General features: G+C 40.1%; 4 protein-coding genes and 1 pseudogene across 7 annotated transcripts; 3 read left to right on the top strand and 2 right to left on the bottom strand.

The window, feature by feature from the left end:
* Positions 1 to 9,148: 9,148 nt before the first annotated feature.
* Positions 9,149 to 36,236, bottom strand: LOC308523339 (uncharacterized protein). The gene is made up of 6 exons (XM_081097185.1): positions 36,131 to 36,236; positions 34,523 to 34,597; positions 25,305 to 25,393; positions 18,807 to 18,966; positions 15,633 to 15,716; positions 9,149 to 9,316 (listed from the first exon to the last, which is right to left on the bottom strand). The coding sequence occupies exons 4-6, from the start codon at positions 18,948 to 18,950 to the stop codon at positions 9,230 to 9,232; spliced, it is 315 nt and encodes a 104-aa protein (XP_080953311.1). The 5' UTR covers positions 18,951 to 18,966; positions 25,305 to 25,393; positions 34,523 to 34,597; positions 36,131 to 36,236; the 3' UTR covers positions 9,149 to 9,229.
* Positions 36,237 to 59,956: 23,720 nt separating this feature from the next.
* Positions 59,957 to 76,221, top strand: EXOC1L (exocyst complex component 1 like). Its single transcript, XM_081097114.1, has 3 exons — positions 59,957 to 60,673; positions 70,293 to 70,423; positions 75,817 to 76,221. Exons 1-3 carry the CDS (start codon positions 60,553 to 60,555, stop codon positions 76,081 to 76,083), a joined length of 519 nt encoding a protein of 172 aa, XP_080953240.1. The 5' UTR covers positions 59,957 to 60,552; the 3' UTR covers positions 76,084 to 76,221.
* Positions 76,222 to 88,917: 12,696 nt separating this feature from the next.
* On the top strand, positions 88,918 to 141,962 carry EXOC1 (exocyst complex component 1). Of its 3 annotated transcripts, XM_081096960.1 has the most exons (20): positions 88,918 to 89,067; positions 94,742 to 94,875; positions 97,315 to 97,445; positions 100,509 to 100,668; positions 103,972 to 103,992; positions 105,560 to 105,747; positions 107,653 to 107,880; positions 108,085 to 108,217; positions 108,838 to 108,947; positions 115,104 to 115,253; positions 121,925 to 122,030; positions 126,400 to 126,444; positions 127,956 to 128,119; positions 128,679 to 128,786; positions 129,945 to 130,021; positions 130,542 to 130,770; positions 133,684 to 133,867; positions 135,619 to 135,818; positions 139,492 to 139,686; positions 141,310 to 141,952. In XM_081096960.1, exons 2-20 carry the CDS (start codon positions 94,752 to 94,754, stop codon positions 141,460 to 141,462), a joined length of 2,706 nt encoding a protein of 901 aa, XP_080953086.1. In that variant the 5' UTR covers positions 88,918 to 89,067; positions 94,742 to 94,751; the 3' UTR covers positions 141,463 to 141,952. The 3 variants fall into 3 exon arrangements, with proteins under 3 accessions (XP_080953086.1, XP_080953087.1, XP_080953088.1); XM_081096961.1 differs by lacking the exon at positions 126,400 to 126,444 and having other exon boundaries at positions 141,310 to 141,962; XM_081096962.1 differs by lacking the exons at positions 103,972 to 103,992; positions 126,400 to 126,444 and having other exon boundaries at positions 141,310 to 141,962.
* Positions 141,963 to 167,076: 25,114 nt separating this feature from the next.
* On the top strand, positions 167,077 to 239,803 carry CEP135 (centrosomal protein 135). Its single transcript, XM_081096925.1, has 26 exons — positions 167,077 to 167,265; positions 169,029 to 169,186; positions 172,395 to 172,585; positions 173,771 to 173,938; positions 177,560 to 177,701; positions 180,745 to 180,829; positions 184,387 to 184,515; positions 186,115 to 186,330; positions 189,339 to 189,404; positions 193,094 to 193,232; positions 194,059 to 194,282; positions 197,761 to 197,913; positions 199,217 to 199,369; positions 203,434 to 203,511; positions 208,844 to 208,995; positions 216,268 to 216,383; positions 216,452 to 216,606; positions 217,439 to 217,494; positions 219,192 to 219,360; positions 222,121 to 222,231; positions 223,107 to 223,292; positions 229,031 to 229,240; positions 230,370 to 230,572; positions 231,501 to 231,605; positions 233,065 to 233,178; positions 238,359 to 239,803. The coding sequence occupies exons 2-25, from the start codon at positions 169,074 to 169,076 to the stop codon at positions 233,162 to 233,164; spliced, it is 3,420 nt and encodes a 1,139-aa protein (XP_080953051.1). The 5' UTR covers positions 167,077 to 167,265; positions 169,029 to 169,073; the 3' UTR covers positions 233,165 to 233,178; positions 238,359 to 239,803.
* On the bottom strand, positions 207,168 to 208,160 carry LOC308529850 (small ribosomal subunit protein eS6-like; annotated as a pseudogene). The gene is made up of 2 exons: positions 207,821 to 208,160; positions 207,168 to 207,557 (listed from the first exon to the last, which is right to left on the bottom strand). The product of its transcript is annotated as a small ribosomal subunit protein eS6-like (transcript).
* Positions 239,804 to 288,358: the final 48,555 nt, after the last annotated feature.

Here is a 288,358-nt window from a genome sequence, read left to right as displayed (position 1 = left end):
CCTTCTCTCAGACACAAAGGTGCAAGGCCCTGAATTCCCTCCACTTGTCCCTTTCATCCATGAACCTGGGGCTGGAGTGCCTTCTGGGCCAACCCAACCCCAGACATGCACTTTACACCTGACCTTCCACCTTCACAAACCCTGCTCCTCCAGAGTCTCGGAATACCCCACGGGTTGCCTGGGATGCATGAGGCAAATGAGCCCCCAACCGCTGAACACTGATACATTTGCAATGTGAATAAAGAAAAACAAATTAGCTTATACTAGTAAATGCTTAGAATATAACATCTACTACATCAAGAAGCTCACAAAATCCAAGTAATCTCAACTCTCAGTTCTAAAATTCCATTAAACTTGTTTATCCTCATAGTGTTCTACCCCCTGCCCATTATTCCTATTGAGCAAATGTACAGCAAATTAATTTGTTTGTCATCTTTTGGCAGGTTTCATAGTATCAGAGGAAAATAAAAGTGTTTTATTGATTCAACAGTGAATCTGAAATGCTTTTAGATCTATCCTAAAGTCAATGAATGCTCTAATGATCATCAAAAATAAAATAAAGGGCTAAAACATGAAGAAAGACAAGGATTAGGTGTCACGTTACTGGAATATTCTGGAAAGCAAACTTTGGTGCTAAAGCTACCAATAAATTTATAGCATAGTGTAATGTGGTGTAAACAGTCCTAGAGTGGGAAGGAATTTGTTGTGTTCAAGCAGCGGTTCTCAACCTGTGGGTCGCGACCCCTTTGAGGGTCGAATGACCCTTTCACAGGGGTCGCCTAAGACCATCAGAAAACACATACTGAATATATAATTACATACTGTTTTTGTGATTAATCACTATGCTTTAATTATGTTCAATTTGTAACAATGAACATACATCCTGCATATCCGATATTTACATTATGATTCATAACAGTAGCAAAATTACAGTTATGAAGTAGCAATGAAAATAATTTTATGGTTGGGGGTCACCACAACATGAGGACCTGTATTAAAGGGTTGCAGCATTAGGAAGGTTGAGAACCACTGTGTTCAAAGAACAAAGAAAAGGCCCCACATAGCTAGAACATCATGGATAAGGAGAAACAGCTGTGAAATGTCAGAGAGTGGTATGGTAAATTAAATTATCAGCCTTAATCCTACCCCCCCCCGCCCCCCGCCACACACACATGCATATACACACATCCATGGCCTTTGACATGCCACTTTGCAATTCCTCTCACAAAAGAAGAAATATATTTCCTTACTCCTGGACTCTGGCTTTGCTGTGAACTTTTATTTGGTCAAGGAGATGTCAGCAGATATGACACAACTGTGTTCAAAAGCTTAGGTATGCCCTCTGGTGCTCACCCATTGCCTGTTGGTAACTGGTCCTATGAGGAGAATGAGCACCTGGAGCAGAAGGGCCCCAAGGTCACCTGTAGTGTGAAGCAGAGCTGCCAGTCTGCAAAGCCTACATCAGGCAGCTGCAGCCAACTGCAGGCATGGGAGTAAGCCAGCCGACTAGCAGATCCAGGAGGAAAGGAGTTGTTTTAAGCCAGAAATTTTAGGGTAGCTTATTCCTCAGTATCTCTGTGGCAATATCCAACCAATACTGATCTTTTTTTAAAAAAAATACATTTTATCGATTTTTTACAGAGAGGAAGGGAGAGGGATAGAGAGTTAGAAACATCGATCAGCTGCCTCCTGCACACTTCCCACTGGGTATGTGCCCGCAACTAAGGTACATGCCCTTGACCGGAATCGAACCTGGGACCTTTCAGTCCGCAGGCCAACGCTCTATCCACTGAGCCAAACCGGCCAGGGCTACTGATCTTTTTATGCCATAAAAGAGTGTGTAATTGGAAAAAGAAAATATATTACATAACACACATGATTTTGTGTGTGTGTGTGTGTAGAGAGGGGAAAAGCGCACACAAGAAAAAGGAAGTTATATATGATAGATACTTTTTTAGGGGTTACTTCTTGAGAGTAGAAATAGCGAATGTTCCATTTTTAAGTTTCTGCAGTCTTTAATCTTTTTCACAGTGTTCCAGTGAGCACGGGGCAATGAGGGATAAATAAGTAAAGTTCTATTTATCACAGTCAGCAGAGAATCTCAAAGGTCAGTCAAAGGGTATTGAAGTTCCTTAGATGAATCCTGTTTGCCATTTAAGCTTGTCTGAAACCTCACTATCGTACGGACTAGTGTACCTACATTTTCTGTTTTCCAAGTAAAACTGCATTTGTAGCAAGGTGTCCTGTGTCCCAGCTAGACTGTGGTTTGCAGAATTGGTGACCTAGCGATCCTTATAGGATTCAAGCAGTGTGAGAACTGATCATCAAAGAGGATCATATTTATGACTGAGGAAGAAGCAGCTCTTTTCTGGCAAGGGTGCCCAGAAGAGGGAAGACAAGGAGATTAATGATTTGGGATAGAATCTGTCCCCTTCACAGTCCAAGGCTCTGGTTTTTAATCATGATGAGGGAAGGTTTAACCATGAAACCGAAGGGCCAGAGAAGAAGACCGCCCCATCCCACAGTAGACCCACTGTGTAGAATGGGCACTGTGCCCAGAGACATCCCCCGAGCAGCATAAGGAGCCTGGTGAGGAGGCAAGAACAAGAGTTTCAGTGGATACGTTTCTGAGGACAAGCACACAGTACCTTGGGGATGCCTGAAATGAGAGGACCATTCCCAGGAGGGGCCAAGATGTACCGTGATTTGGGCAATAATGTCATCAGAACTGCATTTGCACTGGGAGGAGTGATGTGGGGCTCACATGGACACCATCAAACAAGGCGCCAGGAGTTAGTCAGCCTGTCCTAGAGCAAAGGTCCACATCTCCTTCCCTGCTGAGGGGTCTATTATATATTCCATGTCGATTATATTTCCATGTTTTTTGTCCCTTAGAAAAATATGATCTATGGGAACCTCTTTAACCATTGCTAAATGTAGGGCCGGCTATAGGGTTAAGCCTTGGACTGCCCTGTTGGCAAAGCCACAAACAAGTCCCAGCTTAGAGGGCACAGTCCTCTTAGCATAATTAGGCTTGACCTTATGACGCTCCCTAGATCCTTCCTAGGTAGCTAATGGACTTTGGGTGGTGCAGCAAGTGTGGCCAAAACAAGTGAAACTCACAAGAACATTGTAACTATGGTGACCACTACCTTGTTTACCTCTGGCTATAAAATAAAGGCGCAGCTTGCCTCTGGATCTCTCTCTGGGCCTCAGCCAGGCACAGGAAGATCCACCCCAGCTTATTCTCTGTCATTTCTTCATCCTTCACCGCCCTCACTCAGGCTAGTGAACCCTTGGCTGAGTTGGCTCGGCACAGCTAAAGACTGCCAAAATACTTGGCTTCTCTTTTCAAACTCAAATTACTCTGTGCTAATATCATGAAAACTCAGGGGATCTTCAATTACCTTTGAGTTCTCATCTAATTTTTTATGATACATCTTCACTTGATATTGTGATGAAAATTCTCCTCTGTGAACATTTAATCAAACACTAATCACATAAGGGTTCATTTTTCAAAGAACAGCCCCCATGAACCAAGAATCCTTGAAAATGTATTTGATTATGAGTTAAATCACTGACTATTCCTAAATAAAAATAGCAAGGTTTAAAAAATGGAGACTCAATGTCCTTTGACACATGCCTCCATTCTGGTACGAGGCTGTACTTTTAACAAAGCTACGTCTTTAAATGTGCCATAGACGCTATTGGAAAGGACATAAATAATGGAAACCGGAGCCTGGAAAATGGCAAGCTGGCTCAGCCTCGGGGAGCATCATTTGTGAGATCCAGCTGCAAAAGCTAGAACCTATAAAAAATGCATGCAGCAGTCCTTTTTAAGCATTAACACACCACTACTTTAAATGTTGGTTCTGACCGAGAAACTCCCCTCGGCAGGTGCTTTTCACCCCCGTAACCTCCGCAAGCGGTCAGGGGCCCAGGGGACTAAACAAATTGCTAACTTAAACATTCATTATAGAATCTGCTCCCTTTCCAAGACATGAGATGTACTCTATAATTTGCTCTTCGGAACCCCCCAGGGACCTTACTCTTCAAGGCCCCATGTGCTAAAATGACGCCATCTCTTGTCCATTATTAATAGGCTGGATAGAGTTTTTAAGAAATGTATCACACCCCAAAGTCCTAAAATGGGAAGGGAGAATGCCAGTAGCTGCACATTAATTCCTTTAAGCAATGTCAAAAGTGATGACAAAGATGATCTCAATACACCAGATTGCTGAGAAGTGTTAAACTCCATACTTTTCATTTACCAACAGATGGTGGCAAATGGATAATGAGTCCGGGGGCATGAAGTCACTGTGAACAAGACAAATGCAACTCTGTGAAGCTATGAAAGATAATATAAAATTATCAGGGATATAATAGAAAAGTATGGAGTTTAAGTAGGCATTCTTTTGAAACTATAAAAACCAGCCATCTGGGCAAAGGCCCAGACTTAATACAGATAAAGCAGGTGGCTGCTTACTTTATCACATATCGAAGACCCTCATAAAGAGGGCACATAAACCCAAGATGGTGATAACTCAAATAGACCCAGTCAAAATGTCGCTGTCAGAATGGGCCCATGGTGGCAGGAAGAACCAGTACTAGCATCCAGAACCAGGGAAACTGACCCAGGACAGAACAAAGCAATCCCTGAGAAAGTGCTAAAACGAGTGAAAAAAATGGTGTGGTTGATATTATCCTATATAATAAAAGCCTAATATGCTAAGTGTCCAGTTGCCCGATTGGCCATTCAACCAATCAAAGTGTAATATGCTAATGATATGCTAAGGCTGCTCAACTGCTCACTATGACATGCACTGACCACCAGGGGGCAGATGCTCCTACTGGTAGGTTAGGTTGCTGCTGGGGTCTGGCCAATTGGGACTGAGACAGACGGGCTGGGGCCCTTCCGCGGTCCCTCCCCAGCTGGCCAACCTCCCTGGCCCTTATCATGCACCAGGGGGGTCCCTCGGCCTGGTCTGTGCCCTCTCACAACACAGGCTGAGAGACCACCCATGAGTGCATGAATTTTGTGCACCAGGCCTCTAGTTTCAAAATAAACCCTTTGAGTCTAGTTGATGATTAAGAACAAGATTTTCTTTCTCTGAAAGCTTGGGTCTGAATTCAGTTCAAAGCACTTCTCTTAAATTTAGTCAATAGGCAAATATAGTATAAATAGATTAAATGGATGCAGGAATGAAAGAGGCCTAACCAAAGACAACTCATGGATTATTTAAGGATAATGTTTTTGTTCTAAAGAAATACAGCACTTTTAAAAAATGCTGTGGTAGACAGGTAGAAGCAAAGAGAACAATGTGATTAGACAGAGGTACAACTAAAGTTCCAGAATGCTAAGAGTTTGGCTAGTAATTATAACCCATCCCAGAAGAGATAAGAGACAAGCAAAATCATTTTAAAGAGATGGGATGGCTAAGAGTAAGGTCTGGCTGTACCTCAATCTTGAAGACATTAGCATACATTATGAGAGAATGGTCACTCAGAACAGTAATAAGCCTAGAAACATAGCGAATGGAGGTGTAGATGGAGAAAGGGAAGAGTTGGTGGTAAGTGCCTATCAGAGTTCAGACACGGAACCGGGGGGAGGTGACTGTCTCACTCTGGAGGTGCTCTGAGCTCTGGGCTTGGATTTATTCCAGGCGTCCCCTTGGCCTGGATAAAAGATCCCTCGAGACCACTTACAGACCTTTACTTCAATTTTACCTTCACTTAGCATCCCTCTGACTGTGAATTCAGCCTCTCAGGCCACCCTAATATAGGAAGGATTCATGAAATAATAAACACAAATATCTTAGTGACTGGAAAAGAATATTCACCATCAACATTAAGAAGCCAACATTCAGGTTTACACCATTCTCTTGTAAATTAACATGGGTCAGTCCTCTCCTCTTCTCAGGAGGCATCTCATGAAGCGCTGGCATGTAAATGTCTGGAACTGCAATCTGACATCAGTCAGGCCCAGACAACAGCAACTTCACCACCCAGTGGGGAGGTTGGCTGCCAGTTGGCTACACCCCCTTTAGAGGCTATACTCCTTGATGTTACAAAAAAAGAAACATGTAGGAATACATAATCCACTTACTATCCTGTGAATTTAGCCCTAGATGACTAGATTATGTGGATCAGAAATCAATTGTATAAATCAATAACCAATATTAAACCTATTAGGTTGTATAAGAATGTACACTGTATCTATTTTATTTGTGGTGGGCCCTAACACAAGGAATTATTTTTTGATAAATACAAATTTAAAAAATGAAGGAAGATAAGGGGGGGGGGGTAGGAATTCAGGTTCATTTCAGAAGATTAAGCTGCTAGTAAGACATGATGACTTCTCATATGACTGTTAGGCCAGGTGGTTTCAATCCTTTTGAGAAGTTAGTCATAAAAATTTTTGGAGGACAGAGAGAACTATAAAACTAGATCAGTTACGTAACTGGGCTATTCATTATAGTACAAGGCTGTGAAGATGAAAGTTGTTCCTGCTTTAATATAAACATAGACAGAGATTATTTTGAGAACTATCCAGCATGGGGAAGAAAAAAGGCATCTGAAAGTTTACTGTATTTGCCTGTTATATGACTCAAGTACACATGATCTATAGTGCTAAGTTTCACCAAAATTTATGATGGAGAGAAAATAGAGAATAACAACTCGTTAAAAAGATGGAACAGAGAACATACAATGGAGTCAAGACAGTCTCTTCAATAAATGGTGTTGGGAAAATTGGACACATACATGCAAAAAAATGAAACTAGACCACCAACTTACACCATACACAAAAATAAATTCAAAATGGATAACGGACTTAAACATAAGACAGGAAACCATAAAAAAACTAGAGGAATCCATAGGCAGCAAAATCTCAGACATGAAGATTGCAATTTGCCGAAGCAATTTCTTCATCAATACAGCTCCTAGGGCAATGGAAACTAAAGGGAAAATAAACAAATGGGACTACATCAAAATAAAAAGCTTTGCACAGCAAAAGGAACCATCAACAAAACAACAAGAAAGCCCACTGCATGGGAGAACATATTGGCCAATGTTATCTCCAATAAGGGTTTAATCTCCAACATTTACAGGGAACTCATACAACTTAACAAAAGGAAGATAAACAACCCAATCAAAAAATGGGCAAAGGACCTAAATAAATACTTTTCAAAAGAAGACATAAGGAAGGCCAAGAGACATATGAAAACATGCTCAAAGTCACTAATTATCCGAGAAATGCAAATCAAAACAACAATGAGGTATCATCTCACACCTGTCAGAATGCCTATCATCAACAAATCAACAAACAACAGGTGCTGGCGAGGATGCGGAGAAAAAGAAACCCTCGTGCATTGCTGGTGGGAATGCAGACTGGTGAAGCCACTGTGGAGAACAGTATGGAGTTTCCTCAAAAAACTAAAAATGAAACTCCCATTTGACCCAGTGACCCCACTTCTAGGAATATATCCCAAGAAACTAGAAACACCAATCAGAAAGGATATATGCACCCCTATGTTCATAGTGGCACAGTTTACCATAGCTAAGATCTGGAAACAGCCTAAGTGCCCATCAGCAGATGAGTGGATTAAAAAACGGTGGTACATCTACACAATGGAATACTATGCTGCAGTAAAAAAGAAGGAATTCTTACCATTTGCAACAGCATGAATGGAACTGGAGAGCCTTATGCTAAGTGAAATAAACCAGTCAGAGAAAGATATATATCACATGATCTCACTCATTTATGGAATATGATGAACAACATAAACTGATGAACAGAAACAGATCCAGAGACAGAGAAGCATCGATCAGACCATCAAACCTCAGAGGGAAGGTAGGGGAGGGTGGGTGTACGGGGGAGAGATCAACCAAAGGACTTATATGCATGCATATAAGCCTAACCAATGGACACAGACAACAGGGGGGTGAGGGCATGAGTGGGGGGGGGAGGCAATGGGGCGATAAGGACACATATGTAATACCGTAATCAATAAAGCATATATATATATATATATATATATATATATATATATATATATATAAAGATGGAACAGAGTACTCATATTAAATGAGTTGTTCCTACTAAGCAAGTTTGAATAAAGGCAAGACTGGTAATTATAAGTATGCTATGCATAACTGAGTAAAACATCTGAAAATCACGCAATTTTCTAAGTACTTTTTGGGGACAAGTTTTTGTAAAATCTGGGCCTTGGATGAGCAATCAGCAGCATGCCATGAAGAGGCTTAAAATTTATTCTCAGGAGAACATTTCTTTCCCAGTGATTCGACCTCCCTTTGCTAGGATCCAGATCCAATTAACTTGAAGTGGTTTTGATGTATCGAGTTTCTGAGCAAACAACAAACAGAACCAGAAAGAGAAAATCGTGAAATTGTAACGTCCATTGCAGCCTTCTTGGGCAATCACAGCAAGTACTGCTGATAACCGTCCACTCAGGTTTAAGTACAACCTCTCATGCATGTGTTCACATACAAAACGAGGGTTTCAAGTTTCCTGTCACTAATCAGGCTCTGCCACAGTATCTGCTTCCAGGGCCAGTGCTGAGACCACTCCATGGCCTGGCCAGACGGAGTACCCACCAGCTAGGTCTACACACACCAGCATGAAACTCCCTTCCAAAACACAGGCCAGTTACGGACTTCTGAGGCTGGCTGCTGTCCTGAGATAAACTTCCACTGCTCAGGCTTCCCTTACTGTTCAGGAAAGGAGCGTGGCTGCCAGATCCCAGGTGGCATAGGCACGCCAAAGGCTGACTGCTTGGTACCCAACACCACCTTTTATTACGGAAAACTTGAAGGATGGGAAGTGAATGATTCAACCAGCCGGTGAGGACAGAGTACATAAGTCTGTGATTAAGAAGGTGAGTCATGCCACAAAGCTGGGAATATGTTCTGGTAGCTTATTATAGGATGGACCACTATACAGCAAATCTTGGCACAAATGAATAAAGAGGCCTTTGTTATTATTCTGGAAGTTAGGAAGTTTCGCAAGTATCTCTCCACGCTTGCCAGTGCAATCCTTTGGAACTTTACAGGAGGCCTATCTCTTTCTTTCTTTTCTTTTCTTTTCTTTTCTTTTCTTTTCTTTTCTTTCTTTTTTTTTTTTTTTTTTGAGGCCTATATCTTTCATTGCATCACTCCCCGGGAACTACTTAGATGGGAAACCATGTGGTTGAGAGTGGAAGTTTCAGGGTCAGGTCCTCTGGGTGTGAGTTCTACTGCTTATCAGTCGTGGGCCCTGGACAACTTGCTTCAGATCCGTTAGCTTTCTTTCTTCAGTCTGTGAGAGAGAAATAAGAAGAGTAGCTAATGGAGTCATTGGGAGAACTGAATGAGCTACTGCAAGTGAAATACACAAATCTGTGTTGTTGTTGCTTTAAAAAGGTGTTCAGTAAATGATAGTGTTTGGTAACTGTGACTCAGCTGTGTCAGTTCCTCTAATCTTCTCCCATTAGACCTCTATCTACGGCCTCTTTCCCAGCAGCCAGCTCCCGGGGGGTCCCAGGAGCTCATGATCACAGTCACCTCATTTACCGTACTTTCCTGCTCAGATATCCCGGGGGTCTGTGGATGGCCAAGTGAGTTGATAATCACAGCAGCTCTGAAGTGAGAGTGCGGTGAAATCACTCTGGCCTGAAGTGGAACAGGAAGGCTTAGTGTAAGAAATGGAACTTTTAAAAAGATATTTTTTTATTGACTTCAGAGAGGAAGAGAGAAGGAGAGAGAGATAGAAACATCAATGATGAGAGAAAATCATTGATCGGCTGCCTCCTGCACGCCCCACACTGGGGATGGAGTCCACAGCCCAGGCATGCGCCCTGACCAGGAATTGAACCGTGACCTGATTCATAGGTTGACACTCAATCACTGAGCCACGCCGGCCAGGTGAAATGGAACTTTTTAAGTTAATCGGTTATTTTATTTATACCTAACCCCAATCCCAAATATTGGTGGAATTTTTTTAAAGCACGTAATGAACGGTGGAAATAAACAGTGGAAAAAGCCAGAGGGAGGGGAAAAGCAAGGCCAGCCATAAGATTTCACCTAATTATGTCCCAGACCATCTAGAGCTAGAGATGGGCAAATCCGGCTATGACTGTCCTGTGATGAAGGCAAAAAAGGAAAATATGATCAGTTGCAAAATTCATATATGCCAATATGTGTCTTCTATGTCAGCCACTGTTCTAAGCATTTTAGATGTGTTCACTCCCTTCTTGGCATAGCAGCTCTATGAATTGGTACTATGTTATTGCTGTTTAGGTGGATGGGAAACTGAGGCTCTGGAAAGTTAAATAGGCGGCCCAGTACTCACGGTGGCAGCACTGAAATTTGACCTCTGGTTGCCCAGTTCACAGCCCTTAAGGACTAAGCAATGCTATTTTGATAGACAACATATAACAAATAATAGAAAGCCAGCAGTTCAGAGGGAGGATTTCCTAACACTGAGAGCTAAGCCCTCATAAAGACAAATAGTTTGACAAAGTACACTAACTTCCAGATTGAGGGATTTCCAGGTCAGTTTTTAAAAAAAAAAAAAAAAAAATGTTCTTATCGGTTGCAGGCTCCTTTCCAGCACAGGCTCTGGTCAGGGGCATGCAGGAGGCAACCAATTGTTGTGTTTCTCTTACATTGATGTTTCTGTCTTTCCCTGTCTCTTCCACTCTCTAAAAATCAATGGGAAAATATCCTCGGGTGAGGATTTTTTTTAAAAGTTTTTATATATGATGTACAGCCCAGCTGGTGTGGCTCAGGGGTTGAGCATTGATCCATGAAACAGGAGATCATGGTTTCATTCCTGGTCAGGGCACATGCCTGAGTTGCAGGTTTGATCCCCAGTAGGGGGCATGCAGGAGGCAGCTGATTGATGATTCTCTCTCATCATTGATGTTTCTATCTCTCTCTCCCTCTCCCGTCCTCTCTCTGAAATCAGTTTATAAAAACATATTTTTAATAAATCCTTAAAAAATATGATGTGCAGCTGTCCACCTCTTTTTGTTTGTGTGTGTCAAGTAAGAACATTAAAACAACAACTACTACTACCAGGGATTGTCAATATTATTTCAGGAAATAAATAACATGTAAGTACAAAACACACACACACTCACACACACACACACACACACACACACACACAAGCGTAATCGAAACACAGGGGATCTTGCTTTACAATTTTGAGTAAATTCAGCTTTGTGAAAAATGTACACCGTCCTTGCCTTTCTCATCGGCCTCTGACAGGTGAAGAGCTGTCAGAGAATATCAATGGTTGTCAGAACCACTGACAACCTCTCTTTGGCATCTCTGTGACCCCAGGACAGCAAGGACCCAAAGGCAGAACTGAGACTCCATTCTTCTCCAGGCCGGATCCCAGGAAGGTCTCAAAATTAAGTCTCTTAAGAACCAGAAGATATGATCACATCAAAAACACACACACAGAAGGTCTGTGAGCAGCAGCCAGAGCAGGTGGCCTCAATCATGATTTCACACACAAGATGCACATATCGCTCACCAACATGAGCGCATCACTGCAGGCTGTGAGACACGCCACCGGGACACGCGTACCATCAGGCTGTAATTTCAATCTGGAATAAAACTGAATACTGTATCTTTTTTAAAAGAACACATTATGCTTAAAGAAAATATAAGATGAACACCAGGAACATGATTCGATTTTCCTGATGCTAACACATTGGCAGCATTTTCCTATTTTGTTTGGTAAAGAATTTTGAGTTGCTTCTAAATTTATGCTGAAACCCATTGGATGCTTTCCGAGGCCGAAGCCAGCAGCTCCCTTTGTTCAGGGAGTTGTATTTACAATCCCCACTGTTCCTATATGTCCATTAGAATGCAATTATCCTGCTTGGGGGGAAATAAAGGTCACTGGGTTAATGGAGCTCACCTTTCTTTTTTAGCTCATAAATAATAAATCAAATATAATATTTAAAAAGAAAACCACATCCTGCATATCATTGTGTTTCTGTTGCTTTTCTCACAGAACATTTGAGTACATGGCACTTACTATGGCCATAATCATCGCAGTCCATCAAGTTCCTATAGCAGTGATGGCGAACCTTTTGAGCTCTGCGTGTCAGCATTTTGAAAAACCCTAACTTAACTCTGGTGCCGTGTCACATATAGAAATTTTTTGATATTTGCAACCATAGTAAAACAAAGATTTATATTTTTGATATTTATTTTATATATTTAAATGCCATTTAACAAAGAAAAATCAACCAAAAAAATGAGTTAGTGTGTCACCTCTGACACGCATGTCATAGGTTCTCCATCACTGTCCTATAGCACTGGTTCAGTCAAGAAATACATAGCATGCATCTATTAAATTGATAGTCATAAAAACTCAAATGGTCAAGAAATTTCTCATGACATTTTCTTTTTTTAAAATATATTTTATTGATTTTTTACAGAGAGGAAGGGAGAGGGATAGAAAGTTAGAAACATCAATGAGAGAGAAACATTGATCAGCTGCCTCCTGCACACCCCCTGTTGGGGATGTGCCCGCAACCAAGGCACATGCCCTTGACTAGACTCGAACCTGGGCCCTTTCAGTCTGCAGGCCGACGCTCTATCCACTGAGACAAACCGGTCAGGGCCTCATGACATTTTCAAGGTAGACTATGGTACATTCTACTCTGACTGTAAGGAACAACTCACAGAATTATTTATACTAGCAAATATACAGAAAATCTCATGGGCTTTATCAAAGTACTAGGGGCCCGGTGCACGAAATTCGTGCACTGGGTATGGGGGGAGGGGGGGGAGAGTGTCCCTCAGCCCAGCCTGCCCCCTCTCACATACTGGGAGCCCTCAGGGGTTGACCCCCATCACCCTCCAATCGCCTGATCGGCCCCTTGCCCAGACCTGACGCCTCCGCCAGAGGTGTCAGGCTTGGACAGGGGACCCCCATCTCCCCAAGATCACTGGCTCTGGCCCCCGCCCAGGCCTGAGGCCTCTGGCCCAGGAATCATGCCTGGGCAGGGGACCCCCATCTCCCTCTGATCGCTTGCTCCACCCCCCGCCCAAGCTTGACGCCTCTGACCCAGGCTTCAGGCCTGCGCAAGGGGACCATCATATCCCCCCAATCCCCGGCTCAGCCCCCCGCCCAGGCCTGATGCCTCAGCCAGAGGAGTTGACCCTCATCACCCTCCGATCACCAATCACCGGATCGGCCCCTTGGCCAGGCCTGAGGCCTCCGGCAGAGGTGTCAGGCCTGGGCAGGGGACCCCCAGCTCCCCGCGGTTGCAGGCTCCGCCCCTGCCCAGGCCTAACGCCTCTGGCCTAGGCGTCCGGCCCGGGCAGCGGGGACCTGCAGTGGCAGCGGGGGGCGCCGCGATCGTGGGCTTCGCTTTAGGCCCAGGCAAGGGACCCCTAGCTCCTGGGACTGCCAGCTTCGACCGTGCCCAGCTCCCATCGCTGGCTCCACCCCTACTTTCTGCTATCACTGGCCAGGGCGGCAAAGGCGCCTGATTCTCCGATCATGGCTGGGGGGCAGGGCAAAGGCGACCGCAGGGCCGCCTTTGCCCTGCCCCCCAGCTCTTAGCTCCCCCCTGGGTTTCCGATCACTGTCAGTGGCAGGGGGCTTCTTCCTGCTTTCCCTTTCGCCTCCCTGCATTGTGCCTACATATGCAAATTAGCCGCCATCTTGTTGGCAGTTAACTGCCAATCTTAGTTGGCAGTTAATTTGCATATAGCCCTGATTAGCCAATGAAAACGGTATCGCCGTACGCCAATTACCATTTTTCTCTTTTATTAGTGTAGATTGGCAAAGATATGCATTTTAAAAATTTTAAACAAATGTGTACAGATTCAAGCACATTCCGTTGCTTCCAAAACAACTTACCAACAGTACTTGTGAGGAGACAGCCCTTATGACCACGCCAATAATAATAAATATTTCTAGGCAAGAATCTGCTGCCACTAGTTTCCCTAATGACAAAACGAAGACATTCCTGCCAGCTAAAGAGCTGAACACGGCTCTCAGCCCAAAAGAGCCCAATCGATGTTTTCACTTCGGGCTTCCCAAGGGAACAACTAAGCAATCGCTCCAGTACCTGGCACATCGAGATTTATAAGGCAGAATAGGAACACACGGCCTAAACAGCTTCAGAAAGCCACTTGTCTAGAGAAACTAAAAACAAAACAAAACACACAAAAAACTAAAAACAAAGCAAAAAAAAAAACACAACAGAGCATCTGCTATTATATCACCATGCCCCTGAAAATGAGGCTACATGTCTCATGCGATTTATCTAAGAAATATTTTTTAAATAAAAAGGGAATGATAGTACACCTCTGAGCCTATTATAAGAACTGTTAAACACTTATAAATAACTCCCCCAAAATAATGAAAACGAAAAACTCCGTTTCCACTTGACGCAGACTTGTGCGACAAAGCGCACTGCAATAACCCAACAGAACCACACAGCTTCTGCCTCCTCGTTACGAGTTTCAGCAGCAGCCCAGCACAGCCCTGTGAAAGGCATTTTAACGGAATTGCAAACCCAGCAATGAACCAGACAACTGTTTTCCTAAATAACACAGCAATGGTACTCACAATTATTTCCAAAGTTTATTTGAAGGGCATGTATCTGTCATCAACAGCCTGTCATTATTTGTTTTCATTATCATTAATAGCAACAAAAGTTGTTCTGCCAGGCACTGATCTAACAGTTTTATTCGAGTTACCTAACTTAATCCTTGAAAAAAAATTCAATGGTCTGTGAAGGGTGGCAGAATATACCCCAAAATATGCCACTTTGGCATAAGGATTATTTTGAGCTAAAGAAACCTAAAAAACAGTACATGCAAGAAGAGCATTCTAATCTCCCCTTTTCTTCCTGAAAACAGGAGATTAAAAACTCCCTTGTGAAAGATGCCCTCTTCTATACCAGGAGAAAAGAAACATTCTTTGATGAAGAGTCAAAGCCAAGAAAATTCTATAAAAATAGACCTCATTAAAATAATTCTTATCTTCCTGTAACCTCCTCATATATTTTAGTTACTTTTCCACAATCACCTCTTTTCATTTCCTTGTGAGGACTCCTATGTCACATAAAAATTATCTAGATTTGTAGCTTTTCTCCTATTAATTTGTTTTATGTCAGTTTCATTCCCAGGCACAGCCAAAACACCCTTTAGAGGGTAGAGGTAAAAGTCTGCCTCCCCTATATCTGTGATAATTTGAATCTAATTAACATTATAGATCAGTACAAAGCATTAACTAACACTATTTAAATATAGACACTTATTTTCCTTAATATTCATTCTCATTGTAAATACTTTTGGTTTTGAGCCCTGCCGGTGTTGCTCAGTGGTTGAGCATCCACCCATGAACCAAGAGGTCACCAGATCAATTCCCGGTCAGGGCACATGCCTGGGTTGTGGGTTCAATTCCCAGTAGGGGTGTTGATGCTTCTCTCTCTCAGTGATGTTTCTATCTCTCTATCTCTCTCCCTTCCTCTCTCTCTAAAATCAATGAAAACATATTTTTAAAATATTTTTGGTTTTAAAATTTATCTGGGTTCCCCAGAAAGGTTTCCTTAAAGTATTAGTCATTTTACTAAATATCATCAGATACTTACTTCTTTACTTATTACAAGAACTTTTACATCTGTTTTACAAAAAAACGAAGCAGGCCGATTGGTATTAGTTAAAAGGCAGGTTTCCTGAAAAATAAAAACAAATGGATTTCTTCAGGAATTATTTCAGCCCTGATGTTATTATTACAATGAAACTCTGGCACCGTATGGAATTATAAGTATGCATCATTTTAGGCAAATAATTTTTAAAAAAATAAATCTTGAGCAATAAAAAGCAATTGGAATTGATAAATAAGGACTGTCCTGGTCTTACTTTCACATAATCTATCAGTCCCAGCAGCACTAAAATGTAAGGACTATTTTATAAAAACAGAATGCAGGGTTGAACAATTATTTATTCTGGAATACTTGCTATGTTAAAACAGCATAATCTGCAAACACACAAAATGCTGTATGTTAACTCCACTCAACATTTATTACTAAGAAAAAAGGGTGCTTTTCCTACAGATGGCCAACTTGGAGTGGATGCTAACCTAGATCCATGAGGTTCAATGAGGGGTATGGTGTGAGTATAACCAAATACAAAATTATAACAAATTTTATTGATTATAATATTGAAAAAGATGTAGCAATAAAGAATCAAGGTGGGTTTATCTTATTGAAGGGAGAGTGACATGACTTTAACATCTCTCTTTTCTTGAGATGGGACATCCATCTTATGCAGCCCTTGGACGTCAGCACTCCTGGTTCTCAGGCCGTCACACTTGGACCAGGCCTTCCACCATCTATCCCCCTGGTTCTCGGTCTTTGGACTTGGACTGAATTACACCCATGGCTCCCCTGGTTCTCCAGCTTGCAGACAGCAGGCTGTGGGACTTCTCTGCCTCCAATTCCTACAATAAATCTCCTCTTACATATATCTGTATATATCCTATTGGTTCTGCTTCCCCAGAGAACCCTATATGGATTTTGGTTGAGAAATACCAGTTCAGATAATCTCCAAGTTTCTTCCTTTTAGTTAAAAAAATATATATCGCCGAAACCGGTTTGGCTCAGTGGATAGAGCGTCGGCCTGCGGACTGAAGGGTCCTGGGTTCGATTCCGGTCAAGGGCATGTACCTTGGTTGCGGGCACATCCCCAGTAGGAGATGTGCAGGAGGCAGCTGATCGATGTTTCTCTCTCATCGATGTTTCTAACTCTCTGTCTCTCTCCCTTCCTCTCTGTAAAAAAATCAATAAAATATATTTAATATATATATATATATATATATATATATATATATATGTATATCAGTGGCTCCATTTAATCTGCTCTCAGTTGCGGCAGCATGGCAGAGTAAACAGAGCACTGATGCAGGATTCTCCTACCCTTTCTGCCACCAACTAGCTGTCTTAAAAGGAGCAATTCAGCTAACTGCTCTGGTTCTCCATTCACGAAGGTGTAGAGTGAAAGAGTTTGTTTAGCTGACCTCTGAAGCTCCATCCAACACTAAGGTGCTGATCCTGGGGAAGATCTTGATGTCCACAAAGGGTCATAAGGTTCTAAGTAAGAGTGCTTCCAAAGTGCCTCCAGCACTAGAACATTCAGCCAGTCACAGGCTGGCCAACATCTTAACCAATGCTCAATCTATCAAGACATATTTGACCCACCAGTGATGATACATAATTAACAATGGGAATACCATGGGAAAAATAAGGTTTGCTTTTTATTGAAAACTAGAGGCCTGGTGCATGAAATTTGTGCACTGGGCGGGGCGGGGGGGGGGGGATGTCCCTCAGCCCAGCCTGCACCCTCTCCAATCTGGGACCCCTCAAGAGATGTCCCACAGGGATCGGGCCTAAACGGGCAGTCGAACATCCTCTCACAATCCAGGACTGCTGGCTCCCAACAGCTCACCTGCCTGCCTGCCTACTTGATTGCCCCTAACCGCTTCTGCCTGCCAGCCTGATTGACGCCTAACTGTTCCCCTGACAGCCCAATTGCCCCCAACTGTCCTCCCCTGCTGGCTTGGTCACCCCTAACTGCCCTCCCCTGCTGGCCTGGTCCCTCCAAACTGCCCTCCCCTGCTGGCCTGATCGCCCACAAATGCCCTCCCCTGCAGGCCATCTTGTGGCCACATGGGAGCGGCCATCTTGTGTGTTGGAATGATGGTCAATTGCATACTGATTGTGACTAATTAGCATATCTGGTTGTGACTAATTAGCATGTCAGGACTAATTAACATATCCCTCTTATTATTGTGTTGGAGTGAAGGTCAATTTGCATACTGGTCATGACTAATTAGCATACCTGGTCATGATTGTGAGGGCATCGTGACCAATTTGCATAATATATATATAGTTAGGAATACATCTTTGTCCTTTGCCCTTCTCATTGGATTTGTTACCAATAAAATATATTGAATCCATCTAATATTGGTATTCCCATAGCCAGTACCTTGCTTCAGAGTCTGCTCATCAATTTTCCACCTGCTCCAATTCCATGTTGTTCTTTCTCTGCTAACATAACCCACCTATGTTAACATTTAGTAGATGACTCATCACATCAGTCATCTGTCTAAATGTTAATCTGATTCATCTCCCTCTGACTTAAAACACTTCAATGAGCTCCACTGCCTGTAGAATTAAGTCCAAACTCTTCATCATGATTTTCAATACCATATTTGTCCTCAGCTGACATTTCCAAAATAAAAACCAGCAACTGTTCTCACCTCCAAGACCTCCACACTTAGGTACTTTTGGATCTGAGGATCTCCAAATCAAATCTTCCCTCAACTAAATACAGAAAAGAAGCAAGTTTTATTCCTACACACAAGCTGCTTTCTGCCCTAAATCTTATCCCTTTTGCATAAAGTATTTTACAAGCATAGACTTTCTTTAAAGAATCAAAAATATCTCCTTGAATCAGTAACTGTTTTGGTACACTTTTTAAAAAATACCAGCCTCCAAAGCTACAGGGTTTGTAACTCATTCATTTAACTGGGCAATCATTCATATAACAATCAATTATGAATCTTGCAGGTCGTGTATGTTGGCAAACTATATATCAGGCTATATGTCAGCTCTACACTGCTAAGGAAAATACACATTCTTTAAGCATTTCAATTACTGAAATATTTCATACTTGAGGACAATTTTATTTTAGTACAATGACACATAACTTAAATTTTTAAAAATAAAAATGGTAAGAGACTGAGAAATTTAGACAATATTTACCCCTATGAAGTCACCTTCTTCAAACTCATTTAAAATTCCAGAATTGGTATTTCGGTTCATGCTGGTATTACTTGACATGACCTTTAAATGTCCAGCAAGAATCAGGTAGCATTCAAGTGGTACATGTCCTTGTCTTAGAAGCATACTTCCAGCTTCAAATCTGGGGAGAGAGAATATTAAAAACACTTCTGCAAAATGGCAAGTGTGAAGTCATCGTTGGCAAACAAAATGCTGTCATCTTCACCTGTAAAGAATTTTATGTTTTGTTAAGAAGCAATTATCGTCTTCTGGTATAGACCTTGAAGGCAAGGACTAGAGCCAACCTGTCCACTGCTATAGCATCGGTGCCGAGAATGGCACTTGGCTCATAAAGTAGGCCCTCAATGAATATATATTGAGTGGATTATGAATAGGCAGAAGGAGGTGTTGCACAATCACAGAACAGAAAGTCTCCACACAAATGAATTCCTTAGATAAGCCCTGCTTTCACAAAATATAGGTATTTTTAAAACACTACTGAATTCATGAGGTAAGGCAAGATTTTTGGTTTTCTGGGAGACAAATTTGGTATTGATTAGCATTCCTTTAATCAAGACTTTTAAAAAATACATTAAGTCCTGACTTTTTTATTAATTTTACCATTTTGTTTTCTTACATAAATATAATCTCCAAAAGTTTCTTGGAACTGTGGCAAAATGACTTATAATAAAACCACCTTTCCCATAGGCTAATTGATATAAACAAGAGTTAAGCTCCTATGGCATCTCATCACCATTATAACAAATGACATTGAACAAAACGTTATTTGAGGATGTGCTGTATTATACTCAGGAACAGTTTTGTAAATCTGCTGCTTTTCCCTATTGGTAGGTATTGAGCCAGAGAACAGTAGTTTGCCCACTCCAAGTTTATAGAAACAACCCATCCCTGGTAGTAATGCATAATAAACTTTAACGAATATAAAAAAATTACCTGGGGCATTTGATAAAAGATCAAGATTCCTATACACCCTGGAAATTCTGGTTTGGTAGATCTGGGGTGGAGCCTTGGCATCTGTATTCTTAAAAGGATCTCCAGATTATTTTGATAAGAACCACACTTAGAGAAACATTGTATTTGAGGCTAAGAACAAACATTATTTATTTTCTTTTTCTTACATCAGTAATTTTTGTGAAGACTGGAATGGGGCACGTTCCATGAAATATTGGGAAGTCTGGATAATTTTAGAGTTTCATTTAATTACTACCCAGAATTCTTTCTTCCTAGAAGGATAAGAGTTATAATATCTATATTCCAAATTAGGCAGGTTTCACTAATGAGAATGTTAATGATAAAGATGACAGTGTTATATATTAAAGACTAGAGGCCCAGTACACAAAAATTTGTGCACTTGGGGGGGGGGGCGCATCCCTCAGCCTGGCCTGTGCCCTCTCACAGTCTGGGACCGCTCAGGGGATCACCACCTGCTGGCTTAGGCCCGCTCCCCAGGGGATTGGGCCTAAGCTGGCAGTCAGACATCCCTCTGGCAGCCTGGCAGCCCTCCGGGAATGTCCACTTGCCAGCGGGGAGCAGGCCTAAGCTGCAGTAGGACATCTTTAGCGCTGCTGAGGAGGCAGGAGAGGATCCCACCACCACCGCTGTACTGGCAGCCGACAGCCTGGCTTGTGGCTGAGCAGAGCTCCCCCTGTGGGAGCACACTGACCACCAGGGGGCAGCTCCTGCATTGAGGGTCTGCCCCCTGGCAGTCAGTGTGTGTGTCATAGTGACCAGTCATTCCCAGTTGTTCTGCTGTTAGGGTCAATTTGTATATTACCCTTTTCTTATATAGGATAGAGGCCTGGTGCATGGGTGGGGGCCAGCTGGTTTGAGTGTGTCCCGGATCAGGGTGGGGGTCCCACTGGGGTGCCTGGCCAGCCTGGGTGAGGGGCTGAGGGCCGTTTTCAGGCTGGCCACACCCCCTTCAGGGAGGGGGCTCCTGCTGGGGTGCCTGGCCAGTCTGGGTGAGGGGCTGATGGTTGTTTGCAGGCTGGCCAAGCCCCACAGTGGGGACCCTCACCCCATGCGGGTGTGGCCAGCCTAGGTGAGGGGCTGATGGCTGTTTTCAGGTTGGTCACAGCCCCTTCAGGGTGGGGGTCCCCGCTGGGGTGCCTGGCCAGCCTGGTTGAGGGGCTGGTGGATGTTTGCAGGCTGGTCACAGCCCCTTCAGGGTGGGAATCCCCACTGGGGTGTCTGGCCAGCCTGGGTGAGGGGCTGAGGGCTGTTTTCAGGCTGGCCACACCCCCTTCAGGGTGGGGGGTCCTGCTGGGGTGCCTGGCCAGTCTGGGTGAGGGGCTTATGGCTGTTTGCAGGCTGGCCAAGCCCCCCAGCAGGGATCCTCACCCCATGAGTGTATGGCCAGCCTGGGTGAGTGGCTGATGGCTGTTTGCAGGCTGGCCATGGCCCCCAGACACCCAAGCTCCCAGTGGAGGCTGGCTGGAAGCAGATATCTGGGATTTATTTATCTTCTATAATTGAAACTTTGTTGCCTTGAGCGGAGGCCACAGCCGGCCAGGGCAGGCAGAAAGCTTGGCTTCCTCGATCGCCAGGGCAACCAAACCTCCTGCTTGCTCCAGCTCCGTCTTGGTTGGGTTAATTTGAATATAGTCACTCTGATTGGCTGGTGGGCATGGCTTGAGGCGTAGTGGAGGTGTGGTCAATTTGCATGTTTCTCTTTTATTAGATTCGATACTCCCATCCCTGTGTTATCAGTGAGGAGGCCTCAACTCCAGCACTTGACATGCTATGAATCAATTACATGATGTTGAGAAAATCGCTTAGCTTCTACTTCCAATTCTTTATATATAAAATGGGAATAAATCTGTACCTACTACATACTTCATAATAATGTTTTAGAAGAAAATATGGAATATGTTTAAATTATTCAAAAGGAATATTTTTATAAATAAAGTATTAGGATTTTGCCCTGCTTTAAGAAGTTTGACAGTGTGAAGGAGAGTTAGAAGCAGCATAGCTCCCACCAAAATTACTATACCAGGTATACCAGGTAATAAGTAAGTCTGCCACAGTTCCATGAAAGTTCTTATAAGACATGAAACTCTTGAGTCAGAGACTTATGAGTTGCAGCAAAAAGTGTAACAGGAGTGTCAGCATGGTGGCACCAGTCCCCAAGTCCCACAGGGCAATAGGATGGCCCAGGGGAGTCTGCATATGCAATGGGGTGAGTCACAAGGGAAGAACTGGAGCTTAGGGCATCCACTGCTTTTACAATAGGCAGCAAGCGAGCTGTTTGTCTGGAAGGAAGCCAGGAACAGTATAATGTGTTATTATCTCAGGATTCCCAGTTGCATGAACAATCCTGAGGAGTGTCCGGGGGAAAGGACCAGTCAAAGCTTTGAGATTTGGACACATTCAGCAAGATGTATACGAGCACAAAAGGCTCTTCACAGACTGTATCTCAGGATACTGGGCTTATTAATGAAAATGAATAGAATTTTAAAATAAGGTTCTACGTTTACTTAAAGAATTATAATTCTAGTTCCAAAGGAAGACTATGCAAAAGGGAAATTTAACATTACTATCTTCACTGCCTTTGGGAAGAGAATCACAAGATTAAAATGTGATTTTCCATTACTTTTACTCTGAAGAATTAAAAAGTTATTAAAAATTGCTGAAGTAACTGCTGCATCATAGACATATCCTCAAGAGAGTAGCTGGTTTCTATGAATTAGGAAGAGTCCACAGGAATACCAGGGCATCAGAGAAGGGAGCCAATCATAAGGATGTGATGGGAAAGGGAAAGAGGGGAAGCATTGGGAATGGGGAACTTACAGAGGGAAGAGATGGGTGACAGGCACTAGAATGGGAAAAGAGTCTGGTATTCAAGACAGTCAGGTTTAATGCATCACAGACAGAGCAGGATGGTTCCACATTCTGTTTCCTCTCCTCTATGTTGTGAAAGTGGATGAGGGCCATCATTCGCAGCCAGTTTTTCAAGTGCATCATTTGGCTGCCAGATGCCCATTATACTAATTGGAACACCAGCCTCCTCTATAACTCATTGACACAAGGATTCCAGGGCTACCCATTTCTTCTGAAGCATTAAAATTTAAGAATACCACCCATACAATAAACCATAAAATATTCACAGGAGCCTGTACTCTAGTATTAAATTGCAACTCCAGGATGGTTCTTCAATAGCCTATTTGAATGATGTGAAGGCATGCCAATGCTGAATAGGCTTCTCCTGCTTAAACATTTAATTTTATACTTCCGAAGCACTCAAAGCTCTTGCGAATATTTACAGTTTGATTAAAATAATTTTCCTTAAGAATTTTTTTCTTTTTAAGCCCATAGATACAACTGCTCCAACCTAACAAATGCAGAAATCAGTATTTTTGTTAATAATAGAAAAAGCAAGATTTAATACCATCACATCAGGCATTAACATGTCTACATAAAATATGCATATAGCTATATATGTTTATTGTATATTAAAATCTAAGAAGAGCCCATGAACATTATTAAATACTGATTCATTTTTGTTTTTCATTCTTCATGTAAAAGGATAAATGTGAATAAATAGTACTATCAATCTTCAATGAGTGAGGTGTTTATGACAATAACTCTCCATTAAAACTTATAAATAACTAGAGGCCTGGTGCACGAAAATTTGTGCACCAGGTGGGGGGTGGTACCTCAGCCCGGCCTGCCCCCTCTCACAGTCTGGGAGCCCTCAGGGGATGTCCTACTGACAGCTTAAGCCTGCTCCTTGGGGGGAGCAGGCCTAAGCCGCAGTCTGGCCTCCCTCTGCAGGAGGCAACTGGGCCAATCAGGAGAAGCACCGCCCTCATCACCCCACTGCTGCTGCCACTGCCAACTGCCTGCCCTGCTCAACCCTCACAGCCACTGTGGCTTTGTCCGGAAGGACATCTGGAAGATGTCCAGTCTATCTGGTCTAATTAGCATATTACCCTTTTATTAGTATAAATAATGATTTTTAAAATGAGACTGCATGTTAATACTACATAAGTTAAGTTTTTCCAAGAAAGAATTATATACATGATGAATCTTGTATTAACCATTGTTATGGGTTCATACAACAGAATCCATTCTGATTGGTTTGAGAAAGAAAGGATTTACTACAGGTATTAGATAGCTTATAGAATCTTTGGAAAGGTTATTTAAATAGTTTCTAGGCCAAATTACCAGGAAAAACTGGTGAAGATGCTGGGCAGATCCCAGAACCAAACAGTCAGGAAACTGGGCCACCATATCTGAACAAAAAATCATGTGGTCTTTGCCAATACCTGTACCAGAAAAACGGATGGCCCATGTCCAACCTTTTCCCCCCAACAAATTAATGTCACCTCCAATGTCATGAAGAGATATCTAAATCATATGTCTATATATTAAAAGAAAGGGGAAGCAGGAAAAGGTAGTTTTTTCATACTGTTGTTTTGCTTTGTATTCTCATTAGGATGGTAGGGTTTACATTAAGGAACACTATAAAAATATAAAATTTATTCAAAAGATTTTGGGCAACTCCTAGTTGCAAACGTCAACTTCAGACTCTTATAATAAAGTTTAGAGAATTTTACCTAATACACTTTGCATATTTTCCTCTTTCTAGATAAATAAGTGGACTGTTATAGCAGTCCAATCACTTTATTATTTTGGCATTTTGATTATAATAAGTCTTGGTCTTCATCCTATTTTCAATTCTAGTTTCTTTCAGGTTGGTTTAAAATTCACGATTACACTACAGAGTTCAAAACACTAACCCCAAACTTTTACATATATCTTCTGGTAAATATTCAATTTGTAACATGTGTTTTGTCTCTGAAGTTTGGTTAACTTTTATTCACCATCTGCCTAGGCCGTCGCTCTAACCACTGAGCACACCAGCCAGAGCATACTATCTATCTTTCTTAAGGGGACTGCCAAGACCCAAAGGAATATTTTTGTTTACTCTTTTTTAAAAAATATATATATTTTTAGCCCTAGCTGGTTTGGCTCAGTGGATAGAGCATTGGCCTGCGGACTGAAGGGTCCCAGGTTCGATTCCAGCCAAGGGCACATGCCCGGGTTGCGGGCTCAATCCCCAGTAGAGGGTGTGCAGAAGGCAGCCGATCAATGATTCTCTCTCATCATTGATGTTTCTATCTCTCTCTCCCTCTCCCTTCGTCTCTAAAATTAACAAAAAATATATTTTAAATATATATATATATACATACACACACACACACACATATACATATACATACATATATATACATATACATATATATATATTATTGATTTCAGAGAGGAAGGGAGAGGGACAGATAGAAACAATGATGAGAGAGAATCATTGATCGGCTGCCTCCTGCACGCCCCCTACTGGGGATTGAGCTCGCAATCCAGGCATGTGCCCTTGACCAGAATCAAACAGGGACCCTTCAGTGCGCAGGCAGACACTCTATCCACTAAGCCAAAACCGGCCAGGGCTGTGTCACTTACTCTTGATAGATTGCAGTCTGGCAAAGTTGGAGCTGTACTTCCTTTGGCAAACTGTGAAATGCCCTATTCTTCGTTAGATATAGTTGAATCTTTAAAAGAAAAGAGAAAAAGAACAGCTTATAAAAGGGCTAAAGAAAAATGATTATGTTGTTCTGTTATTGGTTCAGATCTGCTCAACATTTCTGATAACCAAAACAAGAGTAGATTTTACGTGTTCTCCAAAGTCCGGCCATTTCTTATATGGTAGATGTTGATAATTAAAATATCCCATATATGGATTCATGAGAACTTGGTATGGTTTTCATACAGCAAAAGTTCTCCGATGGACGTGAAAAAAACACTGATGCAGTGAGGAGATGGTCTTCTCCAGCATTTATGAAATCCCACAGTGTTAGGGCCCCACCTCTGTGAAGAAGTTGGTAAGGAATCCTTTAGAACCTAGCTTGTCCAGCAAAACATGCAGCAAAAACCAAGGACCATAAAAATAAAATCTGATTGTATCCAGAAGTCCTTCATTGGAAGACATTAGAGGTAAGAAGTTCAAACATGCCTTTTTCTCTTTTTCAAAGTATTTGATTTTACTATGCATTACTATTGCATCTGCCTGGTATCTTTGAAAAAGAATTGTGATGTGGCTACTAAAACTATAAAACGTTTGCATTTTTAAAGGGTCTGAAAATAAAGATATGCTCACAACCCCTACCTCATACTCTGTACAAAAATTAACTCAAAATGGATCAATGATCTAAATATGAGACCTAAAAATCATTAAACCAGAAAACAAATGAGTAAACCTTCATGGCCTTGGATTGGGTGACGGATTCTTAGATATGATACAAAAGCACAAGCAGCAAAATAAAAAACAAATTGGACTTCATCAAATTTAAAACTTTTTGCATGAGAGGAGAGTATCAGGTGCCGGGGTCCAACCCCAGCGGGTCCAGGGGTCCCCAAAGGTGTGGACGGAGTCGGCGAAGAAGGAATGACACGGAGACAGCGTTCAGTTGATCAGCAGCCTAGCCAGGATCTCCAGCCAAGTTCTGGTCTCGATCTCCAGAGAGGTTCTGCTGTTTATTGTCTTGTTAGGTTCTCCAGCCAGGTTCTCCAGGTTCTCCAGCCAGGTTCTATAGCCAAGTTCCCTCGCTAGGTTCTCCAGCCAGGTTCCGTGTCCATGTTCTCTTGCTAGGTTCTGTCTCTAGGTTCTGAGGCCAGTTTCTGTCCAGGATCTTTTGCCATGTTCTCTCGCTAGGTTCTGTCTCTAGGTTCTGAGGCCAGTTTCTGTCCAGGATCTTTTGCCATGTTCTCTCGCTAGGTTCTGTCTCTAGGTTCTGAGGCCAGTTTCTGTCCAGGATCTTTTGCCATGCTCTCTACAGCGAAGTTCTTCTGTCTCTAGAGAACGTTCTGTGTAGGTTCTGTGCCAATTTCTGTCTCTCCTCTGTTTCTTGCTGTCTTGTTACAACTGTATTTATACCAGTTGATTCCAATCCTATCAGTCTCTATTTCAAAGGTTAGGGCGTTTCTTATCTCCATTCCAGGGAGGAAGGATTATGTAGCTTAAGCATGATTGTTCATAGTTAAAGTGATTAATTACCCACCTGGCACTTAGTTAAGAGGTTTTATTCCCTCCCTAACTTCAGGGGAAAATCCCTACCTGGGGAAACAACCTTTCTCAGAGAGGAGACCTTGGTTAAAACACATAGTGACAAGAAGGTGAGCAAACATATTAAAAACAGTATGCCATATATGCCAGGTCCCTTGAAACAGCAAGCATGGACCTGCTCCCGGCAATCAGGAAAGTGAAAAGACTAGTTATAGAATGGGAGAAAATGTCTGCAAATCATATCTGGCAAGGGTTTAATACCCAGAACACATAAAGAACTCTTACATCTCAGAAACAAAAAGACAAGCCAATTAAAAAATGGGCAAAGGATTTGAATAAACATTTCTCCAAAGACATACAAATGGCCAATAAGTACATGAAAAGATGCTTAACATCTTTAGTCACCTGGGAAATGCAAATCAAAACCACAATGAGATACCACTTCACACCCTTGGGCACTGCTGGTGCAATTGCTGTGGGAAACAGTTTGGCAGTTACTCAAAAAGCTATAGAATCAGCATACCAACCAGCAATCCCAATTCTAGGTGCCCCTTCCCAGACTCCCAATTCTGCCGACCACTTTCTTTCTCTATAGTTTTGCCTTCCACAATATCATATAAATATAATCATATTATACACTGCTTTTTGTTTCTAACTTAGCAAAATGCATTTAAGATCATCCTTGTCTTGTGTACACCAGCATTGTGTTCCTTTCCATGGCCCATTTGAATATATGGATATATCAATTTTTCTAGCCATTCACCTGTTGAAGAAGATTTGTAACAATTATCTTTAAATTTTCCTTTTCATTACTAAAAAATTAAAATGTCACCTAATTTCTAAATATGTATAGTATTGTGTTAATATTTTAAAATAATTCTTTGAAATTTGGTGATTACAATGTACAGACTTAATTTACTATTAATAGAAATGCTTAACTAACTAAAAGGACTCATTTTCTGACCTGCTAGATAAAAGTTTTCTGCAATTGCTACTAAATTTAAAAACTTGGAATTTTAGAGTGCTTAAAACCTTAAGTTAGAGTTCCTGCATGTTATGAGCATACTTTTTCAAAAAAAACGTTATGCCATTTTAACCATTTTTAAGTGTATGGTAGATTGGCATTAATCACATTCACACTGTTATGCACCCATTACCACCATTTGTTTTCAAATCTTTTCCATCACCCCACCTGTAAACTCTGGGGCCAGTAAGTAATGATTCTCCCTACTCTCTTCCCCAAGACCCTGGCAATCACTGTTCTACTCTCTGCCTCTGTGAATTTGGCTATTTTATATACCTAATATAAATGAATCATGAAGTATTTGTTGTTATGTAATTGGTTTACTTAATTCAGCATAATGTCTTCAAAGTTCATCATATTGTCTTATGTATCAGAAATTCATTCCTTTATAGACTGTTGTCTTTTGATTTTTTTTTAATAACAGTCATCCTAACAGGTATAAGCTGATATTTTACTGTGGCTTTGATTTTCAGTTCCCTGGTGATTAGTGACCTTAAGCATCTTTTCATATATCTGTTGACTATTTGTATGTCTTCTTTGGAAAAATGTCTACTCTGTTCCTTTTCCCATTTTTTTAAATTAAATTATTTGGTTTTTGCTATTTAGTTTGAGCAGTTTTTTATATATTTAGATATTAATTCTTATCAGATAAATGGTTTGCAAATATATTCTCCCATTCCACAGGTTGTCTTTTTATTTTTATTTGGGGGAAATTATTATCTTATTATTTTTGAATTGATTTGAGAGAGAGAGGAAGAGAGAAAGAGAGAGAGAAACATCAATCGGTTGCTTCCTGCATGCACCCTGACAGGACCAAACCTTCAACCTGTGCATGTGCCCTGACCAGGAATTGAACCAATGACCCCTCTGTACACATGATACTCAACCAACTGAGCAACACTGGCCAGGCCTGTCATTTTATTCTGATGATTGTTTCCTTTGCTATCCAGAAACTTTTTAGTTTCATGTAGTCCCATTTGTCTATTTTTGCTTTTGTCGCTTGTGGTTTTAGTGTACATCCATGAAATAATAGCCAAGATCAATGTTGTTATGGAATACATCCCATTTACAATAGCATCAAACAGAATAAAATACTTAGGAATAAACAGCTGAGGAGGTGAAAGATCTGTACCCTGAAAACTATAAAACATTGATGAGATCATTTAAAAGAGATACAAACAAATGGGAAGACATCTCATGTCATGGACTAAAACACTTAATATTATTAAAATGTCTGTGCTACCCAAAGCATTCTATAGATTCAATGCAATCTATCAAAATCCCAATGGCATTCTTTACAGAAATAGAAAAAACAATTCTAAGATTTGTATGCAACCACAAGGGATCCAGAATAGCAAAAACTACCTTGAGGAAAAAAAAGAACAAAACTGGAGGAAACACACTTTCTGAATACAAAATATATTATAAAGTTCCAGAAATAACAGTATGGTATTGAACTGGAGCCAGGCACATAGACCAATGGGACAGAAGAGAGAGTCCAGAAATGAATCCACACATGTGTGGTAAACTGATGTTCAGCAAGGATTACACCGTGGGGAAGGATAGACTCTTCAACAAGCAGTGTGGGAAAGGATATCCACAGGCAAGAGAATGAAATTGGAGCCTTATCTTATACCACACACAAAAATCAATTCAAAATGGATTAAAAATTAAATGTAAGACCTGAAGCTGTAAGGCTCCTAGAAGGAAAAACATAGGGGGACAGTCTCATGGCATTGGTCTTGCCAATAGTTTTATAGATAAATAACTTTGAAAAACAAAGCTTTGAAACTGTAAGGCTAAATGCAAAAGGCTAAAGACACAACAATGCACTTGAGTTAGTAACTGTGTATCTCACAGGGGTCCAGGTTAACAATCCTGAAATTACTCACATATATAACAAAAAGGTAAGTATACTGTAGATAATAACAGCCAGGTTTGTGTCTTGGGAGAAAGATGCTACAAACAAGCAAAGGGGGAATGCTGGAATAAACCCCATGGTATGGACCGGAGTTGGAGATGTCAGTATGACCTAATGTTTATTTTAATCTACATAGAGATTGATATATATATGAATGAATGTAAATACACGGGTTAGTATACATACAAACATTTGCTGGCTCTATGTGCTAAGAAGGCCTAGAAGCAATGACTCCCAAGTTGAAATAAGAACAATTAGAGGGCAGATTTGGGGTTCTAAATCTCATTCTAATCTCATTCTGCAATAAAAGACTCCATGCTTCTCAAAGAAATGGCTGATTTGGGGGTTAGAGTATGGAAGAGACAAGATAAATCTGGAGCATCTTACAATGCCAGAAAGTTATTGCTAAAAAAAAAAAAAAAAAAAAAAAAAGTGAGTTTGTCAAAAGAAGACCTAGTCAACACTTTTTTTAAATATATTTTATTGGTTTTTTACAGAGCAGAAGGGAGAAGGATAGAGAGCTAGAAACATCGATGAGAGAGAAACATCAACCAGCTGCCTCCTGCACACCCCCCACTGGGGATATGTCTGCAACCAAGGTACATGCCCTTGACCAGAATCGAACCTGGGACCCCTGAGTCCGCAGGCCAACACTCTATCCACTGAGCCAAACCAGTTAGGGCAAGTCAACATTCCTGATGGCTAGAGCTGGAATAATTTGAGCAATATAGTGAACAATGATTACTAATTGTTTATAACTCAAATAATAAAATAAATACCTGTAAGTCAATAAATACCCATTAGACCTGTGGTTCTCAACATTCTGGCCCTTTAAATACAGTAAATACAGTTCCTCATGTTGTGACCCAACCATGAAATTATTTTTGTTGCTACTTCATAACTGTAATGTTGCTACTGTTATGAATCGTAATGTAAATATCTGATATGCAGGATGGTCTTAGGTGACCCCTGTGAAAGGGTCGTTCGAAAGCTAAACAGGTCGCGACCCACAGGTTGAGAGCTGCTGCATTAGACCATCTATATATATAAAAGCCTAAGCAACCAAATGACCAAATGACCTAACGACTGGTCGATAGATTGCTATGATGTGCACTGACCACTAGGAGACAGACGCTAAACACACAGGAGCGGGCTCGCTCCTGTATGAATCAGGCCTGCGAGGATTAGGCTGAAACTGGCTATCCAACATCCCCTGAGGGGTCCTGGATTGGAGAGGGCCCAGGCCAGGCCGAGGGACCCTACCGGTGCATGAATCCATGCACCAGGTCTCTAGTACTGATATAAATACACATGAATGAATGAATGAGTGAATGAATGAAAAAAAGAGGCAATTCTTCTACAGAAGAATTATAAATGGAGAGAGAATGAGGAAAATAGAATATCACCATTATAGCATCAAAGTAATAACTGCTGCAGGCAAGATACACTGACAAATGCTAAAAATAGTGAGTAAAACCTTAAAGGGAAACAGGGTGTCCACATTGCCTCAAAGGATCTCCCATCAAATTCTTATTAATAACTGTGGTGATTGTAACATACAATCTCTTAAATACTCTTCCCTCCAGGAGATGGATCCTAAATCCTCTGGACTTGACTTAACTCCAGGGGCTGGGCTTAGCAATTCACTTTCAAAGGACAGAGTATAGAAAGAGGAAAAAGGTAAATTTAGAGTAGAGAAACTGGCAGGCACCACCTTAGCAAAGTAATAAGATATTGATAGCACAGGCCCAAAATCTAACCTCAGTCTAATCATGAGAAAAAAGACAAACCAAACTGAAGGACATCCTGCAAAACATCTAACCAGTAATCTTCAAAAGTGTCAAGGTAGCCCAGCCGGCGTGGCTCAGTGGTTGAGCATCAACCTATGAACCAGGAGGTCACAGTTAGTTCCTGGTCAGGGCACATGCCCAGGTTACGGGCTCCATCCCCAATGTGGGGAGTGCAGGAGACAGCTGATCAATGATTCTCTCTCGTCATTGATGTTTCTCTCTCTCCCTCTCCCTTCCTCTCTGAAATCAATAAAAATATTTTTTAAAGTGTCAAGGTAATCAAAGACAAGGAAATCGGAGGAGCTGTCCCAGATTGAAGACTAAGAAGACATGACAATGAGAGCAGTGTGGTATCCTGGCTTAAATCATGGAATAGAAAAAAGACATCTAGTAGAAAAAGCAAGGTAATCTAAATAGTTTATAGGTTATCCCTGACCTGGTAGCTCGGTTGGTTGAAGCATCGTCCCATACACTAAAAAAGTTCCTGGTTCAATTCAGTGTCAGGGCACATACGTAAGTTGTAGGTTCGATCCCCCCAGGGTACATACGAGAGACAACTGATGGCTATTTCTCTCTCACATTGATGTTTCTCTCTCTGTCTGCCTCTCCCTTCCTCTCTCTCTAAAATAAATAATTATATCCACTGTGAGGATTAAAAAATAAATAGATGATAGATAGATGATAGATAGATAATTTATAGTTTAGTTAGTAGTATTTGTTGAACCAATCTTAATTTCTTAGTTTTGATTATTATACCATAGCTAAGTGAGATGTTAACATTAAGGAAAGCTGGGTAGAGAGCATGCAAGTCTTCTGTAAGTCGAAAATTCTCAAAATAAAGTTTAAAAAAATTAGCTTCAGCTAAACACGGAAGTTACACTCAGAAACAAAATAAATGGGTCTCAATCCCAGATGACTGAAGCCACAAGTAAAAAATAAATCAGCAATAAACAGTTATTACTATTCACCTATGCATTTCAAATGTCCAAGTTTCCCAAACTAAAATCTCCCAGAAGTTTGGCTGACAATCTGGTTGTGACTCAGAGGCAGACCCTGGGGTAGATTAAGGAGAATCAGCCCCAGTTCAGTCTCCTTCTCCTCCTAGGCCCCTGCGTCATGGATACAGGTTAGCACCAGTGAGAGGTTTTCTGTTTGGGATGGGTGAGGTGAGATGAAGGAAATGGAAGTTGGTGGTAATTGACACTTTGCAGAAAAGTTAATGAAGCATAAAGAACGTATGTTCAGCCCCGTGCTTTCTCTTTACCTAAAATGCAGTTAGCCTTGAAATATGCACCCACCTTTAGGGCAATGCAGAAAAATATCTCTAGATTACAGTAATTTTTATTCCCTGAACTGACAATTGTTCCTATCTGATTCAAAATAAAACTATTCATTGCTGTCAGCCTCTTTTTGACAACATGCAGAACAGGGATTTCCAGTCTGTCACTTCTAGATCTCCTTGAAGAAATACCAGTAAAAGGGGATCTGGGGATGGGAAGGGATTTTTGAATTTTCAATATTTTGAAAAGTGTAATGAGATAATTAATTTACTTGTAATAAAGTCACCCGGGATAACATATAACTTACTTGCTTCAGTTGGAATCATGTCAGCTCAGCATGAACCAAAGTGCTGATTGACAGTAAGATATATCTTTAATTTTAGAAAGCAGGCAGATAAATTAACTATTAATAAATGATTTTTGTTAGGAAGTAAAGACCTTTCAAACATGGGGTTCATGGGGCAGCAATGGCTAGGAACCAGCATGCTTCTTACTGTGTAAGATGCCCTGCCCTCAGCTCTTGACTGAAAGCCACTCACCGCCACTCCCAGCACTTCTTTGACCCTGGGCAACCTTCTCTGGTATAAATTGAAAGTGCTTGGTAATTGAATGCCATTTGATTGCCTTGTGTATGCTCAAGAAAGCGGTATACTTCATAGTATGCATATGATTCATAAGAAGTTGAATAAATATAGTATCTCTTTTTATACCCTCTGGAACACAGTTCTCTACTTAAAATAGGTTCTATGAAAAAGATAAATTTAATTTGTCTATACCATTTTTTCCAAGTTGTACATTCACTGTTGAGGACTTTCTGGGCCCACACAAGGATTTCAGCTCACAGTCACAAGAACTTACATGGCTATGATATTTAATGATATAGGTGGATTCAAGAGAGTGTCCCAAGTACAGGGACATTTTAGAAATGTCTGATGCCAAAGATGATGACTACACTTGTAATACAACACTCTTTTTTTAGGATACTCTGAAATGCTTTACATTTTAAAATGTTTAAAAATCAATACCTCTTTTTACTTTATAGCTGGTATACAAAACATTCTTTAGAGGCTAAAATACAAGAAATGTACATCCAATTTACCTAAGCACATTAAAATTTTAACTGAAGCAGAGAAAGACTACCTAATCTCTTAAAGACAGAAGAAATTTATATCTACATAATGGGTTGCTGAAGTTCATTCAAAGATTAGTAAATTAAAATTATAGAAAACATTTTCATAGGCTTAAATAAATTCATTTATATTCAAAATCAATTATTTATCACAAATACACACCTCAAACAAATATAACACATACTAGGGACTCGATGATTAATATTTCTTTAATCAACGTATAAGTAAATGAAAGAACAGCTTCACTAGATGTATGTATAAAAATATATAACTATTTCAACCATCTTTACTTAATCCCATTTTGTTTTTCTAAAACCCTAAAATTAAGCAAGGATTGGAAAGCAGAAAATAAGAAAAATAATTTGGCATGATGTTTTTATAATGTTAACCTATATTTGCTTAAATTGATAGAAGAAAAGCATAATTGAATACATTGGAATAATCGTATACCAGAAAAAATTTCATTTATTTACCTCTCTGAGATTTTCTTGGCTTCTCTGATTAGGTTGAATGAACAACAATGTTTTCAGCTTTTCAAAATCTTTGCTCTGTAAAACAAAGTGTACTGACATTTAATGCATCCTACCTGTCCCCATGGACACAATTTCTCCTAAAAATTTGGACAGGATTAATAGCCTAGGGAACACTGAGTGTTATGTTTATATAATATTGACTTTTAACTTTACAAATTAACTTTGTTGAAATAACTTTAAGAAACAGATTTGCTTAAAACAACTGAAGCACCAAGTGTGGAATTCACTGGCCATATTATTGATAGACAGGTTTGATTATAACTAAGACAACAAGACCATTATAACAAATTGAGAGTTGGCGTGCTGAAAAGTTATTTCTTGAGTTAATGAGTATGAGTCACCTCATGAATGTAATTCAGTCTCATGTCAATCCAAATGAATAGAGATCACATTCACCAGACTCAATGAGCCTATACAAGAGTGTCAGTATTTGTTTCCTTTTTATCTAGGGAATAAGGTCTCAAAATAGTGTTACTGGCTCAGTGCTATGCTATGAGGTGAAATACAACTCAGCTGAGTTTATCTCAATACAGTATCTTTCTTTAACTTTGTATTCCTGGTCTCAGGCTTTAACAGAAAAAAAAAAGTATGACCTCCATCCTATAACTTGATATCAATTTACTTTTCACATCCCATACCTGATGATGAGAATCTAAATATAGATCCAAGATACTCCTAGACTTATTCTGATATATATACATATACACACACACACATGTGCCCACATGCACAAACATATAATTTTACAAAAATAAAATACACCATTCTGTTTTGTGACCTGATGTTTTTCTTCAGTGATCTACTATTTACTTCCTTCCACTTGCACATCATCATTTTTAATAGGTGCGTCATACTCTATCTATCACATACTTTATAATATATATTTAGCCAGCTACCCCTCAGCACCCAGTTTAGGTATCACTTCCTCCAAGAATCCTTCACTGCCTCCCCAATTCTGGGTTCAGCTCCCCTCATACGTGCTTCAGCCACATCCTACACCATCAGCACTGCACTCAACAAATGTTTAGTTGACTGTCTTCTTTCCTAGACTCTAAGCTATATGAGGGCAGGGAACCAACTACATCTGACTAATTGTCGTAACCCTGTACCAACTACAGTCAGTGCTCAGCCGAGATTGCACCAAATAAATAATTGTTGAAATATAACTTGCTTCCTTTCTTTAAATTATAAACAATAAGATAAATATTCTTGCACATGCAAATGTATGCATTTATCCAATCATTCTCATGGGGTAAATTTTTAAAACTGGAATTGCAGAGACAAAGTTGCTCATCTTGAATTTTAATGTATATTGTCAAATTGCCCTCCAAAATCCCTGTAGAAATTTATGCTCCCACCATCAATGAATGGATGAAACTGTCCATTTTCCCATATTTTTGAAACACTAAGTATAGTCACCCTTTTCAAAAACCTTTTCCCAACTTGCTTTATTTCTTTCTTTATAATTAAACATAATTTAAAAAGCTATTACACATTGTGATAGTCTTAAAATTAGATAGCTATTAAGATGCAAACAAAAATACTTACCACGTTATATTTAGAATAATTGCTTATGCCGAATAATAGTTCATTAGCTGAATGATTCTTTATGCTCAAGTAAAATAGTGCCCATTCTTTTGCTCGACTCTTTTCAATGTACCTGAAGGAGAAATGATAAAATTATATAGAAATATAAGTATTTACTTGATAGAGAAAATGTGCAAAAAAAATAAGCTAATGTGGAGATTAATCAACTGGAGAACATATACAGGTTAATATGCAAATTAGTATGGGGGGGCGGACTCTAAGGTATGGATTCAAAAAACAAGGTGAAATTTGAAACTTACTGTGGATGTCATTATATTTTGCTCTGAAAAGTGAAGTTGCAAAATGTTGTGTCTTGATAGATTTGTTTTTCGAAAAGTCTATTATCGCTGTCCACAGGATTGGCTACTAGTACTACAAACTAAGTTTATAAAAATAACACTCAAATTCTTCCTCTTCTCCCTGCAGAACACTTAATTTTTGATCCAGGATATGATGCTCTATCTAGACTTGTACTGTCCAATATGTACATGTAGCTAGTACAAATTGATGTGTGCTCTAAGTATAAAATACCCACTGGATTTCAAAGACTTAGTATGAAAACAGAATGCAAAATATCTCATTAGTCATTTTTTATAGATTACTTATTAAAATGATATTTTGGAGATATTGGGTTGAAAATATTAAAAATAATTTTACCAGTTTTTCCTCACCTCAACCTTTTTCAATGTGGCTACCTGGAGTCGATGAAGGGGATTCCCAGGCATGGAAGACAGTGTAGAAGCTGAGCAGGACCACAAGTCAAAGATGAGAAAACTATTTTAAATGCCAGATTATCTAGAATCTTGCTGTGTTACCACTCTGTTGCTTTTTGCCAGAACCTTCAATAGTGCCTCAGAACATTCTAACCACGTGTGATCTGGACTACAAGTCGCAAGCTTGAGCTAAAGAGTGTGTCTCCCAGAGCCAGGAATGACTAATAAGAAGACCAAGAGGATAGTGAACTTGAAGGACAGAAATCAGCTGCCCCAGCCACCAGCAGATTCCCTTTCCCATGCCAGCCTTGGAGTTCTGGATGTTGGTGGTGAGTTCTGTTTGCATGTTTTATTTTGGTTGTGCATTTCACTCCCTCGGTGTCTCCTTTAACTGTAACAAAACTGCGGACTGCCTCAATCCCAAAAGTTGCCCAAACCTCATCTGAACTTGCCACGTGCTCTGGAATCTGTGCCTTGGACGTGAAAGCTGTCATCAGAGTCCAGCTTTGTATCCATCTCCTCTTCCATGAGCAGATGGCAGCCTGGCCCCAGTCACTTCAACGCCCCTCCTGGTCTGACCCATGGAAACCGCCGAATGCCTTGAGCTCAGTCTTGTTCATGTACTGGGTGACTGATGCTCAGGATCTGCAAAGTCTTCTCAGCCATGTGTTACTATAACAAAAAGCAGAGCAGTGGTTGCTTGGGGCTGGGATGGGAGGTATTCCAAAGAGGCTGAGGAAACTTTGGGGAGTGATGGGTATTTTCAGTATTTTGATTGTGTGATGGTTTAATGGTATATATCTATATCAACTTATAAAAATATATACTTCCACTATGTCAGTTATACCTGAATAAAGCTGTTAAAAACAATACAGGCATTCCTCATTTTATTGCTCTTCACTGTACTTCACCACACAGATGTTGCCTTTTTTTTCCTTTTTCTTTTTTTTTTTTTTTTTTTTTTTAACAAACTAAAGGTAAGACCCACCAACGGCTTTATTACGTTACTTGCTTTATTACAGTGGTCTGGAGTCAAACTTGCAATAGCTCAGGGGTATGTCTGTATTAACATGTATTCTTCTCGTAATCAGTTTTATCAATCAAGAAACCAATGAACAAATACTATCACCCACTCTGGCTAACTCCCACCCTGGTAGGAATAGAGTTTTCTTGGCCAAACAGGACTTCAGGGAAGTCATTCTGTCATATCCCTGACATAAATAATGCAGTATTTCAGCAGCATAGCTTCCATATGTATTTCACTGTGTTAGTCAGAAGAAAACGTCATCTGATATATGTCTGAAATCAGTCGATATTTCCATCGAAAGAAATATCTCTAGTGAATAAAGAATAAAACTTGGAAAATTTCACCACCTACTGTAGCAGAGTAGTTAACTTAGGTTGGGGTTCACAGAAGCAGAGCCTGAGATGAAGATTTTTGTGCGACTTAAGGCTCTCGGGTGAAAAGTGTAAGGAAGTAAAGTGAGCAGGACAGGGAAAAGGAAGAAGCAAGGCAAAAACAGGGGTCCCGTTGCAGTCCTCCCTCTAAGGTAGGAAGGCACCCCCATATCAAGGCATCCTTTAGCCACAGACCACACCTGAGATCCTGGGGGTGTAACCTCTGCGCACTTTCTGGGAAGACACCTTCCATCAGCAAAGGCAATTCTTTGAGTTGTTGGCAGCCTATACTCATAGCAGCTGGAGCATGGAGGCAGCTATCCACCTTTGCTCACCTATAAAATGGGACTAGTGATAGCAGCCAGTTCATGTGCTTGTCAAAACTGAATAGTGTATGAAAGCACCCGGAACAGCACTTTACATTAACGGCATATGCAATTAGATCACACATAGCACAGAGTAAATGCTCGATAAATACTTTAAATTTTATTTTCGTTGCTACTTTTGTGTCCTCAGAGGTGCCCATACCAGGTGCCTCACTGCCCAAGTGCTATCCCTACACAGCTGAACACCCCAGGAGTGACATGTTTGCCCCCAACATTACTGAAGGGCAATCCAAAGATTCCATATCTAGGGAACTGGCTAGACAGGTACACACGTCCATTTTACATGGCATTTTCCTCAAGTTCACAATCAAGCAAAATCGAACTTCCCTGTTTTTCTCAACATCAGCTGTTATTCTGTGGTAAACCCTCAATAGCTGGGTCATCTAGCTCAGTGGTTCTCAACCTTGGCTGCACATTAGAATCACCTGGGAATCTTTTTAAAATCCTGATTTCTGGGCCTCATCCTCCAGAAATTGTTTCTTTGTTACTAATGTTGTGGCCCCACCCCATAACAAAGAAACAGAATTTCTGGAGGATGAGGCCCAGAAACCAGGATTTTAAAAAGATTCCCAGGTGATTCTAATGTGCAGCCAAGGTTGAGAACCACTGATCTAGCTCACAATAAGAAAACCAAAACTAAAAATGAAACCCCTCTCTCGCCTATGCTGTGTGACCCCAGTCATGAAACCAGAATCTTCCTCAAGCACCAGAGTCCCCAGTTACAACCCATGGAAAATCAAAGTCGCAGGGGCCACCTCCTGCATTTTGCATTCTCCAGAGGCAAGTACGGAAAACGCAGACTTTTCCTCCGGTTGTCTCCTAGTTTTGAGAACCAAACTGACACCTATTCCCAGCTGACTAACGAAGGTGGGGTGGGTCAGTGGCGACTAGACCCGGTTCCCAGGAGCAGGCAGCCAGCCAACTTCCCGCCCCAGGGACAACAGCAAATTCGAGGAGGAAACAGGCCTCGCAGCGGTAGCTGGTTCTCCGTGAGTCCTGCCCCAGGAGCCGCCTGGTCCGGCTGTTACCTTTTCATGTGCAAGGTCAGTCCGCACACGTGCGCCAGGGTCGCGGCCACCCGCCTAAGCCTGCCCCTGGCCCCCGCCGGGTGCAGAGCGAAGGAGCCCTCGGGGCTCGGGACGTGGGCCATGAGCACCCGGAGTCTCCGGACTTGGGGTACAGAGGAGCCGCGGACTCCACTCCCTCCACGGAGGTGGCTGGAGGGCGGGGTCCGGGCAGGACGCGCCTCTGGCCCCGCCTCTTGGGCTGGACCCTTTGGGTGCCCCCGGCCCGCACCCGGCGATGAACCCGAGGGGCCGCGAGCTTAGCGTTGCCGCTGGAATGAAAAAATGCATGCGCGGAGGTGTGGGACCGTGAATTTTTATATTGAAATTAATGAAGTTATTTGTGGAGCTAGATATTAAATTTACATTCGTTCTTAAAATAATGCATGACTCTAAATAAACCTAATGGGGGCGAGAGAGACCCTGGGATAGCCTTGAGTGCAAGCTTGAGAGTTGCTGTTATTTACGCGGGCGTTTCTTTCTAAAGGCGAGTTTCTGCCTAGGACCCCGCTGTGCGCTCTGATTCTGGTCTCCAAGGCCTCCGCGCGGAGCGCGCAACCCATCCGGAGTCAAGCTGGGAAGAGAACCGCGGGCCCGCCCTCAGTCAAGGTGCTTTAGCAAGTCCTTCAGCAATGAAGCAGGGCACGTGCACCTGGGCCTCAGGGAGAAAACGGAAGGAAGGAGGGATGAAAAGCCCCAAGTAAAACCTGGCTGGTGTGGCTCCGTGGTTGAGCGCTGACCTAAGAACCAGGAGGTCACAGTTCGGTTCCCGGTGGGGTACATGCCCTGTTGCGGGCTGGAGGGATGGCCGGCAGGAGGCGGCCCATCGATGATTATGTCATCGTCAATGTTTCTATCTCTCCCTCCCTCTCCTTTCCTCTCTGAAATCTATAACTATATATATATTTTTAAAAGCCCTAAGTAGAACTTTAGGGAACTGGGTGGTGAAAGCCAACAGCTCCACTTTGCTACTAGAATAAACAAACGGTACTTACGGCTCAAAGAGCCCTGGAAGTTCTTATCCGAGACTGATTTATACGTTATTGACGTTTTGGGGTGGGGAGACAACAATAGCCCTGTTTACTTTAACTTCCTGGGAAACGAGGTTAAGTACACTTTAGTTATTTATAAGTACTTACAATGTCATAAAGCAATGGCCACTCACTGAACTGGCCCTCTATAGTTTTCCCAGGTTCGTTCCATTAGAAAGACTTAAGAATGGAATCATGCCAGCCTGGCAGGCGTGGTTAAGCATCACCTATGAACCAGGAGGTCAAGGTTGGATTCCGGGTCAAGGCACATGCCAGGTTGGGGCTGGATCCTCAGTGTGGAGTGTGCAGGAGGCAGCTGATCAATGATGCCTTCTTATCATTGATGTTTCCATCTCTTTCCTTCTCCCTTCCTCTCTGAAATATAAATATATATTTTTAAAATCGAATTATGACAGAAATATATGGAATCTTGACGGCAATATGCACAGAAACTACAAATGCAGAAAGAAGTTGCCTTTTTATGTTTTCTTGGAGGGAGAAGATTCACAGTTTAAAGGTTTATGAAGAGTTAGGTCCTTTTGGAAGACCCTCAGTGTGAAGAGTGCTAGGAGAGAAACAGTGAAGTGAAAACATCTACAGTTCTCCTGTGTTTCTCCTTTACTACTCACACAAAACATTTCTTCACTTCTGGTCACCAAAGGAATGTATGGAGATTTTTTTCCCCCACACCCAGCAATTCTCTGCGACATCATCTGGGTGTCCTACAATTTAACTCAATTCTGACCCTAACTACCTGAAGTATATCCGACTGGAAGCTTTCCGAATCACCGTGCTATTGGGATTTTATGGAAGCGCCCTCACATAGGCATGGCCAATTATTAACTCCATTTCCAGACCCTCCCTGCTCTCTGGAGAAGTGGGGGGGGGGGGGTGGTTGGGGGGGGGGATGCCTGAAAATGCCAGGCTTCTAATTATGGCTCCTTTTCTGTGACCAGGAGCCATCTAGGACTCCACTCAGACACACCTCAATAGAACAGAAGATGCTCCTCGTGCTCTTATCTCTTGGGAATTTATAAGGGTGTTAGGAGCCCTGTGTCAGGAACTAAGGGCAGAGACCAACATATATATTTAGTTTTATCTAACACACAGACTCCAGCTTATATCATATATGATGCATCTGACACTAAAGACTACATTACCTTTATTAAGTGTTTTATTATTTCCTGTAGTAAAGAATTAAACATTTCTTTTGTACTTTAATGTTATGCCAGATTAGTCCCTAACATGTTAGGAACAGTATGTTTTATCAGGCAAAATTATTTGAGTTTTCCCTCATGGTCTTACTCATGGAAATTCATAGATCAGTCAACCAATCTTTAACAAAGAAACAAACTTTTTCACCAACTTAATCTTTTCCCTGATAAAAATATAAATTTTTGTTCTCTTCTTTTGCCATAATAGTAGTATAGATTGTGTAGAATGTACAATGTTTTCAAGTATATATAAAATACACAGTACCTAAATGTGCTTTATATTTTATCCACTCTCAACAAGAAATGTAATTATTAGAAAGTGTGGGAATTGTGGTTATGCAAATATTTTGCATACAGATATTTTGCAAACATTCTAAGTTTTACAAATGTTTAATGGTAGAAATTTATTTTATACACTATGGACTTTATTAACTGATTTGCATTTCAATATTCTACAAGCCAATATTCTATATACACACATGCTATGAAGTCAATCCAGGTTATTGTTTTCCCAAACATTAAAAGAACATGAAGATTGAAGTTACTAGTTTTCTTTCATGAAATAGTATGCAGTGTCCAAGAACTCAGTAGTCATTTAGGATGTTAAAAGGGACTTTCTGATTCCCAGTTTCCTCAACTATAAAAAGAGAGAATTAAATTATCTAAACATCTTTCCAGTTCTATAATTTTATTATTTTTAATATTGTGTATTATATAGAATGCCCAGGACAACCAGCAGTAACATTTTCTAAAGAGCATAAATATTAGAGAAAAGAATCAATGAATAAATATATTACATTAGGCAACATTTTCTTTACCATACAGCCACATCCATTTTGAAGTGTATAATTTCACTAATCCTTCAGTTTTGTACAGTGCTAGTAATTATCAGCACCTAGAAAACTGCAAATCTGATAAATACATGTTTTTAAAATACCATGTGGAAACTCATCTAAAATAGCAAATCTATGAAAGCCACTGTTGCTTGTGTAATTCAATTTAATTTTTTTAAAGAGTCATATACACAACCAAGTTGCTGTTTTTTAACTGGTGAAGAGTACAGTGATGAGTACAAGGATACCCAAATTTCTTAAGATTTAAGTTGAGTCTGAACCTGACATAGATGATGATCATGAACATAAGATCTATCCAGTTTATTCTAAACATACACTCACTTTCTGTGCACAGTCAGCTCTACTTAATCAGAGCACTCTCCTAGATTCTGTAATAGACTTTTTCTGAGGCTGTTCCCTATCTCAGTGATGGCACCCCTTTGTTCACTTGTCCAAGACAGAGATCTGAGAGCCATTCGTGACTCCTCCCCTACTCCAGCACCTTCCTGATGCAAATGAAAACAACAGTGAAGTATCACCTCATACCTGTCAGAATGGCTAACATCAACAAACCAACAACAAGTGCTGGTGAGGATATGGAGAAAAGGGAACCCTCGTGCACTGCTGGTGGGAATGCAGACTGGTGCAGCCTTTGTGGAAAACAGTACGGAATTTCCTCAAAAAATTAAATTTGAAACTGCCAGTGATCCCACTTCTAAAAATATATCCTAAGAAACCTGAAGCACCAATCAGAAAGAATATATGCACCCCTATGTTCATAGAAGCAACATTTACAATCGCTAAGATCTGGCAAAAGCCCAAGTGCCCATCAGTAAATGAGTGGATTAAAAAGCTGTGGTATATTTAGACTATAGAATACTATGCAGCGGTAAACAAAGAAGGATCTTTTGCCCTTTGAGACAGCATGGAGTTACCTGAAGAATATTATGCTAAGCGAAATAAGCCAGTCAGAGAAAGACAAGAGCCACATGATCTCATTCATATGTGGAATCTAATTAACAAAATAAACGATGAACAAAATAGATCCAGAGACACAAAAGCATGGAACAGGATGACAAATCTCAGAGGGAAGGCAGGGGTCAGGGATGGGTGGGGAGAGATTAACCAGAGAACGTATATATACATAACCCATGGACATAGACAATTGTGTGGTAAAGGCCTGAAAGGAGCAAGTGTGGGTTGGAGGGTGTCAATGGGGATAAGGGGGAGGAACATCTGTAATATTTTCAACAATAAAGATAATTTTTTTAAAAAAATAAAAGAATTGAAAGCAGGGATTCAAGAAGATATTTTTACATCCGTATTCGTAGCAGCTTTGTTCACAATAGCCAAAAGTTGGAAGCAAATCCAAATGTTTATTGTTGGATGAATGAACAAACAAAATGCTGTATATACATGCAGGGGAATATTATTCAGCCTTAAAAAGAAAGGAAATTCTGACACATGCTACAACATGGATGAACCTTAACGACATGATGCTAAGTAAAATAAGCCAGATACAAAAGGACAAATACTGGACAATTCCACTTACATGAAGTACCTAGAGTAGTCAAAGTCATAGAGACAGAAAGCCCTATGGAGGTTACCAAAACCTGGAGGGAGGAGAAATAGGGAGCTATTGTTTAATGGGTACAGAGTTTCAGTTTGGGATGATGACAAAGTTCTGGAGGTGACACATGTTGATGATAGCACAACAATGTGAATACACTTAATTCCACTAGCTGTACACTTGAAATGGTTTAAAGCGTATCTTCTGTAATGTTTGTATATTTTACCATAATTTTAAAAACTAGCAATTTAAGCATCTACATATATAAAAGCCTAAGCGACCATTATGACCAAACAACCGGAATGACCAGAGCAACTGGTCAACCAGTCACTGTGATGTGCACTGACTACCAGGGGGCAGATGCTCAACACAGGAGCTGCCCCCTGGTGGTCAGTATGCTCCCTCAGCCAACCTCCCGCAGCCGGCCAGTGGCATTGGTGGCCAGCAGCCATTCCTTCTGTGCCAGCCTGGCGACTGTCACCTCCTCTCCCAACCCCGCTGGGGCCTGCGGCCCTGGGCTGGGACAGAAAGCCAGGGGTGGGTGGCAGTGGACATGGCCCCTTTCCCAGGGGGGCCAAGGGCCAGCTCCCTCCTTGGGGCCAGTGGCCAACCTCCTGTACCCTGTCCATCCCAGGGCTGGCAGGCCCCAATGGCCCGGCCCTGATCAGCTCTGATCACTGGCCAGGCCTAGAGACCCCACCCATGCACGAATTCGTGCACTGAACCTCTGGTATAACAGAGATACAGAAGCAAATGCAAAATGGGACGGGGGGCATAATTGGGGGAGGAATGCTGTTTTCAAAAAAGCTTTGTAAAACTATCTCTCTAAATATGTGCATGTAAAATTTTGATAATGCTATGAACAAATAACAATCATAAGAAATTTGAAATAATTTTAAGATCTGAAATTTTATAGATAACCAAATCGTGAAGAGGGTAGGATCTTTGTTCAAGGTAACCCAGAACAGTAAGTGGCAGGTTAAGGAGTTGAACCAGAATGTCTAAATCAAAGTTCAGCATCAACACATTGAAGCCTCTAGTAGCATCTTCCTGAATATCCTAAAATAAACTTCTGGGAGTCCTGCCTTAAGCCTTCTTAAATTACTTTTCTTCATGTTTTATTAAATGCCTAATAATAATACAGATTTTTCCACTTCACTTAGCATTGTTAAAAATGAAATTTTTCTAATCCAAATACACATTTGAAGTAACTGGCTTTTCTTCTCTATCTTCATAATTCAAACTAAACAGAATTTTTGAGTCCTGCATATAATATTGCTTCCTAAATGGTTGAGTCTTTCCTATCTATCTATATAAAAGCCTAAGCGACCATTTGACTGGTAGTTATGATGCGCACTGACCACCAGGGGGCGGACACTCAAATCACTGGCATGGAAACATGGAACAGACTGATGAATCTCAGAGGGAAAGGGAGACAGGGAAGGGTGGGAAGAGATTAACCAAAGATCTTATATGCATACTAAAGGCTCAGTGCACAGATTTATGCACCAGTGGGGACCTTCGGTCTGGCCTGCGGGGATTGGACTGAAACCAGCTCTCTGACATTCCCTGAGGGGTCCCAGATTGCGAGAGGGCACAGGCCAGGCTGAGAGAACCCACCGGTGCTCGTGCACCAGGCCTCTAGTGAGTTGATAACTGTGTCTATTGCAAAATGATCAGCATGAGTTTAGTGAACACTTATTGCCTCATCCTATATAATAAATAATATGCAAATTAACCCTCACTACATCACACTGTCACAGATGGCTGCGGCCACAGCGGAGGCAGGGTTCCCATAGCTCAAGATGGCTGTGCCCACAGTGGAGGCAGGGTTCCGTAACGAGCCATAACAAGCGATCAGCAGGGACCTAAAGCTGCGGAGCACTGGGCCAGGGGACCTGAGACTGCGCCCCCCACCCGGTAGGGCTTGATGGGGGTGGAGCCGGCTGGATCTGGATCTTGCCCAATGTGGGTGGGGCCGGCCGGGTCTGGGTCTCACGCAATTTCAAGGTGCACACAGGTGGGCAGGGACTTGACTCTGGGTCCCACGGTGTGCCCAGACTCTGACAGGAGGAAGATTTTCATATACATTTTACTAATTTTCTTTCATCTCTGACACTTCTATTATAGAGAAAGGGAAAATAGCAATATTAAAATATTTCCTCTAATTGATTCCCATTTAATGTGCACGAATTTCATGCACCAGGCCACTAGTACATAATAATAAAAGTGTAATATGCAAATCGGCCAAACGGCTGAACAGTGGAACGACTGTCCAGATGACCACACTATGACACCCACTGATGCCAGGCCAGCCAAGATAGGTACAATGCGATTGGTCAGGGGCCCAGCCATCACCCCATGGTCGCCCTTCAGAGGGAGGCCCAGACCACCAACTGGCGGGCTGTGGCGGGTGGGCAGGGCCTCCCTCTTCAGGGGCAATCCATCACAGAGCCCCAGCTGGGTGGGCAGGGCCTACCTCTTTGGGGCGATTCATTGCAGGGCTCCCGAACTGTGAGAGGACAAAGGCTGAGCTGAGGGACGCCCCCCCGCCCCCAGTTCATGAATTTTATGAACCAGGCCTCTAGTCTATATATATAAAAGCCTAAGTGACCATTACAACCAAAAGACTGGAATGACCAGAACAACTGGTCAACTAGTCACTATGACGCACATTGACCACCAGGGGGCAGATGGTCAACGCAGGAGTTACCCCCTGGTGGTCAGTGCGCTCCCACAGTCAACCTCATGCGGCTCCTTCCCCTGGCCGGCCAGCCCCCCGATAGGCCTGGATCACTGGCCAGGCCGAGGGACTCCATCCATGAACGAATTCGTGCACTAGGCCTCCACTTGATGAATAAGACACTGTCCTTTATTTCTCATGTGGAATATTTTGCACTGATTCTAAAAATCATGATAACCTTTATGGCAACAGAAAGCATTTCCATTTAAGCATTTTTATTTCAGTTCAACTCAAGTCACAAGTTTAATATTAATTTTAATGTTAATTTTCCCATTAGAAATATGACATCATTATAAAGAGCAGTTAGACTAAGCAATGATATATAATTTACCATGCTTCAGACTTTAAAATAAAACCCTATATGGACGCGGCTTCCAACAATACTCCATTAGGTGTCAGTTGAACACATACTAATGGGCATCTATAAAATAATTTTGTAAAGAACTGTAAGGACCTATTATAAGCACATCCTCCAACACTGACAAAGTGCCTTTTCCCAGAATAATGTGCTTGATGAATCATCAATCTTAGCACTCCAAATATGATTTATTATACTCTTATTCTCACAATAGTATAGGTTATGATGCATGGTTTCTAATCCTCTGTGACTGTCTCAACCAGTTTGTGTGCTTCCTCAGGTCAAGGTAGCACAGGACTACACATAATAAATGCTCGGTAAGCATGTGTAATATGTAATGAATCAGAATATGGAATCAGAATATTAAAGCTGAAATGTGTCCTAGGGATTAATTGGTCCTACCTCTTTTTACAGTTAAGAAAATACTAAAGAACATTCACATGTACACTATGTCAGAACATTCGCATGTACACTATGTCAGAACATTCACATGTACACTATGTCAAACATTCACATGTACACTATATCAAACATTCACATGTACACTATGTCAAACATTCACATGTACACTATGTCAGAACATTCGCATGTACACTATGTCAAACATTCACATGTACACTATGTCAAACATTCACATGTACACTATGTCAAACATTCACATGAACACTATGTCAGAACATTCGCATGTACACTATGTCAAACATTCACATGTACACTATGTCAAACATTCACATGTACACTATGTCAGAACATTCACATGTACACTATGTCAGAACATTCACATGTACACTATGTCAAACATTCACATGTACACTATGTCAGTGCATTTGCTCACAGCAGTCCCATTAGACAGATAAGAAGCAAGAATCAAGCAGGTCAAGGAACGTGACCAAGGTTACACAGCTGGTCAGTGTTAACACCGGGATTCCAAACAAGGCGATTGGAGATCAGAGCTTGTACTTTGCGGAAGCCCAGAGATAGATGGTAACTGATTTACATGCGATGATATGGCGGGCTGCTGAAAGTCAGGCTAAATGCAGACTGGCTGACTTTCCAGTGCAGTAGTTCACTGTCAGACCCATTGGTGCAGTTCTGAAGTTTAAACATGAATTTCTGACTGGTGATGCCCTTGACAGTAATTCCTCATTTTTATATGGTGAAATTTGAAAAGACTGTACATGTAAATTACTTCTACCAAAGTGTCTCTCTGAAACATTTATCTTCAGAATTTATAAAAAGTAAGCTTTGAGTATCCCCCATTTCTTAAATAAAACAACACAGGCTCAGAGAGATGAAGAGACTAATGCCAAACTACTGCACAGCTAAGGAAAACCAGGGAATGAGGACCAGTCTCCTGACTCCTGGGGCAGGGCCGCCTCCCCTCCTCCCCCTCCCCCCAACACTCCTGGTTCTTTGTGTTGAAAGAGGCCTCTGTCTCCCATGCTCTATAAACCCATAGTCCAGACATGCCCTTCTGGAACTTTCTATTTCTCTAATTACTGTAACTTGTATTTAAAATTATTCCCAGTCTCTTATTTATTCCTTACCCATTACTATCTATATCAGACCCAGTTTATGTACTAGTATATCTCACATTAACTAGTTGCCACTTGCAACTTGCTCATTGGAAAGCTCTGGCCACTGCCAACATTGCCTCTCTTCCTAACACTGCTGAGGTTTAATTTATAGGAAGAAAGTCTCAGGAAAGCAGCTTGTGGCCCTTGTAACTCAGAAATACTAGTCCAATGTACTAACCATATTTTTTACTTTCTATCCTATCTAATAAAAGAGAAACATGGTAATTGGCGTACGACCGCTACCCTTCCCATTGGCTAATCAGGGCAATATGCAAATTAACTGCCAGCCAAGATGGCAGCCGGCAGCCAGGCAGCTTGAAACTAACATGAGGCTTGCTTGCTTCAGTGACAGAGGACTCCTACGTTCCCCGCCTGCCGCTGCAGGCCTCTGAGCTGCAACTCTAAGCAACTATGTAACAAATATAGAAGCTAAACAAAACCCCAGAAACCTGCTTTAGTCTGCCGGGCTTCAGCCAGCAGGATCGCAACATTGTAAGCAAAGGCCAGAAACCTACTTTCAGCAGTGGAGGCCTAAGAGCTGGAGCCAAGCCTCAAAGCTAAAGCTGGCCCAGAATAAAAAGAAAAAAAAGGAGCGGTTGGGAGCTTCAGTCACCCCCAGCCTGAAAACAGCCCTCAGCCCCTCACCCATACTGGCCAGGCACCCCAGTGGGGACTCCCACCCTGAAGGGTGTGTGACCAGCTGCAAACAGCCATCATCCCCTCACCCAGGCTGGCCAGGCACCCCACCCTGATCCAGGACACCCTTCAGGGCAAACCAGCCAGCCCCCACCCGTGCACCAGGCCTCTACCCTATATAGTAAAAGGGTAATATGCCTCGCAGCACCGGGATCAGCGGAGCCGCGTGGCCTCCTGGCACCGGGATCAGCATGACAGGGGGCAGCGCCCAAGCCCCCTGATCGCCCTGCGGCTCTGTGTGTGACAGGGGGTGGGGCCACAACCTCCCTATCCACCCTGCTCTGTTCGTGACAGGGGAAGGCGCTCCAACCCCCTGATCAGCCCTGCTCTGTGCCTGATAGGGGGGAGCTCCCCAACCCCCTGATCGCCCTGCGGCTCTGTGTGTGACAGGGTGCGGCGCCCCAAACCCCCCCTCCCCCCCACGGGCCCTGCTCTGTGTGTGGCAGGGTAGAGCCATAACCTCCCCATCGGCCCTGCCCTGAGTGTGAGAGTGGCAGCGCCCCAATCCCCTGATCAGCCCTGCTCTGTGGGTGATAGAGGGCGGTGCCCCAACCCTCTGATGGGCCGTCCTCTGTGTGTGACAGAGTACAGAGCCCCAACCCCCCTGATGGGCCCTGCTCTGTGAGTGACAGGGGGCAGTGCCCCAACCCCCTGATTGGCCCTGCTCTGTGCGTGACAGGGGGTGGAGCCACAACCTCCCCATCGACCCTGCCTTGAGTGTGACAGGGGACGGTGCCCCAACCCCCCAATCGGCCCTACCCTGAGCGTGACTGAGGGTGGCATCACAACCTCCGGATCTCCCTGCTCTGTGCATGACAGGGGGCAACGCCCCAACTCCCCAATCGGCCCTGCTCTGAGCCCGACCAGGGGCTGCACCTAGGGACTAGGCCTGCCCTCTGCCACCTGGGAGCAGGCCTAAGCCAGCAGGGCGTTATCTCCCGAGGGGTCCCAGACTGTGAGAGGGCACAGGTCGGGCTGAGGGATCCCCCCCCCCCCCCCCGAGTGCACAAATTTTTGTGCACCAGGCCTCTAGTACATTATAATGCCTTGACATCTTGGAGGCCCTGAAGACTCAAGAGGACTGCACCTTCCAAAGGTAGCTAATTCCTAAGATAGCAAACAAGTTGCCCATGAGTACGCTTTTATGTGCAAACCAACCAGCCCAGAGCCTACGCCCACAACCACTTCCTTTATCAAACTCTCATACACGGAACCAATATCCCCATTGCCCTTAGTCACCCCTATAGTCCAGAGCCTGCATAAATTATTCGACTAGCCAGTTCTAAACTCTTCGACATGCCCTACCTTACCTTTCCTAAAGAGACCACAACACAGGCTTGTGCCCACACTTCCTCCTTCCTCTTCTGCCTCCTGACCCACCCTGGTGCTTCTATAGGTGACCTTCCATGGAATACTGTGCCTCCTGTTTTTAGAGATCTGTGAGTATAAACTTCTTCCTTCAGGAATATTTCTATGTCTGCATGTTTTACCATACCTAATTAAAAACAATCCCAGGTACATTTTTCAAGATATCTGCCGAACAGCACCCTTTCTCAGAGACCTGACTTTCAGCTCCCCAGGGCCTCTCCTCTCAGTTTTGAAGTTTTAATTATTTCAACCTCTTTGTTTCCTCAGTCCAAGGGGATGGTAGTAGCTGAATCCAGAGTTGTTCTTTTGCTTTTTTCAGGTAAAGATTCTTTATACCTAGTCAACAATTCTTTACCTTAAATTTTCTCTGTCACTATAACTATTGTGTTTTCTGCCTCTTGACTAGAGCCAGATGCAGACACCATTTTATGGTTAATCCTGGCACTTGGGTTTGCATCAGAGCTTAATAATTTATCAATAGCTCATGAGATATTGCCAAGGTGGAGGGGGGAGGTGTGTGTGGAATAAACCCAGCCAGTAAAAATTCTGGGAAACCAAAGAGATTCAGATCAACTTACAATTTGTCATTCTCAAGAAAATAATGCAAGATTCCTCATACCTTCCAACTCCTCTTCTTATGCAGCAACAATACTCTTAATCTTCACCTCTTATTAAATCAATACTGGAGTCATATCCAGGTATCTGTTGTCAATAAAGGTCATGATACATACTGAATCTTATGAAAATCAAGACGGTTTCAAAACATACGTCATTGTCAGTTTGGGCCTCTATAACAAAATACCATAAACTGGGTGTCTTTTTTCTCCGAGTTCTGGAGGCTAGAAGTCTGAGGTCAGGGTGCCAGCGTGGTGGGGTTCTGATGAGAGCCCTCTCCTGGGTTGCAGATGCTGACTCCTCCTGTATCCTGGCATGAAGGAAAGAGAGTGAGCTAGCTCTCTAGCCTCCTTTTAAGGCCACAAATCCCAGTAGGAGGGCTCTACCCTCACGACCTAATCACCTCCCAAAGTCCACACCTCCTAATACCATCACACTATGGGTTAGGCTTTAACATGTGAGTTTTGAAAGGACGTAAACATTCAGTCCAAAACAACATATGCAAGAGAGAAGAAACTCTTGCCATGTGAGACTCCTCAATGACATCCTTGTCTTCAAGTCGTAAGAATCGCTCAGTTATAACAGCTATTATTGTGATGACAGGTAGTGGGAAATACGCTGGAGTAGGTGGTAAGGTACTTGGGTTCTAATCAAGCTATAGTACTTCATACTAACTTGATGACCTTGGGAAAAACATTAACTTCTCTCTGCCTCAGTTTATTTCTCTTTCAAATGGGAATATTAATGGCACTTGTACTACCTACCTTACAGGCTCACTCAACTCACCAAATATGTGTAGATCATCTATAGGTAAGATGTTGTGGTAGATATTCCAGGATATACAAAGAGATGTAAAACATGGTCCCTGACCTCAAGGAGTTGTAATCCAGCATTTTTCTATCCATTCAACAAATAGTTATGAGACATCTCCTAGGTCATGTGCCAGGAGATAAGAATACAGAGGTAGCTAAAATACAATTATTTCCTTTTAGGAGCGTATAATCTGATTGAGAGATAAAACAAGGGCACATATAACTGGAACAAGAAGTAGAGGGTGCAATGAAGGTTGAAACAAATCAGCGTGACAGCTCTTGGCCTAGTAAGGAGAGAGAAAGCTTTTTTCCCCAAGAATCTCTAAAATTTCAGAGAGATCAACTAGGATCCAGTCAGAAGACAGAAACCACACTGGCTACTTAAACAGAGAAAATTTAACATAAAGAATTTTTAACTAGAACAGTAGGAGATAGTTTATTTAAAGTTAACCCCCTTTTTAAAAATAGAAGTTACTAAACAAAATAAAAAAGGGACTCTAAGGGGTCCAGGAATAGCAGGTATAAAACAGCAGCTACTAACTTGAAAGGATGCGTGAACAACAAAGGACTAAAGATGAAAGGAGCCCCCCACTCCTTCAAGATGACAGTCATGCCTCTTAGAAAGGGATATGGCTTGCACAGGAACCAAAAACCCGCTAGTAGTCAACTAACTGGGCATGGGGCACCATCCAGGACCAGTCTATAGAAACAGCTTGCCATTGTGGGAGGGTGTGGACAGGCTGCTGGCCTATTGAAGCAATCAACTGTCGCCAGAGGTCATGGGTGTGTGCTGATGGGAGGGAGATCATGGCCTGAGGGCAGACCTGGAATCCCCCTGTGCAGCTTCGAGGTTACCACACTAAGTAATCCTATATAATAAAGAGGTAATATGCAAACTGACCATCACTCCAACACACAAGATGGCCGCCCCCATGTGGTCAAAGATGGCCACCCCCATGTGGACACAAGATGGCCTGCAAGGGAGGGCAGTTGTGGGCAACCAGGCCTTCAGGGGAGGGCAGTTAGAAGTGACCAGGCCTGCAGGGGAGGACACTTAGGGGTGATCAGGACAGTAGGGGAGGGAAGTTAGGGGCAATCGGGCAGGCAAGGGAGGGCAGTTGTGGGCAATCAGGCCTGCAGGGGAGGACAGTTGGGAGTGACCAGGCTGGCAAGGGAGGGCAGTTGGGAGTGACCAGGACTGCAGGGGAGGGCAGTTGGGAGTGACCAGGCCTGCAGGGGAGGGCAGTTGGGAGCTCCAGGCCAGCAGGGGAGGGCAGTTAGGGGCAATTGGGCTGGCAGGGGAGCAGCTAGGCATCAATCAGGCTGGCAGGGGAGTGGTTAGGGGTGATCACGCTGGCAGGCAGAAGCGATTAGGGCAATCAGGCAGGTGAGCAGTTGGGAGCCAGCAGTCCTGGATTGTGAGAGGGAAGTCAACTGCCCATTGGAATCAGGCCTAAATGGGCAGTCAGACATCCCTCCAGGGATCCCAGATTGGAGAGGGTGCAGGTTGGGTTGAGGCACATGCCCCTCCCCCCGTCCCCTGTGCATGAATTTCAAACACTGGGCCTCTAGTCCTATATAATAAAAGGGTAATATGCAAATTGACCCTAACAGTGGAACTACCAGGAATGACTGGTCACTATGATGCACACTGAACTGCCCCCTGGTAGTCAGTGAGCTCCCACAGGGGCGCTCCACTCAGCCACAAACTAAGCTGACGGCTGTGAGCACAGAGGCGGTGGCAGGAGCCTCTCCCACCTCCTCAGCAGCACTAAGGATGTCCGACTGATAGCTTAGGGGAGCAGGCCTAAGACATCAGTCAGACATCCCCCAAGGGCTCCCAGCTGTCAGAGGGATGTCTGACTGTCATCTTAAGCCTAATCCCCCAGTGAGTGGGCCTAAGCTGGCAGGTGGACATACCCCGAGGGGTTCCAGACTGTGAGAGGATGCAGGCCGGGCTGAGGGACCCCCTCCCCCGAGTGCACAAATTTTCACACACCGAGCCTCTAGTAATAATAATGAAGAACCAGAGCCTGGAAGGAAAATATCTTCCTGCTGATATTGCCCTGCAGAGTCACACCATCGCCCTCTACTGATAAAGTTTAACATCCCACTGGCAGGAAAAAGAAATGTTTATGGAGGCCCAGCTCCAAGATCACAAAGCAAGGTAAAGAAGGGTGGGATTTGGAGCTGAGGGGCACTAGGGTAGGTTCCATCCTGCTTGGCTCACATGCCGAGTCCTGAACCAATCACTGTGACCAGGGGAAGAAGGATCTGCTTAGCTATGCCAGGCCAGGGCCATGTGCTCATGCCTGTGCTGTGGTCAAGTAAACCGCAGGGGGAGCAGCCCCACTCCTACACTTGAAATGGCTTTTGCATAAAAAAGGTGGATTCTTTAACCAGGAGAAAGGAAAGAGTGCCTGGCAAAGAAAAATAATAGATAGCATTTGCATGCTTTATATTGACCTTGAAATGTCCCATTTCACTTGTGGGTATTAGTGTAGGAAAGGAAAAATTAAGGCCTTTCTTTAACACTAATAACTCTATTTTCATCCATTTGAGAGACATTTATTAAGCACCTATTATGAGAGGACCTCATCCTTCCTAATCTTCAACTACTGGCATCTTTGTGGACCCATCAGAATTGAAGGGTCTAAAATGTGCAATTTGAAAAACATAATACCTACCTCATAGGATTGTGGGGAGGATTAAGTGAGCTAACATCTGCCTGGCTCATTGTAAGTACATACGACTGGTAGCATTTATTATGAATTGGCTACTATCGGTTAGATATCAAGTTATGATTTTCTCAGCGTTAACTAATTTGCAATCCCCTTATCTCCAAAATAAGAAAACGGTTTGCTTGAAAATATCTGCCTAGCTGCTATATATATTTTAGCATGGACAAAAGAAGCCACTGTAGAAATAAACCTTTTTACCTTATCCCATTAAAGTAGCCTCTTAATGAACATACATCGTGTATTCCATGGACCAAATAGAAAAAAACAAAAATGTGTTCTCAGTATTATTCTGTAGCATACAGAAGAAAATACAAACTTTTTCTTTATAACCTGTCTTTAAATGTTTATAAAATTGTATAAAAAGACAAGGTCTCCCCTGAAAACGGATTGGTATATATATTTTGTCAAAAGAATTATATTTTCATAGGGTACTTTTTGAATTTCTTTTCCATTTTTGCTTTTAAAAGGAAACTGCCTCTGCAAGTCCAGAGTTTGTAAATGGTGTTAGAACATTTGGAAAGGAGAGCTGCACTCCCTCCCTCCCTGGCTGACCCAGAGCAACCCTTTCTTAATGAGGACTCTGGCACCGACCATGAACCACTGAAGCCTCCTGACCATGACACAGTCTGCACTGTTGGTGATACATTGAAGCCTAAGATATCAAGTATCTCAGCAAGTCCTCCTCGTTGAGTGTTGCAATGTCAGGGAGGAGCGATCACAAAAAGAAGGGGAGGCTGTATTCTCTAACAACTCTGACAACAGTCAGACTTATGGGACTATCTGGAGTGTCCAAAACCAGAAGAAAACAGATGGAAGCATGAAAGAACACCTTACAAAGTACATCCACTTGTAATTTATCCTACATCATCACCCACACACACATTTACACACACTGTCTTAGTCGGTGCTATAACAGTGTACCATGGACTGGGTCGCTTAAACAACAAGTATTTATTTCTCACGCTTCTGGAAGCTGAGAAGTCCAAGACCTGGGCACCAGCAGATTCCGTGTCTGGTGAAAACTGCCTCCTGGTTCCTTCACTGTCCTCACATGGAGGACCCTCTCTGGGGGCTTTATAAGGGCACTAATCCCTTTCATGAGGGCTCCACTCTCATGACCTAGTTACCTCTCAAAGGCCCCATATTCTAATGCACTACATTGGGGGGCAGAATTTCAACATATGAATTTGAGAGCACACATACCTTCAGTTCATTGTACATATTTACACACACACACACACACACACACACACACACTATTCCTAAACTAGAATTACCAAGGAAGCACTGTGATTAAAGAACAAATATTTCTTGGATTAAATAAACTATGACATGATACAGTAACAGAATGTATGTGTGCAATAGAAATTAAATATTTTTATGCCAATACTGTCCTGATTCCTATAATAAAATTTTAAGAAATACAACATAGTACTACCTTTTATCCATCTGTTATATAATCACACATCAAATGGCATCAAGTTCAGGACTTTATTAATAAAAAACATTTAGTTACAATAATACTTTCCTACTAAAGCAGTGGTTCTCGACCTTCCTAATGCCGCGACCCTTTAATACAGTTCCTCATGTTGTGGTTACCCCCAATTTCATTGTTACAAATTGAACATAATTAAAGCATAGTGATTAATCACAAAAAAACAATATGTAATTATATATGTGTTTTCTGATGGTCTTAGGCGACCCCTGTGAAAGGGTCGTTCGACCCCCAAAGGGGTCACGACACACAGGTTGAGAACCATTGTAAAGGAAAAAGCAATTGCCCTAACCGGTTTGGCTCAGTGGATAGAGCGTCAGCCTGTGGACTCAAGGGTCCCAGGTTCGATTATGGTCAAGGGCGTGTACCTTGGTTGTGGGCACATCCCCAGTAGGGAGTGTGCAGGAGGCAGCTGATCCATGTTTCTCTCATCAATATTTCTAACTCTCTATCCTTCTCCCTTTCTCTCTGTAAAAAAATCAATAAAATATATTTTTAAAAATAAAAATCATCATTCTCCCCTTTAAAAAAAAAAAGGAAAAAGCAATAAATGTGGAACAGAAGTGCACTACCTCCATTGTGGAGGTTTAAGAGAGGCTACCCTGTTTCCACAGAATTGTGTTTCCTCAGAGGGGAAATGGGACAATCACAGATCTACCTCCTAGCTTTGTTGGAAGATTAAATTAAACGATGTCTATTTCAAAGGCCAGCACACAGCCCCGCGTTGGTAAGCACTGATAAATAGTATTTTCCCGTGTCTCCTGGAGACCACTGCAGGACATAGTGATGTGAGGCATGCACAACCACAGCCTTTTGCTCAAGCAAAGGGGCTGTGGAATGTGGGTCGGAAAGAAGACAAAGAAGTTGGGCCCAGCCTCTTTTCACAGTATTTGCCACTACCTACTCGTGCACCTACAGAGCAGCCCTGAACAGAGCAGAACTTTGCTTCAACGAACTCTCAAGTAGGCCAACTCTGTAATTCCAGAGGACCGATTAAGTGCCTTAGCCCCGAGCTCTGTGTAAGCCCACCACTCCTATAATTTGCGAATATGCAAAACAGAGAATGAAATGCACACGTTATTATCTGGTTGCTTATAGGACACTTACTCCCAGATTTTTTTTTAAGCAAATAAATAATCCTGTGGTAGCATGAGAACATAAAACTTTTAAAGACTAGGTTGGGAAGTGATTAAAGCTAGATGCCAAAACTGAAAATTAAAAGAAAAATTATCCCTCAGTCTCTGGCATAAAAATTAGTAAAAATAAAATGGATATGGACTATTTTTTAGACTTAGAAATTATAGTCCATTCCCTAGTTGTGGGTCTGTTAGAATTCAGGCTTCGGTTCCTCAGTTAACACAAAGGTTAATTCATCAATGAGTCTTCTATGCACGGAAGTCTCTCTTCTGAGTACTTTGCCTCCCTGTATGTACACCGGCTGGGCTATGTCTACATAGACACATGCTTCAATACTTTACCCAGGATGGTAGATTTAGCTGGGCCTCATTAGTGAAACAGTAGATATTAAAAATTCCTTCCTTGTGCCCTGGCCAGTGTGGCTCAGTTGGTTGGAGCATCATTTTGTGCACCAGAAGGTCATGGGGTTTTTATTTTATTGTTTAAAGTATTACAAATAGCAATACATATGTCTTCTTTCCTTCACCCCCCACCCTTCCACCCCCTGCCATTGACAGAAGGTCATGGGTTTAATTCCCGGTCAGGGCACATGCCTAAGTTGTGGGTCTGATCCACCTACTCTTTCCCATTTTCATATCCAAAAGCATAGTACTAGTTCTCTGGTCCTCTTGCCCAAATTATTTTAGTAGAGTCCCAGAACCACAGACAGAATAGGAGAATACTGAAGTGGGAAAAGGCTCTGGAAATGATCCTTCAGCTGATCAGAGGCTCAGAAAGCACATGTCTCACCCAGGACTCCACAACTCAGCCTAGCCACAGACATGCCATTTATCTCTCCTTAGAGCAGCCACGGAAGACACCATTGGTTTCCTCCTTACAGTCATTCCCATCCCCTTTTTTCCGAGTTAGAAAATCCCCTTTCCCATGATAGGAGTCAGAATTGACAAATACTTGCTTTTCTGGGCATGGGCAGGTGACCAGGTTACAGCCAGCGAGATGTAAAGGCATCTTTCCATCTGCTGCCTGATTTCTGGTAAACATTTTGCTTCTGGCAAAAAGAGAAATCAAGTAGAGCCACTCCTCACCCCCAGCCTCTTCTTCTGGGCCTTGGAGCTGAACAACAGCCGGCTGAGGACAGAAAGCCAACATCTGCGAATGGAGGCTCAGGAGAATGGAAAGCACTTGAGACCCTCATCTCTGAGCTAACCCTGGGCCACCTTCTTGCAGACCTCTTATTAGGACAGATTGTTTAAAGTCTTCCCTATTCACAACTTTATGTCATGTATTCTGTTATCGGCAACTGAGAGCACCTTGAGTGGACGAGTGTCTTGTTTATTTCTTTACCTTCCTTCCACCTCACTGAGCTCCACAAGAGCAACTAATTGTTCTATTTTTCTTTCCCTATTCCCAGTTCCTAGAAAGGTATTTGTTGAATAAATGAATGCCCCCCCCCCCCCCCCAATCATCACTGGCTCTCTACGTCTACAGAATAAAGTCCAAAGGATTAGCCTGGCATTCCAGGCCCCTCACAATCTGGCCCCAATTCACCTTTCCGGCCTTATCTGCCTTCACACACGCTACAATTTAGGAAAACTGGGCTACTTCCTGTCCTCCCAAACACCCCCTGTGCTGTGCTGGTGCCGGGCTCTGGCTCGCAATGTTCCTTCCACAGAACATGCCCGTGCCCCCACCTCCATACTCCCTTGCATTCTTCAGGCTCCAGCTCTTCTCCCAGAGAACTTTCCAGGTACAAACATCTTTTCTATGTTCTCTTCTCTTTTGGGCCATTTATCACTTTTAAGCATTTCTGATAATTGTGTACTCCTCTCTATTAGATTATAAGCTCTCCTTAAGGAGAGGAAACCACACTCCCAAGAAGCAAATATAATGCTTTTCCCCAGTAAGTACCTAGTAAATTTTTCTTTGTGAGTAGTGAAATAAACCACATTAAAGTGAGCCCATTTCAAAAATCATTTGAACTGAGGAATTGGTGCTAACTTCCTCAAAAAAAAAAAATGCAAAGGTCTAAATGAATTGCAGGAGGGGCAAGAAAGGAGGGAAAGAGACTTGTTGGAAATGTCAGGAGCAAGCACGGGCGCTCTTCCTCTTGCCGATGATAACCAAGTTCTTAAAGGAAGATGATCCCAATCAATAGAGCCAGACAGCTGATCTATATCATAGAATCAAGCTGAGGTAGTGGGCTTCCTCTGCAGAGTCATGAGAAAGGGGCAAAGGCTGCTACACAAGAATAACCAGGGACTCCACAAGTCTCTCTGCCGCGGCGGCTCATAAATGTGTTCCCCATCAGCAAACCACGGAAGAGCTCCAGAGAGCAGCCTGCTCGAGCCTGGACGCTGAGGAGTGGCGGTGGGGCCAGTGCTGCTGCTGTATTTTGGCTGCTGCTGCTCGTGCTGCCGCCACTGAGCAGATACCGCAGCGCAGCGAGGGGTCTGACGGCGCTGAGTGCTCTGGGAGCCTGGGTCTGGCTGGGAAGGAGATGTGAAGAGAGTGAGCGCTGGGAGGTGGGCAGGGCTCACTGAGGAGCTGCAAACCAAAACCAGGAATCTAAGCAGCAAAAGGAGAGAAGGGGTGAGTTTGAGCCAAGATATCAGGCCAAGTGGAACTGGAGGAAATGTCATCATTGGTGAAGGAGGACTTGGAGAAGAAACTGTTTAAGCCACTCTCGCAGAATCTGTACGAGTTTATCCAAATAGAGCTCTCGGTCCAGGACAGGTATTACCTCTGTGTGTCAGGTAATATGTTCTCTCTGTTATCATTTTTAGACGTAACTAACCCCAAGATGCTTGAGTGATCGGGGAACATATTTTGTATGTATTTTCCTATAGAATAACAGCACGTGTATCTTTTCGTGATAGAACTTGACTATGCTCAGTTTAAAATTTTGGATTCTACATAATTTTGTAAGTACTAAAATGGGAAATAGAAAAGAATGCTGTATTAAGACTATGTTGGCCAATTGTTCAGAAATGAAAGTGGGTTTGTACTTTTCCTGATTTTATTATTTTGTTTCCAGTCTTTTATGTAATTCACTTGCATGGCATGCAGTTTTACTGTGGAAGAGCTCATTTTTAAAAATGCAAAGGAGAGCTCTCTGTATATTTCAAATATGTTGGAGAATTGTGTTATACAACTCCATTTCCAATGAGTCTGGACAACTAGGGCTCTCTCTTTGCATGCTAGGAAAGAAAAAAGGTCTTGTGTTTTCTTCTGAGGGCTTGTTTTTAATAGAGAATTATCTCTAAAATTTTTTCTCCTCTAGGAAGTATGCTCACAGAAATAATACTTTAATGGTAGAAATTAGCTCATGAAGATGGATCTTTTAGTTCCTCTAAACTATTTAACTAAAATATTTCCCCGTGGTTTTAAAATTCATGAAAATTGTCCAAAGGTAGAAATAGGCCTTGGCACATAAGTATGATTTGCCTAGCCAGTAATTTCTGTGCTGAATTTAGACAGAAATACTTGTGCCATTATTGCATGTAATGCACAGCATTCCTGTTTCCCAATTCATGCCTCTTAATACCTTCCAGGGCCTTATGAGGAAAGAGCTTAGAAACTCTAAGTGTTCACAGTGAACTTCCCTTTATAAGGCACACACCTCAGCATTTTCAGAAAACAACTTGTTATCATTCCCTTCCAGGTAATTGGCTTAGAAGAACTTTCTAATGGTATCAAGAGAGAGTACTCTAAGGGAAGTAAAACATCTTTTTTAAAGTGTTAAGAGTTCTTTAAAATTCTATTAATCCTAGTAAGTATAATATTCACTCAATAATAAAAAGTGTGATATGTATATACATCTAACACTTTACCAAGCATATTTTGCTATATACAAGTACAAAACGTGGGGATTTTTCATTATAGCAAGGTAAAAAGCTTAACAGGCCCAGGAAAAGAATTCAAAGTGCAGAAAGAAGTCAAATGGTACAATTTTAGAAACTGTATTGTATCCTAACCATCAAATGGCAAATTATTTGGACTTAATATGTTAGAGAATATGCTTGTTCCAACATTAACATTTAATAATTTTATACCTATTGAGATCTTACTTTATAAAGCTAATTACCCATCAGGTAACATTGGTATGCAGTATTTTTAAAGAAAAACTTTAAAAAATAATTGCAATAATGTATATACCTACTTTCTCAAACATATCTTTGTGTTGTTGTTGTTATTTTTAAATGTTTTATTGCTTAAAGTATTACAAAGAGTATTACATATGTCTCCTTTTTTTCCCCGCCCTTGACAATCCCCTGGCCTCCCCTACCCACCAGTGTCTTATGTCCATTGGTTATGCTTATATGCATGCATACAAGTCCTTCGGTTATCAAACATATCTTAATGCCTCTTTCCAACTATATAATTAAATAAACTTCTTCTGTCTAAGAGAAAAAAAGTCTCCTAACATTAAATTTTTGGATATGGATGTGATTTTCCCTGCCCCTCCCAGCATCCTTGAATTCTGAGAAAGACATTATGGGCTGGGGTCACTTGCTTCCTTTTTTCATAAATGATATGAATCTTTTAAGTAGGATTGGAAGGTCAAGGAGTTGGCATTATTAACATGTGTGAAGGCAACCCCTTTAAGGTTCAATTTCCTCATCTGGAAAATGACCAAATGAAGTAGGTGATGCCTGTCTTTAGTAAAATTCAATGATTCTGTCCTGTAAGAAGCAAGGAAAAACAAGGTCCTCTCAGATATGAGGAAAAGAAGACAATATTGTGATATTTCAGAGAAAAGTTAAGATTATAAATCATATTAGTTCACTAACCTTTCACAACTCTGGTCTACATCACATCCATCAATTTGAAAGCACTTTCCCCAAATGTAACATCAACATCTCTTTATGACCATTTCAAATACATTTAGACAGAACAGTAATTTAAGGCAAAAATCAATGCGATGCTTGACAGTCCTAAATCTTTGACCATGCTTTACTCAGAAAATTTCTATTGATGTGAATCAAACAGGTCAGGTCACAATTGTTGAGGCAAGTAACTCCAGACATGGAAATGCTGGTCACCTCCAGGGAGTAGAGAGATGCATACTTGTGATTTTCTTTTATGTCCTACAATCCAGCAGTTCTAAATTTTTAAGAATTGCACATCTGGACTAGCCAAATCCTATCATGTAATTTTCAAAATTTAAAGAAGATATGTTTAAATAAGTTAAATAGTCTGTTTACCTGATCGGAGTCTATCACTTGTAGGGGTCTCGCAACCAGATGAGTGTGATTGGCTGTTATTTTGATACATGACCTGGTTGATGTAAAAAAGCAGATATCATATGTTCAATCGCCCTCTCTGTACTTTGCTAGGATTTACATTGCGGATTTCTTGGCATCTTAGTACCTTCCCACCTTAGGGTTTGCATGGTTATTTATCCTTGAAATTAGCTTCCCCCAATTTAGAACATCATTTCCCCTGGCAGTTAAAAGCAGCATCTTATGAAGGAGGTAGGAGTTCTATTATGTGTGGGCACTCAGAAGGGTAAATCATTTATGCAAAGATGAGAATACAAATGAATCAAAGAAATTCTGACGGATTTGAAATAGCATATAAAACATTAACCATAATTAAATGGAAAGTAGCAGGGCATGCTGCAATGAACCTTGGAAGGCTTGGAATCAGACAGAACTGGTGTGAAACCGGACTCTGCTTTGCCTACCTGCCAGCTGTGAAATTTGGGGCAAAATAATTAACCTCTCTGGCCTCAGTATTGACATCTCTGAAATGGAAATAATAACACTTACATCACATGTAGCACTCTCTTATTAAGTCCTAAGTAGGAAAAAACAAACATGATAAATTATTTTCCAAATAAATAAACTAAAAGGTTGGGTTATATGTTTTAAATATATAGAAAAAATCTATTTACTGTGAAAACATATGCTGAAATATATATATATATATATATATATATATACTGTAGATAAATATTTATAATAAAAATAAAATATACTGCAAACATATATAAGTACATATATTTAATATATAATGAAGAAATTATAAATTGAATTATATATAAATTATTTATATATTTTATAAATAAAATTATATCCATAAATAAAATTATGAAAATAGTATGCATAAATTCCCCACACATATTACATTTTGATGCCAGAATAGGACTACTTCTCTGGGAACCAGAGAATCTAACAATTTTGTCAAATCATCTATTATATGCTAATTAGACTGGACATCCTTCTGGACAACCTTCTGGACGAAGCTAGGGCTACAAGGGAAGCCCAGGTCCCGGGTGCCAGAGGGAAGCCAGTGCTGGCAGCTGGGGGAAGGAAGGCCTACTCTTGCACGAATTTCGTGCATCAGGCCTCCAGTTTACAATAAGAATAGTACAATAAGGGTATTTTTAAAAGAATAAGTTAGGAAGAAAAAGAAACAAAATACTAGAGACTGGTTGTCTCATAGAAACAGTATTTCTCTCAGTCTGCAGGCAGGAAAGCCCAAGATCATGGCATTGGCAGATTCCCTGTCTGGTGAGGCCTCACTTCCTATAGACAGTCAGTCATCCTCTTCCTGTAGCCTTGCATGATCTCACATCTTCTTATAAGTGCACTAATGCCATTTAAGAGGGTGTTGCCCTCATGACTTACTCACCTTCCAAAGGCCTCACCTCCTAACACTATCACCTTGGGGTTTGGGATGTCAGCATATGAATTTGGCGACAGGGGACACACACATTCAATCTGTAGTACCCGGTGTAGTCCCAAAATTGATTTTTTAAAATATTTCTAGAAAAAATATTATGTGAAAATTACTTTTTTGATGAAATCAATAATAGCATCCTCAATGACCCTAAGACATCATCAATACATTGAAACATTTTCAATGAAGCTGCTTGTCTTTGATAACTCATGGTAGCTTTTCCCTATTATTTAATTTCAATGATGGAAGCAATTATATAACACTAGGGTTGTAAAATAAGTCGTTTGTTTATTTAAAGTGCTGCTGTGCCGCTTCCGCATGAGTTACTTTTCCCTCTATTCTGACGAATTCCATTTGTTCAGTTGGCCTATCTTCTTTCCATTTAGCTTCATAAATAACAGTGACTATTTTAACAGGAAAATAGAGGCAGTTATTAATGATAATGTTTATTTTGAAATTAAAAATGAAAATATATGGCGGACATAATTTAAAATTATAATTCTGAAAATGCTAACTAAAATATTAAAACTGGAGCAGGTTCATTCTGAATTTCCCTCAGTCTATAGATATTACTCACTAAATAATAATTATTCAGTGCCACCTCTGATGTTCCTGAAACCAACTCTCTAGCATTTTGACTATATAAACACGTTTCTGTTTTAAGACAGTGTGATAAGTTTCCACTTTCCCACTCCATTAATGTGGATATGGCCATTTAATTCTGGCTGGCAGCACAGCTCAAGTGTGGGAATTAGGGGTTGGGTCCTGTCCAGCTTGCGTAGACTTCTTTGACTCTTGGCTAAGGACAATCTGGGAGCCTTGTTGGCTCCAGAGGAGGATATTTTGCCAAATCAAGGAGGCTGGACTGTCTCTGTGCTGCATCATTGTACCAAAAGCTTAACACTTAAAGCACCTTCTAATTTTCTTAGTTTGGGGTTAGTGGGACAGTGACCATTAAGTGTAAGAACACTTGTTAACTGGTAGATCCTACCTTCTTAACTTCTCTTTCTCCATTCTCTCCCTCCAACCAATCCTTTATAGAATTGCCAAAAAAAGGAAAAAAAAAAACCAAAACTTTCTAAAATCTAAAGCTCTTCCTATCTATTCACTTAAAATCTTTTCGTGACAACCCTTCCCCTAAATCCCCACAAACACATCGCTTTCAGGATAACATTTGAACGCCTCCACCTAGCATTCTGGACTAACTCGCTCCTTCCTATCCTCCGTCATAGCACCTAGTCACCCTCACACTTCAATCCAGCAGTACCAAATACCTGTAACTACTAAAAAGTGTCAAGTGTTTCATTCTTTTGTATACATGCTGTTCCAGAACGTCCTTTTCCCTTTCGTCGTTGTAACTCCCCCTGCCCTTTGCAACTCAGATGACCTCCTTCAAGAAGCTCTCCCCGATCACCAGAGGGATGAAGATGACCCTTCTCCCGTCCTTGCCTCACTCCCAGCACTGTGATCATGTGTTTTATTTTTTTTAAACATAATTTTTCTTTTTATTTTGAAATAATCCCAAACTTACTGAAGAGTTACAATGATAATAGTTGTACAAATAACTTTCTTCTTGAAACAGTTGAGAGTAAATTGCCAACATGATGCCCCAGTGCCCACACTAAAACTTTAGTATGTTATTGCAATAACAGGCAAGGGCACTCTCCTACATCAGCAATTTCCAACCTTTTTCTTCTCATGGCACACATAAACTAATTACTAAAATTCAGTGGCACACCAAAAAACAGATTATATTTTTTTGACCCTGCACACACAAAAAAAGGTATAATTTTGATTCATTCACATTGAATGGCTATTGTTGTGATGGCTGTTGTCCTTTTTTTTACTTGACAATCTAAAAGAAAAGAGGTCAATGTCCCTGATTAAATAGTCAGGTATTATATGTTTTAAAAATTCCTATGACACACCAGTTGAAAATCACTGTCCTACACAATCACAATACAACCATCACAATCAGGAAATTAACACTGACCCATTACTATCAACTAATCCACTGGCCCGATTCAAGTTTTAAAAAAAATTTTATATTAGTTTCAGGTGTACAGGATAGTGGTTAGACATTTATGCAATTTACAAAGTTATGAGATCATGTATTTTTTTCATGAAGCCCCCACTCCCTGTAATCTCAGGAATCGTGCCTTATGGGAATTCATTATTTTAGTGTTTAGCACAGGGCTTTATTCAAAAAGGCATTCAAACATTTATCAAATTAATGAATCAGTGGGTCTATGATCAATTAGCTGGTTATTATAACATGTAGGTGAGGCAGTGGAATTTTCTTCAAATTACATTTTCATACAGTGTCCTGTTATGTCCCTCCATCCCCACCCTCTCCCACGCCCTAAGTAGTGAGTGAGACAGCAGGCAGAACAAGAATATTGTCCTTTGGTTCTGAGATAGAGCCTTTGTCTGGTCAGACACAACTGCCTTGTTTGTCTCGAAAGAGACCTTTTGTAGGGCTGGAGACATGTACATGGGCAGGAACCCACCATCTTTTGCACACAGTTTCAGAATTCTGAGGTATTTCTTAACTCCTGGTTAAGATCTTCTGTTCTAGCTCTCCTCTAGGACATGGCCTTCCATCACTGCTTTTGTCTCTTGAATATGCAATCCCTCCTCTTTCAAACTCTTGGGACATGGTATCTAAATCACAACCTTTAGTCTCTTCTTATTTCTTTTTTGACTCTACTCTAGCTGTCTTCTGCCTTCGCTGTTCCAGAGAAACTGCCCTTAGGGAGGAAATCAATGATGCTCCAGATGCAGTGCCTGGACTGAACTCTGGCTTTGCCCAACTTTACCTAACAAAGTGACTTCACAGGATTATCTCCAAATCTTTGAAATTCCCAATCTCTCAATTTCCATAGCATTGCACTGTTAGGCTTGTCCCTTTCCCCTGGCTCCTTCTTAGACTACTCTGCTGGCATGTTTTTCTTCTCCACTCTGTCTCGCCTCTTTCCTCTGCTCTTTTTCCTACACACCTAGTCTTGCAAACCTGTCCACACCGAAAAAATCTCAAGTCCGTATCTCCATTCTTAAATTATAAACTTCCATCTCCTTCTCTTCTGAAGTAGATGGCTATTCCACTCAACCAGTTCACTTCCATACCTTCCTGTTTTGATTTCCATTAATTGTCATCAATGCCTCTTTTGAGATCTTACCTGGATTTACCACTTCTATTTCCATAGCCCACATCCTATGCCTATGTTACAATAGTCTCTTAAAAGAAACAAAATGAAACACTTGAACAATTACTATAAACCAGGTACTACCCTAAGTCATTTGCATACTTGATCCTTTATCTTTATACCTTACTAGAGGCCCGGTGCACAAATTCATGCACTTGTGGGGTTCAATCGGCCTGCTCTAATGGGGGCTGATCAGGGGCAGGGCTGGCCAGGGCGAGGGGCTGCAGTTGTTCTGGCCATTCCGGTCGTTCTGCCATTCAGTCACTGGGCTTTTATTATATAGGATGGGTTTCTAATGTCTACTTTCTACCTAAGAAAACTGAGCTTTAATCTTTCTAGAGATTAAGTAATTTACTCAGACCACACTGTAAGAAGTGATGTCATGATCTGCATCCAGAATGTCTAATGTCAGAGTCCATTAAATTGCACTGCCTCTTCCAGGGACCTCTAGTTCCACTCTCTTTTCTTCTTTATTGTATCCTGTGTATCACTGCTCCCAGCAAACTGCTCCTTTAACAGGACACCATTGTATTAGTCTCCTGCTCAACTTTCACTGAACACCTGACATAGCTTCCTCTTCTTAGATTTGTCAACCTTCTCAGACTCATCTCTCCGGGGGACTAAGCCCCATCATCAACTTTAAGCTCAACTGGTTGCCTTAGCAGCAGTACACCTGCACCTTCAGAGGACAATTACTCCTTCGCCAGCCCCAGTTCTGGAGCCCTCACTATCCAGGCCAGCCACCCATCCCTCCTCCCAGAGCAGGAGTCAGACACCACAAGTCTACAGTGGTTCCTGTCACTTTTCTGATCTGGACTCCTTCAAAACATTACACAACCTTCCTAACCTAGCTAATCTGATTGCCCACCACAACCTCATATCAGCCAATCTATATTGTTCACTTTCTCTAACTCTGCCTGGTACAGTTCCATTTCTATTTTCCATTCATTTCCTCCTGCTACCTTCACCTAGAAATGCCTTCAGTATCATCCCCACCTTTCCAAACTGAACTAATTTTCAAGCTCTAACTCAAATGGTATTTATTTCATAATGCCTACCTTAACTATTCCAAGTCTCTCCCTTCTCAGAACTCCTATTAAGCACACAGTCTGCTCCACATCACTTACCTATCACTATGATTATATTATAATATAATGTCTGGTACATTCTCAACTAGGAGGGCATGCCAAAGTAGAACTTTCTAGAACCAAAAGAGTCTTCCCTAAAGGCAGATCCGGTTTCACTCTTAGAAGACAAAGCCAGCTTACAATGTTCTAACTGATGTCATCCATCTTGAAAGAAAGTTTAAGATATTTGATTTTGCCAGCTCTATACACCTTTATAATATATATAATTTATGTAACTCATGTTTGTTAGTTTTGTCTCCCCAACAAAACCATAAATTTCTAGAGGACAGAGGCCATGTCTCATACTACCCTCTGTGGCATCTATAATAGTTGTATCCAATAAATACTCCTTTATTAACTCAATAATTTTCAATTCAGGATTGCTAACATTAAATGTGGATTCTTCTGATGTATTCTCGTGAGACCAAAGACAATGATTCTAAGGCCAGGAAATTATTTCCTAATTTTGTTCACATAAAATTAGCAATGGTTTTGCCACACTTTTCAAAGCATAGTACTGAAACTTTTGGTCTCAGTGACACATTTTGAATACTAGAATTTTAGGGATGCACTACAGAGGATTAAAAATCTCAACTAGGTCTACAGTAGCTGTGATGCAAGCATTTCTATATAAAAAAAATTCACAGCAACTTTGGCCCTGGCTAGGTAGCTCAGTTGGTTACAGTGTGGTCCCCATATGATAAAGTTGCGGGTTTCATCCCCAATCAGGGCACATACAAGAATCAACCAATGAATGCATAAATAAGTAGAACAACAAATCAATGCCTCTCTCTCTCTCTCTCTTCCTCCCTCCCCTTCTCTCTCTCTAAAATCAATAAATTTTTTAAAAATCTCACAGTGACTTTAAAAGAAAGCATACACAGTAGTACTTGCATGGTCACTCTTTAACACTGTGTTGCTATGTGAGCAGAGCTGTTTACTTTCCTGACTTCACTTACTTTTATTGTCATAAATTAAAATTCCAACTTGTTCTGGTAAATACTTTGGCACTGACCATAAGCCAACGCTAAGCCTCTTGTTTCCTGCCCTGAGTTGAACCCCATTCCCCAACACAAAACTCATAGTTGAAAGCACACAGCTCAGTGCTCTATATGACAGATATTATTGTGCAGTATGTGACCACAATTGTAGCAAAAATAAAGTTAACACATAGGGCAAATCTGGGGGCATGGTTGTGAAGGTTCAGATACATCAGGGTTCATAAATGGGGTACAGATACAAGGTAGGTTCAAGCTCATAGTAAGAAAAAGGGATACATAAATATTGAAAAGTAAGATGATGAATAACTTATCTTCTAAGAGTTTATGTAAACTAAGTGTTTTTCTGTCCCACAGTGACCAAAAATGAAGAAGTAAAAATAATTATGGTGAAACACTACAGAATAGGTTTAGATGAAAAATATGAAGTAACAAAAAAGTGGTCTTTGAATGATCTGCAGATGATTGATGGAAAAGAAGCAGATACTGTAAGTGTTACACTCTATAAGGGAGATGTGGGATCGATAAGATGGAGATCTTTATGTTCAATATCCTACTTCACATATTCTTGGCATGCAATTAAGTGTTAAGATGGCATATTGTTCTGAAGTCGTAAAGTGTAATCTACTGGGATGATGTAGTGGGAGCTTTTTGTTTTGTTTTTATGAGTTTAAATTTGAATTTTGTCTATTAAATTTAAAAGCATCTTTCCCAAGGGCTTCTTAACAGGTTAAACACAATCCATCAATTCAGAAACTTTAAATATATGGTGCTTCCACCACCACTCTCTCTCTCTCTTCCTCAACTTCCATCGTAAGTCTGGGGGATTCCTTCCCTCACCTTCTTCAAACTTTCTGTCAGTTAGCCACTTGATCCTCCAGAAGGATCAATACTTCTTGGAAATCCTACTACCTACACATTGAAAGGCGGGGGAGAGTCTGTATACTACAATCTCTCCACTTGACCTTGCAACAAGTGGTTTTCTAGTCTCCTTGTACTCTTCTGCTGATGGAGAACTCATTACCACACGAGGAAGTCCATTCTATTTCTGAATTGCCATGCTTTAATTTTAAATTTCCTATTTATGTTTAATCAAAATCTCTACCCATCAGTTCTAGTTTTGGAGCAATTCAGAACAAATCCAATCCTCCTTTCATATAGCAGCCTTTCCAATACTTGAGGCTGATTATAATGTTCCCTCAAATTTTCTCCTTTCTAGGTTAAATGCACCCCATTTCATCCTTTAAATAACTTTCACATGAAGATCACATACGCCAATATGACAGGACAATATAAACACTCAGAGGTAATAGCATTAGTGTTACTTGTTTCCATGACATTGCTTCAACACCCTTCACTACACTATTCTCTCTCTTTTGAAATGCTTCTGTTTTTCCAGAATTAAAGGCAATACTTTAGACATAGGGTGACTAGTTTATATTTTTTTTGACATGGATTCCTTATTTCTATTAAATACTTATTTGAAACCTCAGGTCTTTAGTGCATGAATTGCCATTTAACCTGGCCTGCCATACCCTCTACTTACATAGAATAAAATCTAAATGAAGGTCCTTGGTGATCTGACTTCTTTCTCTCTGGTCATCCTATCTTAAACTTTATAATCCATTGTGCTTCACTACTGACTCTTGAGGCTTAGAATGCCCAATCACCTCTCTCTCTTACCCCTTTCCCAGATTCATTGGGTAAAGTCCTACTCACGTCTCCCCCATTGAATTGTGGATATACTGGTAAGTGTGTTATAGCCATAATCCGACAAACTGCAATTGTTGGCTTTTTCTGTCTCTTCTCTGGATGGAAAGCTTCCAGAAAACTGGGACCATGACTTTTCATCTTTTACTATAGCCTTCAACCAGTAACTGTGCTATTGTTGGATGAATTAGAATTTAAACTCATCTATTCCTATTCCTAAATGCCATATTCTTAGTCTGGCTTATTCTTCCCACCTATCAAATCTTCTAACATTATAATTTTTAAAATATTCACTGTAATATGATGCAGATTTAATGAGCACAACACTTAGGACTTCATTCAAGTCAATAATAAAAATGATGAAGCAGGCAGGGCTAAGTGCATACTTCTAGGTAATTGATAAGTTATCATTACTACTACTATTACAATGAGTAGTACTGCTACCTGTTACCATTCACACTTAGCAAACTCTTACCAAGTGCCACATAATCATCACAAAACCCACATGAGTTACATTCTTTATTACTCCTGATCTACAGGAGAAAAATGAGACTTAAAGAGATTAATAGACTTGCCAAGGTCATGTTGCTATTAATTAGCAGAGCTAGACTTTACCCAGAAATCTGTTAATTTGCCTTGTTTTGATTGCTTGTTTAACATCTCTACAAATTCAAATACATTCACTCATTCATTGAGAATTTATAGTATACTAGAGGTCCGGTGCATGAAATTTGTGAACGGGGGAGGAGGGCCCCTCAGCTCAGCCTGTACCCTCTCATAATTGGGGACCCCTTGTGGGATGTCCAACTGCTGGTTCAGGTCCAATCCCACAGGGATCAGGATCGGGCCTAAACTGGCAGTCAGACATCCCTCTCGTAATCCGGGACCATTGGCTCCTACTGCTCATCTGCCTGCCTGCCTGATCACCCCTAACCACTTGCCTGCCTGCCTGACCACCCCTAACTGCCCACCTGCCTGCCTGACCACCCCTAACCACTCACCTGCCTGATCACCCCTAACCACACTGCCTGCCTGCCTGATCGCCCCTAACCACCTCTGCCTCAGCCCCGCCACAGTGGCTTCATCTGGAAGGATATCTGGAGTGAAGTCCAGAAGTTCGTTCGGCTGTCCGGTCTAATTAGCATATTATGCTTTTATTATTATAGATATTTGGCCCTGCCAGGCTCTGAGGCTACACATGGCAAATTAGACACACATAAGCCCTTAATTCTGCCTTACTTAATTAATTATTTAGTCTGAATGTGTAAATTGTGTCCTTAAGACCCTTCTGAAATCAATATATGCTATCTGCTATTATCTTGATTTATCACCTAGGCATCTTACTTTTAAAATTTGGCATGTTTAGCATGACTTTTTGGTAAAAGCATGCAGGATTTCATTGTTCCTTTCCTAAGTACTCATACAGCATTTTTCTGACAATACATTATCTTTGATAGTGAAATAGATATATTTTTAAAAGTTGACTATTTCTATTTTACTCTTCATTTTTGGACCTAAAATATTAAATTGCTGGAAGAAAACCTATTAAATCCAAAGAGTAGTCCTTTTAAAGATTTATTTTCTATGGATGAAATAAAAATATCCCAGTTCTGGGAATTTCCACTCTCCTTCCTCTTAGAATTGAATCCTTAGGAGTCAGCATTTACTATATTTTTTTCATTATCAATGATACAGTTTTAAATAGAGCAATTTGAGCCAGAGAATTGTCAGCTTTAAAAAGGATGGAATTAAAATGGAAGTCAATTTATAATGCAAACATCAAAATGTCTGGGGACTTGGAGACTGGCATAGTGCAACAGGAGAGAGAATGATGTAGCAAAAAGTGGGATTGGGTTAACTAAGATCTTGGTTCTTGTCCTGGGACTACCAGTAACTTCATGTGTGACCTAGGCTTCACTTCTCTGGAAACTACCATCCAAGCTACAAACAAGAGATTAGTGAGTGATATGTGAGGTCCCTTTTAGTTCTAAGATTCTGTCAAGAAAGAGAGAGGGAGGGAAGAGGGTAAAAGAAATGAAAGGAGGAAGGGAGGAAGGAAGGGAGGGAGGGAAGGAGGAGAAGAGGGAGGGAGAATGTGTAGAAAGGAGAGAAGGAGAAAGGGTGGAAAGAAGGGAGGGTGGGAGGGAGAGAGGAATCCTATTTTTAAAATTTGGTGTATTTTGCACCAAGGAGTAAAGGAGAAACCTTTCTCCCCTCCAGGAGTCTGTAAGTAGGTTTATCTTCTTTCATCATTACCCATACTCTCAAATTCATTACGGAAGGAAGGAAGGAAGGAAGGAAGGAAGGAAGGAAGGAAGGAAGGAAGGAAGGAAGGAAGAAAGGGAGGAAGGAAGGAAGGAAGGAAGGAAGGAAAGAAAGAAGGAAGGGAAGGGAAGGAGAGAGGGAGGAAGGAACTTGTATTCTATGTGCATGCCTGCTCAGGCTTCAATTTTTAGGCTAAAGGAAAAAATCCTCTCAAAATATCTCAAAAGCATTAAGTATATTTTCTACATGATAAGATAACTGTTTCAATGAATAAATTATAGAAGGTGTGTGATTAGTATTTGGTAATAGAATGGATATGATTTCCTTTTATTGAGATTTTCTGCTGCAATTATGACACCTGGGGAAAATTTTACAAGATGTGACTAGGGGAACACTACACTTAACACCACCCATGTACATTCTTTTTTTAAAATGTTGTTTTTAAATTCTGTTAATGGTATAACGCAAGGTGGTATTAACACCAGCATCACAATCTTACTGGGGACAGATTTAGGAAAGGGAACTATCATTTATTAAGCTCCATACTATGCATGTAAATTTCATATCAGACCTTTCAAAAAGGAGAAGAAAAGTGAAGGTCACAATCACATAAGCACTCTGTCCATGGTTACATCAGAGATTCAAGATGGTAGTTTAACCTCAAAACCCATCTTGTTTTTCCTGCCTCATGCAAGAATTTTCTTGCAGCCCGGCTGGCATGGCTCAGTGGTTGAGCATCGGCCTATGTATGAACCTGGATCTCAAGGTTTGATTCAGAGCACTGATGGGGTTGTGGACTCAATCCTCAGTGTGAGGCATGCAGGAGGCAGCCAATTAATAGTTCTCTCTCATCGTTGATGTTTCTATCGCTCTCCCCCTCCCTTCCTCTCTGAAATCAATAAAAATATATTTTAACAAAAAGAAATTGCAAATACCTAAGTCTTATATAATGTTTACATGGTAACAAATTATTCAGACTCTTGTTTGGTCTCTATCTGCCTCCTTACCAGTTAAAGGGCAATGTTTACCTCCACTTCATTTTTATGGAACTACTTCAGCTCAGTTCAACACATGTTGAGAACCTAGTAGTTGCCATGAACACAAAGATAAATAATTCAAACCTTCCACTCTCAAGGAGAGTTAGGAGTTAGGCAGATAATGAATGTGAAAGCATTTGGTAAACTGAAAAGCACTTTATAAATGTAAGGCATTGTTTTTACTGTTATTAGTAACACTAGCAAGTATTATTTTAACATACAGGACTTAGATTAGATTTGATGTCTGCTTTTTCTCAAAACACCTCCACTAGAAGTATAACAAAAGCCTAGAGCAATCCAAAAAGCCTAGAGGCAGCCTTTAGTAATTTTTTTCTGTTTCAGTCCAATGATTTAATGATCCTTGTTACTAACTTCAAAGGTAGTTCTTTGCTATTGACTTCAAAGTCAGCAAGTTGGTGATCTGTGTGTGGTATGCCACAAGCTAATTAGCCTTCCTGTACTTCACCCTTCTACCTTTGGAATTAGCACAAGGAACCAACCTCCTAGTGGAGAAAAGAAGAAACATTTTCTCCCCTTCAGAAGTCTATAAATGAGTTTATTCTTTTTTCATCCCTATCCATCCTCTCAAATTCACTACCCTGGCAAGAGTTAATAGATAACTACACATTCTGAGACATGTTCTAATTGTATAACTGAAAAAATTATAGACGCTTCATAAATAATCCTTATGATTTTCTTAGAAACAATGTTTGAAGCAGGTTAGGTAGCTTTGGGAAGGCTCATGTGTAGATTTTAGAAATATGTTTGGTACTAATTCTTTATAATCAAGAAGCATATACAAAAGAATATGAGAGAATCTAGTAATTTTCTTGACTATAAACAAAATCATGTCTCTCTTTCTTTTCTAGGACAATCCATTTTTTGATCTGCACTTCAAGAAAGTGTACAGTTTGGAAGCATATAGTTGTGCTTCTAAATATGCCTTTGCTCGAACTGTAAATAAGCTGAATCATGCATATCTTAAGAAGGACTTACAGATCGTGAACTTTGATTCGACTTACATTAATGATGATTCTATTTGGTCCTCCAACAACAAGGATTGCTTGGTTCTTATGAGAATATGCTTTTATGCTTTCAACCTGCTGTGCCTGTCCCTCTGTCCCCTGCCACTCTGAAGATGCATTCCATTTTCTTCCATCCGTATTCTATGAAAATGGTTTCCTAAGTAAATATTGGCAGTCATGATTTTGTTTTTTTCCCTTCATCAGTGACTGTTATTTATATGGAAATAAAGTGATGCTTTGTGAATTGCAGGGAAATGTGTTTCAATGCAATCATTCAACATTTGGGACTTTTGCCCACGTATTCCTTGGAAACTTTAGAAGGGGTCAGATGGCTCTGGCTAAATTATTATTCTACTAAAGAGTATCAAGAAGTATCTTGAAAGGCCTAAATATATGAAAAAACATCCCATGTTCATGGGTAGGAAGATTTGATATTGTCAAGATGTCAGCGCTACCCAAAGTCATCCACAGATTCAATTGCAATCCTTATCAAAATTCCAATGGCTTTTTGTGTGTATGCAGAAATGGAAAAGCCAGTCCTCAAATTCATATGAATTCCAAGGGGCCCCAAATGGCCAAACAATCTCCATTTTCAAAACTTACTGCAAAGCTACAGTAATCAAAACAGTGTGGTACTGGCTTAAGGATAGACATATAGACCAATGGAATAGAGTTGAGAGTTTAGAAATAAACTCATCATTTATGGTCAACTAATTTTTGATAAGGGTGCCAACCTCATTCAAAGGGGAAAGAATAATCCATTCCATGGTGGTTCTGATACAACTAAATATCCACATACAAAAGAATGAAACTGGACCCCTCTCTTACACCATACATAAAAATCAACTAAAGTGGATTAAAGACTTGAATATAAGATCTGAAACTATAAAACTCCTAGATATTGCCTGCAGCAATTATTACTTTGATATTATAATGGTGATTTTCTATTAACATAAATTTTCTACTTTTATTATTTGAGAAAACATCATATATCTAATAAGGGGCTAATTAATAACCAAAATACATAAAGAATTTATGCAAATCAATAGCAAAAAACCCCACACAAAATAATGAACCAACCCAATTAAAAATGGGCAGATGATCCAAATAGATATCTTTCTAAAGAAGACATACAGGTGGCCAACAGGTACATGAAAAGATCCTTGACATCACTAATCATCAGGGAAATGCAAATCAAAATCACAAATATTACCTCACACCTGTTAGAATGGCTATTACCAAAATGACAAAAGATAACAATCATTGGAAAGGGAGAAAAGAAGACTCTTGTGCACTACTGGTGGGAATGTAAATTGGTGCAGCCAGTATGGAAAACATGGAGGTTCCTCAAAAAATTAAATATAGAACTACCATATGACCCAGAAATTCCACTTCTGAGTATATATCTGAAGAAAACATAAATACTAATTTGAAAAGTTGAATGCATCCCATGTTCTTTGCAGCATTATTTAGAATAGCCAAGATATGGAAAGAACCTAAGTGTCCATCAGTGCATAAATGGATAAAGAAATTACAGTGTAGCCTAGCCACTGTGGCTCAGTGGTTGAGCATCAACCTATGAACCAGGAGACTATGGTTCAATTCCCGGTCAGGGCACATGCCCAGGTGGCAGGCTTGATCCCCAGTTGGGGGCGTTCAGGAGGTAGCCGATCAATGATTCTCTCTCATCATTGATGTTTCTCTCTCTCTCTCCCAGTTTCTTCCTCTCTGAAATCAATAAAAATATATTTTTTAAAAAATAAATGATAATGTATATAATATTCCTTTTTACATGCAATTCAATATACATTGAAAAACAAACAATTCAATTATATATACAATGAGATATTATTCAGTCATAAAAAATAATGTAATCTTTTAATTTGAAATAACATAGATGGACCTTGAAAGATAAATATGATCTCTTACATGTGGAATCTAAAACACACACACAGCCACAGAGAACAAGTTGGTGGTTACCAGAGGGTGATGGAGGTAAAAAGAAAAAGTAATCAAAATAAATAATAAAATAAAATAAGATCAGCTCTCTGAGCCAGGCAAAGGGAGGGGAAACAAAGAAGAAAAATGTGTTTAGGTGTATATATTTTGGGTGATTTCCTGCCTTCATTGACTTTCTCAATTATATGACTAGATATCCATTCTAGATAAGACAATTTCTCCTGTTTCTACCTCAAAAAGAGATGGAGAGAATTAAGTGGTAAAGCCAGAGCTAATGCTGGGCACATAGTAAGTGCTGTTTAGAACATATGAACAGTGACACAGGCAATAGCAGCTCCAAGAAAGTGACCTCAGGAAGCACACAAAACATGTTCTTAAAACGAGTAGGTATAATAGCAGTTTAATTCTGTCAGTAACGAGGACATCCATTGAGTCATTTTTTAAAAGAGTGTCAATACATTGAAAGATAAAGATTGAGTGCATTAGTTTGCGAGGGCTGCCAATCAAGCACCATAAACTGAGTGGCTTACACAACAGAAATTGATTGCCTTGTGATTCTGGAGGCTGGAAGTCTCAGATCAAGGTGTCAGCAATATTGGTTCTGTGAGGGCGATGAGGGAAGAATGTGTTCCAGGCGTCTCCCCTGCAACTTCACATCATCTTCCCTCTGTGCATGCATCTGTGTCCAAATGTCCTGTTTTTATGAGGACAACAGTCATGTTGAAGTAGAGCCCACTCTATGGGCCTTATTTTACCTTGATTACCTCTGTAAAGGCCCTAACTCCAAACAAGGTCACGTTATGAAAGAGTAGGGGCTAGGACTTCAACATAAGGATTTTTGGAGAACACAGTTCAACCCATAACACTGAGGAATGAGTTGCAGAGGGCTTAAGGGAACGTGACAACTAAATTCAATGTGGGATCCTGGATTAGATCCTGAAACAGATACTAGTGCAATAACTGGAAAAATCTGAGTAAGATCTGTAAGTTAGTTACTGATATTATATTAAGGTTAATTTTTTTAGTTTTAAAATCATTGTACCATGGTTATTATGTAAGGTGTTAGCATTGGGGGAAGCTGGACAAGGAGTGTGTGGGAGCTCTCTGTGCTATCTATACAATTGCTCTGTAAGACTAATTTTCCAAAATAAACATTTTAAAATACCTATCTGAATGATTTCTATGAAGCAGCTAAAAGATGAGGAACGCTTTCATATACACACAACATCAAAATGTAGGGAAATGAGTTAGTTGCATCTCACTCCCTGAAAGCAAGTCACTTGGTTATCTATCTGAGTTGAAAATGAAGCAGCCATCTAGCTAAGGACAACAAGTTAAAACACCTTTTTGTCAAAGCAGATAGTTCAAAAGATAGTAGGCTAGGCCAGTGGTCGGCAAACCATGGCTCGCGAGCCACATGCGGCTCTTTGGCCCCTTGAGTGTGGCTCTTCCACAAAATACAACGTGCGGGCGCGCACATACAGTGCGATTGAAACTTCGTGGTCCATGCGCAGAAGTTGTTTTTGGCCTGGGTGAGTCTATTTTGAAGGAGTGGCGTTAGAAGAAGTGGGGGGTGTTGGTCGGTCGGTCAGGCTACTGGAGACATGGCGCAGGCTGCCGCGGGATACGCAGCGCGGGGGAGGCGCGCATGATTCATGCACGAGTTGAGCGAGCCAGTCAGTCAGCAGTCTCATTGTGCAGTGGTTAGTGCTAGTCACATCCGCAAATCACGTGCGGGTGACAAAAGATAGACGAAACAAGTATACAAGATGAGTGTGGATGGGAGAGTTGGAAGGCGTCGACCTCAGCAAACGTACCTCCATCAGATTGAGGACGTTTTTAGCAAAGGCCAGCTTAGGAGTACCCTAATTAAGTTAATAACAATGTACCTACCTATATAGTTTAAGTTTAAAAAAAATTGACTCTCAAAAGAAATTTCAATCGTTGTGCTGTTGATATTTGGCTCTGCGGATGAACGCGTTTGCCGGCCACTGGGCTAGGCAAACCTCATATATCTTATGCCAAGTCTTTCATTGGCCTCTTCAACTAATAAAAACCTATCCATCTAGCTTAGCTCTGCGTTTGCTTCTCGGGTAAAAAGTTCAGATTGTGGTTAACAAAAGGGACCACTTCCTATATTGGAGTGATGTATCTTATTAACCTTTGAATTATACACAAGAGGCATACAAGATACGTGTACTTATTTTCTTGAAATGCAATTCTTATAAGGGAAATCTGACTTTTTACGTACTTACTGAAAACCAGATCACATTTGCCTTATTTTTTAAATATATTTTATTGATTTTTTTACAGAGAGGAGGGGAGAGCAATAGAGAGTTAGAAACATCGATCAGCTGCCTCCTGCACACTCCCCACTGGGGATGTGCTCGTAACCAAGGTACATGCCCTTGACTGGAATCGAACCTGGGACCTTTCAGTCTGCAGGCCGACGCTCTATCCACTGAGCCAAACCAGTCAGGGCACATTTGCCTTATTTTATGTTTCTTCTCTCTCCCCTTTGCATCCTCTGATAAGAATATTAAGCCATGTAAAAACACTTGTGGATATTGACAAACCCCATTATGTTTCACTGTCAAGAGAATAAGGTAAATTTTGTAGACATCCACAGATTTCAGTAACAAATCTTTTACTTAAAGCATATTGATAGAAATTTGTTCCAGGTAAACTAACTTTTTATTGCTGGGCCTAATATCAAGTTTTTGTACATTTTTCTAATATAAACCATCCCTGGCTGGCCAACTTAGCAGACCACTTTTTACTGAATTTCTCCTAACCATTGTGCTTTTCTATTTCATGGTTTGACTATCCCTGTTTGCTTTCTACTGACTTTAAATATTTTGCCTGAAAGACTGAAGATCTGTGGAAAGATAGGTAGCAAGTTATTACGGAAGTACCGGATTTTATATACATTTCTAAGGGAACAACAGTCATGGGGACTCATTCCATGCCTCTCCTAGGAAGTCCCTGACCCTTAAGGGCCTTCATTACTGGTAAAAATTAATCATCCACACTCACTGTCATTAAGTAATGATGGCAATAACAACAGCCTTGTCTTTGTACAGCTTAAGTGCTACTTATCAGAAAGTTATTGTTATTTGAGCACTTATTATTAGTATATGTGAAAATATACCTTCCCACCGAATTTTATCCATACAAATAGTAACAACTTTATAACTCTTTGGGAAAAAGGAAATATACACGTTTGAAGCAGAGCATTCAACATTAAATCTTATTTTCAGCAAAAGTGAATATGGTCAAGCCTGTGTAGTCATTTATGTTTATCTTGACCTGTTTACACTGCTAGGATGCAGGTCTAGGCTTACTGATGGCATTGCTCCTGAATTCCCCAAGTGCAGAGAGTAGCAAATCCTATGGCCAGTGCTTGACCTGAGTCTATGAACAAAGTCATGCTGAGAATCATTAACCTCTACTTCAAGCCAAAACATGTAGACTTTTGTCCATTATGGCCAATTCCCAGAAGAGATTTAGAATTAGGTGAGAGATGATCTGTGTACTTAGAAGAGAATCTCTCCAAATGTTAATGGGGAGCGTAGCACTGTATCTGTTATTGTAATATCACCCCACAATATGTACATTGAATAAGATAGCTGCATTAAAAAAAGCTTTGAGATGCAATGTGATTTTGCAAGCCAACCTTTGCCTTCCTTGTCTCTGTACATCTTACTGCATTACTTCTCTATGTCAGATGTGCACCTATTATCTAGCTAATACTTATTTTTAATATTTATTTAATTAATAGCAACACAGGCAATTACCATCCTCATTTAGTGGCTCCCTGACTTCCTTCTATAAAGCTAAAAAAAAGTGCTGTGACATTTGCTCTCCTCCAGAACTGAACACAATTATGAAGTCTGTTCTTTGCTTATTCCCTTGTGATAGTTCAGGTATTATACTTGGAGTCAATGTGATGAATCTGAAGCAAGACTTGCTTAGAAGCTGTTAATGCTGTTTTGTTTTTAAAGATTATGGCTGAAATAAAAACATTTAGACATTTAAAAAAAAAGCTAAAAATAAATGGAGAGTGTTATGTGGGGATATTTACATCTGTTTCTAATAAAGCCTAAAACATATACCAATTGCTCTCTGTGCAAAGCAGTAGAGGCTCTTTCTCTCATGCTGTCACTGTTAAAGCCATTTACAAAGAAAGATTCTGGAAAGTGGATACTGTGATATTTACTGTTCCAAAACTATTACTTGGTGTTCTTTGTGTCCATGCTAATGGTCTGACTTGTCTGAAACATTGTTCATTCCTTAGATAGGAGGAATGTGCACAACTGAATAACAAGAGAACAATGCTAAGAAATGGAAAGGGAAAAAATCAAAGTAACTGGCGTAATAAAAGTCCCCTAAATAGGGAATAAGAAAAAAATAAAATGGTGTAAACCCATATAATTTTCTCAAACATAAAAAGACCCCTTGGCTCCATAATCAAATTAAAATCAATCAGACTTAAATTAGGAGGCAGTTGGACTGCAGTAAAGTGGTCTATACAAAAGTCCTCTTCTGCCCAGCTGGTATGGCTCAGTGGTTGAGCATCCACCTGTGAACCAGGAGGTCAAGGTTCTATTCTGGATCAGGGCCCATGCTCAGGTTGCAGGCTTGGTTCCCAGTGGGGGGGGGGGGGGGTGCAGGAGGCAGACAATCAATGATTCTCTGTTATCATTGATGTTTTTGTCCCTTTCTCTCTGAAATCAATAAAATAAAAACAATTTTTTTAAAATTTTCTTCTGTGAGATCCATGGAATTTCTCACTAATCAAAGTCCACGAAGCCAGTTGCACTACCCACCCACTGGTGCTTCATCAGGCAGAGTCCTGGAGGCAGTAGAACATTTCTGTCCTTCTTTCTCAGAGCTTTCAAGCTGAGGAGAAGGAGCTCCCCTTCATCCTCCCACAGGAATGAAGTGAGTGCAGGTTACTCTGAGCGCTCTAGGATCAAGTCTCCACAAGCTTCACACCTCTGCTCTCTCGGAGCACAGTACCGAGTGATTACTCTGAGGAAACAGTGAACTTCAGTAATCCTGCCAATATTGTTAAATCATCAATATTCACTACTTTTGACCACTTAGAAGAGACTTTTCCCTTGGAGCCTGTTAACAATAGGAAAATTATTTCAGGCTATCCAAATATGAGATTGCCTCATACATGATGTATGTTAATATATGCAGCCTTCTGTCTATGAAAGGGAAGCAGGACCTCAGGGCCTGAATGACTATTGTACATTGTTTAAGAACATAAATCTACCTAATTTAATCTTCTGAAGGAACCTGCATGTAACACTAGCTACCATCTATTGACTGCTTTCTATGTGCTAAGCAATGTGCCAAGTGCTTTACAAGGAATAGCAAATTGTACAAGGTCCCAAAAGATAAGGATTATTATTTTGAATTTACAGAAGCTCAAACGAGTTAAGTAACTTGCCCTGTGGTCTTTGAATCCGTAAAGACCAGATTTGAACCCAGGTCTGCATGACCCCAGTGACCATGTACTTCCCACTATTTTACGTTGCTTCTTAAGTCTAATTCATGCAAATGACTCTGGTAACAGAAAGAGATATTCATTGAAACACTATGTGCCTACAACGTGTCTTTGAACTAAATAATTAATTTGTGCCTCTGTTTTGTAGTCTTTTAAATGAGGATAATAAAAAATTCTTGCCTCATAGAGCTGTTGTGAGAACTAAATAGTTAATACATGGAAAGTGCTTAGAATAATACATAGAACATAATAAGTGAATTGGTTTGAATTCTAAGAACTTGGAATACATCATGAACAAAAGAGATAAATGTCCTTGCCTTCCTAAAGCTTCATTCTAAAGAAAAGGAAAGAGCAAATAAACAAACCAACGAACAAATATATGTCAGGATGTAATATCATAACATGTCAGGATGTAATAAGTATCATGAAGAAAAACAAAGCAAAACAGGAAGGCAAGAATGCTATGTTGGGGCACTATTTTAAGTAAGGCAATCATGGAAGACCTCATTAAGGTAACACCTGAACAAAGACTTAAAAGGGATGCAGTCATGTGCCATGAAGATATTTAAATTTTTAAAAACCATTCTAAGCAGAGGGAAAAGGAAGCGCAAAGATCCAGTTTGCCCAGATTTTTCAAGGAACAACAAAGCTCTAAGGAACTAAAGTAGAATGATCAAAGCGGGAGGGAGAGGTAGTAGAAGATGAAGTCATGCTGGATGGAGAAAGGGGCTGATTGTATAGTGTTTTATAGGTCATTGTAAGAACTTTGGTTTTTACTCTGAAACTATTGGATAGTTTTTAGCAAAGTGCAACATGATTGCCCTTGTGTTTTAAACATTATCCTTCTGGCAGCTTTGTTAAGAATAGACCTTAGGCAGGGTAGCAAAACGGAGTTAGTTGGATGCAGTAATTCAGGAGAGACATGTTGGTAACAAAGTATAGCAATGGAGATGATGAGTGGTCAGATTATGGACATACTTTAAAAGTAGAATCAAGAAGATTTCTGGAAAGATTGGATGTGGAATGTGAGAGAAAGAGATGAGTCCAGGACTGGCCTGAGCAGCTGAAGAGAGAGATACCATTAACTCAAACTCAGGGAGAAGCAGTGTTTAGAAATCTTGTGTGCATCCTGCTATATCCTTCCAGCCTCACCTCTTTTTCCCCGTGTTGTGCAATGATCGACTCTGCGCAGGCATCAACTAGCTTCTCTCAGGAGCAACATAACATCACCTTGCCTCTCTCGCTCCCTGCCCACTACTTGGGATACCTACAGAAACCAGCTCTGCACACTCATGTGCACCTAGAAGCATGTGGTACAACCTTGACCAATGGTAGAAAAAAAATGATGGATAAACACTTTCCTCTTCCTTCTTCACTCCAGTACAGAATCACGAGGCTTCTCAGAATGTACCACAAGATCAACCAATCAGTTGCCCATGGCATATGTCAACTGAACAATGCATTCTTGTACTGGCTTTTCCTTCTTGTCTGTTTTGTTTACTCTGAGCCCCTTATTCAATTCTCTGAACTCATATTCTCAAGTAAACTACCTTTGTCTAAAGCTCTGCATTCAATGGAACTGTGGACACCAAAAGTGGCTCTAGAAAGCAAACCCTCAGTCTGGGATTTTGGAAGCTGAGCCTACAAACTGGTCACAAGACAATAAGGACCCCGCCCCCCTGCTGGTTTTAAGTGTTTGGTGGTTGAAAATGGAAAGTGGTGATGATCCCTAACATACAGCAGCATCACAATTACTCAATTGTAGCAGATTGGAATTCGGTGCAGACAGAAAATGATTCATTGGATTATATTGAGCATTCTGAAAGCAATGATAATTATAAGGGATGCTGACTTCTGTTAACTGCTTTGGAGATCTTAACAAAGGAAAATGATGGTCTCAGTTTGGCCAACAATCAAATCATGGCACACTGTGAAAGCAGGATAGCCACTGAGAAGCCTGTGCTAAAAATCAGCCCCAATATATAATCATAAGGGTGGCAGGTCTGCAAAGGAGTCTTAATGCACAGCCTTGAAACATCACCCATTGTCAACTCCAGGGCCCTACTGTGAAAATGATAGGACTTTGAAATCTAGAATGTGGACATTTGTGTGGACATGGCTTATAATTTTAAACCCTCGGGTTTTAGTCACCCAGTGTTCCAACAGCCCCCTTAGTCTTTTGTTGTTGTTCCCTTAGTCCTGACAAAGGAAAGCAGCCTCTCCTTGTCTGGAAATGCTGCAAAGTATATATCTGAAGAAAGTGCCTCCTAAATGACCTTATTTTTCTCAATATCCACCCACTCACTGACTTGAGCCTATAAGCAGGGTCCGATCTCAGCACAGCCTATGTTGGGGATTGCAATCCCTGCTCTAGAAAGAACTAGACCAGGGTTCCTCAATCTCAGCACCAGTGATGGTTTGGGCTGAATAATTCTTTGTTGTGAAGGGTTGTCCTGTGTATTATAGTTTGTTTAGCAGCATTCCTATCATCTACATGCTTGTAGAATACCCCCACTAATGAGAATAAAAAATGTCTCCAGACATTTCCAAGTGTCCCCTGGGGATCAAAATCACCCCAAGTTGAGAATCACTGAATGAGACTAACTCAAAAGGAATTACCGAACTTGCTAATATGTACCAAGAGGAACCATGGGACTGTGTGAGAGTGACTGTTTAGAATGTTAAACCAGAGGAATCAGGTTATAAGGCTGGACAGGGGTGAACTTATGACATGGGCCATTTACCTGTGATTTTAGATTTAAGGTTTTAGTAAGACATCTGGGGTCAGTCCTAATATACAGCCTTGGTGTCTCCTTAAGCTTGGAGATGATGATAGTCTTTGCTAAACGAGATGTTAGAACAATTCTGAATCAACACTGAAAAAGAAATTAAAAGATTCAGGGAAGCCAGAATGTTAGAATGAATTTATTATGTGAGACTAAAGAGCCACCATTAGAATGTTTCCCCAAATAAACTACTGCACATAGCCTTTGTTTCAGCCTCTACTTTTTGGGGAATCCAGGAGGGGAGGGGAAAGTGGAGAATTTAATTTTTGGACATATAAGTTTGAGATGCTTAACAGACATCCAAATGGAAATGTTGGGGAGACAATAGATACACAATCTGGAGTTCGGGGAAGAAGTCCAGGCTTCTGAAATGCAATTCACTTTCCAACTTTGAAGAGGGATGTAAACATAAAGCTTTTAAAAGGGGAGGAGACAATAGCACATGCAATTGTCACATAAAGTGTTTCCACAGTAAGTGTTTTGGGACCAAGCAGGAAGGACCTCAGGGGTATTTGTAAAGATAGGACTAGCACAGATTCTGTCTTAAAAGGGATTTAATTTCATTATTCAATGAAATTAAAAAGCATTCCAAGTAGCACTGACTAGACCGTACCCTTTTATGTAATGATGTTTACTTTGAATTTATATTAGTTCACACAAACACTCCATCCATGCTTTTGTTCCGGCCCTCCGGTCCAGTTTAAGAACCCATTGTGGCCCTCGAGTCAAAAAGTTTGCCCACCCCTGGACTAGAGCATATTGATATCAGTGGCAAACATGTCCCTAGTTCTGCTGATTTTTCCACCTAATTATATCTTTAGATAAAAACCGGAAGACATTGCACAGCTCATTTGTCTCTTTCTCGGTGAATAGATCCCTGACAGAGTGAGTTATTACCTCTTTTGCATTCCCATGGAACTTATCTACCTCTGTTGTTGGGTTTACCACACTATACTGCAATTTATCTACCTATTTAATTCTGTCTCCCCAATGAGAGTGTGCCCTCTTCTTAGTGGGATCTCTGTCTTTGTATCTCCAGCACCAACACAGTGCCTGGCATAGAGGTGGCACTGCTTGTCAAATAAATGAATCCATGCATGAATGGATCCCTGCAGAACCCTTGCAAAGCACTGCTTTTGCACTGGAGAACAGAAATCACTCCTTTGAATTCCCAACACCTCACTTTGGTCAATTACTTTTTTTTATTCTATACTAGAGGCCCAGTGCACGAAATTCGTGCATGGGGGTGGGGGGTGGAGGGCATCCCTCAGTTGGCCTGCACCCTCTCGCAATCTGGGACCCCTCGGGGAATGTCCGACTGCAGGTTTCGGCCTGATCATCCCTGCGGGAGTGGGCCTAAACTGGCAGCCAGACATCCCTCTCGCAATCCCGGACCGCAATCCGGGACCACTGGCTCCTAACCGTTCACCTGTCTGATCACCCCTAACCGCTGGCCTGCCTGCCTGATTGCCTCTAACCGCCTCTGCCTTGGCCCCGCCAGCATGGCTTCATCTGGAAGGTGGTTCAGCTGTCTGGTCTAATTAGCATATTTCGCTTTTATTATTATAGATGTATATGTGTGTGTATCTTGTTTAGCCCTACCATACTGTGAGCTTCTTCAGGGCAGATTCATGTCTGAATCATCTCCCTCCGCTCTGGCTGCCCTTCCTCCAGCAAAGGGCCTGGCATACAACAGGCGCCAAGATTATGGCGTAAATGAATCCCTTGCTTTGCAAACAACATTTGTATCATCTATACTTCTCAAACTTAACCCTGCATAGGCATCATCTCGTTAACACTTCATCGGATCTCTTCTTTTTTTAAAAAAAATTTTTTTTTTAATTTCAGAGAGGAAAGGAGAGAGAGAGAGAGAAACATCAATGATGAGAGGGAATCATTGATGGGTTGCCTCCTGCACGTCCCCTACTGGGGATCGAGCCGGCAACCCCCGGCAAGTGATCTGACCTGGAATCGAACCTGGACCTTCTAGTAACTAGAATCTATCAGCCGTGGGCAAACTACGGCCCGCGGGCCGGATCCGGCCCCTTTGAAATGAATAAAACTAAAAAAGAAAAAGACCGTACCCTTTTATGGAATGATGTTTACTTTGAATTTACATTAGTTCACACAAACACTCCATCCATGCTTTTGTTCCGGCCCTCCGGTCCAGTTTAAGAACCCATTGTGGCCCTCGAGCCAAAAAGTTTGCCCACCCCTGATTCTAGTTCCTAGACCGAATCTCTTCTTCTTTTTTTTTTTTTTTATATATATATACTTTATTGATTTTTTACAGAGAGGAAGGGAGAGGGATAGAGAGTCAGAAACATCGATCAGCTGCCTCCTGCACACCCCAACTGGGGATGTACCTGCAACCAAGGTACATGCCCTTGACCGGAATCGAACCCGGGACCCCGCAGTGCGCAGGCCGACGCTCCATCCCCTGAGCCAAACCGGCTACCGTCCGAATCTCTTCTTAAATAAACTGTTAGGTAAACAACTCCTCTACAGAGTGTAATAGCACCAGGGCCAAATCCTCAGGCGCCCAGGCAGTGTCTGAGCGACAGAAGCTGCCCCACGGCCTGAGGCCCAGACGCCCCTTCCGCCAGGCCTTGCCCCGCCTCCCCACGCCTCCCGCCGCCTCTTTTTCCTTCTCCTCCGGGTCCACTTCCGGCGTCGTTTATCACGTGCCCGGATGTGGGAAGTGGTGGCTGCACCGCTTCCCGTTCACCGCTCCGCTGAGGGGCGCGTCTTAGGAGCGGCGGCCGCCCCGCCCCGTCGCCTTTCGGTTTGGGAGGACCCGCCTGGGCACCGCCGGGTCGGCCCGGCCTCGCGGTAAGCCTCGGGCCGCGCTGCCCAGTCGTCCCGGCGGCGGACGGACGAGCGGGCCGCGGGCGCCGGGGTCTCGGGGCTGCTCCCCCGTCCCCTGCTGGCTCGGCGCCCGCGTCGGTACCTCTCGCTCCGCTCTGGCCGCCCTTCCTCTCCCGCCTCTGGGTCGGGCGCAGAGTCCGCCCGGGGCCTCCCCAGCTCCTCGCTGCCCTGGGGCCGGGAGAGCCGTCCCCACACATCCACTGTGGGTCCGCCCAGGAACCAGGTGCCATTGGGCGAACGACCCTGATCATGTGCTCTTTGGCTCGGACCCGGGCAGGAGGGCGTGACAGCACCTTCCCCTTCTTTGTCCAAATACACATTTTCTTCTAAATCTCTTAAGTGCGTTTCCCTGTGTCCGTGCACGGTTTTCTCCGTCGGGTGACGGTGCTCCGCGGGCTGAGATGTCTTGATGGCATGCGGGGCCCAACCCACCCGGACGCTCACAGGGACAAGCTGTTTGCCAGGAAATGTGCTGATCAAGCGGGATTTCAGGAAATGAGAGCCAGCAGCGAGTGTATGACTGCCCCTGGAACGCGGTCAAACGTGGGTTCTTAAATCTGGAAAGTAACTTAAGAGGACAGAGTGATCTATCCACTGTCTTTACAGAAAGGTGCTTGTAAAGGCTGTCAGAGTTCATCGCGTGACCCTTAGGATGTAGGTGCCATGGAGGCACTGGTGGTGGTGTCTTCATGAACTAGTCTGTCGTGTTCATCGCTGTAACCTAGAACAGTGCCTGGCGCACGTAGTATGACATCAGTATTTGCTGAATGAACGGGGGCCACCTAGTGCCTTTCCTTATGCCTAACTCCTTTATGAGGTATGGCCAGTCCTCTTTTTCTTTTTCTACCACGAACCATATACGTAGTCAGTTGTTGCTTTTAACCAGAGAGGAACTGTGTTGTAAACATTGGACACTAATGGTCATTCATCTGGCCGGTTTTTACCACTCAGTTCAGGTTACCGCAGGAGGTGTTCGTTGAATACCTACTAAGACAGAACACAGAACTATGCCAAAGCGCGTCTTTCCTTCTCCCCCTCCCTCCCCTCCTCCCCCTTCTCTCTCTGTGTCTCTGAAGAGTCTTTGAGATGCACAAGCTTACACTCTCATGAAGCAGTTTGCAGCAAGTGCTTGACTGCTTAGTAAGTACAGTGAGTGCCACAGCAATGGAGAGATCAATTTGGAATGAGATCGTTATTGAATCAACTTTCTGTAAACAGTGAAATATAATTAGGGGTTGGATAGGTGATATTCCCCACATGGAAAAGCACCTAAGCAAAGATTTAAAGACCAGAATGAACAACAGGGCTTGGAGTGGAAGGTTTGTATTTGGGAACACTAATAAGGGCTGAGCAAGAGCGTGTTTTAATGAAAGCTGTGTTTTAATATTCCTAGTTTGTTGAGTGTTTTGGGGTTGTGGAAGCTTGCAAAGAGATAACCAGATATCGTACTGTTAAACAAATGTAATTGATGTGAACCTGGATTAGTGCGTTGACAGTGGGAACAAAATCTGTCGATGAGGGGAAATAACAGAATGTGGTAGCAGATTTCATGTTGTCAAGGGAGGAGGAGAATCAAATATGACAGATCAAAATCTGGACACTACTAGTCACACTGAATGCCATCAAGAATCTCAGCCCGTGGAGCACTGTCACCCAGCGGAGAAAATGAACCTGGACATTTGTTTACAGATGTGAGAGTTGGGAAGATGGAACTAAGCTTAGGGAAGTTATCATTGTCATGTTACTTGGTTTTCATTTTAGTTAATTTATTAGACTAGAGGCCCGGTGCACAAAAATTTGTGCACTGGGGGGGGGGGGGGAGGGGGTCCCTCAGCCCAGCCTGTGCCCTCTCGCAGTCTGGGACCCCTTGGGAGATAACAACCTGCTGGCTTAGGCCTGCTCCCGGGTGGCAGAGGGCAGGCCCAATCCCTAGGTGCAGCCCCTGGTAGGGCTCAGAGCAGGGTCGATTGGGGAGTTGGGGCACCGCCCCTGTCATGCACAAAGCAGGGTGGATCTGGAGGTTGCGATGCCACCCCTAGTCACGCTCAGGGTAGGGCCGATTGGGGGGTTGGGGGACCGCCCCCTGTCACACTCAAGGCAGGGTCAATAGGGAAGTTGCGGCGCCACCCCCTGTCACGCACAGAGCAGGGCGGATCAGGGGGTTGAGGAGCTCCCCACTGTCACTCACAGAGCAGGGCCCATCAGGGGGGTTGGGGCACCGCCCCCCGTCACACACAGAGCAGGGCGGATCAGGGGGTTGGGGCACCGCCCTCTATCACCCACAGAGCAGGGCTGATCAGGGGGTTGGGGCGCCGCCACTGTCACACTCAGGGCAGGGCCAATGGGGAGGTTATGGCTCTACCCCGTCACACACAGAGCAGGGCCCGGGGTGGGGGGGGGGGATTGGGGCGCCGCCCTCTATCACCCACAGAGCAGGGCCGATCAGGGGGTTGGGGCGCTGCACCCTGTCACACACAGAGCCGCAGGGCGATCAGGGGGTTTGGGCACTGCCCCCTGTCATGCTGATCCCGGTGCGGGGAGGCATATTACCCTTCTACTATATAGAATAGAGGCCTGGTGCACAGGTGGGGGCTGGCTGGTTTGCCCTGAAGGGTGTCCTGGATCAGGGTGGGGGTCCCCACTGGGGTGCCTGGCCAGTCTGGCTGAGGGGCTGAGGGCTGTTTTCAGGCTGATGGGTGACTGAAGCTCCCAACCGCTCCTTTTTTTCTTTTTTATTCTGGGCCAGCTTTAGCTCTGAAGCCTCGGCTCCTGAAAACAGGTTTCTGGCCTTTGTTTACCGTCTGTATTTGATACAATGTTGCGGTCCGGCTGGGTGAAGCCCGGCTGAGTAAAGCAGGTTTCTGGGGTTTTGTTTAGCTTCTTTATTTGCAACATAGTTGCTTAGAGTTGCAGCTGAGAGGCCAGCAAGTCAGGCGGGGAATGTTGGAGTTCTCCGTCACTGAAGCAAGCAAGCCTCCCTGTTCGCATCAGCTGCCTGGCTGCCGGCCACCATCTTGGCTGGCAGTTAATTTGCATATCTCCCTGATTAGCCAATGGGAAGGGTAGCGGAGTGACACCAATTTGCATGTTTCTCTTTTATTAGTGTAGATGCCTACTATGTCCTTGCCAGAGAAATACAAAGATGAGTAAGACATGGTCCTTGTCTACAAGGAGCTACTTTTAATGGGAGGAGAGAATACAACTAGCTAGAAAATATAGTTTTAAGTGCTGTGTTAGCAGAGTATAGAGGAAGTGTTAGAGAAGTGGAAAGGGAATTATTCATTATGTATGTGTGACTGCTTCACAGATTTTGAGGGATGAGTTGGACTTTCCCAGAGAGAAAAGAATTCCAGAAAAAGGAAATTGCATTAATAAAACCTAGGGATAGAAAGAAAAGTAAACTGGCCAGTATCCTGTGTGGCTTGGGAATGGGGTGGAATAGAACTTTTAACATAGATGTAGGCCCTATAACATATTAAGGAATTGGTAACAAGGGCATTTTGTAATAAGTGGAATGGAGGTTAAGATGGGTGAAGATGGAGAGACGAGGAAAGAAGGCAATTGGTAAAAATTGTACTTCATGGCTTCTTTGTTCTCTGCAGAATAGATGAAGTCATTTGCAGAGAGAGAGGAGGCTGGTACTGGAGTTGGGAGTTGGAAGAAAGAAATAAGGATTTGCAACAACACTAGTGGGGAGCAGGAAGAGGAATCATTGAAGGAAATTTTAAAGAATTGCTGAGCAACATTGAAAGTCTAGCTTTGTTTGGATTTAGATATTTATAATGAATACAGTGAACAAGGACATGTGGCCTTTTTAAGTGGTATATGGTAGCACAAGAGACGTGAGGAAATATATACTGTTTATGGAGATTTTTAAACAGAGTGAACTTATCTACAGAGTAAGATCTTGAAGGGGTAGTGTTGATGTAGAGAAGTAGACACTGTTCCCAGGCTCGGTTTGAAAAGATAGACAAAAGAGGAAAGAGTAGGAGGTCTGAAGACTAGAGGCTGAGATGAGGAGAAAGAGGGAATATCTAATTTTTGTAAGAAAAGCAGTTTTTTGAGTTGGAGCAAAGACAAAATTTTCACAGTAAAATAAAGGAGATACCTTGTTTACAAGTCTCCTTGTGTTATAAAAATTCATTCTATGTCATTTACTTAAAATATACTTTCTTCATTTTCTATAGAAATGGTATCAGAAGTAGAAGTTAATTTCCTAAGCAAGCTCACATACATGAAATACTGCACTTGCATTGGAAAATAGTACTGTATATTCACACACACTATATATATGTATATATGTATAAAGATACCTTTCAAAAATAAGATTAAAAATATTTAACTCAATCTGATATTTTTAAAAACACGTTGAATAACATGAGAAAAAGGAGATAAATGAAAACCTTTTTTTAAAAAAAATCCTTACCCAAGGATATTTTTTTCATAGATTTCTAGAGAGAGTGGATGGGGGTGGGGAGAGAAATATCGATCAGTTACCTCCCACACACACTCCCCTGGGGTTGAGGAACCTGCAACCAAGGTATGTGCCCTTGACTGGGAATCAAGCCGTGATTCTTCACTGCACATGCTGGTGCTCTAACCACTGAGAAACTGGCCAGGGCAGAAACCTATTTTTTTTTTTAAGGCATCTTTTTTTAAAAAATATATTTTATTGATTTTTTACAGAGAGGAAGGGGAAGGGATAGAGAGTTAGAAACATCGATGAGAGAGAAACATCGATCAGCTGCCTCCTGCACATCCCCATGTACAAGTTTTTGTGTGGACATAAATGTTCAGTTCTCTTGACTATATACCTAGGAGTGGAATTGCTGGGTCATTTGTTAAGTCCATATTTAACTTTTTGAGGAATCGCCAAACTATTTTCCAAAGTGGCTGCACCATTTTTTAATAGCCAGTATGAGAGTTCCTTTTTTTCCACATCTTTACCAACCTTTGTCTTTTCACTGTTACCAACCCTAGTGGGTGTAAAGTGATAGGTATCTCATTGTGGTTTTGATTTAGATTTTTCTAATGTTAACGATGTGGACCATCTTTTTATGTGCTTAAAATCCTTTGCTTGCCCGGCCGGTGTTGCCCAGTGGTTGAGCACCAAGAGGTTGCTGATTCCATTCCCGGTCAGGGCACATGCCTGGGTTCCAGGCTCAATCCCTGGGAGAGGGCATGTAGGAGGCGCTGATCTAGGTCTCGTTGATGTTTCTATCTCCCTCTTCCTTCTTCTCTCTGAAATCAGTAAAAAAAAAAATTTTTAAATCCTTTTCTCAGTTCTTAATTGGGCTATTGGTCTTTTTACTGTTGAGTTGTAATTGAGTGGTAAGAGATCTTTATATAAGAAATTTATATTTAAAGATTGAGCATGAGTTTTTAAATTTTTTCCTTAACTTTTTATTTTATATTATAATATTTGGTGAGCACTTCCAAAGATTTTAGAGTTTGATAACACTGGATCTCTAATTTCTTTTTCAGCTTTTTATTTTTCTGATGTAGGTATATTAATGTATTAAATCATTCTCCCTATGCTTATTAGCCATCAATAAGATAATTTTTATCATAAATGGAACAATATAAGGTAGAATGATTTTGAGAATGAACTTAATATATATATTCCGAACCTTTTCAGCTGAGTAAAGATGACAGCAATCAAGCATGCGTTACAAAGAGACATTTTTACACCAAATGATGAACGCCTACTGAGTATTGTCAATGTCTGCAAAGCAGGAAAAAAGAAAAAGAACTGTTTTTTGTGTGCCACAGGTGGGTATGTAGTAAGAAAAAGTTCTTGTTTGGCATTCTTTTATTTTCTAGAGGATTTTTTTTCCTTTTTAAAATATTCTCATTGTTTCTCTAGCTGAAAAATTGTTGGACCAGCAAATTTATTCTTAAAAAATTTTTTTAAATGAGTATTGAGTAGATACAAAAGAATTTCTATTTTATATATATATATATAAAATGAAAACTAACCATACCATGATACTTGGGTTTTTACAGACTATTAATACTTTCAATCTGGTGGTTGTGAAATAGTATTTCATTGTGGTTTTAAATTGGATCTCCTTAATTAATAATGAGATTGAGCCTCTTTTCACAAATGTATTATCTATTTAGTTTCCTTGTCTAAGGAATGTGCCTGTTAGCCCTGGCCAGGTATCTCAGTTGTCTGGATAAGCCAAGTTGTGGGTTCGATTCCCAGTCAGGGCATGTACAGGAATCAATCAATAAATGCATAAATAAGTAGAAAAATAAATTGATCTCACTCTCTCTCTTTCTCTGACTCTATCTCTAAAAATCAATTTAAAAAAAGAAATTTGCCTGTTAAGACCTTTTTCTCATTTTTCTGTAGTGTTGCTTGTCCTTTTGCTGTTTTAAGTTCTTTATATAATCTGGATACTAATCCTTTGTTGTTTATATGCATCCCAGTTAGTGGCTTATGTTTTCACTTTTTATGATGTCTTTTAATGAAATTTATTATTTTAAATGAAATCAAATTAATCAGTCTGATTTTTTCTGTCTTCCCCTTTTGGTGTTTTACTTAAAATATCCTTCCCTATCCTAGAGTAATGAAAGTTTTCACCTATATTATTTTCTAGAAGTTTTATAATTTTACCTTTTACATTATAGTCTTTAATTTATTGTGTTAATGTTTGTAGTGATGAGTGTGAGTGTATCTGTTTCTGGGTTTTTTCTTACATTTAGTTTTTATTTTATCTTGTTTGGTACTTTATTCTTTCACCTAAATTTTAGAATCAACTTGTCAAGTTCCAGATTTTGTTGGGATTTTTATTGGAATTGTTTTGAGTCTGTAGTTCACTTTGGAGAGATCTTACATTTTTAAATTGAGTCTTCTCCAGGAACATGGTGTAGTTCTCCATGTATCTGGGTCTTTTTGTAATGCCTTGCAGTAAGGTTTATGGTTGTAAAGGCTTTATTCCTAGATTTTTGATCCTATCATAGCATTAATATACTTTTTAAGACTTTATTTTTTAGAGCACTTTAAGTTTACAACAAAACCGAGAGGGAGATAGAAATTTTCCATATACCCCTTCCTGCCCCCACACATACATAGCTCTCCCTTTATTAATACCACTCACAATAGTGGTATATTTGCTACCAAAACAAACCTACACTGACACATCACAGTCACCCAAAGTCCATAGTTTACCTTTAGGATTCAATCTTGGTATTGTACTGTCTGTGGTTGTGGACAAATGTATAATGATTTATATCCATCATTAAAGTATCATACAGAGTATTTTCCCTGCCCTAAAAATCTTCTCTGCATTCTGTCTGTTCCTCTCTCTCCCTCACTCCTGGCAACCATTGATCTTTTTACTCTCCATATTGTTGCCTTTTCCAGAATGTCATATAGTTGGAATCACACAGTATGTAGCCTTCTCAGATTGGTTTCTTTCACTTAATACTATGCATTTAGAGTTCACCCATGTGTTTTCCTGGCTTGATAGTTCATTTCTTTTTAGTTCTTAATAATATTCCATTGTCTGGATATACCACAATTTATCCACTCACCTACTGAAGGACATCTTGGTTGCTTTCAAGTTTTAGCAATTATGAATAAAGCAGCTATAAACATCAGTGGGTAGGTTTTTGTGCAGACATTTGTTTTCAACTCCTTTGGGCAGATGACAAAGAGCACAATGGCTGGATTGTATGGTAGGAGTATATTTAGTTTTGTAAGAAACCGAGAAACTATTTTCCAAAGTGACTGTACCATTTGCATTCCCACCAGCAATGTATGAGAATTCCTTTTGCTTCACATCCTCGCCAGCATTTTGTATTGTCAGTGTTTCGGATTTTGGCCACATTAATAGATGTGTAGTGCTAGCTAGCTTATTGTTTTAATTTGTGGAGCATGTTTTCTTATGCTTCTTTGTGACCTGTGTCTCCTCTTGGTGAGGTGTCAAGGTTTTTGGCCCATTTTTTAATCAGCTTTTATTTCTTGCTGAGTTTTAAGAGCATCATTTCTCAAGCAATCTGCCTCGGGCCCTCTAGCATGATTTAGAATTTTTCATTAGTATTCTGAGTATTCTTCAGTCATAGCATTTGTTATGAAATATTGCTCCTTTTTTAGTACAGTGTATAGGCACCTGACAGCTATATTTGCAATGAGTGAATGAATGAATGACAAATGAGTAAGTGAATAATACTTCTAATGTAAGTGTGTGTTTCATTCAACAGTGACAACTGAACGCCCTGTGCAGGTGAAGGTGGTCAAAGTCAAGAAATCTGATAAAGGAGATTTCTACAAAAGGCAGATTGCTTGGGCCCTTCGAGACCTTGCTGTGGTAGATGCCAAAGATGCTATTAAAGTATGGGTTTTTTAAAGTGCTTTCTTTTTTTAAATTTTTTTTTACCTGTGTTCAAAAAGTGTCTTTCATTTTATGGCATAGTATTATGTCTTTTAAAATGGTCTAATCTTGCTGTTTTGTGATCCACTGGTCCATCAGCTAAATAAGAATTAGTCTAAACTGTATCATTCAACTTTCCATTCTCCCATTCCCCACTCTTAGGCTACTGAAAATAAGTACATATATATGTTTGCTTCATTGTTTTTGCTTTTTTTGAGCTACAGTTATGTTTGTGTATAAGACATAAACTAGAGCAAAATAACCTTGAATCTGTGCATATAAGTCAGGTATAAAATCCATAAATTAGTACAGATTTAAAACAGTGTATTATTGTTTTTTAAAAAATCATTGTTCCAGGAAAACTTAGTTCAAACAGGCATGTCATACATGTTTTCCTTAGTCCTCACGAATTAATATGGAATCACCAACTGAAGCACCTTTTGAGGCCATCGTCTGATATTTGTGGCTCGATTAAAGGAAATGATAGTGAGTTACACACCTTATTTTAAGGAATTTCAAGAATAAGATATAAGAATATAAATATTACACCTTTCATTTAAGCCATATTCAAACTCCAAGAAAGTTGAATAAGATGATAATCATGTTAAAGGGCCACCTTTATTACTGACAATGCATGGATTTCCACAGCAATACCTTATTCAAAGAAATCAAGGAGAACTCCTCTGATTAACTTAGGTGCTTCCCCTCCTCCTCTTCCTCTGCAGCCCAAAGGCAACCCCAGAGCTCCAGAGAATGCTTGGTACCACATACACTGACACTGTTGATGGGGCTAGCAGCACGGTTTGCATTAATGTCACTACAGGTGCCCTTTGATTTAACGCTTTAAGTCTCATACATTTATTAAAAAGACACAAAGAAGTAAAAACTACCTCTGTAGAGTAATCTGATAACATAAAATTCTCGTTTTATTCTTACCCTGGTACCACTCTGTGAGGAACTGAAAACTAGACAGAATGGCAGGCAGTTGAGTCAGGTGAAAAATAATTTTCTAATGAAGCTAAAACAACTTTAGGAGAGCCCTGCGTATCTGTAGACTTCGATTTCTTTCAAATATAGAAAATGCCTTTAAGTACAAACTAGGCCTTTGCTTTTATTCCTAAGGAGCACCCCGTTTTTAGAAAACGACAGAAACAGGGTTTTGCGGGTGCTTTGAGTGTATGTGTATGTTTGGAAAGAAAATTAAAATGGGATTTAAAAAATACTTTAATAAATTATTTAACAAATAATTTTTGTTACTCTGGGGAGGGATCAAGAGTAGAAACTCTTTTGGTAGGTTTCTGTTTAAGAGAAAATACTTTAAGGGCTTTTTAGAAACTTACCTTTATTGAAAAGCCTTTTTTCCTTCAATAGATTTGCACTTCATAACCCCATTGACTTGCATAATTCGCTAACTTGGCTGAATGCTTATTGGAATGCTTTCTCACAGATGACACCTCATTGCTGACTTGCTTAATGGACTTTTTTATTTTATTTTATGTAGGCACCTTGATGTGTATATGCTATATATGGATATAAAACATAAAATTTTTATACCTAGCCTAACATTAGGCATTTAGTATCACACATTGATTTGTGTGAGTGTTGCCACTGGAGCACTCAGCTTGTTTTATGGCATTATGGGAAATATTCCCAGAGAAGAGACCATTTCCCATCAAGTTTCATATTAGTTGCCAATACTCTTAGATTTTTTTTTTGTAAGTAATAATGCAACTACCTATTCATTGTAAATGTAGGTTTTTAATCTTTTGACATTCAGTTCTGTTTATTGAGATATAAATTAAATTAGTAGTTCCATGCTACTATAATATGATAGTGCCATGCACGGGTCAAATCCTGATCCCTAAATTATCTCAAGTCTTCACAGTATAAGTCTGATATAACTTCTCTTGCCTTTAAGGTTTTTATTTACATTTTGTTCCCCCTAAATAACACTTTAAATTAATTGAATATATTAGCCTTCTGTAAACTATTAACATTTGAGTCTATTTTTTTTAAATTCTTTGGATATGAAGAAAAGTATATGTCCATATGTTTTCATTTTTATATTGTAGTAAAGTAGTTTTACATTCAAGGGAGAATTAGCCTGGCATGAAATTATCGTTATAATGTGGCTCAAGAGACATGTAGAAATTATAGTGCAATTTCTTCACATCAGATGAGCTTCTTTTTGACTTTTGAGACACCTTTAATCATTCTCTATTTTCAGAATTGAAAACAGGTAGGGGCAGTCTCTGCTTTTTTCCTGACCTGTTCTAGAGAAAACCACATGAGGATATAGATTGTATTTTTTCTTATATGTTATAATTAGAGACATATTCTTTATCAAGGAAGTAGTGTCAAATCATAGTTATGAATAAAGTACATTACCAAAGAAGAGGTAAAACTCTAAAACCCCATAGGCAATTTAAAAAGAAAAATTAGGTCTGCATCCAGTGATGGCGAACCTATGACATGCGTGTCAGAGGTGACACGCGAACTCATTTTTTTGGTTGATTTTTCTTTGTTAAATGGCATTTAAATATATAAAATATCAAAAATATAAGTCTTTGTTTTACTATGGTTGCAGATATCAAAACATTTCTATATGTGACACGGCACCAGAGTTAAGTTGGGGTTTTTCAAAATGCTGACACGCCGAGCTCAAAAGGTTCGCCATCACTGTCTGCATCAAAGCTAGAGACCATTGTAACTCTGCAGATTAGGAAGCTGAGACACAAAGCCATTAAGTAGACATCCTATACTTTTACTCATAGAATTCAGGGAGACAGGAAGAAAATGGCCAAAACATTGTGTTGTTTTTAATCTAGCTTCTTTTGGGAGATAAACAATGTTTTTGCTCTAAATTGAATTCTCTGAGCCTTTCTCTATAAATCACTGATTTTTAATGGTGATTTTTTTTTCCAAGAACAGCCTCAACTTCTTTTTGTTTTATTGAAATGTAGATTTTACAGTAATGAAAATGGGATATAATTAAAAACAATATCTTGTATATTTTTATTTCAGGAAAATCCTGAATTTGATTTACATTTTGAAAAAATATATAAATGGGTTGCCAGCAGCACTGCTGAAAAGAATGCATTTATTTCATGCATTTTGAAATTGAATCAGCGCTATCTCCGGAAGAAAATTGATTTTGTCAATGTCAGTTCACAGCTTTTGGAAGGTAAAGTTAAATAAAAATGTCCATGTGAAATCAGTTTTATCTATAACTGAATATATAATTTGATTTTATTCAAAGTAATTAGAACACTGAGTTACGTTTTTGTAAAAGAATTTAAAGACAATTTTTATTTCAGAAGTGATTATTCATTATAGGACCATTATAGATAAATGATACATTAAATTAAATAAATAAAAATCACATAAACTTAATCCTCAGAGATAACATTTTGTTAGAATTCTTCTAATCTATGCATATATACTTTTACAAATAAAGAAATTTACATTGTTTTGTAACTTACTTTCTCATATAATGTATCATGAACATTTTCCATGTTATTAAATACCCAACCTTATTTTTAATTTCTTTCTTTTTTTTTTTTCTTGTTTATTTATTCTTTTACCCAACCTTATTTTTAATGGCACCATAGTATTCCATTATATGGGTATGCTATAATTTATTTAGTCATGTACTTTTAATTTTCCAATATTTGCTTTTTTTTAATATATATTTTTATTGATTTCAGAGAGGAAGAGAGAGAGATAGAAACATCAGTGATGAGAATCACTGATTGGCTGCCTCCTACACGCCCCACACTGAGGATAGAGCCCACAACCTGGGCACATGCCCAACCTGGAATCAAACCGTGCTCTCCGGTTCATAGATCGGCACTCAGCCACTGAGCCAAACCAGCTGGACAAATCTTGGCTTATTTTAAAAAACTCTAAGATGAATATCTTTGTAGCTGTATTTTTGTGCAGAGTATAGTTGTATAGGTGTAATGGTTAAGAACACAACTCTGGAGGGAGATTGCCTGGGTTCAAATCCTGGCTTTGTCACTTACTAGCTGTGTGACTTGGATTATTCTGTGTTTCAGTTTCCCTCATCTAATAAATAGAGGTAATAAAAGTATCTACCCCATAGGATTGTTGTGAGGATTAAATTACTTAATATATAAACATGATTAGAGCAATGTCAGATATATAGTAAGTACTCAAGAAATATTAGTTATTATCAGGATAAAATCCTTAGACATGAAGTTAATTAGGATAATTTTCATCAGTATGTCTTCAGGAATGTTACTACAGATTGTTTTGCGATGCAAGACAAAAACTCTACTGTTAATTATTGAAAATATATGAGATTTTATTCTTTTAAACTTTCTTTCTTAAAGATATAACATTGTGAGAAAATGGTTCTCTATGCCTTGTAGATGCAATTTGTGTTATATTCTTTATCTCAAAAAAAAAGCAGTTGAAAGGACAGAGTTGTTGCTCTTCTTTATTGAGGAAAAAATTAGGTTTGTCCTAAGTTGTATATTAACATTTAAAAATAGAATCTTCTATTTTGTCAACATCTGAAATTGCCAATATTCATCCAATCTGAACTATAAAAAGAGCAGTTTCAGATGCCTCAAACGATTCCTTTTCTTAGTCACTTGCGCCTGTCTTTTCTCTATGTTGTTTTACTTACTCTTTTTGTTTGGCCATGGGCCTTTCTCTCCTTAAATGTAGTATTCTTTCTCATCAGTTATAAATTAGTGAGCCCATTACTGTTTTCAGGCTTAATGCTTAGAACTTGCAGAGTCAGGTCACATCTGTTAGGCCTTGTGCTCCTTCCCCCAGGAAAGCTGGCCTTGTATAGGAGCCCTCAGAGTTGCCCTGTCACCAACATCAGAATCCAATGTCTTGGTGATAGAGTGTGTTGAGGGAATGACCTTCAAAAACTGTACGGTAGCTTGTCATGCCTTAAATAGTGGTTTAATTTTAACTGGCATGTATGTATGTATGTATGTATGTATTTATCTATCTTTTTATTTTTAAATTTCAAGGTTGAATATTCTGTTGAGTGAATTTCAAAGCTTTCTATCCTCTTTCTAAATATTACTTATCTCCAGATGTTATTTATTGCCTAATATGTATTTTAAACCAATATATTTTATGAAGTCAACAATATGGGAAAATACGTATCCTGCCTATATTTATCTCATTAAGAAATATTACCAAAATTAAAAATGAGAAGAATATTACTGTTATTGAGAATGAAGTGTCTATCTTAAAAAAAAGACAGTTTAGTTTTTCAGGGCTTAAAACAAAGGTGTAGACATTTTCATTTTTATAAATATTAACCCAAATTGAGAACAATTTTAAGAATACTGAGAAGATCTTTAAGGATCTACTTTTGAAAATCACTTTCTATAAATCAAATAAGCATTGTGTTGGCTTAGTGGAGTTCAGTTTACAAACCTGTTTTAATGGACTTTAAAATCATGGTCATTAATTCCCATTAAAAAAGAAATAGATGTCTCTAATCTTTGAGTGATGTTAGAAACCAAACAAATGATCACCATCTCCTTTTAAGAGATAATCATCCAAGTAAGTAAGACTGTTCATTGTGAATGTTAGCAGTAGTGATTTAGTAGTTTTTATTCTCAGCAGAATATAATTTTTAAAAGAGGACTTTGTGCCGAAACCGGTTTGGCTCAGTGGATAGAGCGTTGGCTTGCGGACTGAAAGGTCCCAGGTTCGATTCCGGTCAAGGGCAAGTACCTGGGTTGCGGGCACATCCCCAGTGGGAAATGTGCAGGAGGCAGCTGATCGATGTGATCGATGTTTCTGGCTCTCTATCTCTCTCCCTTCCTCTCTGTAAAAAATCAATAAAATATATTAAATAAATAAATAAATAAATAAATAAATAAATAAATAAAAGAGGACTTTGTTAGCAGTTGAAGTAGAGTGAAATATTTGGTTGGCCTTTTCTTTTTCACTTTTGTAATCAGATTTTTTTTTAATCTTTGAGTTGAATACTTAAATGCCAGCTCAAACTGATATCTTAAGTGTTTTTTAATTGCTTCAATTTTGTCCTTTCTAACAGTGTTTTATGACTAATCCTTTGTGAGGGTGTGTCAGTCCTGATAAAGAAAGGTTTGGGCCTTGAGTGAAAATAACTAGACTAAATGCATGAGTCACAACTGACCTAAAAATAATCCCCAGGAAGTGATCTGTTTCCCAGTTTTCTCCTACAAGGACTAGTCAGTAGTGTTCCTTAAAAGACTAAGAGAAAATAGGAAGATAAATGTATTTTTAGTAACTGTCTGAAAATGAGTAAGAAAAATAAACTCTGGAAATGTAGCTTCTTATGGATTTTTCCACTTTGTAGTTAATTTTGATATTGTCTTTTAAACCTTGATTTATCATGGATGAAATATGGGTAGTATTTTAAATATTTAAGCCTGTATACTTTTCTACCCAGCTAATATTCTTTGCTTACTTTCCTCTGCTTTTTTCATACCTTTTTACTCTCCAGAACTGCCTAAAGTTACAGAAGGTGCGTAACACCTTTTCTTCTTATTCTATTCTGTATATTTTTATTACTTGCCATTGTTATGTACTATTGGTTGCATATTTTATGAAATTGTGTTCAGGGACAAGTTTATTACTACAAAATCCATACTGTCATAAAATTAATGATACTATTAATTATTAATTTTCAAAGAACTGTTTCATGGGAGAGAAAATACTTCTGAAACAGTTATGAACTTTTAAAGTGTATATTTTATTTTTTAGTGTTTGTTTATCTTACATATCTACTTGTGTAAAGAGCTGTACAGAAAGTTTGGGGTAGTCCCTGCTCCCTGGTGGCTAATAAGCTGTCACACATGACAGTTTAACATTTCCACAATGAGCTGAAATGGACTCATTCAAAGGACAAGGAGCTTGGTGATGCCTCTCTAAAGAACTTATATTTATATACTGTAATCTGCAATTGCCTGTACCAAAAGTTTTAGTTTCCTCTTTTTTTCTTTGGTCTCAGATATTAGCTAAATGTGCCTAATTATCAATTCTTAAGAGTCCTTTGTTACTTAGAAATAGCTGGTTTTTGTTGTAGGATGAATTAACATGTCAAGTCATACTGAATGTAAATATTTTCATAGAAAATAATGTATATTTAAAGCATCCAGAGTTTGTGATTTAAATTGTGTCCCATTGAGTTTATGAAAATCAGTAACTTTATTTAATAGAGATTTATTTAGAGGATAACAATTATTTTTTTATTTTACCTCTTTTAACCTCAAGTTTTATGTAAAATCTCACATGTTAAGTGTATTCAAAAAATTGAACTGAAACATTTATCTAGGAAGCATCTCAGATTTGATCTCTTGGTTGTTATGAAGCATAAGGACCCATGTAAATTTCTGAAATTTTAAATAGCCATGTTGTTGTTGCTCTTTTCACTATAGAGTTGTTGAGAAAGCTTCAATAGCTGATCTTTAGAAATTTTATCAATGCATGTGAAACTTTTTCTAAACAAAGAAACGGAAATATCAGTTAATATTTTCAGTGCCCTAAATAAATTGTGAATCATAGATGCATTTTTTAATTTCAATTAAAAGTTACTGAAAAACAAAACAAAACATTGTTACAAAGGTGAAAAGAACAAAAATAACAGAAGAAAAATGTTACCTGGATAATAAGGAAAGCAAATTGTTTTCTTGTGTCCTAAATTTTTAATTGTTTTGTTAGAGCAACAAGTACCTCAGGCAGGATGAAAAAGGCTAGGCTTGTTTCATGTGTTTTGTTTCTGTTTTTTTGTATTTGTTTTTTAGTTTAATTGTGTTTGGGGAAATTGGGACTAAAGCCTATTTTAACACAGGTCACTGAGTTAGACTGCATGTGTTTTTTTTAATAATAAACATTAACAGGTGCCATTTTTTTATAAAAATAAGTTTTTCACATATTTTGAATCACTTTCCTATTTTTCAGCCACTAAATGTGACCACTTTCCTATTTTTCAGCCACTAAATGTGACCTGTGTTTATAATTGACCTTACCTATAAGTACCATGTTACTGTCCTTCGTACTTTTTTACTATTTTAATTTTTACCTTCTTTAAGAATCTGTTCCAAGTGGAGAAAACCAGAGTGTGACAGGAGGTGATGAAGAAGCAGTAGATGAATACCAAGAGTTAAATGCAAGAGAAGAGCAGGATATTGAAATAATAATGGAAGGCTGTGAATATGCAATTTCTAATGCTGAGGCCTTTGCTGAAAGGTTGTCCAGAGAGCTGCAGGTGCTAGATGGGGTAAGACTATTTTGTAATCTATGATTAGTGATGTGTAGTGGATTGAGAAGACTGGTGATAATCCCATTTTACTGCCTCCCGTGTGATATTGCTGTCTTTATTGCCTGCTGCCAACAGTCTTTCACTGTTCTTGATCAAATGTCAGAACCATTCCTGCCAGTTAGGCCAGTGAAGGCCGTTGGCTAAGGTTATGGATTTCGAGAGGTTCTTGATATGAAATGAAGTAGCCAGCCAGAAACCAATTTAGGATTTGATTTACCCAGCCTCTGAAACACCTCAGAATAGTTCAGTGCAAAAGAATAGCATTATTGTGGGCTAGTAGAAAATAAGGGAATCATTTACCAAAAGGGAGCAGAATAAGTGTGGTGAGAACAGGAGAGTCAGGGGGAAACGATGTTTGACTCCTCTGCTGAAATGTTTTGGAATAGACCCTTTAATTTTTATACACAGTGTCTGAGTCTGTATCTAAATGCACACCTTTAGAAAGTAGAGAGCTAAAAGGAGCAGTGATGATGTGAAAAAAATCTAATATGAACACTTGGAGTGTTTTGTTTAGACAAGGTAAACATTTAAGAAAAACCTTCAGAGAATAAGGAATATTTTTAAGAGTTAAAGAATTTTGGTATTTTAACTTTTTATTCCTTGTCCAAGTTTTTTCCTCATAACATGTTACCTGCCTTCTTAATGTGGCTTAGTGGTTTATATTTTCTGTTTAATATTGCATTTATGTTTCAAGTCATCATATTGCTTTGCAGTTTAATTTGGGGTTTGGCAACTCCTATATTTCAGGGAATTAAAAACAGTAATCAGAAACATTTAGAAAACAGTGATAAGGGAATGGTGGTTTCTTACTGCTTTGCCTAGAAAAGATATGTAGTTGCAAGCAAACAAAAAAAGAAAAAAGACTATAGAAGAAACTTTCTTATGGCTATATGCTCTTCCACATCCTATTAGTACAAATTGTATTACAGGTACAAATTAGTTCCATGCAACCTCAGTGACTGGTATACCACTGCTAGCCTCTTGCCTAAGCCCTAAGGTGTTACATAGGTGATTTTGCTTTTGTTTAGGGTTTTACATAAATGTTAAGAAATATAGAAAATTCCTATAGCTAGTAGAATTGGAAGAAATGTTGGAGGTTTCATAGTCTATGGCCCCTTAATTTACAGAAATGAAAATATAGCATTACGAATCTATAATAATAAAAGCATAATATGCTAATTAGACCAGACGTCCTTCCAGACGACCTTCTGGATGAAACGGAGCTGCAAGGGAAGCCCAGGTCCTGGGTGCCAGAGGGAAGCTGGTGCTAGCAGCCAGAGGAAGGAAGGCCTCCTCTTGACGAATGTCCTGTATCAGGCCTCTAGTGGTATATAATGGGGCAGAAATGCACTTGTACAGTCTGTGAAAATATAAAATACTGGGACCTGGTCCCTAATCTTGACATAGAGGCAAGTGTACCTTCTTGAAATGCTTTGTGAGAAGTGGAACATAGCCCTGGCCAGCATTGCTCAGTGGTTAGAGTGTCAGCCTGCGCACCAGAGGGTCAGAGGTTTGATTCCAGGTCAAGGGTACATATCTTGGTTGCAGGTTCAGTTCCCAGCCTAGGTCAGGGTGCGTGTAGGAGACATCCAATCGATATGTCTCTCTCACATCGATATTTTTCTCCTCCTCCCCCATTCCCTTCTACTCTCTGAAAATCAATGGAAAAAATATCTTCACACCTCAAGGGAGGATTTAAAAAAAAAAAGTGGAATGTAAACATAATGATGAACCAAAGTAGATGTGTAGATGTACATACCAGTCTTTGTTATTCTACTGTCAAAGAGATTTGTCAGTGTTTCATCTTTATACTTTTACACATTTAAGTACTATACAATGTTACTTTTGTTTTTAACTTTGCAGGCTAACATCCAGTCAATCATGGCCTCTGAAAAACAAGTGAACATCCTGATGAAGCTGTTGGATGAGGCTCTACAGGAGGTAGATCAGATTGAATTTAAACTCAGCAGTTATGAGGAAATGCTCCAAAGTGTGAAAGAACAAATGGACCAGATCTCTGAAAGCAACCACCTAATTCACCTTAGTAACACTAATAATGTAAAACTCCTGTCTGAGATAGAGTTCCTTGTGGTAAGTGTGGTTACAAATTACCAACAGCAAAAAATAAATAAATAAAAATCTAACGGATAATATGTAAAACCCACTTGTAAACATTTTTTTAATTTTCTTATGAGAGCAAGGTTTAAAATAATTACAAATCCTAGTGATAAGAATGAGTAGCCTGTGAATTTCCCAAAATTGCAAGTGCCAATGTTATATTTACATATATTCCAGAACCACATGGACTTGGCCAAAGGTCATATAAAGGCCCTTCAGGAAGGAGATCTTGCTTCTTCCAGAGGCATTGAGGCCTGTACCAATGCTGCCGATGCCCTTCTGCAGTGCATGAATGTAGCTCTTCGACCAGGTGTGTTCATTGGAAATGGTAAATGTGACCAAGGATCGGCGATTAGTTTGTAACTTAGCAAAATACTTTTGACAAGAAATACATGGGGCAAGTGGTTTAGGGTTACGTGATTAACTATTCAAACAAGTTTCACTTATTTCCAAACATATTTCTATTGGCACTAAGAACTTTTTCATTTCAGTTCCTTCCATCAATTATCCAATTAACACCATGATTTTTCTTCAGTACAGTCCACAGAACCTGGCACAAAGTAGATGCTTTGGTTAGACCAGAGAGCACAAGGTTTTGCTAGGGCTGTGATTCCAAAACTTGACTTGGCATCAGAATCACCTAGAAGGCTGGTTAAAATACAGATTGCCAGCCCCCACTCCCAGATCAGTATGGCTGGGCTGAGGCCTTAGAATCCACATTTCTAACGATGCTGAGGAAATACCACTCTTTGAGAACTACTGTGCTATCCTATTTTTCCCCTTACCTATTTTTTTTTAAAAAAAGCAAACAAACCAGTAAAACTTTGGGTTCTTCAAAACTGAAATATGGATACTTTTATGAATATACCCATGAAACATCAGGGAAGTCTTTTTACCCATGAAAGCAATCAAGAAATAATCTGATTTCAGGCCATGACATGCTCCTGGCAGTCAAACAGCAACAGCAGCGCTTCAGTGATTTGCGGGAGCATTTTGCCCGGAGACTGGCCAGTCACCTCAACAATGTTTTCGTTCAACAGGTAATTTTATTTTATTGTTAATACTGGCATGTTCTTGTAATTGTTCATATATTATCTTAAATTTAAATCCCTACAAAAAAAATTGTATTTCTTTGGGATCTCAGCATATTCTTCCCACATTTATTTGATTTTAAGATTTTTAATTATGTGCATATTTGCTCATACATGTATTTAGCACCTCAACTGCCTCTGTTGATTCCTTTAACTAAACTTTTCTGATTCTAGAAATCATATAAATAACTATGCTTTCTTACTGCATATACCATTAAGATACTAAGTCCAAACTTGTTACATGTTTACTATTTGGCCTGTTTTATTTTTCAATATTTTGAAATAAGAACCAGGATTTGATTCAGTGTATGAAATGTTTCATTGGCTCTGTGTACTTATATACATGAGAAAAATGACTATAGCACAATTGTAAATCCCAGTATATTTAATCTCACATAAATTATTTATCTACATTTTTATATGGAAAAGAATGTTATAATTAAAGTTGTGGCAATAATATTAATGATATTAGAGTACATTAGAGGGATTTGATAAAAGGCATTTTAATATCTGGTATAGTAAGCTAGGTTTCTTCTGTTCTTTATCTCTGTTATTAGGGTTATTGGGGAAAAGGAATTGTGAGAAATTTTGTTCATTAAGAAATGCTGTCTGAAACATTGGATTCTTAGTTTGTTTTCAATTGTATTTACTATATATTTTATTTCTGATTAGTTTACTCAGGCTCTCCTTCAACTCTATAATAGGTCCTCCTTTCTTTCGGTGCCTGTGAGTACATCAAATTTGGCTCAAGCTTCTCTGATTCTTTTTATTTTTCTATAAAATTTGCTAAACTTAACAGCCAAAGAATCTTTATAGATTATAACTTGCTGACTTAAGCTACCTGTTAACCATATTTGTAGCCATTTTTTAATGTCCCATAGTAAAAGTTTATTTTGGCCAAAAAGGCATTTAATCTTATTCTGCTTGGCCTTTCTTCTTGTCATTCTTTTACTCACTCCTTCATTTATTTAGAAATCAATTTGCCAGGTGATTGAAATTCATACCAGACATTTATTTGGGATAGACGAGCAGCTGATCCTGCCCGCAAATAGCTGACAGTCTAGGGAAGGGAAATAGATAGGAAGAGTAAATATTATGATAATAGTATATGGGTGCGTAAAAGAAGATGATCTAACTAAGCATGTGAGGGAGAAGTCGGGAAAGACTCTCTTAACATTTCACTTAACATAAAAAGTGTTGAGAAAAAAAGTAAATCTATAAGTCACATAGGAAATACTAATTCACATTTTTCTTATAGGATGATTTCAGTAATATCTATAACCACACAATTCCTTAGTTTTTAAAAATGACAGTGATGTTATCCACATTTGTCAGTCGTATTGGAAATACCAGTTCATAAACAATAGTTCTTTCTTTACCCTTAATTGTTTGTTATAACAATCAAATACTTATTTTTTGCTTCTTTGCCTTATAAACTAATGGCTTGTTTAAAATGAATGCTTCGCAGTTCTGAAAATCTAACATGTATTGTTACATGTGAATGATGCATGTTAAAAACCACAATGTTACCATACCCTCAGATATGCTGAAGAAGGTGGAAGAGGATGCCTCAAGTACAGGAAATAGATTTTCTGTGTGTTGAATTCAGTGCATCAGGTCAACTAGCAAACGAGTCGGGAAACCTGGATATTTCTATTCCTAGTTGTGGGGCAAACTAGTTGGGAAAATTTGATTACCTAATTATGGTATATTTCTTTGTCCAATTTTCATTGTGTGCCTATTACGTACATAATGTAGTCCATATGTAAGAATAAGAAGTAGCTCCCAGCCTCAAGATGCTTGTAAGGAGGTTAATGTACTTAAAGCTCTATCGCAATGTGTATATTAAATTGCTGATTGTATAACTACATACACAAAGTATTACATATATGTAAGTGCTAATGAGGTTTAATTGAAAGTGAATTTTCTGAGGTTCTAGATAGTCAGATGTGTATTTATAGAAACATCATATAATAAAATAAAACCTAGGTAACAGACCACAAGTATTTAGTTCATGTCACAAAAATTGTTTCCTTAAGCATATTGGTTGGTGATTTGTTAGAAAAGAAATATGATTATTTAAAATCAATTTTTGCCCTAACTGGTTTGGCTCAGTGGATAGAGCATTGGCCTGTGGACTGAAGGGTCCCAGGTTCGATTCCGGTCAAGGGCATGTACCTGGGTTGCGGGCACATCCCCAGTAGGGGGTGTGCAAGAGGCAGATGATCGATGTTTCTCTCTCATCGATGTTTCTAGCTCTCTATCCCTATCCCTTCCTCTCTGTGAAAAATCAATAAAATATATTTGGGAAAATAAATAAATAAATAAAATCAGTTTTCATGATGTTTGTTCGAACTTTTTCAGATTTTCTTTTTTCTTTAAGAAAATAAAAATATGCGCTGGCTGGTGTAGCTCAGTTGGGTGGAGTATTATCCCATACATTGAAAGGTTCACATCCCAGTCAGGGCACATGCCTGGGTTTCAGGTTTGATCCCCAGTCAGCGTGCATACAGGAGGCAACTGATTGATGTTTCTTTCTCTTTCTCTCTCTCCCTCTCCCTTCCTCTCTCTCTAAAGTCAATTTTTAAAAAGAAAGAAAAGAAAACTAGCCCTGACCAGGTAGTGTCGTCCCAAAATGCCCAGATTGTTAGTTCGATCCCCAGTCAGGGCACAGACAGGAGCAACCATTGAATGCATAAATAAGTGGAACAACAAACCAATGTTTCTCTCTCCTCCCTTCCTCTCTCGTTCTCATTTTAAAATCAATCAGTAAGTTAAAAAAAAAAAATTAAAAGAAAAGAAAAATAAACATGACATAAAATAGAATTTTAAAATCTTGAGAATTTTTTAACATTTCACATGGACATATCATTTCGGTTAGTCAGTATAGCAAAATATTTGAGTGTGCACTAGAGCCTAACATCCTGGATTCAAAATCTTGACTCTGCTCAGTGACCTCCTAGCTGGGTGACCTCTGACAAGTTCATTAACCTCTTTGTGTCACCTTAGCTGCCTTATCTGAATAATGGGGGATAGTAAAAATATCTACCTCTAAGTTAGTAATGAGGATTAATGTTGTTATATGTTCAGCACTTAGAACAGTGCTTTGGTATAGCATAGTGTTCAATATTAGCTAATTTATTTATAAATCCTATTAATATGTACACTAAAGAAAATTTATAATTCACTAAGTTTTAGAAAATGTATTGGTCTTAGATTAATTTGGACAAAACCTAATATATTATTTTTAAATTATGTTAATAGAGTTTACTATTTTTTTTAAATGAGTAAAAAAGTACTTTGCGAGATTATTATGAAGATTGCAATTTTTATATATAAAGTACTTAGCATGGTAGTAAGCATTCAATAAATTGTCATTGTTACTATTTTATTTTTATTTATAATAAACTTGAAACAATGTTTTTAAAAAATATATAAAGAATAGAATTCTTTGTACATTAGAGTTCTAGATGTGATAGTTATCAATGTTATTGATTAGTTAAACAATTTAAGTAATTTTCCTATTTTCTGAAGTTATTTGGAACTATTTTCTCTAAAATTAAATATTTTTGTTTAATACTAATATTTAATTTATCTGAATAGTAATGATGTGAAGGTACTGATGGTCTTCATATTAGAAGTGAAGTTTTCAGGTGATAGTAATCTTAGAAGGTTGTGTATAAGAGAACGCTTTGAATAATAAAATATGTGAGACAGCTTTGGAAACTAAAATCCTCTACAAATGTTAATAACTAATTTTCCCATTTTTAGGAGAAGAGAAGGTTTTTAATTGAAGGGCTTTCCTGATACTAAATTAAATAATGTAATTTAAAATGTAGTGGTCTGAGTAAATAGTTGTGGGAGAACATAAACAATAATTTTGAATCTTGAATCATTGAGAAAAATTAATGAGAATTGTTTTGGATAATAAAAAGAGATCTAATATTGTTATTAATAAAGGCAGACTATTTGGAAAACATTTATAAGCTATAACAAGTTTCAAATATTCTTTCCCGTTCATCAGTGTAACTAATTAAGACACACAATTTGGAGACATCGTTAGACCTAAAATTATAATATCTACCTATGTTTAGTATCTAATTCTTGTGATTTAATGGAATCCCAATTATCATTCTCATGTGGCCATGAGAAAATATTTCTGAAATGTAATGTTCGTACTGACCTTTGACAACTATAATTAAAGGTATAATATATAGTCCAATGGTAATATCTGCATGTTTTATTTAATAACTTTTATTGTGTCCGTATTTACTGTTAGTCTTTACTTCACAGAAAAGATGTAGGTGCCAAGGCATTCCAAATATATAGAATAGTTTCATTTTTCAACTGTTAAGCTCTTAATGCTGGATGATTCTTTGGAGGTTGTGATGGTTTTATATTCACTCAGCCATCTAGAAAAGAACATTCACACAGGTCTATGCTCCCTTATCCAAACCTCTGATGTCCCCTGTGTTTTTAGGATTGTTCAGATTTTAGAAAATTGATACAGTGCATATACTGTATATTATATAACCACTCCAGCAGGGGCTAGAGCAGGACCCTATAATCAAGCACATAATGTTTTTATAGCAAAATATAGGAATCATCACTTTAAACATATTCTGGAGCAATGAGAAATTATGTTGAAAAAGAAGTGTCTGATACTGCCATCTTTCTTACTGTAAAGATACTCTTCAATTACTAAAGAACTCTTTATTTCCCTAGGCCAGGAATTTTTCTTTCTGGATACTCTGTATTTAAAAGAAATTGTTTTTAAAAATCTGTAACTACTACATTCTTTTGTGTATATAATAAAGAATATAAATTAGAAGAAAGAAATCTCTCAAATTAAAAAAAATAAATTCTTTAAATTCAATGTGTTTATAAGCTAATGTATGTCAGCTAGTAGAGTACACATTGGTTAGCTTTAGGTAACTTCACCAGGAAATGAGTTAACCAACCCCAAAATTCCAACAGTCTCTGTAATTTTAATACAGTTTTCACGAAATGCTAACAAAAAACTTCTAGGCAAATCAGATGGAGTCAGAATGACTTAAAATACATCTGTCCTTTTTTTCCCTTATTCTTGGGAACTTGTGTTTTCAAGGGAATCTCCTGTTAATCTTCCAACTCCCCACTGACTTTGAGTTCCATGACAAATACTGACCAAGTAGAGAAAAGAGCTCGATTGTTTCAAAAGGGACCTGGGAAGATATTCATTGTTTTATTTTTTAGATACTAGTAGGTAGGTAGAATTTTTGAGTCTAGTTAAAATTATTTTGTTAGACATGTTTTTAAAAGGAAATAGAAGTGCAACTCACATGTCTGAGATTCCAGTTCTAGCTTTCCTTCTGTGTAACCTGAGCACATGACTTACTTCTGAGTTTCAATTTGTTCTTCTAGGAAATAAGGTTATTGGATTAGATTTTCTACCAGGTCTATATTTTCTAAAACAAAAGTCAGGATACATCATCTGTCTAAGGCAGTTTGATAACTTATAAATTTACTTATATAAAAGTCTTATCAAGGTTTAAAAATAAAATAGTATAGTTACTTATTTAACAAATTAATAGAAAAATTAAAATTCTATTATCATTAGTGGTTATCCTGGAAAGCCCAGGATATAATCACCTATAGTCTTTCTTAGTTCTAAAATTCTATATCCCGTATGTTTTTATCTGTTCTATTAAACATTGTAGGCTCTAATGGAAATACCTCATATGTAGATAATTTGTTTTAAATTACTTCCCTATTTGGTGTGTTTCTTAATAGTTTGTATCATGATGTTTATTTGCTTAGTAAATTGTAAAATGATATGGGAGAGATAAGCTTCATGAACACATTAATTTTCAACTCCTTTAGAAGATGAAATGAGTAGTTGATTTATCAAAGTGCCATTCTTGAGTGTTTATGATTATTTTATGGTGGTGGTGCTCGGTTGGTATACACAGGATGATAAAAGAAGAAAGTACTCAGTTTTTATTTTTCTGTGTTCTGTTGGCTTTGCTTATCCACATTTAGTCATTGTTTAGAATTTTCAGTTACAACAGTGTTTCTTTATACTGTCAATGATATTTATTTATTTATTTACTCCACTCACTCTAGGGTCACGATCAGAGTTCAACTCTTGCTCAACACTCTATTGAACTGACTTTACCCAATCATCATCCATTTCATAGAGACTTGCTCCGATATGCCAAGCTGATGGAGTGGCTGAAGAGTACAGATTACGGAAAATATGAGGGACTGACAAAGGTATGGATTTGATCAGTTTGACATCACTGAGTATAGAGCATAATCTTTTAGAATTAGAGGTTACGTATTCAGTTCCCCAAGTGACATTTGAAATACTCCAGTACATTCTTAGCAAAGCAGAAAATAATTGAATTTCTGAGTGCTCATTAGTGAGGGAAAACATTTATTTTATTTACTTAGATAAAGAAGAGCTAAATTTTAAATTTCAGTATAATACAGTATTAGACCATACTATATGTAGTCTGAGGCATCATTCAATTTAGTTAAATGCTATAATTATTTCCTGAGTTTTTCATGTGGAATGTAGAAACTAGAGAGCATGAAGATGCGTGAGTGAGGCATTCACCCTTTAAGAATTTATAATTTGTTCTGTTAAACAGGTGCAGAGTACCTGTTTATTAAGCATTTCACTATGCCAGGCCTAATAAAACAGGTGTTTACTTCTAAAGAGCTTTAAATCTGGCTAGGAAAAGCAACTACACTGAAAACAATTAGCAAAAAAAATTAAGTTCAAAACTGGAAATGAGTTTGAATATATGACAGTTTAGAGAAGGGAAATCTGTGACATGAAACTGTGGGGGGAAACTTTATGAAAGACATTGGACTTGAATTGAGTTTTAAGTAATGAGTGGGATTAAATAAGCCAGAAATAAGAGGAAGGGTATTCCAGGGGTGAGGAGCAAGATGTCTGGACAAAGCTGAGAAAATGTCCCTTTCCCAGGACAGTGAGGAGGCAAGCCTAACTGAAGCAGAAATTGAAATGAAATCTTGAGCCAGGAAGATGGTGGTAGGAATAGAGAGAGAATATAAACCAAAAGAGAGACTCCAGAGACAGGAGGGGCAGGATGATGCCAAATTGCTAGGCTTAGAGATTAAAGGCAATGGTATATCTCACTGACTGAAGGTCAGCCTTTGGGGAAGATGAGAGTCGTTCACTCATGTTCATTCAGCAAATGAATTGAGCAGCTGTTATATATAAACTAACACTGTTCTAAGAACTAGAGATGCAGCACTGAAGGAAACAGGCAAATGCTTGCCATTTGAGAGTGCACATTCTGATGAAGAAGGACTGACAGAAATGTCAGTTATCCCTTTGAGTGCCAACCAATATCCTAGGAACTATGCTAAAATTGCCAAGGCATTTTGAGTTAAGGTTTTTAAATTTTTTTTCCCACATAAAGAGTGAACTACTAGCATCTAATAGTGACACTGCAGGAGGAGCACGATAGCACTCCCGGCACTTTTGGCGAAAGACAGGAGAAGCACGATCATGCTCCCTGGCACTTTAGGGGTTATATAGCATGTTAAAAGGTGCTGCTGAGTGCTCTAGGGAAAAATGAAGCAGGGAGTGCCAGGAGTGTGGGAAGGTTACAGATACAAATCGATGGTCAGAGAAGGTGTCATGAGAAGGGGACATTTGAGCAGATCTACACTAATAAAAGACAAACATGCAAATTGACCGTAAGTTCGCTACGCCTTAAACCACACCCACCAGCCAATAAGAGCAACTGTCTGCAAATTAACCCAACCAAGATGACGGCCGGCAGCCACGGAGCTGGAGCAAGCAGGAGGCTTGGTTGCCCCAATGATGGAGGAAGCCAAGCTTCCCGCCTGCCGCGGCCAGCTCTTAGCTTCATTCAAAGCAACAAAGTTTCAATTAAAGAAGTTAAATAAACCCCAGGTACCTGCTTTCAGCCGGCCTGGCCACAGGAGCTGGAGACTTGGGTTGCCCCTGGCGACGGAGGAAGCCAAGCTTCCCTCCCGCCTGCCCTGGCCAGCTCTGAGCTCCACTCCAGGCTACAAAGTTTCAATTATATAAGGTAAATAAATCCCAGAATAAAAAAAAAAGAAAAAAAGGAGAGGCTGGGAGCTTCCATCGCCGGGGAGGCTTGGCCAGCCTGAAAATGGCCATCAGCCCCTCACCCAGACTGGCCAGGCACCCCTAAAGTGGGTGTGGCCAGCCTGAAAACAGCCATTAGCCCCTCACCCAGGCTGGCCAAACCTCCATGGGGTGAGCATCCCCACTTGGGGGAGCTTGATCAGCCTGCAAACAGCCATCAGCACCTCACCCAGGCTGGCCAGGCACCCCAGCGGGACCCCCACCCTGATCCGAGACACCCTTCAGGGCAAACCAGCCAGCCCCCACCCATGCAACAGGCCTCTATCCTGTATAATAAAAGAGTAATATGCAAATTGACCCTAACAGCAGAATGACTGGGAATGACTGGTCACTATGACACTGACCACCCGGGGCCAGACACTCAATTCAGGAGCTGCCCCCTGGTGGTCAGTGCGCTCCCACACAGGGAGCTCTGCTCAGCCACAAACCAGGCTGATGGCTGCCAGTACAGTGGTGGTGGTGGGAGCCTCTCCCTCCTCCTCAGCAGCACTAAGGATGTCTGACTGCAGCTTAGGTCTGCTCCCTGCTGGCACGTGGACATCCCCCAAGGTCTCCCGGGCTTCCAGAGGGGTGTCTGACTGCCAGCTTAGGCCCAATCCCCCCGGGGAGCTGGCCTAAGCCAGCAGATGGACATCCCCCGAAAGGTCCCAGACTGCAAGGGGGCACAAGCTGGGCTGAGGGACCCCCCCCCCCCCGAGTGCACAAATTTTTGTGCACTGGGCCTCTAGTTGATACATAAGCAGGCATGAGCAGTGGGAGTTACTGGGGGAAGCTTTCCCCTCAGTGCGAGTGCCCTAAGGAGCCTGCCAGTGCACTTGAGGAGCTGTAAGGAGGCTGGTGGGTGGAACACAGCAAACAGGGGACAGGACCTTAGAAGGGGCAGGTGGGAGAGATAAGGCAGGGTTGGGCAGGGCAAATTGGAAGGGACTATGCACCATTATAAGAAATTGGCTTTTACTGTGAGGGATTTTTGGGGAAGAGGGTGTTGGTGGCCTTTGAGCAGTGGAACAACATGATCTGACTTAGATTTAATAAATGGCCATTGTTGAAGGAATCCATAGGTACAATACTTTGTTGGCATTTATGCTGTGACCTTTAGTATTGGAATTGACCTTGTCCTTAGGGAGGTAAAGAATTGTTATCGAATGCAAATATTTAAATGTCTATATTTCTATATTTCATATCAGAACAGTTCATTTAGAATTCTGCAGTACTCTGAGAAACATTTAGAATATTTTATGTGTAAGTTTTTACGAATTTGAAGTTTAAAAACAAAATATCCAAGTAACACATAAGCTATTTTAATAACTAGTAATAATTTAATTATGTGGACAATATGACATTCAGAGATGTTCATGAATTAGAAAGAGTGATATCTTTTGTCTCTGTAAAGTGAGAATATTGGAATTGTTAATGTAAAGGTTTTCCCCTCCACCCATGTGCTTGTGAAGAAAAACTTTCTAACAAAGAATTTAGAAAGCAAATTAACCTTATTTTTTACTAGTTTTGCTAGCAAAATTTTTTTCCAGTTTTTGCCTAGTTGGCTTTCTTTCAGAATATTTCATAAGTAAAGATTATTCTCTCTCAGGTAATTAATGTTTCTGCATGAACCCATTTTATGCTTATATTTATTAAAATAATTATTGCATTTCTTATCCAGTATCATTGGTTCATGTTTCATAAGAAGGCAAAGGTTAGGTGGAAATTCATGAGAAGTGTGATGGTAAGAAAAAGACAGATTGTACATTCCTATTAACATATTGATATAACATATTTGGCAATAGGACATTATTGTATATGTCTTCCCAAATCTGGCTCCATCTTTTTTTAAACTGATCATAAGAAATTGGATATGAACATTGGTAAAAATATTTTTAAATTAAAATTTAAAAATTCTTTTATAAAAGAACATATATATGTATATATCCTAAGGTGTTTACATGTATCTTATCTGGCTAGCCATTTTAGTTAATATTGTTATTGTTCCTCAGAATAGATCTTTTAAGTATTATGCAACTTTACTGTTCTGTTATATATTTGTTTTGTTTTGTTTTCATTCAACAGAATTCTGATTTGGCGCTATCTTAAGGAAAAATATTTACATTACTGGAATTCTTTGCCTTTTGAAGTTTTAGGAGGATTAATATTTTGAATAATTAAACATTATTATATCTCCTTAAGAGTTTTGTGCCAACAAGTGTTTTGTCCCCTAGTGAATATTCAAATAAGTAATCAATAAGCTTTTTGCCTAATTGTGTTCTCAGTGAGTATTATTGTCCTGTCTTTATATATAATGCAGTATTCATGAATGTAATTTGAAGTGAAGAAACAAGACTGTAGCCAACCTAGTGATGATTTATAGGATGTTTCTCTGCTCACAGTATATTTTAGATTGACAATATTAATAAGGTGTTTTGTATTTTTTAATGAAATTGACTAATTTCCCAAGAATGTTACTTGATCCTGTGGTTTGAACTTTTGACAGACTGTGAATTTTACCTCATAATCTAATTTGGTTGCTGAAGTGTTGTCAAAAGCAGGTATTTTATTTAAAAGGAAGAAGGAAGGAAACATAAAAACCAGTGTTTCTTTACTAAGAAAAATAAATAACCCCAGCACTTGGTTTGGTGTACAGAGCTCACAATTTTTGATGGGAAGAGGAAAAGTCTGTTTCATATTCTTAAGGGATAAGAATCACTAGGTACTGCCTCAGCTCTACTTTGGCTGAATCTAAGAAAAGCCCTGACTTTTGATATATATAATTAGAGTCTGTGGAAAATAGGGTTGTCTTGGTCACATAATGAGCTCAACTGCCCAGATTTCTTCCTCCCAAGGCTACAACCTCTATCTGTGACTCTGGTTTTGCATGTAAGGCAATTAATAGAGATGGTCCATCCATGCTTGGGTAGAAAATGAGCTTTTCTCTCCTAATTTTACTTCCTGAGGTTGATAGTCTTGAAGATTACTCAGACACCTTCCTTTTGTTTAAAGAAAAAGTAAAACATGGAGGACTCTACAGTCAGCACAAAATAAAATTGAAAAGGTAGTCTGAGATAAGATTTAAATTCATGATAGTTCAATTTCAGTTAGGTGCTGTAAGGTGCTAAGAGAAGGAATACATACAGTGAGATACATCTTTCAGAAGTTGGTAAGTGAATGAATTAACTGATAGTCACACTTGTCTGTGGCTTTGACTACCAGTGAGTTCTGTTGAGTACCTGGGAAAAAATGTATCCAGTCATTTGCATCCCATTGAAAAAGGGGGTGATTTGCAATAGTCAGCTGAAGTCACTGTTTTCTAGATTACAAATAGCTATTTGAAACCAATTAAATTGCTTGGATAGTAATGTGCACTTTAAACAATTTAAGCATCAGAATGTAGTCTCTCATATTGACTGATTTCAGTAGAAAATGAAGATGTTACTAATAATGCAAAGCTACCTTCCCATTTGTCAGTCGTTTACTAATTTGCAGTGATCAATATTTTTATCAGAATTTAAACTTGAAAAATGACACATTGAAAAAGCCCAATAGGAATTAATTTTGGGCTATATTTTCACTTATATTTACTTTTAAAGTTATGCAAAGATCAAGGGAGAGAATTGCCCGTTTAACTTTTCTTAACAGAGTAATATGATCTATGAATTGAAAAAAACAACAATAGTATTTATATTATGTTTGATCCAAATACTATTTTATAAGGATCTATCTATAAAATATCTAAGAAAATCAGTAGTGAACTATGAATCGGTATACAAATATTTACATAATATATCTTTTGAAAGGTGCACCTGATATTCAAAGCTAGGTAAACCTGTTGTAAAACTGGATATATTCATTTGAATAATAAAGGAAGTTGAAACTTAATTCCACAATAAAGTTAAAAGAATATGTACAATTATTCTGCTATGGTTTTATTTAAATTTAGTCAAACTTTGTGTATGGCATTTAACTTAGGAGTTGGAAAAATGCATGGCCTCCCACTGTTGAAATATCCTTCATGAGGGTATGTGATGATAGGCAAATATGATGAAGAAATGAGTGTGTGTACTAAGTAATAGGTGTTTTCATTTGAGCTACATAAATCAAATTTGTCTATAAAAATAAATTATTTAATTATGAAAACTAATTAAATTCTTATTGAAAATAACCCCAGCTGATAGGGCACAATGAAACTGAATATACTCCTTCGTTGCCATTGACTCTGTCCGTTGGTATAATCATTTTTAAAGCAACATGGCAGCATGGAGGAAGAGTTATAAAGGTTCCCATACTGTTTGGCCCTGTAATTCCACCCTTAGGAAATTATTCCAAGGAAAGAACTCATTGGAGATGAAAAGCTTATTGTAACATTGTCTATCATAGCAAAATATTGAAACCACTTAAAGTGATGTGTGTTAGGGGATTGGTTTACTAAGTAGTAGCACATCAACCAACTATAATATTTTGCAGTCATTAAGGTGTGAGACTGGAGAAGCATGACTGTTCTGACTCAAGTATCCTATACAGTATGATTGCAACCATATTAAAATGTGAAAGTTAACATATAAAGGTGAAAATGTGATTATGTCCCATCCCACTTCATATCTTTATAAGTTGTTAATGTTCAATATTTTTTTAAAGACAGGAAATAGCCTACTTTTTTTATCCTGTGAACTGCATCAAAGTTTTAGACCACAAAATTTAAAATAAACATGAAGGATTTAGGGGGATTAAAAATGGAAATTATTTTATTTGTTTTATTAATAAGTGCATGTTACTTTTATTTCAGAATTACATGGATTATTTATCACGACTGTATGAGAGAGAAATTAAAGATTTCTTTGAAGTTGCAAAGATCAAGATGACTGGCACAACTAAAGAAAGCAAGAAGTTTGGTAAGCTTAGGCACTTCAGTTCATTGATTTCTATTCTATTAAAAATGGTTTTATTTTATTTAAATGGTCTAATTCTAAGATTTTTAAGCAAGGAGAAAGAAGATGCAGTAGAATTAATGAAAGAGTAAGTCTGATACATTTGGTTTTCCTTATAGGTATTTCATAGAAGAAATATTTGTATCTGCAAATGGTTTTTTACTAATTAAAATTCTGTACTATGTGAGAATTCTGCAGTATGCTATAAAGTACATATGTCATAGGAAAAGCAGTTGACCAGAAAATGAAGTACAGTCTAGTCTGGTAGAGAAAGTATTAGACTAAGAGACACATGTTGAGAGTTCCTAAAAGACTATTTAACAGTAGTGGGCAAATCACTGTTCTCTTTAAGTCATTGCTCTCCACAGGGAAATGAAAGTGATTCCTGGCTTCTTACTTCTCACTGGCTATTTTGCATCAAAAAGAAAGTTTGTAAGTGTTTTATCTCCTGCTAACAGGCTATAAATATGTCACCAAAATTTCTTCTGTGGTTATACCTTATTTTTCCAAGATGTATTTTTGAAGCCTGTTTTTGTTGTTGTTGTTGCTTCTAAATATGTTAAATGAACAAAAACAAAACATGATTTGAAAAGATAACCAGTGAAAGTATCAAGTTGTGAGGAATGTGATTTGCCAAGGCCACATTCTGCTGTTGCATGTACCCATCTCTGGGGTTCTTTTTGGATGGAGTTCTGTGCCTATGAAGTCAAAACCTAGCCTTAAGTGGCTACAATGTGTACTCCTCAGTGTGTCTGCATAGCTCCCTTTAGAAAAATGAGTTTAGCATTTGCTTGTTTAAAGGAGCCTATCCCCTAAGCAACTTCAGTAATCTGGAAACAGGACTGAAATTGATAGTTCATCTTTCCATTCTTTTCTTTAGGACAGAGAAGACTGTCTTTAATGGGTAATTACTTTGTAATTCACTGGATGGTTTGTTTGTTTGTTTTTAATACAACACTAATATATTGAATCTTGTAGTCCAGACTTTTGAAATGGTTTGAATCTGTGTACCAATATGTGACACTTCGGTAAAGAAACCGATGAGAATCTTGGGACAATAGGCTTTTGGAAACAGAAATGCTAACTCATCCTAAAGGTTAATTGTTATTAAACAGCAGTGTGTTTATATTCTTGTTAATGTTTCACTGTGAATATGTTATGCTTTTTTTTAAGTAAACACAATATTAATGTAGTTACATGTTTAATGTTTTCATTTAGTATATCTGTCACCACTTGTTAGTGAATCATTTTATTTTGAGAGTACTCTTTTGCAGTATATTAAAACTGAAGTTCAAAGGGAAATCTTTTTAAAATTAGCTCCTGAGGAGGCCATTAATCCCAGTATCACAATTGATTATCAAGCCTAAGATTCACACTAAGATAAATGACATAATAAAAATATAATTTAAATCAAGTACAATAATATATATTTTTAAAATCTTTACCCAAAGATATGTTTTTATTGATTTGAGAGAGAGAGAGAGGTAGGGGGAGAGGGTGTAAAAGAGAGAGAGAGAAATATTGATGTGAGAAACAAACATCTATCAATTGCCTCCCACACATGCCCCAACTGGGGATTGAACCTAAAATATAGGTATGTGCCCTGACCAAGAGTTGGACCCGCAATCTTTTGGTGTACGGGACTAAGCTCCAGCCAACTGAGCCACCCAGCCAGGGCCAAGTACCATTGCATTAACCCAGTGGTCAGCAGACTGCGGCTCGCAAAGCACATGCGGCTCTTTGGCCCCTTGAGTGTGGCCACGAAGTTTCAATCGCGCTGTACGTGCGCGCCCGCACGTGGTATTTTGTGGAAGAGCCACACTCAAGGGGCCACAGTTTGCTGACCACTGCATTAACCTGAGACCTAAATTTTTTCATTTCTTACCCCTTGAAAAGTTCCTAAATTATCTTGTTGAAAATATTTTTATATTAACATAATAAACATGTAGAAGGCACTTTTATAGTTTTAAAAGTTAAAATTACATCTCTTCAATTAATCTATTAAATAATAAGGAATGGGGAGTACTTTCTGGAGGTTGATGATACTATAAAGTTACATAATTTCAGTTATTTTGATACCAGTTATAACAAGAAAACACTAAACAAACAATTCAGATGATAAAAATAGTTTGGTCCATCTTGAAGAACTAGTTATTCAGCATTTAAACATAAATTTCAAGTTAAATACAAATGACTTAAGTTCTAAGGTAGAACGTAACATTTTTTAAGGATATCTTTTCAATTATTCAAATTATGTTTAAATGAATTTTAATAGTAATTATAATTAAGATAAAAACTTGAAATTTTAGAACAATGACTTTTTAATGAGTCAAAATTGGTAATAATAAATAATATTTAAATGAGTTCTTTTTTATTTGCTCTGAAAATGCTGGGTCATAGATGCTAATAAGAATGAAAGGCAGATTGAATATACTTTATAAAAGTAAACTGTAGTCAATATAGTCATAGAGATTCAGGGGAGTACTCTGTTTTTGAACCAGTCTGGACTCAGATCTTTAACATCTACTTAGTTCAAGTAATTCAAAATTAGGTTAAAATGCCAGTAAAGAATCTCTTCTTTGTTATAAGGTCTTTATGTAAGTCATTGCCCTTTTTGATTAATAGGTTTATTTTGACATCCTCAGAGGGATGGAATTTTCTCCCCAAGATTGATATTTTAGTATATTCTACAACTGTGCTTAATGAAATGGCAGGGAGATGAAATTTAGTATTTTCTTTTTAAAATCACCAGTTTTTTCTTTCTACAGCTAAGATAACACACACACACATTATTTTAGTTCATTAGCATATGTATTTATATGGTTACTGCCTCTCTCATATTTATTTTAATATTCCCAGATCTTTAAAATGGTATGCCAAAATCATTTTTTCGTTCTGTGTTTCTCCACTAAACTAAGAAATCTTGTTGATTTCACAGGAAGTCTTGAATACAAGACTGGATTCACGATGGCTAGAAATTCAATAAGTATTTATTAATTGCCTATTATATAATAAGCACTGCTGCGTTCTGAGAAAGCAGCGTAAGCAAAGATCCTACCCCATGATGTTTATAGTCTAGAAGGGATTATTTAAAAGTTTACCTGAAGATTTTGCTTGTTTCTGATAAATAATATGGACTTTTTATGTGCCCCAAATTATAGTTAATAGACACTACTAGCAATTCTGTATTCTTTATTGGCTACTTAAAAATAAAGTATATGAAGTAGTAGGCCTTGATTTGGAACTGATGATTTAGTATAGTGACACCATAAGGCCACCAGAGGTATTGTTCAGGTTGGCTAGCTAGTAGCTCTAGCATGACCCTTGCTTACAACTTTAATGTCCAGCCTTACTGTTTCATACTCCTTTGAGCTTCAGGAAGCCAAGGCTGGGAAGACATACATGTCGCTGGTGTGACAAGTTAGTAGCTTATACTTGGGCTTTTGCCTTGAAGTTTGGCAGTGACAGTTGACATATTTTTTGTTTTTAAAATATTTCTAGATTATGTTCTTTAAGTTTCTGTTTCATTCTGTAATTTCTTTCTTTGCTTTTCATATCTACTTCTAATTTGAATATTCTAATTAGAATATTTCACAAGATGATCTCTGTAATTCATCTAATAAATATTATATATACAGAAGTTTTAGAATAAAACCAAATGATCCTTAAAAGTTTAAAATTCCTGTATTAAGCCTATTCCATTAGCTTTACCCTTCCATCCTCACTTCTCCTGAGAAGTAGTATTTTTATATAAACCTTTCATTCTAGGTGTTCACAAAGCCAATTACTAAGTAGTGCAGCTTGATATTTTGAAATGGTTTTCAAACCCCAGTCATATCATTTTTTATCAGATGTAATATAAAATTATTTAGTACAATGGAGATTTCTTTCAGGAGCTTCAGGGAATCTGAAATTGTTGGTGCATTTAATGTCTAAATCTATAGCTTCATTTTAATAAATTTCCACTATATTAAATTATTTACTTAAACCATATTTTTTCTTCTGAAACCAAAACTTGCAAATATAGTCTTTTAAATTTAAGTATATAAACTTAAAACAATCACTTAAAAGTATGGGGTGATTGACAAATATAGTTTTATCTGAATATTAGAGTAATAATAATACATGAAAAGACAAGTATTTTCTTTCCTATAATTTTTCCAACAGTAGCTGGCCAACTAAATATACGTTGCACCTTTTGTTACTTGATGCTCATGGTTCTCTGCATGTGTCTTTTAAACTAAAGCTTAACTTCCTCTTGTGCATGGTTTGTGCAAATTGCAGTTTATTAACTTGTCTTTGTCTTTGATGCTTGCAACCTAATCCATCACAGCTACACTTCCTCGAAAAGAAAGTGCTGTCAAACAGGAAACAGAGAGTGAGTATGCTGAGTGTGTTAGTAGGTATTCTCAATGCATGTTTGTTTAATGTTTAGAAATTAGTTATTTGTCTTGAAAGAAGTTACACCTAAACTATTGATTGCTCTGAGTTATTGCTAGACATAGATGAAAGAAAACCAACATGATGGTAGTGATGTGGCTACATCAAAGGAATATCCAATATAGTTGAAAATAAATGGTGTGTAATCAGAAATTTATAAAAAGGTTTAACGATTATATTTCTGTTTTCAGGCTGTGGTTAGAAACTATAAAAATTCTTTTACATGTGGTCAGATTTTGCATAATTAAACCAAAATTTGTCTTTAATTGTCCTTACTGTATCTTTATTTGTCTCATCTGACCATTAGTAAATAATACAGGTTCACTGAGAGTTACTCAAGAAGAATTTTAAAATGTATTTATATTTAATTCTGAATGACAGTATCATGTTTTCTTATAAAAACGGAATCCTTTAATTCTTTGATGTATGTAAGATATCGTCCAGCCATATTGTTATAATTTTTCTTCATGGCAATAATGGATACCTATGTTTATACTTAAACCCAGATGTCCCATATTTATATCGTAATGGTGTATTATATTTTAGTTGTATTTTAAATACAACAGGTTTTTAGGATTTTTTTTCCTCCTTATTTTTAAAGAACTGTAGTTAATCAGTTCATTTAATGTAAATGCAGAGTTTCTGGGTTCAGGAATGTATTAAGTTGAATTCTATATAATTGACCTTTTTGTGGGGCAAGAATGATCGAGTATTGTCAGTTCACGTGGTACAGCCTAATATGTTGATTTAACTTGGAGGAGGGTAATATTGGGATATGGCAGTTTTCTTTTTTTTTTTTAAATATATATATTTTTTTATTTCAGAGAGGAAGGGGGAGGGGAGGGAGATAGAAAAATCAGTGATGAGAGAGAATCATTGATCGGCTGCCTCTTGCACGACCCACATTGGGGATCCAGCCTGCAACCCAGGCATGTGCCCTGACCAGGAATAGAACTGTGACCTCCTGGTTCATAGGTCAGTGCTCAACCACTAAGCCATACTGGCTGGGCGGGATATGGCAGTTTTCTTCAGAAATATAACGGTCATGTTAAGCTAGTACACTGGGGCGGGGGGGGGGGGGGGGGGCAGTCAGTGACCATCATATTCATGTCTTTTGAATGGCAAAGAAATAAATCGTCATCTACTTTAGTCTAGAGATATCATCAGACAACTTTATGTTTATGATGACACTGAGAAGGACATAGATTTAGGGATCTTTATGGTCTTTTACTCCTATAGATCTATGTCGTTTCACTACTCTTTACAATATGCTCAGGAATAGGTCACAAATGTTAATGAAAGAGAAGGACACTCCACAACCTGTCCATGTGGTAGTCTTGTATCCTGATATGAGCCCTCAAAAACCAAAACAGGGTCAGATAGCCCTGATTTATGCTATGGGTCTTTATTCATGAAGGTCACAACTTTCAAAGTTTTATTATTTCTTAGGTCTTCATGGAAGTTCTGGGAAATTAACTGGATCTACTTCTAGTCTAAATAAACTCAGTGTTCAGAGTTCAGGAAATCGCAGATCTCAGTCATCTTCCTTGTTGGATATGGGAAACATGTCTACTTCTGATCTCGATGTTGCGGATAGAACCAAATTTGATAAGGTAAAATAAAAATAGCAGATACTGCTTAACCACTAATACTGGTTTTCTAACTGTTACTGCTTTAAGTGTGTTCAAAGATTTGGTTAACCATGTCTTACTTTCCTGTTCTGATTCTGAAAAAAAAAAAAAAATACTAGTCAAATGGCCACTAAATTGTGAACCATTCAATTAAATTACATTATAGCTTTATTAAATTTTGTTTATAAATCATAAAATGCTTGCATCTTAAATCTAAGTTCTTTGAGCAACTACAAGATAAAGAGGAAATAGCGTTTATGGAGCAGAACTGTTCTCTGCAGTGCGTTAAATAAGCTTTAAAAGTTTGCCTCTGTATTCCTCTTTCCCGATTTCAAGTGAATAGTTATTGTGAGTTTCATTTTAGGTGTGTTTTGGCTCTGCTATGCCTTGATATACTTCATTGTCCTGTCAGTCTTGGAACAGTTTGTTTTGGGGATTCTGTTGAGATTATGGATAAAGCATTTATGATCCCTGCAGAAAAGTAAATGTGTAATGTTATTTTAAGTATTTGGTGCAGATCTTTCATTTTAGTTTTCTTCAGATCTTTGAACAGGTACTCAGTGAACTGGAGCCCCTGTGTCTAGCAGAACAGGACTTCATAAGTAAATTTTTCAAACTACAGCAACATCAAAGTATGCCTGGAACTGTGGTACGGCTTATATTTATTTATTGGCTAGTATACTAGTATATGATCTGTAATATAATTAGCTTAATTAATATGTTGTCACAGTTTCAATATTAGAACAGAAAAGGAAGGGATTTATGATATCAGGACTTATAAAATAATTTTTGTCATACCACAAGACAATAAAAACAGTGATAATCATGCATGTAATTTAATACTCCAGACTGTCTTAAGCCTAAACATTATCTAAGTTATTGAGGGAATAAAATATCTGAGTTTACTTTTCAAAAAACATTTTGAAAAGCGATTTTAGCAGTCATCAAGAAAAATTTTAAAAAATGTTTGGTGTTTGAGTATATATACCATGGGGGGTGGGGGCGGGGGGAGAAGGGGGAAAGGAAAGGTGAGGCTTCAAATCTGATTTTTTTCCTATGACTTTGTTATTAACTAGCTATAAGACCTTAAACCAATTATTTAATCCCCAATTTCCTCATCTCTCATCTGTTCAATGGATATTATAATGCCTGTTCAGCATGCCTCTAGGGTGGCAAAAATTTAAGAAAATTAAATGAGATAGTTGCTAGAATATTTTGAGGAACTTAAAAGCACAATGCAAATAAAGTAATTTTAAAATTAAGGTCATCTTAAAAAAAGAGCCAACATATTAAAAGCAGTCATAAATGAATGAGAAATTATCTCAAATGGGTGGGAATTTGTTGTTGCAGGTGGTAGTAGTAAATTTGCTTACTTCTTAACTTCTATAAGAATTTTTGATAGCTGTTTTAAATGCCAAAGTTCTATTAGAATGATTTATGAGATTAATTTTTAGTTCTCTATTGCAAGTTGTTTCTGGATGTTTTCTGTTTTTCGTTGAGCTGCCCACTCATTCCAACCTCCCCCCTCCATCTCCTGTATCTCTATCTTCCCACTTTCCCCTCATGTGCACATAAACACAACTTTTGCCTATAATTCTCAGATAAAATGTAAGAACAAAGCACTTCATGATCATTCTTAAGTAGCATACTAAATTATATAGTTCTGTCAATGATGCTATCTTTAAAAATCATTATTTTTCATAATGTATTCTCTCCTAGGAATTTTAAGACTGAGCAGGCTTTTGCTATCTAAACTAGTCAAATTGTTGGTCTTTTATTATATAAAGTACCTGAATAATTTTTGCAGACTGAAGCAGATGACCTCGATGGAGGAACGTCATCAAGGCAACATAATTCTGGCACACCATTGCCCGTTTCATCTGAGTATGTATTGGTTACTATCTATTGTTATTTTGGAAAAAAATAAACTTTAAATTTAACATAGAGGAGTGCTGCTCAATGAGGCATCCAGATGACTCAGTAACCTGACAGCACTCAGCACTGACAGGTGTGTCCAGTGTCTTATTAAACATCTTACTGAATTAAAACCTGTCCTATTGTATGACTCTATGGCTCTTTGCTCTAGTACAAAAAATGCAATCAATTTTGGTGTTTGCTGGTAGGAAGTAGCATTTGAATTGCCATGTATTTCTTGGAAATCACAGAGCACATTTCAGGATCCCAGCTTTACAAATGACAGTTATAAAATGAGTGATAAAATTTAACTTTAAAAAATATTTTTATATTGGAAACTGCTGAAGAATACTTAGTTCATTATATTTGGACATTTTTAATGAAAATACAATATTTTAGTCATTTTGTATATGCCCAGTGGGTTAAAGTGAAAGATGAATACACCTGAAGCTTATAACAACTTGCTACATTTTGTATGTTTTTTGAACAGGAAAGATATGATCCGCCAAATGATGACTAAAATATTTCGCTGCATTGAGCCAGAACTGAATAACCTAATTGCATTAGGCGACAAAATTGATAGCTTTAACTCCCTTTACATGCTAGTGAAAATGAGTCATCATGTGTGGACTGCACAAAATGTGGACCCTGCTTCTTTTCTGAGCACTACATTGGGAAATGTTTTGGTGACTGTCAAAAGGAACTTTGACAAATGCATTGTAAGTTCTTTTTTAATAACTTAGAATTGTAATCATTGCAAAAAAATAGATAAATGTATTTAACAGATTTCCAGCTCTCCATTTGGGGATCTGCTGTTCAAAACCCCCAATGCCTTGAAGCAGGGTATTAGCTGCAATGTATATAAACAGAGGTAGTTGGATGGTACCATGCCAGTTAGCTTCTCTTCTACACTGAATCTTGGCAAGTAGGTGGCATGGAAACTGTAGCTGCTTAAGAGATCCACTAGGTAACTGAAATCTCAGTCAACTGATTAGTGACCAAAGGTTATTGAAACAATTGAAACTGTCGTTTGGATTAATGTTTTTCTTCTAACATATTCTAATGAGAAAATTAATAATTGGATCATTTTAATTGTTTAAATTATTTACTTTGTTCATTTTATATTTAACTAGGGGCCCAGTGCACAGATTCGTGCACCTTGAAAGGAACTGGGCTGCAAGACTATGGTGGGCACAGGGGCAGGTCTTGGCCTATCCTCCACACCCCCACCCAGACCCTCCTGCCGCGGCCCCCGGTCTCCTGTCTGCCAGCAGCCCCTCTCCCGCCACTCCCATGTGCTGACAGCGCTGGCCCCACTTGCATCCGCTGAAGGCGTGGAGCGATTGGGGCCAGCACCAGCAGCGGTTGCGAGCGGCAGCTGATGCCCCGATTGCTCCTCAGGAGCAGGGGGAGGTGGAGAAACCCTCAGGGGTGATCGGGGCTGGCAGCCATTACTCACACCCACTGACTGCGTCAAGCGGCTAGGTGCCGGCAGCAGGTGTGAGGAGGGCCATCACCAGCAGTGGGTGCAAGTGCAGCTGCCAGCCCCAATCACCCCTCAGGAGCTGGGGGAGATGGAGAAGCCCTGAGGGGTGATTGGGGCTGGCAGCAAGTGGCGGCTCCTGCGCTGGCAGCAGGTGTGAGTGCCAGGTGGGACTGCGGTGCGCTGGAGCAAAGAATTTTTAGTAACCACCAGAGGCTCGCACCGATGACGGCGACCGGCGCCCCGCCTTGGTCTGGCGCCTCCGCTCGCATGCTCCACCATCCCCCTGCAGCCAACACCCACCATGTTCCCTGCACGCCCCCGGTGGTCAGCACATGTCATAGCGGCTGGTTCCATTGTTCCACTGTTTGGTCTATTTGCATATTAGGGTTTTATAGATAGCTATAATAAATAATCATATCACTATTTTAAAAATTGTTCTTATAATAACTTCCAGAAATCATCATTTTCCTCCTTCTAATAGGAAAGGAAAAATCATTAATAGCTTCATTTTTTTCCTTCTTTGGTAAGCTTGTAGGTATGAATTGGACTGAGTCAGATTCTAAAGAAAGTTTTTTTATTAAATTACTTGGTATGTAAAAGTGGGTATGTATCATGAATATCTCTCCTGTCTGTTACAAAGCCAGAGAAGACAGCTGTCATTTAAAACATTGTCTATTAATGTTCAAGTGTATTCAGGCTATAATTATATTATGTGCATTTAAATGCCACATAGAACAAAAATCTTCATAAAGCTTAACAACAATAGACCAACATTCACAAATTAGTGCTTACTATGTCCTCTCTCCCACATAAGGTAGATGCTCTGAGAGGTTATGTTACTTTCCCCAAATCAACAGTTAAAAAGTGATGGAGTTGGTATTTATACCTCACAGTCTGGTTTCAGTACCTAGAATCTTACACTGGACTCTACTACATCCATTTTTATTCTTCACAATTATCAATACTAATGAAGTAGAGTAGTAGTAAAGGTAATATGAAACAGTTGACCGTAATCACAGTATTTTCTTATACTAATGCCTATACCCTAAATAATTACTTTTCTAATCCACATGTCATCTGGTTTTCTAGTTATACGCCCAACATCTCAACACAATGGAATTTCATATAGAAGTTGAAAATGGTCGAGCAGTATTTGGCAATGTATTCTTACTGTGAATAGATTTAGATCCTCTGAGAAGTACACAGAACCATAATTGAATTCCTTGGATCTTTATGAACCCTGATGTCTAGATTCTGTCTATATGCAACATCCCTTTGCACTTTGTCACCATCCATACATAAGCATTTTCCTGAACTAATTTAAAATACGTAGCAAGTACATACATGCAGAACTAACTTTGTAATCTAAATCCATAGTAGAAATGCCTGTTCTCCCTCTCTATTTTCACACCCCAAAAATACAGAACTTGTCTATCCAAACAGAAATTTTAAGTTAATGAGAATTGGAAATGGCTATGGTCCTCGAACTTGGCCACTTGGGCACCAACTAGAAAAAACCTGGAGAGATTCTGTATGTGCTCTGGTATCAGCTGTGCCCCAGAATGGGCAATTGCCTATACCTATCTTTCATAAATGATAAAAATGTTTATTGGTTGTTTTTACTTTGAACAAAGAACTTAAGGTTCATAGGCCTTGATTACATCTTGTTTTAAATAACCTGGATTTTTTTTTCCCTTGACTTTATTTTCTTTTGTTAATCCTCACCCGGGGATATTTTTCCCATTGATTTTTAGAGAAAGTGGAAGGGAGAGAGGGAGGGGAACAGAGAGAGAGACACATTGATTGGTTGCCTCCCACCTGCGCCCTGACCAGGGACAGGGATCTAACGCTCAACCCAGGTATGTGCCCTTTACTGGGAATCTAACCCACAACCCTTCGGTGTGTGGGTCGATGCTCTAACCACTAAACATACCCAAGGGCAACTTTATTTTCTTGAATATATGTACTTTTTAACCTATAGCAATAGATTCTTACTTATCCCTATTTACTAATCTTTAATTGGTAAGCATCCAAATTGTTCTAGGTACTAAATTATATCCTTCCTCCATGATGTGTACATTTGATTATACTACCTTGTTTTAAGTTGCTTAGCTATTTCTCTCCCTTGCTTTCTTCCTAACTTTAGAGTAACCAAATAAGGCAAATGGAAGAAGTAAAGATCTCAAAGAAGAGTAAAGTAGGAATTCTTCCATTTGTTGCTGAATTTGAAGAATTTGCTGGGCTTGCAGAATCAATCTTCAAAAATGCTGAGCGCCGTGGAGATCTAGATAAAGCGTATACGAAACTTATCAGAGGAGTGTTTGTTAACGGTAAGCTTGTGTTAATGTTCTAAAGAATTTTATGGTTGGGTTTTATTATTTCTGGTAACTCGTAATGTTCATTGTTTTTCATATTCTAAATTAAAAATTTCTGAACTTTGAAAAACAAACAGCACATAAAACTTACTCATATTCATCAGGAAGCACTTAGATTTTAGAATTCATATGGGCTTATTACTATGCAAAACTGAATTCACATTTTAAACACAAAAAATGACCTCCCGGATTACATATGCATTTTAGCAAGTTTTCTGAAGATGATAGGCAATGATGTCTGTGTGACCTAAAGCAAATCAATTCACTTCTGTAGACCTCAGTTCTCATATCTGTCACATGAGGTAGGTTAATGCTAAACTTCTATAATTTACTGTCTTCCTCTGTCAGATCCCACAATTAAGTTACAGAGAAACAGCGTGACGTGTCATTTAATTTGAAGTAAATGATCTAAGTGCATGTATTCAGGAATTGACAAGAGGTAGGATCATTTCACCGATTGTATGTAACATATTTTCAGCAGAAAAGTAGGCCAAGAGGATAGATAAATTACATGATTCAATGTTTGTATGGTTGATATTTTTCTTTTACAGTTCAAAGTAGCTTTGCTTTGTCTGATTTTGAAGTAGCATATGCTCGTAGCACAAATGCCAAAATCAGAAGACAGATTTTAAAAATCAGATAATATGTAATCTCATCATGCAGAGATACCATTTAATTTTTATCCTTCATATAAACTTTTCCATGTCTCTTTTCCTCTTATAAATGTGCATATATTATATGTGTATGTTCTCTAATATAAAAAATTGTATCATACCTTATTCACTGTTTTGGAGCCTAGATTATAATCCAAGTCTTTCCTTGTTAGTTAATATAGATAATCATACTCATTCATGATGAATACATAGTATTTCATGTATTTATCACCAGATCACCTATTAATAGGCATTTAGTTTCTTTCCATTTTCTTGCATATATTTTTGTGTGTTTGTCCAATAATTTCCTTAGGGTAAATTACTAGAAATGGAATTGCAGGGTCAAAAGATTTGTATATATCGCAAAGCTTTTGCTAAATTGCCATTTAGAGAGGTCATACCAGTTTAGTGCTATGAGCAGTTGGTGAAAGTTTCTGTCACATCTGTACCAATGATAAAGATTACTAGGTATTACCAATTATTTTATTCTTTATCAAATTAACAGGCTATACATTTATTTTGCTTATGATATTTTTTACAGTGTAAGAGCTTTCAAATTTTATGTCTAACTTACCACTTTTCCCATTATGACTTCTAAGTTTTGGGGAATTCTTAGGAAGGTCATACCATCACAAAATTATTTTTTCATTAGCTTTATTTCTCCTTAATTCTTATGATTATATTCACTTTTTTATTTTTACATTTGAAGTACTAGGGCAATTTAGAATTTATTTGTCTGAAAGATGTAAAATAGTAACCCAAATGGGTTAGGTTGTCCTAACACATTCTGAATAACTCATCATTTCCCCACAGATTTGAAAAGCCACCTTTATTGCATAATAATATAATGGGACTGTTTTAGAATGATATTTTTATTAGGTTTAGGTGGATGTAAAGATCCTTCAGTGCAATATATTTTATTCAGTCTAGAAATGTGCTTACTTCTTAAACTTACAAATGAAAAACGTCACATAAAAGGTTTTATAGCTAAATATGGTCATACTCATATCAGGATATTTTGGTTTTTTTGTTTTTTTTCCTGTTTTTATTTAGTGGAGAAAGTAGCTAATGAAAGCCAGAAGACCCCCAGAGATGTAGTTATGATGGAAAACTTTCACCATATTTTTGCAACACTTTCTCGTTTGAAAATCTCATGTCTAGAAGCTGAGAAAAAAGAAGCCAAACAAAAATACACAGATCACCTGCAGTCTTATGTCATTTACTCTTTAGGGCAGCCTCTTGAAAAATTAAATGTAAGTATATTTTCACTTAGTATCTTTTTCCTGGTTTTGAATACATATACATATGTTTACATATGAAAAATACAACAGACACTTTTCCTAAATTTGCTTATGTATGAATGCAGGAGGATAAGGAAAGAAGAGAGACTCAGTTACTGAAGCTGCCAGAACACTGCTAAATGCTCTGTATACATCATTTCTTTTAATTCTTGTAAACAATGACATGGGGTAAGATAGTATTATCTGTATTTTACAAATGAAGACACTAAAAGTAAATAAACTTGCCTGAAGTTTTAACTAACCTTTATCCCTAGTTCAGATGAAGATTTCAAAATTTTATCAAGATAAAAGAAAGACCAAAAATTGTTTTGTGCATTGCCTTTTCCTTTCCCTTCTTTTCCTGACTTGAATCATTCCCTACAGCAAGTTCAGTCATTAAGATTAAGAAATGATGTTTTTAGGAAACTTTGCAACATAGTACAGAAAGTCCTTGAATAAGGTAATTTCATTCAATGTTGTTACTTTCTAAGGTTGATGAGATGCCAGTAACTTAAGTCTTATTTGTAGTAATTAGCCTATGGTAAAATTAGTTTTTCATTATGCATCGTTTCACTTAGTCGTAAATACTATCTATGACATTAAGATTACTGTATAAGCTGAAATGGACCCCCAACTAACTTTGTCCACAATGGGATTAGTCATCTTTTATAAGTTTTTAACTTTAAATTAGAGGCAAAATAAAAAATATGCATCTGTTGTCAACAATTCAAAGAAATATTCAAGAGAACTTTAACCAAATGCAGAATCAATACTTTATGAAACTTAAGGACAGATATTAGCGGTTCTCAACCTGTGGGTTGCGACCCCTTTGGGGGTCGAACGACCCTTTCACAGGGGTCGCCTAAATACATCCTGCATATCAGATATTTACATTACGATTCATAACAGTAGCCAAATTACAGTTATGAAGTAGCAACGAAAATAATTTTATGGTTGGGGGTCACCACAACATGAGGAACTGTATTAAAGGGTCGTGGCAATAGGAAGGTTGAGAACAACTGCTTTAGGGGAAAAGGTCTGTCTCAGACCTAAAGCTATGTGATACTTAACTATAATATTAGAAGCATTCCCTTCGAAATCAAATTAAAACAGAAATATTGCTAGAGCCTTTATTAATTTAACATTGTTATGGAAGCTCCAGCCAATGCAATAATACCTAAAGCATAAATAAAAGATAAAGAGTCAAGATTATAATTACCTGTATATAATATTCTAAAATGATTGGTCTCTGGTGAAGTGGTAGGATTCAAAATAAATATATCAAAAAAACAATTTATTTCCTTATGTCATAATAACCAGTTAAATGTTATGTAGAAATAAATTTTAAAAAGCCTCAGGAATAGACTTGTCAAAAAATTATCAAAAATTAACTTAAGAATAAACAAATAATAATTGCTAAGAAAATTTTAGAGGAAAGTATTGAGAGGGGATTTGGTTTATCAGTATTAAATCATAGTGTATAATGCTCAAGTAAAGGCATGCCAATCAATAAAATGACATATTAAAAAAAAATAATAATAACCCTGGCTGGGTGGTTCAGTTGTCCCCATACACAAAAAGGTTTTGGCTTCAATCCCATCAGGGCATGTATAGGAGGCAACCGATCCATATTTCTCTTACATCTATCATGTTTCTCTCTCTTAAAAATCAATACTAGTAAACATATCCTTGGGTGAGGATTAAAAAAACAAAAGTACATATATACTTAAAAGACCACCTAAAAAGAATATTTGTAACAATACAACAGTGAGTATATTTAATATACAAGATCTTTTTAAAATAAATAAGGAAAGCATTAAGACTCCCATATATAAATAAGCAACAATTCTGAAATCGTACTAAACATACGAAAGCAAGTCAACTTCATTTGTAGCCAAAATATTATGAAATAAAGTAACAAACTTCTTTCACTCATCAAAATGACAACTATTTTTTTAAGTTGTGATAATGCCCATAGTAATATGGTAAGATTGCTATATGGTGAGTCTCATATACTGTTGACAAATATAAACTGATTGAACTTTTCTTGGAAGTAATTTGTATATATGAAGAATCTTCAGAATACTTTTACAAGTATACTCCTCAACTGAGGAATTATAGTCCTAGAAATTTATGCTGGAAAGTAATCAGTAATGTGAGTAAATACTGATGTACAAAAGATATTTATGACAACTGTATTTATAATAGATTGTTTTAAATCTGAGTAGATTTTGCCAACACTGAAAAAAGTGAAAAATATTAAATATCCAATACTGGAGGAATGAATAAATAAACTGTAGTTCAGTCATTGGATGGAATACAATGCAGACGTTAAAATTTATACTTCGGGGGGAAGAATCATAAAATATTAAATGGAAAATATAACATACAAAGTTATAATCTCACTAGAGGCCCAGTGCACGGATTTGTGCACTGGTGGGGTCCCTAAGCTTGGCCTGCGCCCTCTCGCAATCCGGGACCCCTCGGGGGATGTCGGACTGCTGTTTTCAGTGCAATCCCCGCAGGCCAGGCCAAGGGACCCCACTGGTGCATCTATGCACCAGGCCTCTAGTATGCATATAAGATCTTTGGTTAATCTCTTTCCATCTCCCTCCTCCCCCGTCCCCTCTGAGATTCATTAATCTGTTCCATTTTTCCATGCCTGTTTGTTGAAGTGTCTGCTACCTGGTGGTCAGTGCGTGTCATAGCTACCAGTCAAACGGTTGTTCAGTCCCTTAGGCTTTTATATATATAGACTAGAGACCCACTGCACAGATTCGTGCACCGGTGGGGTCCCTCAGTCTGGCCTGCGCCTTATTGCAATCGGGGTCCCTCGGGGGATGTTGGACTGCGCAAAGCTGCAGACGGCCGGGAAGGAGCCCAAGCCCAGGCCAGGCGCTGAGCTGGTCTCGCTCAATCCAGCCCCGCTGCGCCTGCCGCCACCTCCACTCAGTAGCACTGCCACGGAGGCGGGAGAGGCTCACGCTGCCACAGCTGTGCTCGCCAGCCGTGAGCCCGGAGTCTGGCGCCTGTCGGTCAGCTGAGTGGCGCTCCCACTGTGGGAGTGCACTGACCACCAGGGGGTAGGTCCTGCATCGAGTGTCTGCCCCCTGGTGGTCAGTGCACGTCATAGCTACCGGTCAACCAGTCATTCGGTTGTTTGGTCGCTTAGGCTTTTTTAAAAAAAATATATTTCTTTATTGATTTCAGAGAGGAAGGGAGAAGGAGAGAAAGATAGAAACATCAATGATGAGCGAGAATCATTGATTGGCTGCCTCCCGCACGCCCCCCACTGGGGATCAAGCCTGCAACCCAGGCATGTGCCCTTGGCCGGAATCGAACCTGGGACCCTTCAATCTTCAGGCTGACGATCTATCCACTGAGCCAAACCGGCCAGGGCTGCTTAGGCTTTTATATATATAGATTTATATACCCCACACATAAGAAGCCTAGATAGGAATCTAGAATGTTACAGTGGTTATCTCTGAGTGGTAGTGTAATAGGTGATTGTTTTTTATCATTTATATTTTTACACGTTGCCTGGTTTTTACATAGTGAATACATATTATAATCAGTTTGGGTTTTTTTACATTTAAGTGAAAATAAAAGCAGCTTTTAGCCATTATTTCTTTTCATTTCCTTAAAGCATTTCTTTGAAGGCGTTGAAGCTCGTGTAGCACAAGGTATAAGAGAGGAAGAAGTAAGCTATCAACTTGCATTTAACAAACAAGAACTTCGTAAAGTTATTAAAGAGTATCCTGGAAAGGAAGTGAAAAAAGGTCTAGATAACCTCTACAAGAAGGTCGATAAACATTTGTGTGAAGAGGAGAACTTACTTCAGGTACGCTTAGTTCTTTCATCCACCCTAGATTGCACACCCTTACATAGATTGCTTTTCTCCAAAATATTCATCTAGAAATGCTCTAGATTTTTTAATTTTAGTGCAGGAGGAAAGTTCCATAAAGTATAGGCCAAATTAATGAATTCTGAGGAAGGAGGGAATTATATACGTTTATATGGCTTTCCCTATATATTTTATATTTGTTTTATTGTTGGAGGCATTAAGTTGTCTCTCTTTGGGGATGGGTTTTTTGTGGGTTTGGGGATTTTTCATATTTGAGAGGAGTAAGTAAATGGAATACAGTGTAGTTCGGTGGAATGATTCTGAGCTTGGGTTGGAGTTAGAAATGGGTTCGTAATCTGGGTCCAGAGGAAGCTGACCTGACTTCGGGCAAGTTAGTTATCTCTCTGGGTCTCAGTTTTCTTATTTGATAAGTGGAAATAACACCTCCCGTATATGGTAGATGTTACTGTTATTACTGCCATTTTATAGACGAGAAAATCAAAGCTTGAAAGGTGGCATAGTATGACCAAGATCCCAAAGCACAAGGAAGGGAGCACCAGATTGAAACTCCAGATCAAACCATTATTTTTTATAAACCATATTGAAAGGCCCAGAGATGAGACTAGTTTTGATTTCAACATCATCAAAGGCTTCGTGTAGGGTATTCCATTTGTGTTAGCCTCTGAAAGTCAGATAGTAATTTAACAGATAAAGTGGGAGGGGTGGTACTTCAGGTGACAGAAATGCTGTGAGCTAAAAGATGAAAAGCAAAAAGTGTAATACTGTTTAGTAAATAGTCTTAAATTGACAGGAATTTGGGATTTATATGATTTAGGGTTTATGAGGAAAATTCCTGGAAGTATACATTTCCTCAACTGTCAGACAGGGATGATGATCATACCAGTAGACCTTCCCCCACCAGGTTGTCATGAAACTTAAATAGGCTAATATATACATAAAGTACTTTGTACTGTACTGATACAGAGTAAGCATCAATAAATGTAACCTAGTGTTAACTAATATGTTAGTGTGTGTAATTGTCTATAGATTATAAATTCTTTGGATTGCAGGTAATCCTGTCTCATCTTGGTGTGTCCACTATGGCATCAAGCAGTGTTTTATATAATCAACTTTAGATAAAGGAATTTTAAAATTTTCCTTGAAATGAAATTGAAGTATTAACTATTGCATTTCATTTTGTCACTAGTCTTAGTTCCATACATAATTGTGCATCTCCATATCTGTGTTGGATATTGTAGTTAGATATAATAATAGCTAAAATGTAATGTGTGCATACTGTGTCAAACACTGTTGTAAGTACTTTACTCCATTCACTCAGTATTTAATCCTCATAAGAAACTTAGGAGAAAGGTATTATTATTATTATTATTATTATTATTATTATTATTATTATTATCATCCCAGTTTGCAGATGAAGAACTTAGGGCACAGAGTGATGGTGTAACACACGTATCTTGTAAGTAGAAGAAGCTAGGATGCATGTTTTTTCACTATTACACTCTGCTTAATTTTTAGACTATGTCTTGACGTTATTTCTGCACACTTACTTGTGTGTTCTTTCCACTCATAGTATGACTTTTATTTTTGTTTTTATAATAGGTGGTCTGGCACTCCATGCAGGATGAATTTATACGCCAGTACAAGCACTTTGAAGGTTTGATAGCTCGCTGTTATCCTGGATCTGGTGTTACAATGGAATTCACTATTCAGGACATTCTAGATTATTGCTCCAGCATTGCACAGTCTCACTAAACTTTATGAAAGAAGAGAAGATAAATGAAGAAACCACTCTGAGTATACTAGACACTATCGAAAATATCAGCAACTGTTTTGAGAACCCAGACTTGAAATTTTATGTATTTAAATGTCAAATAAATGGATAACACCATACTACACATATTCAAGAGCAAAAAGTATCAACTTATATAACAGTTTTATTTAATCAATAGGATGTGTGCTAACTTAAAGCATTTATCTTATAAAATGCCTTTAGCATTTTTTGTATGACAGAACAATTTTCCTTTATTGCCTAGCTTCTTGTATTTGTGAGTGGTTATTCTATGAGTAATGCATTGGGAGTTTTCACACTTCCACTAAAATCATGTAACTACTAAACATTGTACAGAACTTTTTCCCTCTTTCTATAGATATATGATAAGGGATCTTGTAGTGATCAATTATGAACACAGATTTTGAAAATTATGTGAACATGTGGTAATGACTCTGAAATAAAGAAATTTTCAAAAAAGTTGAAGTTTGGTATTAGATCTGTTACAGGCTTAAAAGATCATTACTCAGAAAAGTTCTTACATGTTCATCTATATATATAATAGGCTAAGTGACCGAACATACGTCCATCCAACTGGCCAGTACATATGATTTGCACTGGCAATTTTTTTTTAAATTTCTTTATTGATTAAGGTATTACATATGTGTCCTTATCCCCCCATTACCACCCCCATTACCCCCACCCATCCCCTCACCCCCCTGTTGTCTGTGTCTGTTTGTTAGGCTTATATGCATGCATACAAGTCCTTTGGTTGATCTCTCCCCCTTACCTCCACCCTCCCCTACCTTCCCTCTGAGGTTTGACTGTCTGATCAATGTTTCTCTGTCTCTTGGTCTGTTTTTGTTCCGTTTGTGTTGTTCATTATATTCCATAAATGAGTGAGATCATGTGATATTTACCTTTCTCTGACTGGCTTATTTCACTTAGCACAGTGCTCTCCAGTTCCATCCATGCTGTTGCAAATGGTAAGAACTCCTTTTTTACCGCAATGTAGTATTCCATTGTGTAGATATACCACAGTTTTCTAATCCATTCATCTGCTGATGGGCACTTATGCTATTTCCAAATCTTAGCTATGGTGAATTGTGCTGCTATGAACATAGGGGTGCACATATCCTTTCTGATTGGTGTTTCTAGTTTCTTGGAATATATTCCTAAAAATGGGATCACTGGGTCAAATGGGAGTTCCATTTTTAGTTTTTTGAGGAAACTCCATACTGTTTTCCGCAGTGGCTGCACCAGTCTGCATTCCCACCAGCAGTGCACAAGGATTCCTTTTTCTCCACATCCTCACCAGCACTTGTCATTTGTTGATTTGTTTATGATAGCCATTCTGACAGGTGTGAGATGGTACCACATTGTCGTTTTGATTTGCATCTCTCGGATAATTAGTGACTTGAGCATGTTCTCATATGTCTCTTGGCCTTCTGTCTTCTTTCGAAAAGTATCTATTTAGGCCTGTTGCCCATTTTTTGATTGGGTTGTTTATCTTCCTCTTATTAAGTTGTATGCGTTCCCTTTAATGTTGGAGATTAAACGCTTATCGGTGATAACATTTGCAAATATGTTCTCTCATGCAGTGGGCTTTCTTGTTGTTTTGTTGATGGTTTCCTTTGCTGTGCAAAGCTTTTTATTTTGATGTAGTCCCATTTGTTTATTTTCCCTTTAGTTTCCATCACCCTAGGAACAGTATCAGTGAAGAAATTGCTTCTGCATATGTCTGAGATTTTGCTGCCTGTGGATTCCTCTAGTATTTTTATAGTTTCCTGTCTTATGTTTAAGTCCTTTATCCATTTTGAGTTTATTTTTGTGTATGGTGTAAGTTGGTGGTCTAGTTTCATTTTTTTTGCATGTATCTGTCCAATTTTCCCAACACCATTTATTGAAGAGACTGTCTTGACTCCATTGTATGTCCATACCTCCTTTGTCGAATTTAAAAATAAATGTTGACTCGCGCATACACAATACATGTAAAGCTCTCACTTGCACCAATCGCACACGTGTATTTCGATCTGTCATTCTCAATCATGAATTTCTTTGTTCAAAAAATTAGCATGCTCATAAATTAAATGAAATTTTGGATATACTCGATGGAGATTTTCACACCTATTTGAGTGATGATTCCATTGATTCAACAAATGATGCCGAAAAGGAAAATTTTCCCATCGAATTTCTTAATAGTATTACTCCTTCGGGAATGCCGTGTTGTAAATTAAATTGAAAGTAAGTGCAATCATCATGCTACTGAGGAATCTTAATAGTAAATGGGGTCTTTGTAATGGTACTAGATTTATTATCAAAAGATTGCGACCTGCCCTGGCTGGTTTGGCTCAGTGGATAGAGCGTCGGCCTGCAGACTCAAGGGTCCCAGGTTTGATTCCGGTCAAGGGCGTGTGCCTTGGTTGCGGGCATATCCCCAGTAGGGGGTGTGCTGGAGGCAGCTGATTGATGTTTCTCTCTCATCGATGTTTCTAACTCTGTCTCCCTTCCTCTCTGTAAAAAATCAAAATATATATTTTAAAAAAAAGATTTGTGACCTAACATAATTGAAGCTGAAGTATTAATAGGATCTGTGGAAGGAGAGGTTATTCTGATTCCAAGAATTGATTTGTCCCCGTCTGACACTGGCCTCCCATTTAAATTAATTTGAAGACAGTTTCCCATAATACCAGCATTTGCGATTATTAATAAATCACAAGGGCAAACTCTAGACCAGGGGTCTCAAACTACGGCCCGCGGGCCACAGGCAAATACAAATACTGTATTTGTTCCCGTTTTGTTTTTTTACTTCAAAATAAGATATGTGCAGTGTGCATAGGAATTTGTTCATAGTTTTTTTTTAAACTATAGCCCTGCCCTCCAACGGTCTGAGGGACAGTGAACTGGCCCCCGTTTAAAAAGTTTGAGGACCCCTGCTCTAGACAGAGTAGGAATACAGTAGGTCCTTGGGTTACATCAGAGATCCGTTCCTACAGAGCGAGGTAATGTGATTTTTGCCATAAGTCAGAACCCTCCTAGATAAGCACCTACATCACTCACATGGAGCACATACAAAGCAGTAATGAAGTGAAACAGTAAAAAAAATTTAAAAGATAATTTCTGACCTTTACTTATGGTAAATAAATAATAAAAAAATATTTTTTTTTTTTTTTTATAAATGGAGATGGCAACGTAACCACGAAACAACGTACATAACCCGAGGACTGTCAGTATTTCCTACCTGAACCCATTTTCAGACATGGTCAGTTATATGTTGCCTTCTCTCGAATTCAAAGAGAGTGTGACGTTAAAGTTGTAAATACTTCATCACAAGGGAAATTAGTCAAGCACTCTGAAAGTGTTTACTCAATGTGGTGTACAGGGAGATAAGTGTAATCAATTTATCAGTCATTGTTTTTATCAATGTTTTTATATGATGTCTTTGTTGTTACATCATGTTGTTTATTAATCAATTTATATATTATTTTCACATATTTTAGTAATTTTCTTTCATCTCTGACACTTCTATTATAGAGAAAGGGCGAATAGGGATATTAAAATATTTCTTCTAGTTAATTTCCTTTCAGTGTGCACGAATCCATGCACCGGGCCACTAGTTTACAATAAAACACTTAAAAAGTATAATAAGAAAAACAAAACCAATTATAATAGCATAAAAATACTTAGTATTTAGAACTAAATCTAACAAAACATGCTACGGACTAAATTGTAACCTCCCTGAGATTCATATATGGAATTTCCCACATGAGACTGTATTAGAAAGAGAGCCTTTAAGGAGGTGATTAAGATTAAATGAGGTCATAAGGGTAGAGTCCTGATCCAATAGAAGTGGTGCCCTTAGGAGAAGAGACACCAGAATCTCTGACATTTGAGGAGATAGCAAGGAAGCAACCATCTGCAAGCCAGGAAGAGAGCTCCTACCAGAACCCAGGATGCTGGCACCATAGTTTCAGACTTTAAGCCTCCAAAATAGAGAAAATAAATTTCTGGTTTTTAAGCTACCCAGTCCATGGTATTTTGTTATGGAAGCCTGAGCTGACTAAAAGCGATGTATAAGATCTTTATGGAGAAAATTATAAAACTACTAGAGGCCCAGTGCATGAAAATCATGCACTAACGTGGGGTCCCTCAGCCCAGCCTGCACCCTCTCACAGTCCAGGACCCCTTGCTCCTTACCGCCCACCTGCAGCAGAGGCAGGAGAGGCTCCCGCCACTTCTGCTGCTCTGGGCAGCCGTGAGCCCAGCTTCCGGCTGAGCATTGCTCCCCCTGTGGGAGCACACTGACCACCAGGGGGCAGCTCCAGCATTGAGCGTCTGCCCCTTGGTGGTCAGTGCACGTCATAGCTACTGGTTGTTTCGCCGATTGTTCCACTGTTCGGTCGATTTGCATATTAGGGTTTTATTATGTAGGATTGGAAGATATTAAAGGAGGCCAAAATAAGAGAAAGAATATTTCATGTTTCTAAATAACACATAACAGAGTAGATATAACAGTTATTTCCAAAGTTAAAGATTCAGTGCAGATTTCCAGTTTTTTGTCTACCACATAAGAAGCTTGGAGTCACCTCTCTATCCTAACAAGTAAAAAGCTAAACTGAAAAATCAACTCTTCTTACATTTGTAAGAGACGTGGGGTAACAAGGCAAACCATTGCCACAACCGGAGAGACTGACAGGAAAATACAGAGAAACAACTTAATGGAGCGGAAACACACAAGCTGAAACATCCACAGGAACCCGTGCTGAGGTGGGTAAAACTGACTAATTGCTTGAGGCTGTGTGTGGATAAGTGAGAAAAATAAAAAATCCAGGGGTACCCAGTCATTGGGAGCCCACCCCCCACCCCTTTCTTTAGTTTTACCTCCTATAGTTCTATGAGGTCTCACAGTGAATTCTATATAATAAAAGGCTAATATGCAAATCAACCAAACGGCGGGAACGACCAGTCGCCATGACCTGCACTGACCACCAGGGGGCAGACACTCAACGCAGGGGCTGCCCCCTGTTGGTCAGTGTGCTCCCACAGGGGGAGCACCACTCAGCCAGAAGCCGGACTCATGGCTGGAGCGCAGTGGCGGTGGCTGGAGCCTCCCCTGCCTCCGCTGCAGGCAGGCAGTAGGAAGCAAGGAGTCCTGGACTGCGAGAGGGATGTCTGATTGCCGCAGGTGGACCTCCTCTGAGAGGTCCTGGACTATGAGAGGCCCCTCACCCCAGTGCACAAATATCATGCACTGGGCCTTGAGTTCTCTCATAAGAGCCTGTTCTTTTTCTTTATGGCACTTACCATGATTCTCTTCTCTACTGCTTCTGATTAGGATCAAGACCATTCTGTTTACCAGGATCTAGCCAGCATATGTAAGTACTTAATAAATATTGAGCTCAAAAAGTAAAAATCGAACAGATACAACCTGAGTTGTTAATTTCATGGGCGAAGGAAATTGTCACTGATATTTCATTACTATTCCCTTTCATGTCTAGAGCACAACCATACTCTTGAACATAAGTTCCACTAGGGCAGAGGTCACTGCCTGCTTTGCTCACTGCCTAAGCCCAGTACCTAATATGCTGCCTTGCTTTTAAGCTGTCAGTAACTAGATGTTAAAGACTAATACTCCAGGTGCTAAGTGGAGGAATTGTTATAAGGAAATTACCCACAACCTAAGAAAAATTGTGCTGTGCTCCCAGTTTTTACTCTATGCACATATAGCCAGTCTTGCACATGTAAGTAGTTTAAATTCAACAAATGCTTGATGAATTAAATTCATGGAACAATGTCTTCTGTAGACCTCAGACATGCTATCTGTAGTAGCAGCCACTCTATTGTAGATTAGAAGATTAGTATATTGTCTTGTCGATGGTTTTATAAAGTTCATTTTACTACTCAAGAGAAGTATCAAGTTATTGTTTTCAACTAGCTAATGAACTAGCAAATTAGTTTAATGGGCACTAATTAGTGCCCATTAGTACTTTAGGATTAAGTTGGCAATGGAAGATAGTCCCTTGTTTGGAAAGGAAAAATGAACTAAAAATCTTACTGTATTAAAATACGTATGCCCTGGTGAGCACTCTCAAGTGAGAGGGATTGGATAGGTTTCCTTTTGTCCAATATGATGGAAAAGGTAGGAGGATTATACTAAGGAATCAAAGAAAAACGTAGATCGTAGAGTTCTAAGTGTGTATTAATAGCAAATATGTAAACAGTAGGTGCAATTATTTAAAATTTTAGGGGTTTGGGTTTAATTTATTTAATGGTTATCTATATGTGACTATGAATCATTAGAGGTTTACATTTAACTTTCATTGCATAGTGGATTAAATATATGATGGAAAAAAAAATTTGCCCAAACTTTTACACTAATTTACTGGGTAACTTTAAGCATGTGATTTAACATTTTGGAGTCTTGGAGAAGCACAATCATGATCTTTTTTGGTAGGTGATTTAAATAAGATGTGCAGAAAGGTTTGAGGGTTATTTGGAAGAAATTTTATATTGTTTTATTAGAATTTAACATATCATGCATCTCTATACTTTAAAAAAAAGAGCTTTTTATCTTTGGATGGTTTATCTGGTCCAATAACTGTTATTCGTTTACGCTCTTGGCTTTGCCAAGCTGTAACTAAGCCAATAACTATTCTCTGCAACTACTTTGAGCTCAGCATTGGCCAGTCAATATTATAGCACTTAGAGAAAGAGAACTTCCTAAAAGGATTTCTGAGTAGTGGAATACAACATTTAACCCAAAAGACCACATGCTTTCATAAGAAAGTTTGTAGGCCCTAAAATTTGAGGGGGAAAAATCTTGAACTAGGTTTGTATTAAAATTTACTTATTATAACTTTATGTGGGATTTACAAAATGACCTTAACTATAACTATTAATGTACTATTTCTAATTTGTAATCATAAAAATTCATTTCCATATTTGTTTATTCAAGAAGTGTAATCTGCTGTAGGATTGATCAAACTATAAAAATGTATCATCACAGTGAACAATTCTCTAAATGGAAGAAAGAGTAGAGACATTTAACGAGAGTGTAATAGATCGAATGCTTTGACTTTTATTAATGAAGACCGAAGTGATGTGCTTCATCCTAAGAATTGTGATTGCTATGTTGATTGTCAGGGTCCCTTGCCTTTTAAATAATTTCCTGCCTCTTAGCCTTTTCTTTGGACCATAGTTTCTTTTTTTCTGTCTGAAAAATTACATGGTTCATCAGTGGCTATAAAATTTATCAAAATACTCCAGAAATTAATTGAACTGTTGTCCATTCTATATATCACAGTAGATTTGTTCTGGATCCTGGACTCTATCACAGTCCCTGTGTTCTCTAGGATTAGGCAGCTGACTGTACTAGCTGGACCCATTAGACTCTCTGCTTCTGCTAGAAATCTGAATCCTGAGCAGAGTGGCACTGGGGGGGACGAAGACACTGGACTTAAATTATTCTGATGGTCATACCATGAGCCACTGTCCATAAATTTATTCTATAAAGATCTCCAGACTCATTCTCTCGTGACTGGTGGTTGATGCTGGCTGGGAGTTTCAGGACCTCCCCACCAGGGGCCCTCAGGTCATCTCTCTGTGAAGACTTTGGGCTTTGTCACAGCATGGTATCTAGGTTCCACTGAGAAGTGTCGAGATAGAGAAACAAGGGAAAGCTGGACTCTTGTGATGATCTACCTACAAGTCACATCGCTTCATGTCTGCATACTCTATTTGTCAGAGAAGGGACAAGCCCCAGGCCTAGGCTCAAATTGAGGGACCGTAGACCCCATGCTCAATGGTAGAGTTTCAGTCACTTTGCAAGAAGAGCATGGATGGGATACATATTGGTGCACCTGTCTTTAGAAAATTCCATCTGCCACATCTTTCAATGGCTTCTTGTTGCTCTTAGAAAAATTCAAACTCCTTATCATGGCCCATAGGGCCCTGTGTAGCCTGGATATATATCATCACCTACCTCTCTGAACTCACCTCCTACCTCTCACCTTCATTTGCCATACTCCAGTAACACTTGCCTTTTTTAAAATTATATATATATATATATATATATATATATATATATATATATATATATTTCAGAGAGGGAGAAGGAGAGGGAGAGGGAGAGAGAGATAGAAACATCAATGGTGAGAGAGAATCATTGATTGGCTGCCTCCTGCATGCCCCCTCCTGGGGATCAAGCCCACAACCCCAGCATGTGCCCTTGATGGGAACTGAACCTGGAACCCTTCAGTCCACAGGCCAACGCTCTATCCACTGAGCCAAAGCAGCTAGGGCACACTTGCCTTTTTTTTTTTATCCTAGGAACCTGCTAAATTAAATTCATTTCTTTTCCATAAAATACTCTGACCCCAGATCTTTATAAGTCTGCTTTCTTGTTATTCAAATCTTAGCTCAGATGCCACTCCTCAGAGAAGCCTCCCCTGACCACCCAATCTAAAGCAGTTTTCCTCCTCCCATCATTCTTTCTCACATTACCCCATCTCATTTCTTCACATCACCTAGCATAATCTCAGGTTACTCACTTTTTCTTTTTACTCATTTGTTTTATATCTCCCACCCACACTCCCCACTAGAAGGTAAGCTCTTTGAGAGCAGACATCTTGCCCCTGATTCACTTCTTTATCTCCAGAGCCTAGAAAAATGAGGCCTCATAATTTAATCTGTTCTACTTTAATTCAATGTAATCCTATCAAGAAAACTCAAAACTAAGTAACGTCTTAACAAGTTTATATAACAATAAATTTTTTTCTTAAAGCTATTTCATTTACTCTGTATTATTTGATTATTCATCATTCAATCATTTATTCATTCATCAAATATTTATTGATGCCCTGTGGGATTACAGAGACCAGCTCAAAAAGCTCCTAGTGTAATTGGGGAAATGAATAAGTAAAGAGACCCAACCAAAGTGCTTACGGTCATTATCTTTAGGGAGAAGAGTAGTTTGGGGGATGAGCCCAGGGAAAATGTTAGAAATTAAATGAGGACTTTCACTTAGTAACCTTTTTTATGTAAATCTTTATTCACTTAGTAATCTTGATAACTGTATTGTTTGAATTCCTCTACAAGCATATACTTGTTGATAATTTTGAAGTATGGTAAAATGTAAATGTTAGTAAAGTTAATATCTTAGAAATTACTAACATAATTTTTTTTTCTTTTGCTTTCCCTAGCGCACATTTTTCCTAACTGGCCCAAGACACCAACCAGTTTCAGAGGGAGAATAAGAGATTTGATACAGAAAGAGAACATTGATTGTTTACTGGGTTGCCAGACACTGTTCTGCAGATACTTGTAATGCAGAGAGAGATAGGATTATTATTCAGCTTCTGACCTTTGAAATAAGATCATGCAGCCAAACAGTACTCTCAAAAACCAGGTTATTGAACTGAGAGATTTTGTAAATTCTTCCATTCACTTTCACCCCCCATCCACTAGAAACCAAGCCTGGCCCGACTGGCATGGCTCACTGGTGGAGCATCGACCTATGAACCAGGAGGTCACAGTTTGATTCCCCATCAGGCCACAAGCCTGGGTTGTGGGTTCGATGCCAGGTTGTGGACTCAATCCCCAGTGTGGGACATGTAACGATCTATGATTCTCTCTCATCATTGATGTTTCTATCTCTCTCTCCCTCTCCCTTCCTCTCTGAAATCAATAAAAATATGTTTAAAAAAAGAAAGAGACCAAGCCTAGATGAGAGTTCTCTCCTGGGGTAGAGAAGAATTCCATAGAGGGGGTCTAACTACGCTATGGTATAGGGAAGGTGTGTTACCAAGGAAGCAGGGAAGGAAGCCATTCTTCTTTAGCTCCAGGATTGTGGGCAGGAAGAGCAAGAAAGGAGCAGAGCAGAGATGCTCTGACTGTGTATCAGGTAAGTGGGGGAGACACCAAGGGCAGAAGAGGGTTCTTCTCCTGACTCCCCATTTGAGACCCTGAGAAGAGGCCTCACTGCAGGCTGCCTCATATCAACCCTAGAGCGACCAGCATGCCTAGGTGATAGGAGGTCATGAGGTTTAACCTTAGAGTCACCTGTGTCTACCACATGGGGCCCTTGTGACTGAGAATATCTGAGAATCTGGCTAGGGATCCACAGTGCTAGTGATGGGGGTGAGGGATTGCAAGATGGGGCAGGATGAAATGGAAATCATAGCCAGAAGTCAAAGGACTATGTAATACTGGAAAGAGCTCAGGGGAGGCAGAGTGCATTGGAGAGGGCCGAGAGAGAGAGAAAGAGAGAGAGAGAGAGAGAGAGAGAGAGAGAGAGAGAGAGAGAGAGATATTCACGTATCACACCAGCCACAGGCTTTAGCTGCAATGCCAGCAACACAGAGAGCAACTAAGTGGACAAGGATAGAAGGTCCCGAAGACCACCGTCTTCCCATTGGTCACACGGTCAGCAACCCCACACCTTCCCATAGGCATACACACAGTTAGCGCCTTGGAGCTGAAGGAGTAAGAAATCTGACAGACGGAGCTTTTGTTTTCTTAGAAGACTAACATCACCTAAAGGGGCTGTTTAAGTTATTGGATCAGATTAAATTTAAACAAGGAAGGATTTAAATAATTATTCTTGTTCCTTACCAGTAGGTGGGCACTGAGGAAGAAGGCTGGATGAGTTAACAAAGGGACTACGATTTCTCCATACTTCTGAGATGTGGTGTGAGTTAAATTCAGGATCCTACTAAATAAATTTAAAAATCAATTACAATACAGAGCATTAAATACTATGAAAAGAAGCCTAGGGTGCTATGGGAGCTCTACAGGGCAACAGTAATTGCTGTATTGGATCAGACCCATAGAGCATCCAGCCCAGCATCTAGTCTTCCAGTGAAACCTGCGTGCATTTGCAGAGGGGTGGAGTGAGGGAGCACGTTTGATTTTGACGTTTCATTTTGTCAACTGGAAAATTAAGGATACTCCTTGAAATATCACCAGTTTCTCATAATATCCCATGACATGTTTGACATCCATTGATTTCTGCAACTCTTCTTGAACGTTTTTATACATCTGACCATCTTTTGGAGGTCTGAAGTCTCTGTAGAGGATATTCCTAAAAGTTCTGTTTGTTATCACCTGATTTTGGTGAGTTAGGAAGCGTGAGATGAGGCAGATTCTGCCTATTTATCAAAATCTTCCTCTTCACATGGTCCCCTCCCCACCTTTCAGGGGGAAAAAGGCCAAGGTATATTTATGTTCAAGGATTAGATGGTATGGTTGGTTTAGAATGGCTCAAAACAAATTTTATTTCCTTACATCCAGTTCTCCTTGCCCTGGATGATAACTCAGGCAGAACCCATGCCATCTGGGGTCTTTCTGCAGTAGAATAAGGCCTTGGTCAATAATTTAAAATGTCTAGTTCACTGTCATAACCAAAACTTTAACTGTGGCGTAATGGTCCATGCGCTCACCCGCCCCTGGCTTGGGCCTGCTGCACGCAGAGAGGAAAAGAGAAGTGGGCACTGCTTTCCTCTTTCCAGGTTCTGACTTCAATTCCTCCTCGACCCAAGTTACTAATGGAGGGAGAGGGGGGGAGGGGGCAGGAACGTTCTTGCTTGAACGGCATTGCAGTGAACCAGCTTCTGCTCTCTTGTCCTGCTAGATGTTGAAACCTGACTCTTCTTTGTTGTGGGCACTTTGGGGACCCTCTTCCCTCCCTTCCCTGAGGGTCTATCACCAGCAACTCACTTGCCAAGAGTAAATGAGTCTCTGTTTCCAGGGATCTCTTACCACTTCCTCCATCCTGCACCTGGCGCCCACCGTGTCCAGCTTCTCTCCAGAAGATCCCATCTTCCCTGGAGGCCTTCCTAAATAGGCCCCATTTCTGTTAGGTGTTAGTTGCAGACCACACAGAAAACCCTGAACTGGGCTGTAGGAGGCTTTCAAATTGTTTAGAAGGGCTAGAAGAATAGGCTCTAGGCAGAACTTCTAAAAACAGCTCCCACGGGGGTGGGGGTGGGGGGAGGGGTCGTCGCAGCTCCTTTATGGTCAGCAGGAAGCTCTTGATGCTACCTACCTCTGCCACTACCCACCCCAGCCGCTCTCCCTCCTTCATCCAGTTCCTAATGCAAGTCTCATGTGAGGGCCAATGAGAGCAGAACATCAAGGGAACACATGAGTTCAACTTAGCTCTCCAGCTTCACATTCGGGAAGACACACAGGAGCCTGGAGACCCAGCCCCCAGGATCTGCTACAGGAACCATACTCTTCTCTCCCGTGAAGTTCATACCTAGATGTGGAAAAGATACAACAAACTCTGAGATGGCATTAACTCAGGACTTTCTCCTTCACTCAAAGGGCACATAGTAGGTGGTCTTTTCATGATTTGACATGAAGAGAGAAGCTCTCCAAATATTCCTGGATCAATTTAAAAATTTACTCTTGTGCAACCCTAATTTGGTCTGGAAATAAGTCATACCTGATTCAAGCCTTCTTTGCCAGTGGCTGCTCTAGAGGTGAGCACAGTACCCAGTTCTGGCCACTAAAGGGACCTCTACTAATGCATTCTGGGAGACATTTTTCTCCCGGATGAAAAAGGAGCCTAGGAAGCACAACCATTTCTTTCTTGTCATGAAATTCCTGTCCCCTGCCCTCACTTCTTGTTTTGGGTGCTACCACAGACATGTTCCTTAGAGTTGTGACAGCCATTCTGCCATCACGGAGCGAAAGGCCGATGTGGCTCAGCTGGTGAGGCATTGCCCAGGCACTGAGGGGTCGCTGCTTAGATTCCCGGGGTGTGGGCTCACTCCCAGGCAGGGGCCATGCAGGAGGCAGCTGATGGATGTTTCGCTCTCTCTCCTTCTCCCTTCCTCTCTCTCTAAAAAAAAATTTAAAAAATAAAAAGTCCTTTAAACAATTTATTTTTTTTTAAAGTTCTAGGATAAAAGTCTCCCACTGAGGAGAGTGGGGAAGGATGAAAAGTGGTCAGATCCTTGGTGGTGCCATTGAACTGCAAACTAAACTAGCACCTGCTAATTAACAGCCGTGGGCAAACTACGGTCTGCAGGCAGGATCCGGCCCGTTTGAAATGAATAAAACTAAAAAAAAAAAAAAAAGACCGTACCCTTTTATGTAATGATGTTTACTTTGAATTTATATTAGTTCACACAAACACTCCATCCATGCTTTTGTTCCGGCCCTCCGGTCCAGTTTAAGAACCCATTGTGGCCCTCGAGTCAAAAAGTTTGCCCACCCCTAATACCAGCTGTTTTGTCAATTGATACCACAAAATGCTTTTGTTACTTAACCAACTGTTACTCAGGCATTCTGATACTGACAGATACTCAGGCTGAGTCCCTAGGACCTGTTGAGATAGAGATATAGAGAGAGAGTGGGCCTATGGGAAAGATTTGGATCGAGCCCAAGTCAACAGTGAGTATTTTCCTGTTTCTGCAGTTAGGACTTTCTGAGCAAATTTTTATTGGAATCTGGATTAAAGAACAAGCCTTGGAAGTTAAATTGTGACTATGACTGAATAGGTAGTGAGAGAACTATGGAGAGATTTATCTCCTTGGATTGTGTTTACATTTCAAAATCAGGGCCAAACTTGGAACCAAGGTGACATCCCAGGAGCTATAAACCAGGACAGGCTTCTCTTGTCCTCCAACTTGAGACATTTATCTACATTCCAAAAGGTAGGAACTTGGGACCTGTCCCTCCTCTTCCCTGAGAAAATGAGTGTACCCTCATTTCTCTCCCTCTCAGGAGGAGAAGGGAAAGAGCTGTCCCTTTCATGTATAAAGCTGTCCCTCTCAGATTCTTTTTTAAAATACATTTTTATTGATTTTTAGAGAGGGAGATAGAGATAGAAACATGAATGATGAGAGAGAATCATTGATCAGCTGCCTCCTGCATGCCCCACACTGTGGATCGAGCCTGCAACTTAGGCATGTGCCCTGACCAAGAATCTAATCGTGACCTCCTGGTTCATAGGTCCATGCTCAGCTACTGAGACATGCCAGCCAGACAGCTCTCGGAGTCTTTTTTTTTTTTTAATTAAATCTTTATTGTTCAGATTATTACAGTTGTTCCTTTCCCCCCCCATAGCTCTCCTCCACCCAGTTCCCACCCCACCCTCTGCCCTTACCCCTCCCACTGTCCTCATCCATAGGTGTACGTGTACGATTTTTGTCCAGTCTCTTCCTGCACCCCCACACCCTTTTCCCCCCAAGAATTGTCAGTCCACTCCCTTTCTATGCCCCTGGTTCTATTATATTCACCAGTTTATTCTGTTCATCAGATTTTTTATTCACTTGATTTTTAGATTCACTTGTTGATAGATATGTATTTGCTGTTCATAATTTTTATCTTTACCTTTTTCTTCTTCCTCTTCTTAAAGAATACCTTTCAGCATTTCATATAATGCTGGTTTGGTGGTGATGAACTCCTTTAGCTTTTTCTTATCTGTGAAGCTCTTTCTCTGACCTTCAATTCTGAATGATAGCTTTGCTGGATAATGTAATCTTGGTTGTAGGTTCTTGCTATTCATCACTTTGAATATTTCTTGCCACTCCCTTCTGGCCTGCATGGTTTCTGTTGAGAAATCAGCTGACAGTGACTCTTATGGGTACTCCCTTGTAGGTAATTGACTGTTTTAATCTTGCTGCTTTTAGGATTCTCTCTTTGTCTTTTGCTTTTGGCATTTTAATTATGATGTGTCTTGGTGTGGTCCTCTTTGGATTCCTTTTGTTTGGGGTTCTCTGTGCATCCTGGACTTGTAAGTCTATTTCTTTCACGAGGTAGGGGAAGGTTTCTGTCACTATTTCTTCAAATAGGTTTTCAATATCTTGCTCTCTCTCTTCTTCTGGCACCCCCATAATTCGGATGTTGATACGCTTGAAGTTGTCCCAGAGGCTCCTTACACTATCTTCATGTTTTTGGATTGTTTTTTCTTTTTGCTTTTCTGGTTGGGTATTTTTTGCTTCTTCGTATTTCAAATATTTGACTTGATTCTTGGGATCCTCTTGTCTGCTGTTGGATCTCTGTATATTATTCTTTATTTCAATCAGTGTATGCTTAGTTTGTAGTTGGTCTTTTTTCATATCCTCCAGGGTTTCACTAAATTTATCAGCGGTTTCTAGAAAATTCTTGAAAAACCTTAAAAGTGTGGTTTTGAACTCTATATCCAGTTGTTTGCTTTCCTCCATTTCTGTCATTTGTGACCTGTTTCTTTGTCTCCGCATTTTTTATGCTCCCCTGTGTTGATAGAGTGGCTTTGTGTGCTAGGTGTCCTATAGGGCCCAGTGGCTCAGCCTCCCCAATTACCTGAGGTGGACACTCTTGGTGCACCCCCTTGTGGGCTTTGTGCACAGTCTTGTTGTAGTTAAGCCTTGATTGTTGTAGGTTTCACTGGGAGGAATTGACCTCTAGGCCAGTTGGCTGTGAGAATCAGCTGTGTCTACGGTGGGAGAACTTCTGTGCTGAAGACACCCTTATGGGGCAAGACTTGCTTCAGTGGGGCTTTGGTGCTCACTGAGTCTGCCCCCTGAGTGTGTCCCTTATGGATCTGAGGAGTTGTAATCTGGATGGTCCCACTCTTTTTTTTTTTTTTTAATATATTTTAGTGATTTTTTACAGAGAGGAAGGGAAAGGGATAGAGAGCTAGAAACATCGATGAGAGAGAAACATCAATCAGCTGCCTCCTGCACTCCCCATACTGGGGATGTGCCCACAACCCAGGTACATGCCCTTGACCGGAATCGAACCCGGGACCCTCCAGTCCGCAGGCTGACACTCTATCCACTGAGCCAAACAGGTCAGGGCAATGGTCCCACTCTGACCACTGGGTACACTGGCTCTTGGATCTAAGGAGGTGCTAATTTAGCCTCTACCTGAGGCTATCCAGCAGGAGCTATGAAGAGATCTGCAGATTCCCCTTCCTTGTTTGGGGTTTGGAGGTGCCCAGATGAGGCCCAGCTGTGAAGCAATGCAAGCTGCCTTGGGCCTTCTCTTGGAAGTTCTGGGTCTGTCTGGCCCAGCTGCAGTTTGTTAGGTAATTTTCAGATTGCAAAGGGCCAGGGCATTCATATGCAAAAGCCTCTGCCGAAGCTTGGGTGGGGCGGGGTCTTAGGGAATTAACAGGGTGGAGCAAACAGCTATGGCTGATCCTCACCCCTGCCCTAAGAGGCCCCAAGTCTCAGTGTCCCGGTAATCACTGCAAGCACCTCTGAGAGAAAGCCGCCCTCGAGTTCCAAGTTCTGCCTGCTGCCAGACAGTCCAGTTTCTCCCCGTATAAGTCTGGGTCCACAGAGACTTCCTGGAACTGGAGTTCAAGCAGTCAGGGGCTTGTGACTCCCTCCTGATTCAAAAAGACAGCCACGTCCTCAGTTGCCAGCCCCTTTCCACGCACGCGCCATTGTACCTCTGCACTTTACTTCCACACCTCCTCTGAGTCTCAGTGTGCTTTTCTCTTTCCTTCTAGTTGTAGAGTTTCCACTCAGCCAGCCTTCCTGTAGTTCTGGATGATGTCCATTTTGTCTTTTAGTTGTATTTTTTTTTAAATATATTTTATTGATTTTTTACAGAGAGGAAGGGAGAGAGAGAGTTAGAAACATCAATGAGAGAGAAACATCGATCAGCTGCCTCCCGCACATCCCCCACTGGGGAAGTGCCCGCAACCCAGGTACATGCCCCTGACTGGAATCGAACCCGGGACCCTTCAGTCTGCAGGCCAACGCTCTATCCGCTGAGCCAAACCGGCTTTGGCTAGTTGTATTTTTTTTTTAATATATTTTATTGATTTTTTACAGAGAGGAAGGGAGAGAGATAGAGAGTTAGAAACATCGATGAGAGAGAAACATCAATCAGCTGCCTCCCGCACATCTCCTACTGGGGATGTGCCCGCAACCCAGGTACATGCCCTTGACCGGAATCGAACCTGGGACCTTTCAGTCCGCAGGCTGACGCTCTATCCACTGAGCCAAACCGGTTTCAGCAAACTAGTTGTATTTTTGAAGTTGTTGTGGGAGGCAGCAATTTCCGGTGTTTACCTATGCTGCCATCTTGGTTTCTCCTCAGAGCCTTAATTTGCAGGAAGGAGTCTGGGAGTCTGGAGCCTTCCTCCCTGCAGGACAGAATCCTGTGCACATAGGGTGACATCTGATTAGCATATCATTCTGGGATGTTGGAAAGGCAACTGATAGTTGTTGATGTAGATAATAACTTTGATCTCTGCTCCAGAAACCTCATATTTGCATTTAGAATACTATGCATAAAAATAGATACTAAAATGTAGCCGAAGAGGCTTGTGTATGCTTCTTCACCAGAGAATATTCAACTCTGTTGCTAAAATGGCTAATGTGATAATCCAGGGGTGGGCAAACTTTTTGACTCGAGGGCCACAATGGATTCTTAAACTGGACCGGAGGGCCGGAACAAAAGCATGGATGGAGTGTTTGTGTGAACTAATATAAATTCAAAGTAAACATCATTACATAAAAGGGTACAGTCTTTTTTTTCAATAGTTTTATTCATTTCAAACGGGCCGGATCCGGCCCACGGGCCGTAGTTTGCCCACGGCTGTGGACTGTGTTGACACACGTTGAATGGGCTGTGTAGATATATTAAGGGAAATCATATATCTTAGTACTTAGCCCTAATCTGACGCAACCACTTCTGGGTGTAAATTTCAAAAAGAAAACTGAGAAACTGAGTGTTCTACTCCAGAGGAGGAAGTGAGGTAAGTGATGGGCTTGGAGACCATGTCATTTGAGCAAAGGTTGAAGGATCTGGGCATCATCACATGTATGAGGGAAAAGATTAACTTTTTTTTGGTTAATCCTTACCCAAGAATATCTTTCAATTGATTTTTAGAGAGAGTGGAAGGGCGGGGGAGAGACACAGAGAGAAAAACATCAATGTGAGAGAGACACATAGATTGGTTGCCTCTCCCATGCACCCCGACCTGGGTCAGGGATTGAGCCTACAACTGAGGTACGTGCCCTTGCCCGTAATCAAACCTGGGACTCCTCAGTCCATGGGCCCATGTTCTATCCACTGAGCCAAACCGGCTAGGGCAAGATACACTTTCTTTTAATTGCTCAGAACAAATTGCTCACACTCATGGAGAGGCAGATTTTAGCTTCATATAAAGAAAAATATGTCTAACAAAGATTTTAACAATGCAATGAGCTGCTTTGAAAAGTAGTAAGTTCTCTCATCATTGGAAATAGTAGGTGGCAGCTGGGATGGCCATCTGTTGGAGAGGTTGCACAGGAAATCTGTGTTTTATGTAAGAAGTTGGTCTAATTGAGTTTTATTTTTATTTTTAAAAAATATTTAATTGATTTTTTTACAGAGAGGAAGGGAGAGGGATAGAGAGTTAGAAACATCGATGAGAGAGAAACATCGATGAACTGCCTCCTGCACACCCCCTACTGGGGATGTGCCTGCAACCCAGGTACATGCCCTTGACCAGAATCCAACCTGGGACCCTTCAGTCCGCAAGCCGAGGCTCTATCCACTGAGCCAAACCGGTTAGGGCTAATTGACTTTTTAGAAGCCTGGCCACTCTATGTCTCCACAAAATTTAATTGTTCACCATCTGAATATTCTCTTTATTGGCTATTGTCCTACAGAATCCCTTCCTTGGCAGTCTGCCAAATTTCAAATTGTTTTAACTTCCTGAGCAGAAGTGAAGGCTGTATCACTTGTTTTGTAATTTCTGGTAAATTACTTAATCCCATCTGTAAAATGGGGATACCAGTACTTCATAGAGTTATCAGGGTGATTCACTGAAACAGTGCCTGTAAACCAGGTGATTAACTTGAAACAGAACCTAACAAGCATTCAATACACAATGGTTATTATTACTTTACTAGAGGCCCGGTGCATGACATTCTTGCACTGGGGGTGGGTCCCTCAGCCTGACCTGTGCCCTCTCGCAGTCCGGGACCCCTCGAGGGATGTTGGCAGGGAGTGGGTCTAAGCCATCAGGTGGACATCCCCCGAGAGGTCCTTAGAGCTTCTGTGGAGGCTGGAGAGGCTCTTGCCACTGCTGCCACTTTGCTTGCTATCTGTGCAAGAGTAGGCCTTCCTTCCCCTGGCCACTGGTACCAGCTTCCCTCTGGCACCCAGGACCCGGGCTTCCCTTGCAGCCCCGTCTTTGTCCAGAAGGTTGTCCAGAAGGACGTCTGGTTTATTTAGCATATTACGCTTTTATTATTATAGACTGAGGCCCAGTGCATGAAATTCATGCCCTTGTTGGGGGGCCCTCAGCCCAGCCTGCGCCCTCTTACAATCTGGGAGCCTTTGGGGATGTCCGACTGCTGTGGAGGCGGGAGAGGCTCCCGCCACTGCCACTGTGCTCTCCAGCCATGAGCCTGGCTTCTGGCTGAGCGGTGCTCCCGCTGTGGGAGCGCACTGACCGCCAGGGGCCAGCTCCTGAATTGAGTGTCTGCCCCTTGGTGGTCAGTGCACATCATAGTGATCGGTCATTCCACTGTCAGGCCGAAACCAGCTCTCCAACATTCCCCAAGGGGTCCTGGATTGTGAGAGGATACAGGCCAGGCCTAGGGACCCCACCGGTGCACAATCAGGGCAGGGGAGGGACGTGGGAGGTCGGCCAGCCGGGGAGAGACTGTGGGAGGGCTCCAGGGCATGTCTGGTCCATCTCGCTCAGCCCTGATTGGCCAGACCCCAGCAGCAAGCTAACCTACCAGTTGGAGCGTCTGCTTCTTGGTTGTCAGTGCACATCATAGCGAGTGGTTGAGCGGCCTTAGCATATCATTAGCACATTACGATTTGATTGGGTGAATGGCCAACTGGACGACCGGACACTTAGCATATTAGGCTTTTATTATATAGGATATTACTGCTTATTAGTCTTTTTATTCACACAGAGCTCCTGCACTTTTCTCTACTCTTACTGACTCCAAAAGGTGATTAAAAGGTGTAATTCCTTGCACTACCACTATGAAATGAAAATTTCTGATGTCTCTGACTAAAGAAATTCACAATTGGGGGTGTCAAGGAGAGATACATAAGATAAATTGCTACATCATCAAGATGCCTTAGCGTTGTGCTTTAAAAGGGACCCTTTCTTGAGAATTATTTTCCAGTGTCTCTGCTGCTAAAGAATAGCTTCTCATAACATCTGATCATTTACACAGCTTGAGTGCCTTTTGTAGCCAAGTCACTACGGAGGCTCCACTGCAAGGCTCCAGACAGACTGGAACTATCATAACCATTATCCTTATCTGCCAGTAACAATCAGGTTGCTAGCCAAAGCATACACCTGTGGCAATAGGGAAATTGAGTCCCTGGTGCTTAAATAAAAGGATGTAAATTAGCTGGCAGTAATATTGACATTTTAGCCCTATCTATGGTCTCCTTGCTAAAGGCAGGCAACTTTGCATTCTAGACTTGGTATCAGAAGGCCTAGTTCATTCAGTTCAGTTCAGTGAAATTCAACTTGATTCAATTCACACTTTTTGATCTTTTATTAAGCTCCAAACAGGAAGGAAAACAGACTAGGCACACATTAAAGCAATACACGAATGTTTACAAAATTATTCACAACCTATAGAGCAGTTACAGGATAGACAAAGAGTACGTACGTTTGGGGAAAGTAGTAAACAAAAAAAGGAATTGAATTCCTCTCTGATCATTTCAGAAAAGAAATAGAAGATTTCAGGAGAGAAATAGAATTCTAGGATTTGACCATGTGTTTTCTTTATGTGAGCAGGTTCTCTATTTAAATTTAATTCTGTTCACAAATGTTTAATGTGGGAGATGCTAAAGAAACATAGATGAGTAAGATAATCTCTAGTGAAAGGAATTCACAATTGGGGATGTCCAGGAGAGATATATAAACGCTTATGTTTTGATGAGATGAAGTCTTTAATACAGAGGTCCTGAATAACATCGTTTGTTTAAAGGTCCTTTTGTTATGAAGTTGATGAGAAAAACAAATACCGGCTGGGGCCCCTGTGTGTGTGTGTAGCGTTTGTCTGTCCTCCCCACGTCTGGGTGAATGTTCTTGGGGATCTTGGGTTTCCTCCCACATCCCAAAGACATGCAAGTTGGGTTAACTGGGGTGTCCACATTGTCCCTGTCTGAGGGAGTGTGGTGTGGGTGTGAGCGCACCCTGCATAGAAGGGCGTCCTGTCCAGAGTGAATTTCTACCGTGTGACTTGAGCTGCCGGGATAGGCTCTGGCCACCTGCCACCCTGAAGTGCAATAAGTGGGTAGAAAAATAATTATCTTATTTTATTAATCTTTCTGAAAATATGCATATGTACAGATCACATTTATTTCCATATTTAATATTAGACGACTTTTCTTTAAAAGTTTGGTGATTTTTTGTGACCGGAAATACGTAGTGGGATCTTAACTCGTTTATATCAATTAGCCTATGGTGAACTGCCTTTGTCATACATCCTTTGCTTAAAGTCACAACGTTAAGTGAGGACTTGCTTTACAGGGCTCCACACCAGGGGTGGGGAACATCCTGCCCGCAGGCTGTATGATGTCCGTAAAATCATTTGGTCTGGCCTTGCCAAGGCATTAGGGGCGAGGTAATTAAATGTTTACCCAAATACAGCAGGCTAATTGTTAAGTTAGTAAATTTGTATGGCCCCCAAAAGATGTTATAAATGTCCAAATGGCCATTCACAGGCCATTCCACCCCTGATCTCCACTGAGCCTTATGGGGACATGGGTGTGGGAGCAATGGCTGTGGGTGGCTGTCGGGAAAAGCTGCAAAGACAATGTGACTTTTCAAAAATATACCTTTTTATTGATTTCAGAGAGGAAGGGAGAGAGAAAGATAGAAACATCAATGAGAGAGGATCATTGATAGGCTACCTTCTGCACGCTCCCCACTGGGGATCGGGCCCCGAACCCGGACATGTGCCCAGCCCCGGAATAGAACTCAGGACCCTGAGGTCCGCAGGCCGACCCTCAATCCTCTGAGCCATCGGCTGGGCTACCGCGTGGCTTTTACGTGGAGTTTTCCCGGTGAGTAGGCGTCCACCTTGCCGGTGAAGGCTGATTCTCCGCAGGAACCGGGCTGGGCAGCGGTTCACCCCGCGCCCAGACGTGAACGCACCTGGCCTAGAGCGGCCGCCACCCGCTGGGGCCCGGGGTTTGCCGGCCGCCAGGGGGCGCCGTGGCCTCGCGCCGCCCAGGCCTCGTCGCTTCCGGGCCCCGGGGCCCGCGCCGCCGTCGCCGCCATCACCGCCGGCGCGTCCCCGCCCGCCGCGCGCCGCTCGGTCCGCCGCTCCCGTTACCGGGGCAACGGCGCGCCTCCTCCGTGCGGGCCGGGAGCGCCTCTCCGCGCCATTTTCAAACTGTCCCAGCGCCCGAGCCCGTGCCGGGGCGGAAGGAGCCGACGAGGAAGTCAGGATCGAGGGCGATGCGACCGCAGACGGCGGGAGCGGCGGCCGGAGCTCGGGTGAGGGCCCCGCGGCGGCTGCAGGGCCCGGCGGGTCGGCGCCGTCGCCTCCCGGGCGTCCCCGTGGCCGGGCCGCGCGGCGCGGGAGGAAGTGGGCCGGGGCGGGCCGGGGCGGGGCGGGGCGCGGAGAGGCCCCGCAGGCTCGGCCTCCGACACCCCTTTCCTCCCTCCGGGCCGGCCGCTGCCGCCGGGCGGTAGGGTGAAGGTTAAATGCCGCGTCGGTTCGGGGCCGTACTGCTCTCTGCCCACACAGAAGCGCCCCGACGCTCGGCCCCGCACCTGGGAGGCGCCTCCGCCTCCGTCTCTGCTGCTCGAAGCGGGAGGACCGGGGGGCTGTGCCCGGGGCGGCCCAGGCGTCACCGGGGCGGGGGGACGGCGCCCGCCGCCGCGCTGGCACCTCCGGCCTCAGCTTCGGGCTGTTCGCTGGACGCGTTCAGCCTGGACACGAGGTGGGAGATGGAGCCGGTGGCCCGTGGAGAGGAAGGTCTGATACGTGTTTGCTTTTCCCTTGGGAAGATTTTCATCTTTTTCATCAGTCCTTTGTTTTTTAAAAAATTCACATTCATTTTCTCCCCCCTTCCCTCTCTCTCTTTCTCCCTCTCTCCATCCCTCCCCCTCCCTCCCCCCTCCCTCCATCCTCCCCCCTCCCCCTCCCTTTCCGGGATGTAAGGAAGTATTCTTTCTAGGTGAGGTAACCAAAGCTGGTACCAGACAGAGAGGACGGTCCTGGTCTGACAGGTGTATTTCTGGTGTCTCCGGGAGTTTCTCTAAAACGCCCTGCATGTCAGGTCCCTTCTGTGGAAGGAACTGGGAAGCCCAAAGGGACACCTCTCGGCAGGAACGGCCTGTGATGGAGTAATCAGGCGGTGCCTGTGATGGGCGAGTGGAGGTTCCTGTGATGGGCGAGAGGAGGTGCCTGTGATGGGCGAGAGGAGGTGCCTGTGATGGGCGAGAGGAGGTGCCTGTGATGGGCGAGAGGAGGTGCCTGTGATGGGCGAGTGGAGGTGCCTGTGATGGGCGAGTGGAGGTGCCTGTGATGGGCGAGTGGAGGTGCCTGTGATGGGCGAGTGGAGGTGCCTGTGATGGGCGAGAGGAGGTGCCTGTGATGGGCGAGTGGAGGTGCCTGTGATGGGCGAGTGGAGGTTCCTGTGATGGGCGAGAGGAGGTTCCTGTGATGGGCGAGTGGAGGTGCCTGTGATGGGCGAGTGGAGGTGCCTGTGATGGGCGAGTGGAGGTTCCTGTGATGGGCGAGTGGAGGTGCCTGTGATGGGCGAGAGGAGGTGCCTGTGATGGGCGAGTGGAGGTTCCTGTGATGGGCGAGAGGAGGTGCCTGTGATGGGCGAGTGGAGGTGCCTGTGATGGGCGAGTGGAGGTGCCTGTGATGGGCGAGTGGAGGTGCCTGTGATGGGCGAGTGGAGGTGCCTGTGATGGGCGAGTGGAGGTGCCTGTGATGGGCGAGTGGAGGTGCCTGTGATGGGCGAGAGGAGGTGCCTGTGATGGGCGAGTGGAGGTGCTTGTGATGGGCGAGAGGAGGTGCCTGTGATGGGCGAGTGGAGGTGCCTGTGATGGGCGAGTGGAGGTGCCTGTGATGGGCGAGAGGAGGTGCCTGTGATGGGCGAGAGGAGGTGCAGCCGGGGCGGGCCAGGGCTCCAGGGCCCCGCTGCCACCCGCGCTGGGACCCGAGGGTCGGAAAGCCCCTCTCGGGGCGCGGCCTTGGCTCACCCCGGAACACAGAGCCTCTGCCTGCTCTGCCGGACCGTGCCTGTGAGATGTCACTGTTGGTAAACCGTGAAGCACAGGCGGCTGTAAAGCAGGCGCAGTGGTTCTCAACCTTCCTAATGCCGCGACCCTTTCATACAGTTCCTCATGTTGTGGTGACCCCCAACCATAAAATTATTTTCATTGCTACTTCATAACTAATTTGGCTACTGTTATGAATCGTAATATAAATATCTGATATGCAGGACGTATTTTCAGGGGTCGTGACCCACAGGTTGAGAACCGCTGGTTAGAGTAATAGGACTCTATTTTCCTGGTAAAGGTTAGAAAAGAGCGAAGTCTCTAAAGAAGTGATCTTTTGATAACTACGTTTTAGGGCAGACTGATAGAGAATAGGTTCATAAATATTTTAAAAGAAGGATAAAAGCGTGTATAGAGACGTGGTTTTTCTTTTTTTTTATTATCGAAGTAAAATTTACATGGTGAAATGCAGAAATCTTAGGAGTACTTAATTGAAAAGCTTTGATAAATGTGTACACTCGTGTAACCACTACCCCAATCAATATATTTTCATCACCCCCGAAAGTTCCTTCTTAAGCCTTCGGGTCAGTCTCCACCCATCCACAAGGCCCCAGGCAACTGCTGTTCTAATTTCTGTCCACATAGTTTAATTTTACCTTTTTCTGAACTTTATATAAATAGAATTATGCAATATACGTGGGTGGCTTCTATTGCTCAAATAATGTTATTCAAATTCATCTCTGTGGTTGATATGTATCTGTAGTTCCTTCTCTTTTTTTGGGGGGTAGTACTACATTGTATAAATATATCACAGTTTATCCTGCTGTTGAAGAATATATAGTTTGTTCCATTCGGGGGCTATTATGAATAAAGCTGCTATGAATATTCTTGTAGAGTCTCTTTGTAAGTTGCTTATTTTCATTTCCTCAAGTAAATTCCTAGGAATAAGATTACAGAGTTATAGAGTAGAAGTATGTTTAACTTTATAAGAAATTGCCAGATATTTTCCGCAGTGATTTTATACTCTAGTCAACAGTGTAAAGATTCTAGTTCAGTGGTTCTCAACCTTGGCTGCACATTAGAATCACCTGGGAATCTTTTTAAAATCCTGATTTCTGGGCCTCATCCTCCAGAAATTCTGTTTCTTTGTTATGGGGTGGGGCCACAACGTTGGTAACAAAGAAACAATTTCCGGAGGATGAGGCCCAGAAATCAGGATTTTAAAAAGATTCCCAGGTGATTCTAATGTGCAGCCAAGGCTGAGAACCACTGTTCTAGTTGCTTCAAATCCTTGACAACCTTTTAATTTAGCCATTCTAGTATGGGTGAAATTGTACTTCATTGTGGTTTTAATTTGTACTAGGTGTACCGGTTAGTAATGCAGATTTTGTAATAAAAGAAAACATGATAATTTCAAGAGAAACACCAAAAGTGGTTTATTCAAAGTAATGTCCTACACTAGCTACAATCTTTCAGGTAATTTGTGGATACCGTCCCAATAGAACTTTTCTTGTTTTGAGGCAAACCATCCAGAGACCCAATTTTCCACTTCTTCGTACGTTTTGAAGTGCTGCTCAGAAAGTGTGGGTGCCATTGATCAGAACAAGTGGTAATCTGAAGGAGCAAGGTCTGGTGAATACAGCGGGTGGGTTAATACTTCCCAGGCAAGATCTTTTAACGCTTCTTTAACTGGTTTCGAAGTGATGGTGCGTATCATAAAGCAAAATTACTTTGCCATGTCTTCTGGCACATTCTGGTCTTTTTACGATCAAAGCGTGGTTCAAATTGATTATTTGTTGTCAGTAGCGATCCGTATTAATGGTTTCACCTGATAATACACCACACCTTCCTGATCCCACCAAATGCAGAGCATTGTCTTTGGCCTTGAAGTCAATGTTGATGGTTGACCTGGATCAACCCATGATTTTGTGCGTTTGGGATTTTCAAAATAAATCCACTTTTCATTGCCAGTCACAATTCAATGCAAAAAAGACTTTCTTTCATGCCGTTGAAACAGCATTTTACTTATGACTTTTCGGTTTTCCATTTGTCTTTCGTTCAGTTGACATGGCACCATTTTTCTTCCTTTAAAATCTTTCCCATTGCTTGTAAACGACTGGAAATTGTTTGCTGAGCAACATTTAATCTTTCTGCAAGTTGTTTTCGAGTTTGACACGCATCTCCATCCAATATTGCTTGTAATTGTTGGTCTTCAAACTTTTTCAGTTGACCTGGACGTTCTTTGTCTTTCACATCGAAATCATCCCTTTTAAAGCATTTAAACCAGCGTTCACAAGTATCTTGAGATGGAGCATGTTCACCATAAGCTTCCCAGAGTAGACGATAACTTTCAGCAGCACTTTTCTTCAAAATAAAGTAATGAATTAAAACTTCCCGCAAATGCTCTTTTTTTGGCACGAAATTCGACATTTTTAAGCGTAAAAATATCTGATCTTAACACCTTCAGCAAATTTGACATACGAAGTTTTGAGCTTCCTGTCAATACAACAAAATGGCATACATATCAAATCACATATGTATCAACATATGTCTAACTCCATCTATTGGAAAAAAGTCTTCATTATCAACTGGTATACCTGGCATTTCTCTGATAACTAATGGTCTTAAGCACCTTTTCATGGGATTATTCCATTCAGATATCTTCTGCAAGGTGCCTATTAAACTCTAACCCATTCTTTTATAGGTTATCTGTCTTTATTAAGAGTCGAACTGCAAGAGTTCTTTATATATTCCTTATAAAAATCCTTTTTAGATATTATGAATATTTTCTCCCACTTTGTTTGCCTTTTTGTTTTCTTCATGGAATATTTTAATGAGCAGACATTTTTAATTTGGTGAAGTACAGTTTTTCAAATTTTTCTTTTAGTGCTTTTTAAATAGTCTTCTCTAAGGATTTTCTTCCTACCTCTGGCTCAGGAAAATATTCTCTTTATTTTTTCTTCTAGAAGCTTTATTGATTTTCACTTTTTCACAGAGGTTTGAACAGATACTCATTTTTAAAAAATATTTTTTTATCGATTTCAGAGAGAAAAGGAGAGGGAGAGAGAATCATTGATTGGCTGCATCTTGCATGCCCCATACTGGGGTTGATTCCACAACCTGAGCATATGTCCTGACCGGAATTGAACCATAACCTCCTGGTTCATAGGTTGACGCTCAACCATGAGCCACACAGCCTGGGCCAGATACTCATTTTAATGCAGCAACAAGAATATCATTAGCATTCTACTTAAATCAATCTAAATATTGCAGAAGTCTGCCTATCTAAAGAGGAAAAAGAATTGTTTCCAATTAAAAGGAATATTTTCTTATCATGAAACAATAATAGTAACTATAATAATATAATGATGTTTCACTCTTTTCTTTTAGGACTTTAATTTTTGGAAGTGAATAAAACTAGTTTTGGAAGACAAGATGACTACAGCTGCAGAAAGAAAGTATATTAATATTAGAAAAAGATTGGATCAGTTGGGATACCGCCAAACTCTGACAGTGGAGTGTTTACCCTTGGTAGAAAAACTTTTCAGGTAAAGATGAAAATACAGTTCTAAACCTGTATAATCCTTAATTTCATTTATTTGCTTTGATTGAACTTCACGCTACAGTACAGAAATGGGTAGATTTTTTAAAAGCCCTTAAATCATCCAAAGCACATCTATTTGTTGCAGATCCTGCTTCTCCATCATGAATTCAGGGTCTCCATATTGTAGAACTCCAGGAGTCACCATTCACACTAGACCAGTGGTTCTCAACCTTCCTAATGCCGCGACCCTTTAATACAGTTCCTCATGTTGTGGTGATCCCCAATTTCATTGTTACAAATTGAACATAATTAAAGCACAGTGATTAATCACAAAAACAATATGTAATTATATATGTGTTTTCCGATGGTCTTAGGCGACCCCTGTGAAAGGGTCATTTGACCCCCAAAGGGGTTGCGACCCACAGGTTGAGAACCGCTGCACTATACTGTCTAAAGTAAACATTTTTGAGGGTTTTCCCTGTGGATAGAATTACAGACTTTTTAATGTGGTTTTCTGATATGATTGGGAGTTCTATGTCGGCCTCACTGGTCTTTACTATTACATTAATAATGTGGTCATTTCTTTAGCTGTTACAAATTACCTTATATGTGGTAATTCTTTAGCTGTTATGTATTACCTTAACTGAAGGATACTTTGTGATTTTCTTTTCCACATGAGGTCTATTACTGTGGTTTGAGCCTGGGGCGGGGAAATAGCTTTAGGAGCTTTTGCAGTAGGACAGTGATTTTCGATGGGTGTGCCATGGCATGCACACTGGTGTGCCACAAGAATTTTTAAGACATGCAATACCTAACTATTTAGTCAGGGGCACTGATCTCTTTTCCCTTAGATTGTCAAATAAAAAATGACAACAGCCAACACAAAAATAGTGTGAATAAATCAAAATTATGCCTTTTTGGTCAGGTCGGCAAAAAATAGTGTTTATGGTGTGCCGCAGAATTTTAGTAATTAGTTATGTGTGCCATGCGATGACAGAGGTTGAAAATCACTGCAGAAGGACTATTAAGAGATGATGATGGAGAGAATGGATGAAAAATATTTTGTGGTCGTTAGTATGGCCTTCAAAACCCTTCCTCATCTAGCCCTGCAGCTTCATCTCCCATGTATTGAACCACTAGAAGCTCCCTAAACATATGTACACTCTCAGCCATGGTCTCTCCATATGCTCTTCTATCTGCCTGTAAAGTCTCTCTCTCTCCTCTCTCTGTCACCTTGCCCTTGTGCTTAGTTAGCTATATATCTGCTGGATTCTATCATGTCTCTTACATGCCACCTTAGCTACTTATTATTACTGGACACTTCCATTTGACTTAGCTTTAGAATTCAAACTCTATACCTAGGAGACCAGAGACTATACCTAAGACAGGCTGAATACATAATTGGCACTGAAGTATTTGTTGAGTTTATCACATCTATCTATAGTAATAAAAGGATAATATGCTAATTAGACCGGATGTCTTCCAGACATCATTCCGGATGTCCTTTGTGACAAAGCCAGTGCCAGGGGGAAGCCAGCCCAGGTGCCGGCTGCCTGCGGGCGGCCCGAGGGAAGCCAGCCTGGGTCCCAGGTGCCTGCCGATGGCTGGAGGAGGGAAGCCTGGATCCGGAGGGAAGCCGGTGCTGGCAGCCAGGGGAAGGAAGGCCTACTCTTGCACAAATTTTCATGCATCGGGCCTCCTGTAGTAGTATAACTTTCTGACAAACTGTCAGTAGAATATAAGCTCCATGACAGTGGGTTCTTTATTGCTTTCCCTGCTCAATAAGTATTGTTGGGAGTAAATATTCCACTAGTCTATGTTCTTTGAGGTAAGGAACTGAATCTTATTTATTGTGTACCTTGCACTTAGCATGTAGCAGGTATTCAATAAATATTTGCTGAAAAAACAAGTAAGTTTCACAGATTCCACAGGATCAGGTAACTAATTGGGCATGGGGGAATGAGCAAGAGGGGAGATTCAAAGATAATTCTAATTATGTGTATACTAGAGGCCCAGTGCATGAGTTCGTGCACCAGTGGGGTCCCTCGTCCTGGCCTGTGGGGATCAGGCTGAACCAGCTCTCCAACATCCCCTGAGGGGTCCTGGATTGCGAGAGGGTGCAGGCCAGGCCGAGGGACCCCAACTGTGCATATACGGTTCAGGGAGGGACCACAGGAGAGCTCTAGGGTGTGTCCAGCCCATCTCCTCCGGTCCCAATCGGCTGGACTCCAGCAGCAAGGTAACCTACCGGTTGGAGCGTCTGACCCAGGTCAGTGCACATCATGGTGACTGGTCAAATGGTCGAATTAACAGTCAGACACTTAGTATATTAGGCTTTTATTATATAGGACTAGAGGCCCGATGCACGAAATTCATGCAAGAGTAGACCTTCTTTCTCCCGGCTGCCAGCACCGGCTTCCCTTTGGCACCCGGGACCCAGGCTTCCCTCACAGCCCCAGCTTCATCTGGTCTAATTAGCATATTATGCTTTTATTATTATAGATAATTTGTAACTTAATCTTGTTTTGAGAAATTTATTAATGCTTTATAGTACCTTGAAAGATTCCTAAGTGTTTGTTTTTATATTTGAATTCACTTGGCATTTAACATATTTAAGCTTTTTATAATTATACTAGAGGCCTGGGGATCGTCAGTCCGGCCTGCCCCTTCTCACAGTCCGGGAGCCCTCAGGGGAGCGGGCCTAAGCCGCAGTCTAGCCTCCCTCTGCCGGAGGCGACTGGCTGATCAGGGAAAGACACTGCTCTGATCACCCCCTCGCTGCTGCTGCCTCTGGCCTCCCTATGCAGGAGGCAATCCAGCGATCAGGGGAAGGCGACGCCCCCATCACGCCTCTGCTGCTGCCACTGCCAGCTATGAGGCTGCCTGAGCCTCAGCCTTCGCAGCCACTGCGGCTTGCCTGAGCCTCACCCGGCCCCCTCATTGCCTGAGTGAGCTTGGGGCCCTCACAGCAGCCATTGGCGGCTTGCCTGAGCCCGGGGCCAGCCCTGGGCAAACGGCAGCTGCCATCGCACCCCCGATGCTGCAAGTCCCTGCCCACCTGCACCTGCTGAGCATGCAGCCTGCTGATCGGTCATTAGTGTGACAGTGTCCTGACCAATTTGCATAATACCCTATTTTTAGATAGATTTTTAGTTATTAGAAAGTTAATAGAATGTTTCCTTGTATTTACATTTTCTATTCTTTAATTCTAGTGACCTGGTTCATACAACAGAAAGTCTTAGGAAATCAAAATTATCTGCTGTGAAAGCTGAAAAAGAAAGTGCCAATTTTGATTTTGTTTTGGAACCTTATAAACTTGAAAATGCAAAATTGAGCAGGGAAAATAATGAATTATACCTGGAATTAATGAAACTGAGAGAACAATCGGCCCAACACATTAAAGGTAAAATTTTGTGATTTTTTCTTTTAATGCCATATTTTTGCACCCTTTCATTTTATGTGTAGGAAAGGCTAGTCTAATTTTAAAACTATTAATTAGACAATGTGGTGGTCCTCTTGTAACAGCTCTTGAAATTCTGTAGGGTTTGTTGAAGAGTTCCTGAGAAGTAAAATAAATTTTCATTCCATATCTGTATTTGTCTATACTATAACTGGATTAAATTTTTACATTTACAATTGCTAGAGAAAAGGTTAACTGTTGGAACTGAGGGAATGCTCTTGAAACAACTTTTGTTTTTCCTATACTGAAATTAAGAGGATTAAAGTAAGTTAAAAGCAATATATCATTCTGATTCTTTAATACTCCGTTTTTGAGCTAGAAGGTACAATAAAATGATTTCAAAAGTACTAGGCAAAGAGTAATTATATGGCTCTATTACTATAAACCAGTGGTTCTCAATCTGTGGGTCGCGACCCCTTTGGCGGTCGAACGACCCTTTCACAGGGGTTGCCTAAGACCATCCTGCATATCAGATATTTACATTACGATTCATAACAGTAGCAACATTACAGTTATGAAGTAGCAACGAAAATAATTTTATGGTTGGGTCACAACATGAGGAACTGTATTTAAAGGGCCAGAAGGTTGAGAACCACTGCTATAAACTCTTACATTCACTTGAAAGCCCTGTCCAAAACCTGACATGAATTTATAATTTCTTAGTTTGATATCCAATTTATAGGGTCAAAAGCCATGGTGACTATTACAGCAGAAGAAAAACATGATTCCCTCTTGTGCTTCATGACTTATTTGCAGTTTTGTTAATAGTAGAAAAGGTAGTAGGCTTTCAAACAAACCATGCGTAAGAATTAGGTAGAGCAGCCGTGGGCAAACTACGGCCCGGGGCCGGATCCGGCCCGTTTGAAATGAATAAAACTAAAAAAAAAAAGACCGTACCCTTTTATGTAATGATGTTTACTTTGAATTTATATTAGTTCACACAAACACTCCATCCATGCTTTTGTTCCGGCCCTCTGGTCCAGTTTAAGAACCCATTGTGGCCCTCGAGTCAAAAAGTTTGCCCACCCCTGAGGTAGAGCCTTTCAAATTGGGGACTATTTGTATTTTGTGAAGTGGAAGAACTTCATAGATTTCTTGATCTGTAAAATAGTCTTTGAATCTTTTAAGAGTTGAAAACTACATTGAAGGAAAGTACACGTGAAACAGCTGATCTGAAATTTCTAAATAACCAGTATGTTCATAAACTCAAACTTTTGGAGAAAGAGAGCAAAGCTAAGAATGAAAAAATTCAACAACTTCAAGAAAAGAATTTGCATGCTGTTGTACAGACTCCAGGTATATCAGTTCCTTCTCTAAACAATTTATATACATCTAATCTTTTAAAGATAGTTAAACTTTTAACTGAAATAGGACTTTGGGTTTTCATGCTTAGACTTTAGTATTTGAAAAGATATATTTGGATAGTCACATAAACTTTTTGATTTACTTCTGAATATCCAGGTAGTATTTCTTACATGTGCTTATAAACTTGTAATATCTTCTTAGCTGTAAGAAGTCTAACTTTAATGCCCAGAGTTTTATTTCCTTAATCTCTGTTTTAAATTCTCTTTCTTATTATTGTTATCCTATATAATAAAAGTCTAATATGCCGTCCAGTCATCCGTTCAACCAATTAAAGCATAATATGCTAATGATATGCTAAGGCTGCTCAACTGCTCACTGTGACGTGCACTGACCACCAGGTAGGTTAGCTTGCTGCTGGGGCCTGGCCTATCGGGACTGAGCAAGATGGGCCAGACACACCCTGGAGCCCTCCTGCCGTCCGTTCCTCTCTGGCCAACCTCCCGCGCCCCTCCCTGGCCCCGATTGTGTGCCGGTGGGGTCCCTCAGCCTGGCCTGCGCCCTCTCATTATCCGGGACCTTTCAGGGGATGTCGGAGAGCCGATTTCGGCTCGATCCCGCAGGCCAGGCCGAGGGACCCCACTGGTGCACGAATTCATGCACCAGGCCTCTAGTTTTAGTTATAAAAGTGACCCATACTGAAAAAATTTAGAAAATATATACTTTCTTAGTTTATTTTATTATTTTTACCTTTATGCTCAGTTCTTGAGCAAGAGAAAAGATGATGGGGCATATCCAAGTTGATGGTTGTCCAGGCATAAGGTTGGTGGAAGAATGTCCTGTACTAATGATAAGGTCATTGAGATGTCTGAACCATGGGATCAAGATTATGGGAGTAAGTGAGGCATAGAAAAGTGCAGGAGTATGCGACTAGGTAGAGATTGAGAAATTAAAGAGCACGGGTGGACCAATAGTAACTTGGTCAGATGAAGATCATGATCAGAAGGGAGTTGAAGATCAAAAGCTAGTAAAGTTCTAAGTAGAGATAGAGTCCAAGCGCAGTCATGTTGTTATGTACTTGAAACTAAGTGAAGAAACTTATGAGAGTTGACAGATTAGGAATTGAGAGGCTCGGGTGGGGAAGAATCAGTGGAGCTCAAGGTGGCAGGAAATGAGAGGCAGACTGAGCCAATGCCAGAAAATTGGGGAAAAGTGGGAAAGATCTCAGAAATAACTGGAAGATTGAGAAAAAAAGAGGATAATCTGGTTTTCTGAGAAAAAGAATAGGTCAGATTCAAGAGAGATTCAGGGATGTGATCTCTAGAATTTAGTAACTGAATATGGTAGACTTGGAAGGTAAGGGGAATGCTCAGATTTCTGTTTCAAGTGACTCAGTGGGTGGATAATGGTACTATTTCTCAAGCTAGGGAATGTGGGAGGTAGGGGCAGAAATCCACTTTTGGATATGTTGAGGGTGTTACATGGGACAATTACATTGAGATTTCCAGTACACAGTAGGGTATGTAGATCTGTTCTTAGAAGTGTGATCCCAGATGGAGATTCAAGTTGGGAGTCATTGGAGTATCTTAGAAATTAAAGCTGTGGAATTATCTGGTGAGATTGTGTAGTTTGAGAAGAGAGGAGAACCAAAGACAGACTCTAGAGAAGTTCTTATTTAAGGCACTTAGGGAAGAAGAAGGTTGTGAAAGAAATTGAGGAGCAATCAAGAAAGGAAATCAGTAGATACAGGAAGAAGAAAATGGTTTGTCTTATTTAGGTGTGTAACTATAAGCAGGTTCTTTAAATACTTTGACTCAGTTGCTTCATTCTCAGAATGAGAGATATAAGAGAATACCAAATTTGTTAGGATTCTCAGAAAGACAAAGTTGTGTTTTCATGAGGATCAGTGAGTTTTTAAGTGCATGTATAATATTAGCTAGATGCTGAAAAAGATAAGTTATCCATGTAGTTTGCACTAAAACAGGATATCATCATATCTATTAAAAGAGAAACATGCAAATTGACCACACCTCCACTATGCCCCCACAAGCCATGCCCACCAGCCAATCAGAGCGACTATGCAAATTAACCCAACCAAGATGGCAGCCAGCAGCCACAGAGCTGGAGCCAGCAGGAGGCTTGGGTTGCCCCAGTGATGGAGGAAGCCAAGCTTCCCGCCGGCCCTGGCCGGCCGTTGCCTCCGCTCAAGGCTACAAAATTTTAATTATAGAAGACAGATAAATCCCAGATACCTGCTTCCAGCCCACCTGGCCTCCACTCACAGAGGTGCTGAAAAAAAAAAGAAAGAAAGAAAGAAAGAAAGGAGAGTCTGGGAGCTTGGGTTGCTGCGGGGGGCCTTGGCCAGCCTGCAAACAGCCATCAGCCCCTCACCCAGGCTGGCCAGGCACCCCAGCGGGGACCCCCACCCTGAAGGGGCTGTGGTCAGCCTGCAAACAGCCTTCAACCCCTCACCCAGACTGGCCAGGCACCCCAGTGGGACCCCCACCCTGATCTGGGACACCCTTCAGGGCAAACCAGCCGGCTCTGACCCGTGCACCAGGCCTCTATCCTATATAATAAAAGGGTAATATGCAAACTGACCCTAACAGCAGAACGACTGGGAATGACTGGTCACTATGACACACTGACCACCAGGGGGCAGATGCTCAGTGCAGGAGCTGCCCCCCTGGTGGTCATTGCGCTCCCACAGGGGGAGCTCTGCTCAGCCACAAGCTAGGCTAATGGCTGCCAGCACAGTGGTGGCGGCGGGAGCCTCTCCCGCCTTCTTAGCAGCGCTAAGGATGTCCGACTGCAGCTTAGGCCTGCTCCCCACTGGCAAGTGGACATCCCCCTAGGGCTCCCGGGCTGCCAGAGGGATGTCTGACTGCCAGCTTAGGCCTGATCCTATGGGGAGCGGGCCTAAGCCAGCAGGTGGACATCCCCTGAGGGGTCCCAGACTGTGAAAGGGCACAGGCCAAGCTCAGGGGAACCCCCACTCCCAAGTGCACAAATTTTTGTGTGCTGGGCCTCTAGTATTTAATCATAAAAAGAATTTACTTCCGCTATTTTTAAAGATAAGTAGTAAAACATTCCCTACTAATTCAGGTTACAGCATGATTTTATATTACAGTTGACATTCCATTATATACTGATTTTACTACTTAAAATTTCAGTTTTCTGCTCTTTTGGCATTGCTTAATAAGCATGTGTATTAAGGCAGTTCTCACTGTCTTAAACTCCATGTTTGACAGGTTTCTGTTGGTGGTAACTTCTTGAGCTCACAGTAATAAATGCCACAAGACACACTTAAGTTTTAATATTGCCAATATCTGGTCCCCATTTACTGAAGGAATAGATTAAATCTGGGCACACATGCCAAGCGTGCAAAATATAAAACTTGTTTTATAACCATATCTGTTGAGGTTGTCAGGAAGGCATCATTTAAAGATCAGGGTGGGTATTTATATATGGTGGAGAAAATATTTTATCCATATATATGATGTGCTAGAGACATACTGTATAACAAAAAGTCCAACCTTCTGGAATATTTAATTCTAAGACAGTGGTTTGTTTGTTTTTAATTTTTTTTTTGAAATATACATTTGTTTTCTTTAGGCGGCAAGAAAAGAAGTATTGCTTTTAGACGCCAGCGAATGCAAATTGACCAACCAGTCCCTCCCTCTGAAGTCAGTTCCTATCCAGTTCCTCAGCCAGATGACCCTTACATTGCAGACCTCCTACAAGTGGCTGATAACAGGTGCATTAAATAATTTCTTGTTGGCTTAATTAATTGACCACTTAACTGTAAATTTTTTGACAGTGGGGCTTTTGTCTCATTAACTATTGTATCTCCAGTGCCTAGCCCAGAGCTTTGCACAAGCACTCAGTAAATACTTTCTGAATGTATTCTGAATATAGAATTTTTTTATTTGTTTTGTACCTTTGATTTCAGATAGATCATATGCCTGCTATTTCTGTCCGTATTTGCTTTAAAACTGTTTAGTGCCATTTAGAATCTATTTCAGTAGAGTTGCTTTGACATTTGGTTTCATCAACCAAAGTAAAGTTACTTCAGATTTATGTCAAATGCTGATGGACATGGATAGATTTGTAATTGGCTTTGAAATTCTTGCTTCAAAATTCTTGCTTCATGATTCTTTAGTTCTATATGTTTGCATTTGCTTAAATTGGAATTAGGTGTACATTTCGTTTTAACTAAGCTTTCTAGGAAAGGCACGATGTAAAAATGAGTAAGAAGGGGGTTGCTGCTTTTGAGAAGCTCACAATCTGGCAGTGAAGATGAGACAAGAGAAATACACAAAATGCCATTAAGAAAATTATGGGGCCTGGCCGGTGTGGCTTAGTGATTGAGCATTGACCTACAAACCAGGAGGTCACACACATGCCTGGGTTGTGGGCTCGGTCCCCAGTGGGGGCATGCAGGAGGCAGCCAATTGATGATTCTCTCTCATCCTCAATGTTTCTCTCCCTCTCCTCTCTCATCCTTCTCTCTGAAAGCAATAAAAACTTTTTTTTTTTTTAAGAAAATTATGAGTGGTTCAAAGGAGCAAGAGAGCACTAGTTGACAGCTTCTATGGTCATAGCTGGAGAAACATATTAAAATATGGAATAAACCAATAGAAATAGTGCAGATAACCTTTATTTATTTTTTATTATTTTAGCCTTATCCAAGGATATGTTTATTGATTTTAAAGAGGGACGAAGGGAGAGAGAAAGACAGAAACATATCAATATGAGAGAGAAACAACAATCGGTTGTCTCCCATATGTGCCCTGGCCAGGGATTGACCTGCAACCTAGGTATGTGCCCTGACCAGGAATCGAACCCACAACCTTATGGTGTACGGGATGCACTCCAGTCAACTGACACCTGGCCAGGGCGAGTGCTAATTACTTTTAATTTCGTGGATTATGCAGAGAATATGGGACAGTTTTTCCATTTTATTAATATCAATATAACAACCTAGAAAGGTAACTGTGGTTAAGGTACTCAATTAGGATCTCTTAGCTCAGTTATTTTCACACAGTGTTATATACCTGTATTTATACAGTTATCTGACCTTAATTGTGAAATATTTTGTGTGATTAGTTAGAGTTATAATCTAGGGCTTCTTAAACAATGTTAGTATTATTTAAGGAGGGTTTCTGACTTTACCTTTCTCTTTATCATTTTTCTTTTCTATTAAACCATCATAGGTGGCATTAGTCTCTTGATTATCTTGTTTTAATTTGCACATGCAAATTGTGTTTGCATTCAGTCATTTGTGCATTTTTTGAGTGCAGTTGCATATGTACTCTTCTCCTAAGCCTAGATGAGTAGAAAATGTGGTTCCAGTAATAGCAGGGATGAGTTGTGTCCAGCCTTACTCACTCTACCCCATGGATACTCTTTCTTAAAGCAGACCTGGTTTCAGGATTTATCTTTCCAGTAGGATCGTAGTTGTTTCATTTATATATTAATTAGAGGCCCGGTGCATGAAATTCATGCGGGGGGGAGGGGGCGTCCCTTAGCCCGGCTTGCGCCCTCTCGCAGTCCGGGAGCCTCACAATCGATCACCCCAAAGAGGTAGGCCCTGCCCATCCAGTTGGGGCTCTGCAATGAATCACCCCCACAGAAGTAGGCCCTGCCCACCCGCTGCAGCCTGCCCGTCATTGGCCTGGGCCTCCCTCTTTGGGGCGATCACGGAGCCCCCCAGTTGGTTGCCCCACCGGCTGGAGGCCTGGGCCTCCCTCTGTGGGGCGATCATGAGGCAATGATGGGGCCCCCTAACCAATCACATTGCACCACCTTGGCTGGCCTGATGCCAGTGGGTGTCATAGTGTGGTCATCCGGAAGGTTGTGCCGCTATTCAGATGGTCATTCTGCTATTTGGCCGTTCGGTCGATTTGCATATTACACTTTTATTATTATAGATGCTTGGAAAGGCTGGATGTAGTACAAATACATTTGGGCAATTGTATAATTCAGGTGATTTGGACAAATGTTGATTCTGTTAGAATTAATAGGTTCCAGAAAAGAGTGGCTTTTTTATTTTTTTGCTGTAATTACTTAGGAAATTGTAATATACAGTGGGGCTTTGACTTACGAGTTTAATTTGTTCCTTGACGGAGCTTATAACTCAAATGACTCGTATGTCAAATCAACAGTGAACGAGTGAGACACGTGATGCTGGGCTGATGTTGTGGTGTTCACTGTGACGTTCACTGCGCCAACTAGCGGTGGGGTATCTGAAGCTGGCTCGTAACCCGAATTTTAGCTCGCAACTCAAAGCAAAAAATCGGCCAAGAGACGGCTCATATCTCGAAAAACTCGTTAGTCGGGACACTCGTAAGTCAAGGCCCCACTGTATATCAATATTTTTCTTCTCTCCAGGATTATAAGATAGTTTATTAGAAAATACAGGATCAGTTAGGATCTGAAAACCTGTTTAAGGCCCTTATTTCACTTAAATTATGAGTTTTGGACTTTACCCTCAATTTCCTGAACCTAAGAATTAGCAGCAGCATCTCAAAGAGTTGTCTTAAGGATCAAAATGCAATAGTAGGTCTTTTATTGCATAATGTATCTGAATTTCAAATTATTTACCACTCAGTTCTTTATCATTCTTACAAGATTAACTCTGAAAGATGATATATTCCATTTATGCATAACACAACACTTCATAATTCATTGAGAAACAAAAAGTAGAGAGTTTATAAAAGAATGTGCCTAGTTTCATTTCTTGTTATTTTGTATTTCTTAACAAAAGTATATTGGCATTAGTTATAAATGTGTTTCAGAATTCAGGAACTTCAACAGGAAGTCCATCAGTTACAAGAAAAATTAGCAATGATGGAAAGTGGACTGAGAGATTACAACAAGCAGGTAAGATTTTTATTTATTTATATGGTAGGGATTGAGAGCATATACTTTTATTATAAATATATTTGGGTTGTATTTGATATTACTGATAATTGAGTTTTTATATGGTTTTGATATTTTTCATCAATTTGTTAATAGCTGGAGTGGGTTAGATGGTTTTAGAGCAATTCTACTCCATTTCACTTCATTATGCATTTAGGTGAATAGTAGTTTTTTGTTTTGTTATTTTGTTTTTCTTTTAGGTGAATCATCAATTTCCCCAAATGTAATTTTATGACCATATTACTATTTTCATCTCAGGAGATAGTTTTTTAAAGTATGCTATGCTTTTTAATGATCTTTTAATTTGGTTTTTTACTCTAAACATACAGATTTTGTCATTTTGAACATGTCTCTTTGAAAGTTATTCTTCTATTACCATATATTTTATGTGTTTTTTCTACAAGTAATAGTATCTTCATAAAACAGTTTTCTGAAGAAGTGGGGGAGTTATTATGGAGTTAGATCATGACCATACAACTTTTGTTCTTTCATACTTTCTGTTGGTGTCTTGACTAAATTCTGATTTAGGTAATTACAGACTTTCTTCCTTAATATGCTTACTGAAGTTTAAATTGGGTAACACTTTTTTAATTTTCGGCATTTTTTTGGAGTGATGTGACCTGTACATGCAAATATAGATTTAACTTGTGTTGTTATAACTCTTACTTTCATAAAGTACTTTGAAGAGTATGTGGATTAAAATGGAGTTTAAAGAAAAGGGATTATAGTAATGTCAGACAAAAAACTTACTTTACAGGAGATGTTGAAAATATCAAATATGCGCATGAGTTGAATATTATTGATATTTTTCAACCTATAATCACATTTTCATTATGTTTTTTCAAAGTACTTTATAAACATAAACCCACTAGTCTTCACCATCTCTGTGAGTTAGCTGAGGTATTTGGAGAAAATAGCCTAACCATACTGATGGAAACCACCAGTTTATTGTGGTTATCAATCTTAGCTTGCCTTATTATTATTTTTTTTTGCTTGAGTTTTGTTTTTCTCAGCATATATTCTAAATTTTGCTGTTCTCTCAAACTCTTTGCACAACCCTATAATCCTCCTCACTATATCACCGTGTTTCAACTTCCGATATCTACTAGTAACTTTAAAATTAGCAGCATTCATACTCAGGCTCTCAAGACTTCATGCACGTAGAATAATGTTCTTCCAGTTTAAGAGTTAGTCTATCTCCCTGTTTTTGGTCCCATTTCCTCTCTTTTCCTTAAGACCTTGCTTTAACTGATTATTTTTTCTTTATCAAACACTTATATGACCACTTTACAATTATTAATTTTTTAAGCGTCCTAATAGTCATATGAGCCCTAACCAGTTTGGCTCAGTGGATAGAGTGTCGGCCTGCTGACTGAAGGGTGCCAAGTTCGATTCTGGTCAAGGGCATGTACCTTGATTGCGGGCACATCCCCAGTAGGGGGTGTTCAGGAGGCAGCTAATCGATGTTTCTCTCTCATCGATGTTTCTAACTCTCTATCCCTCTCCCTTCCTCTCTGTAAAAATAGTCATATGAGAAGGTGCTATGATAGTCATCACTACCATCCCTTGAAAAAAATCTTTTAACTACTCTCCATCTTGCTAATGCCTTACTCTTCTCCCTCATGCAAACTTCTCTAAAGCATCTTACTCTTCTATGTCCACTTCTTTACTTCCTGCTCACTCTTTAACCTGTTGCAGTCTGGCTTCTGCCCCCCATCGCATAAATTGGTCTGCTTAATGACACCAGTGACATTGCTAGATCCAAAGGACACTTTTAGTCTTTATTTCCTTGACCCACTCTGTAGTATTTGCATTATTGATAATTTCTCGTTGAAACTCTTCTATGACTTCATTTTGTTTTTTAACCTCTTAATAATTTTTTCTTTGCTTTTTTTCCTCTGCCCATTCCCTGAAATATTACTGTTTTCCAGGATTCTGTCTTTGACCCCTTCGCCTGTCCCTGTATGTTATCTCAGATGGTCTCATGTTGATTTAAAATATTGTCTGTATGTTGATGACACCCCAAATTCTTTCAGGCTTGAACCTCTCTTCTGAGCTCCAGACCCATATACCCAACTTAACACTGGGCATTGCCAGTTGCATAAAGACTCTTCATACTCACATGCCTGGTCCTGAACTTATCATTTGCCTCAAATCTCTTTTTCCTCCTCTGTTTCCTACTTTGGTTGGTAGCCTCACCATCTGCCCAAGTCAACATTCTGTAGTCTTTCTAGATCATGTTCTGTTCCCTTCACATACCACTCATCAAATTTTATCAGTTCTCCTGCCTAAGTACTCCTTAAACTTATTTGTTCTGATCTACCCTATTCCACTTTTTTATTTTAGACCTTAATCATCTCTCATCCATTCTTATAGTAGGTCTCTCTGCCTCTGGCTTTATTGCTTTATTCTTACCAAATTCAACCTTTAGTCCAGAGTAATCTTTCTCCTTGGCTAAGTATTCAATATTTATCATAATTAGTTCCTGCCTAATTCTTTGGACTCATCTCCAGTCATTAGTTTTCTTGTATATTACAGTCCAGTCACACTGAGCCATTTCTACTCCCTCCAACCTACTATGTTGTTTTATGCTTCTGTGTCACTGACTGGAACATACACCCCTCCTCTTCATAGCATCATTTATTATTACCATTTGAGCATATTTATTTCATAAGACCTGTTCTAATTTCTATAGGTATATGCATATCATGAAGAATAAATAAATTTATTCCCTTAACTACTTTGGAGCAATATACCTATTTCCTTTATTCTACCATTAAACAACAAATTCCACAGCAATTAATTGGTTCACTTGCTAGTGTTCCTTGTAAAGCTGCATTCCTGAAAGTCAGGGACCATGTTTTATTTATCTTTCTATACCTAGAACTGTGTTCAAAAATGGGTGAATTGAATGCTTAGTTTTTAAATTTTTTTTTTAAACCAATGCTTGAAAGTGTGTGGGTTTTTCCAGATTCTTGCATGTAAGTGTGAATTCATAATTAATAGTAATCATTTTTTATTATAAATTTGTTTTCTAAATGGTAGATAATTAATTAAATTCATACAAGGTTCCTATCCTTTTTGATACTGAGTTTCAGTAGCAATTCATTTTTATTTGTGTTTTATATTCATTTGTTTATTCTACATTATTCCACCAGGCACTGAAGTAGTTCAGACTGAGTTTCGCTGCTCAACAATTTCCTTTTATATAAACACTGCCTAATTTTAGAGAAGAATAAACACCAAAAACTCAATTAGGAAGAATCTATTCAATAGAAATATTTACGAAAGCTATGTTGACAATTCTTATGTTGACATTATCTGTGTTTTTTATTTTTGCTCTGCATATATGTATTTCATATCTCATAAAGTGTGGGTACATATATGAATGTTATTCTCTTTTACACACTGTTCAACATAAGAAAAATGGAAATATAGCCAAATAAATGTTTATTCAGTGTTAATTATTTTGGTTCAAAACAAGATTTTTAAAAATGATGTCATGACTTTGTCTTCAGATTGAATTAAGAGAAAGAGAGATAGAACGACTGTCCAATGCATTGGACGGTGGCTGCTCCTCTGATATCCTCTCTCTGGAGACTAAAAATAAAACCAATGAAAAGATTATTGCTCATTTAAATATTCAGGTAATGACTTTTATCATATTTTACTGAGTGTATAAATTCCTAACTGTTTATAATGGTCCACAGGTTTGTAGAAGTGACAGTATTGTTCACTGAAGTATTATTTACAGTGGGAAATTTTTGATAGAGCCAGAGTATTCAGATAAAGAGGGAAGCTATTGAAAAATCATATTTGTAAAGAATATTTAATGAGGCAGGAATATATATACACCATAATGTTAAGTATTTAAAAGAAGAGAATAAACTGTAGATATAATGTGATCTTTAATTTGCTTTTAAAAACTGTATATATGAACTCAGAGAGGGAAAACACTGGAAGAAAAGAAACCAAAATATACTAACAGTTTATCTTTGTGTAATGGGATAGTCTTCTTTATGATACTCTTTATTTTAAAAAATTTTATGACTATATATTTCTTTTATGATGTAGAAAAGAGGATTAAAAAATAAGTACCAAGATTAAACTTGGGTTTTTAACTACCTATCTAGTGGATTCACTGTCATGCATTAGACCTGAAAGTGAAAGAGCAAGTCCATAAAGCATGACTCTTGACCTTTAGAAATTTAGACATATCAGTGCTGCCTGGGATGAACCAGAATAGAGTAAGGCACTGATATCAGCAGTAGCTCTTGAGTAATGCTCTTCAGTACACACATTTTTTATGAGCCATGTATGTAACGTAAAATTTTCTAGTAGCCAGATTAAAAAAGTAAAAAGAAACAGGTGAAATTGATTTTAAAAATGTATCTAAATGATTCTAAAATATTTTTTTTCAATCTCCAGTTCATGTTGTAAGATATAATTGAGGTATTTTACATTCTCTTTATTTTTGTGTGCTGTCTTTGAAATCTTGTGTGTATTTTACATTCATAGCACATCTCAGTTTGGACTAGCCACATTGAAAGTGCCCAGTAGCCACATGTAGATGTTGATGGCCATTACATTGGATAGCACAGTCTAGAGTAATATTATCATCTTAGTTATATTCTCATCATAGTTTTAGAACTAGATGTTGGAAAAATGGTCACACAAATATTTTACTTGTCCTTCCATGCTTGAAATTCTAAAGCCAATGACTATATATATTTTTATTAAGCCACACATTATCAGTTTTGCGATTCAAAATAAAATGTTTGTGAAATCTAAAGCCAATGACTATATATATATATATATATATATATATATATATATATGTTTTTTTTAAAATATATTTTATTTATTTTTTACAGAGAGGCAGGGAGAGGGATAGAGAGTTAGACACATCGATGAGAGAGAAACATCGATCAGCTGCCTCCTGCACGCCTTCTACTGGGGATGTGCCCACAACCAAGGTACATGCCCTTGACTGGAATCGAACCTGGGACCCTTGAGTCCGCAGGCCGACACTCTATCCACTGAGCCAAACCAGTCAGGGCTATATATATTTTTATTAAGCCACACATTATCAGTTTTGCAATTCAAAATAAAATGTTTGTAACATAGTTGTGGTTTTAAGTTTTGTATTTTAAAAATATAGTATTTTTTGAGATATAATTTTGAAAGTTTAGTGTTTAGGATAATTTTTCATTTCATATTTTTTATAAATTACGAATTCAATGTAGGTTGACTTTCTTCAGCAAGCTAATAAAGACCTGGAAAAGCATATTCAAGACCTTATGGAAACCAAGGAGACAGTGACTACTGAAGTTGTTAATTTAAGTAACAAAAATGAAAAACTTTGCCAAGAATTAACTGAAATAGACCAGTTAGCACAGCAGTTGGAAAGACATAAAGAAGAAGTGCTTGAGACTGCAGATAAAGAACTTGGGGAAGCAAAGGTATGTCTACGCTGTGGGAGTGTTTTTTAATTCTCCTAGAACAGTGGTCGGCAAACTCATTAGTCAACAGAGCCAAATATCAACAGTACAACGATTGAAATTTCTTTTGAGAGCCAAATTTTTTAAACTTAAACTATATAGGTAGGTACATTCAACTTTAAATTCACAGTTTTCGTCTTCTGTTTTTCTTTGCTGCTGCTTTGTAGCTATCTCAAACAGGGCACCTAAAAAATGTTTCATTTTATAATAATAAAGCCACCAACACAAAAGAATTACAATTCTTAAATTGATGACAAAAATACCTGTAGGATTTGCAGCTGGTTGGAAAAATACAGGTAACTTTATGCTTCGAGTAGGTACTTTTGTCACCTGCGCGCGATTTGCGGAAGCGACTAGCACTAACCACTGCACATGAGACTACTGACTGGCTCACTCAACTCATGCATGAATTGCGCGCGCCTCCCCCGCGCTGCGAATCCTGCTGCCCGCCTGTGTGCGTCTCTGGTCACCCGACCGACCGACCGACTGACCGACACCCTCCACTTCTAACGCCACTTCCTCAAAGTAGACTCGCCCAGGCCGAAAACCGACTTCTGCGCGTGGGCACGAAGTTTCAATCGCACTGTACGTGCGCGCCCACATGTGGGATTTTATGGAAGAGCCACACTCAAGGGGCCAAAGAGCCGCATGTGGCTCGCGAGCCACAGTTTGCTGACCACTGTCCTAGAATATATGAGCTTATGCCCTTTTGATATCTGATTCAGTTCTTTTGATTGGTTTGTTTTGTAATTCATGTTTTTCTAAAGTGTTGTTTATACTCTCTCAAAGCTTGCACTTGTTCTAGTTGTTTGTGTTTCTGAAGCACACCTGTATCTAAGGTAGTTCTTTAGACTCTGTCCTATTTTTCTTTAAGATTTCCATCTGTCCTTTTATCTCTGCATTGTGAGTGAACACCAGAAGTTTGTCATCTTTGTCATTTTGTGCTCATAAAACCTTTAAAGGTTTTTAAAAAAACAACACTATTTTTGTTCTTGCACATTTTTAAGTTGGTAGGTAATATTTTTCATCTTTAAATTTAAATAGACGCAAAGGATGTAATTTCATCTGTTGTAAATATTGATCTCTTAAAATAAAACTGTCACGTCATTCTTTTAAAGTCGCTGGTAGAATCCAAATAAACCTTTCTTGAAATCCTTGCAGAATTTTATCCTGTGCTTGAATATCTTTTTATGATCACTCCTTCAAATGTCTTTGCAATAAAAAAAATAGATAATGGACCTGATCGGTTTGACTCAGTGGATAGAGCGTTGGCCTGGGGAATGAAGGGTCCCAGGTTCAATTCCGGTCAAGGGCATGTACCTTGGTTGCAGGCACATCCCCAGTAGGAGGTGTGCAGGAGGCAGCTAATCGATGTTTCTCTCTCATCAATGTTTCTGACTCTCTGTCCCTCTCCCTTTCTCTCTGTAAAAAATCAATAAAGTATATTTATTAAAAAAAGATTATTTAAAAAAAATACATAATGTGAAATACTTTATTTTTTAAAATGTCCTGTAACTATACAGTTAACATTTTCCTCTGAATAGTGTTATCATTACACTTACTAGTAACCAGTGGATCAGTGTGACAAATTTTGATAATACTTATTAAATATTAAGTAAAACTACTAAAATTTTATTGGAAAGACATCTCTTAATAATATATAATGGGAGAAAATAGTACCTAAGGTTTTGGCCAGCCCCAACTTTTCAGATTATCTTTTTGTCTAGTGCTTCAAAAGCTTTTCATATCTTGAGAAAGTGGGACACTAGATGTCTGCCTTTATTTTGAAAAAGTGGTAGATCCTCAGTTGTAAGAGTGAAGGTTGGGAAGGAGAACTCAACATGACCTAGATCACAAGCAGGTTCTCGGGTAAATAAAATTTAAGGACTGTACGCAGAGAACAAGAATCCAGATATTGATTCCTGAAAACCATTTGCATATGACAGTTTTACATAATATTTGGAAGTCTTCATGTTATCTCAGTAATGGATATAAGCTAGTTTGAAGACCATCACTACTGTACATTGCTGAATTAAGTTTATACAGTGTCACCTCCACTAATTAATGGAATAGAAGGACACTGCCTCAAAGTAAAAAAGGCCTTATATGAAAAGCCCACAGTTAACATTACACCCAGTGGTGAAAGAATGAAAGCTTTTTCTCTAAGATCAGAAACAAGGTAAGCATGCCCATTCTTACCACTTCTGTGCAACATAGTACTGGAAATCCTAGCCAGAGCACTTAGGCAAGAAAAAGAAATAAAAGGCATTACATGGGAAAGAAAGAAGTAAAATTATGTTTCCAGATGACATAATCATATATGTCAAAAACCCTAATGATTTCACACACACAAACAAAAATCACAGAACTAATAAGCAAATCCAGCAAAGTTGCAGGGTACAAAAGCAGCACACAAAAATCAGGCGAGTTTCGATACACGAGTAATTAAAATCCAGAAAGGAAATGAATAATCCCATTTACAATGGCATAAAAAAGAATAAAATACTTAGGAATAAACTTAACCAACAAAGTGAAAAACATGTACACTAAAAACTATAAAATATTGCTGAAAGGAATTAAAGAAAACAGTTGCAGTTCCAGGTTGGTAGTAGCAGGTGGGGAGAAAGCAAATAGGATAGGAAAATCAGGAAATGAGAATCCCATAAGATGAATTCTAAAAACTAGGGTTCAAGGAAAGTCTTACAAGTATATAAGCACAAAAAGATTTTCAAGTGACCCTCTTGTTTCAGCTGTTACAAATAGGTCCCTGTATTCAAGATGCTAAGAAATTAAAGAGAAGCCTCAACTATGCCTCCTCTTCATTGAAATTGAGGTTGAGGGCTAAAGCCTCAGATTAGACTGATGAGAGGGAGCATGAACTACTTGGAAAATGGCCTTATTTGTAATGTGACCTAGTGCTAAGTATTCTTGATTTTTAAGTATTTACCTAATAGGCTTTTTATTCCTAGGAAGAGATTAAAAGAAATATTTCTGAAATGCGGAATCTTGAAGAAACAATGGCAAAACTTCAACTGGTAAGTACTTTAATATTTAATTGTCAGAATTTTTGGTAAGAACATTTTTATGCTTATTTTACATATATTTTAACTTAGATATAATTTACAAATTTAATATTCACTCTTTTAAGCGTATGATTTAGTGGTTTTAGTATAGTCACTAAGTAATGCAGACATCACTGCTGTCTAATAACAGGGCATTTTCCTCTATTCAGCCCCTGAAACTAATAATCTACTTTTCTGTTTCTTTAGATTTGCCTATCCTGGACAGTTTATATAAATGGAACCATATACTAGTCATATGTGGCCTTTTGTGCCTGGCTTCTTTTATTTAGCACAATGTTTTCAAGTTCATGCTTGTAGCATGTATCTGGTGCTTCCTTTTATGGCTGAGTAATATTCCATTTGTATGGATACGTTTAGTTTGATTTATATTTTATAATTCCTTAATTTAGTATACAGTAGTTGGCAAGTTAAATTCAAATAGTGAAATCTGTTAGGAATTTTATATTCTTTTAAATGTTTCTTGACTTGTCAGTTTATAAATACTAAAACTAGAAATTGATAATTACTTGATAACATTGTTGACTTTTTTTTAATTGTTATTGTTGAGAGTATTACAGATGTGCCCCTTTTTCCTTCCATTTTCCTCCCCCCCACCCCGTTCCCACCCTGCTCCAGGCCTTCACCACCCTATTGTCTGTGTCCATAGGTAATGCATATATGCATATAAGTTCTTTTTTTAAAATATATTTTTATTGATTTCAGAGAGGAAGAGAGAGAGAGAAACATCAAAGGGAATCATTGATCGGCTGCCTCCTGCACACCCCCCACTGGGGATTGAGCCTGCAACCCCGGACATGTGCCCTTGAGCAGAATCGAACCCGGGATGCTTTGGTCTGCAGGCTGATGCTCTATCCACAGAGCCAAACCCAGGCAGGGCTGCATAAAGTTCTTTGGTTAATCTTTTCTTACACCCCATATTTCCATGCCTCTGGTTCTGTTTTATTCATCAGTTTATTTTGTTCATTAGATTCTTTGTTGGTTTATTTTGATTTTTAGATTCAATTGTTGATAGATACGTATTTATTGTCATTTCATTGTTCATCTTTTACTTATTTTTCTTCTTCCTCTTCTTCAAGAATACCCTTCAACATTTCATATAATACTGGTTTGGTGGTAATGAACTCCTTTAGGTTTTTCTTGTCTGTGAAACGCTTTATCTGACCTTCAATTCTAAATGAGAGCTTTGCTGGGTAGAGTAATCTTGGTTGTAGGTCCTTGTTATTCATCACTTTGAATATTTCTTGCCATTCCTTTCTGGCCTGCAAAGTTTTTGTTGAGAAATTAGCGGAAAGTCATATGGGTGCTGTTGGCTTTTATTAAAAGCACTCAGTCCTCTTTTAATAGTTTTTCTAGCCATACTATTTGTTCTGGTAGTCTTCAAATCAGAATAATAGTAATCATTTCAGCATAAGTCTAGACATAGAATATTATCCTATACTAGAGGACCGGTGCATGAAATTCGTGCACGGGGGGTTGGGGGCCCTCAGCCCGGCCTGCACCCTCACAATCCAGGACCCCTCGGGGGATGTCCGACTGCCGGTCGATTGCCCCTAACTACTCTGCCTGCCTGCCTGATCGCTCCCTAACTACTCGCCTGCCTGCCTGATCACCCCTAACTGCTCTCCTGCCTGCCTGATTGCTCCTAACTGCTAGCTTGCCTGCCTGCATGATGCCCCTAACTGCTTGCCTGCCTGCCCGATTGCCCCTAAGCACTCTGCCTGCCTGATCACCCCTAACCACTCGCCAGCCTGCCTGATGCCCCTAACTGCTTGCCTGCTTGCCTGATCGCCCCTAACCACTCTGCCTGCCTGATCCCCCTACTTGCCTGCCTGAGCCCCCTACCTACTCGCCTGCCTGCCTGCCTGATCACCTCTAACCACCTCTGCATGCCTGCCTGATGCCCCTAACTGCTCGCCTGCTTGCCTGATCGCCCCTAACCACTCTGCCTGCCTGCCTGGTTGCCTCTAACCACTCTGCCTGCTTGCCTGATTGCCCCTAACTGCTCACCTGTCTGCCTGATCACCCCTAACCACCTCTGCCTCAGCCCCCTTCACCACGGCTTCATTCAGAAAGACGTCCAGAAGGTCGTTCAGCTGTCCAGTCTAATTAGCATATTATGCTTTTATTATTATAGTCTCAAACTGACAGATCTTGCTAACAGGCAGAAATTCCTAGGTGATCATTCAAAAGGTTATTGAGGATTTTGTTAATACGGATGAGTATCTATTGGAAACAATGACTAATACTAATTTCTAGATTTTCTTGTTATGTAAGCTCTTTATATAATCTAATGCAGCAGTCGCCATCCTTTCAGACCTCATGGACCACCGGTTGGTGACCGCTGGTCTAGTGTGCATTGTTCTGGTGGCATAAGGCAAATTTAAAAATGAAGCCATTGTGACACAGTGGCACATAGTAGGTGCTCAAATATTTGTGATTTTTATATGCTCACTATGGACAGCATATCACAATGGCTTCCTTTTCATTCAACTGTAGGATTTCAATTCAGTTCAATATTGAATAATTTAATTAACTAAACCTGTTAATTGTTGTCCACTCTTCAGTCTCCAGAGATATTGTAAATTTCTCCCATCAGCTCAATAAACAGAAAGTAGACAAACATCTATATGTTTGATGATGTCTTTACATCGTAAAACTCAATGTAAGCTCCATGATGGCAGGTACTTTTGCTCTTTGTTTGCTGCTGTTTGTATGAGCCCTATAAACAGTTGAATGTGATTCAAAGTGTTTGTCTCAGAACTATGCCCATGTTTTGCCAGTGTTGGCTGACAGTAAGATGTTGCTATAATTACTTTCTAACTTGTCTTATCTTTTCAATTAGTGCCATATTTTATGTATTTTTAAAATAAATGTTAATATCTATAGCTAACATTTATTAAGCAATTGCCATGTGCTGGACACTGTGTAGAGTGCTTCACACCCATAGATCTGTTCTCACCAGTGAATCCGCAGTGTCTGTTACTGGTCCTATCCCCATTGTGCAGGTGAGGCTGAGAGAATAAGCAAGCTAATTACAGACACCTATGGTAGTCTTAGAACTCTGTCTTTCTCCTGCCCTCCTTTAAAAAAAAAAAATTTTATTGCACAGTACATACTTATTTTTGAAGATATGGGACCGTTTACTAAACAAATGAAAAAAAAAAAGTAAATCTAATTCTATATACTTAGAAAAGAGCGCTGTTAACATTTAGGTTTTATGTTGTTTTTAGCCACAATTGGTAATTACTAGTAACTTTAGTTGAAACCATATATTTGACTAAGAGTGTTTATGTATGTATGTATGTGTGTGTGTGTGAGTTGCTCTTAAATAAACATGCTTCTATATATATATATATATATTTTAGTCCTTGCCTGGTGGCTAAGCTAGTTGGAGCATTGTCCCCTATACCCAGAGGTTGTGGGTTCAATCCCTGGTTGGTGAGGGTGGGTATGGAAGGCAACAGATTGATGTTTCTCTCTCACATCGATGTTTCTCTTTCTCTCTTTCTCTTTCTCTTTTCCTTCCTCTCTAAAATAGATAAATAAAAACATTCTCAGGTGAGGATTAAAAAAATATATTTAAGTGCTATAATATTTTCTAAAGTTGTTTGAAATCTTAATTATAGTATTAAAATTTGCAGGAATTAAACTTATGCCATAAAGAAAAAGAGAGACTGAGTGATGAGCTTCTTATAAGATCAGACTTGGAAACTGTTGTTCATCAGCTTGAACAAGAAAAGCAAAGACTTAGCAAAAAAATTGAAAGTTTTGGAGATACAGGTAAAATATAAAATGTTGGTAACTTAAAAAGTGATTGTGATTTCCTCTTGATGTATTTTTTTCTTAGAAGATGATCTTTCATTCATTCAATAGATAATTTTAAAGAGTGCTTGCTGTATAACAGAATCCATGCTAGACACTGTAGATGCAGTAGAATATCTCTCTCCCTCAAGGACCTTGCAGAATTCTTTTTTTTTTTTTTTTTTTTTTTACTAGTTTTAATACAGGAAACCCTGCTTGAATAGTTTCCAATAGAATTCTATTCTTCTTCGAGGCGGAACTGTAATAGAATTAATTAAGACTAAGGGGAAGATTATTCTAAAAGTGAAAAATTAAAGAACAGAATCTTTGTAAGGAAATGCACTTGTATCTCCTGAAAGTAGACACACACACACTTGAAATAGGCTATCTTTCTGCCAGGTACCATTCCTAAACGAGGTTTTTTAAGGAACGTGTAAGAATTCATATATTCATTTGTTCATTCATTAGACAAATGTTTATGAGCCTGCTGTGTGCCAGGTTCTATTTTGGGTACTGGCATATATGATGGTAAACAAGATACACAAGGTCCCTGCTGTTGTGGAGTCTTTGTTCTAGTTAGTGAGACAGACTAGTATTTGTTTCTCTAACTAATAGCACATAAATAATGAGGTTAATTTCTCTTCTTTCCTCTTAGTATGTACTTATTTGATACCTAGCAGTTATAGGCGATACACAAAACAGTTAGTAATTTTTAGTAGCTTGCATTTCAAACATTATTGATATAATTTATTTGACTAATTACATATTTTAAATGCAACTTTTAATATTTATGTTCATTTTTCAGAAAGAGAACTTACTTTGGAAGTTGAGAGGATGAGGCTAGAGCATGGAATAAAACGTCGAGACAAGTCACCTTCTCGTTTAGATACATTTCTGAAAGGTATAGAAGAAGAACGAGATTTTTATAAGAAAGAGCTAGAAAGACTCCAGCATATAATACAGAGAAGATCTTGCTCTATAAATTATTCTGCACATGAAAAAGCTTCAACATTTAAAATGCTAGAAAAGGTAATATCTCTTTATCAGAGTAATTGATAAAGCAAGAGAGTATCTTTTTGAACAAACTTCTGGTTTATTACTGTATTAAATATAACATTATTATTAAATGTTAAATGTCATTCATACTTTTTAAAAGTTTTAATTTTGATTTTTGTTTTCTTCCATTATCTATACTATAGAAACACTGCATTAATTAGGAAAGCTACTTAAGAACAAAGCGTGATATACTGATTCCTGGAAAAAATGGAAAGACTGAATAGCTCATAACGTATATGGGATGAGTATAAGGGCATCTGGGCTTCCAGAAACTGGAACCAGGAGCTCATGCCACTGGACATTTCTTCTCTTTCTAACCTTTCAGTACCGGCTGCATTTTCTCTCTGAGCAGAGTGGCTTTGTCCACATGGCAGGCAACATGGCTTCATGCCATTCCCTGCCTTGGACTAGTCAGAAAGGTGAATCACACTGTACAGACCAGGCATCTTCCATGTAAATCACACAACAGGAGAAAGTAGTAAGCCCAAGTGGATGCCAGGCAAATCAACCTATTAATACTACAATGACATTTATAAGATGGTAGTCTAAAGATGTATATTAGGTAAAGCTAATCATGATTTATGAGAGGTCAAAACCACAGTGTCTATTTTAGATCTTAATTATTTTCAGTGTTTTATGAGTATCATTGTTTTTTGAGTATGTGAATTCTTTAGATTTCTATTTGTTAAGCTTTGGAGCTCTAGGAGTCCCAGAGGCTTGTGTTACCCCTAAAATTACTACACTCTAGATAAATTAGGAAAAGTTAGGAGTAAAGTCATTCAAACTCAAAACATTTGATTTCAGACTTGGCTGAATTGGCCAGTTCCATCATCTTTTTCCTAAAAATCCTGTCAATTGTCAAATGGTTTTGAGTTATTTTCTGATTAGGCTTCAGCTTTTGACCTCATTGGCTAATGACTGAATTTGATTTACAGGTGTTAGTATACCCACTATTTTATGTTATCTATTATAAGCAGAATGAATTAGGGGAAAAATACAATTTAAATCATTGAGCCATTTTTAAATCCCCATTTGTACATAAGGCTCATGAAAAATAAACTACTGAATTGACCACCTTCATTATGTTTGAGAATCTTCCACAAAAATGGTTGATTAACTTAATCAAGTATTTATTAAATAGAACTGAGTAGATAATGATCTCAAAGCTTTTAACCTAAATATTCAATTCAGTCGCGTGGTGTGGTTCACAACTGAAAGACATGAGAGATTTTGGTAAGATACTGGTAAAATCAGGTGAGACTTTTTTCTCCTTCAACTTCTTTACTGTCTTGAAATATTCTAATGTTACCTGACATGGATAAATAATTTACTTTCCAAAGTTTAGAAGTTGAGATGTTCAGAGCATTTTAGTAATAAATTGAAGGCCTGGTAAGGAAGTGGGTATGTACACTGTTGAAACGGGTGGAGTGTCAGACAGTTGTGAGTGCTGGGAACTGGAGAGTGCAGCCCCACTCTCTAGTTCCCAAGACTCACAACTCTGAGTTTTCAATTCCTGCTTTATGGGGAAATTTAGGCACTGTTTCTATGGATTACAGTAACTCAAAAAAAATACTGACATTTTTAAAATCAGTGATCTTGTCAACAGTACCCTTGTTGATTATCTGTTGTCTGTATACAGGGGGCACACTGTCCCCTTTCACCATGGTTCCAACTGCGAGTTTTGAGTATAGTGTAGTGGCAAGTGCTTTGAAGTTAGAGGCCTGATAAAAGTTCTAACTCCAAAAAATGGCTTTATGAACTTGGACAAGTTGCCTGACTTCATGGAACTCCGGTTTTGTCATTTGCAAAGTTAGGACAGCAACTAAAATCTCTTGTGAAGATTATATGAGGTAATTTGCATAAGGGTCTAGCATAAAATATAGTTCCTAATAAATGTTTAATTTCCTCACTATTTGGTGGTTCAAAGCAAATTGGGTATAGGTCGAAAGTCATGTTGAGTTCAACAGATATATACTGAGGCTTTAGAGATACAAGGTAAAGACATAGTTGTTATCCTCATAACCTTGAGCACTGTGCACGTGTGTGTGTGTTGAAAACAATGGAGTGATAAAAGGGAGTTATTAACAATTATATGTTAACACCAAAATAAATGTGTGTTGATTAAGAAAATACAGGAAAGACTCAGAAGGCTGTGAGAGTATATAGAGGAGATCTAAATTAGATTGGAGATTTGGAAGGACTCCTTAGAGAAAGTGACATTTAAGCTGAGACCTGGACAATAATGAAAATACACTGTCAAATCCTTTTTCACTGAGTGCTTCTTTTCTGAAATCTGCAGACTACCTCCTTTCTGTGAGATATTGTTATTTAGGTTACAGATTTTCTTTTATAGTTATTTAAGCCTTGAGTCCTCAAATCCTAATCTGCTTTTGTCCTGTAAGACATTTTATCCTTTAAGGTGTCCAGATAGCTAACCTTATCCATTATGTTTTGATTTTGCTTATTTAACTGAGAGGATAACTCATTTCTGAGTTGCAGGTGAGGGGCACCTCACAGATATCTACTATTTACCAACTCCACATTGTACATGGTATGTGCACAGTAGATACTCAGTAACATAGATCGGGATGCTTTTCAGTGTATCCAATTATCAGATTATCCCTACCTAGGGCTTCTGAATGTAGTCCCACGTCTGTTTACTATCTTTGTTTTCCACGATTTCTGTAAAGATAGTGGATCTTTTGAATTGTACTGGAATAATGGGTATAATCTTGTTTTAAATGCTGGAAATAGTTGCTTAATGTACATATACTGCCTGGTAGAAATATTTATATTTATGTGATTGCAAAGATAGACCTCACATTGGTTTAAAGCTGGGACAATTGGGAGTTAGTGTGTCTGAGACATTGATCTTAGATTGTCAGAAAACACTGAGGAATGTTCTAGCCTATTAATTCCTTGCACTGGGTGAGCAGGCACACAGTGCCTGCTGGTCTTGCCCTGGAGAGGGTTATAAACTAGTGGTCTCCCACAATTGGCATCTACCGCAGTCACCTGGAAGCCTTGATAAGCCAGTCACTGGGCCTTGTGTCCTGCGTTTCTGAGTAAGTAGGTCTGGGTTGGGCCCCAAAACTTGCATGTCTAACAAGTTCCTAGATGTTGCTGATACTTCCGGTCTGAGGATTATACTTGAGTTACCACCACTATAAATAACTTCAGGAGAATGACAGTTGAAGCATTGGATAAGATCTGATCAAATCTGGCAACTGGGTCTCTTCCTGGGAACTTGAAGGCCGTGAAATTTGCCCAAATACTGCCAGCACTCCCATCTCCTATCATTAAAGATTAAAAATCATGTTCCTAATTACAGTAAAGGAACTTGTGGTTTTTTTGTCTGTTAGCATCTTTCAGTCAATGTTAACACCAGCCTCCCTGTGACAATCTGATAATTATAACAAATGATAACTTCTGTTTTTAATTTATGTTTCAGGGTGATTACAATTCTGAAATTCATCTGATCACAAGAGAAAGAGATGAACTTCAACATATGCTGGAAAGATTTGAGAAACATATGGAGGATATACAGGCCAATGTTAAATTATTGACAGCAGAAAGAGATAAACTAAGTGTTTTATATCATGAAGTAAGAGCTTTTTATAATTAAACCAACAGATTACACAGAACTAGTTAACTATAGTGGAACCACCAGTGTATGTCCTTTAAATTATTATATAGACCTTGTGGTATTTTTTTAAAAACTATATTTTATTGATTTTTTTACAGAGAGGGATAGAGAGTTAGAAACATCGATGAGAGAGAAACATCGATCAGCTGCCTCCTGCACACCCCCTACTGGGGATGTGCCTGCAACCAAGGTACATGCCCTTGACTGGAATCGAACCTGGGACTCTTGAGTCCACAGGCTGACGCTCTATCCACTGAGCCAAACCAGTTAGGGCTGTGGTATTTCTTCATAATTAGAATTGTAAGTAGTAGTTTCTACTGTGTTCCTGTTCCCAAAGCAAAGATTTCTATTATTTTTTTCATATTTAGTCTTCCTCTTTTCTAGCCTATCTGTCAGGTCAGTTAGAGATAATCTACTTCTAGACTGACTCTGAGTCAAGTTAATCCTTGGGGTGCAGACATGTTGGGATATGTTTGTCAAACAGTGGATAGCAGCCATTATTGGGACTAATTAGATATTAAGGACTTAGGCCCTAAGGAGAAAACTTTAGGGAAGAGGGAATCAGTACAGCTTGGCCTAGTTACAAAGCTCAGTTGTCAGAGGCCAAAGTGAGTCTGAGCAGGGATGGTATCTATTACCTAAATTTATTCCCATATCAGTCTCCCAAGAAATCCTGCTACTTCAAGATGGGGAGGACATGCAGGTTAAAAGGTCAATTTGTAAAGTCGTTTTGCCTTTTGGAACTTTTTAGGATTCTGCAATACAAATTGACCCATTGGCTTAGATTCAGCTTTCTTGGGTCTGCTTAATTAATTACTAGTTATCCATCTGCTAACTGGTTTCTAAAATTTTGTGGCTGGCACTTCCCTCCATCCTTGTCTTCTTCTTATTTCTTTAATCATTTTACTCATTTTCTGGGAATTTGGAAAGAGAGCAAAGGTAGCATGTGTTTAGCTTGCCTTTTTTTTTTTTTTTTTTTTAAATATATTTTATTGATTTTTTACAGAGAAGAAGGGAGAGAGATAGTTAGAAACATCGATGAGAGAGTAACATCGGTCAGCTGCCTCCTGCACATCTCCTACTGGGGATGTGCCCGCAACCAAGGTACATGCCTTTGACCGGAATCGAACCTGGGACCTTTCAGTCCGCAGGCCGACGCTCTATCCACTGAGCCAAACCGGTTTTGGCTAGCTTGCCTTTTTTAAAAAAAACTGGGAGCATATCCAGAGTGTTTATTATTTATATCTTTTAATTCTTTAAGGCTCAGGAAGAATTATCTTCACTAAGACACGAATCCACCCAAAGCACAGTCTCCCATAATGTTGTTAGCCTGATGGAAAAGGAAAAAGAAGTTGCAATATCTGATTTAAGAAGGGTTATAGCAGAAAAGGAAGCTTTAAAAGACAAGTTAAAAGTAAGTAATAAGATTAACTTATTTTTGAAAGGCAATTTATTGAGAAGGGGCGGGGGGGTCTTTATATGTTTTTCTGTGAAGTGACTATTTAAAATGTACAACTAGGTCAGGGAATGTACAACTAAATCCAAACAATATTTTTGTATGGCCTTTGAGCTAAGAATGGTGTTTACATTTTTAAATCATTGGAAAGCTACCAAAAGAAGAAAATTTTATGACACCTGAAATATTTGAAATTCAAATTTCATTATTGGTAAATGTTTTTAGAATACGATGCTCATTAATTTGCATGTTCTGTGTGGCGTCTTTTTTGCTGCAATTGCAGAATTTAGTAGTTACAACAGAAACTATGTTTCTGGCTCATAAGGCTGAAAATACTTATCTGGTTCTTTATAGAAGATAATTAATTTCTGATTTCAATAGGTAGTTCCTTACATGGAGGAATATTATCTTCTTTTTGTAAAACAGTTTTATTGAGATAGTCACATACCATACAATTCACCCATCTCAGGTAATTATTAGTGTATTCACACATTTGTTCAACCATCACATCAATCAGTTTTAGAGCATTTTCATTATCTCAAAAGAAACCGTGTACCCATTATCAGCTGCTCTCCATTTCCCCCATCCTCAGTCCAAGGCAACCACTAATCTACTTTTTGTCTGAAACAGATTTGCCTACTCTGGGCATTTCATATAAATTGAATAATTCAGTATTCAGTATTTATGTCTGGCTTCTCTCATTTAGCATAATGTTTTCAAGATACATTCATGTTGTAGTATGTATCTCAATACTTTATTCTTTTTTATTCCATCATATAGATGGACAACATTTTGTTTTATCAATTGCGTGGTTTTTGGCTATAAAGTATAATGGTGCCATGAATATTCCTGTACAACTTTTTGTGTGGATGTATGTTTTCACTTTTCTTGGGTATATACCTAGGTTCATTTGATGACTACATTTAACCATATTAACAATTGCCAGGCTGTTTTCCAAATCAGCTGTACCATTTATATTCCCACCAGCAGTGTATACACATCCTCACCAACGCTGTTACTGTCTGTCTTTTATTATTGTCATGCTGGTGGGTAGTATTATCTATTGTAGTCTTGTTTTGCATTTTCCTGATGGATAATGATGTTGATCATCTTTCCATGTACTTACTTGGCCATTTGTATATCTTTTTTTGGAGAAATGTCAGTTTAGATCATCTGCCCTTTTTTAGATTGGGTTATTTGTCTCATTAAGTTGTAAGAGTACTTATATATTATCAATAAAATCCCCTTTATCAGATATGATTTGCAAATACTTTCACCCATTCTGTGTGTTATCTTTTAATGTTCTTATTAGTATCCATTGAAGCACAAAAATTTTTAATGTTGAGGAAGTCCAACTTATTTTTTGTTGTTGTTTATGTTTTTGGATGTCATATCTAGGGGCAGTCTTTTATAACTCCTTTTATAATCTCAGAAAAATACGTTAATATATATAAAGCAAGTACTCAGCACATAATAAGAACTCAGTATTAACTGTTAATGTTACTATTATGGAGTTCATAGTTTACTTCCAAAAAAATGTTACTGAGTTAATGTTTAGAAATTAGCAGCTACAATTAGAAATAAGAACATTTAAGCATTATTAGGGCAGTCTCTTTGTCAGAAAATTTCAGTTAAACTTTTACCCTGAAAGAATACCTTCAATTTGCATCTTTTGGAATACTGCCTTCCCAAAGTAATCCTATCTAATAAAAGAGAAACATGGTAATTAGCGTACGACCGCTACCCTTCCCATTGGCTAATCAGGATGATATGCAAATTAACTGCCAGCCAAGATGGCAGCCAGCAGCCAGGCAGCTTGAAATGAACATGAGGCTTGCTTGCTTCAGTGACGGAGGAAACCAATGTTCCCCGCCTGCCTTGCCGACCTCTGAGACTGCAGTTTGAAACATTGTAACAAATATAGAAGCTAAACAAAACCTCAGAAACCTGCTTTCAGCTAGACGGGATCTCAGAGCTGGAGTTATACATTGTTTCGATTATAGAACCCAAACAAACCAGATACCTGCTTTCAGCAGCAGAGGCCTCAGAGCTGGAGCCAGAGCTAAAGCTGGCCCAGAATAAAAAGAAAAAGAAAAAAAGGAGCACTTGGGAGCTTTAGCCCTCAGCCCCTCACCCAGACTGGCCAGGCACCCCAGTGGGGACCCCCACCCTGAAGGGTGTGTGACCAGCTGCAAACAGCCATCATCCTCTCACCCAGGCTGGCCAGGCACCCCAGTGGGGAACCCCACCCTGAAGGGTGTGTGACCAGCTGCAAACAGCCATCATCCTCTCACCCAGGCTGGCCAGGCACCCCAGTGGGGAACCCCATCCTGATGGGTGTGTGACCAGCTGCAAACAGCCATCATCCCCTCACTCAGGCTGGCCAGGCACCTCAGTGGGGACCCCCACCCTGATCCAGGACACCCTTCAGGGCAAACCAGCCAGCCCCACCCATGCACCAGGCCTCTATCCTATATAATAAAAAGGTAATATGCCTCCCAGCACCAGGATCAGCAGAGCCGAGGGGCCTCCTGGCACCGGGATCAGCGTGACAGGGCAGTGCCCAAACCCCCTGATCGCCCTGCAGCTCTGTGTGTGACAGGGGGCGGGGCCACAACCTCCCTATCTGCCCTGCTCTGTTTCGTGACAGGGGAAGGCACCCCAACCTCCTGATCAGCCCTGCTCTGTGCCTGATACGGGAGAGCTCCCCAACCCCCTGATCGCCCTGCGGCTCTGTGTGTGACAGGGTGCGGCGCCCCAACCCCCTGATCTGCTCTGCTCTGTGTGTGACAGGGGGCGGTGCCCCAACTCCCCTATCGGCCCTACTCTGTGAGTGACACGGGGGAGCTCCGCAACCCCCTTATGGGCCCTGCTCTGTGCGTGACGGGGGAGCTCCCCAATCCCCCTGATGGGCCCTGCTCTGTGCGTGACAGGGGGGAGCTCCCCAACCCCCTGATCGACCCTGCTCTGTGGGTGACAGGGTAAGGAGCCCAAACCCCCCTGATGGGCCCTGCTCTGTGCATGACAGGGGGCAGCGCCCCAAACCCCCTGATGGGCCCTGCTCTGTGCGTGACGGTGTGGCGCCACAACCTCCCCATCGACCCTGCCTTGTGTGTGACGGGGCGGTGCCCCAACCCCCCAATCGGCCCTACCCTGAGCGTGACTGAGGGTGGCATCGCAACCTCCCAATCCGCCCTGCTCTGTGCATGACAGGGGGCGGCGCCCCAACTCCCCAATCGGCCCTGCTCTGAGCCAGACCAGGGGCTGCACCTAGGGATTGGGCCTGCCCTCTGCCACCCGGGAGCAGGCCTAAGCCAGCAGGGCGTTATCTCCCGAGGGGTCCCAGACTGCGAGAGGGCACAGGCCGGGCTGAGGGGCCCTCCCTTCCCCCCGAGTGCACAAATTTTTGTGCACCGGACCTCTAGTCCTATATAATAAAAGCCTAATATGCTAAGTGTCTGGTCATCTGGCCAGCCACTCAACCAATCAAAGCGTAATATGCTAATGATATGCTAAGGATGCTCAACCGCTCACTGACCACCAGGGGGGCAGACACTTCAACCAGTGGGTTAGCTTGCTGCTGGGTGATCAGGACTGAGCATGATGGGCTGGACACGATCTGGTGGCTTGCATAGTACTGCAGTATTCTGTTTCCTTTCTCTCTCTGATCTCATTTTTATTTCCCTTACACTCTGTTCTCAGGACATACTCCTGAATATACTTAACCTGCTGGCTTTTTTCCCTTTATGGTTATGCTAATGAATCAATCTGTACAAATTTTTAGAAATGAATTTATGCCAATCTGTGTCTTCTGTTACAATCACACATGGAGGTAGAGTGTTGCGTTTTTTTCAACCGAAAGCATCGTGATTTTTTTCATGTTTAATAATTTTCTTGCTAAAACATTTTGTTATTTAAAAAAAAAGCAAGTAGAATAGTACTAGAGACTTGCATTGCTTACTTTCATAACTTTGCTGTATTATCTAATGTGAATAAATATCTTTTATAAAATTCTCTTTCAGAGTTTCCAGGAAATGAGTCTTTTTGGAAAATCAGAATTAGAGAAAACTATTGAACATTTAACATACGTTAATCACCAGGTAATTTATCAAATTGGATTTGGGGTATATTAGGTTGTATGAATGACTATGTTAATTATAGTTTTAATATACTCTATATTTTTGATATTACAAAATAGTATGATGCTAGAGCAGTTGTATAAAAATGATAGACTCTGTACTACGAAGACTGACTACTTGAGTCCAAATCCCTCTCTATCACCTATTAACCTGTAGGCAGTACTTAAACTTTCCATCCCTCAATTTTTTTATTTGTAAAATAGGAATAGTGCTAGTACTTAATCTGTGGAGAGTAAATGAGTTAATACATATTAAGAATTTAAAAGAGTCACTGGCATATTGTAAGTACGCAGTAGTGTTAGTTATGCTTATTGTTTTGCCCTTGTTAAAAATGTAATATAAGGAGGTAGAGTACACAGTAGAATTCATTTGCATTCCTTATTGCTCTCTTTAGAAATAGGATTTTGAACAAACTGGTATGCATTCTTTTTTTTTTTTTTTTAAATATACTCCATTGATTTTTTACAGAGAGGAAGGGAGAGAGATAGAGAGCTAGAAACATCGATGAGAGAGAAACATCGATCAGCTGCCTCCTGCACATCTCCCACTGGGGATATGCCCGCAACCCAGGTACATGCCCTTAACCGGAATTGAACCTGGGACCTTTCAGCAACCCAGGTACATGCCCTTGACCGGAATCGAACCTGGGACCTTTCAGTCTGCAGGCCGAGGCTCTATCCACTGAGCCAAACCGGTTTCGGCTGGTATGCATTCTGACGGTCTTTTTTGTCTCTATGTTTCATTTTGTCATTGTTTTTATTTGTCTACTAATTCTTTGATTGATTTCTTTCTCCTTTGGATTAGTTGTTTTTTTTCTCTCCTCCTCGTGGTTTGTAGTTTCCTGCTTCTGTGCGTGCTCAGTACCTTTAAATTGGATGTCAGACATTGTGAATTTTACTTTCTTGGTTGCTGGATTACTATAAATATTCTTGAGGTTTGTTCTGAGATACAATTAAGTCAGATAGAGGTGGCTTAATCCTTTTCACTTTTGCATTTAAGCTTCATTGGGTGGGACCAGAGTACATTTAGTATTGAACTAATTGTGTTTCACTACTGAGACAAAACCCTTTTGAGTACACTTCCTGTTACTCCATGAATTATGTTGTTTTCAAATGAGTGATATGAACAGGAACTATTCCAGGCCCTGCATGAGTCCTGAGTATTGTTGCTTCTAATTCTTTGATGGTTCTTCCCCTGACCTTGAGTAGCATCCTCTATACTGAGCTCTGCTCAGCTGAAGACTCAAGAGCCACCCTTTGCAGAACTCCAGAGCTCTCACTCTGTGCAGCTCTCCTCCAGTATCTGCCCTGCAAACTCTCAGTCCTGTCTTTTGAACTTAGGGGAACCACTAGACTCCACCTGGGTTCCTTTTCCTGTGCCACCGTTTGGAAATTCTTCAGGCAACAAGCTGGAGCAATCAGAGGGCTCATCTCATTTGTTTCTTGTCTCTCGGTCACTGTCAATCATTGCCTGATGCTCAGTGTTTTGAAAACCATTGTTTTATATATTTTGTCTTTTTTTTTTTTTAATTATTCAGATAGAAGGGTTCCTGTGACTCCAGCTTGTGTAGAAACTGAAAGTGAGAGTTAATGAACTGGAAAATATAAGTACTAGAAGTCACTGGAAAGAGACTAAGAGAAAATATAAAATAAGTTAGTCTTAAGAGAATGAAGTAAGAAGGTATAACATATGTTTAGTCAGAATTCTAGGAGAATATAATAGAATGTAGGAGAGGCAGTAGTTGAAGAGGTAATGGCTGATAATTTTCTAGGAATTATAAAACATAGGAATCCTCGGATTCAGAATGTGCAATGAATTCCAGTGGCATGATAAATAATACAACATACTTGTGTATAAATTTCCAGGCTCTTTATAGAAAACATTATGCAACCTTATTGAAAGACATTAAAGAAGACAAACAAGTGGAGATATATATCAGGTTTATACAAAAAGGTGACAGATATTCATGTTTATAAAAAGAATGTATATTCTCCCCAAATTGATCTATAAAGTTAATGTAGATCTGTCTGAAATCTCAAGAAGGTGGTGTGTGTGTGAACACTGACAATAGATTTTAAAATTTGCATGGAAACAAAGAGCCCCGAATCACAAATAATTTAAAGAAAAACATGATGTAGGAATTGTTCTGTCAGATATGAAGGCTTCAGAGCTGGTAGATTTCCTCTACTTTATTTCCTAACCCCTTCTGTTGATTTTTTAAAATATATATATTTTCTTACTTTCTTTATTTCCAAGAGAACATTTTAGAGAGAGGTGGGAGATATCTGGGTATGAGAGTCCCAGTATATAGACTTTCAGCCAGTCTTCTTGTTAATTCTTCTCCTGACCCCAACCTAATGCTTGGTGCTTCAGCGAGCTGAGCTTCTTCTGGATATGTCATCAGGCTGCATATTGGTATTTCCTGTTGTGGTCCCTTTAGATTAATGGTGCTCCTAAGAGGCAAATATCTGGGGAATTTTGGGTTGTTATAATTAGGGGAGCAGGTGCTTCTTGTATCTAGTAGGTATTGGCCAGGGAAGCTATTAAGCATCCTACAATACAGAGGACACCCTTCGCACCCCCCACAACAAAGAATTATCTGGCCCCAAAAGTCAGTAGGTTTTAGATTCAGAAACTGCTTTAGATTGTATCTTTCATTTTGAGTCATTATTCAATCTACTCTTGTCTTCCACAAGTTGTTGAAGTCACTCACTAGAGGCCCGGTGCATGAAAATTCGTGCACTTGGGAGGGTACCTCAACCCAGCTGGCCAGTGTCCTCTCATGTCCGGGACCCCATCGGGGGATGTCTACCTGCTGGCTTAGGCCTGCTCCATGAGGGAGCGAGCCCAAGCTGGCAGTCAGCCATCCCTCTGGCAGCCCAGGAACCCTCGAGTGATGTCCACCTGCCACAGTCGGACATCCTTAGCACTGCTGAGAAGGTGGGAGAGGCTTCCACCCCCCTGTGCACACAGCCTTCAACCCAGCTTGTGGCTGAGCAGAGCACCCCCTGTGGAAGTGCACTGACCACCGGGGGCAGCTCCTGTGTTGAGCGCCTGCCCCCTGGTGGTCAGTGTGCATCATAGCGACCCGTCGTTCCTGGTAGTACCGCCGTTAGCATCCATTTGCATATTGCCCTTTTATTATATAGGATAGGATGAGCATATAGTATAGCTTTCTTGTTCTTTTATTGCCATTTTAGCACTGTTTCCAGCAGGAGGAGAGATAAAATGTGGTTAGTTTACAGTTTTAACTGGAAGACATTTATTACTAATATTTCTTGGTTTTGAAATTTACATGTACATTATTCTATTTTGTATTTATTTTTGTACAGTATACAAAATAAAATAGAAATCTACCTATTTTTTCCTCCAGTGAGTGGCTGTTCCAACTCTATTTTTAAAGTTTTTATTATTTTCTCTCTTCCCTAATTTACATCTGTGTACATATATTTCCTTGTCAATTTCTATGTGAAATCCACACTTTTAATTACAGTAGCTTTCTAATTTATTTTGACATCTCATAAGGCAAGTTGACTTGCATTCTTCCCCAACCCCAATTTTTCCTGGTTTGTTTTTTTAATGTCTGAACTTATTTATCTGTTCCTCATAGAAAAACCTCACTGTTGAATAAACTCAGACTTGGAGATAGAAGCTCTCAGAGAGGACAGCCTACGTCTCTTGACAATCTGCTCTGGCATTTTCCTTTGGCCTCCTTCATTCTCTTAGCCTAAAGTTTAGCATATTCTGTATCTTCCTTATTTTTCTTAGTACAGTATGCTGCTTCTTCAGAGCAGTATGCCAACTTGTTGCAGTACATGTGGAATAAAAGGACACTGAATCTAGGGTAGTGTGGTCCTAGGTTTCGTACCTTCTTTGTTTAGGGGTTTTCTCACAACATATTGACGGACATCTTCTTTAGAGAGATTGAAAAGTTTGTGGATTCTGCTAGCTCTTTTGGACCCCAGTTAACAAGGCACAGTAGTATCAGTGAGACCAGGAATGTCTCCCTCCACCCCCCTTTTCCTTTTAGTCCTCACCTGAGGATATTTTTCCACTGATTTTTAGGGAAAGTGTAAGAGAGAGGGAAAAACAGAGAAACATCAATGTGAGAGAAACACATTGATTGGTTGCCTCCTGCACGAACCCCAACCAAGGTCCAGGCTGGGGAGGAGCCTGCAACCAAGGTATGTGCCCTTGACCGGAATCAAACCTGGGACCCCTAGGTCCGCAGGCTGACGCTTTATCCACTGAGACATACTGGCTAGGGCATCTCCCCTTTTTTAACAATGACCAAGTTGAGAATACTGAAATTGGCATCCACAATGCAACCTGAACAGAATTGCACTTTCTCCAGTCCTCCTTGGTCTATAACAGGAATCCCCTCTTAGTAGCAGATGTACTTGGCCATGGATCAAGACACACTGGTTCATGGGGAAACCTTGTTTGTCATAGCCACCACAGATTGGAACCACATAACCCTTCCATCTTCACCCAGAGCATCAGCAGCAATTTCTATGGCCCTTCTCATAAAAGGCACGACGTTTGTGTTCATCATCTACTTCAATGGGTTTCTGGCAGCCAGTGGCTGGGAAAGAGATGTTCAGCTTCATTCTGAAGTAGCCGACTGCCTTCAAGGCGCCATGAGAAAGAGCTGTTTTTTCTTAAATTCCTTTCTTCCTAAATGAATTTTAGAATGAAATTTAAGCCACCCACCCCCTTATTTTAAAAACAATTCTGTTAGGATTCTTGTTAAAATTTCATTGAATTTATAGTTATTTCAGGAAATTGTATTACATTTCCAGTATTGTATTTCCATTCAGAAACATGTATGTTTTTACATTAAATCAGGTTATGTTTTCTGCCCTGCAGGAATTTTTTCAGTTTTTTCTTATGTCTTGCCCATTTGTGTTTGGGTTACAGTATTTTCTGATATGATTTTTCTTTAAATCAGGCCTACCCACGTGCTGGTTTGGTTTGGTTTTTAGAAATTTCTTAAAATTTTTGCTTTGCTAATTGTTTCCCTTTCTCTCTTTATTGTTTTCATGAATATTTCATTTTCTTCCTTTCTTGCTTTTTTTTGGTATACATTTTTTCATTTCAATGATACTGAAAAGGAGAGATAAATGTATATGCCTATTCTTACAGGTAGAATCTAAAGTGTACACATGATTTTTAAAGGACTTTTAAATAAATCTATTTTCCCTTAGTTTTCTTCCAGAAATGTTATTAAAATATGCTTAAGGAAAATAAAATTAAGACATGTATGTATTAACTTTTAAAATTTAAATTATAGCTTGAAAATGAAAACTGTGAATTAAAGTCTAAAATGTTAATAATGAAAGAATCAATGGAATCATTAGAGAACAAAGCAAAATTCCAAGCTCAAAAACTTAGCCATGTGGCTGGTGACTCATCTCTTCATAAAACAGAGATGAATTCACTTAGGTAAGTTTGTTGAATGCTTTGTTATTTCACCTCTGGGAACAAGGTGGTGGCTGTGTGAGGTTTGTTGTGGTGGCATTTGTGGACTAGGCCTTTGAGCAGTAGTACCCAAAGTTGGCCTGGCAGCAGAATCACCTGCGGAACTTTTAAAAAGTCTGGAGGTTCTTATTCACCGAGTAAATCTGAGTAGATTTTGAGTACCTGTATTTTTAAAGACTTTCTTAGATTGATATGATTGCAGGCAATTTTTGTACCTACATGTTTCAAAAATTCCCCTAACAGATACTTAAGATCATTTGTACTGTATAGCATAGGATTGCTGAAAATTACAGAATTTTTTTGCTACCTATGTCACTGTGCTTATCTTTCTTCTTTCAAAGAAATATAAAATCAGAGTATTTATATACAGAGTTTAAAATGGTGATATGTCTGAAAAATGGTAAGGTCAGTATGAAAAAATAGGCTGAATCTATAGGTTGGATTGAGGTTATGAAGTTGGTATGATAACCAAGTGTGTCTGGATTTTATCTTATAAACATAGAGAACAAAGAGAAATTTTTAATCCAGGGGGTGACATGAGTAGCATGCCTTTTAAAAAAATGAATTCTGGCAGAAATAGGAAAGATGAGTTTAGAGCCTTAAGAAACTGATGGCAAATGAGAGAGCATGTGTCTGAACTGAAATAGTGGCAGTGAACTTAGAGAACAGAGGCCAGGTTTAGGAAACATTTCTTACATAAAATCAAAAGGTTTGGATGACTTGTATGGAAATGAGAAAAAGATACAGTAATGCAGAATATTTACCTTAGGATATTGGGTTGGTTAGCCATTGGTCCATTTAGAATGCAGATGGCTGAAGGAAATAAACAGTCACTGAAGATAGGTTTTCTCTGGACTGGGATTTGCAATAAGTTAAAAGATGCCAAGTCAGAAGAAGGGCATCACTCTGAAGTATCAGAGGAAATAATTTCTCTAAATACATTTGTAATAAGAAGCAGGAAAGGATTTTCAGACATCAACATGACATTGCATATATGAAAGTAAATCAGTCATGAAGTAGTAGCAACTTGAGATCCAACAGGATTGTAGTAATGACAATTAGAGAAAAAAGATTGATAAATAAAAACTGAAAGTGTTAGTGAACAGAATGGAAATACCAGAAAAATGAGTTGGTGGAGTAGAAAACAAACTCAAGAAATTCACCTAGAATTCAGAACTCAGAAGGATAAAAAGAAATGATGCGCGAAAAAGACATGGATCTAATATACAAACACTGAGAATTGCAAAAATTTATAGTAAAATAAACAGCAGAATTTGAAAATCAAAGGGATAATTAGGAAAAGGCCTGAGATTATATTCCTGAGGAATTCCTGATTATCTAACAAAACTTAATGAAATAAGAACAAGAGCTGGATGTGTCCATTTAATTAAGGAAATCACAGGGCATCTTAAATTTTTGCTCTTTGCTATTTGACTACAAGTCTTGATAAGTTAGACATTAGGTAAAGAACTAAGATAGAAGCTGCTTTTTTCATCTCCCCTCCCCCCCTTTTTGCAAGCTCTGCATACATCCTAAGAAGGAGAGCTACTTGAATGGACCACCCCCCACTTCTTCTGGTTCATGTCTATATTCAAATCCAAAGTACAAGTACCATGGTGTATTTTTGTCACGCAGAACTACTAGGCTACCCTTCTCCCTTTTTGCCCAGCAGCTGACTGGATCTGGCATTCACTCCATTTTGCTCTGTGCTTCAGACTATGGCCACAATCTCCTTTTCTTTCCTCCCAGGAGGCCCTTCACAGTCTTAGGCACTTAGTGCAGAGCTTTCAGTGCCTTCTCTTGGTTACCCTGGCCTACAGCTCCTTTGGTGTTTTCTTCGATATACTAATCCCCTTTTCTCTGGTGAGCTCAGTCTGCTACTTTCCTCACCTAGGGGTGATTCCGTAACTTTGTTTTGCTCTGACAGAAAATCTGACTTACCTTGCTTCTGAGGAAAGTATGTCAACCCCGTTCTCCATATCAGTAAACATTGATAGAACCATGAGTTCAAGCTGAACTCAATACAAACCAAATCCAAAGCTGAACTCAATACAAACCGTAATACCAAGCGCTCTAAGGAAGCAAAGCTACACTAGTCAAACCTCATGCCACTTTTAATTGGTTAAGAGAGATCTTGCTACCTCTTTAACCACATCAAGTTCTCTTGACATGAAGACATTTAAGAAGCTGATGCTTAGATAGAGGAATCACAGGCTCCTTTCCATCCATTGGTGGACCCATCTTTTCTTTTCAATCCTGAGTCAGGCATTTCTCACCAAGTTTCAGTGCCACCAGTTGCTTTTCACCAAACAGGACTATATCAAGCATAGTTTTTAATTGTCCAAGTAGAGGATCTTTGGTTTGGTTTCTTGGTACAGCACCAGAGGACATAATACAAAATCCCATTTTATAACCAAATGACTGTGTTCTCCTTTGAATTTTAGCAGGTGCTGGCAAGCTATGGCCTGCTACCAATTTTTTTTAAAACCCAAGCGCCAGGAATGGTTTTTACATGTTTAAATGATTGAAAAAGATCTCAATACAAGATTAATATTTTGTGACCTAAAAATTATATGAAGTTCAAATTTCAGTGCCATTAAGTTGTATTGAACCACAACCACACTCCTTCATTTATATGTTATCTATCGCTGTTTTTGTGCTACAAAGGTAGGATTGAGTACATGCAACAGAGACTACCTGGCCCACATTGTTTAAAATACTTTGTTCTTTTACAAAAAGAGTTTACTGACCCCAGTTCCAGAGGATGGCTAGCATCCCCTGAGGGGCTAAGACCATCTTTCCTGGGTAGAGCAAAATTGCTTTATAGCAAAAATGTTAAGTGGTGGGCCATAACCATAGACTGTTAGAGACATCTAAAATAAAACAGGTTGGATGTGGAGAGAGCAGAGTGCCTGAAGAATGACTCCTCTGTGATTAACACATCCAACAGCAACTTGGGCTTACTCCTCACAGGTGGCAGAATACTATGACCTTCCTGTGACATTATGCCCTATACATGAAAAAAATAAAATTTAATAAAACAGGGAAACCATGCCAGTCTCTGATTCCTCTAATAGGCCGTTAAAATTCCAGCCTACCCTTAGATGGAACTTCAACTCCATATTAGAACTTGGGCACTTTTTATGAATAAAGGACCCTTTAAGATGCTGTTCATTATGAAGGGAAGTAATTACTTTGCCCTCTAAAATGAAAGCATGAATACCTCATGTTATCCTCCTATATAATAAAAGGCTAATATTGAAGTTGACTGAACGGTAGAACGACTGGTTGCTATGATGTGCACTGACCACCAGGGGACAGACGCTCAATGCAGCAGCTGCCCCCTGGTGGTCAATGTGCTCTCACAGAGGGAGCACTGCTCAGCCAGAAGCCTGGCTCATGGCTGGCGAGCACAGCACCAGGAGCCTCTCCTGCCTCCATGGCAGTTGGACATCCCCCAAGGGCTTCTGGACTGTGAGAGGGTGCATGCCAGGCTAAGGGACCCCTCCCCCCTCCAAGTGCACGAATTTTATGCACCAGGCCTCTAGTGTAATCCTATATAATAAAAGGCTAATATGCAAATCGACTGACTGGTGGAACGACCAGTCGCTATGATGCGCACTGACCACCAGAGGGCAGACACTCAAAGTAGGAGCTGCCCCCAGCCCGCAGGCCCCTGCAGAGGGAGGCGACTGGCGGTGGATGGTGGGGCCAGTGGGTGGGCGGTGCCAGGCCAGGCAAGGCGGGTACCAGTGGGGGCCCTCTCGATTGCCCCACCAGTCGCCCCATACATCGGCCCTGATCGCCAGCCAGGCCTTGGGACCCTACCTGTGCATGCATTTCATGCACCGGGCCTCTAGTATAATATAACTGAGGAAGTTGAGGCTCAGAGAGATGGGCCTATACAGCCACATGGGTAGTAGAGAGCTAGAACTTTGATTCTAAGTGAAGTTTTATTGATTTACTTTCTGGTGGGAAGTCATCACTTCCCTTTGCTGTATTTATAGCACTTTCAAAGCTAAGAAGTTGATTGTTTTACTAATAACTTAGTTCTCAAAATTTCCTTTCCAGACACCATGATGAACAAATAATATGATAGTCATTCAGCTATTCTTCACAATGAACTTTATACTATACCTCAATTCTTTCATTAAGAAGACCTTTTTAAATTTTTATTCATTTTTTTAATCCTCACCTGAGGATATTTTTCCATTGATTTTTAGAGAGATTGGAAGAGAGTGGGAAAGACAGGGAGAAATATTGATGTGAGAGAAACACATTGATTTGTTGCCTCCTGCATGCACCCCAACCAGGGTCTGGGCTGGGGAGGAGCCTGCAACCGAGGTACGTGCCCTTTACTGGAATCGAATCCTTCAGTCCACAGACTGACGCTCTAGCCACTTCAGCTGGGCATGAAGACTTTTATCTTAGCAGCAATACTTCTTTTAGAAAAGTTACGTCCAAGATCTGGTATAGAATTTCTGTTGTCCCCTTCCCTGTCTACACTAGAATATGAAAGACAAAGCTATATTTAGGACTCACCAAGCACTTTCTGTATAACCAATCAAGATGTTACTTTATTAACCTGACTTTCATTAGGAATTAACTATGCTAATAAACTAAGATGTAAAGAGGTCTTTACATTTCTACTTAGAATTTCAAGCAAAGCCAACTACTTGGGATTCTGTGGGCCATTCTGTTTTTAAAAGGACTCTGTATAGCTTATCGGTAGACATTTTCCCTTCCACATATAGAATGTTGGTCTCCCTGTATTCTTATAGAAGGCAATGTTGATGTAGTAGAAGAACCACTGATGTCAAGTTAGACTAGCCTGGATTTACATCTTGTCACCTTGGACAAGTTATTATTTCTTTCTATAAAATGGGGATAATAGCTTTAATTTTGGAACTTTTCTAGGAATAAGGGAGCTAATATATAAAAGTATTAATACAATGAATGCGTCCTGTGGTTATATCAATCAGAGCAATAGCTGTAGCTTTTAAGAACAGATTGAATATAGTACAGTCATCTGGACTCAGATAATTTTATGAAATAAAATTTCTTGACCATAGAATCTTTCTTACTGGGTTCTGTTTGGTTGTACAGTTCTAAAGAAGTCATCCTCAACTTGACTTTTGTCCTTCCTCTGGGTCATCATTCACTTGCCATTAGAAGAATGTGTCATGTCTTTCGTCTTTCAGAACACCTCAGTATGGCCAGTAAAACTTCATTTTCAAGGAGCTGTTCTATCTTACTAGTGGTTTCAGAATCCAGACCTCCTCCCCATTAGGCAATTCTAAGCTAAGCTAAGCTTGGTATCTTCTTCCCTGTCATATCCTCAGGCAAACCCTAAACGGAATCTGTGGGAATTCCCAATAAATAGCCTGAGGTGGGAGTTTTGTCTTTCCAGCATGTCAGGGTTAAGAACTGGTAGGCAAATGCTAAAAGCATTCCAAAGTCTCTATCACATGACAGCAAGTTCTTGTTACTTCTGACAAATAATCTTACTAAATCAGGACGAGATTACTCTGAAATTGTCTTTACTTCCTCTGTACATCCTTTATTTTGCTCCCTGAAACCAATCTTTAATCTTAAATCCTTATTGCACTACAATAAATGCCTACTTTCCCAGTTTACTATGACCTCCAATTGATTACCTGCCAAAAAAAGTCAGAAAAGGAAGCAAAATTAAAAGCTTGCTGGACTGGATGGTCAGGACTCACATGGGTAATTCTTTGAAGTGCCAGGCCATTCTGTAAAAACAGTACTTTCTTTTTGCCTCTACTATTGGAAATAGATTTTAAGAGGAGGAGGGTTGATATTAGGAAACTGAGCAGAGTTAAAACTACCGGGAAACCTCTAGAAAAGAATACACAATTAACTTGATTTTTATACTATACTAGAGGCCCAGTGCACAAAAATTTGTGCACTCGGGGAGGGAGGGGGGTCCCTCAGCCTGGCCTGTGCCCTCTCGCAGTCTGGGACCCCTCAGGGGATGACAACCTGCTGGCTTAGGCCTGCTCCCCAGGGGATTGGGCCTAAGATGGCAATCAGACATCCCTCTGGCAGCCTGGCAGCCCTCGGGGGATGTCCACTTGCCAGCGGAGAACAGGCCTAAACTGCAGTCGGACATCCTTAGCGCTGCTGAGGAGGCAGGAGAGGCTCTCACCACCACCGCTGTACTGGCAGCCATCAGCCTGGCTTGTGGCTGAGCAGAGCTCCTCCCATGTGAGAGCGCCCTGACCACCAGAGGGCAGCTCCTGCATTGAGCGTTTGCCCCTTGGTGGTCAGTGTGTGTCATAGTGACCAGTCATTCTCAGTCTATCTGCTGTTAGGGTCAGTTTGCATATTACCCTTTTACTATATAGGATAGAGGCCTGGTGCACAGGTGTGGGCCAGCTGGTTTGCCCTGAAGGGTGTCCCAGATCAGGGTGGGGGTCCCGCTTGGGTGCCTGGCCAGCCTGGATGAGGGGATGATGGCTGTTTGCAGCTGGTCACATCCCCTTCAGGGTGGGGTTCCCCACTGGGGTGCCTGGCCAATCTGGGTGAGGGGCTGAGGGCCGTTTTCAGGCTGGTGGGTGACTGAAGCTCCCAACCTCTCCTTTTTTTCTTTTTTCTTTTTATTCTGGGATTTATTTACCTTCTATGGCTGTCACTGGAGCTGAGAGCCGGCTTTAGCTCTGAGGCTCCGGTCCAGCTCTGAGACCTCGGTTTGTTTGGCTTCTGTAATTGAAACACTGTTTCAACTCCAGCTCTGAGGCCTGGCTGGCTGAAAGCAGGTTTCTGGGGTTTGTTTAGCTTCTATAATTGCAACATTGTTTCTTAGACTGCAGCTCAGAGGCCGGCAGCGGCAGGCAGGGAACCTTGGCTTCCTCCATCACTGGAGCAAGCAAGCCACCTGTTAGCTTCAGCGGCCTGGCTGCTGGCCACCATCTTGGTTGGCAGTTAATTTGCATATCGCCCTGATTAGCCAATGGGAAGTGTGTCAGAGGTACAGTTAATTACCATGTTCTCTATTATTAGATAGGATTATTTTTAGGAAGATGAATCATTTTGAAGAAGGATGGTGGACGGCAAGAAATAATATATAATGCCATTGATTATACTGGAAGAGCCTTAAGAAATAAAAGAAATGTTTAAAAATAAGAAAAATATTTTTTGAGATCTCTCACTTTTTAAAAATTATTTCTACCAGAGATAAAGAATGCCATTTGTTTTTGTCCACTGATTCTTTAGGATAGTAAATGAGCAGCTACAGCGGTCACTTGATGATTATCAGCACCGACTTTCCATCCAAAGAGGGGAACTTGAATCAGCCGAAGCACAAATTAAAGTGCTGGAGGAAAATATAGGTAATTGTTTTTAAATTTTGTTTTTGCTAATCCTAATTTGCTTTGGCTAACAAACATTTCATTTATAGGTAAACTACACCTTAAGATGACTTCACAGGATCAAGAGGCTCATGTCATGAAAAAGACCATTGGTGTTATTGATAAAGAAAAAGATTTCCTTCAGGAGACTGTAGATGAGAAGACAGAACAGATTGCAAACTTGCAAGAAAACCTCGCTGATAAAGTATGTGCTTGTTAAATATTATTATCCAGCATCTGAACGGAAAAGTTTATTTCATTCTCTGTTTCAAGTATGCAGTTCTTATCGCCCATGTAGTATAAGTTAAGACCCAGGCCATATCTTCTAATATGTTTAAATTTCATTTTATTTCAGTAAGTTGAATCTTCAGAATTTCTATTTCTAGAATGTAATTTTATCAGATGTGATTACAGCAAACTCAAGGAAACAATTTAAGTTCTTAGTGTGAATAGAAGCATACCAACACTTGAAATACAGTTGGGACATAGAGCAGTGATGGCGAACCCATGACACACGTGTCAGAGGTGACACGCGAACTCATTTTTTTGGTTGATTTTTCTTTGTTCATTGGCATTTAGATATATAAAATGAATATCAAATATATAAGTCTTTGTTTTACTATGGTTGCACATATCAAAAAATTTCTATATGTGACACGGCACCAGAGTTAAGTTAGGGTTTTTCAAAATGCTGACACACTGAGCTCAAAAGGTTCGCCATCACTGACATAGAGCTTTCATTTATAGCACCTATATAATAAAAGGCTAATATGCAAATTGTCCCCTGAACCGGTAGTTCGACCAGGAGTTTGACCAGGGGCAGGGCTAGCCGGCCAACCGCCTGCGGCCCCTCTCCCCCAGCCGGCCCCGCCTCCTATCGCCCCCCCCCCCACCCGTGCAAGAATTCATGCACCGGGCCTCTAGTAAGTTATATAATTGGATTTGAACTGAGTAAATGTGATAAATTGTATAAATTCAACTAAAGACATTTCTATATAAATTGTTTAGAATCTCATATATTTTTGTAATTTCTCTAGGAAAAAGCTATTGCTCAGATGAAGATAACGTTCTCAGAGTATGAATCTTCTCTGAAGTAAGTAATCAGTGTAATGGCATCCATCTTCTTTAGAAATTTTTGGTGAATGCAGCTCTATTTAAATAGCATCTATCAATAGTTACATTTCCATTTTTCTATTTTTGCCAATGGCAGCAGTATAATTTTCTCAGTCTCTTGCATGAAAATGTTATATTATCTTTAACTTGCTGCCATCTTTTATCATTCACATCTAAGCACTATGTCTTACTATTTTTTTACACGCTACTCGCTCTTTGTTTTTATTATAACTACCCTACGCAGGCCCTAATTATTAAAATATAGATTACTTTAGTAGTAGCCAGTCTTGAATTTATGCTAAGTCTAAACCTAACTTGAACAAAATTTTATATTTTATGTGTAGTCTCTTTACTTCAAGACAAAAGTCACTAATTATGTTTATTCTGTGTACCCTTTTATGTTATACTAGAGGCCCAATGCACGAAATTCGTGCAAGGGGCTTGGCCCTTACAGCCACAGCTGCTTGCCTTGGCCCTCGCAGTCCCGGCTTTGTCCAGAAGGTTGTCCAGCTGTCCAATCTAATTAGCATAATATGCTTTTATTATTATAGATAACTAGAGGCCCGGTGCACAAAAATTTGTTCACTTGGCGGGGAGAGGGGGTCCCTCAGCCCCGCCTGTGCCCTCTCGCAGTCTGGGACCCCTCGGGATTGGGGCGCCGCACCCCGTCACACACAGAGCAGGGCCGATCAGGGGGTTAGGGCGCTGCACCCTGTCACACACAGAGCAGCAGGGCGATCAGGGGGTTTGGGTGCTGCCCCCTGTCACGCTGATCCCGGTGCCGGGAGGCATATTACCCTTTTACTATATAGAATAGAGGCCTGGTGCACGGGTGGGGGCTGGCTGGTTTGCCCTGAAGGGTGTCCTGGATCAGGGTGGGAGTCCCCACTGGGGTGCCTGGCCAGTCTGGCTGAGGGGCTGAGGGCCGTTTTCAGGCTCACGGGTGACTGAAGCTCCCAACCGCTCCTTTTTTTCTTAATTCTGGGCCAGCTTTAGCTCTGAAGCCTCGGCTGCTGAAAACAGGTTTCTGGCCTTTGTTTACCGTCTGTATTTGATACAATGTTGCAGTCAGGCTGGGTGAAGCCCGGCTGAGTAAAGCAGGTTTCTGGGGTTTTGTTTAGCTTTTATATTTGCAGCATAGTTGCTTAGAGTTGCAGCTGAGAGGCGGGCAAGTCAGGCAGCAAACGTTGGAGTCCTCCATCACTGAAGCAAGCAAGCCTCCCTGTTCGCATCAGCTGCCTGGCTGCTGGCCGCCATCTTGGCTGGCAGTTAATTTGCATATCTCCCTGATTAGCCAATGGGAAGGGTAGTGGAGTGACACCAATTTGCATGTTTCTCTTTTATTAGTGTAGATAGTGGGAACTTAACCATTACATAAATATTTGCCAATAGAATCTGTTGTTATTTTATTACTTGCCAAATGACTCTCCTAATACTTGAAAGTCTTCTGTTTTTACTTGACTTTTAGAATAATAATTTATTTTATGACTTCAGTTGCTCATAATGATTGGTAGAGAGCGAAAATGTCTCCTTTACCTAATTAATCAGTACCTTAATGCAGTATTTATAATTTCTTGTGTTCTTAATATACTTAATTCAGAGTAAAACAGTTTTCTTTTAAATGAACTAAATTATTAAAAAAGCTTAGTTTTTATTTTTACATCACTCGTGTAACAGCCAACTAAAGGAAACTCTAACTAATCGGGACCGTGAGATAAAAAGCCTCCTGCGCCAGCTTGATGCAACTAACAAAGAACTCGATGATGTAGGAAGATCTAAAGAAATATCTTGTAAGGAAAATAGAAGATTACAAGATGATCTGGCTACAATGGCAAGAGAAAACCAAGTATGAATACAATGCATAAACCTAAGTAGTTTTACAGTATACAGTTTTACAGAATATTCTTTGTTTGCTATATTTTAAAGCTTTAAATATGCTTTTAAAATTTTAATAATATAAATATCAAGATTAATAATTTTTTAAGGATAATGATGTTTATAAGACTTTTTTAAAGTGTGGTTTAGAATGCTGCTATATATTACAGGGTGCCTAATGGGTACAACCGTGGTCTCCTCACCATTTTGGTCTTTACTGTAAGAACTATAGCTGGTAACATGGTATTTATTCTATATGGCAGAAATTGTTATCACCCTACTGCGTGAGGACCTCAGAATCACTTCCAGGGCAAAGTTACTATGTTTTAAAGACCCATGATACATTTTAATTATTCTTACTTCTAGTCGGCTTAATTTATCTACAGCAGTGGTGGACAACGTCCAGCCTGTGGGCCATTTAAGGCCCGCAAAATAATTTGATCTGGCCCTGCCAAGGAATAGGGGTGAGTTAATTAAATATTTGACCAAATATAGCAAGCTAATTTTTAAGTTGAAAATTTTGTATGGCCTGTGAATGATAACATAAATATCCAGATGGCCCTTGGCAAAAAAAAGGTTCCCCACTCCTGATTTACAGGTATAAGTAAATTAATGAATATTTTAGAATGTCAAATGCTTAAAGGTATTATTTTTGTTTGTGCTGGTTTATTAAAGGGTTATACCCAGAATACCAATAATTTTCCTATTGTAAATATTTTGTTTTCTTTTTTTTAATTTCTTTCAACATTATTCCATTTAAAGCATATTGCTGTTACATGAATTTTTTTCAATGCCAACATTTGACCAGATACATGATTAGGAATGTTGTAGGAGGTATGTGGTAATATTTGGTTAAAAGTCAAGATCAGCCTTGCCAGTGTGGCTCAGTGGTTGAGTGCCGACCTATGATCCAGGAAGTCCCGGTTCAATTCCCAGTCAGGGCACATGCCCCAGTTGTGGGAATGTGGGTGGGGAATGTGGAGCATGCAGGAGGCAGCTGATCAATGATTCTCTCTCATCATTGATGTTTCTGTCTCTCCCTCTCCCTTCCTCTCTGAAATCAATGAAAATATATATATATATATATATATTTTTTTTAAATATATTTTATTGATTTTTTACAGAGAGGAAGGGAGAGAGATAGAGAGTTAGAAACATCGATGGGAGAGAAACATTGATCAGCTGCCTCCTGCACATCTCCTACTGGGGATGTGCCCGCAACCGAGGTACATGCCCTTGACCGGAATCGAACCTGGGACCTTTCAGTCCGCAAGCTGACGCTCTATCCACTGAGCCAAACCGGTTCTGGCGAAAATATATATTTTTTAAAAAGTCAAGATTGGCCCTGGCCAGTGGTGTTTAGTGGTTAGAGTGTTGGACTGCACACCAAAGGGTTTCAGGTTGATTCCTGGTCAGAGGCACATACTTGGGTTGCAGGTTCAATCCCAGCCCTGGTCTGGGCTTGTGTAGGAGGCTACCAATCTATTAGATTATTAATATACTAGAGGCCTGGTGCACGAAATTCGTGCACAGTGGGGTGGTCCCCCTCAGCCCAGCCTGCACCCTCTCTAATCCAGGACCCCTTGTGGGACATCCCTCTCACAATCCTGGACCTCTGGCTCCTAATTGCTCGCCTGCCTGCCTGGTTTTCCCTAACTGCCCCCCTCTGACAGCCTGATTGTCCCTCACTGCCTCTGCGTGCTGGCCTGATCACCCTAACTGCCCCTCCTGCCAGCCTGGTCTCCCCTAACTGCCCCCTGCTGCCATTCAGGTCGCCCCCAACTGCCCCCTCCCTGCTGGCCTGGTCACCCCTTACTGCCCCCCATGCTGGCCTGGTTTTCCCCAACTGCCACCCCCTGCTGGCCTGGTCGCCCCCAACTGCACTCCACCCCCCCGCCCCCCGTTGGTCTGATCGCCCCCAACTGCCCCCCTCTGCCAGCCTGGTTGCCCCTAACTGCCCCCCCCCACACACACACACACAGGCTTGGTCACCTCCAACTGTCCCTGCTGGCCTGATTGCCCCCAACTGTCCCCCCTTCCCCCCCCCCCCACTGGCCTGGTCGCCCCTCACGGCCCCCCTGCCGGCCTGGTCGCCCCACGCAGGCTGCTTGTTCAGTCGTTTGGTCGTCCCTTACTAACCCCCCTGCCAGCCTGGTTGTAGCCATCTTGTGAGGGTGTGAGGTTTAATTTGCATATTACCTCTTTATTATATAGGATGAGATTGGAAGTCTCACATCAATGTTTCTCTCCCTCTTTTTCCCTCTATCTTTCACTCTCTCTAAAAAATCAGTGGATCCGAAACCGGTTTGGCTCAGTGGATAGAGCGTTGGCCTGCGGACTGAAAGGTCCCAGGTTCGATTCCGGTCAAGGGCATGTACCTTGGTTGCGGGCACATCCCCAGTGGGGAGTGTGTAGGAGGCAGCTGGTCGATGTTTCTCTCTCATCAATGTTTCTAACTATCTCTCTCCTTTCCTCTCTGTAAAAACTCAATAAAATATATTAAAAAAAAAAAAATCAGTGGAAAAAAAATACCCTCAGGTGAGGATTAACAACAACAACAAAAAAAGTTAAGAGCAGTCAGGAAAAATAAATGCAAGTAATACTAAGGAACAGTTTTTCTTTTTCCTACTCTCTCTTATTCCCCAAATTCAAAAGTAGCCATTTGAATAGAAATAGAACTCATTAGATATTATGTTCACTTTAGATTTGTCTTCAATTTTCTAATTTATAGGAAATTTCACTGGAATTGGAAGCAGCAGTGCAAGAAAAAGAAGAAATGAAGAGTAGAGTTCATAATTACATAACGGAGGTGTCACGATGGGAGAGCTTAATGGCTGCTAAGGTAAAAAGGCACTATTTAGGTTTGATTTAAGACTGAATTTTTATGTTTATTATGCCTCTTCCATTAGATTATTAGCATATGAGATTAGAAGTCTTGCCTACTATCACTTTATATTTCCCTACAGATCTTATTTAGTACTAGAGGCTCAGTGCACAAAATTCATGCATGGGGGGTGGGGTCCTTCAGCCCGACCTGCACCCTCTCAAAATCTGGGACCCATTGGAGAATGTCCGACTGCTGGTTCAAATTATTTTGCCGGCCATAAATGGCCCATGGGCTGGATATTCTCCACCCCTGCTATAAATAAATTAAGCTGACTAGAAGTAAGAATAATTAAAATGTATCATGCATCTGTAAAGCACAGTAACTTTGCCCTAAACTTTGTCGGACATCCTTCTTGCAATCCGGGACTGCTGGCTCCTAACCACTCGCCTACCTGCCTGCATGCATGCCTGATCGCTCCTAACCACTCAATCTGTCTGCATGATCACCCCTAACCCTTCTGCCTGATTGCCCCTAACCACTCTGCCTGCCTACCTGATTGCCCCTAACCCCTCTGCCTGCCTGCCTCATTGCCCCTAACCACTTGCCTGCCTGCCTAATATCCTGCTTGCCTGATCGCCTCTAACCACCTCTGGCTCGCCCCCGCCATGGCAACTTCATCCGAAAGGTCATCCAGAAGGACGTTCAGAAGGTTGTTTGGCTGCCCGGTCTAATTAGCATATTTTGCTTTTTATTATAGATAGTATCTGTCGAGGTAGCTTCTGTTTCCTAAATTAAAACAAAAATCCCAATATGTATATATGTTTCTGACAAGAATATTCCAGTAAGTGACAGTTACTAACTTAGTAACAATTTAATTATTCTCAAACTAGGAAAAAGAAAATCAAGATTTGTTAGATAGATTTCAAATGCTTCATAACCGTGCTGAAGACTGGGAAGTCAAAGCCCACCAAGCTGAGGGAAAAAGCAGCTCAGTTCGACTGGAACTTCTTTCTATTGACACAGAGAGGAGGCACCTTCGCGAAAGAGTGGAGCTATTAGAAAAAGAAATTCAGGAGGTAATATATATATTTGTTTGTCTTGTGAAGTCTTTGCTTAATAAAACAGAAAGCATTCAAAGGTAATTTATTTGAAGTGATAGTTAAGCAATCAAGTTCAATGGTAATCGTTTGTCATTAATTCTGATAATTTGCTTAGGAGCCCCGTTCCTTTTTTTTTTTATTGTAGTAAAATATACCTACCATCAAATTTACCATTTTATCTATTTTTAAATGTACAGTTTTGTGAGTTACTACATTCGCATTATTGTGCAACTATCACTTCCATCTATCTGCAGAACTTTCTCATCTTCCCCAACTGAAACTCCATCCACTAAACACTAATTCTGCATTCTCCACACCCCAGCTTCTGGCAACCACCATTCTACTTTCTCTTTCTATGAATGTGACTACCCTATGTACCTCCTATAAGAAGAATCGTACAATATTTGTCTTTTTGTGACTGGCTGATTTTATTCAGCCTTAAGATTAACTTAACCTTAACGTTATCCATGTTATATAGCATGTGTCAGAATTTCATTCCTTTTTAAGGCTGAATAATATTTCATTTTTTGTATAAACCACATTTTGTTTATCCATTCGTCAGTGGACATTTGGTTGTTTCCATTGAGAGTAATGCTGCTTTGAACATGGGTGTACACTATCTATCTGAGTCCTTGATTTCAGTTCTTAAGGATATACCCAGAAGCGGAATTGCTGAATTATGTGGTAATTTTATGTTTAACTTCTTGAGGAACTGCCATGCAGTTTTCTACAAGGGCCTATAGCAGGGGTGGGCAACCTTTTTGTGAGTGCGTGCCAAAACCAGCAAAATCTCTGACTCAAAATTCTTCTGCGTGCCAACCCTAATTTTTTTTTTTAAATATATTTTTATTTATTTAAGAGAGGAAGGGAGAGGGAGAAAGAGATAGAAACATCAATGATAAGAGAGAATCATTGATTGGCTGCTTCCTGTGCATCCCCTACTAGGAATTGAGCCCGAAACCTGGGCATGTGCCCTTGACTGGAATCGAACCCGGGACCCTTCAGTCCACAGGCTGATGCTCTATCCACTGAGCCAAACCAGCTAGGGTCCACCCCTAATTTTTTGAGAACATGTTATGCCTACTTGATATCTCTTATATGTATGTGTATGTTTGTGAAGAACCTTGAAGAAATAATAAAATTCATTCGAGTGACAAAAACACAGTGTATGATGATTAAAAATACATTTATTTTTTTAATGTATACATCTACACTGATAGTCTGACAGAAAACTTTATGACTCCGTTTGATATTATCAGTGGGACTTTTGCTGCTGCATCACTGATGACAGAGATTTTACATCAGGTTTATATTTCGTGACCTTCAGAGATATGCACGAGCTGCTACTATCATCCGTCAGGCTACTCCTATTACGAGACTTAACAAAATTCATCACTGGGAGCAAAGATTCACAAGAGTATATGGATGAAGACATGGAGAGTAACCCTTTTGCAAAGTTTTTTAAACAGAAAAAATTTTCTGGAATGGCATTCCAAGTCCTCAATAATTCGTTTTCGACAATTCTCTCTGGTACTCCTGTCTCTAATACCTTTTTTTCAATGTTTTCCAAGTCAACTCTAAGGTCAATAAATTTCTGCTTCCAAATTGAGCTACTCTGAAATTCGATCAACTGCATTTCAAAGTCAGCCATGTCTATCCATGAAAATATTTGTAAGTTTAGTTCCTCTAGTTTCATGCTGTCTGGAAACCTCATGAATTTTGCTGTCTCTTCCAGTTCTCTGAATTTCGCAAATCTTGAGAAGAACTGCTCAATAGTTGACTCGATGATGCTTAGAAACAGCTTTTGAAGGCTTTGATAGTCGGTTCTGTCATCTTTTGGAAGGTCTTTGATCTGCCTCTTGAGGTTTCGGGAATATCTAAATCTCTCACCATCCACATCCCTCTTAAAGACTTCCAGTTTCTTTTCAAAAGCCTTTATGTAACCAAACATAACATCAAGTGTCTTGCCAATTCCTTGTAATTTAACATTTAAGTCATTCAAATGTTCACAAAAATTGTAAATGGAAGATTATAAGAGAGGGTTTCACATGCCAGCAAAAGTTACTGGCGTGCCATGTTTGGCACGTGTGCCAGGGGTTGCCCACCCCTGGCCTATAGCATTTTACATTCCCACCAACAATGTAAGGATTTCAATTTCTCTATATCTTTGCCAACACTTGTTATTTTCTGGGGGTTTTTAATAATAACCATCCAATAGGTGTGAAGTGGTATCACATTTTGAATTTGAATCACAATTTCTTAATGAATAGTGATGTCGAGCATCTTTTCATATGTTTATTGACCATTTGTGTATGTTCTTTAGAGAAATGTCTATTCAAATCCTTTGCCCATTTTTTTTTTTTTTTAATTCTCACTTGAGGATATTTTCCCATTGATTTTAAGAGAGAGTGAAAGAGAGAAGGAGAGACAGAGAAATGTCGATGTGAGAGAAACACATGAATTGGTTGCCTCCTGCACTTGCTCTGACCACGGCCCTGCTGGGAGGACCCTGCAACCAAGGTACATGCCCTTGACGGGAATGGAACCCGAGACTTTTTGGTCCGCAGGCCAGCACTCTGTCCACTAAGCTAAACTGGCTAAAGGGCATCATTTTTCAATCAGGATGTTTTTGTTATTGAGTTGTAGGAATTATTTGTATAATCTGGATGTTAATCCCTTATTAGACAGGTGTTTTGTAAGTTTTCTCCCATACATGGCTTGCCTTTTCACTCAGTTTTATCCTTTGATGCCTAAAAGTTTTAATTTTTATGAAGTCCAATTATTTCTAATACTCTTATTACGTAACTTTTGGTATCATATTTAAGAAATAATTGCTGAGTCCAATATACTGAAGCTTTTCCCCTACGTTCTTCAACAACGTTTGCAAGTTTTAGCTCTTATGTTAAGGTCTTTGATCCACTTTGAATTGACTTTTGTGTATGATATAACATAAGGGTCTATATTTATTCTTTTGTATGCAGGTTTAAATAAGCTCTTATCATAAAGACAGTCTAATAAAATTTTCTTAAGTAAATCTTGAATTCAGTTAAATATAGAGACCTAGTTAGATTTACTTAGAATAGGTAGCTATTAGGGTTTTTTGGTATTTTTGGTATAGTGTTGTAGTCTTCATTTTTTAGGAGAAAGTATTAATTATCTATAGTGGGTAGGATTATAGACTCCCCAAAATATATATTTAGATTCTAATACCTAGTACCTGCGAATATGACCTTTTAAGAAAATAGTATCTTTGTAGCTCTATAATCAGGTTAAAATGAGGTTATACTAGACCAGGCAGGTCATAACCCAACGACTTGTGTCCTTATAACAGTGATTTTCAACCAGTGTGCTGCAAGAATTTTTAAAACATGCAGTACCTATTTAGTCAGGGGCACGGACCGCTTTTCCCTTAGATTGTCAAATAAAAAAATGACAGCCAACACAATAGCCATCCCATGTGAATGAATCAAAATTATACCTATTTTTTTGTTAGATCAGCAAAAAAACATATTTTGTGTGTACTGCAGAATTTTAGTAATTACTTTATATGTGGCATTAAATGAAAAAAGTTGAAAATTTGCTCTCTTATAAGAGAAATATGGATATAGAAGACACAGGGAGAGTGGCAGGTGAAGATAGAGACTGAGATTGGAGGGATTTGTCTGCAAGGCAAGGAACTCCAAGGATTGCCAGCAGCCACCAAAAGGTGGGAGAGAGGCATAGAACAAATTCTCTCTCATAACCTCCAGAAAAGGGCAACTCTGTTCACATATAAATTTCAGACTTGTAACCTCCTGAATTGTGAGGGAATAAATTTCCGTGGTTTTAAGACACCCAGTAATTTGCAGTAATTTGTTATAGCAGACTTAGGAAACTAATACACTACCTCTATAAACTTTCTATTGAGTATAATAACTAAAAGCATGCTTTTCAACCTTCAAAAGAGTTCTCAGGAAAACTGTTCTTTAGTTCTTTATAATTGTTCGTGTTATATGGTACTAGAAGCCTGGCGCATAAAATTCCCGCGTGGGTCCGGTCCCTCGGCCTGGCTTGCGATCAGCGCTATCTTCCCCAGCTGCCTGCAGCCAGCCCCACCCCCCACCGCCACCTGCCCCGGTTTCCCGCTCGCCATCGGGTGATTGGAGCCTCCTGGCCAGGGAAAGGGACCAAGAGGTGGTCAGTGTGCCTCATAGTGACTGGTCTAGCGGTCATTCTGGTCATTCTGCTGTTAGGGTCAATTTGCATATTACACTTTTATTATATAGGATAGAGGCCAGGTGCACAGATGGGGGCTGGTTCTCCTGCCCTGAAGGGTGCCCCAGATCAGGGTGGGGATCTCTGCTGAGGGATGGGGCCCCTGGGGCAGGCACCACAGGGTTTGCAGGCCAGCCCCACCCCCAATCAGGGTGGGGTCCCGCTAGGACGGGGCAGCCTGGGCAAGGGGCCACTGGCTGTTTGTATGCAGGCTACACCCCCGATCAGGGTGGGGGTTCCTGTTGGGGGTGGGGCCGGCCTGGGCAAGGGGCCTGGGGTGGTTTGCAGGCCACCCACGCCCCCGATCCGGGTGGGGGTCCCTGCTGGGGGCGGGGCCATCCTGGGCAAGGGGCCTCGGGTGGTTTGTAGGTCGGCCATGCCCCCGATTGGGGTGGGGGTCCCTGCGGGGGGTGGGGCTGGCCTGGGCGAGGGGCCACTGGCTGTTTGCAGGTCGGCCACGCCCCTGGCTTTGTCAGGAAGGATGTTTGGAAGACATCCAGTCTAATTAGCATATTACCCTTTTATTAGTATAGATGTGTAATTAATTTATATATTAATATTTCATTTGGGGGAAACTGATTTTATTAATTCATTAATATTTGGAAAATCCAAATGTTTACTTTTCTGAAACTGTTGACATTTATTAAATCTTTACACACAGCATCCTATTTTTCATGTTGACTCATTTCAGAAGAGCCTGTTTGAATTAATTTTCAAGTGGGGACTTGTTTCTAAATTCTAGAAGTAGAGTTTAAGTCACTTTGTATTTATTACTCATAATCTAAATTGTGAGGAATTTAAATTGTGGATTTTTCTAAGACAAGTATCTTATCAGTATTTCAAAGTTTTCTCATTATTTCAGTTAATATTGTCTTATAAAGTAGTGTATTATTAAATTAAATTTAAATATGACTTCAGGTATTTGGTTTTAAAGCAAACTCCATTTTGAAATTCAGAATTTAAAGACAATTGAGTGATAAGTACAGGTTGTGGCAAAAGTAGGTTTACAGTTGTGAGTACACGAAACACAGAGTTCATTCTTGTACTGTTATTTATTAATTATTGTATTATTTTCCATATGAACAACTGTAAACTTTGCCTCACCCTGTGTATGTTACTTTTCTTGAAAAGGCATTATTATAACAATTTATAGAGGAAAATTTACTGTAGTTCAAAGAACTCTCATATTCACAACACCCTAGAACAATAATTTTCATTTTTTTATCTTCTAAATATATACATGAAGTACTTATTTATCATGATTAATAATTATATGCAATTCATGTGTTAAGCATTAAATAGGCCATCTTTAAATATAGCAGGCAACTTCTTGAGAGTATCTGAAAATATGCAAATATTGGCACTTAACATTTTCATGAAGTGAGGTTGTAGCACAAATTCAAGCCTTAAAAATTATTGGGTTACTCGTAATTTTTTACCTGTTTCTTTTTTATTTTCAGCATATAAATGCACATCATGCCTATGAATCTCAGATCTCATCAATGACAAAAGCCATATCTAGATTAGAAGAAGAGCTGAGACATCAAGAAGATGAGAAAGCAACAGTATTCAATGATTTGTCATCTCTTAGAGAACTCTGTATTAAGCTTGACTCAGGCAAAGATATTATGACCCAACAATTGAATGCTAAAAACCTTGAATATGAGAGGGTAAGAACTTATAAGATATTGTTGTAATACATTGTTTTACTGAGCCCTACTCTAGTTGTTTTAATTTATCATTCACTGCCTAATATATTTGTTCCCCTTCGGAGTATTTACTTTTGACTGCAGGATTTTGAGAACTAACTTTGACTACTAGATTCTCTGCCAGGATTTCTCTGGCAAACGTGGTGATGAAATTAGGAGCTGTCTGTTTTAGAGTAGATGGGTGTTTAGGAGATATTAGTCTTCTCATTATAGAATAGGAGCATATCCCAATACATTCTTTATTTGTTTAAAGATAAGACTTAAATGGAGTGGTGAGCACTTCACTGCTTCCTAAGTAGAATATTTTTCCTGATAAAAATCTCAATGCAGCCCAGCCAGCGTGGCTCACTGGTTGAGTGTTGACCTATGAATCAGGAGGTCAGGGTTCAATTCCCTGTCAGGGCACATGCCCGGGTTGCAGGCTTGGTCCCCAGTAGGGGATGTGCAGGAGGCAGCTGATCCATGATTCTCTCATCATTGATATTTCTATTTCTCCCTCTCTGAAATCTATTTTTTAAAAATCTCAAGGCATTTAAATCTTTAAAAGTCTAGTTAGCTAGAACTTCCCATTCCCAAACTGAAGCATTACTTTAAATGTGTGTTTTCAAACATTGGTGTTTTCAATTTTCAGTCATTTAGTATCTTTGTTTACTGGTACTGAGAAGCTCAAATACTGGCTTAATCATGTAGTCAGAGGACACAGATTTAATAGATCGGAAGAGCCTCCTTGCTGATAGGGTGGCCATATTTTAGGAGTTTATGATAATGACCCTCTCCTGATAAGGTAGTACTAGAAAACTATTTGAAGGTTGGAGTAGATCTCATAGCCAAATAAGCCCTTACTGAAAATAGCAAAGATTGTTTTGAAAATAAGATTTTTTTATACTTAAAAGAGTGGTTCAGGTTTTTTAACTGGTACCCAAAATGAAGGAACTGATGTGTATGGATATACTAGTAGCTCTGCAGATAATTTTTCTGAGTAAGTCTAAAATGTGCCAAGAAGTCATGTAACATATTTAAGATTGTTTTTCTTGAAATGTTAAAAAAATAAAAAAAGTGCCGAAGTAATCTTCCTTTGTTTTTCCTGTAGGTTGTGATGGAATTAGAAAATGTAAAATCAGAATCAGACCTGTTAAAAACACAACTGTCAAGTGAGAGACATACGATTAAAAATCTTGAATCATTGTTGGCTACGAATAGAGATAAAGAATTTCATTCTCATTTAACTTCCCAAGAGAAGGATACAGAAATTCAGTTACTTAAAGAGAAGTTAACCCTTTCAGAAAGCAAATTGTAAGTGTCTTAATCTATGTAAGGAAAATAGCTTATTAAAAATAATTTTAATATGAGTAAATTGTAGATTTGTAGCATAAAACAAATGATTAAAAACATTGGAGGAACAAAAAAAATGTATTTAACTTTCAGTGGGAGATGGGGGAAGGGAGTGTGAAGGGCAGTTTAAAAACCAAAATACTTTATTTATGTGGCTGCTGCTTTTGGAAGTTTAGGGACTTAGTTCAGAAGAGATACCATGTTTGGAGATGTAGATTTGTATATCTTCACCAGAGGTGGTTCCCATGGAAGTGAATGAGTGAACTTTGTAAAAATTACTAAATTTGAGCAAGGAAGAGAGGAGTCAGCAAAGGAGAGAGCATTTCAGGATGGGAGTGTCAGCAGCTTTTCATACTGTGGATTAGGAGAAATACTTCAAGAAACCTGGGCAGTTTGACCCTCGTGTATTGATTACCTTTGAGGAGGTTGATGATGGTGTCTTTTTAGCCTGGAGAGGGCTAGGTATATTTGTGGGAAGAAGAGCGGAAACCCAGAGTAGGTGGTACATACAAGTGGAATAAGTAACTTTTAAAAAGAATTAGAAACATTTCTCTTTCTGAGGCAAGAAAGAGTCGAGGAAGCCAGTGAAGATACTTTACAACTAGACATTACAATCCTGTCATTACTCAAATTTGTATCTGCAGTCCTGCTGCAGTGCCTTGCACATGCTAAGTGTTTATTAAATAAGATGCATGAAAAAGGAAACTTTGTGATAGAAGCTCCAGAAGTTTTGAGAATTATTGTTGAAAGTCTTAATTTTCCCTTTTTTTTCATTCTTAAGTATCATCTCCTTTGTATTTATTAATCACAAAAAAAATCTATGACACTACACTCTACAAAACAGAACATTTGTTATTTATTTCTTTGAATTTTAAAATTTTTTTTTAAGAACTAGTCAAAGCCGGGAGAATACCATGCTTCGGGCTAAAGTGGCACAATTACAAACAGATCATGATGCCATGAAAAGGCAGATATCAACTGAAAGATATGAACGGTAAGAAAAACTTTTAGCATTAGATAGTGTTTTTATTTATGTCCTATATCCTATTTCAAAAAGTATTTAATGTGGCTTACAAATAGCAAACTGTTTTTTAGCATTAATGCTCAAAATAAATTTCTTCAGTAATTCTTCCTGAAAAGGCAACAAGTGTTGTGAAAGATAATATCACTACAGTAAATAAAGTAGCAGATATTGTGTGAATGTTTTCCATAGCAAAATTAGGTCATTATTTCAGAGGATATAGCTAGGGAATAAACAAGCTAGTAAGGATTCCACAAGAGTCCAAAACAATATGATCCAATTGGAAACTAAATACAAGTCATTAAATAAGTGATGATGCTGATTATAAGGACTTTAACAAATATGTACCAGATGCTATGTATATATTTGATAATCCTAACAACCTATTATTATGCCTATATTTTAGGAAACGGGGGTCATACAGGAGTAAATAGCAGAGTCAGTAATGAAATTCAGGCAAGTCTGGTCTAATTTTAAAGCCTGTGCTCCCCAACCTCTGTAATATACTCTCTACAGCTTAGTAATTTTCATATTCACTTGTATTTCAGTTCATTTGCTTCATTATGTTAAAAATTTTAATCCCCAAGTGTTACAAACAGGAATAAGACCTGCTTTAAAGTTAAAATCAGTATCTGATTTTTAAATCAGTTGTCAAGTGTCTTCAGTTAGTCTTTCTTACTATATTAATATCATAGATAACAACATTTCTGAGATGATATTATCAAACAGTGGAAAAATTGCTTATTAGGTCAATTTTTTAGTTCTCTTATTCTTGTCCATTGACATTAAAATGTCTATTGATGTGCTGTTTGACATATAGACAGAATTTGCTAGGAATTCAGTATTTATTATCTTAGTAAGATATGAAGCCTGAGATTGTGTCAGTGTTGTGAAAGCTATTTTTAATCTCGTAATTTAGAAGACCTAGTTTCTTAATATACTGAACTGTATATAAATATGTAGAAATCCTGGATACTGAAGAACTCAAGGCATAAAAAGTCTAGGCCAGAGCCTAGATTGCTCACAAGGAGATGGTAGTGCAGTCCCCATGCTTTGTGGGGCAGACAGACACAGGGAAGAAAAGCATAATAGAGAATGGATTACTTTACTCTATGACATTTGGGAGTTTTGAGGCAGGACAAGGCAGAGGGCTAGATTTATGTGCAAGAAGAGGTGGGAAGGGAAGGAGCAGAGGGAAGAATCATCCAACTTTGGAAATCTGTGCTCAGAGGGCCTTTGAACAATCTCTTATAATACAATTCCTTTAATTGAAACCTTTTATCTACTATTTAAAAATCATATAAGGACATGGGATTTAAATTTAGTAAATAGAAATTAATTGAGTAGTAATTATTTCATTAACAACAATAGCAGCACCTTATATTTGTATAGCCCTTTTTGGTATTATCTCTTATTTGATCTTACTTGACAGAGAACGAGCAATCCAGGAGATGCGTCGGCATGGTCTTCCCACACCACCCCTTAGTTCTACTCTGAAATCTCCTTTACATTCTCCTGAACACATAAACTGATAATTTTTAGAAAGGTACGTATGTAACACCATGGACAAGCAAAACTAATCTATGATTATGAAAATTCAGGAAGTAGTTTTCTGGGGAGGCAAGGAGATTGCCTGAAAAAGTGATCAGGGGAACTTTCTGACCACCTTTGGTGGGAATAATGGAATGTTCTATTTGGTGGTGGTTATGAGAGTATATCCTATCTAATAAAAGAGCATTATGCAAATTGACCATCACACCAACACACAAGATGGCCGCCCCCATGTGGACACAAGATGGCCAGCAGGGGAGGGCACTTGGGGGTGACCAAGACCACAGGTGGAGGGCAGTTGGGGCTACCAGGCCTATAGGGCAGGGCTGTTTGGGGGGACCAGACCAGTAGGGGAGGGCAGTTGGGGGGACCAGACCAGCAGGGGAGGGCAGTAGGGGGGGACCAGACCAACAGGGGAGGGCAGTTGGGGGGGACCAGGCCAACAGGGGAGGGCAGTTGGGGAGACCAGGCCTGCAGGGGAGGGCAGTTGGGGGCAACCAGGCTGGCAGGGGAGGGCAATTGGGGGCAATCGGGCCGGCAAGGGAGCAGTTAGGCGTCAATCAGGCTGGCAGGGGCATTGTTAGGGGGTGATCAGGCTGGCAGGCAAAAGCAGTTAGGGGCAATCAGGCAGGCAGGCAGGCAGGCGAGTAGTTGGGAACCAGCAGTCCTGGATTGTGAGAGGGATCCGAGATTGGAGAGGCTGGGCTGAGGGACATACCCTCTCTGCCCCCCTGTGCATGAATTTCGTGCACCGGGCCTCTAGTATAATTGTAAAAACTCATTGAATTGAACATTTCTGGTCCATGACGATATGAGACATCACAGAGAAATATTAGCACTTTATGAAGTGCTAAATTCAAGGTACAAGTACTAGATGATACAAGTGTGGACAAAGACAGACAGGAATGCATGTGGCACATAGACTGAATCTGATTGGAATTACAGGTTGTTGAGGAATAAAGAGGGAAAAAGGCGTGGAGAGTAGGATACATAGAATTATTTAATGTGAGACTAAATGAGAGATTTATTCTGTAAGTCAAGGGGAGCCATTGAAGGTCTTCCTGTGTATAGCATGCATACAAGGGAAGAGTTAAGATGAAAGAACAGTTCCTAGCCCAGCTGGTGTGGCTCAGTGGTTGAGCATTGACCTATGAACTAAGAGGTCACAGTCTGAAATCAATAAAAATATATTAAAAAGAAAAAGAAAAAACTGTTCCTGGCAGATTAACTCAAAATTGTATTTGGGCTTTATTGGGCAGGGTAGAAACCAGAGGCAGGGAGACCAGAAAGAGCTATGAACGAAACAGTATGACCAGTTCAGGATCAGTATAATATTATTGAAAGCAACGATGATCGATTTAAAAAAATAAATTATATGTACAGAAAAGTGTCATGTTTATAGTGTGCAGCCTAGTGAATTTTCAGAAACTGAGTACACACAACTATGCAGCCTGCACTCAGATCAAGAAATAAAGCATTACCTCACTTGAGCTCCCTTTTGGTCATAAGCCCTGCTCTAAAAGTAACCGTTTTGACTATTAAAAGCATAGGGGGTTTTTTTGCCTGCTTTTGGACATTTTAAAAATGACACACATTTCTGGCCTCTTTTCCTCAACAGACCAGTATGGATTCATCCATACTATTGTGTGTCCTCGTAGAATGCTCATTCTTGTTGCTATGTAGTATTCTATTATGTGAACTTACCACAGTCCATTTACTCATTCTGTTGTTGAGAGGCACTGGTAATTTCCAGTTCAGGCTATTACAGAGAGTTATGAACATGCTTGTACCCATATGTTGGTGAACAGATGTGTGCATTTCTTTGGGTGTATACTTAATAGTGAAATGGTCAGGTCACAGAACATGCAAATGTTTGAGCTTGAGTAGATAAGGCAAAGCAGTTTTCCAGAGCACTAAGACTGAGGAAGTGTCAGTGACTTTGCTGACTCACTGGAAATGGGAATGAATGGGAAAGAAGCATGTCAGACCCAGGGTTTGAGAGGTAGGTGACTGTGAAAAATGCAGGCTCATTGACAGAAATAGTAAAGTCAGTTCTTTTAAAAAATTATGCATTTCTTTGCCTCTTTTAATAGAAGTACATAGGAGATAAGTAAGCATTTCCTCGATGACTCAGAATGTATGTGCTATGCTTTAACATACAGAAGCTTCCAGGGTTACTGATATTTGAAGAGCCTAGGTTTTGTAAATTACACTTTATTGGAGCATAGCCACACCCATTTGTTTACATATTGTGTAAGACTGCTTTTCTACAGTGGCAGAATTAAGTAGTGTGACAGAGACCCTTTGCCCACAAATCTAAAATATATACTACCTGGCCTTTCACGTCTGTAGCCTATGGGAAACTCATCAGTACACCTGTGGGATAATGAATGAAAGAGCACATAATTCCTTAGTCTTATGGAAAGAGGCATGACCTTTGAGGTCCTCTGAAAGGGTCCTGGGGACTCCCAGGGATCCCCAGACTATACTTCAGGAACCACTGATACAGAACATTGTGGATTCCAGCAATGTCTAAAGATGTGATAAATTAGAAAACATTTTTTTAATTGTGATAAAATATATATGGCATGAACTTTGCCATCTTAACTATTTTTAAGTGAAAACCCAGTGCATTAAATTCTCAGCATTAGGCTCTCCCCTTAGTGTTGTGCAACCATCACTACTATTTCCACCCTAAACAGAAAGTCTGTATCCTTTAAACAATAATTCTTCAGTCTCTATGAATTTGCCTACTTACATTTTCATCTAAGTGAAATCATGTAGTATTTGTCCTTTTGTCCTTTTGTGTCTGTCTTATTTCACTTCAGATAACGCTGTCATCGAATATCTATCGAATATCAAATACATATCCTCGAATATCTCAGAACTTCCTTCCTTTTTATGCCTGGATAATATTCGTTTGTATGTTCATACCACATTTTGTTTATCCATTCATCAGTTTATGGACACCTGAGTTGTTTTCATCTCTTAGCTATGGTGAATAACACTGCTAAGAACATTGGTGTACAAGGATCTGTTTTAGTCCCTGTTTTCAAATCTCTTGGGAGTACCTAGTAATAGAGTTGCTAAGTCATATGGAAAATCTTTGTTAACTTCTTGAGTACTTGCCAGACTTTTTCTACACAGCTGTACCATTTTACATTTCCACCATCAATGTGAGGGTTCTAATTTTTCAAGTCCTTTTCAGTGCTTGTTATTTTCCATGTTTTTATGATAGCCATAATAATAGATATAAGATTAGAAAACTTCAACCATTAGCAAAGTCCCAAATAAACTAATGACGTTGTTCATTGGTAACCCATTTCCACCCATATTTTCTAAATATTATCACCAAAATTAATTTTAAGGGCTTTGCCCATAAGCACTCAAAAATAAGTAAGATATGGTCATATCAACCCATATTTTACAGTGCCTCTAATAGTTAAAATATATACCCAATTTATTTTTACTTTTTTTTATTGTATGTAATACATGCTCACTGAAAAAGACATAAAATACAAAAATATATAGAAAATAAAAATCATTTAAAAAATTTTTATGGAAAATATATATAACATTAAATTTATCATTTTAAACATTTTGGGGTATACATTTCTCTGACAGTTAGTACATTCACATTGTTGTGAACAAATTAGTTCCACCATCCAACTTCAGAACTTTTTTATCTTCTCCAACTGAAACTTTGTGCCCATTAAATACTTACTCCTCATTCTCTCAGCCCCCCACCCCCTGAGAATCACCATTACAGTTTGTCTCTATGAATTTGACTATTCTGTGTACCTCAAGATAAATGGAATCATACAGTGTTTGTCCTTTTTGTGAATGGCTTATTTCACTTAGCATAATGTTTTCAGGGTTCCTCCATGTTGGAGTTTGTCTCAGAACTTTCTTGCTTTTTAAGGCTAAATAATATGCCGTTGTATGTATATACCACATTTTTTTATCCATTCATGAGTTGGTGAACACTTGGGTTGTTATTATGAAAGCGCTGCTACTAACATGGATGCAAAATCAAAATCACTTTTAATCCTACAATCCAGAGAAAATAGAAATTAGCATTTGGTATACTTCCATCTTGTATTTAATTTGTAATTAACATACACATACATAGACATACATGTAATTCTAATAGAGATCATATTCAACGTAGTTTTTATCCTGTTTTTGTTTTGTTTTATTGTTTGTGGCTCTCCCCCCTAATATTGTTATGAGGATTTATTGTTATCATTAAAAATATTTTCAGCCCTAACTGGTTTGGCTCAGTGGATAGAGCATCGGCCTGGGGACTGAAGGGTCCCAGGTTCGATTCTAGTCAAGGACATATACCTTGGTTGCGGGCACATGCCCAGTAGTGGGTGTGCAGGAGGCAGCTGATCGATGTTTCTCTCTCATAGATGTTTCTAACTCTCTATACCTCTCCCTTCCTCTCTGTAAAAAATCAATACAAATATATTTTAAAAAATAAATAAAAAATAAAAATATTTTCAAAAATGCCATTTTAAAATAGTGATCTAATGGTTTATCACATGGATATCCTGGGATTTATTTATCATTCTTTTCTTATGGGACATATAGCTTGTTTCCAATTTTTTTCTCATCAAAAATGTTATTTTACATCAAATTAGAAAGCATGTCTGATAATATCTTCTTAAGTATGTCTTCCCAAGTATAGAAAAATGTAATTACTTTCTCAGTGTTTCCATTATGGGATTTTTCATATTTTAATGTGTGTGTTTTAATTGGGAAGATGATTAAGTAACACATAACATGAAAATATTTTGAAAAATATTTGACTATCCATAACATTTTAAAACTCAGACAACATAATTTTCAGTACTTGTATACACTTGTATTTTATTAAACCTAGACATATCTTATGTTTTGAGTGATTTTTCTCAGTTAACATGCTATATTATTCCAGTCTCTTCACTATGTGTCATTCTTTTAGTCTTCATGTATTTTGCTGTATTTTGGTAATTTGAAGGGAATCTTTTTGAAGTAGAAAACAGTACTACTTAATCACTAAATAGGCAAGGGTTGTATTAGAGAATGTAATTTCAATTAAAACATTACTGAATCTAAGTTTTTCATGATGTTTTGAGCTTGATTTAACATTTTTATTTTAACCCACCTTTCCCTTCCCCTCTTTTTCAGAATGTTGACTTTCAATGAGTTGGCTGTATGGACTTGTTACAGACAGAACAGTAATAATATATTTGAAGTACTTGTTCCTGAAAATCATGAAAATTGACACAAATTCTACCTCTTTCAACTTTTATTTAAATCAGTGAATATTTATGTAAAAAATGTTTTAAAAGAACTATATATGTATATTTTCATGCATATGACAGAAAAAAATATGTATTAATAGTGCTAACTGATATATTTGTATTTTTATTCCTGACTTAAATTGCTCCTCAATGTGTGTTTATACTGTGAATTAATATAATGTATTAATCACATTATGTTTTAATCTTTTTCTTATGAGCCATATTTGTATATAAATATTCTTACAGTACTTATTTTTAAAGTGTTTTTAGTTTTCTTACCTGTGCTGATAACCTGTATCTTTAACACATTCACAAAGGATTATCAACTCAGATGTCACACTTAACTTTTTTCTTCTAAATGTAAAATTAATTACCAATTTGCTGTCTATCATTGAGGTAAATATATTCAGGTCTATTCTTATAATAGCAGAGTCTTGGTAAAATAATGATTACCATTTATAATTTATTGTCAATTAGAACAACTGTGATGGGAAAGATACACTTATATGTTATATACTTTATTTTCACTATCACATGGTCTCTTCACATGATACAAATTTATCAAAATCAAACTAAAAGTGGTATTTAAAATTTTTGTCAAACCACAGAACAGAAATTTGGGACTCTTTTTTAGTAAATAAAATTCCTCACTATATCAGTATAAAAGTTCAGAATATAATAAAATAGTATATGGGGTAAATATAGTAAAACATTTTGCTAAAATTCCAGTATACATACATTCGATAATATCAGATTTTGTTTCTCAACCTGTATGTTGTCATTTAGTCAGTCTTCCAGAATAGTATATAAACACTGAACTATGGCATTATAAGTAGAAAACAGCGTTTTACAATTTTCAAAATTTTAATTTTAAAGAATATAAATATATGCACATATTAATAAAAGAACAGTAGCACAAAATAGAGTATTGAATACAAAAACTAATCGTGTTTGAACCATACACATTTGAAGAAAATCCTATTCTCTAGTAGATTTTCATTATGACTGAAAAAGAGCTTAAAAACTAACATAGGAAAGTGAAAGGCTAATTACTATGATCCTTTTTGTTTCCTCCTTTAATAACGTGGAGTTTGTGTGTGTGCATTTGTGTGTACCTGGAGGTGGGCATTGCTCTTTTTCTAAAACTAATATCCCTTATATGTGTGAGATGCCCTTTGCAATAATTCAGTGTGTAATTTGGGTGTGATATGCTTACTTTACCATTATCTTTGTAATTTTACGTATTCCATCTCCTTTGTGTGAGTTCAGGTATTACATTAAAAGACAAGAGAAATGGGATTATTTGCAATGTCAAATGGAAAATCTTTTAATAAATAAATGTAAATAAAATAAAAATTTGTTCCCACCTTTCCCCCCAAAGCAACTGCAAGACATATTTTGTTAGATTTATTATATTTTTACTGTTTTCTGTAATTAAAAATGTGTAGCTTGCTATAATTGTTTTTATAACCATGATACAATTTTCTAAAGTTAGTTTTAGCTTAAAATACTGAATGTTCTGACCTTTTATAGATGTTTTTAATTTGTTTTAAATAATTTTAAATTATGGAGCTTGACATAGATTTTTCAATAAATATTTCAGTCTATTTTCTCTTTCTTACAAATAGTTTTTTCAAAAATTTTAGCAGTATTCGTTATTCTAAAATTAAGAAAAGTTTATTCAAACCAAACTTTATCCTGGTGAGATATAGGGAATCCCCTGAATTTAGGTGCCAGAAGCTTTTTTTTTTTTTTTTAACTCCCTTTTATTTTCAACTAGTTCAAAATGTAAGAAGTTACAGTTTCTGTTTGAAATTCATCTATAAAATGTTTTAAAGAGGCTTTTGTGTTTGTGTACACATTTTTCTCTTGCAAATTTCTAATGTGTAGCAAGGATTTAAAATACTAATTGAGAAACTGACCCACCAAATTGATTTCATGACCCAGCAAAGGGACTCAGCCTATAATTGAAAACATTATAACATGAACCATCTCTACCTTTCCCACTATCACATTTATCCTCATGAGTCAATTTTGTTCCTTTGGCTTGTTCCCACTTGCATACATACAAGTTAAACCATACTTCTCATTTTTAATCTCACATTTAAAACCCTCCCAGACCCCTACCATTTTATTTTTGCTCCTTTTATGACAAAAATTTCTTGAAAACAGTTATCTACACTCATTTCATCCCCCTCCCTGTACACCCACTATTCCTTCTTGCACTACTCCAGTCATGCTTTATTCCTATTACTTACTCAAACCACTCTTGTCAAGGCACCAACAACCCCATCATGTGTACTTTCTTTCCAATATTACCTTTTTCACAGTATTTCTTTCCACTTAGTGTCCTTGTAACAGGCCTTGCACAAAGCTCTCTTGCCCTCTCTGCCCTGTGAGGATACAATGAGAAGTCAGTCTGCAACCCCCAGAGGGCTCTCACTTGAACCTAACCATGCTGGCACCATCATCTCAGACTTCCAGCCTCCAGAACTGTGAGAAATTTATTATTTATAAGCTACCCAATCTGTGGTCAATTGTTACAGCAGTGCTGTGCAATGTTTAGCAGTATCTCTGGCCTTTACCCACTAGATGCCAGTAGTAGCACCTGCCAACCAATTGTAACAACCAAAAAATGTCTCCACATTGCCAAACATCTTTTAGAGGACAAAATTACCCATAATTGAGAATGACTGGTTTAACTATATAATTTCCCACTTTCTGTAAACCTCCAAAACAATTAAATGGTTAAATACATATTTAAAAAATATTTTTATTGATTTTTAAAGAGATGAGGGAAGAGGGAGAGAAATAACCCATGTGAGAGCAGAACATCAATTGTCTGCCTCCTGCATGGAGCTCCCTATGGGGAAATGAAATGGCAGCCTTTCAGTGCACAGGATGACACCCAACCAGAGCACCGAGCCACACCAGCTGGGGCAATGGATACATATTTTTAAAATCCCCAATGTTCTGCATTTTTCTTTGGTATATGATACGGCCTCTGGAAATCTGTCTTAACTGAAAGGCAGTTATTTCACAGGTGGAAATGTAGATTGAGACCTGGTTTGATGTGCCACATTTATTATAGCCCCACATGTAGTAAAAATGAACCGATGTGTTTGAAAAGTGAGGGGGAACAGTACCTGTCTAAAGTGGTGCTCTGATTTCTGAGGCCCATGAGACACAAAGATTAGCTAGAAAGCTCTAGTATGAGCATAAGTTCTCTAGAACTCTCAATATTTTAAGGTTGTGTCATTTGGGATGATACCTTGCCCTGCAAAATTAAAGGAGAGGAGATCCACACTTGATTTATGTACATTTGAAATTTTAAACTTTTTACATTTATTATTTTGAGACAAAGTGAGAGAGGAAGTGGGCGGTGAGGGGGTGTGTGTTTGTTGTTCCACTTATTTATGCATTCATAGGTTGCTTCTTGTATGTGCCCTGAATAAGATCAAACCTACAATCTTGGTGTATTGGGACGATGCTCTAACCAACTGAGCTACCTGGCCAGGGCCAAAATTTAAATTTTTATAGAGTATATTTTCATGTAGTTGGCAAGACTGTAATATATCAAGAAAAAGACTCCAGTGATATGTTCTACAGGGATTTGATTTTCGGCTCTGGGTAACTTCTAGTGACTGTATTAACTCAAAAGAGACTTGCTCAACTCTTTATACAATTCTTCATTATTCTTATTTGGAATAAAGCAGTCATATTTTAGGATATGTAAGCACTGTACAACTGACTGATATTTATAGTCACAAAATACACAACCATATTTTATGCTGGTATTAATTTAAATGTTTATCTAGAACAGTGGTTCTCAACCTTCCTAATGCCGCGACCCTTTAATACAGTTCCTCATGTGGTGACCCCCAACCATAAAATTAATTTCGTTGCTACTTCATAACTGTGATTTTGCTACTGTTATGAATCGTTATGTAAATATCTGATTTGCAGGATGTATTTTCATTGTTACAAATTGAACATAATTAAAGCATAGTGATTAATCACAAAAAGAATATGTAATTACATATGTGTTTTCCGATGGTCTTAGGCGACCCCTGTGAAAGGGTCGTTCGACCCCCAATGGGGTCGCGACCCACAGGTTGAGAACCGCTGGTCTAGACGAACACAGTTGGATAAGGTGACATGCACTAGATCTTTGCCATATCAAAGTTGCTCCAAGGCATGCATCTGCATTAAAATTACTCTGTTTTTGTCATTGAGACATCTGGCTCAAGATTGAGTACCTTGTGGGTTACCTTTCATCTTTTGTATCTTTGTCATTGAGATTCTTTTTGCTTTGTTTTAAATTTCTTGTTTAATAATGATAAATTATTTTTAGCATCTTTGCATTAATCATGAAGGGGAAGATCATCAGATACTGATTTCCAAGAGTTCCCATTTATTAGGTCTAGGGTCTCCAAGTCCGGGGAGTTCTTCCTAAATGAAATTTTTTTAAGCCTTTATTTTTTAAAGAATATATTTTTATTGATCTTTAGAGAGAAGAAGGGAGAAGGATAGGGAGAGAAACATCCATGAGAAACATCAATTGGCTGCCTCCTGCACTCCTCCTACTGGGGATGGAACCTGGAAACCGGGCATGTGCCCTGACCAGAGATGGAACTAGGTAGGGAGAGCAGTGATCAATCCCACGCCCTCCCCATGACCTGTTGGTTCATGGGTCAACGCTGGACCACTAAACCATGCCTGCCGGGTCTAAATGTGATTCTTGCTACACGTTAAAATGTTGCACAAAGCAACTGTAACAGGATAAGCTTGACCTGAACCTAAGAACCCAACCCGATAAGCATAGCCAAATGCAAATAAGAAATCAACATATAATTAACCAAGTACCGTGTAAGCAGTAGCTAAGCCTCCCAAGAGACAGCTTTGGATGTGAATGCCCTGTTTCCGTTACTTGCGGCAAACATATAAACTACCCAAGGACAACTACATCTGGTTCTCGAATAGAGTACCCCAAGCCCAAGACCCCTTGCGTTTGGTAACACATTGAAGCAGTCATAGTAAAAAGTATGGGGAAAAGTCTTTTCTCTTTCTCTCTCTCTCTCTCTCTCTCTCTCTCTCTCTCTCTCTCTCTATATATATATATATATATATATATACACACACACACACACACACACCCACACACACTCTTTTTCTTTAAAACATCCAAGTTAATCATTTAATTTCTTTATGGCTGGGACAATAATGCCGAATGTTAATGTCTCTGTTCTGATGTACAGGACTCAACAAAGAGATGTTGAGCTTGGCTCTTTGGTCCACTTCCAGGAGTCGCAGTGCCATTTCCCATTGTCGGGGCTCTGCGGAGCGAAGCTCCCTCTGGGGTCCAGGTCGCTCCCATTGTGTCTGGCTCATCCAGGTACCGAGGGCCAGATCTGCACCCTGTGGGCTGGTGACTGACGGTCTCGGGTTCTTGCCCCGCGTGAGCCTCCCAGTGAACCCCTCTCAATAACCACAGACCCCACGCGTGCAGGCGCGCCTCGGAGCGCCCCCTGGCAGTGACCAAGCCCACGCCCTTCCCGGTGGCCAAGCGCGCAGTGTCTGGGCTCCCCCTGGGAGAGGAGCCGGCCGGTGCGCACCTCTCCGCGAGGGCGCAGGAGGGAACTCGGGACGACGGGTGCCTCGCGGGGGCGTCCAGCGGTCCAGGGGCGAGGCCGGGCGGGGCCGCGGCGCGGGTCCGAGCGCCCGAGGCGCCGGCGGAGCATGTGACCACGCGCGCGGGGCCGGGCGCGCAGTGCCGCGCGGCGGCGGCGGCGGGGAGAGCAATGGAGGCCGCGGCCGCCTGAGAGGTGGGTGCGCTGCTGAGGCTGCTGCGGAGGCTGCTGGTGCCGCGGGCAGCCGCGGGCTGGGCAGTAGCGCCCGCCGCCCGCGCGGGACCGCTCGTCGCTGTGCGGCCGCTCTGCCAGCCTCGGCGCCCGGCGAGGACCTCAGGTGAGCTCCCTCTCCGCCCGCGGCCGGAGAGACAATGGGGGCAGCGGGCGGGCTTCTCCGCTCCCTTCGCGGCCCCCGGGGAGGGCCCCAGAGGCGCCCGGGACTCCCGACCTTGACCTTGCGTGGGCTCGGCGGGGCCGGCCGTGGTCTTCGGGGCGGTGTCCGGGCGTGTGCGGCGCCGACACTCCCCGAGGACCCGGCGCGCGGCGTGCGCCTCTTTGGTTTCCACTCGGGGAACCTGCGGACGGGCAGCGCCCCGAGAACTTGCCGAGAGCGTGGGACCTTCTGGCTCCCCCCTTCCTCCCCGCGCCGGGTTCCTGTCCCGGGTCACCGGCTCGGGCCCCGGCCCCGGTCGCCGCGGCGGCGTCAGAGCTGGACCTCGCCGTCGGGACCCGGTCGAGGACCAGGGTCAGCTCTCTCCCGGCTCGAGCGGCGATGCTTTGTCTACCGCTGCCAAGTCATCCGCACAAACTCTTGTTGCCCCAGTTCCAATGGGCCCCCCGCTTGGATGGCTGAGGCGAGACAAAGGTTTTCCCTGTTTACCAAAGGCTGGAGCCGGGAGAGTTCACGCTGCCTGGTGTAAAATGGGATTCCTTCTCTTCTCCCAGAGGCTCTGGCGGTGGGTTTCCTGGCGCGATCACGCCCTTTCTTGCAGAGAGGTCTGTAGTGGCGAGATTGCACCCCCTAACCCTACGGGGGCGGTGGGTGGGGTACGGCTTTCACTCGTGGCTATCAGTAAACAGGAGGGCTGACTTCACATTTGATATCGGATATTCTCAGCGTAGACACATCGAGATCATTATCTGGATTATGGCTTTTAGGAGAGAATATATGTAAAGACACATTGATTCCGTGGATGCGGGGAGGGGCGACAAAACCTAGTAAAACTATGTGTTGTGAAATTTAAATATGGTTTTATAAATAATAGCCCAGAAACTGATCTGGTGTGTAAGAGAGTGTGTGTGTGTGTGTGTGTGTGTGTGTGTGAGAGAGAGAGAGAGAGAGAGAGAGAGAGAGAGGGGAGGGGGAATGTTGGGAGGGGTGGTGGTGATAGGGAGGGAGTAGTTAGAATACAAAGGATAAGGCAGTTTTAGTAAAAGATTCTTAGTTAATTTCCTGTAGCAAATTTTCAATTCATTAAGTTGTCATTAAATCATTGTTTCCCTGTAAAAATCACCTATAGTAGTTGTTAAATTATATATGTAAAGGCTAACAATTATTTAGCATTGTGTGTGGCTCAGGAATCTGAATAGAAACAATTTTGAGTAATTTTTCAAGTCAACAAAGGAAGGACACCTTCGCTGCTACCTCCTTTATTCTATGAGAAAACTGAACCCTAGTTCCAGATAGTCAACAGAAAATTGCCTGTAAGAAAAAAAATTCAAAGGCAGGGTTTTTCAAGAAACATTTTGAAAAAATGCATCTGCTGTAGGTGATAAGGTTGCATGATAGATTGCTTTAACTCAGAAGTGTGAAGGGAAAACAGTCATTGTACTTCCACCCCTTCCCAGTATTTACAGTGTATTGTCTCCGAAACCTTATTTTTACAGTCACCTCCGACATGGAGAAACTTTCACTCTGAAGCCTTAGCAGGACTTGGCACTGGGCTTGGAGTCAGGAAGATAATACAGATTTAACATATTTAGGCACTTGGTGTGAGAAACAAAAGCTACTATACTCGGGTACGCCTCATTTTATGGAGCATGGCTTTATGGCACTTCCCAGGTGGTGTTTTTTTTTTTTGTTTTTTTTTTTTACAAATTGAAAGCAAGGCCTCTATCTGCAAAAAGAGGCGGTGGTCTGGAACCGAACCTACAGCATCTCTGAGGTATGCTTGTAGTTCTTTCTAAATCACAGAGCACCTTAATACGCCTAAATTATTATTGTTACCAGATGAGGAAGCTGTAGTTTATAATTTTCTCTTACACGATTTTAGAAAAGTTAATTGAAATTAATATAAGATTCTCCAGGGCAAAGCATGGTCTTTTAGTCTTTTTTTTCCCTCTTTTTTCCAGCCCACATTTCTAACCTGGTATATAGTAGATATTCGGTAAATTGTTGTAGAAAGGACAAATTAATGAAAAATAAAATACAGATGGATAACGCACGCATACAAATCCAATTGGCTCACTTCTTTTAGTTTAATGAACATTTACTGAAGGCCTTCTTTGTGCCAGGAACTGGGTGGAGTGTTTCCACATACAGTTTATAAAAGGATTGACATTCCTTTTTTTTTTTTTTTTTATCATATTTGATGTGTGTCTTGATGAATGGGGCCCCTTGGGTGGTATTAATGATCATCTCATATAACCGAGTAGCACAAAGGAACATTACACTTGTTATATGTACATATACTTTCTCACAATGGCCTGTGGGGAGCAGGGCAGATATTATCATTCCCGTTTTGTAGGTGAGGAAATCCAGACACAGCGAGATTAAATGACTTGCCAACTCCTCGCCACTGAAGCAACAATGCCGGGACGGAAGCTGGACCTCACGCCTAGCGCTCTCACCTCCGAATCACACTGCCTTCTCCAAGATACACTGCACCTGCAGAAAATCACTCTTGAGTTAGGCGTCATGAAGAAGTCTAGCTTTTGAATAACTTTTATATATGGAAAAGTCACATTTTACAACCTAATTAATACTTATGAAGTGGTTAAATGTACAAGTTCTGGAGTCAGGTGACTAAATTGGGAGCCTGGATTTACCGGTTACCAGCTCTGCATCCTGGGCAAGTGACTTCATCTAAGTCTCAGTTTCCTCATTAGTGAAATCGGGGAAGTTATAGGACCTACCTTAGAGGATTTGGGGGAGGATGACATGAACTAGTATAGTGGATGTGCTTAGCACAGTGTCTGGTGGAAACTAAGCACTCGGTACCAGCTAATTATTTTTATTCTTATTATGTAAAGCACTGGTTTTTAAACTTTTTTTTTTTTTTTTGCACAGATGCGTTTTACTTTGCTATCCAGTATACAGATACATTACAAATGTGTTTAATTTTTTAAAATGCATTAATCAATGTTTGACTTCTCTGTGCTATGCATTCTCATATGTTTTATTCTATTTTATCTAGAAATGCTGGTTGAGACCCACTAGTTCAGTGGTCGGCAAACTCATTAGTCAACAGAGCCAAATATCAACAGTACAACGACTGAAATTTCTTTTGAGAGCCAAATTTTTTAAACTTAAACTATATAGGTAGGTACATTGTTATTAACTTAATTAGGGTACTCCTAAGGCTTAGGAAGAGCCACACTCAAGGGGCCAAAGAGCCGCATGTGGGTCGAGAGCCGCAGTTTGCCGACCACGGCAGGTGATTTCAATCACATTGATGGATCATCACCTGCAGTTTGAAAAACACTAATGTAAAGAATAATCAGATTAAGTGCATTAAAGAAAAATCTGTTCTTGAATTTTTATATCTTTCATTCTGATGATTTATATAGCATCAGTTGGAATTTGGATATTAAATTACACTGAATATGGGTAACTAAACATTCCTCAGTAATTACAGTCACTTATTGAGTATTTATTATGGTCTCTAGATACTGTGCTAAGCAGTCTATTATTACATGTTTTCTAATTCAGTGCTCAAAACAGCCTGTAGTTTGCCTTGTGTTTCCCTTTGATAATGGAAATTAATTCTCAAAGAGGTTATATTAACCTTCCCAATATCATGAAGTTAGTGAGAGATGAAACAAGAATTTAAACTGAGTTCTGTTTGACCCTAAAGCTCTCTGCTCTCCCCTAAACTCTGTTTTGATGTTCCCTGACAGTAATTTCTGAAGATGTATCATTTCTTATTTTGGATAAATTTGAATGGCAGTATTGAGAATTTACCTGGTGTGGTATATCTTTTATAGTTTCCTTTGAAAGAACCTATATTTCCTCAAAATTTGAAGAAAAATTGGAACTTAGTAAATAAAGTAAGAGCATACTGGGTAGACGAGTAATTTATTTTGACTTCGCTGGTCTTTGATGTAAATATTTTAGAATAGCTTCTCCGGTTTTTATAGTAGTCAATTAATTGGTCAGTTTTATTGAGTACCCAGAGGTTTACTATATCTTTAGAAGAGACATGAAAGCTATGTAACTATAACAAGACTTCATTATGAATGATTGTCAGCTTTTTTTAAGGCACAAAATGAAGACTTCAGAGCTACAAAGAGTACTTTATAGTATATTGATTTGTCTCAAAATCACCAAGCAGGAAGTATTTATTTTGTAAAATACTTGTAAGAAACGACTACTAACTGTCTTACTATTTGGGGGGGGGGGGGGGTTTGTTCTTGTGCGTGTGTATTTCAGTTTTTGCAAGTGCTTCTTAAATTTTTAGCAGTATTTTAATTTTAAATTTATGGCATTTCTGGGACTTTCCTCCTATTTAAAAAACATTGAGAAAGACTTAAAGAATGTTAAGAAAATTCTTTTATAAATAGTACTTAGAATGCACGAATAGATGATTTTAAGTGTCACTGGAAAGGCAAATTTCATTGTTCCTTTCACACTATATCTTACAAATTGATTCATGTATTGTCTGACTTGTGTATTGTCGACATGTAGGAGTGTGCCTTATAAATAAGATGATTATCGGATGCCTAAAGATTTATAAATATGTTTCTGCATTTGCATTATAGCTTCTATTCCCATGGAGCTTTACACTTTTAACTCTTACGTTAAAAGAGTTTATTTGTTAAATTAAGGTTAGTCTTTCCAAACTGCTAATTTTGAAATCAGAGTTTGAGTAGGTCATGATGATATTTTAGACAAAGAACAGCAGTTTCATGTTTTATTAATGTGGTCTGAAAACCTGTTTACTCCTCTTCGTCAGTCACCATTTTCTATTAAGATTAGAGAAGAATGAATGTACTGTTTTGTTTATTATTTAGTATCAGATTTCATGCTTAGGTTAGCCCTCAGAAAACCGATTTGCCCCTAATGAAATTGTGTACAAAAGTAGTAAGCTTACGTTTAATGCTTATTTTATTACTTTTGTCTAACACTTAAGCCATAATGAATTGGTATAGTTTTTGTGAGCATCAAGAAATGTTTCATCAATTGCATGTTTGGTGTAATTTGTATAATCATTCAGGCAGATACTAAACTCAGTTACCATTACATTTTGTACTACTTTTATTCTTGATGGGAAAATTCTTAGAGATAAGAAGAGCAAAATCAATTACTTGTATCAGTGGCTTTGAGGCAGATGCATATGCATATTTTAGATTTACATATATGTATGAATTCCACAGATTTGTGAGAAGGGCAAGATTGCAAACTCTTAATCCATAAGTTAAAAAAGTATCTTAAGTAACTGGAAAAAAACTGAGTAAAAACCTTGAAGAGATGTTGGGTGCCTTATAGTCACAAGTTATTAGAAATATTTAAGAAGCCAAATCGCACAACCATATGTAATAGCTTTTATATTCTAGTAAGTTTGCATGTGGAAAGGTGATTTCATTTAAAATGTCGAAAATGAAAAGCAGAAATATTTTCAGATTTTAAAATCTTGACCAGCTCTTCCAGATGTTTATAGAATTTTTCAAATACTATAATTTGAAGCTGAGGTGGAACATTCAATAAACTTGCTTCTGAAATCAGTATGGTATTAAATGTTAAGTGTTCTTGGAAAATATGCAGAAACTACATCCCTGAAACACTTTGGGAAATATTTAAATCAGAAGTCAGTGCTCCTCTCAGGGGAGACAGGTTGCTAGAATAAAATTCAGTAGCATATAGCAGCTGCTAAGAGGAATTATTTCCACTAACAAGAAAGGAAGAACAACTTGCTAAAAAGGTGTTGGGCTTTTTACCAGGGAAGGTAAGAACAACACAGACAAATCCACTGGCCACTCCCACTCACCTGGTGAGGGGTTGGCTGGCACTACGCGGGGGTAGTGCAAAGAGAACCTTGGTTATATTGGAATCTAGGATAAACTGGATTCAGTAAATAATCAGTGAAAATTCTTGTGTATAAATTGTTAGCCCATGGTTTCTTCACTTGGGAGAAATCAAAAGGAAAGGCCATACATCACTGTTTTTGGAAGAGGAAACCTCAGAGCCATTTATGGTCCCAGGTGGGGACCACAGCTGATGGTCTTAGGGAAGCTTGTGACAGATTCAGCAGAGCGGGTAAGACACAGGCTGCCCTAAATGATTGCATTCAGGATTTTCTTCATTTTGAAAAGTTGTAAATAAACTTAGTGACTTTTTGTCTACCAGGGTATCATTGCGACAGAAGCAATGAGCTTTCTTGGCACTGATGATGAAGCTGCCCCAGCCATGTTGGTGATGGGTTAACTGTTTTTAGAGTTAATGAGGTCGGGGTCACAGGTTCAGTTCCTTGGAAGGGCAGTTAGCTTTGCTTTGTTCTCTGATCTCACATGGTACTCTTCACCCAGGGCAGCCATCTGGCGTAGGCAGATCATTGATCACAAAGGAACTAATAAACCAGACAGTGTGGGAGGAGCAGCATGAATCTTTCTCGGTGGATGTTGAGTAATTCGAGAAACAATTCCAAAAGCATGTGCAAATTTGTGTCTCATACATTATCTTTTTAAAGATCTTTATTGTTGAAAGTATGACCTAGGTTCTCCCATACATTATCTTAATATGTAAAAGGTAACGTGGTTGTCAAATATTTTTCTTTGTCATTTTTGTTGAACTCGCATTTTAACAGTTGTTTTTTCAAGTTAGGGTTTTTTAGAAGTCTCACTCACTCAGCAGTTGTACATTGTCCTGAATGTTCCTCACCGCCCTTCGGTTTGCAGGACAGTAGCAGTGGTGGCGAGAATAGGGTGAGCCTGCAAGTAGGCGATCAGACCACCTGCTCAGTTGTTCACAGATCCAACTCCACTGAATTAAGACATAAAATTAAAAAAAAAAAATTTCAAGCGCTATTTTGAATGAGAACAAATACACTGAGAATCACTGTATAGTTTTTCTAAGTATCCCTGATCTACAAATCTTATATTCCCTTTTTAAAAATTATTTTTAGTAATGAAAGAAATGCCAGGTCATCTAGACCTGTGCTGTCTTGTATGGTAGCCACTGGTTCCATGTGGCTATTGAGCGTTGAAGTATGGCTTGTCCAAATTGAGATGTGCTGCAAGTTTCAAACACTTGGTATGAAAAAGAATGTAAAACATGTCATTAAAATAATTTTAAATATTGATTACATATTAAAATAGTGTTTTAGCGATGTTAGATTGAATAAAACATTATTAAAATTAATTTTACCTGTTTTTACTCTTTAAAGTATGCCTACTAGAAAATTAAAAATTACCTGTGGCTCACATTTGTGGTTTGCTTTATATTTCTATTGAGCAGTTCTAGACCAATCCCTCATTTTACAGATAAGAGGGCTAAGGTTCAGAGGTTAAGTAACTGAGCTGAGTTCTTTCCATTGCCTGTAATCTCCCTGCTAATAGGTTAGGTGCTCAGGAAGATGGAACTCTTTGAGCCATGAGAGGACCATTTAGTGCATGGCAATTACTGTGTGTTGCAAGATCTATGCTTGAGTCATTGCATATTAGAAGTAATGCCAGTTTGTGTGTGTGTTTATGTGTACAGATATATGTAGGAGGGGAAGTTTGTTTTGTTTATAATGTTGATGTTTAGGCTTAGTTTTATCTTCCTGTATAGGTCAGTGGCCCTACAGCTTTATTTACTTACTAGAGGCCCGGTGCACGAAATTTGTGCACGGGTAGGGTCCCTAGGCCTGGCTGGCAATCAGGGCTGGTCAGGGCCTTCTGGCTGTCGGCTGGGGCCTTCCTTCATTCCATGCTTCCCCCTGGTGGTCAGTACACGTCATAGCGAGCAATTAAACTTCCGGTCTCCCGGTTGAACTCCTGAGGGGACAATTTGTATATTAGGCTTTTATATATGTAGGTAGATGAAAAAAGCACATTACAATATTAGACATTAACAGTTGTAACTCTGGAATGAACAAGATTGTTGCTCATTCAAATAGGAACTTTAATATGTATTTTTTATTACAAGGAAGATTTCAGATGGTTTTGAATGAACCTTGATGGAAAAGTAGCAAAATTTTCAGCTCTATCTATTATGGATGGAGGAGAGCTGAGTAAAGAGAGGTGCTTAGCCCATGTTCTGAAGAAAGAGCTATGAGCAGTTAGTTACTATCTCTTAACTATGGATGCTCCTGATGTTCTGGTCAATGAAGAAATAGCCAGAGTTGGCTGGTGCAAACAAAGAATGTGAGTTTTCTATCAGTTTTGTGAAAATCGTGGTCTTTAATTGGCAACTATATGAAGGAAGAAAACCTCAGGACCAGATCTGTTGTTTGTTATTTTTAGTTAAAATTCCAAGGCATTTTGAGTTTTTTTTCAGTGACCCAATGATAATTAATGAACAAGGACTTTGTCAGGCAACCTCTAATACTTTAATTAATGTCATCATCTATTCTAGCTAGTAATATGCATGAATTTACCTTTTAAGAATGGTATTGTGGAGCTTGAAAGAAGATGAGTGATTAATTCTAGGATGGTGGCTTATAAAAACATTTCCAGTTGATCATTTTTCTGTGAGTTCTGTCTGTTGCAAACAACCCCAGTTGATTGTAGGTACAGAGAAACAAAACAAGATAGTAATTCGAATGTTTACCTTTAAATAGTAAAAAAAAAAAAAAAAGTAATTATCCTGTGAAGTTTAATGTAAAGTACCATTACCATCCATATCCTATCCAGCCCATCAACATAAAGCCAGTTTATGGTATGTCAGCACACATGTACTGAGCATGTACCATGTACTAGGCGCCATGAGTTTAGCATGAAAAGAACAAAAGTTGGGGGAATACATATCATTTGGATGTGACAATAGTAGATCTCAGCCCAAAGCATTCATAACTTTTGTTGTAGTTTCTAATCTGGGAAAAGACTGTAATATTTTTATAGAACTAATTTTGCAGAAGCATTGTTGTAGAACAAATGCATTATGATTAATATTCTACAATTCACTAGCGATTTCATGCACTGTCTTGTTAAACATCATATCCCATTTCTAGCAGTAACTGATTCTCTTTCCCTTTGGGTCATTGGGATAATTAGTTGGGATACTGGGCTGCTTGTCATCCCATTGGGAATCATATTCGACATGGAAGGGTAGCACATGTCCCTTGTATTCCCTCCTTTTTTCCCGGTTCCAGTTGTTCATACCAGGAACTGTGGAGTTGGTAGTGAACATAAAAATGAAGAACCCAGAGTCTAGTAAAGAAGAAAGACACAGCAGAATGTAATGTGTGCTATGATAGAGGCTCAACACGCTATGGGAATTCAGAGAAAGGAGTGAGTATTCTGGTCTAGACAGGCAGACTGAGGAAAGATATGAAGGAAGCTCATGAAGTGATACTTGAGCTGTGTCTTGAAATGGGTAGAATTTTGACAGATGGAAAGGGGGTGGAATGGTATTTCAGAGATAGGGAACAGGGTGAGCATGAAAGCCAAGGTGTGCTGAGGTGGCAGGGACATTGGGCATGGAAGGGAATGGCAGGAGATAAGACTAGAAAAGTGAGTCAGGCATAATTTGGAGAGATTTGAAAGGCAAAGAGTACTGACATTTTTTATTAGGCAATGGGGAGCTTTCAAAAGGAGGGTGTGGCATAACTGCACCTACCTTGGAAGGATGACTGGGAAATAAGAGGCCTGGTTCTGAGGTCAGCTTTCCCTCTAACTAGCCTAGTGACCTTCGGAAAGTTACTTCACTCCTCTGAGCCTCAAATGTCATGGGTAAGATAAAAGGTTTGGGCAAGAGTTGTTCAGTCCATCAGTAAACAAATGCAGTGGTTATTGAGGGCTTAGCCCAGCCGTGGGCAAACTACGGCCCGCGGGCCAGATCCGGCCCGTTTGAAATGAATAAAACTAAAAAACAAAAAAGACCGTACCCTTTTATGTAATGATGTTTACTTTGAATTTATATTAGTTCACACAAACACTCCATCCATCCATGCTTTTGTTCCAGCCCTCCGGTCCATTTTAAGAACCCATTGTGGCCCTTGAGTCAAAAAGTTTGCCCACCCCTGGCTTAGCCTGTTCCAGGTGCTGTTGTTGGTGCTGGGATACAAGAGCAAACATAGGCCTCTGTACTATGGAGATGATATTCTGGTGGGAGAGATAGACGATAAACAGTAAACAAATCTAATTTAATAAAAGAGAAACATGCAAATTGACCACACCTTTGCTATGCCCCAAGCCACTCCCACCAGCCAGTCAGAGCAACTGTATGCAAATTAACCCAACCAAGATGGAAGCTAGCAGCCAGCTGGAGCAAGCAGGAGGCTTGGTTGCCCTGGCGATGGAGGAAGCCAAGCTTCCTGCCTGCCCTGGCTGGCTGTGGCCTCTGCTCAAGGCAACAAAGTTTCAATTATAGAAGCTAAATAAATCCCAGATACCTGCTTCCAGCCAGCCTCCACTGGGAGCATGGGTGGCTGGGGGCCATGGCCAGCCTGCAACCAGCCATCAGCCCCTCACCCAGGCTGGCCACACCCTCATGGGGTGAGGGTCCCCACTGGGGGGCTTGGCCAGCCTGCAAACAGCCATCAGCCACTCACCCAGGCTGGCCAGGCACCCCAGCGGGGACCCCCACCCTGAAGGGGCTGTGGCCAACCTGCAAACAGCCATCAGCCCCTCACCCAGGCTGGCCAGGCACCCCAGCGGGAACCCCCACCCTGATCCAGGACACCCTTCAGGGCAAACCAGCCGGCTCCCACCCATGCACCAGGCCTCTATCCTATATAATAAAAGGGTAATATGCAAACAGCAGAACAGCTGGGAATGACTGGTCACTATGACACACACTGACCACCAGGGGGCAAACGCTCAATGCAGGAGCTTCCCCCTGGTGGTCAGTGTGCTCCTGTGGGGAGCTCTGTTCAGCCACAAGCCAGGCTGATGGCTGCCAGTACAGCGGTGGTGGTTGGAGCCTCTCCCGCCTCCTCAGCAGTGCTAAGGATGTCCGACTGCAGCTTAGGCCTGCTCCCCGCTGGCAAGTGGACATCCCCCGAGGGCTCCCAGGCTGCCAGAGGGATGTCTGACTACCAGCTTAGGCCCAATCCCCCCCGGGGAGCGGGCCTAAGCCAGCAGGTTGTCATCCCCCGAGGGATCCGAGACTGCGAGAGAGAGGGCACAGGCCGGGCTGAGGGACTCCCCTGAGTGCACAAATTTTTGTGCACCGGGCCTCTAGTAACTATATAATAGAATGTCAGGTCATGAGAAGTGCTATAGAGAAAGTAAAGCTTAGTGAGTGGAGTAAAGAGTGGTGCTGTTTCTGGATAGATTAGCCCGGAGAACTTTGAATGAAGTGAAAGAAGCCATGAAAATATTTGGAATCTCTTCTAGATCTCAAATCATGGTTATAATTAAATGAAAGGCTATAGGAGCAATTTCTTCGACATTTATTTAAATCGATTTCCACATAGATGCTGTTCTTAAGTTCCACTTAGTTCCACCAATATGGTTATTGATGGGCAGAATGTTTTTAGCACTCCGCCTTTTAAATACAGCTTGGCTAAGTACAGCAGAATCTCATTTTAAAAAGCAATTTCTTTGTTGTTCTGGACCCTGCCTGTCTCCCTCAGCGCATTATCCACCTCAAACCTTTGTGGTTTTTGGAAGGGGGGGAAATGCTAATGTTTCACCAAACAGATTTCAGGCAGTAGCTGATTATATTGAATAGCACATCTAAGTTATTTTAATACAAATTAAAATTAAGTGGGAGCTCTGGGATAGTGCTGCTTTAATTAGAGTTGGAATGCATCTTAGGAGACTCTTTCTGCCAGTTAAAATCCTAACAGTGGCATTATGGTTTTTAAAAAGAATCTTAATAAGCTGGGTCTTTCCTGAGGTATTAAAATTTGGTTTATAGATGATTCTTGTCAAATCAAGTGAAAGATTGAATAATGTAAACATTCTTCTTTGGCCCTAAACTTTTTCTTGGAGGTGGTAGTGATCAGGAGAGTATGCCTAAAACTGACTGTTCTTTATATGAGGTATTAGGTTGGGTGATCTGGACGGACCATTTATTGAGGGCCATTCCCAGAGAGCTTTCAATTGATTTCCCACAAATTATGTCTGCAGACTGGGAGGCTAGAGTGGAAGACTATCCATTTAGAGATAGTGTACGATGTGATCCCTGACCTTACGCTGGCATGGAATCTAAGCCATGTTGCTTTGTTTCCTTGCCTGGTGGTTCACAGCCAGTGAAACTGGCCTTCCCTGAATTATTTAAATCATCCTATCCTTTAAGGTTCTTACAAGGAGTGGCTACGTAATGGAGTGACTTATAAATTTGGGGCTTATACATGCATTTTTGTTCTTCGTTTTCCCTTTTCCTGAAGACAGCAATTCCTCCTGGGTCTTAGGTCCTACCTTCTGGTTGTTTATAACCCCTGCCCTAGATTACTTCATTTTGCCAGTCCTGTTTATACGATTTATCTTTTAAAAATTACATTCTCATTATAATTCCCTCATGCATCTGTCTTACTCAAAGTATTTAGTTTTTTGATATAGAGCTGAAGGAAAGGAGGGACGGAGGGAGGAGCGGGAGAGGGATGGAGGGATTGAGATTATGGGGTATTTTTTCATCATTTTGTTGATATGGCAAATTACATTGATCAGTTTTCATATGTTGAAGCATCATTGGGTTCTAGGGATAAATTCCACTTGGTCATGGTATATAATCATTTTAATATGCTGCTGAATTCTGTTTGCTAGTACTTTGAGTATTTTTATATCAATGTTTCTAAGTGATATTGACCTGTATTTCCTTTTCTTGTAGTGTCGGCTTTCTAGCACGAGTTAGGAAGTGTTCCCTCTTCATTTTTTTTGTTGTTGAAAAGTTTGAGGATTGCTATTAGTTCTCCTTTAAATGTTTAGTAGAATTCACTAGTGAAGCTGTCATTGGGAGATTTTTGATCACTGATACTATTTTCTTGTTATGAGTCTATTCAGATTTTCTATTTTTTCATTTCTTTGTGATTTAATTTTGGTAGGTTTTCTGTTTCAAGGAATTTATTCAGTTCATCTAGTCCAGTGGTCGGCAGATTCACTAGTCAACAGAGCCAAATATCAACAGTACAACGATTGAAATTTCTTTTGAGAGCCAAATTTTTTAAACTTAAACTATATAGGTAGGTACATTGTTATTAACTTAATTAGGGTACTCCTAAGGCTTAGGAAGAGCCACACTCAAGGGGCCAAAGAGCCGCAAGTGGCTCGCGGGCCGCAGTTTGCCGACCCCTGATAGGCTATCCAATTTTTTGGCATATAATTGCTCATAGCACTCTCATACTTCTCTTTTTTATTTCTATAGAACCAGTAGTTATATTCCCACTTTCATTTATGATTATAGTAATTTGAGTTTTCTTTCTCTATATCTCTTTTTTTGTTGTTGTTAATCCGCACCCAAGGATATTTTTCCATTGACTATTAGAGAGAGTGGAAGGGAGGAGGAAAGACAAAAAGAGCGAAACATCGATTGATTGCCTTCAACATGCGCCCTACCAGGGCCAGGGATTGAGCCTGCAACTGAGGTACATGCCCTTGATAGGAAGCAAACCCAGGATCCTTCAGTCCAAAGGCCAACACTCTATCCACTGAGCCAAACTGGCTAGGAGGGTCTCTCTCTCTCTCTCTCTCTCTCTCTCTCTCTCTCTCTCTCTCTCTCTCTCTCTCTCGTCTTTCTAGCTAACAGCTTGTCAATTTTGTTGATCTTTTCAAAGAACCTGTTTTGGTTTCATAGATTTTCTTTATTGTTTTTATATTCTTTATTTTGTTCATTTCTGCTCTAATTATTATTTACATCCTTCTGCTAGCTTTGCGTTTCGTTTGTCCTTTCTTTAGTTTCTAAAGTTGTAGGTTTGCCGAAACCGGTTTGGCTCAGTGGATAGAGCGTCGGCCTGCGGACTGAAAGGTCCCAGGTTCGATTCCGGTCAAGGGCATGTACCTGGGTTGCGGGCATATCCCCAGTGGGAGATGTGCAGGAGGCAGCTGATCGATGTTTCTCTCTCATCGATGTTTCTAACTCTCTATCTCTCTCCCTTCCTCTCTGTAAAAAATCAATAAAATATATTAAAAAAAAAATAAAGTTGTAGGTTTGAGATTTTTCTTATTTTTAATGTAAATGTTCATAGTTATACATTTCTCCCTTAGCACTGCTTTTTTCTGTGTCCCATAAGTTTTGGTATGTTGTGTTTTCATTTTCATTTATCTTTAAGTATTTCATAATTTCTCTTGTGATTTCTTCTTTGATCCATTGGTTGTTTAAAAGTGTATTGTCTGATTACACAATTTTGTGAATTTTCCAGTTTACTTTTTTTAAATTGATACATAATTTTATCTGTTGTGAGTAGAGAAGATACTTTGTATGATATCTACCTTTTAAAATTTACTGAGACTTAATTTATGGTCTAACATGTGGTCTGTCCTGGAAGATGTCCCATGTGTACTTGAGAAGAATATGTACTATTGTTAGGTGGAGCGTCCTGTATGTCTTTTAATCTAGTTGCTTTATTATTGTGTTTAAGTCCTCTGTTTCCTTACTTATCCTATGTCTGGTTGTTTCTCCATTATTGTGAGTGGGATATTGAAGTCTGCAACTATTATTGTAGAACTGTCTTTCTCCCTTCAGTCTGTCAGTTTTGCTTCATATATTAGATGTGTTTAATAATTGTTATATCTTCTTGGTGTATTGAGTCTTTTATTAATATATAATGTCCTCCTTTGTCTTATAATCTTTTTTTTTAAATATATTTTATTGATTTTTTACAGAGAGGAAGGGAGAGAGACAGAGAGCTAGAAACATCGATGAGAGAGAAACATCGATCAGCTGCCTCCTGCACATCCCCCGCTGGGGATATGCCCGCAACCCAGGTACATGCCCCTGACCAGAATCAAACCCGGGACCCTTCAGTCCGCAGGCCGACGCACTATCCACTGAGCCAAACCGGTTTCGGCTTATAATCTTTTTTTTAATTTAAAGTTTGTTTTATCTGATATTAGTACAGCTACCCCTGTTCTTTTTTGGTTACTATTTGCATGGAATACCTTTTTCCATCATTTTACTTTTACCCTGTTTGTATCTTTGGATCTCAACTGAGTCTCTTGTACATAGCATATAATTGGGTCATGTGTTTTTATCAGCGATGCCAATCTCTGTCATTTGATTAGAGAGTTTAATTCAATTCATTGTAAGTAATTACTAATAAGGAGCGACTTATTTTTGTCATTGTACTATTTATTTTCTGTATGCCCTATAGCTTTTTTTGTGCCTCATTTTCTGTCTGCATTACTGTCTTCTTTTGTGTTTAGTTGATTTTTTTTTTTTTTTTGGTAGAGAAATGTTCACATTTTTTTCTCATTTCTTTTTGTGTATATTTGATAGCTATTTTTGTGATTACCATGGGGTTTACATTTAATATCTTAAAGTTATAACACACTAATTTGATTTTATACCATTTAACTTAAAACATGTAAAAACTCTGCTCCTTTACAGCTCTTTCACCACCCATTCTGGTTGTTTTTAATCACAAAATTACATTTTTATCTATTTGTGCTCAAAAGTATAAACAAAGAATTCTTTTCAATGCATTAGCTTGTAAGTTATATAGAAAACAAGATTTGGAGTTATATGCCAAATGTATAATAATATAGCTTTTCCACTAATTTTTTTCTTTAAATGTATTAGTCTCTGAAATCATGCAGAAAGCAAACAAAAGGCACAGTTACAATCACTGTACAATAATATTAGCTTTTTATAATTGCCCATGTGTTTATCTTTATTGAGACATTTATTTCTCCATACAGTGTTGAGTTTCTGTCTAGTGTCCTTTCATTTCACTTTGCAGGACTCCCTTGCAGGGCTGGCCTAGTGGTCATGAATTTTGTTTGCTGGGAATGTTTTAATTTCTTCCTTACTTTTGAAGGACAGTTTTGCCAGCTATAAAATTCTTGGTTGACAGTTTTTTCTTTTACCACTTTGAATATATTGCCCACTGTTTTCTGGCCTCCAAAGTTTCTGATGAGAAATCTGCTATTAATGTTATTGAGGATCCCTTGCATGTGATGATTCACTTCTCACTTGGTATATTCAGGATTCTCTCTTTGAAAAAGAAAAAAAAGATTCTCTCTTTGTCTTTTGAAAGTTTGATTATAATGTGTCTTAGTGTGGGGGTCTCTGAGTTCAAAATATTTAGTTTATTCAGTTTTTTGGATGTTTATATTCATGTGTCTCATCAAATTTGGGAAGTTTCAGCCATTATGTCTTCAGATTTCTCTCTGCCCCTTTCTTCCTTATCCTTCTTGCATGTCTATGAGGCATGTGTTGGTCCACTTAAGAGTGTCTTTAGGCTCTGTTCACTTTTCTTCAATGTCTTTTTCCCCCTATTCCTAAGCCTCAATAATTTCCATTTTCCTATTTTCAAGGAAGTTCACTGATTCTTCTGCCTGGTGAAATCTGCCTTTGAATCCATTTGTTTATGTACTTTTTAAGCTCCAGAATTTTTTGATTTCTTTTCAGGTCTTCTATCTTTTTATGAGTAGTTTCATTTTGCTCACACATTGTTCTCTTGACTTTCTCCATATCTTCGTTTCATACTTTCAGCACCTTTTAGACAGTTATCTAGAATCATTGTCTAGTATATCCGCCATTGGATCTTTTTCAGGAACAGGTTGTTGGTTTATTCTTTTCCTTTGAATGTATTATACTTTCCTGTTTCTTTGTGTGCCTTGTGACTGTTGTTGTTGAACACTAGATATCTGAATCTAATAATGTGATAATTCTAGAACACTGACTTTTCCCATTCCCCAGGGTTTGTTGTTTTTTGTTATGTCATATTTGTCTCTGTGCTGAGGATTTAGCCTTAAATGTAAACTTAATGTCTTCTCAGCTTTTTTCTGAGACTTTCTTTGGGAGTACATGGTCACTTTCTGTGTTCTGCATGTATGCAGTTGTTTTTTAATATCCTAGTCTGTACTGTCTGGCTCCCTAAAGAAGAAGAAGTGAAAAATGAAGGGGGGTGGGCTTTGGTCATTTAAATCCACTTTAGCTAAAGGAGCAGGGGTTTGCAACAATGGGGGAAGGTGGAACAACAGTGGCCATTAGCCTCTTTGACTGTACCTCTGTGATAAGACACAGCAATCAGAGCAGACATCCCCAATATTTGGAATACAAAGTTCTTTTGCCCATCCTGGTTCCCTCAGACTGTGTACGAACGCTCCAGGAACCAGGCACAGCTGCCTGCCATTTGGTAGGGTGTGGATGTATAGCTGTCACTATACTAAGAGCTGAAAATGACTGATACTGATCACAATGTACAGTCTTCCAAGTCTTCCCCTGGACGTTGTAAGCCTTCAACAGACTCCAGAGTTCCAAAATAGTTGTATCAGATAGATTCTGCCAGTGCAATTGTTTTCTAGGTGGGAAGGCAGATTCCTGGTGCTTCCTACTCTGCCATCTTCTCAGAATTCTCTCCTCTTAGCCCATTTTTGAGTTGGATGCTTGCTTTTTGTTGTTGCGTTGTGGGAATTCTTTATCTATATAATAAAGGCCTAAGCGACCATTACGGTGGAACGACAGGAACGGCCGGTCGCTATGATACGCACTGACCAGTAGGGGGCAGACGCTCAATGCAGGAGCTGTCCCATAGTGGTCAGTGCGCTCCCACAGGGGGAGCGCTGCTCAGCCAGAAGACAGGCTCGCAGCTGGCGAGTGCAGCTGCCATGGCGGGAACCTCTCCCTACTCTGCGGCAGCTGGCCGGGATAAGCACGAGCAGTGCCCGGCGTTATTCGGGCTCCTCCCTGGCTGCCTTGGTGCACTGCTATATCCCCCAAGGGGTCCCAGACCGTGAGAGGCCAGGCTGAGGGACTTCTCCCTCCACCCCCCCACCCAGTGCGTGAATTTCATGCACCAGGCCTCTAGTATAATATATAATTCTTATATATTACCAGATATATCAGTGGTTCTCAACCTTCTGGCCCTTTAGATACAGTTCCTCATGTTGTGACCCAACCATAAAATTATTTTCATTGCTACTTCATAACTGTAATGTTGCTACTGTTATGAATCTTAATGTAAATATCTGATATGCAGGATGGTCTTAGGCGACCCCTGTGAAAGGGTCATTCAACCACCAAAGGGGTTGCGACCCACAGGTTGAGAACCGCTGAGATATATGATCTGCAGTATTTTCTCTCATTCTGTAGGTTGTCTTTTCGCTCTCTTGATAGTTCACATGCTTTCTTAATATAGTAGTCATACATGAATGTGAGGGGGTTAATATAAAAAGCAAGCAGCAAACACAAACCGAGCTGTTGAAGTAGAAGATAATGTTGCTGCTATTTGATTAAGACCGCTGGGAAAAGACAAGATGACCAAAGTTTCTTAGTGACAGTCTGATTTCAGCTTCCCAAGAGTTGATATGTGCTCCTCCTGGGCAAGGCCATGAGTGAATCCCGAGAAACGTAGAGCTTCCTACAGTCAGGGCAGAGTCAGGTTGGTTATTTATGTATTTTTCCTCCGCGTTGTTTCCCAAACTTCGCTGATAATGGTCATATTCTGTTTTTGTGTGTGTGTGTGTATCGCTTTCCTCGTTGATTCAGCACTGATATTCTGTCCACAGTGATTCAGCACTGGTATTCACCTGCTTTTCCCTGTTATATCTCCTTCTGCGCTAATTGCACATTTTGTGAATTATGTATGTGTCCTGATGTGCCCATAGTTTATGTTGGTGAGAGAAGCTACATACTAATTCATTGAGTAACCAGATAAGCTGTTACTCTGGTTCTTTTGGGGATGGGATTATGCATTACAGTTCCATCTAAACCATGTTTTTCATTATAAGTCTTATGTTTGCATCTACTATATCCAACTTTCTCAAGAAATTTGCCTTTTTGACTGGAATTGTCATTCTTTGTTTATAACTTGAAGCTTCAATGGTATGTTTGTGGTTTTCACTGTCAAGTTGATGAAAATTGCCTTTACTACACTTCCCAAACCCATACTTAGGACAATGGGAAGAAAACACCAATGTATACTTACTGGCTCTCTCTGTCTGACAAATACTACTTTGTGGTAATATATGAAGCTGAGTAAGTAAGCAAAAAACTTGCAATGCATATTTTCAGGAAATCATCTTTACAGTGTGGTAGATGGAGAAACAGTATGAGGGCATAGCATAAGTTTTCAGTATGTGGTCCTTTGTCTTTAATTCCAGCAAGTAAAATCAAAACAAAACAGAACAAATTCTTTGGAGAATGAAAGGGATTAAGAAGTTTAGAAATAGTGATGTTTTCTGACATGTCTCTTCAGAGGTGCAAAGATACTAACGTCTGCAATTCTGTCTTTAATTGATAAGAGTGCATGGAAGAGCCCACTTTTGTGTATATTAAGTCCAAGTGTAGTGAGCTGTGGAATTAGCATTGACATATAGGTTGATATAAAGCAACAATAGAACTTTTAGTCCCCTTTCCACTCACAAGGTACCATCTCAGTTCTGAAGAATGGATAAATTTCAGGGCCCCAGTATTGAATTAGTAGGTTCAGCCGAAATAGAATTGGAGGGGAGGAACTTTTGTCTTCTTATAAATGAACAAGGGTTGTTATCAGATACAGTTGAATCTTTATTTTTAGTTAGTGGGATAATAACATCACAAAGCTGCTCTGCTGGGATAATTTTACAGTTACTGAATTTCTTATGTGTATAAATGTGTGTGCATATGTATACATATGACTTCGTTTTTGTGCAATCTTATTTATAAATTGTTTCTCAAACTATAGTATTTGTATTTGATTGGTTAGAGAACCAGTGTTTTTAGGAAGGTAATAAGGAAGCAAGTATTTCCTCGGGATATTTCAGAGTTTTACCGCACTGAGGAATGTTTTAGTATAAAAGAAATGAGCCATTTCTGGACCTGGCCTCAGGTTATGGAGTCTTGTCGTGTTTTTTGGCCCCCTTTCTTCAGCTACCAAGAATATGTTAGCACCTGTCCCAGAACTAAGAATAGTTAATTCCATATCCACCACCATCCTTGCACCAAGAGAAAAAATAAATAAGGACTTTCCCTTTTCAGTAGAGTGAAACTTCCAGACCCTGCCCTTGGCCGATCGTATTTCATCCAACATCTCTAAATATCTCTGCATTGTTTAATGGGTGGAGACAGCAAGGATTCCTGATTGAACTATGAGCACATAGGACTCATTTCCACCTATCAGCTTCCTGAGGACTTCTTGGTGCAAACCCTACAGACTGTAGCTCCCCTCTCTGACCATAGTCTTCTTGCCTCCCAGCCACACCATTTGCTCATAGTCATAATCTTTCTTTTTTGCCTTCATTATGATTCCCGCCCCCCTTCCAATTTTCCAGTGTATCAGTGTTCCAGTTTTACCTGCCCTCATGCCCAGCCTAGGCTCCATGAGCACTCATTTCAGAAATCATCAGTGCCTCCCTAGCACCCACCCAGCACTCCAGCTATTACACACCCTATATATCCCTGTGACTTGTCCTGTTACACATTTATATTGTCTGTCCTTCGCTGAACCATCATTACTTTTCAGGACTAAAAGGTTTCCAATAAAATACTAATTAAAAGTTGCAATGACTTTTTATTTTATTGCCCTTCACTCCTTAAACAAAATTCTCAAAGCAGTTATTTCCAACCTTTTCCGTACACTTCAAATACACCTTCATTTCTGGATGACTCAGCCACTTGCTTTTTTTTTCAGCAAGGTCAGCACCAACTTGCTTCTCTTCCTTCATCAAGTATTTCAGTTCCCATAACTATCTCACTATCTTAAGTTTTCTCTAGATCTCAGTTATTTTAACAGATATTTTTGAGAGCCTGCTCTGTTGACATTTGGCAGGTGCTGCATAACAATAACTTATATTAAAGTGGATCAGTACCCTTTGCAAGGTACTTGCATATACCTTCTCTCACTAAACCATTATCGAACCTCATCTTTAGTGCTTTAGAGGAAAGCTTCCCTTTTTCAAAGCCAAATTATTTATTCTGTTAACCTTATTACTCCCCATCCTCCTCAGAAACTTTGGTCTTAGATGAGCTCTTTTCTTCCAAAGGTTCTTTTCCTTCTTGAGTAAATACCCTTAGGCCTGGCCTGTTATTAGAAAACAAACACACAAACAAAGCTCCCAGGGCTTACTCTATCTTTGAGATGCCATTCATCTATTTTCATCCACTCGCTAATAGATTTTTAATAAGTATAGCCTCACATCTCAACCTTAACTTTGAAATTTTTCGCTAATTCCCTGTCTCGTGAATTCTGCCTTCCTATTCCCATCTTGAACTGAACGATTTTTTACTGACGCATCCAAAATTTCAACCACAGTTATACCCCGCCCCTTCCCCCCCCCCCCAAAAAAAAAAGCCAAAGAGCCCTTTATACAATCTGTATCTGATCACAGGCTAGTCACAGGCATGTGAAATGATTCTTCACCCTCAGAAACAGCTGAAGTCATCTGAGGATTTGGCATCATGGTTCAGGGCAATTAGCTGTGGTTCTGGGCATTGGGGAAGGAGACAGCCAAACGCAGGAGGCTATATATTTTTAAAAGAATGGGTATAGAAAGCTGCCGGCGTATTACTGGAGCAGCAAAGAAACTATGCCTTCAGTCCTCTTCTCACTCCAAAAGAGAACATTCCAGATCAGAGGAGGAATTAGAAGCAATTAGAGAGATAAAGTCATTCAAATAGTCATAGCAGGTTGAGACTAGAAGGGAGTTAATTAATGTGATAACGTGTGTACAGGCTCAGCATACAGCTCTGCATAGAATGGGTGAGCAACTGAATGTAATTATTATTAGTTAATAGCTATTTTTTAATCCTAAGCTTTCATTTTACAGATAAGGAAATTGAGATTCAAATATTTAGGAACCAACAGTAATTCCCTGAAGCTAGCACAGAAAGAAAATCAGCTAAACGTTCTTAGATTGCCGCCCAAAGCCCTCTGCTTTCTGGTTCCAACTCCATTTCCATCCCAACTCTTCACCCGTGGCTCTCTGGTATGGCCCTCCACTTGGTGCCCCCAGTCGCCCCTTTGTCCTCTGCGCATGCCGTTGGTCCCTCTGGACCCCGCGCCTTCCCCCTTGTGCTTTGCCTGGAGTCTCTTCCCCTTCCTCTCTCCCTATGCACATTCTGTGCTCATTTTCACACTCTAGCAACACCTGTGAATTCTTTCCTGCCCTCCCTAGCCACATTACTCTCTTTGACGTTCTCTAGCATGAGTCCCAGGACACTAACTGGGTGCTGCAGGGGCTGTGTAGTGTGTGTGTGTGTGTGTGTACACCTTTGGGTTCTTGGGCATAAGAAAGAACCATCTATTTTGCTTGGCCACTGCCAACACCTCCCTGCTAACAAAAGTTTGTGTTGTGTCTGGCATGGCCTGTGTGACATTTTGTCATAATTTATTACCTTGTTGTAAAAAAGACCTTAGAAGACTTTAAACTTTGACCGCTCTCATAATATTATCAGAATTAAAATAGCATAATAGCCCTAGCCAATTCGGCTCAGTGGATAGAGCGTCAGCCTGCGGACTCAAGGGTCCCAGGTTCGATTCTGGTCAAGGGCACGTACCTCAGTTGCGGGCACATCCCCAGTAGGGAGTGTGCAGTAGGCAGCTGATCAATGTTTCTAACTCTCTATCCCTCTCCCTTCCTCGCTGTAAAAAATCAATAAAACATATTAAAAAAATAGCATAATAGCCCTTTTTGCATGGACAACTTCTACTAGTAAGAATCAAATAACTTCTTTTGATAAGACTTTTGTTTTCCTAGTAGTTTTCGCACTAGGATAAACTTGGCTAACCCAGGAAAAGAGAAAATTGATTTCTTGTGAGAAGAATACTGATTACAGTGATGTGTGCCTATCTGTGGTAACCAATATCTTTTCAGGTAGACATGTTCTTGCTTCAAGGGCTCAGAAATACCAGAGCTTCCTTGGTGACCGTAATGAAGGATTTGTTCAGTTGTATTTACCTTTGTTCTTCTCTCCAAAATTGTGTTTAATTTGTCAGTAGACAATCTAGATAGTTTTCCTCCACCTTAACACTCCTGACAGTAACAATTACTGTTAGGACAAGTTGTATTTATTTTTAAAATTCTTAAGAAAAGTTGCATAATTAGAATATCTGGGTCCAAATTAAAGTCTGAACTCTGGCTAAGATTCACAGTATAAGAAACATAAATTATTGTTTATACTTTCATTCTCATAAGTTATTTTTATATCAGACTTTATATCTTGTGTGCCATAAAGGTGTTCATTAAAACTTTGAGTAAATGGATACATAATTTTATATTTTTATGTCAGAACATGTGTATAAGTTCTTGAGTGGATTTATGTGTTCAGTCTCTTGGATATATTCCTGGGAATGGAATTGCTCGATCATATGATAACTGTATGTTTAAAATGTGAGGAACTGCCAGACCTTTTTCCAAAGTGGCTCCATCATTTTGTATTCCCACCAACAGTAGCAGTGTATGAGGGTTCTGTTTTCTCCACATCCTTGCCAACACATGTTACTATGAGTGTTTTGGAGTACAACTACTTTAGTGGCTGTGAAGTGGTATCTCAGTGTGATTTTGATTTGCATTTCCCTGATGGCTAATTATGTAGAGCATATTTTAATGTGCTTATGGGGCATTTATATATCTTCTTTGGAGAAATGGTTATTAAGATCCTTGGCCAATTTTATATAGGGGTGTTTTACTTAAAAAATTGTTTCGTAAGAGTTCTCTATATATTCTAGATACAAAAGTTCCTTAACAGATATATGACTTACAAATACTTTCATGATGTGAGTTGTCTTCTCTCTGTCTTGATAGTATCCTTTCAAGCACCAACGTTTAAAATTGTGACAGAGTACACTTTATTTTTTCTCTTTTATCATTTGTGCTTTGGGTGTCATATTTAAGAAACCATCCCATAATCCATGGTCATGAAGACTTATACCTGTGTTTTCTTCTAAGAAGTTTATAGTTTAACTCTTTCATTTAGGTCTTTGATCCATTTTAGTTGATTTTGCATATGGTGTGAGGCGGGGCTCCACCTTCAGTCTTTGGCATGTGGTTATGCAGTTGTCCCAGCACCGTTTGTTGAAAAGACAGTTCTTTCCTTCACTGAATGGTCTTTACACTCTTGTCGAAAATCAGTAGACCATAAATGTGAGGGTTTATTTCTGGACTGTCAATTCCTTCCATTGTTCAATATGCTTATCCTTATGCTTGTCTTCTCTTTTTAATTAATATTTCCGTTACAAAAAGGGAATTTTCAATTGTATACAGTGGGGTTGTCTCTTACTAAAATAGGTATTAAAGCCAGTTGGAAAGGCACAAAACAAACACAGGTGCAGTTACCCTTGAAAATCCTTAGGGAGGTGCAGTGTTGGAGATGAAGCACCAATTTGAATTGGTTCAGTACAGCCAGTTTTTACCTAGTTGTTTCTGTGTTTGAGGACCAGCTGAAGGAGTTGACGTTCATTTAGGGGCTCTGTTACTTGAAAAATACTTACCTTTAAATACAAGAATTTCAGTGACACATAGAAATTAGGTCCAAACAAATTCAGATTCCTTTCCCAGGCCCTCATGGCACACGTGCTCATGAATTGGAAGCTCTCAGAACTGCTAACGTTACTCATTTCAATTGTTCCTTTCTCCCCTCTCTTCTCCCTACTCTTTCCCTTTTCCTTCTGCCCCTTTCTGCTTCTCTCTTTTTTTCTTGCTCTGTCTTTCCCTTTCATCTTTCCCCTCTCTTTCTTCCCCCTTTTCCTCCTCCCTCTTTCTTTGATCCCCCTCCCTCATCCTCCAGCACTTTGATGAATTTCTGTATCTTGCCGTGGCTGTGATATGACTATAATCCCCAATTAAAATGTGTACACAATGAACTAACCTTTGTCTCTTATATTTTGATTTTAGCATTTAAAGTATCTTTGTGGCAAGCAGTCAGACATGACTTGAGGCTATAGTAGATACTTCTGAGGGTATTGGCTGCTGGTGGCCAGGCAGTGGAGGTGAGACTTGAACCATTTGGAGCTGTTAAAGAAAGAAACCCTAAGACGCGATGAGCCTACAAGGGGTTGCCCTTCTCCAGTCCTACACGTATCTTCCAGGCTGCCTTTTGGTAACTTCTTATGATCAACAACCTTGTTTATTTATCTTGATTTCACCCACATGAGGATCTTGGGGGAGGAAAAGGCAGGGCAGGGGTGTACACAGTCTGACCACTCTCAGCACAGTCCTGATGAATAACTAGTAAGCAAGTTTCTACACTTTGGCAGTTTCCTAGCATGTAGTTCTGTTCTGTGAACATTGTGCTGGCATCAGATGACCAAGATCTATAAGCAGATCCCTGGCTCGTGGGAGATGGAGGAAAATATGGATAATTTTAAAAAGCGTAGTTTGCGTATTTTCCTGATAGAAAATGCAACCTAATCATTGTAAAAAAAAAATTGTGTGAAACTCAGTAAAGTATTAAAAGAAATGAAAAATTATTCTATCAGCCACATTGGGGTCACATGAAATTTTAGTTCAGAATTACTTACTATCTCATGCTCTTTGCCCAGAAGTTGATCTTGTTCTGGTTTTAATGTGGAACACTCATTCTCAACAGAAGTAATATTGCTGCCAAGGGGAAAAATTTGTTCTTGGGGGCTAAAATCTTAGATGTAACAATGACTTGTGGCCCTCCAAGGGGCCACAGTATATAAACAGATATTTAAATTTCATGGGGGAGGGGAGTTATTAGGAAAATATGTCTAAGGAGGTTCCTAGTGGGTGGTGCTTCCCCTCAAATTGATACGTTGAAGTCTGGTACCTCAGAATGTGACTATATTTGGAGATAGGATCTTAGAGATAAAATGAGGTCATTGGGATAGGCCCGAACACAATGTGACTGATGTCCTTATAAAAAGAGAAGATTGGGGCAAAGACCTGTGTCGTGGAAAGACCATGTGAGAGCAAAGGGAGAAGGCGGTTGTCTGCAAGCCAAGGAGGGAGGCCTTAGAGGAAACCAGCCCTGCTGACACCTTGATCTGGGACTTCCAGCCTCCAGAACTGTGAGAAATAAATTTCTGTTGTTTAAGCCACCCAGTCCGTGGTAGTTCATTATGGCAGCCCCAGGAAACGAATAGAGGGGGTGATAATGACAAAAAGGTTGAGAAACAGTGATGCAGAATAACTTATACCATTTTATGTTCTGTTTACTTCAGGTCTATTTCTTTTTGATGCTCTATATTATTGAAAAATTGCAAAATTGGTTTTCAGTTTTATAATCTTATTAATAAGTACCTTTCCATATCAATATCTAACTTGAGCCTCAAAATTGCTTTATATGTGACTTGCTCTTAAGATTCCTAATTTTTAGATGCCTCTGGACATTTATGCACCATGTTCTCTTTGCCTAGAAAGACACTTGCCTACTCCTTACATGCCACTCCTTTTCTCTGCTAAATCCCTTCAACTTTTAGCTTCCTCCAGGAGGCCTCCTGCGATGCTCAGGCACACTTTCATAGCAATCAGTGGTTCCCACCGTGGTGCCAGTTGTACTGTACCATAAACAGTTGCCTACTTATTGTCTGTTTCCTCTCCCACACTAGCAGCCCTGTGGGTAGGAACTTTTTCTTTCAAAACAGAATATCCAGCTCCCAGCAGAATGCTAGGCTATGTTGTTAGTGGATGAATCAGATCATACAGCTAATAACTGGAACTTAGTTTTATGGCATCTCCATTCAGTTTTCTCACTGATACCAGGCTACTTCTCTATTAATTCATCTGAATTATGTGTCCTGCTGGGCATGGTTTTGTCTCTGAATACAAAAGAATGCCAGTGGAGTCTGCTCTCTGCACTGTGATGCAGGCCCCTTTCACATTCGGGCAGTGGGGCAGGTAGGTACGCATGTATATATGCGTGTATGTGTGCATGCATGCACATATGCATGTGTCCGTGTACATGTGTAATGGACTCAACCTTGATTTGTCCCCCAAAGGACTTCCTACTACCTACCACATTGCAAAGCCTCCTGCTAGTCCTTTTATAGTGTCCCAGTAACTTCTTATTGGAAATGGGATACAAACAGATTCCTTCTTCCTTTTGACAGTTGCTAGAGTGGGTATTGGACAGTGTTCAGGATGTAACGTGAGGTTAACAGCTGAATCCAGAGTAAATGTATACCATACACCACGAGTGTGATTGTTCTGTTCCTTCTTCTCACATCGACCCTGCTGGTAGTGGGTTAGGTCCTGGGATGTAAAGGTGACTAAGCCAGGCCTCTGCTTGCGTGGAATACACAGTTACTGAAGACGAATCGTGGAAACAGATGAATTCTACTGCAGCAGGGTGAGCGCTACAACCAAGACAGGAACAGGATGCTGCGAGGCCTGACAAGCCCAGCAGCTGCTCAGCACTGAGGTATTTTGGGAAGTCATCGTTTAGGAGCTGGATTTTGAAAGGAGAGTAGGAATTTACCAGATGAAAAGTGGGAAAGAAATACACAAAGGCACCAATCTATGGACTATCTGGTTTAAAAATGTATATGGCAAAAAACTGAATGAAGAGTTGAATAGTTGGTGTTTTATGGTTGTAGAATTATGGGTAGGTGGTTTTTTTTTTCTTTTTCAGAATTTGTTTTAATATTGTTGCTCTGTTGTTTTCATAACTAAAAATGCAATAAAAGCTTGTGACCATTTTATCATGAATGGATTTATTTCTTACTGACTATATTTGTGCCCAATTTAACATTCAGGTTAAATTAGTGTTGCCTAATTGAGTAAATTTTTATTAGCTTTTTTAGTAGAGGGTTCAGAACAGGATGCCACTTGGTTCCTTCTGTGATAAAGACCCATGTTTCCTTTTCCCGTGGGTTTCCGTTGACGGGGTCTCTTCTGGGCGGCCAGGATAGGCTGGGTGGGGGTACCCTTTGCTGCAGCATCTGGGTGTCTTTTAACCAGGCTGAGCAGAGAGCGTTTACCCTGCATGCGATCAGTGGTGTGCACTCAGCCAAGAAGGTGAGACAAAAGGGTGGCTGGGAGGGATCCGGGAGAGAGTGGATAGTTTTAGTTAAAAGGGACGAGTCCCCAGACGGAACTCTCAGAGGGCACTGCAGGCCCAGGGGATGGAGCAAGCAACATGGCAGGTGAAACCGGGCTGTACAGGAAACCAGGTCTGCAGACACTTGGCTGGCGGTGGAAGGTTCCTTTTATGTGGCGTCCAGCGTGTCTTGCCAGGGCAGGGAAGCCACTGAAAGGCACCACGCCGGCCCAGACACCGGACTTTGGAGGTTTTCCCAAAACAACTGTAAAGTGAGGCTGAAAGGGCTTTTCAGTTCACTGTGAAGCAGCGAGGGTTAGACCAGCTCTGAAGGTGTGTGTGCACAAATGTCTCCTTTCTGATTTTATTTGTGGAAGGAAGATTTTAAGGAAGGTTTAAAATTACTTTATATTTAAATCATCCCATTTTTCCCCCTTCAAAGAATGTTTTTTTTCTGTCTCTTTTGCTGAACAATTGTTTATTTCATCTGGGTCAAAACCGAATGTATTCCTAATGTTCCCCTAATAATGTTTTTTTAAAATCTTCTTTCTCTTTTTTTAATACATAGAAACCTCAACTTTGTGCAGTAACAGATTAGTCTTTTTACCAACAGCACAAGGCAAGTGTAGGTTTACCATTTGAACAGTTTAATAATTGGAATGATCAGAACATGAGCACCAGAAGAGTGACAAGTGAGGCATGTGTGGGCCAGGATAAGAAAAATTGTGACTTAGAAGCCCTATTTTCTAATGGCTTAAGATTTGTGTTACTAGCTGAGTATTCAATATTTTAAAATACCTTTCAGAACTGTATTGGAAATGATGGTAATAATATGATAAGTTTGCACGGTGCCAGATGATTACTAGAAATAGTGGAGTGATCACATTGTAAGGTATTAAAAATGTTGAATCACTATATTGTGCACCTGAAACTAATATAACTACTATAATGCTGTATACCAACTAGACTTAAAAAATAAAAGAAAATATTTTTTAAATGGTGGCAAAAAACTAGAAGGAATTATTCAAAGTGGTAACATTTGCTGGAAATATGATTATGTGTTCTGGCCCATAAAGTGCAATTTTTTTTCAGAAATAGTTTAAACAATTTTAAGTTTGATGTCTATAAGTCTTCTTACATTATTTGTAGGCAGCCAGATACACTGGATCAGATATTAAATTGCACCAGATTTTCACTCGTCTCAAGGGCCTGCTATGGTATATGTCCAAGATCAAATATCACTTCTGCCTAAGAACCCCTACATAGTTTTAAAAAATTCTTACAGAGCTATGACAATACACACACATATGCTACTGCAGGGGTGACTAGAGAATTCTTATTTTGTTTGTCAAATAATCTCTGATTATAAACTGAAGAGTGGCTCCCACTTTTATGGCCCTGCCTCTGAACTTGAGTCGTGCACTTGCTGTGGTAAATGATGGTAGGTTGCCAGCTCATTAGTAAGGGCAGTTTTCTAGAAGATACAGTTACAAAATAAAGGCCCCTCTCTCATCAACAGATAGTTTCAGTGGCAAAGTCAAGGTGACAAGACTTAAAATATTTATTACTTTTAAAGGCACCTACCCTTTAGTGACCAGCAGCCCAGACTTCAGACCTTCATTAACAAAGACAACCGATCTGTTGCGTCATGACGGCCTTCTCTCTACAAGTAAAATTTCTAAAATGTTCACAATGCAATACACAGATGATGATGCATTGTGGAATTATACACTTGAAACTTATATGATCTTATTAACCAGTGTCACCCCAATAAATTTAATAAAATTTAAAAATCGAAAGGTATCATTTCTGAGGCTATATTAGAGCTATCCACTCATGGTCTCCTTTACCCCAATTATCTTGTTGCCCTAGGTCAAGTTAAACACCTGCATGGCTGTCGTCTGTTCAGGTTCTTTCATATCAACAGCACTTGGTACTTAGCACTACTTTGCCTAAGACCCAACTGTATGTTCTATAGAGAATGTGTCACATACAGTTTTGTTTTTAATGTAGGTACCTGTACAGCATGAGAGCCAGAAATACAAAGATCTCCTTGAGATAGAATGCTTAGGTACAGGGGCTAATTACTTTTCTGATAAAAGCATTTTTTGTTTCTTGCTTTATTCATTCAACTATAGGGGCTACATACTTAATATTTGTGGTTGATAAGGATGACATTGTGAAAAGTTAAATAACATATTTAAAGTATCAGCAGAAGAGATGTAGCAAGACATTAAGAGTCAAAATAATGCTATGAAGTCATAAAGGAAAAATATCCTTATAGGCCAGAGTAGTAAGTGAGGGCTTTGGCAAGTCTGGGATTTTCATTTATTCATTTGTGAAAAGTTTATTGAGCGCTTACTAAGTTCCTGGAGCCTCTCTAAGTATTGGACACATAGCACTGGACAAGATCGACCAGATCTTTGCTCCTAAAGTGCTTACTCTCTGGTGGGAGAAGAAGACAATTTAAAAAAAAAAAAAAAAAGAATGTACTTAATAAGAACTACCTGATAATGGCCCTGCAGAGCTTATATAGGGTGCTTTGATAGAGTACCTTGAGAGGCTATTTTAGATTGTTGGTCAACTTAGGCTGCTTTGAAGGTGTGACGTTTTAGCTGAGACTGGATGACAAGAAGGAACCAGCTGTGCGGTGATCTGGGCACACCGGGCAGAGGGGCGAGTGGTGCCCAGACCCTAAGGCACGGGAGAACTTGGTATATTAGACTAAGGAACAGAAGGTGGAGATCAGAAACGTTGATAGGGACCAAATCATGTAGGATTTGCTGGTGATTTTGATAAAGAGATTGGATTAAATGCTAAGTGCTGTGGTAAGCCATGAGAGGACTTTAAGCAAAGAGGGCCATGAGCTGGTTTATATTTTAAAATTTCATTCTGGTTGCTGTGTAAAGAATTGATTTAAGGGTGGCAAGAGCAGAAGCAGGGATGCAAATTAGGCAGGCTATAGACGTTTATGTAAGAAATTATAGCGTCTTTTCTAAGGAGGATGGTAGGGCAAATGGGGTGAAATGGATAAATTTGAGATGTGTTTTGGGTATAGATCCTACAGGACCTGCTAATGGATTTGAAATGGGATGTGAAGGAAATAGAAATCAAAGATGATTGTAGATTTCTGGCTTAAACAACTGGATAAGTGATAATGAACTTTAAAGAAAGGACAGGATTTGGAGAAAACAAGTCAGAAATTTTAATTGAAGTAGGAATAAACATGGCTCATGGGGTAGGCTTTTGAGATTTGGTAAAAACAAAAAAAATTTAGTCCATGCTTCCAAGGACAGAGGACATCAGAATCTATTCAATAAATTAAAAACATTATAAACAGATAGTATTTTTTTCCATGATGGGTTGTTAGGAGAGGAAGTAAACCAGGAAGGTTGGGGAAATGAGGATAGAGAGGAAAATAGAAACAAGAGAAATAAGCAAGCCAGAGAAAGAGAGATGGAGGGATACAGAAAGAAAAGTCACAGACAGAAGAGACACTCAAAATTGAGACAGAAAGGACATACACACAGGTGCCTCCTCCTGCATCCCACACTGAGAACTGCAGAGAGATGCTAGCGGCAGGCATAAGGAGGTCAGAACATTTTTTCTTTATTGTAATTAACTGTGGAAGTGATACCAAGAGACCGACCAAAGGCAGATGAGACCAAATCGTTCTCAAATCTAAAGAAGTAGGAAAATCCTCTTTATTTCATTTGGTTAACAGTAAATGATATTGCACCCCGAACTGTTTCCAGGATAAATGGTTTTTAAAATTTGATATTAGCTAAGCAGTAGGTTCAATAATGACCCGAAAAATATATCATAGTGGTGTACAGTTATTCATTTTGTAAATAAAAGAGGTTCTCCAAAGGGGTTCTTTCTCCTTAATGAAAATAGTGAGAAATCAACTGTCCATTAATAGGTTAAGTTGAGCCCTGGCCAATGAGGCTGAGTTGGTTGGGCATCTTTCTTCACACTGATAGGTTGCTGGTTCGATTCCCAAGTTGCGGGGTTGCGGACTTGATCCCCAGTAGAGGCGTGTGCAGAAGGCAGCCAATCCATGTTTTATTTTCCCCCTCTCTCTCTAAAAAAATAAATAAATTAAAAAAATCTTTGAAAAATGAGCTGCAGGAATAAACACATGAACAAATACACAACAAATATATACATACATTCCATACCATATTGTACCATACCCTAAATCCACCTGAATTTTTTGACATAATAAATAGGATCCTTTAGAATAGAAAAACACTTTGCATCTCTTGTTTGATTATTGGCTCTACATTCATCTTAGACCCATTAATTTTCTTAGAGGTTGATTATTCGTTATAAATGTGGCTACTAGAAATCCATAAGAATCGACACATGAATCAGTTCAACAGGAAGATATGAGGAATAGGATTTCAGATAAATGTATTACCAGAAGACCAAGAAGAATGCCAGATGTCCTGCAAGAGGAGGTACGTTATTGGGACCTCCACTCTGCTACACCCCAAAAGACCAGTGAAACTCTAGCACAAATAATAAAAACAATAAAAGAAATAATTGAGAAAGTTTAAAAGCTATGGAACTACATTGGGCTGAAAAGTAGTTGAGCGTTTGGTTGAGGATTTTTCTTTTTTTATTTTATCTTTATTGTTGAAAGTATTACAGATGTCTACCTTTTCTCCCATTGACCCCTTCCACCTGGTTCCTGCCTCCCCCCGCTTGCACCCAGGCCTACCACCCTATTGTCTGTGTCCATGGATTATGCATATATGCATATAAATTCTTTGGTTAATCTCTTTCCATACCTCCCACCCCCTTCCCTCAGATTCATCAGTCTGTTCCATGCTTCCATGTCTCTGGATCTATTTTGAGGATTTTTTTTTTTATCCCCTCTCCTCCCTCCCTCTTTACCTTCTTCCTCCTCTTTCCTTCCTTTTTAAAAAATGTTTATTTTTATTGTTGACATTATTACAGATGCCCCCCACTTCCCCTCCCTCTTTGCCCATTTCCTTCCAGTCTTTCTTTCTTTTTTTTTTTTTTTTTACTTATATTCTATTTCCTTAAAAGGACATGGAAAGAACACTCAAATAAGATCACACCTTGGTTCTGTTATTTATGACTGTTCTTATATGTCTATGAAATAACTAGACTAGATTTCTAAAATCTATTTTGATTTAACATTGTAAAATAATTCCTTTGTGAACATCATTTTAAAATATATTTTTATTGATTTCAGAGAAGAAGGGTGAGGGAGAGATAGAAACATAAATGATCAGGAAGATCATTGATTGGTTGCCTCCTGCACACCCCCTACTGGGGATTGAGCCCTCAATCAGGGAATATGCCCTGACTAAGAATCGACCACTGAGCCACACCAGCTGGGCTGTAAATAATTCTTAATATAAAATCTGCATTCTTCTTTCCTGGCTTCTTGCCTTTCAGTGTCCTAAAAGGTGATGTTTATAACAATGTTACCTGTCAGGGTCAGCAATTGTCGGCTCCAGGGCTGAACAAGGCCATGGGCACTGGGAAATGTCTGATGAAATAACGGGATGTGTTGTGATTTATAAAGACAGAAACATTATTGCTACTCTTTTTTAGTAAATGAGACTGAGTAGCTGCCACAAGAGGAGTTATTTATGAATGGCCATTCAGGATAGAGAGCTAAAACGGAAAATGGCCAGGTTAGCACGGAAAGTCTTATGCAGGAAGTATTACCATTTGAATTTTCCTTGGGAGTTTCAAGGTGAGTTTTGATTATTACATATAACAAAGGTCATCAAAGGTTCGGCGAATGGGTTGCATATGAAAGTGTTTTAATTATTAAAATAGAGACATTTTGACCTGGGTTACCACTTAACCACATGAAACTATCTTTTGGGCACAGCCTTTGCTGTAGGTGGTGCCTGAGGTTGCCACACGGCTGCACTGTTTGATTTTGTGCATGAGTGTGGCTGCTCGGCCAAGAACAAGTCATACTTCCTGACAGAGATTAGATTTCAGGAAGCACTTTAAGAGGAAAAGAGTAGAAAGGGGGAGTTTGAGGTATGTGTAGGCCATCGCTAAATACTTTTTCCCCCATTTCATGTTATTCAACCAGGAGGCTGTAAAAATATTAGTAGAATCTTTAAAGTTTATTTTTGTGTCTCTCTCAGAAACCCTAAAGAAACCCAAAAAAGAAACCCTCCTTTTTTTTCTTTTTTGACCTTCAAGTGGGAGTTATTGCAAGTCTGTGTTTGGCTGACAGTCATTAGCACTGAGGGTGGTGATTCGGAGAGCTCTCTGGCCTGAGCCAAGGAATGGGTTCTTGTGTGAGCTCCCCTGCCAGGCATTGTGTGGCCTCAAGAAAATCCCTGTCCGTCTGGTCACAGAGTCTTCGTCGGTACCAGGGGTTGACAACCTTTTTCTGGATGGACCACGAAGTAAATATTTGAGACTTCCCAGGCCACGTGTGGTCTCTGTTGAATATTCTACCGTGGTTTTACGTGTTTGTTATAACCCTTGAAGAGTAGAAAAACCATTCCTAGCTCCTGGGCCGCACAGATGCAGGTGTGGGCTGGGGTTAGCCACCTTGCCTGAGTTTGATGACCTCGGATCTACATCACAGAAAAGGAGAGAAAACAAGTAAAAAGGAAGGGGGAGTTTGAACTGACAGTTCTTAGATATAGGACTCTGATGTGTTCTGTGAGGCAAGGGTTTTGTTTGCTGGTCTGTGTTTTATTTCAAGTATTACGGATTCATGATATAGTTTCTTTTTGTAACTTCCTGGGCTTTAAATTCGATTCACTCTTGTCTCCTCTTGTTTCTCCTTCAACGCTCCAAGTGTACTGCCACTTACCAATCTCAGCACTTCCCAAACTTCTCATTGTGCACAAACTGCCAGGAGAAGCAAACAGGGAGGAATGGCTTTCTTTGCAGGTGGAGAAAGGCCCAACTAGAAATGAAGCATACACGGACTGAAATAAAGAATATTATACAGACTCCCAACAGCAGACTAGAGGATCGCAAGAATCAAGTCAAAGATTTGAAATATGAAGAAGCAAAAAACACCCAACTGGAAAAGCAAAAAGAAAAAAGAATCCAAAAATACGAAGATAGTGTAAGGAGCCTCTGGGACAACTTCAAACGTACCAACATCCGAATTATGGGGGTGCCAGAAGAAGAGAGAGAGTGACCTTGCACTTACAAAAAGGGAAACAGCCACTTACTGCCTCGGTGGCCTAAGCAGAGAAATGATTATTAAACAGGCAGACCCCAGCATCTCTGAATTCTGGGAGGGGGATGGGAATAAGGGCGAAGTGGGATGTGAATGGTAAATACCTCAATCTTTCATTTCTGATAGTGTTGAATCCTGTTAGCAACACTGAACCAAAGGCCCAAAGTTCTGTTTGAAGAGTCTCCTTAGGGAACATTGGGATGTGCCAGCATTTTGGTTTCCTAGAGGACACGACCCAGAAGAGGGCGTCATGGACCGCCCCCCCCCCCCTCAATTCCCCTTTTCCCCCTCCACCTCTCCCCCACCTATACACCCCAATCCTGTGCCCTGTCCTGTGTTTCTCCTGTCACCTGACCTCCATGGCCATCAGGAACTGTGCATCCTCATCACCTCTCTAGCGCTGCCCAGTGGGTTTCTTCTTACCTTTTCCCACTGCTCCTGTTGGCTGGTCCAGTTGGTGAATTGGCCTGTCCCCCGTTCATGGCATCGGGTCTGGTTACAGACTTTAGGGCTTTGATTCCAGAACCACTTTGAACACTTTCCATCTCTCCTCAGACAGGCACATTTGCAATAGAAGCTCACACCGCTTTTTCACCTTCTATTCCCTTCTCCACCATAGTAACTTGGTAATAGCCTTCTCCACCCCACCAAATGCTCTCTCTGCCTCTTTTTTCTTTAGAAAGGACCGCTCATGATTTGGGCATTGATAAATGGAACGGACACTTTTTCAGTCCCTTCCTAACTGAATGTTTGTTGCAGGCATTGTTGGCCGTTGACGCGCTGAGATGCTTTATTATCCGGTTTTTTGGATCCTTGTCATCGTCTTGTGTCGTCTCCTCTCTGGGCTCACCCTCTGGCCACTGCTTTTCCAGCACCCTCTCCTCCTGCACCCTCTCCTCCTGCACCCTCTCCTCCTGCACCCTCTCCTCCTGCACCCTCTCCTCCTGCAGCCTCTCCTCCTGCAGCCTCTCCTCCTGCACCCTCTCCTCCTGCAGCCTCTCCTCCTGCACCCTCTCCTCCTGCACCCTCTCCTCCTGCAGCCTCTCCTCCTGCAGCCTCTCCTCCTGCACCCTCTCCTCCTGCACCCTCTCCTCCTGCACCCTCTCCTCCTGCAGCCTCTCCTCCTGCACCCTCTCCTCCTGCAGCCTCTCCTCCTGCACCCTCTCCTCCTGCAGCCTCTCCTCCTGCACCCTCTCCTCCAGCACCCTATCCTTCTGCACTCTCTCCTCCTGCAGCCTCTCCTCCTGCAGCCTCTCCTCCTGCACCCTCTCCTCCTGCAGCCTCTCCTCCTGCAGCCTCTCCTCCTGCACCCTCTCCTCCTGCAGCCTCTCCTCCTGCACCCTCTCCTCCTGCAGCCTCCCCTCCTGCAGCCTCTCCTCCTGCACCCTCTCCTCCTGCAGCCTCCCCTCCTGCAGCCTCTCCTCCTGCACCCTCTCCTCCTGCACCCTCTCCTCCTGCACCCTCTCCTCCTGCACCCTCTCCTCCTGCAGCCTCTCCTCCTGCACCCTCTCCTCCTGCAGCCTCTCCTCCTGCAGCCTCTCCTCCTGCACCCTCTCCTCCTGCAGCCTCTCCTCCTGCAGCCTCTCCTCCTGCAGCCTCTCCTCCTGCACCCTCTCCTCCTGCAGCCTCTCCTCCTGCAGCCTCTCCTCCTGCAGCCTCTCCTCCTGCACCCTCTCCTCCTGCAGCCTCTCCTCCTGCTCCCTCTCCTCCTGCAGCCTCTCCTCCTGCACCCTCTCCTCCTGCAGCCTCTCCTCCTGCACCCTCTCCTCCTGCACCCTATCCTTCTGCACTCTCTCCTCCTGCAGCCTCTCCTCCTGCAGCCTCTCCTCCTGCAGCCTCTCCTCCTGCACCCTCTCCTCCTGCAGCCTCTCCTCCTGCAGCCTCTCCTCCTGCACCCTCTCCTCCTGCAGCCTCTCCTCCTGCACCCTCTCCTCCTGCAGCCTCCCCTCCTGCAGCCTCTCCTCCTGCACCCTCTCCTCCTGCAGCCTCCCCTCCTGCAGCCTCTCCTCCTGCACCCTCTCCTCCTGCACCCTCTCCTCCTGCACCCTCTCCTCCTGCAGCCTCTCCTCCTGCACCCTCTCCTCCTGCAGCCTCTCCTCCTGCAGCCTCTCCTCCTGCACCCTCTCCTCCTGCAGCCTCTCCTCCTGCACCCTCTCCTCCTGCACCCTCTCCTCCTGCACCCTCTCCTCCTGCAGCCTCTCCTCCTGCAGCCTCTCCTCCTGCACCCTCTCCTCCTGCAGCCTCTCCTCCTGCAGCCGCTCCTCCTGCAGCCGCTCCTCCTGCAGCCTCTCCTCCTGCAGCCTCTCCTCCTGCAGCCGCTCCTCCTGCACCCTCTCCTCCTGCACCCTCTCCTCCTGCAGCCTCTCCTCCTGCACCCTCTCCTCCTGCACCCTCTCCTCCTGCAGCCTCTCCTCCTGCACCCTCTCCTCCTGCAGCCTCTCCTCCTGCACCCTCTCCTCCTGCAGCCTCTCCTCCTGCAGCCTCTCCTCCTGCAGCCTCTCCTCCTGCACCCTCTCCTCCTGCACCCTCTCCTCCTGCAGCCTCTCCTCCTGCACCCTCTCCTCCTGCAGCCGCTCCTCCTGCACCCTCTCCTCCTGCACCCTCTCCTCCTGCACCCTCTCCTCCTGCAGCCTCTCCTCCTGCACCCTCTCCTCCTGCAGCCGCTCCTCCTGCAGCCTCTCCTCCTGCAGCCTCTCCTCCTGCACCCTCTCCTCCTGCACCCTCTCCTCCTGCAGCCTCTCCTCCTGCAGCCTCTCTGGCGCTGTTGTCATTCATTCTTGAGGTGTTACCTGTCCCCTCTGTGTGTGTGGCTGCCAAATGTGCACCTCCATCCCACCCTTTCCTTCTGACTTCACACTCCTTCACCAAAACTCAGTGTATGCAAAACTGACCTCAAGACTTCCCCCCCCCCCCAAACCTGACGTTCCCCTTTTCCCCAGCTCAGCCACCCAAGTTACCAAGCCAGGAGCGTGGCCATCCTCCTGTGCCTTGAAGCTTCTCCTTTGCCCACTCCCTCCACACCCAGTCACTTAGCAAGTTCTGTTGGTTTTTATCTCATAACCGCTTCTCCTCTGTATGCCTTCTCTGCTATAACATCATTTTAAAAAAATAATATTTTTTTTATTGATTTCAGAGAGGAGGGGAGAGGGAGGGAGAGATGGAAACATCAATGATGAGATAGAGTCATTGATTGGCTGCCTTCTGCACCCCCCACACTGGGGATTAAGCCCGCCACCCGGGCATGTGCCCTTGACCTAAATCGAACCTGGGACCCTTCAGTCTGCAGGCCGATGCTCTATCCATTAAGCCAAACCAGCTAGAGTTATGACATCATTTTTTAAAATTTATTTTTCAACTATAGTTTCCATTCAATATTATTCTCTATTAGTTTCAGATATACACTCTGCAGCCACATCATTAATCCAGGCCCACATCACCTCATCACCCATCTCCGCTTTTTCTCCAGTTTTGTCCTCCATATCCATCCTTCCCTCTGTAGCCATATCTAAAATTCAAACCTGTTACATGTCACACGCCTTCAAATTCTTCAGTGGCCATCGTCACTTCCAGAATAAGACCCCAACGCCTTAGTGTGCCTACCTGACTCTATGACCTGGCCCTCTACCTCTCCAGACCCACTTCCTCACCCCCTTTGTCCGCTTTACCTTCTAGGAATACCGTGTTCTCGAGTTCCTGGAGCAGTCCCTGCTTTTCATGTTTCCATACCTTTCCCTGTGCTGGTCGTTTGGTCCTGGCTAAGTCCACGTGTCCTTCAGACTCAGCTCTCACACAGATTTGCTCTCACACATTGTGCATCCCTCTCTCTTACCACTTTTACTTAAGTTTTTTGTTGTTGCTGTTGTTGATATCTGTCTCCCTCGTGGACTGTGCACACCTTCAAGACAGAGGAATCTTGTCTGTTTCTCATCGAATCCCAAAGCCTCCCTCTAACTCTTACGATAAACCTGTGCAGTTGACATTATCCCCATTCAACAGATGAAGAAACTAAAGATCCAAAGAAGCTGAATAAATATCTTGCTCAATTTACGCAGCTAGTGTAGCAAGACAGCTGGGATTTTGTTATGATTTACACCTGTAGTTATACACCCAGAACAAAACAATGACTTGCAGTTGTAAATGTAAGAAAACTCATTTTTACCCAAATTATCATTTGATTTTCGTAAGAACAATGGATTTAGTATCAAAGTATCATTTTTTTAAAATGTATTTTTATTAATATATCCTGGGTTGGAGTGTTCAGCCGTTTCTAGCTAAACTGATTCATTCCAAGTTACTGATTCCCTCTTGGCCTTCCTCATCTTCCAAATGGCATAATAGTAACTGAACAAACTATAGACAGTGGGTGGAAGTGCTCAGTAAGTGCTATGCTAGCATAACTTATTATTAGTTTCTCATTTGTGCTTACATGTGTGGATCCCTCAGAGACCAGATTCTGGCAAATTATTTTTGCTTTTTCACAGTATTATGCCTCAAATTTCTTTACTAAATACAAACATTTTCCTTTACATTGGAGGAGTAAATGAATTAGTATGTAGCATCACCAGAAAAGGAAACCTTTAGGATGCCCTATAAAAGTTTGGGTGCAAAAATGTACATGCCTTGAAAAGTTCATACCTTAACTCGAAGTAGGATTTCCTGTGCCAGCTAAATTGGGTCACTTTCTGAGTGAAAGGAGCTTGGCTGCTGCTCCTTCCTTTTGTTAAGCTGTGAACACGATGCTTCCCTCTCCCTCACTGCTCGGGTCGCTGCTTTTGTTACCTGAGGGTTCACTTTGCAGATTTTTTTTTTTTTTTCTGAGCCCTATCACTTTTCTTGATAGAATATCTACTGTTCAGCTGCCGCCCATGGGCATGACTTCCTGGAGGGGGCCTAGCTCCAGTGTGTACAGGAATCATCCGACAAAGTAGTTTCAGGGAAGGTGTTTTAGGATCTCGTGATCTGCAATACTGGATTCCTAGTTGAATTCTCCAGGTGCCTACCTATAAAGGAGGAGGATTTATTTCATGGGCTGATAGAGTTTCAGTCAATCATTAATGTATAAAAAGTTCTCGATGATGAGTTTTACATTTACTGCGTTTCTTCTCCTTAAATTTTATTTTTAAAAGTTTCATTTATTTAACAGAAATATGTTGAAGGGCATCTATGTGCCAGAAACTACCCTCTGTGAGAGGATAGAATAGAAACCAAGAGAGACACATTCTGCCCTCACTGAGCTTATTATGGCTTAATCTGAAAGGTAAACCCCAAACAGGTAGTTACACTCGCCTGTGAGGAAGTTACTGAAACAGGAAATGCAGGGTTTAGGGGAGCTGTATGGACAGCAGTGGGATCCTCTGCCTGGCACCCCTTTTCGAGGATTCACTCCTTATACCCAACCATCCCCATGGCTATTGTTAGTACAAGTTGAACCAAAGCTGGGGTTGCAGTTGGTTGGTATAAAGGTGAGCACCTGTCCAAATTCCAGGAATTTTTGAAAGGCAGGAAGGCCAAGGAATTTCTGGGTGTTGAAACAGTAATGTGAAAACCTGGGCCCTTTTAGGGTCACCATGAGGCCTGGAGCAGGGGAGGAAGCCATAGAAAGAGAATGGGAGGAAATGAATTCGATACTCTTAGGTATGGAGAGAAAGTTCTGGCAGCGTTTGGGTTTCTGGTTAGAGTTCTTCATGAGACCCAAGCAGTGTACCATGCTCAGAATCTTTGCAATATATTTCCTATTTCCTATCTATCTATCTATCTATCTATCTATCTATCTATCATCTATCCTCCTATCTATTTAGCTTCGCTTAAGGTAGTTTTGGTTGAATTTCTGTTGTATGACCACAGAGCAGTTTTTTTCTAGTGCAGACAGATATAGCACAGGGACCTAACCTAAATTAAGGAATCAGGGAAAGGTGCAACATTTTTACACAATGTTGTAATTATTGGTTATACTCCCAGGATAGCCCAAAAGTGATCATTTGACCCACAGTGTGGCTGGAGTGGATTTCCGTGTCTCCTTAGGATGGAATCTTCCGTTCATCTTGAAGGCCTGCTGTGTTCCTGGGGTTGGACTAGGCACTGGGGAAGTGACTACAATGCCCTGGGCCGTTGAGGAGCATGTGCTGACATTGTCATACGCTGTTATTTCTTGCTCAGTTTCAGTTACATTCTGGGCTAAGTAGACTTTGGGGGTGGGAGTTGAGTCTGGGAAACTAACTTCCATATGACATCGTTTCTATGGCAGAGAGAATTTTTGCCCTTTGGCTGCAATAATTCATTAATACAACATATATTCTTTGGATACCTTTTCTACATTTAGGCACTGCTCTAAGCTTTGGAAGCAGTGATGAAAGCCACAGAAAAAGGTTCTGTTGTCAAGGAGCTTAGATTTTAGGCGGGGATGATGGGCACTAAAAAGTGAACAAATAAATGAACAGATAACTGAGTTAATGAAACGTGCCATGAAGAAAATAAAAGTGTGCTGTGGAGGAGGGTGACGGGGGGTGTGGGGATGGAGTGTGGTTTCAGGCCTAGGGAAGGCGTCTCTAAAGGGGAAACTTCTCGGGTGAGATGCACCTGACACGGGGAAAGAGGAAATATGGTACCTCTCCACACCACCAGCTCTGAGGTGGAGCGCTCAGAAGAACAGTGTCTGCTTATGGGGGTCACCAGGTATGACCGTAACCGTCCCAGAACTGGGGTCAGTAACTGTAGTGGCAATTGAGCACTAAAGGCTCCAAATTTTTTTTAAAAAGTCAAAATTTTCAAGTTTTTATATAGATTATACAATTCATTAATATTTTGATATACTGGTTATATAAAATATATGATTTTAATAATTCCTTGGTTTCTCTTACCTACTAGAAAATTCACAATTATATCTGTGACTCATGTTGTTTCTGTTGAATGGTGCTGGTATAGATGAATTAGCTAGTGCTGTGGACTCAGACTGATAGGGTTTGAGTACTTATTAGGCCTTTTTCCTTCCTTCCTTCCTTCCAAATCCTCACCCGAGGTTATTTTTCCATTGATTTTTAGAGAGAGTGGAAGAGAGAGGGAAAGACAGAGAGAAACATCGATGTGAGAGAAAGTCATCGATTGGTTCCCTCCTGCACATGCCCTAACCAGGGCCGGGGCTGGGGAGGAGCCTGCAACCAAGGTACTTGCCTTTGACTGGAATCGAACCCAGTACCCTTCTGTCCACAGGTTAATGCTCTATCCACTGAGCCGAACTGGCTAGAGCAGTTTCTTTATTTTTTTTAAAAAAATCTTTACTGTTGGAAGTATTTTTTCCCCATTAACCCCTTCTAGCCCACCTCTGCCCCCACCCCAGGAATTCACCATACTCTTGTCTGTGTCCCTTTTTTATGCATATATGCACACAAGTTATTGTAGTTTCTGTGTTTGTTTTAATGTGGACAGTTTATCTAATTCTGCTCAGGTTTTTTTGCGTCTATCAAAGGCTGATCCTACTACCTTTTAGGGTTGTTTTGAGGATTCAGTCAGACCTGGCAGAGTGCCTGTTACATGCCAGGCACTGGAAAGGCATGCGAGCCCCTCATTTAGAAATGTTGGCCCCTCCCCCCCACTTCCTATGTGACATACATGTCATGCCTGGGAGTGTATTTGGAACTCAGGGAGTGACTGTGTTAAAACTGAAGAAAAGATACGGGTAAACCAACCCAGCTCACAGAGTTCCTTCCGTACACAGAGCCTGGCCTCATGTCTCCCGCTTCCGGCTGACTTCCCTTCCCTTGAATGTGACTGTGTTCTCCGCGGGGAAGGTGAGTCCTTCCACGGGAAGCCCTGAATAGGAATTCTGGTGCCAGGTTCCATGCCAGCATGATTGAGGCCTTATCTTCTGAACGTTTTCGATACCCTTGTTCTACAAAAGTGACAATATCAGACTTTGTTTATGCTTTAAGAGATTAGGTAATTAGAGGCTCTCTGGCCCGAGGCCATTTCAGATAGTGACTGGTTGGCAGAAAATACTGATGCCTTTTATTCTGGCAGAAACACAAAGGTCTTTCCCTCTGAGGTGGTCTCTGTCTCGTGTCGGTAATGTAGGCGCCCTGGCTGCCAGCTCCTGGGCTGCAAACTGGGACACTGGGAATTTGGTCGCGATCATTTGGTTTGCATGAGGGAGCTTTAACATATGTGGAGGACTGAATTTGGCTCCGTGTTCACGCACCAGAAGTTGATTTTATAGCATGGAGAAGTTTGCTTCAATTTTAATTGAATTAAAAGAATAGTTACTGAGTCCAGTGTTGGGAAAATTGTTTGCCGTTTTATTAAATATCTCAAGGATTTTAAAGTTGTATTTGAAAGAAAGCTGTTTGAAATACAATGAAAGCTGGATTGGTTTACGTTTATCTTTTCTTCACTAACTACTTGTTTCTTTCTACTCCTTTGTCTCAAGAGTGTACGCCTTCTTCCCTAATAAGTCATAAAAGTGTTCGAGACTCTAATCCATTGGCTACTACAGTCGTTTAGTTGGAAATGTAACCATAGGAAAATATGGAAGGAATTTATATAATGATATATACATATATTCATTTATATGTATTCCAATCATTCTATGTACATTTATCTATATACACTTGTCAGAATTATCTATCAGAAATCTTAAAATTGCATTTCTTGTAATAAAAGCAAAGAAA

Source organism: Myotis nattereri (genome assembly GCF_964212035.1).
Source record: "Myotis nattereri genome assembly, chromosome: 1".
Classification (NCBI taxonomy): domain Eukaryota; kingdom Metazoa; phylum Chordata; class Mammalia; order Chiroptera; family Vespertilionidae; genus Myotis; species Myotis nattereri.
The sequence above is the reverse complement of the archived record's forward strand: the minus strand, read 5'-3'. Positions and strand labels throughout refer to the sequence as shown.

Excerpts from the sequence above, each read along its gene's own strand:
- EXOC1 (XM_081096960.1), top strand. The coding sequence starts at position 94,752 with ATGACAGCAATCAAGCATGCGTTACAAAGAGACATTTTTACACCAAAT. Across the intron at positions 94,876-97,314 it reads CTGTTTTTTGTGTGCCACAG|TGACAACTGAACGCCCTGTG; the intron begins GTGGGTATGTAG and ends TTCATTCAACAG. Across the intron at positions 122,031-126,399 it reads TAAAGAAAGCAAGAAGTTTG|CTACACTTCCTCGAAAAGAA; the intron begins GTAAGCTTAGGC and ends AATCCATCACAG.
- LOC308523339 (XM_081097185.1), bottom strand. The coding sequence starts at position 18,950 with ATGCTTCTAAGACAAGGACATGTACCACTTGAATGCTACCTGATTCTT. Across the intron at positions 15,717-18,806 it reads AAGAAGGTGACTTCATAGGG|GAAACCTGCCTTTTAACTAA; the intron begins GTAAATATTGTC and ends TTTATTTTTCAG. Across the intron at positions 9,317-15,632 it reads TTCTTGTAATAAGTAAAGAA|ACTGAAGAAAGAAAGCTAAC; the intron begins GTAAGTATCTGA and ends TCTCTCTCACAG.
- CEP135 (XM_081096925.1), top strand. The coding sequence starts at position 169,074 with ATGACTACAGCTGCAGAAAGAAAGTATATTAATATTAGAAAAAGATTG. Across the intron at positions 169,187-172,394 it reads TTGGTAGAAAAACTTTTCAG|TGACCTGGTTCATACAACAG; the intron begins GTAAAGATGAAA and ends CTTTAATTCTAG. Across the intron at positions 193,233-194,058 it reads TGAAAGTTTTGGAGATACAG|AAAGAGAACTTACTTTGGAA; the intron begins GTAAAATATAAA and ends TTCATTTTTCAG.
- EXOC1L (XM_081097114.1), top strand. The coding sequence starts at position 60,553 with ATGTCATCATTGGTGAAGGAGGACTTGGAGAAGAAACTGTTTAAGCCA. Across the intron at positions 60,674-70,292 it reads GTATTACCTCTGTGTGTCAG|TGACCAAAAATGAAGAAGTA; the intron begins GTAATATGTTCT and ends TCTGTCCCACAG. Across the intron at positions 70,424-75,816 it reads ATGGAAAAGAAGCAGATACT|GACAATCCATTTTTTGATCT; the intron begins GTAAGTGTTACA and ends TTTCTTTTCTAG.